Below are 288,358 nucleotides of genomic sequence, written 5' to 3' on the forward strand. Positions count from 1 at the left end.
GGTAGCATATAATATTTCTCTTTTGGTGCCTGGCTTATTTCGCTCAGCATTATGTCTTCAAGGTTCATCCATGTTGTCATATGTTTCACGAGATTGTTCCTTCTTACTGCCATGTAGTATTCCATCGTGTGTATATACCACATTTTATTTATCCACTCATCTGTTGAAGGACATTTGGGTTGTTTCCATCTCTTGGCAATTGTGAATAATGCTGCTATGAACATTGGCGTGCAGATATCTGTTCGTGTCACTGCTTTCTGATCTTCCGGGTATATACCGAGAAGTGCAATCGCTGGATCGAAGGGTAACTCTATATCCAGTTTTCTAAGAAACTGCCAGACTGACTGCCAGAGTGGCTGAACCATTATACAGTCCCACCAACAATGAATAAGAGTTCCAGTTTCTCCACATCCCCTCCAGCATCTGTAGTTTCCTGTTTGTTTAATGGCAGCCATTCTAATTGGTGTGAGATGGTATCTCATTGTGGTCTTAATTTGCATCTCTCTAATAGCTAGTGAAGCTGAACATTTTTTCATGTGTTTCTTGGCCATTTGTATTTCCTCTTCAGAGAACTGTCTTTTCATATCTTTTGCCCATTTTATAATTGGGCTGTCTGTACTATCGTCATTGAGTTGTAGGATTTCTTTATATATGCAAGATATCAGTCTTTTGTCAGATACATGGTTTTCAAAATTTTTTCCCATTGAGTTGACTGACTCTTTACCTTTTTGAGAAATTCCTTTGAGGCACAGAAACTTCTAAGCTTGAGGAGTTCCCATTTATCTATTTTTTCTTTTGTTGCTTGTGCTTTGGGTGTAAAGCCCAGGAAGTGTCCGCCTAATACAAGATCTTGAAGCTGTTTCCCTACATTATCTTCTAGGTTTATGGTACTTTCTTTTATATTGAGATCTTTGATCCATTTTGAGTTAATTTTCATGTGGGGTGTGAGGTAGGGGTCCACTTTCATTCTTTTGGATATGGATATCTAACTCTTCCAGCCCCATTTGTTGAAAAGACCATTATGACCCAGTTCAGTGACTTTGGGGGCCTTATCAAAGATCAGTCGGCCATAGATCTGGGGGTCTATCTCCGAATTTGCAATTTGATTCCATTGATCAATATGTCTATCTTTGTGCCAGTACCATGCGGTTTTGACTACTGTGGCTTTATAACAAGCTTCAAAGTCAGGGAGTGTAAGTCCTCCCACTTTGTTTTTCTTTTTTATAGTGTCTTTAGCAATTCGAGGCATCTTCCCTTTCCAAATAAATTTGAAAACTAGCTTTTCCAAGTCTGCAAAGTAGGTTGATGGAATTTTGATTGGGATTGCATTGAATCTGTAGATGAGTTTGGGTAGAATTGACATCTTAATGACATTTAGCCTTCCTATCCATGAACATGGAATATTTTTCCTTCTTTTAAGGTCCCCTTCTATTTCTTTTAGTAGAGTTATGTAGTTTTCTTTGTATAAGTCTTTTACATCTTTGGTTAAGTTTATTCCTAGGTACTTGATTTTTTTTGTTGCTATTGAAAATGGTATCTTTAACTTGAGTGTTTCTTCAGTTTGTTCATTTCTAGCATATAGAAACATTACTGACTTATGTGCATTAATCTTGTATCCTGCTACTTTGTTAAATTTGTTTATTAGCTCTAGTAGCTATATTGTTGATTTCTTGGGGTTTTCCAGATATAAGATCATATCATCTGCAAACAATGACAGTTTTACTTCTTCCTTTCCAATTTGGATGCCTTTTTTTTCTTTGTCTTGCCAGATTGCCCTGGCTAGCACTTCCAGCACAATGTTGAATAACAGTGGTGATAGCGGGCATCCTTGTCTTGTTCCTGATCGTAGAGGGAAGGCTTTCAGTCTCTCACCATTGAGTACTATGCTGGCTGTGGGTTTTTCATATATGCTCTTTATCATGTTGAGGAAGTTTCCTTCAATTCCTACCTTTTGAAGTGTTTTTATCAAAAAGGGATGTTGGATTTTGTCAAATGCTTTTTCAGCATCTATTGAGATGATCATTTGATTTTTCCCTTTTGACTTGTTAATGTGTTGTAATACATTGATTGATTTTCTTATGTTGAACCATCCTTGCATGCCTGGAATGAACCCCACTTGGTCATGGTGTATGATTTTTTTAATGTGTCTTTGGATTTGATTTGCAAGTATTTTGTTGAGGATTTTTGCATCTATATTCATTAAGGAGATTGGCTGGTAGTTTTCCTTTTTTGTAGCATCTTTGCCTGGTTTTGGTATTAGATTGATGTTAGCTTCATAAAATGAGTTAGGTAGTGTTCCATTTTCTTCGATATTTGGAAGAATTTAAGTAAGATTGGTGTCAGTTCTTTTTGGAAAGTTTGGTAGAATTCCCCTGTGAAGCCATGTGGTCCTGGGCATTTATTTTTGGGAAGCTTTTTGATGACTGATTGAATCTCTTTGCTTGTGATCGGTCGGTTGAGTTCTTCTGTTTCTTCTCTGGTCAGTCTAGGTTGTTCATATGTTTCCAGGAAATTGTCCATTTCATCTACATTGTCCAGTTTGTTGCCATACAGTTGTTCCTAGTATCCTCTTTTAATTTTTTTAATTTATTCGGGATCTGCAGTAATGTCATCTTTCTCATTCATTATTTTGTTTATCTGGGTCTTCTCTCTTTTTGATTTTGTCAGTCTAGCTAGGGGCTTGTTAATCTTGTTGATCTTCTCAAAGAACCAACTTTTGGTGTTATTTATTGTCTCTATAGTTTTTTTGTTCTCTATGTCATTTTTTTCTGCTTTAAACCTTGTTATTTCTTTTCTTGTACTTTGTTTAGGATTGGTTTGCTGTTCATTTTCTAGCTTCTTCAGTTGATCCATTATTTCTTTGATTTTGGCCCTTTCTTCCCTTTTAATATATGCATTTAGTGCTATAAATTCCCCCTTAGTACCACTTTTGCTACACCCAATAGGTTTTGGTATGTTGTGTTCTCATTTTCATTTGTCTCTATGTATTTAGCAATTTCTCTTGCTATTTTTTCTTTAACCCACTGATTGTTTAGGAGTGTGTTGTTTAACCTCCAGGTATTTGTGAATTTTCTAAATCTCTGATGGTTATTGACTTCTGATTGTATTCCAGCTGCGTCCCTTGGGTTTTGGTATGTCATGTTCTCATTTTCATTTGTCTCTATGTATTTAGCAATTTCTCTTGCTATTTCTTCTTTAACCCACTGATTGTTTAGGAGCGTGTTGTTTAACCTCCAGGTATTTGTGAATTTTCTAAGTCTCTGATGGTTATTGACTTCTAATTGTATTCCATTGTGGTCAGAGAATGTGCTTTGAATAATTTCAATCTTTTTAAATTTATTGAGCCTTGTTTTATGTCCCAGCATATGATCTATTCTGCAGGAAGTTCCATGAGCACTAGAGAAGAATGTGTATCCTGGTGATTTGGGATGTAATGTTCTATATACATCTGTTAAATCCAATTCATTTATCAGATTGTTTAGGTTTTCAATTTCCTTATTGGTCTTATGTCTGGTTGATCTATCTATAGGAGAGAGTGATGTGTTGAAGTCTCCCACAATTATTGTGGAAACATCAATTGCTTCCTTTAGTTTTGCCAGTGTTTCTCTCATGTATTTTGTGGCACCTTCATTGGGTGCATAAACATTTATGATTGTTATTTCTTCTTGTTGAATTGCCCCTTTTATTAGTATGTAGTGGCCTTCTTTGTCCCTCATAACATCCTTGCATTTAAAGTCTATTTTATCTGAGATTAATATTGTTACACCTGCTTTCTTTTGGCTGTAGCTTGCATGAAATATTTTTTTCCATCCTTTCACTTTCAATTTCTTTGTGTCCCTGTGTCTAAGATGAGTCTCTTGTATGCAACATATTGATGGTTCATTTGTTTTGATCCATTCTGCGAATCTATATCTTTTAATTGGGGAGTTTAATCCATTTACATTCAATATTATAACCATGAAGGCATTTCTTGAACCAGCCATCTTATCCTTTGGTTTATGTTTGTGATATATATTTTTTCCCTCTCTCTATTAATATCCTTTAATGAGCCCATATGGAATCTCTTTAGTACTGAACCTTTCTCCATCTCTCTCTCTCTTTTCTTTGTTTCTCTGTATGTAGGGCTCTCTTTAGTATCTCCAGTAGGGCAGGTCTCTTGTTAGCAAATTCTCTCAGCATTTGTTTGTTTGTGAAGAATTTAAGCTCTCCCTCAAATCTGAAAGAGAGCTTTGCTGGATAAAGTATTCTTGGTTGGAAATTCTTCTCACTGAGAATTTTAAATATGTCATGCCACTGCCTTCTCACCTCCATGGTGGCTGCTGAGTAGTCACTACTTAGTCTGATGCTGTTTCCTTTGTATGTGGTGAATTGCTTTTCTCTTGCTGCTTTCAGAACTTGCTCCTTCTCTTCTGTGTTTGACAGTGTGATCAGAATATGTCTTGGAGTGGGTTTATTTGGATTTAGTCTATTTGGAGTTTGTTGGGCATTTATGATTTGTGTATTTATGGTGTTTAGAAGGTTTGGGAAATTTTCCCCAACAATTTCTTTCACTACTCTTCCTAGACCTTTACCCTTCTCTTCCCCTTCTGGAACACCAATGAGTCTTATATTTGGACATTTTATATTATCTATCATATCCCTGAGGTCCATTTCAATTTTTTCTATTTTTTCCCCATTCTTTCTTTTGTGCTTTCATTTTCCATTCTGTCATCTTCCAGATCACTGATTTGTTGTTCAACTTCCCCTAGTCTTGTACTATTAGTATCCAGAATCTTTTTAATTTGGTCCACAGTTTCTTTAATTTCCATAAGATCATCTATTTTTTTTATTTAGTCTTTCAATGTCTTCTTTATGCTCTTCTAGGGTCTTCTTGATGTCCTTTGTATCCTGTGCCATGCTCTTCTTCATGTCCTTTATATCCCATGCCATGGTCTTGTTCATCTTTAGTTCTTTGATTAATTGCTCCAAGTACTGTGTCTCCTCTGATCTTTTGATTTGGGTGCTTGGGCTTGGGTTATCCATATCATCTGTTTTTTTCATATGCTTTAAAATTTTCTGTTGTTTTTGGCCTTTTGGCATTTGCTTAACTTGATAGGGTTCTTTTAGGATTTGTAGACCTATTGAAATCCTTATCTCTAATTTTTCAAATCTACAGCTTCATGGAGTACACTTAACTAACCAGCAGGTGGCGTCCACGAGCCACCTGTTCCCCTCAAGCCAGTTCTCCCCCACTTTGTCTTTGTGGTGAGTGGGGGAGTGAGTCTTGTGGGGTCCAATTGGTGTACCAAGCTTGTGTGTGTAGTTGGTGTTGCCCGCCCTGTATATGGGGCATGTGTCTGGGCGGTCAGGGAGGGGGGCAGCTCTAACAATCAAATCTCCCTGGTGTTCCTGGAGTTTTAAAGCTGCTGCAATAGTCTAATCCTTCAGTTCAGTCCTGCCACAGTTTGTCTCTGCCACTGACTCACAAGTCCTTGGTATTGGCGTATGGCCCCTAACACTTGCGAGTGGGTCCCTCTTCCAGGCCTTGCGCCCCCTGGTCCTCTGTTGAGGGATGACTGTGCTATGTCACAGGTGACTGCCATCCCCCCGGGGTGGTTCTGGGCTGCAGGGCTGTGTAGGGAGGCTCCCAGTCTGCTGAAATGATGGCTGAATTGGGTGTGTTAATTCACACTGCTCTGCCTTCCCAACTCTGGGACAACCAGCTGAGGGTGCAGGGAAAGCTAATGTTCATGCCCGATTTTGTGGTGTGTGCATGTTATTGGAAGCACTTCCATCACACTCGGCTGTCTCGGGCAGCTCTGGGCCAGGGGGTTGGCAACGGGCAAGAGTGTTCCCTGTCTACCAGGATGATGGCTGTGAGAGGACGCCCCCCTTTTCTTGGGAAGTTGTGGTGTTTAGTGAATTTTCTCAGCCACTGGATTATTGCCTTTTGTCTCAGAGCTCTCTTAGTTCTGTTCTTGTCTTGACCTGCCCAAATTGCAAGTCTTTGAGGCTTTCTGTATTGGGCTTCTTAGAGTAATTGTTTTAGAAAAAGAAAAAAAGATTAAAAAAAACAAAACAAAAAAAAAAACTGGCCCTCCTCACAGATCTAATGGGTTATTGAAATGCTAAGAGACAAAGCAATTAGGGACATTAAGGAAAGGTCCAGGGGACAGAGAGATCCATTTTTTTTCTGGATTTGCATATGAGCCTCAGGGCCTGAGCTCTGCCCTTCCCCTTTCTATGTTCACCAGAACTCCAAAAAGCCTCCACTTTTATTTTTGGGTTTCTCTTGCTATCCCTATCTCCTCTCTACCAGGCTAGCTGCTCCCAGATTCTCTAGTGTCTGGTCTCAGTCTATCTACGATTGGAGTTTGGATCAGTAGAATGAGTTTCCAATAAGAGCCGCCACTGCAGTTCTCCCTTCTCATTCCCAGCACTGACGTCCCCTCCTCCCACGGGACTGAGCCTGGCAGGGAGGGGCGCAGCTCCTCTGGCCACAAAAACTTACAGATTTTGCTGATCTCAGCAGTTCCACGTGTTCCTGAGTGTTGTATGAACTATGCCCAAAGTCAAATTGCTCTGCGGTGTCCAGTCCACTCAGTTCCTGGCTTTCTACATACTTCCCTGGAGGAGTAACTAAAACATACACCTCAACACTCCGCCATCTTGCCCTGCCTCTCCACTGAACTATTTTTGAGTAAATTTTATGAATGATTCTTAGATTTTCCAGGTATACTATTATGTCATCTTTAAAGAGATAATTTTATTTCTTTTTAAACCTACTCTTAGGGCTTTTAATTGATTTCTCTTGTCTAATTGTATTGGTTAGTATCTCTTTTATAAGGTAGAACGGTAGGAAAGTGTCTCTAGTATTTCTCCACTAAGTTAGGTACTAGCTTTATCTATTTATTTTTGTCGTGAGTGGGTATAGAATTTTGTCACAGCTTTTCCAGTATTTATAGAAATATTCATATTACTTTTCCATTTAGATATATTAATGTGATGTATGATATTAATGGATTTTCTAATATGAACCACCTTTCATTCTTAAAACATATCCACTTAATCATTGCATATTATTTTTTAATCTGGTATTGGGTTCTATTTGCTAGTATTTTATTTAGTGTTTTTACATTTGTATGCAGGAGATATATTGGCCTGTAATGTTCTGTCTTTCTACCATCTATCAGGTTTAGGTGTCAGTGTAATACTTGCTTCATAAAAAGAATGTGTAAGTTTTCTTTCCTTTTCTCTGGAATAATCTATAGAACATTGGATCTCTCTGGTCTTTAAAGGTTTGGTAGTATTTTCTTAAGAAACCCTTTGAGCTTGGTACTTTTTTGTATGGTAGATTCTGGTAGTGGGTTGAAGGGTGCCCCCTCCCAATTATGTTCAAGTCTAAACCTTCATTTGGAAGAAGAATCATTTCAGATATAATTAAGGTAAGGATTTCAAGATGCAATCATTCTTGATTGGGGTGGGCCCTAAATTCAATGATGGATGTCCCCATAAGATACGGAAAAAGAGGGCACACAGATATAGAGAGGCTATGTGAAGATGTAGGTAAAGAATGGAGTTATGCTGCCACAAGCCAAGCAACACCAGGAGTCATCAGAAAGTGGAACAAGCAATGTTCCCCTTTTGGAGGGAGCATGGCCCTGCTGGTTTCCTAATTTTTATTCCAGGCCTCCAGAAGTGTAAGACAATAAATTTCTGTTTTAAGCCACAAAGCTGGTGGTAATTTGTTACAGAAGCCTATGAAAACAAGTATGCTTCCTAATTACTTTCTGCATTATTTTTATGGAGGCCAGTGTTTTAAAGCTTTCTGACTCTAATGGGATCAATTTTGGTAGTCTCTACTTCTCTAGAAAAATTATTCTAAGTTTTTGTAGAGAGATCTGTAAATTATTCTCTCATGATAAAACTTTTTTCTACTGTTTCATCCTTGACCCTCCCCTTGGCATTTCTTATTTTGTAAATATTTGTGCTTTCTTCTTCTTCTTCTTCTTCTTGGGTCCACTAAACTAATGTGACTATATTTTTTTAACTTTGTTGAGAAAAGCAGGATTTTGATTTACTAATAAGATGTATTTTTTTCTATACTCTACCTCATTATTTTCTGAGTTTTCTTTATTATTTCCTTTTTTGTGAGCTTTCTTTTGGTTTACATTGTTGTTCTGTTCTCTTACTAGTTTTTTAAAAAGTGGAAATAAATTCATTTATTTTTGTTCATTCATTTTTAGTGATAAAAGTATTTAGTGCTATAAATTTTGCTCTGATGACTGTTAAAATGTATTCCACTGATTTTGACATGTAATGTTTCCATTGTCATTGTCATTATTTTTACTTGAGTTGTTTAATAGAAATTTTGTTTTTCATTTCCAGGTGAAAAGTCCTGTGCTTAGAAATTTAAATAAAATTGGCCCAAACGCCTGACTCATATCCTATCAAGTATACAATACAATTAATTTCCTGTGATTTCTATGAATTGTCAGGGATACTGCAGCAGCCATGTCCTGGTTCAAGATAGGCTGGCTATATTCAATCTGAGAAATAATACAAATGTTTGGGGAAATTCTTCTCTTGTGTACAGAAGTGAAATATTAGGGAATGAGATAAATGGTCCCATTTCCTTTTCTTTATTTTCAACAGCATCCAAGTAAATGGACCTGCCCCACACTCTCCTTTTTATAGTCCTCCATGGGAAAATTGTTTATTTATCTAAAACATGTAACTATACTATGGAAAACTTAAACAGGCTAGATTTAAATAATAAAAACTATCTCAGAAGGCAATTCTACAATACATGGCTATTAAAATGATAACAGTATTTTGTTTATATTTAGAAATGAGTTTAAAAAAATCTATGGTGTTGAAGAAAAGAGAATTTTAGAAGATAGTTTTGTATGAAATTTTGTGTATTAAAGTTCCTGCATAATTAAATTCTATGGCATTATAAACTCACTAGCTTAATTTGAGTATTTATATGAAATCTAAAACTAATAATAAACTCCAAGTATATAGTAGATGTCCTAGAAAATTTTAATTTAAACATAAATTCAAAAGGCTTAATTAAGTCTTTTAAGACTATTCTTTCTCTTTTCTTTTCCTTTATTATCATCATAAGGGGCAGGATGGATTTACTTAAATAACACCTTTCCTGATATATAATGTGACTGCATGTTGGCTTACGTTATTTGAGATTAGTTCTAAATGAAGTGAAAATCAAAGAAGCTTAACTAATTAAAGTAATTAAAATAGATCATCAAGTAACTTAATGTGCCTTGAATTCTTATGTTTAATTAGGAGAACAAAACATAAGACAATATCCTAGGTCCCATTTAATTATCAGTACAATGCTATAGGTATTGAGTGGATATGTTGAGTGGAATGGGAAAAAAAATTCTTTTGAAGAAAAATAAATCAGCAAAATTTGGGGACATTGCAAAATTAAAATGAGTAATTGGTAATGTCTGTTGAATCTCAGAGTGTAAGCTGAGTTTTAACAGTGACTTCATCTTTGAATGCATAATTTAAATTTAAAGACAGTAGCTTTGTGACTAATGTGAAATTTGGTAATATAATTCAAACATAAAATCTTTTAAATGTTAAATAAAATAAAGAATATAGTCCCTATTTTATAATACAAATTGATGCCCAGATAAATATGCCAGACTTATAATTTAGAACATTTAATTGGAAATTAATCAAGTATTACATAGCACATTAGCTTTTGTGTATTTTAAATAAATTCTATGAAAGGGAACATTCATATAGATCATCTAAAATTTATTTGGATGGTACATTAGATTTGGAAACTAGAACAAAAATTTATCATATAGGATCTTTAAACCCAATTCCTTCTTTGAATCATGTTGCTAGAACATGAGTTTTAGTCAGAAAGAAGTTTTAGTCAAAGTAGGGTGATATAACTCCCAGTTTCCAGATGAAATAGAGAAAGGAAACAGAGTGAAATCTATCTATACAAAAACAAGTCATGGCCCTTATTACTAATACTTCAGCTCTACAGGATAAACTAGTAGGATTTGTAATACCTCAATCTTATTATTCAGTGTAAACAAGGAAAAAGCAAATCATAATCCAGGGTTTTACCTGGATAAATGAGAGATTATTTGGATAAAGAGACCATTGTATAGAAGATGAGGAGGAGAAATGGAAGTTCTAAACAAGAACCCCAGTGGCATGGGAGGGGGCCTCTCTTTCACCTTATCACATTCAATTCTTGGAAGCCACAGGGGAAATAGGGAATGAGGAGCAATACACAGCAGTTTCCTTGTCAACCTTGCAGATATCTCACTAACGTTTCATTAGCATGAATTACCACATTGGTGTTCAGAAGTTTCCCGGTGATTATTTTATATATCTCATCAGGCTATCTGATATTTTAAATAACTGAGCTGAGCTATTTCTGAATTTTTCTGATACTTCAGTGTCTGCTAACATAATTCTGTAGCTTGAACAGATGCTCAGGTAGCAGCCAGGAACATTAGGGAATCACTCAGTTGCCTTAGAATTATTCAAGCCTAAGGAAAGTTCAATTCTATGAAGTCATTGCTCCCCTGAACACCTAATTTGGTCTAAAGCACAGACTAAATATCTACCAAATAACCATTTAGAATTATAACAGAATTTCCCGACTTCCAAAATCATAAATCCTCGTGTTCTTTACTCTTTACACTTTATTAGTCATCTCCTTACTGTTTCCACTTCAGAAATCATTGAAGAACTCGGCTTAGTTTGCTGCCAGAGAATTAAGAAAGCAGAGGAAATTTGTGTTTTCAGTAAATATTTACTAAGAAATGCTATGTGGGCAAGCTATAGAATGATGTTGAAATATTTTTTCAACTTTTCAGAAAACTTCTAGGAGGAATGCCTGAAAGGTATTTAAATGCACTCTCCATCTGGACAGCTCTATTTGGGGATGGAGTGAGGGAACAGTGACAACGCATCTCAAACAAAAGTAAATTTACCAGATGTCCAACAGAAAGAAGAATATTTTCAGTCTCTTTTCCAATATTCCAATACTGTGGTCTAACCAGTCCACATTTTAAATATATTTCTAATTGCCAGCTTTATTTATTTATTTATTTATTTATTTATTTTGGTAGAGAAATGAAAGAAATGCTCACACCTTAAGAATTTTTATGGAACTAGGAATCACTGTTGTTTTAGTTTGCTAAAGCTGACAAATTGCAATATATAAGAAATGGACTGGCTTTTAACAATGGGGATTTATCAGCTTACAAGTTTACAGTTCGAAAGCCATGAAAACGTCCAAATTAAGGCATCAACAGGATAATACCTTCTCCCTGAAGACTGGCTACCTGCGATCCTCGACAACCTTGTCACATGGCCAGGCACAAGGCAGTGTCTGCTGATCTCTCCCTTCTCTCCCACGTTTTGTTCCTTCCAGCTTCTGGTTTCAGGGGCTTCCTCTTTAAGTTTCTGTGCACCTTTTGCTCTCAGCTTATTGGGCTCTCTTTATCCTCTCTGGGGCATTTTTTTCTGTGTCTTTAGTCCTCTCATAAAGGACTCCAGTAAGAGGATTAAGACCCACCTTGAATGAGGTGAGTCACATCTCAATTGAAATAACCTAATCAAAAGTTCCCACGTATAATAGATCTCTACCCACAGGAATGGATTAAAAGAACATGATCTTTCTGGGGTACATATAGCTTCAAACCATCATGACCATAAAATAGTTCTGTTTACAGATGGGATTTTAGGTTTTTAAAAAATTCTTTCTAGCATTTTCCATTATTAATGACTTTTCCCACTACATTGATAAAGTATCATTTCCAAACTAATTGAATACATTAACCTGTCATGGCCTTAGTTCCTTCTGATGGGATTGCAGTATACTCATGGGGTTCTAGGATGCGTTATAAGACAAGAGATGCTTCTGCAAGGTGCTTACAGATAAATCAAAACTTAAGGACAATCTCTAAGGACTAGAAAACATAGATGAAGATGAAAAAATTGCTTATATTCCTGTTGTCAATATTCTCATTGAAAATAAGGTGACTTGTTTTCTCTTTTATTCTCTTGTGTGATTATTAACCAGTGTGATGTGGAATTCTTAGCTCTTGAGCTCTAAAAATATTTTGCTAATTCCCCTTAGGCATTTAGTCCCTGTTGCCTGAAGCTGCATGCATACTGTGTGTTCAAGGGAAGCTTAACTATATTCGTATCTACAGATAATTAGCTAGATAGGTGATTAAACAAAACAAGTTAAGGATACTGGTCATGTGGTGTACCCTGACATGGGAATCCTGCAATTCAGACCTGTCCTATTGCTATGCCACAAAGAGAGTTGGACAATTGGACCTAAGGGTACCCAGGCCTGGATTCATGCTTTGAATCTCTATGAGAATATTGGCTTTTCTAAGATCTGACCCTGTTTTAACTCACAGTTTAAAATTTATTTCTTAATCCTTCCATGTGTAAAAAAATTTTTTTGAGAAACTTAATGTCATCAAAGTGTGTGTGTGTCCATGTGTATGTGTGTACAGTTTCTAAACTAAATATCTCTTGACTGTTAATTAATGTAAGACATAAGTACTTTTCAGACTTTGGCTACTAGGGAGATTGCTACTAAAATACATTTAGGTAGCTATTGTGGTTTCCTTTAAAGATGGGTCCTTAGAGAGTTGTATTCCTTGCTAAACACCAAAAAACAGCCCATTCAGTAGAGGAACTGCTAACCTTCAACTGTTAAGTAGCATTGCCTCTAAAATAGAAAAACAAAAGGAGAGGACCATCTGGGATATGAGAAAATGTTTTTATGAGTGTCTGCAGGATTCTTAGAAGAGTGCATGGTAGTGGGAGAGAAGTCCAAATCTTTGGAAAACCAAAGGATAATTAAAAAAAAGATAAATATTTTCTGAAAAGAAGGCCAACAAAATCATTTAATACTTCCCATATGATAGACATTTGAAAGCTAAAATTGCTTTTGTTCCTAATCTGTTTGTGTATTTAAGTGTCTATTTAAGTGCATGAGTGTTTCTTTTTAAAGATTTATTTTCAGCTTTCCAGTGCTTTCTCAAATAATTGTTCTATGCAATATGCCTTGGATTTTACTGCTAAAATTTTTAAGGGGTCAGGGAGTTGTTGGAGTTTATACTGATTTACTGGGTTGTGGTAAGGTGACCCTGGCAGTTATAGGAAGTGCTTTATAATCTCCAAAATCTTTTGTAGTCTTGCCTCCAGAGGAAAAAAAAAAAAAAACAAAACTATGGCATAGCAACAAGAACTTGAGGGATATAATATCTTCTATTAATCTAAGAAAGACAAAAGGCAGCTTATTAATGCAATATAGCTTTTAAAATATGCTATAAAAACGGGGTATTTTTCTTTGTATCAGTCATTAAATGTGGTTCTGGATAAAATTGAATGACCCTTCTGATATTCAGAGGGAGAAAATGGTCAAGATGCCACTTCTTTGAAAGAGTACCTCTTAATCACTTAAAGCAGCACAGGATGAGAATTGAACTAAAGTGAAATTAATGTAGAATCTTAGAAGTTGGACTAGCTGCTTGTAAAAGATCATCTATACTTATAACTTTCTAGATGTAATGGTGTCTTGCCTTGGAATAGCCATGGAAGAGCAAGGGGTAAACATTAAGTTGAACACAGATCTTGGATAGCTCTAAATAATAATATATACTTAATATACTACCTGATAGTAAAGTAAGAAACTCACACCCAGCTCCCCAGTTGAGTACTTCATGCAGACTTCTCATCAACTCTTTATATTAGCTGCTGGCTGCCATGAGCATGATAAAAGCCTTCCCTATTTGTTGCTGCAGTTCTAAGTTGTTTCCTGATTGTGCTGGGGGGAGTTTTGTTTGTTTTGGTCCCTCATATTAAACAAATATCAAATAAGAAGAAATTCCTCAATGTGTTTCTAAATCCAATAATAGATAATGATTCCAGATGAATGAATGTAATTAAAAGGAGGCACAGTAGGCAGTGCTGTGAGGTGGTCAGGAGCATGGACTCTGGAGTCTGACTTCCTAGGTCCAAACCCTTGCCCTGTCATTCATGTGATCTTCAGCAGGTTACGTTACCTCTCCTTGCCTCAGGTCTCTTTTCTGTAAAATGGGCATAATAATGTATGGCTGCCTTGTGTGGTTGGAATATTTAATTGATTAATATACATAAGAAACTTAGAGTGGTATTTGCCATATTATAACATGGCAAAATTTAGCTAGCATTGTTTGCCAGTGAAACCACCTAAAGATTAACCATCTTAGCAGATTTTTGTTCTAGCTTAAGGGTTTTTCCTGTTGATTTTGATGAAGACCTGTGCAGATCTGATGCATTTGCAGGGACTTCTAAGGAAAATCTCTAGACTTGGTCGCTCCAGAGAGCCACCCTCCATCTGTCTCTTCTTCTCTCTTCTTTCCTCTTTCTTCACTTCTTTTTTTCATCAAATACTTATGCACCAATTTTCAGGCATTACAATTTGGTTACTTCTCAGATTTGGAAAGTAAGGGAAGAAAGGGAATATTAGGATGGTGTTCACTGATAAGGCTTGGGCAACTAAATGGTACCAAGATAAAACTTAAAAGTATGGGGTGGATGGGAATTCATTTCTCACCCTTCGAATGTGAACTGCATGTGGAACATTTAAGTGGAAATGGCTATAAGATCTGGAGCTCAAAAATATATGGAGTAGAGAGATAGGTGTAGGAGCCAAAACCATATAGATTATAGATGGAAAACCTGGGATTATCTGAGACCATGCAGGACAGGGGTAAGGAGTAAGATGATAAACCAAAGACAAAAGGCTTCAGAGCACCAACTTTTATAGTGTGGCCACACTTTGCAGTTGGCAGGTGGGAATGGGGAGGAATGCTGTGAGTTTTGTCATATAGCCAAATGAATATGGGATGGAATACAGTCAAGAGACTAGGAGAACAGCCATAAACTTCAGAGGATCAGAGGTTTTGTATATGAACATGGAGAAGCAAAGGACATGGCATGGAAGAGAAGTCACCACCCAAAAAGACTGCAGTGGAAACCATATCTCTGATGAGAGTCAGGTTTTACTTAAAGAATTCTGGGGGAGGAGCATTTAGGGAAAAGTTGATGAAGGTGAGTTTTAAGTAGAATGAAAGTCTCAAGTAAAAGGAAATAGTTGATTGTGAAGGGATTAATGGAAGGATGGAGTTTAGAGCAGAAGCGTAACAGTGTAGAAATGGTAATACAGCAAGAGGAAGGATGGTCAGAGATGTGGACGTATGGCAATGACCTCCGACGTAAGGAATGTCGGGCAAGTAGAAGTCTGACATAAAGTTTCTCCCAAGCAGGTGCAGGCTGAGGGGGAGATGGGAGTTGAATGTGTTTTGAAGTTAGCAGGGTAGGCTATGGTCTCTTGTCACAGCAGAGTTCCCCTTTAGAGTACTGGTTGCATAGAACGTTGTCATGACTGGATTGAATTAGGTGCTTTCCCTTGATTCACCGTTAGAAGTTTCCCAGAGTGTGATCCAGAACAGTCCCATTCTGCTCCCCAACTCTTTAGGATGAGAGTTTTTAATTTCTATGCCACACTTAAAAGGAGGAAATGAACATTTCTGGAGCACCCACAATACTCCAGGCACTTTATATCCCCTCAATTATTTTACAAATAAAGAAACAGATTCGTCAGGTACAAGGAACTTACTCAGAGTCGTACAGCTAGGACGTCATGAAGCAGGACTGACAGACCATGTCCTTCACTAAAGCTTATTCATTCTCAACAGCACTCCAGGAAAGCAGGCAGCATTCAAATACCAACTGAGATTCCTGCATGCCTTGAAAACTACTGAAAGCCATCACAGAGTGGCAAGTTACTAAAACTTAACTTCCAGGTAGAATTTTGGGTGCCATCCCCACACTCTTGGGAATTGTCATTATCATTAAAGAGCCAAATGGTTCATGGACAACCCATCTCTTCATTCAATCATTAATTCTCTGGATATTTCTTAAGTGCCTCTTTTTGTAGGAAATATTCTGGGTACTCTGGATATGAAGACAATACTACTACTACTACCAAAATGAGAATATTTATTACAATTAGTATTTACTGAACAGTTAGTAAAAACTAGGAACTGTCATAAGTGCTTTGAAAGTTTTAACTCTTTGAATCATCATGGCTATCATATGAAATAGGTACAATATAATCTCTGTTTTAGAGATGAAGAAACTAAGAAACAGCCATGAAGAATCTTGCCCAAAGGTAAGTAGCCACTAAATCTGGTTCCAGAGCTGGCCCTTATAGACATAGTGAGGCACAAATAAATCAGATTGGGAGCAAAGAAAATTCGGCACTTAAGTCTACCTAGAGAGATTAGAAATGACTCAAAAAGGGCAATAGTTTCATCTAATTCTTGAAGGGTGAACAGATCTTCATCAGGTAGACAAGGAAGGAGTCAAAAGACATTCTCGGCAGAGAATAAAGCATATGCGAAAGTTGAAAGCACTTCTCTCAGAAGTGCATTCAAGTAAACTCAAACCCTTCAATTTTACTGGATTGCAGGTTGCAGAGCAGCAGTGTTTCTTATTAAATTTCTGAGCATGGGAGAGTTAATGTGATGCCCCCTTAATAATACCTTTCCTTTAAAATTCTCTCCCATAGAATGGATTTCTTTTTTTTTTCTGTCTTGTTATTCTGGTTCATGTTTGATCATCTTATTTGAAAGATTGCTATTGGGAGAAAGAGTCTTCTCCACCCATTCCACTATGGCAAGTTAATTATCACCAGAAAAAAAATCACAGGAGTTATAAATATAAAAGTTTAAATTCATTTCATGCTTACTATGTTCAGTCACTGTGCTAATAGCCTTTTATAAATTATTTATTTTAAATGTAATAACAACTCTATCCAATTAGTATATAACTATCCTAAATTGATAGATAAGAAAATTGAGGCATAGAGTGATTAAATAACTTGCCCAGTGTTCCAGGAACTTGAATCAGATCCATTTCACTTTAAAATCTGTACTTTTAATTTTTAAACGATGGCCCTGAATTTACTTTAGCACCCCATAGAAATATTTTTATTGAAGTCTAATTTCATATTTTGTCTGTTGGCTTTTACAGGGGGTTGACATATGAAAATATTGCTTTTTTTGAAGTCTTTGTTCATTAGGTTGTTCAGTGTAACACAAAGAAACATAAAGATAGATGGAGTGGGGGAAAAGAAAACATTAATTGTCCCAAACTATGAATGAGAAAGGAGTAGCAATCACAGATAAAAGAGGAAATGAAGATATAAGAGAATAATAAGCAAAATTCCATGCTCAGAAATTTGAAATTTTAGATAAAATGGCTGCTCTTCTTGAAAAATAGAGATTACGTAAGTTTATCAGAGGAGAAATAGAAAGTATAAATAAATAATGATAGCAGAAGAGTTGTTAAAGAATCACCATATAAAATAATGCCAGGACTAGATGGGTTTATAGGAAAATTGTTGCTTTAATTTTCAAGCACAGGGGATTTCTGTGTTACTTAAACTGTCCCAGAACAAAAAAAAAAAAAAAAAAAAAATGAAAAAGAAAAAAAAGAGGAAAATTTCTCAAATATTTTCTTTTATTTTTTTACAAATCCAACATTTGTGATGTAGCACAGAAAAATAAAATAACTAATTGTAATTATCAGTATTTATTTCAAAATCATAAATAATTCAGCAATATTTTGAAAAACACCCAAATATCAGGTATAATTTGTCATAATAATGAGCAAGAAGAGATAAAAATGATCAAGTTAAAAGTCATTAAAAGATTATAAAATGAGGTGTTCATTCCCGATAAGGAAAAAAAAAACTTTTTTGAAAGTATAGAAACATACTTAAAATGATTTTAAAATTATAAATCTTAACACAGTAAGGAGCACTATGTTTAATAGTGAAAACCTGAAACTATTCCAATTAAGTCTTGAACAACTCACTGACACTGCTCTCATTTAACATTGCTCCAATGCAATCAAACCAGAAAACAAAATAGCAGATTACAATTTGGAAAACAAGATGCAGGGTATCATTCTGTGAATATATCCCATGAGAATCACTGAAAAATGGTCAGAATCACTAGTATTTCGTAGCAGTTGTGGAGCACCTAGAATCTCCATGCTATTGCACTGCATATTTTATCAGATTTAATCCTTGTAACAGCCTTATGGCATAGATACTGTTCATACAATAATGTTATAGATAAAGGAATTGAAGTTAAAGATTTACTTGAGGCTTCAGAGGACACATATGAGTTGTGTCAGAGCCAGTGTCAAACCAATGAGGGCCCATCTGTGCCAGAACTATGTCTTCACCATGATGCTCCACTGTCTGAACAAGAGAGGGCTGTAAAATGGTCAGTAGGGGATAAATACAATTCCACTCATATGTTATATATGTATAGGCAGGGGAAATGTAATAGGATAAATATCACTTTTTACAATAGCAACAATGACATAAAGACAAATAAACAAATAAACAAAACCATGGCAATTAAAAAACCTTAGGGCTCATTTAACCAAACCATATTACATGAAGTTAGCAATTAAATTTCAATGAGATATGTAAGTAATGACAGTAAATGAAAGACAGGCCTTGTTCTTGGGTAGGGAACCTCAGTGATGTTAAGATTTCCTCAATTATTTTATACATTCAATATAATTCAATCAATATGCTAATGGATACTTTTAGATTAAACAGTTTCTATAGGTTATCCAATAGAAAGAAAATAATGCTCCAGAAATTGATTGACAAGAAATGTAATAATGGGATACTTACCATTTCAAGTATTGTAGGTATTTGAATTTTTCACCCCTGCTGGTTTATATAATGGAGTATTATCTGACCATGAGAAAGCATGATGTATATCTATATTCACTGATCTGGAAGTACATAAATGTATTAGTCAGGGTTCTCCAGAGAAATTATATTTATAATGATTTATTATAGGAATTGGTCTATGCAACCATGGGGATTGGCAAGTCCAGTTCTGCAGGGCAGGCCATAAGCTGGAAACTCCTATGAAGGTGAAGTTGAATTCCCAGGAGAAGAGGGATGGCTGAAGTAGAGGCAGAAATTCTTCTTTCTGACTTCAGAAATCCTCACTTATGGCTTCAACTGGTTGGATGAAGCGATTCCCCATATTACCAAGGACAATCTCCTTTATTGACTGTCAGTGCAATCAGCTGTAGATGTAACCAACTGATTACAGATGCCAATCCACCTATGAAACACCTTCACAGTAACAATTAGGCCAGTGCTTGCTTGACCAAACCCCTGGACGTCATAACCTAGCCAAGTTGACACTTGAACTTAACCATCACAATAAATGATGGAATGAAAAGGAGCATTAAAACAATATAGAAAATAAAATTATTTATGTAAACAATTTATATCTATAATTATTTGTACACAGAGAACCTTCTGGAAGACTGTGCACCACAATGTTGTTAGTGACTATCTTTGAATTTTGGGATTCTGGTGGGTGGATGTTTGCATTCCTTTTGTTATTTTTGTATTGTTTGCATTTTCAACAATAAATATCTATCAACCTTAAAAATAGAAAATTATAATCAGATGGTAAGTCAATCATTCAGTAAATAATGTTAGATTCAAAAATATGAGAACTAGTGTTGTCTGTATGGAGGAAAGAGGGTCTGGAAGGGTGGTGGTGAGTTTGCTTTCCCACCAGATGCATTTTAACACAGTAATTGGCACTTTGCTAAGTCCATTAACACCTTTTTGGTTGGTCCAATAGTTCCTAGCTAGAATACCAGGCACTTGTTATGAAAATCATGCTAATGCAAAGTATTCACTGTATTTTTTAGGTCATTGGCATAAATTATTTGCCTACAAGATTGTGCTGCTCATCCCACCGGCAATGTTGTATTGTGGTAGCAAGCCTGTATTTATTAGAAATAACAGTTTTTTCTTTCTTGGCTTTATGGCTTGAATTCAAAACCATAAATGATAGTATAATGAACTTTACAGCTGTGACTTAGGGAAGAGGCCAGTGTGTTTAAAAGACGGGAAAACTGGAGAAGGAAAAGAAATATTTATCTAAATGTAAAGTAATAAGAATTAAGGTGATGTGAAGCTGCAGAAAAAAATAGACAATTATTCAAGCTTTAGGGGTTGCTACTTCCCCATTAGGCACCTCATATGAAGTAGGGTAAGGTGTTGCATCACTCTAGTGTATTGTCTTGTATGATATTTTACCATTTCTTGCTTTTTTCAATGTAATTCAATATCATTGCCAATATCTTGAGAATTACTCTGTCTTAAATTACAGAAAAAAGAGTAGGCAGATAAATACATATTTGTTAGGTAATGATTGGTGCTTTGAAAAAAATAAAGGAGAGAAGTGAATACAGAGTGAAGGGAGATTCTATTTTATAATGTGTGAACAGGAAATGCTTCTCTGATGGGCTGACGTATGAGCAAAACCCTGAGTGAAGTGAGGATGTGAAACCTGTGATATGGTGGGAGGGGTTGCATTGCAGGCTGTGATGGTTAGGTTCATGTGTCAACTTGGCCAGGTAGTGGTACCCAGCTGTTTGGTCAAGCAAGCACTGGCCTAACCATTGCTGTGAGGATGTTTGTGTCTGGTTAATAAACCAACAGGCTGGTTTATTAAATCATTAGTCAATTGGCTGCAGCTGTGACTGATGACTTCAATGAAGGGCGTGTCTTCCACAATGAGAGAATGCAATTGGCTGGATTTAATTCAATTAATCAGTAGAAGACTTTTAAGTGAGACAGATAGAGGACCTTCACTTCTTCGGCTGCCCAGCAAAGCATTTCCTGAGGAGTTCATCAAAGTTGCCAGTTTGTTTCCTGAGGAGTTCATCGAACATCTTCATTGGAGTTGCCAGTTTTCTGCCTGCCCTACAGAATTTGGACTCATGCATACCCACAGTAGCGTGAGACACTTTTATAAATCTTATATTCATAAATATCTCGCATTGATTCTGTTTCCCTAGAGAATCCTAACTGATACACAGGAAGAGGGACAAAATAGCTAAGAGAACTATTTAGAACTATTTTCTTGTTTTGCTGCTGTTGGCCACTAGAATCCTGACTCTGTCAGATATATCTACTCAATTCAAATATTTATTTTAAAAATATGCAAAGAAGGAGGTTAACTTAGACTTTTTAATGACTTCTAGATATGTTGAGAATGGAGGAAACCGCACCCTACCTTTGATTTACATAAATTTTGTTCAACACCACAAAGTTATAAAAGGTTATATAGAATGGATTCTTTTTCTTCACAAATTATTTGCAACCCCTAGGTATCATGGTTAAGAAAACAATCTCTGACGATTCCGGCAGGTGCCTCTTCCATATATGCTCCACATTAATTTGTCTCAATGCTGTGATCACTCTGTATTTGACCCCTATTAGTCTTTGCTTATGAGTTTGGTCAGAGTAGCATCTGATTACTGAGAATTTTTAAATTGTTCTGAGCCAGGGTTGATTCTACCAAGTCTAGCAAAGTAGGTATATGTTTTTCTTGGGAAGATACTATCAGTGTTTGGATTAGTCTCAAAATTTGGAATGGAACCATTGAGACACCACTTTGAATAGTGAGAGTCAGCCCTCATTGCTCACTATGTTAATTTACCTACAGCCCCTCAACTAGTCTTGAGACAGACTCATTTTCATCTAAAAACAATATATTATCAGATAAATTCTTATCCTATGGGCATAAAGTCCCTTCCTCTGCTGAGAGGTGAAGGTGGAGAAACAGAGCAGGAGAATTAAGGAGAGAGGCAGTGATAAGAATTGAGTGTCTCTGCTTCCCACTCTCTGCCAGAAGACGACAAGGTGCAGGAGAATATTGGAGGAACAAATTTGCTCTTCACTTCTCAGGTTATGATTTGGGAAATTCCTAGCACTATATTCAGTGTGATATGAGAATGTAAGGCAGGGGAGTGAATTATAACCAGTGAATTATAACTGGTTGAGGCAAATGTCTAGGTAAGTGGGATTGAGATAGCAGTCCAACATCTCTACAGCATGAGCATGGTATCTAGGGACCCCAGAATGTCCTGAAAGCAGACACAGAGGGTTTAAAAGGACTAGATTATGGGAGTGCGGGGGGAGGGCGCAGCAGAGACTGTGTGTCCTGGTGCTACGGAGGAGCAGTGGACTTCAGCTGCTGAGCTAGCACAAAGACCATATAAAGCAGGTGGGACCAAACATATCTCATCATGTAAGGACAGAGAATACTCACTGGCTAAGTGGGCTGAGTGTGATTGCAGGGAAAGGTAACTTAATCCACTGTGACCGTAGATTTCTTTGGGAGGTAAGCAGGAAGAATGAGGATGGGAATAATTAAAAATTGAAAGAGTTTATATAATGAAATATCTGAGTTAATAATACTCCAAAGAGACTGTTAAATCAACCTGAAAGGACCAAGCTCCCTCGAAAGATTTTTTTATCTACCATGTAGAAATGGAAACTTGAGATAGGATGACATCATCCTTGGATTTTAAAAGTGCATTTCTTGCACAACTGAGTTATAGTGTGTAAATTTCAACTCTTGCTCTATTAGTATATTTGGCATTCTACACAGTAAAAGACTTATTGTAGGTCCTGCAAGTTATCCTGTGCCAAACCTGATGAATTTGCAGTTTTAGACCTTAAACAATCCTCAAGAGAGGAGACTTTCAAAATTTCCACAACTTCTTCATTTTTACATCTCTGAAAATTTTCACACCCACCACTCCTCATAATATGGTCAAATTATGGTTTAAATTCTTCCCAAGGCACCCCTCTAAATCCTTTCAGTTTCCAGAATTTGGTGACATCTACCTTGGTTGACTTGCTTCTCTAGTGTCTATCCTAGTTCACTTGTCCTGGGTCCTGAGGTGGTTGCATATATATATCTTGAACCTGTCCCAACCAGTACCAATATATCATCCATGGACCTGCCTTCCCTCTCAAGGAATGATCTAACTTGAAAGAGGAAAGTGCATGTCTGAAGACATGAGCTAATTTTCCATCTTCAGTCTGGGGCATCCATTCTCATGTTTTACATGGCTACCCCTCATACCCTCCACCCTGATTCTCTAGGGCTGGCAAATCATTTGCCTTAAACAGATCCCTGGTTCTCTGTCAGCATGTTCAGAGGCCATTACTGTTCCTGTTGCATTCACATTTGACCCCCAGAGACATTCTTATAAAAATTTCATTTCCATGGTAGTTGGTGCTTCAGTTCTAGGGTATGGCTTGGTTTGAGAGAAGCTAGACAATCTGCCTTGTATTTTCAGGGTCATAATGTTAGCTGCTGTAACAAATTTTAGAGGTTTATTTCTGGATCTCGTTGTCTGAAGGAGGTTAAGGGGCTCTCTTCAAAGCAGTCACTCAGGAATCCCAGCTCCTTCTGTCAGTGTGACTCCACCATCTCAGAACCCTTTAGTCTCAGCCACTTAGGTGAAGGCAAGTGTGTGCAAGAGACATTTTAGGGGTCAGGAATAGTAGCAGCACACATCAATTCCATCCCCATTTTCATGTATCTGCCTTCCCTCACAAGGAGTGATCTAACTTTTTAAAGGAAATTCATGTCTGAAGAAAGTCTGAGAAACATTGAGCAGCATATGATTATGGGTGAGCACTAACAGTGCCTGTCATTGCCTGTCCTTTTGGGCATCAAATCACACAGCTTTCCCCTCTTCATACATCCTCAAGGGAGATACCTTGAAATTCCAGTCAGTCACAGCATCCTATCCAAAGGCTGGGACTTCAGGGCCTTCCATCAAGCCTACATATGCCTTCTCTTGATCCATTAATCTACAAACCAAAAAAAAAAAAAAATCAACCCTCCCTCCAACTGCCCCCCCTTCCAAACTTGATATACAATAATGATCAGGAATAAGATAAACCTAGTACATTTTTCATGGGAAAAGAGAAGAAATAATTACCCCCAGAATGCAGGAATTCTGTGCAGTGTGCACTGTAAAAGCCTGCTACTTTGAATGGTGGGGAAAATTCTTTCTTAGTCTCTGATTCTGTTGTGTAGGAAGGAATATCTTATCCAATATATTTTTGTGTGTGTGTCTTTACTCTGGTCCCTGAGAGAATTTCCTTGTTCATTATTCTTCTTGGCCATATCTGAAATGCTTGTTGGTGTCTATACAGCCTTCATCCTCAGGATTACCTCCATTCCTCCACAGGATAAAGGAGTACTGAAGGTTGTACATGGGAGTTTTGTGGGCCAAGCATGGAGGTGATATTTTGCTCACATTCTAGAACTCAGTCACATGGCACATGGAGCTGCAAGGGAAGTCAGGAAATGTAATCTAGATGTTCACACAGGAACAAGAGGAAGTTTCTACCATACTCCTCTTGTGTCTTACAAGTAATAGTGGAGCCCTAGAATTTAATCATCTTTGATAAAATATTAACCTAATTTTCTGTCCATATTGAGGCAAAAGAAAGTCCTCTTTCCATAAATTACAGGCTATTTTCAAAAATGCTTCCAATGGTACAAATTTTTCATTTGACTCAATTTTTCACATTCTTATAGTGCCCTCATCTGAACTTAATGAGTTCCCTCTGAAGCTGGGTTGAATAATAATACAAATGACAAAATTATCCCTTCCTGCCTGTTTGTAAACACTCTACATGGACTAGGTTATAGTGTCTTCATTATCTCCTGGTGTCTCGTTTCCTACTAAGGGAACACAATTACTCCAGCATTCCATCACCACCTCTTTCCCTTTCTTCATTCTTTCCAGGAGAGATGAAACTGATTGGAAAATTAGGGAAGAAATAACTTGGACATACTTGGCTTGGACCTTCCCTCCTTCCTCTTGGGCGCAAGCCTATCCACAGCAGGATCACACTTTTTCTCTGTTCCACCATGCTGTAAGTTGAAGACAGGCTTTTTCTCTAAGGGGATGGCAGATGGCCTTCAAATTTGAAGGTGAAATAACCCACTGCAGCATTTGTTTTACCATCTGGTGAACATTAAAAAAAAATATGTCAAAGGGAACAAAATGGGGGTTACAAATTACATGTGCGGTGATAAAGCTTTCTCTTACAGCCAATGTTTGGAATCTTGGATTTCAATGTATAGGCGGGGTTTTGTTTCTTCTTGTTTTATAGAGAATTTCTTTATGGCTAAGGCCTGGGTAAGAGGCTTTAAACCCTAAATAGCACATATTTTACCGAAGTTAGTATCCATAGAAAAGTGAATTTTTATAGCAATGGATCATTTAAACTTGGGAAAAGGCAGGGTATCACTAGAGGCCCAACAGAAAAGTAACCAGAACTTAGTAGGCACAAACTTCCGTATGGGAAAGAGAATCCTTACAAGTCTTTGGGGCATGGGGAGTTGAACAGTATTTGCTTTCTTTAAACTCAAGAGAGCCTGAGCACTTGTAAAGCTCTACTTTTAAATCCTTAGTGCCATGATTGGGTAGACAGTGCCAGACCAACTGCCAAAAATTCAGCTCAGAGTTAAGGAGAAAATTTTTGAGGCATTAACCCTGAGTCCATATGACCTGTTCACAGACTCAAGAAAAATATGAATGCAGTTATGTACTTTGACATGTAGGTATTGCCACCAACTTCAGGGAACATGCCTGAGAAATTTATGGAATTTGAAAGTAGAGAGAAAGCTGTATCAGAGGAACGCGTGGCAGGGTGTTGAAACTCATTAGGCCCCTGGGATGCTGACTGGAGCTCAAGCACGAACACCAATTTCAGTTCGCATACCTGCTCAGGGTGATTCTCCCGTAGAAACAAAGGCAGGGCAGTGAGCATCTTCTCTAACAGTCAGGTTTCTTAGGCCTAAGAAAATTCCTAGCAAGAAGTAGTGACATTGCCCCCATGGTATATTACAAAATGGCTGTTATCCTTCTTTCTTCCCTGAATCCAGGCTCTTTGCAATGTGACTTTGTAGCTCCTCTAATCAAGAGAAGCTTATATTCAAAAGTCATTAAACAAAAATGAAACAAACCACCATAAGTGCAAGTAAGCAAAGACAACAATATTTTAGGTCCTCGAGGACATGACAATCTAAAATGATTATTTAGGAAATATTTGTAGAAATAAAAGATGAAACAGGAAATAATGAAGAAAAATAAAAAGTTATGCAATATTCAGCAGAATTAAAAAAGAATCAAAGAGAACATCTAGAAATCAAAAATGAATTTTTGGAAGTTGAAGATGTGATGCATAGGTTAAGCCTTCCACCCAGACCAGAAAAGGGTAAGTGAATTAGAAGATAGCTTCATCCAGTCAACAAATATTTATTGAGCACCTATAATGTGCCTATTCTTGTCACTTGGGATATATCAGTGAGAAAAATAACAAGCAAAAATGCCTGTCTTCAGGAAATTTACAGTCCTAAGAGAAGAGACAGAAAAAGGATAGGAGCAATAGATATAATACATAGTATTTATAAGGGGGAGCATGCTATTGAAAAAAGAAAGAGAAAGTAAGTCTTGGTAAAAAGTATTAGGTGTGGTAAGATGAAAAGGGAGGGCAATTTTGAATAGGATGAACAGGGTGAGTATCATTGAAAAGTTAACAATGGGAGCAAAGATTTGAAGGGGTTGAGGGAGTCAGTCTAGGTACAGGGTGGCAGAGATAATCTCATATGTTTATTAGTCTGTTTAAATTTCCCCGCGGACACACAGGAAGAATACCTTCCCAGACCTCTTTCACTGAGGTAACACTGTGTGAGTAATTCTTATCAACAGAATGTGGGAGGAATTGTGTCATGCATACCACGTTCTCTGATTGCAGTGCAATATAGTTTAAAACCAATAAGAAAAAATATAAAATTAAAAATGCATGGGTTTAGAAATTAAAATACCTTATAAATAACTTAGGGGTTAAAGAAGAAGTCATGCTATAACTATGTTATCATGCTGTGGACAGTGGATTGTATATCATGGATGATTGTATGGTGTGTGAATGTATTTCAATAAAACTGAATTTAATAAAAAAAAAGTCACTTTATCAGTTTTCATTTGTTTTACCAAATGTGTTTCCAAAAAAGTTGTATCAACTTTCAATTTTAGCAACAGTATACGATCTTCTACTGCATATTATCATTATTATTATTTACCATATGTAGACAAAAGAAAAAAGTGATCACTAATCAAAGGGTAAAAAAATCAACCTCATTTGTATTTAAAGACATGCAAATTAATTAATAGCGTATTTTGTTTATTAATTTGGTAAAGATTAAAGGATAGTACCTAGGATTGGAATGGGTGTAGAAATGAGTAAGTCTACACACTGCTCTTGGGAGCAAAAATTGATACAACCTTTCTGGAGCATAATAACTTCAAAAACTTTAAAGTACAAAATTGTTGACCAAGAAAATTCACTTTAAAGCATTTACCCTTAGAAAAATAACCATATAGATGTACAAAGATGTCATATAGAAGACTATTTCTTGAAGAATTCTTTGTAATAAAAACAGCATTTAAATAATTAAAATATTCAAAAGAGATTTGGTTAAATAAATAATTTCTATACATTGAGATGGTAAATAACTATTAACAATAATTATGTAGGTCTTTACATATCAACATGAAAAGACATTCATGGTATATTAAGTGAAAGAAGCAATATCTATATGATCCTTATATGTGTATTTATATATATATATATACACACACACACACACACACACACACACAAATTTGTACCTGTACATGCATAGGGACATTCTGCAGATGTAGCACAATTTAAACAGTGAATTTCACTGAATGGTGGAATGTCAAGTAACTTTACATTATTATTTTTTTTGAGCATTTTTATTTTTAATCCCTTTTTATGAGACAAACATCTATTATTTGGGTGATCATTTTTATAGAAGAACACAGCTTTTTTGAATTGAAAGGCAAAATTAGTGACATTATTAACTTGTATTATTTAATTCCTGGTGAACTTGAAGGTTCTCCTCCAATATTTGTTTTGTTTCCTTTTTTCCGTTTTGTAACTCATACAGGCACCTCCTTTACAAGTTCATTATTTGTAGTTTGTTTCTTTTTTGTAGAATTGTAGGAGTTTTAAATATTTAAATTAATAAAGTTGGTATCTCATTATAATTACATTTTAAATTACACTAGATGGCCACATTTACATATAGAGCAATAAGAACCTAAATCTGTGTGGGTCTTTATAATGTAGAAAGCATTTTCATATATTTATCTCAAACTGCATATCACCCCCAACAGCTACTCCAATCATCAGCAGCTCTACTCAAATCAGATTGTGCCATTTCCTCTCCTCACATTCAGTAGACAACTTGACTTCTCACTTCACAGACTGAAGCTTTCTCAAATTCCTTCCTGTCTCACTCCTTCATCCTTCCCACTCACAATCACATAGGCATTTGTCTGCAACTACATATATCCTTATCTCCATCACATGTCACACCTCCTTCAATGGGAGAGTTGTCCTTCCATCTTTGTACTGGATCCCATTCTCCATCACTCCCTTAGTCTGTCAGTCATCTCCTGTTTTCTTCCTTTGTTGCTTCCTTTTCCTCTGCATGTAAGGTACATTTTCATCTTCCTGAAATAAAACCAATTCCTCCTACACAAAGCCCAAACCCTTACTTGAGCTTTTCTTATATATAGTTAGTGAAGCAAAGGATCTGTGATCATGTTGAGCTCTAAATGTGTACTGAACCAAACAGTGTGACACTACACTAGGTTCTGGGGCTACATAGATGAATAAGCCACATATCTTGAGGAGGTAATGACTGTCCTTTTGTCCTTAGCGTTCTGGATGTAATTGACACCATTGCCAGCAATGTGGTTTCATTAACATAGGGCAGCTTCTCTGAATTATGTTGGGAAATATTTAAATGAAAGGGAGAAAGGCCTCATTATTTAAGTGACTATCTAAGATCATCTTCAAATCTTCACAAGATTAACTATAGATGCCAGTTTTTTTACAGATGCCATCTCTGCTGTTTTTTTTTACTGTCAAGATTCTGAACAGAAAGGTGCAAGTGTCACTTCCCTGCAATCAGGCTTCTGCTCTTTTTACTGCACTAAAACAACAACAGATAATTTTCTGCACCTTCCTTTCTTGACGCTTGGAGACATTTGACGCTTATCCTTTTCTCCCTTGGCTCCAGTGTTGCTTTCCTGAGATCCTTTAGAGACGTCTTTTCCTCAGTCTATCCTCAACCCCATTCTCTCTTTAGTCTTTTCCTGGCCTGTTTCATTTTCATTTACAATGTTTACTCCCAAATATATTGAAGAAAGAAGAGATAATGATTAATTTAATCCACAAAAGGAAACAGAGGAAAGGAGAACTTATTTGCAAGGTCTTACATCTGGTAAGAGCTAGAAAGCTCTTGAACTTGACCTAGATTTTGTAACTCCATTTCTCACCCACATTTTCCTGTGCAATCCTTCTGAACAAAGTTTTGGAATCATCCCACTCCACCACTTACTAGGGTGCTGCGTCAGGAATCAGGAATATATAAGTGGATCTTTTCTTCCTCTTCTAATGGCTCTTTTTAAAAAATATATTTATTGTATCTTATTACCTGTAGGAACAAAATTTCCCTTGGGTACCATGATGATTTCAAAGATAAAATTTTTTATATAGATGAGAATAACTTTAAAAATGCAATGTGCAACATGGAGAAAATATTTAAAAATAAGCTCATATAGTCCAGTGCTACAAGACTGTATGTAAATATAAAATATTTGTATCAATATGCAAATATATTCTATGGCTTTCCTATACTTTTGCATGATTAATGTATATATACAGTTTTATGCAGAGTTATCTTTTTCATTACATGGTAAAGTGCCAGGGCAAGGCAGTCTGCTGCAGCCTTGATAGTGTATTTCAGCCTGTATGCAGTCCTGCAGCCTTGGGCCTCATAGACAAATGCCTTACCCAGCCTCCATCTTGGCCAGCTCTTCTGATGCTTCTGTCCATCGTGCTTCTGTCCAGTGCATGACTATTAGGATTAGGTCCCATGACTATCCAAGGTGGTGACTCAAGCTCTTTTCTTATAGCACTTGCTTCCTGCCTAGTGAATAGAGGATAGGGTAGGGGCAAGCCAACTGGCAGGTGGTGTTGGTTTTTTTGTGTACTGGCAGCCAGGTTGGGCCTTCACCTTGGTGGTCATGGAGCACAATGACTGGCTGAGACCCATTCAGTCATAGTGTATATAAAGGAAAAACAGCCCCTTCTGCCCAACTCCAGTCCAGTAATTCAGGTTAACTAGGAAGAGAAGGGCTGAGGAGCCTTTTCTCTGTGTCCCCTGCAGAAAGGTTGAGGGAGGAAAGGTACAACACCAGTAAAGAGGGCAAGACAAGTAGGGAAGTGTAGGGTCTTCTTGCTGGAGGTACTCAGGAGTGCCTTAACATTCTCATCTGCCTGCCAGATCACCTGGGACCATTTGAACTGTAATGGGTAGGCTTTTTAATATGTTGTGGGTGCATGCATGTGTGTGCATGAGTTTAATTTTTTGGGAATATAACCCTTTCTATTTAATGTAATTTCTTAAAATTCTATTTTAGGATGGCGGGACAAGATGGCGGAGTGGTGAGGAGCAGAATTTCATCTCTCCCCTAGAGCAGCTGGCAATTACCCAAGAACTATATGGAACAGTGTTTTCGGGGTCTCCAGTAACCAGTCACACATTGGACGCAAGTTTGGAATTGGAGGAAAAGCTGAGATCGCAGCGAACATTGTAAGTTCCCCGGACCAGGGGTCTGGCGCCCCTCCCCACCCAGACCTCACAGACTGTCTTGCTGCCGGCTCCCTGAAAGGGGTGGGGGGGACCAAAAAACAGCAATCTGCTGAGGGCAAGAAGGGAGGCTCAACCCAGCCTCAACTGCAGAATTAATTAACAAATTAATTAACTAATTTTGGGAGCTGGGGTGCTAAAGAAGGGCTGGGCTCCGAGAAGTGGGGGCATGTAAAAGCGGGCACCCATTCCCAGACTCCAAAAAAGCCATTTTTTTTCCCCTACATTTTGTCCCTTCTGGCTTCTCACTGATCCCTTTTCTTTTTGCATTTCAATAGCCCCCGGCAGGGGTGGAACTGTTGGAGAGTAATTATCAGACAATAGCCCAAAGCTTATCTTTAAATGCTCTATTCTGACACTGACAAAACTTCCAGGCTGGGGAAAGACTTTTAAAAGAGACTTTTTTTTTTCCCCCTTTTCTCTCTTTCTTGTTTTTCTTTTCTATTTTTTTTTAATCTAAAAGTAATATAAGTGGTTATTTTCTATCGGAAAGCCCAGGTTGAGGGACTAGGCTGGGCTTGGGGGGAGACAGAGTACCCACAGTGTCTTTGAGTTCCATATTCACTACTGAAGGCCTCCACCCCCATCTTTAATTGGCAACTCAGGCTGACCAAGGAATCTACCTGGAGAGGCCCCAAAGAGGAGAGGGGAGAAGGGAATAGTGCCCCTGAGAGATAACTGGAGTTCTGAGGATTGGGAGAGTGGAGGGAGGTCCAGCTCAACTGACAGTCCTCCTTTTGGGAACTCAGACCCCAGGGGCTGGAATTCAGGTTCTGGCTTCAGTCAGCCATGCCTCTGAAATGCTCAGAGTCACCAGGAGAACTAAAGTATACATACCTCATTACACTGGTGGGGGAGCTGCGGGCTGGCAAGTGCCACCTGCTTGACAGGAGAGGAAAAGCACCAACTCTAAAGGCCTCATAGGAGGGTCTCATTCTCAGGAAAACTCCATACCCTCCCAATGAGACCTGGGCCTCACTAGACTGGGAAAATCTGGCTAGGGTTGACCATATCTGAGGAGACCCACTCACAAAAAGTTTACATAGAGGCAGAGCAAGAAACAGAAAAAACAAGGGGAAAAATTCTGATCAACTAAATAGAACCTAAGTTAGAGGTCTAGAATAAGTTGAACTGAATAACAGAGGCCAGAGAACAAAGCCAACCAAGAAAACCACTAGGTAAAAGATAGAAAACAAGCTCTAAAATAAACTAATCAAGAAAACCAGATGCCTAGACAATTTAAGATAACAAGCAATACCAGGAAACACAAAAACATGGACCAGCCAAAGGAACAAACTAATAGCTCAGCTGAGACACTGGAGTGGAGGCAACTAATGCTAAATAAATTCAATGAAATGAAGGAAGATATAGCAAAAGAGCTGAAGGATATAAAGAAGACACTGGATGACCATAAAGAAGAATTCATAAACTTAAAAAAACAAATGGCAAAACTCATGGGAATGAAGGCCACAATAGAGGAGATGAAAAACACAATGGAGGGACACAACAGTAGATTGAACAGACAGAACAAAGGATCAGTGAACTGGAAGACAGGACATTCGAATTCATACGCACAAAAGAACAGACGGTGAAAAAATGGAAAAATATGAGCAGGGTCTTAGGGAGCAGAGTGACAACATGAAACGCACAAATATGCATGTTATGGGTATCCCAGAAGGAGAAGAGAGGGGAAAAGGGGCAGAAAGAGTAATAGAAGACATATTCACTGAAAGTTTCCCAACTCTTATAAAAGACAGAAAATTAGAGATTCAAGAAGTACAATGTACCCCAAGTAGAATAGATTGCAAGAGACCTACTCCAAGACAATTACTGGTCAGATTGTCCAATGTCAAAGACAAAGAGAGGATTCTGAAAACAGCAAGAGAAAAGCGATCCATCACATGCAAGGGAAGGTCAATAAGACTATGTACAGATTTCTCTGCAGAAACCATGGAGGCAAGAAGACAGTGGCATGATATATTTAAGATACTGAAAGAGAAAAACTGCCAACCAAGAATTCTATACCCAGCAAAACTTTCCTTCAAAAATGAGGGAGAGATTAAAACATTTTCAGACAAACAGACACTGAGAGAGTTTGTGAATAAGAGACCAGCACTACAAGAAATACTAAAGGGAGTGCTACAGGCTGATAGGAAAAGACAGGAGAGAGAGAGTTGGAGAAGAGTACAGAAATGAAGATTATCAGGAAAGGTAAAAGGAGAGGAAAAAATAAGATATGACATATAAATTCCAAAAAACAAAATGGTAGTAGAAAGTACTGCCCTTACAGTAATAACACTAAATGTAAATGGATTAAACTCCCCAATAAAAAGACACAGACTGGCAGAATGGATTAAAAAACAGGACCCATCTATATGCTGTCTACAAGAAACTCACTTTAGACACAAGGACAAACATAGACTGAAAGTGAAAGGTTGGAAAAAGATATTTCATGCAAACAACAACCAGAAAAAAGCGGGAGTAGCTATATTAATATCAGACAAGTTAGACTTCAAAAGTGAAACAATTAAAAGAGACAAAGAATGACACTATATATTAATAAAAGGGTCAATTCATCAAGAAAACATAACAATCATAAATATTTATGCACCAAGCCAGAATGCCCGAAAATTCGTGAGGCAAACACTGCAATCACTGAAAAGAGAAATAGATACCTCTACAATAATAGTTGGAGACTTCAATACACCACTCTCATCAATGGATAGAACATCTAGATAGAGGATCACTAAAGAAACAGAGATGTTGAATTGTATGATAAATGAACTAGACTTGACAGACATTTATAGACCACTACATCCAACAACAGCAGGATACACTTTTTTCTCAAGTGCTCATGGAACATTCTCTAGGATAGACCACATGTTGGGTCACAAAGCAAGTCTCAACAAATTTAAAAATATTGATATTATACAAAACACTTTCTTAGACCACAATGGAATGAAGTTGGAAATAAATAAAAGGCAGAAGGTCATAAAATTCACAAACATATGGAGGCTAAACAACACCCTCTTAGAAAACCAGTGGGTAAAGGAAGAAATTACAAGAGAAATTAGTAAATACCTCGAGGCAAATAACAATGAAAACACAACTTATCAAAACTTATGGGATGCAGCAAAGGCGGTGCTGAGAGGGAAATTTATTGCCCTAAATGCCTATATTAAAAGAGAAGAGAGAGCAAAAATTGAAGAGTTAACTGTTCACCTGGAGGAATTAGAGAAAGAACAGCAAACTAACCCCAAAGCAAGCAGAAGGGAAGAAATAACAAAGATTAGAGCAGAAATAAATGCAATTGAGAACAGGAAAACAATAGAGAGAATCAACAAAACCAGAAGTTGGTTCTTTGAGAAAATCAATAAAATCGATGGACCACTGGCTAGGCTAACAAAAAAAAAAAAAAAAAAAAAAAAAAGAGAGAACAGATGCAAATAAATGCAATCAGAAATGAGAAAGGAAATATAACTACCGACCCTGCAGAAATTAAGGAGATAATGAGAAGATACTATGAGCAACTATATGCTAATAAACTAGACAACTTAGATGAAATGGACAACTTCCTAGAAAAGCATAAACAACTAACATTAACTCAAGAAGAAATAGATGACCTCAACAAACCAATCACAAGTAAAGAGATTGAGTCAGTCATCAAAAAGCTCCCCAAAAGGTAAAGCCCAGGACCAGATGGTTTCACATGTGAATTCTACCAAGCATTCAAGAACGAATTAGTACCAATCCTGCTCAAACTCTTCAAAAAAATTGAAGAAGAGGGAAAGCTACCTAACTCTTTCTATGAAGCCAACATCACCTTAATACCAAAACCAGACAAAGATACTACAAGGAAGGAAAATTATAGACCAATTTCTTTAATGAATATAGACGCAAAAATCCTCAACAAAATACTTGCAAATCGAATCCAGCAGCACATTAAAAGAATTATACACCACGACCAGGTGGGATTTATTCCAGGTATGCAAGGCTGATTCAACACAAGAAAATCAATTAATGTAATACACCACATCAACAAATCAAAGCAGAACAACCACGTGATCATCTCGATTGATGCAGAAAAGGCATTTGACAAAATTCAACATCCTTTCCTGACGAAAACACTTCAAAGGATAGGAATAGAAGGGAACTTTTTCAATATGATAAAGGCAATATATGAAAAACCCACAGCTAACATCATACTCAATGGGGAGAGACTGAAAGCTTTTCCTCTAAGATCAGGAACAAGACAGGGATGCCCACTATCACCATTGTTATTCAACATTGTGCTGGAAGTTCTAGCTAGAGCAATTAGGCAAGAAAAAGAAATAAAAGGCATCCAGATTGGAGAGGAAGAAGTAAAACTTTCACTATTTGCAGATGACACGATTCTATATGTAGGAAATCCAGAAAAATCTACAGCAAAGCTATTAGAACTAGTCAATGAATACAGCAAAGTAGCAGGCTACAAGATCAACACGCAAATATCTGTAGTGTTCCTATACACAAGTAATGTGCAACAAGAGGAGGAAATCAAGAAAAAAATCCCATTTACAATAGCAACCAAAAGAATCAAGTATTTAGGAATAAACTTAACCAAGGACACAAAAGACCTTTACATAGAAAACTATAAGAAACTGCTAAAAGAAACTGAACAACACCTAAAAAGATGGAAGAACATACAATGTTCATGGACTGGAAGACTAAATATAGTTAAGATGGCAGTTTTACCTAAACTGATTTACAGATTCAATGCAATACCAATTCAAATCCCAACAACTTACTTTACAGAAATAGAAAAAGTAATAACTAAATTTATTTGGAAGAGTAAGGTGCCCCAAATAGCCAAAAATATCTTGAGAAAGAGGAATGAAGTGGGAGGTCTCACACTACCTGACTTTGAAGCATATTACAAAGCTACAGTGCTCAAAACAGCATTGTACTGGCATAAAGACAGATATACTGATCAATGGAATTGAATTGAGTGTTCAGAAGTAGATCCTCGCATCTATGGACAACTGATCTTTGATAAGGCAGTGAAGCCGAAGCAACTGGGAAAGAGCAGCCTGTTCAATAAATGGTATTTGGAGAACTGGATATCCATTTCCAAAAGAATGAAAGAGGATGTCCATCTCACACCTTATACCAAAATTAACTCAAAGTGGATCAAAGACCTAAACATTAGCACCAAGACCATGAAACTCTTAGAAGAAAATGTAGGGCAATATCTTAAAGATCTTGTGATAGGAGGTGGTTTCTTAGACCTCACACCCAAGGCACGAGCAACCAAAGAACAAATAGACAAATGGGATCTCCTCAAAATTAAACACTTTTGTACATCAAAGGACTTTCTCAGAAAAGTAAAAAGGCAACCTACACAATAGGAGATGATATTTGGAAACCACATATCAGGTAAGAGTTTAATATCCCAAATATATAAAGGAATCCTGCATCTCAATAACAGAAAGACAAACAATCCAATTAAAAAATGGGCAAAAGACATGAACAGACATTTTTCTGAAGAGGAAATACAAATGGCTCAAAAACATATGAAAAAATGCTCAACTTCACTGGCTTTTAAGGAAATGCAAATCAAAACCACAATGAGATATCATCTCACATCTACCAGAATGGCCATTATCCAAAAAACAGAAAATGACAAGTGCTGGAGAGAATGTGGAGAAAGAGGCACACTTATTCATTGTTGGTGGGAATGTAGAATGGTGCAACCACTCTGGAAGACAGTGTGGAGGTTCCTCAGGAAGCTAAATATAGATTTGCCATATGACCCAGCTATTCCATTGCTAGGTATATACTCAGAGGAACTGAAACTTAAGACACAAACAGACATTTGTAAACTGATGTTTATTGCAGCATTATTCACAATTGCCAAGAGATGGAAACAGCCCAAATGTCCATCAAAGGATGAGTGGATAAACAAACTGTGGTATATACACATGATGGAATATTATGCAGCTGTAGGACAGAACAAAGACATGGATCATGCAATAATGTGGATGAACCTTGAGGACATTATGTTGAGTGAAGTTAGCCAGAAACAAAAGGACAGATTCTGTATGGTCTCATTAATATGAACAGACATTAATGAACAAACTTTGGGAGTTAAAAGCTGACAACACAGGCGACCAGGAGATAGAAAGAGGGCAGAGACCAGCCATTTGATGCTGAAGGACTATAGAATGTTTAGGATTGATAGCATACATCCAGAAATAGATAGCATAGTACTGTGTGATGGTAGCACAGTATTGTAAGTACACTGAACAAAGATGTCTGTGAGTAAAGCTGAAAGAAGTGGAATAGGAGAATGTATGACACCAGAGGTAAAGATAGATGATAAAGACTGGGACTGTATAACGTGGCAAAAACTGGGAGTGGCCAATGACTGTTACTAAATATACAAATACAAAAATGTTTTCCCATGTGGGAAAGCACATGAATGTCAACCATGTAGAGTTGAAAAGGGGATGGTATTCAGGAAAAAACAAAATCAAAGCAAACTGGAGTCTATGGTCAACAGTAACATTGTAACATACCTCCATTAAATGTAACAAAGGCAATATGCCAAAGCTAAATGTATATGAGAGGGGGATATAGGGGAGGAATATGGGATTCTTGGTAGTGGAGTTATTTGCTGTCCTTACTAGTATATTGTATTGTATGACATGTTATTTTTCTTTTTATCATTTTTTTCTTATTGCTAAAAAAAAAAAAACAATTTTTCTTGTAGTAATCAATATGTCCAAGTGCTGATTGTGGTGATAAATGTACAACTTTATGATGATACCATGAACAACTGATTGTACACTGTGGATAAATGTATGGTATATGAATATAATTCTATAAAATTGTAGGAAAATATCTATATAGGAGTAAAAGTGTTGGAGAAAACATGGTGAGAGGGATGATGCCTCACCAATATGGACTAACTACAATGTGTAAACTCAGAATTAAATCTTAGAACATAGCCTAACGTACTCATAATAATTGTAATAGTCCCTAGATTGTAAGCTCTTACAGCAGTTAACTCTATCCCTGAATTGTAATGCCTATCTCTAAACTTTGAGATGCTGATCCCCTAGCGTATAACCTGATTGGTCTCTGGAACAATGCATATCTCTGAGACACCTGAAACTCAGAGCTAGAGCTCGGCAGATATGAATGTCAGTATTAGTGCATACAGCCACTGTCAAAAAAAAAAAAAAAAAAAGCTGAAAAAGAGCCCAGACTTCAATTAGTGATATGAATGAAGCAGGTCTGGTTAAGACCAGAGCAAGCCAGGCCAAAGGGTAAAGGTTGAAACTGATTGTGTTTTAAAACTTCAACTTCCATATGAGACCAAGGGAAGAGATATCTATTTGGTACAGGATCTAAATTTTCTAAACGGTACAACTCTACAGTTGATTTGTTCAAACACCACAATTGCATGGAACTTTGAATAGGAAGTGAGATATGGTAGGTTAGTATAGGCTGTAGTGAAATAGGGACACATCCCAGAGTAATTTGGGCAGATAATAAAAAACATATTTACAGCCTCCCCCTCCCCAGCCCCGAAGATCTGGGGGAAGGTGCGGATGTGTTGGACATCCTCACTGGTGTTGATGTTGTCACAAACATTGGGACTGGTGGTTTGATGTGCTGAGCCCTCGATCATGGGACTTGCCCTTATGAAGCTCGTTACTGCAAAGGAGAGCCTAAACTTGCATGTAATGGTGCCTAAGAGTCTCCCCCTGAGTACCTCTTTGTTGCTCAGATGTGGCCCTCTCTCTCTCTAACTGAGCCATCTCAACAGGTGAACTCGCTGCCCTCCCCCATACGTGGGACCCGACCTCCAGGGGTGTAAATCTCCCTGGCAATGCAGAATATGACTCCCGGGGATGAATGTGGACCCAGCATCGTGGGAATGAGAGTATCTTCTTGACCAAAAGGGGGATGCAAAATGAGATGAATTAGTTTCAGTTGCTGAGAGATTTCAAATGGAGTCGAGAGGTCACTCTGGTGGACATTCTTATGCACTATATAGATAACACCTCTTAGGTTTTAATGTATTGGAATAGCTAGAAGTAAATACCTGAAACTACCAAATTCCAACCCAGCAGTCTGGACTCCTGAAGGCAATTATTTAATAATGTAGATTACAAGGGGTGACAGTGTGACTGTGAAGACCTTGTGGATCACACCCCCTTTAGCTAGTATATGGATGAGTAGAAAAATGGGGATAAAAACTAAAGGACAAATGGGGTGGGATGGGGGGATGATCTGGGTGTTCTTTTTTCACTTTTGTTTTTTATTCTTGTTCTGGTTCTTTCCGATGTAAGGAAAATGTTCAGAGATAGATTGTGGTGATGAACGCATAACTATGTTATCATACTGTGGACAGTGGATTGTATACCATGGATGATTGTATGGTGTGTGAATGTATTTCAATAAAACTGAAATTAATAAAATAAATAAGTAAATAAATAAAAAGGGCATTCACACACACACACAATTCTATTTTAGGCCTCTGACTTTGAAATATATTTCCAGGAAAGAAAATAAATGTAAATTGGGGATTTCATGTCTAGGAAATGCATGGGGAAAAAACCCAAAACCCTGAAAGAATATATAGCAAAAACTATTAGCAGTTTATTTCTGAGCGTTACACATGCTTATTTATTTGTTTGTTTTAATCTTTCTGGTTTTCAAAATTTTCAAAATAATCAACAAATATTACTTTAATAATCAGGAAACAAGTCAAGAATATGAAACTTCAGCCTTTTTGTGGGGTTGGTGGCCCGCAATTTGCAAAATCTAGTAATTAATTGATTTTGTAGTGCTAATAATTGTTATTAAGAGGATTAGAGTTTTGACCCTTCCTGGGATATGTTTTGATGGTCTTCTTTAACTAACCATTTTGATGAATTTTTTGCAGGATTTATTTTAAAATAAAAAAATATATATAGGCAAATACTTTAGGTATTACTCAATCAGAACACTTTATTCCATCAAATTCTCAAGCTGTTAACCAAAGAATGAAATCAGGATGAGATCATTTAAAAGGGCAATTTGGCACTTGAGAAACCATTCTGCACACTGTTTAAGAAAGACTTTTATCTATGCCAATGAAATCATAGTGATTAATTCTTTTAACATTGGTATTATTATGATGCATTGAAGTCTCTAACAAAGTACAGCATTTGAACAGGGTTTACAAATTTTATCTTGTCGGAGAACTTATATCTTCACTTACCAGAATGGGAAAAATTAGAAAGAAAGGTAGATGATTTACCCAAGGCTACATATCATTTTAAACATTTGGAAATGGAACTCCAGTCTCCTGTCATCTAATTAAGTGCTCTATTCATTAGAACATATTTTCCATCAATCATGCCACATTCATTAACTGATCTTTATAGAGATAATTTATTTAAACTACTCTACTATAAACACTAATTTCACTTTATTTGTACATTTTAGTTGGAATTTTGAAAATTATCTAAACCTTTTTTGGGGGGAATATGAGAAGAGAAAGTCAGGGTATGGAGACTTATCATATAATACTGAGAAATAAATTTGATATTGTTTGAAAACATTCAGTTATAAGGTTTTTTTTTTCAGATTTTAATTTCATCTAGAACTGATTTCTCAAAATTTGTAATAAGTGGGATGTATTTTATGGCTAAGGTTTTTAAACATTTGCTTCTTATTTGAGCTGTTAATGTTGCAAACTTTTTTCTTACAATATATTTGTTGCATTTTTTTTTAGTCCTCTTGAAAGCATGAGTGAAAAAAAAGGAATATTTTAATATTTTAAAAGTTGGGGGTAGAGTTTAGGATAAAGGGAGGTCTTATTTTTGTATTTTGTATGAGTTACTTTGTTCGCTTTTAGTTTTTAATAAAATGTGAAATAAGACAAAACTCTCTGGCATATAAGCCTATTTATTTTATTGTGCTCTGTTTAGTTATTCAAGAAAAAAAAGTTACAGAAGTGTAATCATTGCCATCTGTTGTATTTGAAATAAAATCTAGCCCCAAAGTCAAAAAAGTCATGGCAACAACTTATAAAAACAACTGTAATAATATCAACTCACTATGGTTACTGGTGAAACTTTATTTTTCTCCCAAATGAAGTAAGTTTCCTTAGAGGATTATTTCAACCTTTGATTTATATCATTATTAAATTTGCCTCCAAAATCATCAACATCTCTGCTAACTCATTCAACTCTCTACCTGATAGGAGGTTAGCAGGTTTTCCTGTCACTCTGAATCAAGCCTTATCAAAAGTCCCTCTTTGGAGATTATTTTTTGAGAAATTCTTAGGATATGATATTAAGAGGAAATGTGTGCACATATGTGCAGTAATTTTCCTACAGTATTAAATGGCTACTGTTACTGGCAAATATAAAATGATACAAATTTGGTCAAGTATAGGGTTTTCATTGCAGCCACATTAAAATATTTTTTCATATAGTGGTACTGCTTTAGGCCATGTTTTTCCCCCACATGTTTTCCTTTAGAAATTGTAGTTGTGAAACATTAGGCGGTCTTCGAAGCAGACATGTCTTTCAGAGTTGCTCTCTGCAAGGAAATAAAGGTGTAGGCACCAATTGGCTTTTTTTAAAAGCAGTTTTATTAAGATATGTTCACACACCATATAAGCCATTCAAAGTATACAATCCATGGCTCACAGTATATTCACAGAGTTGTGTATTCATCACCAGAATCAATTTTAGGACATTTATTTTTACTCTAAAAAGACAAAAACCCCATACCCCTTTTACTCCCTTATTGAAACTTAGCATTAGGATGGTACCTTTCTTACAAGTGATGAAAGAATAACAAAATATTACTGTTAACTATTATCCATAGTTTGCATTAGGTGTATTTTTCCCATATACCATCCTATTACTAAAACTTTGCAATAGTGACATACATTTGTTCTAGTTCATGAAAGAACATTCTTATATTTGCAATATTAACCCCAGTCATTGTCTGCAAAAATTTCACTGTTACATGGTCCCATGTTTTATCCTCTCACTTTCCTTCTAGTGACATAGACAACCTTAAACTTCACCTTTCAACCACAATCACATGCATAATTCAGCACTAATTACACTGACAAAAATGTGCTACCATCACCTGTTCCATCTTCAAACATTTGCAATCAATCTAACTAAAAATTCTGCACAAATTAAGCATCCATTGCCCATTCTCTACCCTCATTCTATCTCCTGGTAACCTATATTCCAGATTTTAACTCAACTGGGTTTCTTATTATAATTAGATCACATTAGTGAGATCATACAATATTTGTCCTTTTGCATCTGGCTTATTTCACTCAATATAATGTCCTCAAGTTTCTTCCACGTTGTTGCATGCATCAGGACTACATTCCTTCTTACAGCCAAATAATATTGCATCATATACCATATTTTGTTTATCCATTCATCAGTTGATGGACACTTGGGTTGCTTTCATCTTTTGACAATTGTGAATAATTCTATGAACATCAGTGTGCAAATGTCTGTGCCCCTGCTTTCAGTTCTTCTGAGTATATACCTAGTAGCAGGATTGCCAGATCATGTGGCAATTCTATCCTTAGCTTCCTGAGGAGACATCAAACTCTTCCATAACATCAACTGCACCATTTTACATCTCCACCAGCAGTGAATGAGTGTTCCTATTTCTCTGCATCCTCTCTAACACTTGTAGTTTTCTTTTTTTTTTTTTAATGGTGGCCATTCTGGTAGGTGTGAAATGATATCTCATTGTGGTTTTGATTTGCATTTTCCTAATAGCTAATGAAGTTGAGCATCTTTTCATGTGCTCTTTAGACATTTATATTTCCTCTTTGGAAAAAAATGTCTATTCATGTCTTTTGCCCATTTTAAAATTGGGTTGTTTGTCTTTTTATTGGTTTCTTTATATATTCTGTATATTAAACCCTTATTGGATATGTGGTTTCCAAGTATTTTCTCCTGTTGAGTGGGCTGCCTTTTCAGTTTCTTGACAAAGTCCTTCTAAGCATGAAAGTATTTAATTTTGAGGAATTCCAGTTTGTCTGTTGTTTCTTTCATTGCTTGTGCTTGGGTGTAAAGTCTACGAAACCATTGCCTACCACAAGAGTTTGAAGATGTTTCTCTATATTTTTTTCTAGGAGTTTTATGATCCTGGCTCTTGTCTTTAGGTCTTTGATCCATTTTGAGTTAATTTTTATATAAGGTTTGAGATAAGGGTGTTCTTTCATTCTTTTGGGTATGGCTCTCAAGTTCTCCCAGCATCATTTGTTGAAGAGACTGTTCTGTCCTAGTTGAGTGGACTTGGTAGTGTTCTGAAAAGTTGACTGGCCGTGGATATGAGTTTCTGTTTCTGAACTCTCAATTTGACTCCATGTTTGGTAGACTTCACTTGTGAAGCCATCTGGTCCTGGGCTTTTCTTTCTTGGGAGGATTTTGATGAGTGCTTCAACCTTTTTACTTGTAATTGGTCTGTTGAAATCTTCTGTTTCTTCTCTAGTCAGTGTAGGCTGTTTGTGTGTTTCCACGAGAATTTGTCCATTTCATCTAAGTTGTCTAATTTGTTGGTGTATGGTTATTCATTGCATCCTCTTATGATCCTTTTTATTTTTGTGGGGCCAGTAGTAATGTCCTCCCTCTCATTTCTGATTTTATTTATTTGCATTGTCTCCTTTTTCTTTGTCTGGCTAAGGGTTTGTCAATTTTATTGATCTTCTCAAAAAAACCAGCTTTTGATTTTTTTGATTCTCTCTATTGTTTTTTATTCTGAATTTCATTTATTTCCATTCTAATCATTATTATTTCTTTTCTTCTGCTTGCTTTGGGATTAGTTTGCTGTTCTTTTTCTAGTTCCTTCAGGTGTGCAGTTAGGTCTTTGCTTTTAGCTCTTTCTTCTTTTTTAATGTAAGCATTTAGGGCTATAAATATTCCTTTCGCACTGCCTTTGCTGCATCCCATAAGTTTTGATATGTTGTGTTCTCATTTTCATTCTTCTTGAGATATTTACTGATTTCTCTTGCAATTTCTTTTTGACCTACTGATTTTTAAAGAGTGCATTAACTTCCATATATTTGTGAATATTCTGGTTCTCCACCTGTTACTGATTTTCATCTTCATGCCATTATGATCAGAGAGAGTGCTTTTTATAATTGCCATCTTTTAAAATTTTTTAAGACTTGGTTTGTGACCCTACATACATCTTTCTTGGAGAATGATCTATAAGAACTTGAAAAGAATGTATATCCTGCTGTTTTGGGGTGCAGTGTTCTAGGTATGTCTGTTAGGTCTAGTCCATTTATTGTATTATTCAAGTTCTATGTTTCCTTATTGATCCTCTGTCTAGATGTTCTTTCTATTGATGAGAGTGGTTTATTGAAGTTTCCACCTGTTATTGTAGAGATGACTATTTCTCCCTTCAATTTTGCCAGTATTTGCCTCTTGTATTTTGGCATACCTGGTAAGGTGCATAAATATTTATAATTGTTATTTCTTCTTGGTGGATTGACCCTTTTATTAATACATATATCTTTCTTTTTCTCTTATAACAGTTTTGCATTTAAAGTCTCTTTAGTCTGATGTTAGTATAGCTACCCTAGCTCTTTTTTGTTGTTGTTATAGTTGTGTGGAATATCTTTTTCCAACCTTTCACTTTCAACCTATTTATGCCCTTGTGTTTAAGGCAAGTCTTTCATATAAAACATATAGATGGATCATACTATTTTACCCATTCTTCCATTCTATGTCTTTTGATTGGGGAGATTAATCCATTAACACTCAATGATATTACTGTATAGGCAGTATTTACTTCAACCATTTTATCCTTTGGTTTTTATATGTGATATCTTATTTTTGTCTCTCTTTTTACCCTTTTAATTACCCTTACTGATAATCTTCATTTCTATACTCTCCTCCAAACCTTTCTCTCCTGTCTTTTCCTTTCAGCCTGCAGACTTCCTTTAGTGTTTCTTGTAGGGCAGATCTCTTGTTGATGAACTGTCTCAGTTTCTGTTTATCTGTGAATTTTTCAAATTCTCTCTCATTATTGAAGTTGAGTTTTGCTAGATAAAGTATTTTTTGGCTGGCAATTTTTCTCTTTCCTTATCTTAAATATGTCATACCACTGTCTTTTGCTTTCATGGTTTCTAATGAGAAACTGGCATTTAGCCTTATTGTGTTTCCCTTGCAAGTGATGAATTGCTTTTCTCTTCTTGCTTTTGGGATTCTCTCCTTATCTTTGGCATTTAACATTCTGATTAATAGGTGCCTTGAAGTAGGTCTATTAGAATTTATTCTGTTTAGAGTAAATTGTGCTTGTTGAACATGTATATTTATGTTCTTCATAAGGGTTGAGAAATTTCTGGCCTTTATTTCCTCAGATATTTTTTCTGCCCCTTTTTCCCTTCTGTTCTCCTTCTGGGACACCCATGATGCATATGTTTGTGCTGTCATTCAAATCCCTGAAACCCTGCCCAATTTTTCCCACTCTTTTCTGTCTAGTCTTCTGTCTGTAAGATTTCTACTGTCCTGTCTTCTAGCTCACTGATTCTTTATTCTACCTTTTCAAATATACTGTTGTGTGCCTCTAGTTTATTTTAAACTCGATTGTGTCTTTCATTCTCATAATTTCTGTTATATTTCTTTTTATGTTTTCAAATTCTTCTTTATGTTCACAATTGTCTTCTTAATATCCTTTATCTGTTTAGGTGTATTTTACTTCATATCATTGAATTGATTTAGGAGATTTGTTGGAACATATTTGATTAATTGTTTCAAATTCTGTGTCTCTTCCAAAGTTTTAATTTGTTCCTTTGACTGGGCCATGTCTTCCTGTTTATTAGTATGGCTTGTAATTTTTTCTGGTTTCTAGGCATCTGATTGTCTTGATGAGTTTACTCTGGAGGTCAGTTTCCTCTCTCTTGCCTTGGATTTTCTTGTTGATTGGCTTTGTGTTAATGCTCTTCTGTGACACTTGGTTCAATATATTACAGACCTTTAGAATAGCTTGTATTTAACTGATCAGACTTTTTCAGATCTTATTCATCTGATTCTTGTCCTGGATATATGGTAAAAATTTTAAGATTGTAATATTTATGCAACTATTTCACCCCCAGGATAAAGCTTCCTTTCCCCTGTTCCTTCTCCAGGCATGTTGATATGTTGTATTTGTTTCTTATTTGCCTCTGCAGTGTTTTAGCACTCTTTTCATTGTCTCTAGCCATTCTTGCCTGGAGGGCAAATTCTGGGAAAGGGTCACCCCAGAGACGACTTTTCCAAGTCAGTGTTCCCAGTCCAAACAGAGCCAGCAACCCATGAAATGGGCATAAATTGCATCCAAAGTGCCCTAGTGGGGAGAGATGAAAGGACACCAAAGTTCTCTTTGATGGTTCCCTGAATCAGTGCTTTCCTGGCCTGCCCAGTAAATGGGGCTCTTCAGCAAACTGTTGTTTCCCATCCTAAAGTTGTATATTTTCAATTGACTTCACCCCTGTTGGGGCTGGAGTTGAAACAGAGCTGCCAGTCACTTTTGTCCAGGTGGGTTAAAACACTAGCACAGAGGAGGATCTAAGATGGTGGCATAGAGAGGAGTGGAAGCTAAGTAGTCCCCCTGGAACAACTAAAAAAAACAGAAACAACTAGTAAATAATCCAGAATAACTGCGGGGGGACAAATGTGACCATCCACTCATCATATACCAACCTGAATTGGGAGGAATGCCCAAGATCACAGCATAAAATCTGTAAGTAAAAACTGCGGGTCCAAATCAGGAGACCCCTTCCCCCACAGCCCGAGCTACAAAGCCTTGTGGTGCCAGAGAGAAGCTTTCTCCCAGCAAGCAAATACAGCTCAGCTGAGCTCCAACTGGGGTTTTAATTAGCGAGTGTGAACTGCTTACTACGAGGTACCAATTCCCAACAAGGAGACAGAGGCTTTGGTTGACGACTGACCTTGGAGAGCTGGAGGGTCACCTCGGACTAGTTCTGAAGGGGACTCTCTGTTCCTTTTTTGGCTCAGTGGAGAAATCCTCAGCCAATTTCAGTTCCCAGTTCTGTGACCCAGACAAGGGTATAGCACAGGCAGAGAGAAACCATTGAAATGCTAATGACCTCCGTGTAGGGGTCTATCTTCTATAAGAGGAAAGGGGTGGGGCCCAGCTCTACTACCTGCCTTCCATTCAGAACTTGGGGAAAAAAGAACCATACCTCCTTACACCAGTCAAGAATTATAGGCTAATACGTGCCATCTGCTGGTCAGAAAAGCACAGTGACCTGAGGCATCACAGGGTGTACCAATTTTCTAAGACACACCCTCAGGGAAACTGGATACTGAATATTTCTTCCTTCTGGGCCCTGAGCCCATTCTGGTCTGGGGAGGCCTGATTGGTGTAACCAAGGAAACCATGGCTAGACAACAGAAAACTACAACCTACACCAAGAAAAATGAGGTTATGGCCCAGTCAGGGGAACAAACTTGCACTTTAACTGTGATGCAAGAATTGAAACAACTAATAATAAGTCAATCAAAAAGTTTAGGGAAAATATGGTGAAAGAGCTGAACTGTATAATGAAAACACAGGACATACATAAGGTAGAAATTGAAAGTTCAAAAAACCAACTGGCAGAATCTATGGAAATGAAACACACAGCACAGGAGATGAAAGACACAATGGAAACATACAACAGCAGATCTCAAGAGGCAGAAGAAAACACTCGGGAACTGAAAGCCTACACTCAAAAGAACAGACAGAGAAAAGAATGGAAAAATACGAGTATGCCAGTTTGAATGTATTGTGTCCCCCAAACACCATTATCTTTGATGTAGTCTTGTGGGGCAGATGTTTTGGTGCTGATTAGATTTGCCTGGAATGTGCCCCACCAGCTGTGGGTGATGACTCTGATGAGATATTCCCATGGAGGCATGGCCCCACCCATTCAGGGTGGGCCTTGATCAGTGGAGCCATATAAATGAGCTGACTTAAAGAGAAGGAACTCAGTGTGGCTGTGAGTGACATTTTGAAGAGGAGCAAGCTTGCTAGAGAGGAATGTCCCTGGAGAAAGCCATTTTGAAACCAGAACTTTGGAGTAGACACCAGCCACGTGCCTTCACAGCTAACAGAAGTTTTCCAGACGCCATTGGACATCCTCCAGTGAAGGTACCCGATTACTGATATGTTACCTTGGACACTTTATGGCCTTAAGAATGTAACTGTGTAACCAAATAAACCCCCTTTTTATAAAAGCCAATCCATCTCTGGTGTTTTGCATTCTGCAGCATTAGCAAACTAGAACAACGAGCAACATCTCCAGGAACTTAAAGACAAAACAGAAAGCAAGAATTTACATGTCATTGGTGTCCCAGAAGAAGAGAAGGGAAAAGGGGCAGAAGCAATAATAGAGGAAATAATCAATGAAAATTTCCCATCTCTTATGACAGACATAAAATTATGGATCCAAGAAGTGCAGCATACCCCAAACAGAATAGATCTGAATAGGTCTGTGCCAAGACAATTAATAATCAGATTATCAAACATCAAAGATAAAGAGAGAATCCTGAAAGTAGCAAGAGAGAAGCAATCTATCACATACAAAGGAAGCTTGATAAGACTGTGTGGATTTATCATTGGAAACCATGGAGGCAAGAAGGAAGTGGGGTGATATATTTAAGATACTGAAAGAGAAAAACCACCAACCAAGAATCCTATATCTGGCAAAACTATCCTTCAGATATGAGGGAAATCTTAAAATATTCTCTGACAGACAATGACAGAGTTTGTGAACAAGATACCTGCTCTACAGGAAACACTAAAGGAAGCACTGCAGACAGAAAGAAAAAGACAAGAATGAGAGGTTTGGAAAACAATTTTGGGAGATAGTAGTACAGCAATGTAAGTACACTGAACAAAGTTGACTTTGAACATGGTTGAAAGAGGAAGGCTGGGATCATGTGGGACACCAGAACAAAAGACGAATGATAAAAACTGGGACTGTGTAACTCAGGGAAACCTAGGGTGCTCAACAATTGTAATAAAAGGTACAAATATGTTTTTATATGAGGTAGAACAAATGAATGTCAACCTTGCAAGGTGTTAAAAATAGGGTGGGATGGGGGAAAATACAATCAATGCAAACTAGAGGCTAGAATTAACAGAAACATTGTATTATGCTTCCCTTAACGTAACAAAAGCAATATACCAAAGCTAAATGCATATGGAGGGGTGGGGAATAGGGGAAGGGTATGGGACTCCTGGCATTGGTGATGTTGTCTGACTCTTTATTCTACTTTAGGTTAATGCTATCTTGCCTTTTGTCACCTTCTAGCTATCAAGTTTTTTGTTTGTTTGTTTGTTTTTCTCTCTTTCTCTTGCCTTTTTCTTTTGCCTCTCTGCCCTTCTTTGACTCTTCCATCATCTTTGTGGAAGAAATGTCCTTATATAGAGAGTGGCGATGGTGCTCAATACATAAATACGTGACTATACGGGGAACTGATGATTGTTTACTTAGGACAGAATGTAAGTGTTTGAACAAAACCATCTTAAAAGAAATGGGTTGATGAAGAAATCTTGAGGGCACTATATTGAGTGAAATAAGACAGACACATAAAGTCAAATATTGCAGGGTCTCACTGATAAGGACTAATTATAATATGTAAACTCATAGACATGAAATATAAGTTACCAGAATATAGAATGAGGCTAAAGAATGGGGAGTGGTTGCTTATTGTGAGCAGAATGTTCAACTAGGGTGAACTTAAATATTTGGAAATGGACAGGGGTGATGGTAGCATGTAATGAGAATAACTAACAGTGCTGAAAGGTGTGTGAAGGTGGTGGAAAGGGTAAGCTCAGAGTCACGCATGTCACCAGAAGGAAAGTTGGAGGTTAAAAGATGGGAATGTATAAAACAGTGAATCTTGTGGTGGACAATGTCCGTGATTAACTGTACGAATATTAGAAATCTCTCTCACAAACTAGAACAAATGTATGACACTATAACTAGAAGTAATAATAGAGAGGCATATAGGGAAAAAATATATACCTATTGCAAACTATATGCAATAGTTAGTAGTACTTTAACATTCTTTCATCAACAGTAACAAATGTAGTATATCAAAACTATGAATCAATAATGGAGGGGGGCATGGTTAGGGGTATGGGAGGATCTGAGTTTCCTTTTTTTGGTCTATATTTCTTTTCCGGAGTAGTGAAAATGTTCTAAAAATTAAAATAAATAATAATTGTGTTGACGGGTGCACAGCTGTATGGTGGTGCCACGGGCAAGTGATTGTACACTTTGGATCTTTGGATAGTTGTATGGTATCTGAACAATCTCAATATATATATATATATATATATATATATATATATAAAGGAGGGTATTTACAGCATTGTTAGAGACTCAGACTTAACCTTGAATATTTGCAAAAGTTTACTGAAAACATTTCTACTAATTAAGCTATGACTTTTGTAGAAGAAATACAATATTCCTTTTACTCTTAAAAAAACAAAAAAACCCTAGCACAGAGCTGGGACCAAGCAATCTGAATTTGTTAATCAAAAGCTGCAAACAGTGCTGAGCCATGCCTCCCCACCTTTTCCTAGGGAAGAGCCACCCTTCAGCGAACGGTACCCTGCAGCCCTAAAATGGCACCGTGACTTTAAATCCACCCCTGCTTCCACCTCTGCCAGGGTGAGGTTGAAACAGAGGCCGCAGGCTGCTTTTTGTCCTGGGCTGGTTGAAACTGTAGCTGCCCTCAGAGCTGGGACATAGTGTTCCAAATATGCTGACCAAAAGCCATGATCAGTGCTTGGTCGTGAGCCCCAACCCCATTCTTGGGGAAGAGGACTTTTACCTCCAGTCAGGGCCTGGATCCGGTGGGGGATGGGCATCAGCCTCGGGTGTGGAGAGTTTCATTCACAGCTCTTCACAGCAGGTTGTCAGTCTTTTCCTTCTGCCCTTTCCTGGATGGTGGGTGTACAGTGTTCTTCTGGTCTCCAAGCCTCAAACAGTTGTTTCAGACATTTCCTGGCTGTTTACTAGCTGCCCTGGAGGATGAGCTGAATCTTGAAACTCTCTACCCTGCATATTACCCAGAAAACTCCACCAATTCTTTTGAAATTAGCACAGCTAATATTTAAAAGACACTAAGAATTCTCAATGTATTTATTCAGTTCTTTGGTTTTCCAAAATGAAACTCTAATTACTCTACAAAGGAAAAAAATGTACCTTCTGCTACAACCATACATACACATTTAAAAATCATTGGTTAAAACCCTTCTAAATGCTTTCCAAAAGAAAACACAATCAGAGTTATTGTGGACATTCGAGAATATAGCATATTTTATGAATATTAGCATAAATATTACTGTCTAGTGATGTAATGTTTTACTCACTTCTATCTCAGATATGAAATAACTACATAAATTGAAAAGTAAATTGTATTGTTGATATCATATTGCCACCTAAGGAAATATTGTGCTTTATAAATAAGAGAATAAATGTGAAAGTGCTCTGGGTTTTTTCAGGACAGCATTTGCTGTAAGTCTATCATTGCAAATTCTACATGAATAAAATCTGACAATGAGATTTATAGTTTTGGCAGTGTTTGTGTGTGTGTGTGTATGTGTTTGGTAGAGAAGAAAAATATTCATCTTAAAGAAAAACCTTCATCTTTTAACACATCTTGTCTACTTACTAGCACTGTGCTAGGTATGGTGTGGAATTCATGAAGAGCTTTAAAATATCTACAACCTAGATGGAGAAGATAACATATATTAGCATCATTGCATGCCACCCATTACTTTTACGAACCAATTCTAGGCCACATTGGCCTGGAAGTAGCTGTAGTATCATATTTCAAATAACAAACATTATGGCTTTGACCATATTCCCTACCAATAAAAATACTTCTAGTTATTTCCAGAAGTGCTTAACTCACATGTTAGAAGTGTTTTACCTACAGTAGCCACTTGCCATTTTTTTCCTCTGAAACCATTTTGTTACACATTCTACAACAAAGATTGTAAGTGAACTTACTTGGGATACTGGATGCCATCAAAAGCCTTGTTTTGTTTTGTGTGTGTGTGTGTATTTACACATCTTGTTGTCTCTCGTCATTCTCAAAGACACTGAACTCATTTTCTGTGTTAGCATGGCCTTACTCTGCCCCCCAAATTATAGGTATCAAAGCCTGTGTTTGCCATTGATTGTACCTTGGATTCCTGGGTCTGCCAAATGTGCTATTCAACTACCTACTGAAAATGAAGTGCCAAATAGATGTCCCACCTGAAGCTGCTCTGTGCACTGGGTGAAAACGCTTCACACACTGGCAGAGCTGGTGAATTTCAGGCACTTTACCTATACTGTGCAACCAAATTCTTTCCCTCCATCTTTTTGGCATGTACACCAAACATATTCTGAATTTTAGCAACATAGTCATTTATTTTTGTTTGCCCTTAGCTTCCTCTCTTCCTGGGTTTCAGATATAAATTGTCAGGGATTGGGAAGGAAGGCAGTACGAAAAAAACTAATATGGTACCAAAATAACTCAGACCCTCTGACAATGGCTGTGCTGTTGTTGAGCCAATCGTGTTTGTTATCCTTATTTCTCTTATTCAAAGTCTTTCCCAGAGTTTATTGTTTTCATGTAAATACATCTCACTTTTTCTGCCAACATGTCTGGTCTTGTCTAATTCCCAAAGCAAGAGCGGTTTGTATACAGCTGGGTCCCAGTAACATAATATAGCAGAGGCAAAAAGTTACAGAACTTCAGAGAATAAAAAAATTTTGTCTAAAAATGTTTCATAAATAAGGTAATAGTTGATCTGATATTTGGAGAGTGGAGGAGAGGATATGGCCAGATATGCAGAGTTAAGAAAGGTCAAGTTGTAACGACAAACAAAGAAATTCAGTTTGTGTGGTGAATAGGTCAGGGTATTTTAGGCAAAAATTATTTAACAGGAAATTAAGGACCAAAAAAATGTATGGAAGGTGTGGAGGAGTGGACCCTAAGCTGATTCTCCAGGAAAAACTCTCAGAATCCTCTCACCAAAATCTTCTGCTACATCTTTTAAGGTTGCCATGGGAGCTACTCGCTTTAATACCCCAAGGAAGCTGGTATACAGGGATTAGGAAGCTGCACCTGCTGCTGCCACTGAAGACTCTGGGTACCCAGGAAACCGGGGTGAGAGAGTGGGATGCTGTGGCAGGAGTGGTGCATGTCCTCACAATCTTAATTCCCAAAAGAATATAGCCAAGAAGGAGTTGGCCTCTGGCTCAATTTTCCCCTTCTGAACATTGTGGAAGTGCTTCTAATCAGTGGCATCTAATTTGCGTCCAGAACTCTAGCTGAAGATAAGCCAGGAAATATTTACATGAAGGAAATTGGCAAAGGCTACAAGTCAGAATTTGCCTCCACCAGATAGCTGGTTTTTAAATATTCATCAGCACATAACCAATACATTTTTCCCATAATATAAGTGTATATAATATGTAAATAAAAATTAAAAATAAGATTAGAATTTTATAAGTATAATCTTAGAATTTTGATATTGACAGATATAAAAGTATTTCTTTGATATTTTGCTGTGAAGAATCTTAAATGAAAGCAAGGACTTCCTAACACCAATATGGCATGATATATTAAGGGATTAAATTGAAAAATTAAATTAATAGATAGCACCGAGCCCACTTATTTCAACAAAACAGTTTGTATGTTCTCTATTCAAGAATACCACATTTATTAACAATAATCTGTCCTAACCCAATTTTACAGTTTGAAGCAGTTGAGAAGTATACCACGTGAATGTTATATAATGCAATTTCTATTTTGTTCCACCAGCCAAACTTCATATATATTTTGATGTTCAGGTGGAATTAAAAATATTATTATGGCTGAGGCCAATTTATTTGTATGAGAATTTCAATGTACGTCACAATGAAATTATTCTAATACTAGTCCTCTTAAAAATTTGTGTACAGTTTGGGAAAAATGTTTTGATAAGCCTTGAATTCTTCTTTATAATTAGTTAATGCATATTAGATTAATTTTGGTTCAAGCCATAGTAATCCCTTTTTCCCCTTAAATTTCAAATGTTCCTAAGTGCCTCATGGGTATAAAGCAAAGAAAGATGAAAAAAATATCTTGATGGTTTTGAGTAAAGGTTAGACTTTGAAAGGAAAGAGCACTCTACCCTTTCTGAAAATCCTTTAAAGTCACTAAAGAGGTAGAACTTTAATAAGAATGTAATTAACCTTGTCTTACACAAAGTTAGTGACAGGAAGCATCTAGATCCTGTGGGCTCTAAACATTCATTGAGTACTTAAAAGGTGTCTGATACTATACTAAATTCTAGAGCTACAGAGCTAAATAAATCACATAATTTTGAGGAGTTTACAGTTGTTCTTTTGTGTCCTTGGGGTCCTAAATGTGCTTGACACAGCTGCTTTTAATGGAGCTCTTCTCAGGTAGGGAACAACTTCTACGGAGTCTGTTGAGAAATGCTGAATGAAAGGAAAGATGACTAATTTATCAAGAAGAGACCTTAGATCATCTCAAAGCTGCAGGAGAGAACTGGATGTCAACTGCAAGATCAGCATAAACAATAGGACCATCAGTAGCTTGTGCACAGTCACCCAAGTGTGTACAGGAGGGTGAACAGACCCTGTGGGAAGGGACTTACCCCTGAAAAATATTATAACAGGAAGTAAAGTAGGCCCTATGAAGGAAGATTTCTGTAGCCAAAGACTGCTTTCTTTGAGTAGAGTACTACCCTTGTCACCTGTGCAATAAGGAAGAGTTGACTGTCAGCTATTTTAAATGTTTGGCTTATTTTGGTTAGCATCATGAAAAATGAAAGAGATTCAGCTTATTACTCAAATTTCCCAATTAAGAACTTTAACCAAGATGGGGCTGATATACCTAAAAATAACCAATCTTTGTGACACTGGTCTTTTTGATGCAAGAGTTTCAAAGATAAGCAAAATAGACCAGTATCAGTGACATAAAATCCCTGTACCTCTGACTTTACTTTTTTACTCTTCCCTACTTTAAAAACTTTTTGTTGTAAAACCTGTTTGAAGGACTTTCAGATAAAATGATTACCTGAAAACTGACTTCTAACTCTTCTTTTTGTGTACTGCTTGTAATGACAAACATAACAGAAAAACCCAGAATTAATGTTGGGAGCTAGAGAAGAATGCTGTAAATTTGCCACATTTCAGGAGTTTATTCCTGATACAGCATAGATTGATGAGAACTCCAAGGGCCCAATAACAAATTTTCCCTTTTGGTAAAGTAGCTTTGCACTGGGGACTTGAAGAAAACACAGAAGAGACTGCACAATTCAGAAAGAAAGAAAAACCACTTGAATTCACTTTAAGGCATCCAAAGGACCTGAACCTGGAGGATCCTTGGGGCCCCAGGTAACTGCAGACCCAGGAGTAGGGTGGGAACTTAGTTGACAGATTCATGCTCACAAGACAATGTGAAGAGTAATGAAAGACAAACAGCTAAGAAAATTGATGGAGAAGAAATGAGAACCTGCTCAGAGACAAACAAATACAAAGGGAGCTAGCTGTGTGAGCTAACAAAATTAAGCATGCAATAAAATAACTACTATCTACACTATCAACTAAAACGATTACAATCTGAAATCCATCTAATGAAGAAAATTTAAGTTTTTGTGGAAGGTTTGGAGGTTGGGAATAGGAAAAAAAAAACACGAAGTACTGAGAGCAGAACATGAATACAGACAGTGGCTCTCAAAGAAAAAAAAACCCCACAACAAACAATAATTGAAGATACAAAGGAGTAATGTTTTCTGAGCCAAAGGTGGAGTTGAGCCTACATATTGACAACCCTTCCACTAAACAATGAAAATATTAGTGAAAAGAGACTAGCATCAAGACAAATTCTAGTGAAATTTTTCCATTTGAAGATCAGGAGAGTCCTCCAACATTCGGTAAGGAAGTAAAATAAAACTGAAAATGAAACTCATCAGATTCAAAGAAAGAAAAGCCAGACTGACCAAATAAATTACAACCCACTAAACACAAGGCAATAGTGAAACAACGTCTATGGATTAGATACAGAAATTTTTGATCTAGCATTTCTGTGTCCAGCTAAATTGCTACTAGTTTGCATTAATGGATATTCTGTTTAAAAGTTGGCAATGAAAATTGCAACAAATAAAATGAACTTTAAATAATTAAAATGTGTTCAAAACAAAACACAAATGTGAAAATGCTAAAAAATGAGAAATACAATAAAAAGTAACAATAATGCACAGGTCTGAATTCTCAGGTTCTATTAATGATATAATAGGGATCTGGAATGGGTAATGAATGGAGGAAGAAAAAGTGTTCTAATTTCATTACATAATTTAGAGGAAATGTAATATATAATATTTTGTTTCTAATCTTCATAATTAGAGAAACTCAGATTTCAGTCATTGTTAGAATCATAAGTAGGATGCATACTTTTGAAATCATCAAAAAAATAGATGATACTTAGGAAATTATTGATTATGGAAACAGTAGGAAATATAAAATAGAAACTGCAAAATAGATCACAAATATATGTCAAAATTGATTTAAAAAATAGAAATTATTCAGATAACAGTATCTGATCACAATGCAGAAAAACTAAAAATTAATAATCATTTACATTAATAAATATTTGCACCATTTTGAAAAATGCTTTACTATGCAATTAATTATTTTGTTAAAAGGAAGTTTAAGAATTATAAATGTTTTAGAAACTGAAACAATGAGAGTACAAATAAAATTACAGGATGTATTCAAAGTTTTACTTAGAGAGGAATTCATAACTTCTCTAATTTTCCTAAAAGCATGAAAATAAGTAATTAAATATTGAAATCAAAATTTAGAGGGAAAAAACACAAGAATATAGGAGAGTGATTTCATTAAGCATAAAACCAGAAACGAATAGCCAGAAATCATAAAAGAATGAAAAACAATAAGTAAAATGAAGTGTTTGCCATGTGAAAAAATATATAAAATTTCAGCTAATCAAACTCAAATGAGTGATTATGCCTCTGAGAAATTACATAAGGAGGTTACCTTTGAAATCAAAGTTTAGAAACCATAGGATTATGACCATTTTAATAATAGTTATTGAAAAGTAATTATTCAGCACCTGATTTTTTCTAAACACCATTCTAGATGTGAAAGGCTCAGTGGACTAAGATGAAGATCTATATTCTCATGGAGCTTATATCCTAGCAGTAGGGAAGGAGAAAATAAGAAACATAATTAATAAGTAAATTACATTAGAAAAATAAATACTCTGTTAAAAAAAAAGCGAAGATAAAGGAAACGATGGTTATGGAGTAAAATTGTAATTGGTTGGTCAGAGAGCCCTCACTGAGAAAGTGACATTTGAACAAATATTTGAAGAAGGTGAAAGATTTTGTTTTCCCGATATCTTGGAAAAGAGAGATCCAGGTAAAGGGAAGAGCTGATGGAAAAGCTCCAAGGGGGCATGACTGGAGTGCAGCGATCATGGAGGAGAGTCCTAGAAGGTAAGGAAAGATATGTGCTGTGTGGCCAGATCATGTAGACCTGTGGCTGAGGCAAAGAAAATGAAGCATTTACCATGTTTTTTTCATTTTCCTCCTGGATGAACAGCTAGATTATACTTCCCCTTAGTCCAGGAAGGACATGTAATGATTTCTGGCCAGTGGCATGTGGGCAGAAGTGATTTATGCCTTTTCCAAGGGTGGCCTTTACACCCTTCAGTGAAAAGCTCTGCTCACTTTCCCTTGCTCAATCTCTTTGTCCTTGTTGTCTGGATGGAAGGAGAAGATCCAGAAAAGACTCCAGGAACAGCAGAATGACATAATGGAAGGAATCTGGATTCCTGAGTCATCCCTGGGAGGAGAGCCTTCTAGGAGAGCCACCCAACCTGCTTGCTTTGTGACATTGTGTGGAACCATCAAGATTTTTTGTTGTTGTTTTTAAACAGGAAACTAGCCTTACTTATTACAACTAATGCAAAAGAAGTTATAAGTTACAAGGTCTTTGGCTTTTAATCTGAGTGAAATGGGGATCCTGGGCAGGGTTTTGAGCAGAAGAGTGATCTGACTTACATTTTAAAACTTTCACTCTGTGAAATAAGTCAGAAATGAAGACAAACAGTATAATGCCTCACTAATATGGATTAACTAAAATGTGCAAACTCAGAGAAAAGAATCTAAGAGCATAGGTTATCAGAAGGCTTATTGTAAAGGTTCCTAGATTGTAAGCTCATGCAGCAGTCACATCTATTCCTGAGTTGTAATGGTGGTTTCTGAATTCTGAGATGCTGACTTCTTTGGGTATAACCTGGTCGGTCCTTGGAACTTTGGGTATCCGTATCACACCTGAGACTCAGAGCCAGAGTTTGGCAGCTATGAATGTTAGCATTACCCCATACAGCAACTATTAAGGAAGTTGAAAAAGAGATCAGATTTCAATTAAAGATATGAATGAAATGGACTTTGTTAGGACTAAGGGTGAAGGATGAAACTGATGGTGTTTTAAACTTCAACTTCTGTGTGAGATCAAAGGAAGAGATGTTTTTTGGTACAAAATCTCTATTTTCTGTGGCATGGTCAGTTTATTCAAACACTGTAATTACATGGAACCTTGAATAGAGAGTGAGATCTGGTTAGTTTGTACAGGTTAGAGTGGGCCCTGATATATCTCAGAGTAATTTGGGCAGAAGATAAAATAGTATTTGCAAAGCTCCCTTGAGGGACTGGGGGGAAATGTGGAAATATTAAACATCCCCCCTGGGGAATTCCTGATGTTCTTGCATGCATTGGGGGCTACCAACTTAATAGGATGAGCCCTTGATCTTGGGCCTTGTCCTTATGAAGCTTGTTACTGTGAAGGAGAGGCTAAGCCTACTTATAATTGTGCCTAAGAGTCTCCCACAAAGAACCTCTTTTGTTGCTCAGATGTGGCCTCTCTCTCTAAGCCAACTCTGCAGGTGAACTCAATGCCCTCCCCCCCTACATGGGACATGACTCCTAGGGGTGTTAATCTCCCTGGAAACATGGGACATGACTCCCTGGAGATGTGTCTGGTCCTGGCATCATGGGATTGAGAAAGACTTGTTGACCAAAAGGGGGAAGAGAAAAGAAACAAAAAAGTTTCAGTGGCTGAGAGATTTCAAATGGAGTCAAAAGGTCATTCTGGAGGTTATTCTTATGCATAGTATAGATATCCCTTTTTAGTTTTTAGTGTATTGAATAGCTAGAAGGAAATGCCTGAAACTGTTGAACCACAATCCAGTATCCTTGATTCTTGAAGATGATTGTATAAGTGTATAGCTTATGTGGTGTGACCATGTGATTGTGAAAACTTTGTGGCTCACACTCCCTTTATCTTGTATGGACAGATGAGTAGAAAAATGGGGACAAAAACTAAATGAATAATAGAGGGGTATGGGGAGTGTGGGATGCTTTGGATGTTCTTCTTTACTTTTATTTTTATTCTTATTTTTATTTTTGGAGTAATGAAAATGTTCAGAAATTGATTGTGGTAATAAATGAGCAACCATATGATGATACTGTGAACAATCGATTGTACACTTTGGATGATTGTATGGTATGTGTATATATCTCAATAAACTTGCATTAAAAAAAAAAAACTCACTCTGGCTGCTTTGTTGGTATAAGACCATAGAGGTCAACAGTAGGAAAATGGAGACCATGCAGGAGGCTATTTTAATAATGATTGCAAGAAATGATTGTTGCTGGGACCACTCCACCAACAGTGGATAGAGATATGAGAAATTGTCAGCCTCTGAATAGATTTTGAATGTAGAGCTAACAGAATTTCCTTTCATGTTGGATATGTGGGTGAAATAAAGTGAGGACTCAAGGATGATGACACAGTTTTGACCTGAGCAACTGGGAAGGTGGGAAAAATCAAGGGCAGAGAAGGTTTGGGGAAAGTTAAGGCCAGTTTTGGATACATTGATTTTCAGATACTGATTAAGCAGATACATGAGAGCATAAAATTAATAAATCAGTCAAATAATTCAATTTAATTATATATTTATTTATTTGAGTAACATAAACATTAAGAAAAGCCCTATATGACAAAATGTAACTATCAGAAACAGTGCATGGATAATTTGGATATTTTTAGTAATCAAGTTTGATTCTTTAGAATGGTATCCAATTCTAATTTTCAATTCTTCAGTTACTATTGAGTTTAGGATTTTATCATATTTAGTTTCCATATGTATTTCTTTTATGAATTAATTATATGCTTTATATGTTTAAGATGAGGTATATTTATAGCTTTATAAATTTATAAAAGCCTTTAATATATTATGATAGTTAATCATTTCTCTCTGATGTATTTGCCAATATAGTCCCTCATTTTTCTCACATAAATTTGACCCAAAATCATATATAAAAATGTTAATTTTTTGTCTCCTTGTCTCCCTCTTTTTCATATAGAATAGAATGATACTTCCCCAGCTTGATTTACTTATCTACTTTGGAGCCATATAATTAAATAACTGACATAAGCCCATATTTTAGTAGTATTTATCAGCCTCTCTCTTAAATTTTCTCCCATGCTTATTATATGTAATTACATTTATCAGTTATTTGAAGTCCCTTATAAATTAGGTGGGCATTAAATTTTAAGGAAATATATAATAAAATAATGATTTTATTGGCCACTACTTATGACCAAGACACATAAAAGTTTACTTTAATTAAATTCTACAGTTGAATAACAATCCTATCATCTCTTCTTAATATATTGCTTTTCAAGGCAAACTTTGAATAACAAATTTTTAATCATTAGTTTGTCAATTTAAAATTTGGGGTCTTTTAAGTTCCCAGCCTTTGCTTATTTTTCAATTAACAAATAGTCTTTGTTCATTATAAAAAATATCAGAACTATGGTTCATGTAAGAATTTGCTAGATCCTTCTTGACAAAGGTGTTTTAGTTTCATAGGAAAGAAAATTGTTTGCAAATCAAATCAAAATAGAAGTAAAAATGTTAATGTCTACATTTATTTCTAAAACTGTTTGAATCTATCTGTGAGATATAGTTAAATACCATCCACTCTTCCCCTCTCCTACTAGTTCAAGACCAAAAATCTTTTTTTTTTCCTGGATTAATGTCTCCACCTGATCTCCCTGCTCTCAATCTCTCCTCCATATTACCACTACAGGTAGTTGATTATGTAACCACTACAAGTAGTTGATTATGTCCCTGCTTAAAAAAAAAAAACAAAAAAAACAAAAAAAAAACTTCACTCCCCACTCCTGACAGGCTAAAAACCCATGTGGAATGCAAGATCCTCTACATTTTGGCTCAGTCCCACTTTCCTGACTTCATTTCCCTCTCTTCTTCAAAACATACCCTGTGCTAGCTCTAAATATTAAAAGTTCCTGAGAGTACAAATCCTCATGTTTTTTGCTTTTGTGTAAGGACCAGGAACATCTTTTCCATACCTTCTTTACCTTCTCAAATTCTTATTAGTCCTTTCTTGACAGGGAGTAAAACTAGTATGCAAAATCTGTTGTGGTAATTCATTTATCTACTGGCTATGTAGTTGTCCCCATTCTCCTCCCTTTTGGGCTCAAGTATTCCAAAACAGTACACAGTTGGTTGAAACAGAGGACCTTGTCAGCTAAAGGAAGACCATTCTGTAGAAAAGAATAAAATCTTTCTTGAGGATGAGATCAAATATCACCATGCCCAAAATGTTCACAAGTTCACTTTTCCATCCCTCAGCCCCTTGCTCATTCCTCTTGCTCCCCATGTATTTTTCCTTTCATTCATGTCAACACCTATGACAGAGAGGTAACATTATTTGTTTGTACTGCTCCCAAATTCCATCCTTACTCTTAAGGTTGAGGAGTTATCCTTCTGTGAGTTTTAGTGCCCATTCAAACCAGGGAAGTAATTTTTAAAGTGTAGTTAATTAGATAAAGATTAAATGACTTCTTTTGAATTCCTGGAGGAGAGAAAGAGCAAGATTTTAAGTGACGAAACAGGAGATAGCATCATACTTACCTTTTACCACCCCCACAACCCCATCCCCTGGCAACTTGAGAATAGGAATTCTTAACCATACATTGGGCTCCAACAATTATTAGTGTAATATTGGCCTCATTAAACTAACATATGCTTAAAACACCATCCAGAATGTGTTGCCCCCCCCCCCCCCCACACACACACACAATTTCCACCTCACTCAAAAGGAACGAAACAGTTTAAATGCATCTGCTTCCTCATTTTGACTTTGACCTTGTGGGCTTGGGTTGCATCCAGGTCACTGACCTTCAGTAGTCCATGTAATAATTGAGAACGTACCTTGGAGTTTTCCTTGTGGGGGTAAAAAAACAAAAGAGAGAGAGAGAGAATCAAGAGTTTTGCATTTGTAAGACACAAAGTTTTTGGAAGGATTATTTCTAAGTCTGTGGGAAATACTCTATTTCAAATTTTAGTTGGAGCAAGATTACACTAGAGATTGTGTGAGCCCTTTAATAAACTGCTTTTAAAAATTCTCTTCAGATACCTTGTATACTGTTTGTAAGGCTGCCATAACAAATTACCACAAATTTGGTGGCTTAAAACAACAGAAATTTATTCTCTCGCAGTTCCGAAAGCTAGAAATCTGGAATCCAGGTGTCTGCGGGGCCAGTGCAATGTGTCTGAAGGCAGTGATGAAGAAATTGTCTCTTCTAGTTTTTGGCAGTTCCTGGCAATCCTTAGTGTTCCTTGGCTTGTAGGTGCTCCCTCTGTCATCACAGGGTCTTTTCAGCGTTTCTTCAGTGTCTCTGTATCAAAACCTCCCTCTCCCTTCTCTTATAAAGACATCCATCACTGAATTTAGGACCCAGTTTAATCCAATGTGACCTCATCTTTGCTTGATTACATCTGCAAAGACCCTATCTCTAAATAAGGTCACATTCACGGGTACCAGGAGTTAAGACCTGAAAGAATCTATTTTGGGGACACAATTCAACCATCTACATTTTATTTCATAATAGTTCCTTACTACTAAATGCTTTAAACAGTATTTTCTTCTGGGTAAAATGTTTTCACTATTTATTTTATCACTATTCCTCTTGAATTAGACATTAAAGTAACTTTTCTCAGGGTCAGAGGTATTGGCATTATTTCTTCTTCATTAATTCTATTTATTTTCTGCCTCTGATTTGCCTGGTCTTCTCCTGAAAGACACTTAAATAGTGCCAAGATACAACTTTGGTTTTCTTCTTTGTCTTTCCTTGTTTTAAAAAAATCACCTAACACAACTACAGTAACTTTTATCATAAATACTTAAAATTTCAATTTGTGTGCTTTTAAAATCTCTACTTGATATCATGTGACACTCAAGTTTGGCTGCTATCTAGTTAGGACATGAGACTATATCTTTCTTTTTATGTCCCTGAATTGGGCTTCTGGACCAATTCTGAGTTATTTCTTGGTTTATAAGTTCTCTTGGCTATCAGATTCTCTATTTGGCTCCTCTGACCTAACAGACACTTTCTTCCATGTCTCTTCAAAACACAGACCCTGTCTGAGCTTGTCTCTGCTGCCCCAGACCTCAAGGGACTGACTTTCCCATTATCTTCTTGGAGCTCAACCTTTTTCTCTGAACAAATGAGACACGTTTATCTAAACCTTACCTTTCAACTCTATTATTTTTTCCCTTCTTTTGCTTATGTTTGGGGCCTCTGGAAATCTGAGCCTGGGGAAAAGAAACACAAATACTCTGAACTTTTCTTCCTAAGAATTCCTTGGCTATTACCCTTTCTGTGTCTGTGCAGCAGATAAAAAGCCTTCATATCCATTTCACATAGCTCCTTCTCCCCAGAGCTCTTTTATTCCTAAGTGAAGAATTTATAGTCATATGGTAAATTCAAACACAGTAATTCAATTTTTTAATGGAAATTTTATTTAATAGTTTGTCTAGGCTTATATTACTAATGAATATTATTAATTATATTAGGAATAATGACTGGCATTGATTGGTTGTTTTTTACGTGCTATTGCTATCTTAAGGAGTTTACATACATAGTAATATAAGATTTATAGATTTATCAAAAAACAATACATTCATTTTGGCTCATTTTGGTCAACACAGTATTTTATGAACCATACTGCAATCAGTCAATAAAACATGTTTCAAAGTACGGTCCTGGGATTAGGATGAGGGTTCAATTTTATGTATGACTTTGTATAAGTTATTCAACATCATTTTATCCAACAAGCATCTATGGAAAAAAATACATTTATTTATTTATTTATTTAAAAATATTCATTGAGTGGATAAATTTCAGAACTTTATATCATTAATCATAAGGAAGATAATATCTAATGCATAGATTTATTGTGAGAAGTAAATGAGATTATGTATGCAAAACATTTATATCTACTCCCCCCCTGCTGCTGCAGCTATAAAATTGCTAAATTCCTGGTAGTAGGAGCAGAATCTCATTATGTACCACATTTGATGTTCCCAGTATTAAACTGGCCTGGAAAGAACTTAAGCAAACTCATAATAAAATGTAAAATAGCAATTTAGATATACATTCAATCAGGTTTAAAGCAACTCCTAAATTTTTACTTTTTAAAAATTTTATTTTTTTTAGGTACAGTGAAAATCATTGTTTCATCCAGGAAATGTTATTAACTATGAGTCTGATTCTCTCTTTTCATATAAAACTTGAAAGGCAAAGTCATTCAAGATGTGATGTAATCACTTGCTAGTTCTCTCAGAGTGCTTATATTCCCAGAACACAAAAGCTCAGAGGAATTTGAAGAAAGTAGCTTAGAAGAGTGTAATACATGTTGATTTATAATATTAGGCAAGTCCTGATCTGTCAAAGAACAAAGAAGGAAGCAGTTCTGTTTTTCTTGACCTCCTACATAGAATTTTCAAGGTCAGTACTTGTGACCTGAGCACTGCATGCAAATGTCCAGCCTGATTTTCATTTTCTTCCTTATTTCTCCAAACAGCACATCCAGATGCACGACTTGCCTCTCCATGAATATGTTACCCCAATTGATGCTTTTGAAATTTTGCTCATGAGGTTCACTCATCCAGAACTCCCACTCCCTCTTCTACCCCACCCCAGTTCTCCTTTCTCAAAATTTCACTCATCTTTTAATCTTATCTCAGGACCTGTCACATCTTCTTTACCTTTTCTCCTTAGCAATTTTGATCTTTATGTTTTCACAACACCTAGGTCTCTATCTCTAGTGTAGTATTTATTTGAGTCTGACTTTTCCTCTGAATTTTTTAAAGAGAGCTGGGGTAGATTAATAACATTTAAAGCAACTGAGTGAATAATCTTTCCACAAAGAAAACACCAGATCTGGGGCAAATTTAAAAGTGAGTTCTACAAAACTTTAAAGAAATAGATTGTTTCAGTCATAAGAAAATTTCTAGATTATGGAATGCCAGGGAATACTCCTCTCTCCCATTTAATAATACTAAAATAACCTTGATATCAAAATTAGATAAGGACAGTAGAAATAAAAGTATATCACAGGTCAGTCCACTCATGAACATAGATGCAAAAGTTCCTAAGCAAATACTGGCAAAATGAAACCAGACAGTAAAAAAAAAATTATAAATTGATCACAGCAAAACGGTTACAGTCCAGAAATTGAAGTTTGTTTTGACATTAACAAATCTGTTACTTAATTCACCACTGTAATAGATTAAGAGAGGAAGGGAAAAAAAAAAAAAAACCTAAAGATGCTTTCTCAATAGATGTATATAAATCATTTGATAAAATTCAAAACCCATTCATGATAGGGAAAATTATTGAGGAGGTCCTGTAATTTACCATTTTTCTATTCCACGAATGTAGCACAAATTGTTTTGTACATAAAATACGCTCAAAAGTTATTTTCTGAGTTGAATTGGAATGATTTCTTAGTCCGTAAACTTTCCATGGGAATGTTATGGTCAGTCTCCTTCATTCATTAGAACACTTTTCAGGATAATAAGCAGGCAGGACCCTGTCTCTAACTCCCCTTACACTGTCCAGAAGGGTTAGTGTCCTTTAAAAGTGTACAGTTAAATAGTGTTTTTATGTGTATTGGAGACTCTACCATTAGAATCATTATTATATCTGTATTAAATTCATTTTTAAATTGGTTTTCCACAGCCCTAATTAAGAAGCCGTTTTTCGTGAGATGATCTGTGAAATTCAAAAGTGATAATAACAAAGGCATTTTGTATGTCTCAGTTACTGAAGAGGTAGCAAGTAATTTTGTCTCACTCTTTTCCACCTGCTATTTGTCTTCACTCTTCTTGTGCTAACATTTCTAACGAATAGATTCATGTATTTACTGATATTATTGAACATCTACTGTGTAAGGCACTGCGAGGGCTAAAAGATACTCAAGCGTATTCTCTATCATCAAGCTGTTTGGTATCTCATAAGAGATTTAAACACACCAATAACTTTAACACAAACAGCATGTGAAAAGTGTGATAGGGGCTGTAAAAATTCAGGACTGTCAGACTGCCTGGGACAGAGGGATCACTTTCACCTAAAGAGATCAAAGGAAACGTCACTGTTGAGATGGCATCTAGACTGAGTCTTAGATGATGAGTGGAATTTGGATAAGTGGAGAGAGCATTATCTCCAGGCAGATGGAATGGCAAGAACAATGGCATTGTTTTGTAAAAGTGAAATTTTACTGTCTGACCTGAGCAACAACTTTTTTTTTCTCTTTCCATCAAGTAAAGTAATGTCTACTTTATTTGATAGGCAATGTCATGTGAAAATGTGTGCCCTGATCAAAGCACTGCTTTAGTAAATTAATGTGAGAATGTTGTACAAGGTAATTTAAGGAAAGAAGGCTAGGAAGCCATTATACTCCAGGAGAGTGTTGATAGGAGAATGGAATAAACAATTGAAGTAAATGTGAAAACTGCTACAGAGAAGGAATCCACAGCATTTAGCAGCTGATGTTGATATAAGTGATGTAGAGACTGAAGAGAAGAGTATAACCAATGAACTATCTAATAAACTGGTGAAAAAAAATGATCTTCTTTCAACCTAAACATAACCAACCATCCAAATTTTTGCCCTAACTTTAACTTTGGTAGCAAATTGATCTTTTCCTTTCCTTTCACTTTTCAGATTTTTCACAAAATCATTGCTTTCTTTTACTATTCCCATTATTTCACTTTCCATACATTTTGAAATCTGTTTTCTGTCTAGGTCACTCCACCAAAATTTTTGGAGCAAAGTTCTTTGATGATGTTTTTGCAACTTAATATGAAATGCAATATTTATTCCTTATCTTACTTGACCTCACTAAACTATTTGATAAAGTTAATTAATTCAACCTTTTGAACTGTTTCCTATCTTGATTTCTGTGATGCCACTATCTCTTTTTTTCTTTTCCTACATCTCTGGCTCTTCAAAGAATGATGTTTCCTTCACCTACCGCATATATATTGGTGTTTCCTAGCCTCCTGTTTTCAGCCATTTTATCCTATTATTCTACACTTGAGCATTCTCATGATTTCAATCATCATTTCTGAATTCTTTAAGCAAGTATTTATAGCCCAACTGCCTTTGCCAGGCATTGGGCTGATGAATCCCAAATCACCATCTCTAGCAAAGTTCTTTCTCTTGATCTCCAGATCCCAGATGCTCATCTGTCGACTTGAGTTAATCCCCTCATTGTCTCCCAGGCCTCACAAAGATAACATAGTCTATTTTTACTATCTCCAGACCTGCTATTACTGGTCTATCTTGATTCTCAGTAAATGGCAATATTATTCATCCAGTTGACCCGAATAGAATCCCAGGAGCCATATTTGACTGTGCATTTCAGTAGATGACTGCTTGGACAGAAGTCAATGGCCAGAGACCATATGCCTTCCTTCTGTGACATAGAATTAAATACACCCCCTGCAGAGAAAGGGGAGTGGAAAGAAGGAAAATCTTAAATAGATAGCATTTAAATTTAAAAAAAAAACTGAATTTTCCTAGAATTGACTGAAGTGGTGCAATAGAAATTAAAAACTGAGATTGAAATGGTTTACAGAAAAAGAATGTTATGTTTTTGCCTACCTGAATATTCGGATTAAACATATGGCTTCAATTGGTTCAATTACAATATCCTTCTAAACAGTGTTCAGAGCTTCTCCATAACCTTTAGTGTAAAGACCAAAAACTGTAGCATGAAGTCCAAGACCCATTACAAGTTGTTTCATATTTACCTCTCCAGCCTTACCCCTGGCTACAACCCCATTCTTGCATCCTACCCTGGAATAGCCATATTTTCCCTGACATCTAGCCATTTATATTTGTTCTTACATTTTCTAGGCTATTCCTTAGCCACTGTTCTAGCCACTGGCTAATTGCCACTAATTTGATTATTCATAAACATTTATAGAACATCTAACCATGTGTTTAGGCTTGTCTTGGCACTGAAGTCCCAAAAATGAAGAAGGAAAACTCATAAAGACATCAGTATATATTGGAGGAGGCAGACACAGAGATAAGTGTATTGATATAGATGACATTGATAAAAATATATCCCAGGCAGTGTCCTTGGAATTGAGGGGTGGTCTTAGAAGGCTTCTAAGAAGAGGTGAACATATGAAAGCAGCCCATGGTATTTTCCCAAGTTTTAATGATCATGAAGTGCCTTCCTATGTTCAGTATATATTTTTCTTTCTCTAGTTGATCCTGATTCTGTCCTCTATGGGACCAGTCAGTGATATTCTATATCAGTGCCAAAGTTTAAAGAGGGAGCTTTGGGAAAATGCAGTGGTTTTGGTCCCATCCTAACTGCTGAATCAGGAAATTTAACTGAGGCCCAGGCACTTCAATTTTGAAAAACAGTTCTAGAGTTTATTGTGATACACACACAGCGTTAAGTACTATTGTTAAATAGTCTCTACTGGAGAGCACACAAGGAAAAAATAATAAACAAGAGCTCTTCGGGTGATTTACACTTTGTTCAGGGTATAGGTTAGGTATCATCATTCCAGAGATTTTTCTAGAATCATCTTAAGTTTCGGTTAGGTATCCTCAGAAATCTGGGTTTAGCTCTAAAAAATATGCCAATTTGTATTTTTCTGTCTTCTCTACTAGACCTTAAGGTAGGGACTATATTGTTTACTCCTTTAGGATAGAAACCATATGTTATAACTTGGTATTGCCAAGGCCTTAGCATAATATCAGAAACGCAGAGAACATTTAATAGATAGATAGAACTTAAATGCATGAATGCCTTTATGGAATAGAGGAGAATTAGGTTTTGAAGGAGAAAAAATTAATTTCATTTTGTACATATTGATACTTAATTGTCATGGGGTTATTCAGTTTTAAGTACCCAGCAAGCAACTGGAAATGTGGGACTTGAAGCTGAGAAACGTCAGAACTAGAGACATTGATTTGGTAATAATTTGTAGGAAGATGTTAGTTGAAGCTACAAACTGTAGATTTTATCTTTTTAAGCAAAGTAAGATTAAAAGAAGACCAATCAGAAATTTTGTCAACATATATATTTAGAGAAGTAGAGGAGAATGAAGAGCTAGTGAAAAAAGAGTATTTATAAATATACAAAAAGGTGAAGGAGAATCAGTCCCATATAATTCAAGAGAAGAAAAAGTTTCAAGGTGAAATAATGTATCAACAATGCTAAATATTGTAATTACTGTGTCAAATGTTGTTGAGATATATCAGAAAAGTCAAGGATGGAGAAGTTCCATTCTACATTATGATTAGTTCAGTGTTAACATTTAAGGAAACTATTTTGGCTAACTAGTAGGGACAAAATTTTAATACTAGTAGTTGACAAAATATACAGAGCTAGAGTGATGGAAGTTTGGGCAGGAGGAAGAATGAGTGACAATTTGTGGGGTTGGCAGGTACAAAACAAGATTTTGAGACCAATGGTTTCATATCAAGGCCAAGGAAGGAGCAAATGACTGACAAATGCAGGATGGTAGAAATATTAAAAAGGGAATGAGAGGTGGAGGATAGTTTTAGGGAAAGCAGGACAGCATGGAATCACCGCAAGGGTAGAAGATTGCGGAGGTTGAGGGGCACATCTTCTCATGACCCAGAAGAGAGAAAGGGATAGAGAATCATTTTAAGGTAGAAAGGATAATAGTTAAGGGAATTAATTTCATATTTCTTAAAACTTCCTAGTAAATTATGGCATCAGCTGAAGAGGTGGGTAATGGAAATATAGAATTGGGGTAGGAGGTTAAGGTCAAACCTGTCAAACTTGGAGCAGCCACTGTGAAGATATTAAATAGTCAACAATCTAGTAATAGTAAATGTGGCTTGTAGAGCAGGGATGAGGCTCAGCTGATTCGGCAGATAATAAAGTCAACAGGCATGACCTAAGGGAAATTGGTTAGATAGGAATGCTAAAAATTTAAGGAGATGAGGAATTCAGAGACCTTATCAAGGGTGGCACTGAACTAAGTGACCATTTGGACTATGATGAATAAGACAACAGTGAGTGAATGGACTGAGAAATATGTATGGGGATTAAGGGTAAAAATAGGACCAAAGGTAAAAAAAAAAAAAAGAAGTTTAGAAAAAGGTAAAAGGTTGTCTTTTTTTTCTAGTGGCCCATATGAAAGTCCTATCATTAGATTCTCTGTGATTCCCAGACATTTAGATTTCATAGATCAATAAAATTTTAAACTTTACTGACATAGATTTGCCAGCTGTAATTTTTTTAATTTACTTTTACTAATTAAGTGCAATAAAAAGAGAACTGCCAATGTGCTATCACTATAATTCCTTAACATGAAATACAGGTTTAAAATAGAAAAAGTAGGAAGAGCAAAATCTCAGAATTAAAAAATACTCTTTCCCAAGAAAGCACGTTTTACAATTATGTAAATATCTGTGTTTAAATTCATATACCTAAATAGTAAAGTTCTTAGTCATGTTTTTTTTAATCAGAAAACAGATTTTGATATTTATATTTTTTGATGAATGTTGATATCTGTATTGCTGATTGATGGCAGATCCATAATCTTTGGAAATTGAACTATTAGATATTATTTAACATGACACTGTGAATGTTGAGATACTAATACTCGTAATTTTCCTGAATCAAAGGACGTCTTACACACATAAAGAAACTATCTATTGCTGTAAAACAAATTGCCCCCAAACATAGCAGCTTAAAACAACAAAAAATTATTATTTTACAATTTCTGTAGGTCAAGAGTTGGGCCACAGCTTAGATAGATGACTCTGGCTCAGAGAACCCCATGAGGCTGCAGTTAAGCTGTTGGCTGGGGCTTGGGGAAGGCATTCGCTTCAAGCTCACTCACATCACTTGCTTCCAAGTTCCCTCATGTGGTTGCTGATAGGTCTCAGTATCTCACTGTGTGGACCTCTCCGTAGGCTGTCTGAGTGTCTTCACATCCTGACAGCTGGTGATCCAAGGGAGAGAGCAGGGAGTGAGAGAGAGCACCCAAGATGGAAGCTAGTCTTTTTATAAGATAAAATCAGAAGCGACATCCCATTACTTCTGCCATATTCTTTTCATTAGAAGCAAGTCAGTAAGTCCAGCTCAAACTCAAGGGAAGGAAGGCATTACAGAAGGACATGAACACCATTTCAGAGGCTACCCATCAAACTCGAAATGCCAAAGCCAGAATCTTCTTGAGGAATTCAAATTTCCATGCTATAGGTTATGGAAAATTCTTAACTTTAAAGATTTCAAAGTTACTCTTACTATTTGGTTACCTGCACCATAGAAAAATCTCTGACTCTTTCAAACAATATTTCAGAGTATAAAAATGGTGAATATTAGGGTAGTTGTTTTTGAAATCTGTTTATAAATATTACTTTTAGAAAAAGACCCTAAGTTTGTTGACGAGAAATCTGCTTTAATCTTTTGCAGGCATATCCAACAATTGCTTTTTCATATTTCTTTCTCTTTATCTTTTTGTAGCACAATGGGAAAACATCCAGATCTATTGTTTTGTTCATTAATTTTTTCCTTCAACTGTGCCTTATCTGTTGTTTAAATATTCACTGATTTTTTAATTTTTATTTTGGTGACCATGTTTTTTTTTTATTTCTATGAGACTTTTGTTCTTTTTCATATCCTCCTTTTCTTTTTTCAATATACTGATTTTTTTTTTAAAATATGTTTTCTATTTTTCCTGTTTTCTCTTTAACCATTTTAAACATAGTGTAGTTTTAAAAAATACTGTTTCAGATGGCTTCATTTCCTTCAGTTTTTGGAGATGTAATATATTCTGCTGTATTAACTGATGGCTGCTTCTCATGGAAGATTGTTTCCTCATGTGGTTTGTAATTTTTTTATTTAGAACTTCTCTTTGATGTAACTGCATGTCCTAGATGGTTGAAGTGATACTATGTACCCATGCTGTGTTTGTTCAATTTGCTTAGGGCTAGTTTTTAAGTTTTAGGCTTGGGAATTTCAGTGCTATGCTGGAAGATACCATAGTACCTTGCAGGCTTTTGTTTTAATTTTTAAAGGGCACTTGTATTTTTTTCCACTTAGATCCTCAGGCTAAAACAAATATCCTTGTTACTTCCCTAGCCCGATGGGTAAAGTTATCTCATCCTTCTTCTTTATCACTCAGGAGTCACCCCTTTCATTTTCTGAGCAATCTACAGGGGTGTCAGGTCCAACATCTTAAAACACATATGTCCAAAGCCGTGTTCACATCCTTGTGTGGATCTGCAGCCCCTAGAAATGAGGCTCTAACTGAGTCTGATAATCCCCTGAATAGCTAAAAGTCACTTTACAAATTCTCTTGTTTTTCATTTTTTCTTTGTTGCTTACTCCTCGGAATTTCTCTTACTGTAAGTCTGCTCATCTATATAATTTTATTTTATTTTATTTGTTTTGATTACATGTTATTTACTGTTTCCTTTTGTAACTGAAGGAGCTCTTTTTTAGTACAGTCTGACAAATTATGGGAAAAAACAGAAAAAATAGTATAATTTGCTGTTCAGCCAGTTTATTTACATAATTTAACTTTTTTTTTTTTTTCAGGTTTTTGACACTTAGTTGGATAGACAACTTTATTTGTACATTTAATCAAAATACATGATTGACCTAAAAACCTCTATAGAAGGATAAATTTTAAAACCTCTGAAGGCCGACTCTATAAAAGTGATTTTCCCAGAACGGTATACTAGATGTAACCTAACCCAACATCATCTTAACTGGCAGAGGTTCAATAAGCTGGAGCTGTGTGCCCTTCTCCCATAGTTAAGTTTACTCTAAGGGTTATTATAATACAAACTCCACAAGGAAAAGAACTTCAGTATCGGTTTCTCTTGGTACAAGAGAAAAACTCACCCTAGTTATGAGACCAACCACAACACAATGAAAATCTGCACTAACTAGTTCAGATTATTATTAGTAACATATGATGCTGGTGTGAATAACTTTCATATTCTTGAGCTCTTGTAAAAAACCCCACTAGCTAGAGGATTAGTTAACATGTGGTAGAATGAGGACATATGCAAGGTAACAGATGCCATAGTGTTTTACTACTATGAAAACAACTGTAGCCTAGGAGAAAACCAATGTCTTCACATTTTAATGAAAAGACTCCCCACCACATGTGAATGCACTACGTTTAATTTTTAAAATGTTGACACTACGATATATAAAAATAGCTATTATAAATGCACACAGTGTATTCTAAAGGTGTCAGTTTTGCTTTTTAAATTTTTTAGGAAGTTGTAAGTTACACTGTGGTTAAGACTGGCATCTTAATCCTGAAAAAGCCCCCATTCTTTCACAGTGATGGACCATCAGACTTAGTCCCAACTGTTGAACACTTGGATCATGTCATAACCAGTTTTTATTTCAAAAAGACCTTGCACAAATTTATCACTTCTGGTATCTTAATAGCTGCCCAACAGGTCATTAACATACAGAAACATGCATCACGAGAAGCAAGAAATATCCGTCTGCATATTAGCCACTCATCTTTCCTGAGTGCTCAGGTCATGGAGGTCCGTGCACTGTCACTTTTCACATTCATCCTAAGTGGAGCATGTGATGAATTAAGTACAAATGCAACACATTACAAACAATCTCTTATTTTTAAAAGAGTCACAAAATAACGAAGTATTTTATAGAATGTACTACAAAACACCATAAAAACTGCCTTCACTTAGGCTTTCTCTCCCGGTATCTGGTGAGCGAACTGGAGGTCTTTGGGCATGATGGTGTCTCCCTTAGCATGATGACACAGAGATCAGTATCTTTGAATAAACCCACCAGGTACGCTTCACTAGCCTCCTGAAGGCACCAACAGCAGTGCTCTGAAACCTCAAGTCAGGTCTGAAATGCTGGGCCATTTCCCTCACCAACCTCTGGAAAGGCAGATTCCTGATCAGAAGCTTGGTGAATTTCTCCGCGAATCTTTCCACGTGCCTCAGTTCCCTTTCTGGGCGGCCTTAGTGGCCTGCTGTTTGCCTGGGGTGGGGAGGGGATAGGAGAGTTTTCCCACCCATGGATTTACTAGCAGTCTGCTTTGGGTCCGATGGTTTTCTTGGTTTTCTTTGACCGACGTGCTGCTGCTTCTACCCAATGGAGAGGAACAGTCACCAAGCAAAGCAAAGATGTTCCTCCAAGGACCTACCGAACCACTCTCCACTCTGTTATTTATTAACTCTTGTCTGCTCTCCCTATTCTTGCTTTGTCTTTTTTATTTGGTGCCTGTACTTAGAGGAACTCATACTTTCAGATGCTGCCCTCAATGAAACCTATGTTCACTTTTAGCCCTTCATTTCTTCGAAACCACCAATTAGTTCCTAGTTGTGCCTGAGCATCTACTGTGCCATATCTCTTTTACCCCATAATTTAAAACTGTATACATAAAACACTTACAGCATGAGAAGGCTTAAATTCTTCTAGCTAAAAGAAATGCAATTAGTGCTTTGTTGAATTTGAGTGTGGCATTTCTGAGGGCTGTTCCATAGGATAGTGGTATGGTTTGGTTTGTGTCCAAAGAGAAGTAATAGAACTGTTCACAGCAGAGCCCTAGGATATAAAAGTCCCTTTGTGTTTTTCATTACTAGGTCATTACTTGCCATTCTTTACAAAATAAACAGGAAGAACTGCTTCCAGTTTCTAAAGTTCAAGAATTTTTGGACAAACTTAGCAAAAGGAAACTAAAATACTAAAACATAAAGGACCATAACTGAGAAACAAAAATTTAAGGAGGAATATTTTCATACTAACAGAGATAGGATTATTATTTCTAAAAGCTGGGAGTATTTCCAAGCATTTCCATTCAAAAAGGCTACAGTAAGCTCCTGCAACTTTATAATTTCTATAACCAAAAGGTGGCACTGTTCCATTTGGTTTCCGTTGGAGCCTTATTTTTTACCAGGATAATTTTCAGATGTATTCTGTCTCTAATTTACTTTTAAAATAAATATTAAGCAACATTACTCTTATCACATGCACCAAAGGATAATTATGATGAAGAAAATTTGTTTTGACAATAGGAGCATTAAAGGGTTTATTGTATAGAATGCTTTCATATGAATAGCTGAGAAATGAATCATTTTCAAAATCAGTGTATGGATGTTTCACATCAAAGGTATTTTATTTGCTGTTAGATTGCGTCTTTGGTGTTCTACTCTGCTTTGAATATTTATTGATCTATTTTATAACACTATGCAAGCAGTGACATATTTTCATTTATAACCAGTTAATGAAGGAAACAATATGGCTTTTGTATCATGGCAGACAATTTATTTTCATCATTATGCTTAAAAGTTTTCTAAAGAAGCAAATAATAAACATTTATGGCTATTGATGAGTAAAACTGAAAATATATGTACATATATTCTTATGCTATTAGTAATACAATATGAAAGCAACTAAGATAAATAATTGTAAAAGATTTCAATCTCAAATCCTAAATCTGTTCCAAAGCTTAAATGAAAGCTTACTTGAGGGAAAAATTCTCTTTTACAAGTATATCCTGGCAAGAATTGACTTAACAGTCAATTATTATAAACAAAATCCAGGTTTCTTAATTAAAATACAAAATATTGGCTCTCCTACATAGCCTGAAATAAGTTATGTCTTAAGGAGACTGCAATTATGGTGGCGCCTTCTAATGCCACTGATGGTCAAAGCCTGTCAGTGTTTGTATAAAAACCCGTTTTTTTAGAGCTTTGCAACAGTGCTGTGGATTGTTACTTCCTTAGCTAAAGCTTGGCATAAAAATTCTAAAAAAGAAGATTAGGGATTTTGTTTTCAGTTTAGTCTGAACACTAAAAAACTTTCATTTTTAATCTTATAAATGTGGGGAATGTAAGCTCTTCCATTTATTATTATTACATTTTTGAACTTGGGAATTTCATTTCTGTCTATCCATTATATATAAAAGTCATGAATTGACCATATTTAGTAAGTAATATTAACTATAAATTAATGAGCCTTTTGTTGCTATTTTAATTTTAAAATAATTTTTAAACAATGTCTTTATGTGTTTGCATGATAGCTATTGGTGAATCTAAATAAGTTTTCTGTAACTGATTTTATCAAAACAATGTAAAAAATGCATTTATTTTTCAGTTATCTGTGTTAGCGGCAAAGTATTTTTAAATGACATTAATCCTCTAAAGCTCCTTGGCCATTTAACCTAAGAAACAATTCTAGTATAGAACAGGTTTGACTAGTTTTAATTTCATTTTTCTTCTACTCTCTTGCCTCCCAATTGAAAGAAAGCAAAAGACAGTAAAATTGTCTTGGGTTGGTCAGTGGGAAGAAGAAACATAAAAGTCATGAACTGATTTTTATTCATCAGACCCATACTGTGGCTATTTCTGTAGAGTATTTCTCAAGGTACTTGTATAATGTGAAAAAGAGTAACCGTACCTTTTCAATTTAAGAACACTACTGTTAAAAGCACATATTTCTAAATTCAGATTATATAGCCCCTCTGATGCACTTGGCTAGTGGTGCTGTAGGCCACATTGGTATAAGAAAATGCCTTAGAAGATAACCATTTTGACCTTTTATTCTTTAAGCTGTAGAGTGCATTTTGTTCAACTGTTTTTATCAATATGGTAGGCAGTTTGTACAGAACAGTTACAATCATGATCATTACTATGTTAATGAAGTAATAAATGTAAATATTAATGTTTCTAAACAACAGCAAATCTACATAGAAGCATTTAGGGGTAGTTGCTTTACATATTTCAGATCTAACATCTGTAAAGTGTTCTTGTTTTCCAAGTTTATGATGAAATGAAAAAACTTTCATTATGTATACATGTAGAATATAAAATCATTGTTGAGGATTTCCTACTTAGAAAATTATAAATCCTATTTTTAGGATATAATAACAAACAAAGTAAAGCAGCCTTTTATATATTTTTAAACTTTTACATAGAAATCTGCCTAGACAGTCTATGTATCTAGTGTTTTTGGAAACAGATATTGATATAAATGTAGAAGAAGAAATAGATATAAAAAGAGATATAGAAGTGGAAATAGATATAATCACTTTAATGAATTTATAGTACAGCTGGCAAAACCAAATTAAACTGTGTTAATTGATTTGAAAATAAATATGTACTATACTCTGTGTTATTTTGACCTAAGTTAAAAGATGAATGAGTTACTCAGGAAATGTCTTATGGAAGAGTTAGGCCTTGACATGGTTTAGGAGAGATAGGAGAGGATCAGGACTGAAATGGTGGCGGAACCACTGTAAGTAATCAAGGTAGACTGAAAGCTAAAGAATATTCAATCAGAAAACTCATCTTCTTCCTTAAGTACTTCATAAAACCATCTTATTATTCACTGATTTATTTGATTTATTCTTTTTTTAACAGCTTCATTAAAGTATAATTTACATACTGTAATATTCACTTATTTTAACTGTAACATTAAATGACTTTTCATTAAGAGCTTAATATCCACAATATATAAAGTACTTGTACATTGCAACAAGAAGACAAACAACCTAATTAAAAAATGAGCAGAAGACTTGAATAGACATTCCTTCAAAGAAGATATACAAATGGCCAATAAACACATGAAAAGATGCTTAAAATTATTAGCCATTAGAGAAATGCAAATCAAAACCATAATGAGATACCACTTCACACCCATAAGGATGGCAATTATTTTAAAAATGGAAAATAACAAGTGTTGGAGATGATGTGGAGAAATTTTACTAGTGATTGTTGGTGAGAATGTAAAATGGTGACCCTCTGTGGAAAGTAATATGGTGGTTTCTCAAAAAATTAAATATAGAATTACCATATGCCATGGCAATTCCACTTTTAGGTATATACCCAAAGAGAGTGAAAACAGGGTCTCAAATAAATACTTGTACACTGACGTTTATCAGCAGAATTATTCACAGTAGCCAAAAGGCGGAAGCCGCCCAAGTGTACAGCAACAAATGGTCAAACAAAATGTGGTACATACACACAATGGAATGTCATTTGGTTATAAAAAAGAATGAAGTTATGAGACATGCTGCAACATGGAAGAATCTTGAAAACATTATGCTCAGTGAAATAAGCAAGGCACATAAGGATAAAAATTGTGTATCACAAGAGATGACTAGACATAGCAAATTGCAAGGATAGAGAGCAGATTAGAGGTTATGAGGCAGAGATGAAAGGAGGGGGAAGGGGGAGTATTTTTTAAAATGATTTGTCATAAATTTACAGAGTTATAATTCCAAACTAATTTTAGAAAATTTCCATTGATACATCCCCTCCCCAAATTGATTTATTCTTAACAGAAGCCCGACTAGGGCAGAAATTTTTGTGTGACGTGTTCATCAATACATCTCTAGTGCCTAGGACAATACTTAATATTTATTTTTTAAACAATGGAACAAAGAATCATTGTATTGGACATCTGTATGCCAAACACTGTGCTAGGCTTGGGGATACAATGATGCATAAGTAGGGAGCCTTGTCCTTCACTATATAGTGACGTCTACTGCTACCTGACATTTACTATTTATCATGCACCAGGTCTTGTGCTAAGTCTCCATACATTTATTAACTCATTAAATCCTCATAAAAGTCTTTGAGGTCAGAACCATTATTTTCTCCATTTTGCAGATCAAGACACTGAGGCAGAGTGTGGTTACACAGTTATCAAATGGTGGTGTCAAGATTCAAATTCAGACAGTCCGGTTCTTAAGCACAGGCTCAACCTTTGTGTTATCTTGCTTCTCAAGTATTAACCGTACTTAGAGTGATTCTTTACTAAAATGTGCTGATAAAGAGCAATTCTAGGATATGTTTTGCAAAACAGTGATCAACTCCTAAATAAATGACTCCATAGTAAAATTTTTTTTTGAAAAAATGCTGCATACTGTAATTCCCCTTCACTACCACCACCACTAAACAATCTTTGTTTATTTAAATGTGCACTAACATGCTAAATGCTTTGGGCAGTTAGTAAAGGTGTGAAAACTGTTCAACACACCTCTCCAAGACAGTGTTCTGAATAATAAATGTGGTGAATGCTGTTGTAGAGCTTGCTTTATATTTAAGTAAGGGCATTCATATACTGTGTCATATAATTGTAACAATCCTGTAAAACAGGTGTTATTAATATCTCATATTGTAAAGATGAGGAGACTGAGAAAGAGGTGTTAAATGACTTTTCTCATGTGTAGCAAATTAGGAACTAGCAGAACCAGTACTTAAATCAGTTCTTCTGATGCAAACCCCAGTGCCCTAAATGTGTAAAATGAGGGTTTCCATAGTTGAACCCCATGGGCTTGCAGGCATGTTACCTATATGCTTTGGATGATTCTTTTTTCTAGCCCTCAGTCGTCTGTTGCTTACTTGTGTCAAAGCGTTATGCTTCAAAGCTGACTTCTTCCTTTAGTGCTAAGGGAAAATTTCAGAGTAGATGTACATATTGAATTTTCTTTCTTGTGCAGTTGAGGAACAGTTAGTTAATCAAGCCTGTTTTTCACTACTGCCCTGGGATACCATAGGAACAGATTTGAGATATACTGATAAAACAAGAAGGGTATCACCAAAGAGAGAAATGGTGTATATTCTTCAAGATATTAGGAGATAATGCATAAAGATAACAGCTTAAAATTCCTGGCTTTGTCTAGCTGCAGACATAACAACCCTCTTTTGAGGTCTGATTATTTCCACAGTAATTCTCATGTCTTTTTTTCCCTATCAAGTGATTGAACAGGAATAGAAATATTGAGCCTCAGTTTGTCAGGGTGCACCAACCAGTGGAAAAGCTTAGGAGAATCTCAATTCCCTTAGGCAATGTGCCCATGAAAATAAGTTATGAAGCACTGACTCTTACAGTGCATTTTCTCTCATTTAATGGGTTTGAGAATCTGGTGGCAAGGTATTGTTTTTTCCCCATTTTACAGATGAGGAGACTTTGAATAATGAAAGTGACTCCTTCTTCTGTTGCTCTCTATTTGTATGACTTCAAAGTAACTTTCCAAAGTCATTCAGATAGTAAGTGGCCCAACCTAGATATAAATTCTGTATGTGAATCCCATGCATTTTCCTTGCTAACCACTATGTTCCTCAAACACCTCTTGGATGAGAGGAAGTGGAAAAACTATAAGCAAGGGAGACTAAAGAATTTCTGTGACATTCTCTGAGCATACTTTAAGTGATAAGCTATATAGTGAGTCTCTACTAGAAAGATTCACATCTCCAGATAACATTTGGATATTTGCAGACAAAACAGTATTCATATTATAGGGCAACGTGTTTAAAACTCATCGCCTGTAGTTATTGGTTTTTATCCTTCTTAGGGATTCTGGTTCCAGTATATATGGATGATTCATACTTTAGTTTCGTAGAGGGGATCATGCCACTGATTGGTGGGCTTATAATTGTAGAGCCAAGAACCCATTGAAATCTGTAGATAGAGCAAAGAAGTAGCTCGGATGAATTGAAATGCTCCAAAGTTCTGGGGAAATAAATTTTGCCACCTACAGAGCTCTAGAAAGGCCTGACCAGTTATAAATACAGACTTTTGTCCCATTCTGTTTAAAGGATATTATCAGATTGGTCTTTGAATAATGAGTCATTCTCATTCATTATATAAAGAAGCATGTTTGAAAATGTATGTAAATGTGTACAGTATATCTGCATAAGAAGAATAATTAGATTACATTAGAAATTGTAGACAATTTGGCTTCACTTTTTTTTCCTTAAAAATGACTGAAACATAATATAAAATAGATAAGCATTATGCCTAGAGAAATTTGCTAGGAAGGGAAGTAAAAATCTTGAGTCATTTTAGAAGACATAGTGTGGTGAATTGAATTATGTTCCCCAATTCAGATGTGTTCTCTGTTTTGAACCTCAGTCCTGGGTGTGAACCCGTTGTGAATAGGATCTCTTCAACATGTCATTTTAATTAAGGTGTGGCCCAACTGAATGAGGGTGGGGCTCAATCCAGATTGCTGGAGTCCTTTATAGACAAAAAAATTCAGAGGTCAGAGAAAGCCATGGGGTGGAGCTGGAAGCCAGAAGTCAGGGGGACCTGGAAGAGAAAGGAGAAGACATTGCCATGTGATGGAGGGAAGCAAGGATACAAGCCAAGAAACCCAAAGATCATACTGGCCACCAGCATCAGAATTTATAGACTTTGGGGAGAAAGTATCGTTGTGCAGACGTCTCGATTCTGGATTTCACCTAGCCTCAAAACTGTAAGTCAATAAATTCCCATTGTTTAAGCAAATGAGACACATAATATTGAGTGATATTGCATATTGGATTAGAGCCTCCTATTAAGAGAAATGTATCTGATGTTGCAACATAAAAATACTGAGAGTGATTAAATTAATTCTTTAGACTCAAAGACTCAAAGATAATTATCCATTATGTTAAGTGTGGATTGGCATCAGTTCATAATTTCAATAGCCATTTAGGTTATTTTCTTGTATTTTCACTATTGGGTGGCATCTCTCCCTAAAATTCATAGATGTTGTGATGATGATGATGATGATGATGATGATTTTGACCAGAAATATACAAAATGTTGTGAATATTTGAAAAGAATTTATCTATGCATCTGAAAACACTGATTTTCTAGGATTGGGTTGATAGGCTCCAATATTTGCATTCTTTTCCACAGAAGCTCATAAGTAAAGTACAATTATCTGATGGAAAGAATATTGTTATACTGCTGCTTGATGTTATCACTGCCTTGCTAATGAACATGCAGCTTTAGAAATCACAACTGTTCTAGAAAGAAGAAAGAATTGGAGATGGGGGGGAGGGTGCGGTAGGATTAAATCCCTCTGTTGGAAGATAGGGGTGATGAAAGGTGAGAGATAAAGAAAGCAGAGTTACACACTTGAAAAAGAGTTCTAGATAAGAGAACTAGGAGGGATAAGACTTTTAAAAATGGAGACACAGCGATAAAGAGTTTATTGTAAAACTGAAGAACAAAAGATATAAAGAGAATGCAGGGTTTAGTTAAGAAGAGAAAGTCCATAGCTTTTATATATAGAAAAAAACATGTGAAATATAAGTGGAAAGGAGATCCAGTGCAAAGGGGAACTTTAGATACACACATGCACATCTTTGGAACACACACATTACACACAGTCTCCGAAAAACATGAAAGTGGGAAAATTTCAGAACCGAACATACCCAGCATAGGCATGAAGGGCACCTATAATGTGAGTTCAGATGACTGATTTTTTAAATTGAATTTTAAAGAGTTATATAATGGAGGAGGCTTTATGACTCCTATATTATAATCCCAGAAAGAGCTGCAGATGAGAGCAGACGGTGTAATAAGCAGATGCCATTTTGAGGAATATATTCTTAATCTGAGAAAACAGTAGCACTTTGTGTATAAGGAGTTGCATTTTAAGCTCAGCATTTAAATATAGATATTAAGGAAATTTTTCTAGAAATAACTGATTTCCAAGTTTGAGAAGAACAGGGACTGTCTTACTTATTGCTATGGTAGATGCTGAATAAGCAAAATTTAGTGTATAAATGGGTGCAAAATCATTGTGTATTTATTTAAATAACATTTTATTACATACCATGGAATCTTAGCAGAAGTCAAGGAAAAATCATAGACCTTGTCCCAATTTGGGAACTCTATGCTGATACTGAAACATACTCATATATGCAGTGGTTTATATGTGGCCAAGACAGTTTGTTACGGGTTCTCAATTTTGGCTGCACATTAATCTGTATTAAAAATTACTGATGCTGGGCCCCTCCCCAAGAGATGAAATTTAATTGGTGTGGTATGTGGCTCAGCTTTTAGTATTTCTTAGAAGCACCCCCACCCCATACACACACATTGTGCTTCTAATGTGTAGCCTGGATTGAGAATGTTTGTATTAGAGATATATCCTATGCTTACTACTTGAATATTAGTGATGATTGTCTATCTTCTCCATTATTAACTCTATTTCCTGGTGCATCATGTCTTAGAAAGCAGAGTCCATATCCGCCTATTAATGAGTGGATCTGGGGTGACATATACATACGTTCTTTCTGATGCTGATGGAGAATTTCTGTGATATATTTGGGCCTAATTTGTAGGCTGTAAATTTATCTTAAAGCTTTTGATGAAGATTTTAGGAAATAATGACAGTTTCCTGGAAAAAGAGGTGCTATAGAAAAGTAAGCCCATTTGAATACAGCAGGTAAGAAGTATGCCATCAAGGCAATTTTGCGTTAGGTAAAGTAATTTTATTTTTAATTTTAATTAAATTTTTTTATTGTTGTAAAATCTTAGTTTGAACATGTCATGTGTAGTGAAATGTATAGATTTTCTTTTCCACAGAGGATTATCATTGTTAATGGGAATTATTGGGGCAATCTGGCAGTTGAACCTTTCATTTGACTGTCACACCCCTACAGTTGCTGAATTGTAGGATACTTGGAGTTAGTGTGAAGAATGAGAAAGATGGGGGTAAGACTTTTACTTTGGTACTCTGCAAGATGCCTTATAAAGTGTCCTTTCTTTTGCTCCAGGCATTTGCAGACCATACCTCATGCTAGTGTCTCTGTTTGTACCTGCTGAGCCTTAGCAGGTGTCATGTTAATTGCCAATGTTTGTTAAACAAAGTGTGCTTACACTTAGGGTTTCTTACATGGGGCCATAAAAACAACAACAACAACACACATAAGCCATTACAACTCAAAGGAATGAGGCATTACATGTCAGGAGCAGAAGCTGCTCTTTTGGGTCAGAGCCTGCTCTAAGTCAATAGCAGTCACCAAAATCTCCTTTCTCTGTAATTATAGACCAACGTATTTTGCAAGTGTTAATGTGATTCACTACCTGATGGTTTTCCTTTGAGTATTTACAAATGTCTGACATTGATGTAAGTTTGTATTTAGATTCATAACTGTGGGATGAGATGTAATAAACACATGCCCTTATAAAAGGCAGCTTTAATAGAAGCCTACCTATTAAGAGATAGAGTAATTTGTCAGCTACTGGGCCTAATGAATCCTTTTAACTATGCTTCCCGAGGGCGCTGTCCTTAAAAAATCCTTGGAATAGTGTTCATTTTTGTTAAAAACTCACATGGTCAACAAACATTAATTGAACTGTTAATATACACTATATTTGGCATTAGTGATTCAATAGTGAACAAAATAGACTCAATTCCTGCCTTCATGCAGCTCTCAATCTAGCTAATATGTAATGAAAACAAGTGGAAATCACCCTTGATTAATAACCACATTTAAACCATATATTTTTGCTCTGAAATCAGTGGAAGTGTTAATACACATCATTGTAGCCCTTGTGAGGACAAGGACCTTGTTTGATTTTCTTTTTGTTGTATCTAAAGCATTTAGCACAAAGTAGCCACATAGTAGGCATTCATTAAATATTTGTTGAATGAATAAATATTTGTTGAATGAATAAATGAATAGAGAAATAATTCCAAATACTGGTTTGTTGTGAGTTCTTTAAACTATATTCATGGTTAACTGCATAACTTTTTAAAGGTCAGCCTACTTAATTATTAGGTCAACCTACTTAATTATTTAAAAACTTCCTTCAATTTGGCTGATGGATAAAACATCCAGTCAAATAATTTAATTGACCAAATGTCCTGGGGTCAGTTCATTTGTCAGATACAGTCTTTAGACTGGCATTTCATTAACAGCATTAGATTTTAATGATTAAATATTGCTTTATTATGATGAAATAACATAAAACAATCTTAGGAACATGTACTAATAAAAAGCACACTAAAACATCCTCTGTCATTTACAACAATTAAATAATGTCACTATCTATTAAAAATAATACCAAACATTCTAAAGTGTTTGGTGACTGCATTTTATTATTCATTTCCAAAGTTTCCTTAACTACTAATCAGATAGACAAAGAGTAGAGGCTGCCTGCTGTTAGAACCCCTTTCAGATTATTGTGGCAAATCTAAGTCAGATGGTGGTGTTGTAGCACTACTCTGTCTTTCTTTTGACTGTTACTATGGGCATGATATTCTCTCTTCATATGTAGACTATCTTTTTGGCTCCACAATAATGAGCTGAAGGCAATTTTATACCACAGATGCTGCTCTGTTCTTCACTTGTGCATGTGTCCTCTGAAAAGATACCAGAAGGGGATGTCTTCCCCGAATTCTGCTACTGCTGCAAGCCTCCTAACTTCCTAAGCATTCTCATTCCCCCCCTTTCCCCGGACTTCCTCCAGCACAACCTAAGATGTCTTCTGTTTCAGAATGTTGTGATCATATTCCAATGTTTTTGAACTATTTTCCAATTTGAGAGATAATTTAGGAATGTCGTTCCATTTATATTGGGGATCTAAATACATTTTGTTGAAGGCACATCTTTCAATTAGCAGTTTTTGTTGTGGGGGGAACACAACACAGCCATTACAAAAAAAAAAACAAGTGAAATAGAAAGACCCTTCTAGAATAAAACACACTTAACAAACTTCACATTTTTTATGAGTAAGTTTCTTTTGAAAGGCTGGGAAAAAATGGAGGCAGTCAGTTTCCATATCAAGGGACTCAAATTGGACATATCCATGTGTCAAATTATTATGAGGAAAAGTGAAAAATGAGTGGAAAGAATGACAGTAGAGAAAAACTTCTTACAGGGATTCAGTCATCCCTGTTCTTCACCAGAAGGTCACCTGCATTAGAATATACCTCAGGCAAATACTATATTGTGAGAGGCAGATTCTTACAAAGGCTCCTCTTCTTAAAATGTACTTATGAACAATTCTTCTGATACCCTGGGGTTTTCTCCTTTACTCTGCACCTCTTCTGTTTCAGAATATGCTCACTCAGTATGTTCAATTTCTTATACCAATTATAAAGATATGCTCTGAAATATTAGATGTTTGTACCTTGCAGTTGCAAAATGCTTTATCTTTCAAATTGCTCTTACATACTTTCATGCAAATGTACCTGGGAATCCAAATGATGTAAAATACATTAACTTTTAAATGAAAATGATTCTGGCTTTTCCTTTAGTGGTTAGCATTTCCCCTTTGTTCCTGGCAGTTTTTTTTCTTTTTTATTTTCTTTCTCTCATTGCACATGTTGATGTTTTTGAAAAATGAATGTTTGCCAAATCCAGTCTGAGTTGGAAGGGGAAGGTGCGGGGAGGGTAGATACTAAAATTTCTGACCAAGCAAACTAGCAAACTACCTCCCCATATAGAGGTAGGCTGTATGACTGGTTCAACAATTAAATTACAATTACACTAAGTGATATTAAACATCATACTTTGGGAAAATGAATGTTTTAGACTCATGACTCCTAGATTCATTTTTGTTTTTCACATATATCTTAGCAAAAAAATCAACTCATATGAAAGATAATGAGTTTTTTTCCTACTAATGTAGCCAATATTTACTTTGTAACTCTTTGCTGTGCTCTAGAGACATGTCGCAAATTCATAACTTTGATGATTTATTTGAAAATATAGGGGAAACTGTAGTTTGCTTTATATGGGATATGTTTTTTAAATGTAGAGGTGAAACTTTGTATCTCAAAATAATTGATTTGAATCTGTACCAGTGGCCAAAAATTCTCAATTCGGTTTGGATACTAAGTAAACAATTTCATGAGTTTCTTATTGGGATGGTGTTCTTTCAACTTCCCTCCAACCTGCATTACTGCTCCTCACGTGTTATCTGTTTCATACAGGTGTTCCATGGACTTCAATATTTGAATCTGCTACTGAAGCATTTTATGTGGCTATTAATAAAGAATTTTCAATAGGGCAAACATTAAGCATCATCAAGTTTTAGTGGAGTGAATTTTTAGAAGAAAAATGGTGTATACAATAAGATTCTTTAAGCCTTTTCAGTATCTTGCCTTCACCAATAAACTGAAGCATTGTGAGAAATATGACTTTGCCTTAGAACACTCAGAGGAAATACTGAAAAAGAAATTAAACAAGAAACCAGGCACCTCCAGGTGAAGTAAAAACATTAACATTTTATAATAGTTCTAGAATTTGCTCGATAAATCTACATTGGTATCAGAATACTATCCCAGACAATAAAAGCACTGTGAGCGCCAAGGTTAAGACAGAGCTTGTAAGAAAATTATAGCTGAACAAAAACATTGGAGACATCTAAATTTTAAAGGCATGAAACATTAAGGATAAACATGTACTTCTCTCATTTCCTTGGATTAAGTATGGTATTTTAGAAAGGTACACACATTCCCCATTATACCCATCAAAATTTAAAAACTCAAATTTCAATCTGCATGTAGTCCTGAAGAATATCTGACTGGTGTTTATTTGCATGGGTTAAAACAAATCAGAGTGCTGAGTACAACTTATGGGAAATATCTAATTTGTAAGTCTGTTTACATTTCAACTGAAACCACTTTCAAAGTTAAGAATCGTGATACTGCATCTTAGGGTGTTTGTGTTTCAACTGTACTGATTTAATAAGAGAAATATGAATATGATTTTCTTCTTAAAATTTCAAAATTAAAAGACCCTTAAAGCTGGATTTAGTCATTTGTTAAATTATTATACATTGCTTTGGGAGCTAGCATACATACACAATTAATTCTCTACTGTATTTTATTCTAAAATTATCTGGCTGTCATCAAGAAACAGCAGATTGACCCCAAATTTACAACTCCTCCTTTTACTTTTTAAGAGGTAAACTGTAATGACTTATAAAAGCTAGAAAAAAATCTCAAATATAGAACTGAGACATACCATGTTAATTTAGCCACAACCTGAGACTTAGTATAGAAGTATGTTAACTGCGTGCCATTAAAAGAAAGATCTAAAGAAGTACTACATAAAATGGATGGCACAATTTTCAGTCTGCTACTTGAAAACTGACTTTTTTTCCCTCCTAGCACTTACATGCCCATGCATCACTGTGTTAGGTTAGACGCGTGGCTATAAAATTGTAAAAATCGAGGCTTTTCTGGTAGCAAAGGGGTTAAGTTCTTTTCGCTTTACCAGTTTCAAATTACAATGAGAAGCCTCTTCTTTCCCAGCAGGGTTGTGCTTACATTACTCTTTAGATCTCTCTTGAAGAGGGCTGGTATATTTGTGCCTGCTGGAGGTGGAATTAACAGTAAGAAGGAGAAAGGGATTGAATGGATTTACAGGAAGGTTTTCAAGTAAATTCAGGGAAACACATTTACTTGACTAGTACAACCTTGAGTCTTATTTTACACTAAGGCAACATAAAAGATGTTAAAGTTATCACCAAGCTGCCGGACAAATATGTATTCCAACACCAAGGTGCAGATCAGCATAGATCCGTGATTCAGAACTCAGGATTTGTTTTGGAGAGAGCTGGAGGGTTGAGAAGAACTCAAGAGCAAGTGAAGATAACTTTGGGAACTACAGTTTATCAGAAGATCAACTTTTGTTAATTCAAATGCCAAAGGCCTGATTATCATAAATTCATATAGGAATGCATAGGTCATCTGATCAAGTAATATTGGCCGTCTTCTGCTACATCAGTGCAGCAAAATCTCTTAACAACTGTGGATAATTGGAAACCTGAGTTTCAGCTTGCTTAGAAATAACTTGACACATTCCAAAATATTCAAAATAGGACAGGAAAATCAGTAAGGATGCTATATTCAGAGACGTCACTGTCACGAAGAATAGGTAAATTTGTTTTTTTCAGCTTTTGAGAAAGCGTACCTCCTGGGAACTTAGTGTCTTTGTATTTTTTTTATTAACAAGGACAAGAAGGACTAAAAATATCAACTTTTTCTTTTGGACAAAAATGCATCTGACTGTATCTTTACTTAGGGGTATTGTGGGTTTCCTCTGGAGCTGCTGGGTTCTAGTTGGCTATGCCAAAGGAGGTTTGGGAGACAATCATGTTCACTCCAGTTTTATTTACAGAAGACTACGGAACCATGAAAGACGGGAAATACAGAGGGAAATTCTCTCTATTTTGGGTTTGCCTCACAGACCCAGACCATTTTCACCTGGAAAGCAAGCGTCTTCGGCACCTCTCTTTATGCTGGACCTCTACAATGCCATGGCCAACGAAGAAAATCCTGAGGAGTCGGAATTCTCGCTGAGGGCATCACTGGCAGGAGACACCAGAGGGACAAGACAGGGATACCCAGCCTCTCCCAATGGGTATCCTCGCCGCATACAGTTATCTCGGACGACTCCCCTGACTACCCAGAGCCCTCCTCTAGCCAGCCTACATGATGCCAGCTTTCTGAACGATGCTGACATGGTCATGAGCTTTGTCAACTTAGGTATGTTGTTCATTCATTTGTTAATCTATGTTATTACAAAGGGGAAGTTTTTGCAATGGTAAAGCAGCTGCCTGGTAGGTGGTCATGTTTATATAAAGTCATTTTCTATAACTCTCTTCTTCAGCTTCTGTTTCCTTTCTTTTGCCGATGTAATGTAAATTTTGCCTTAGGAAACAAAGTCATATATATATATATATTTTTAATATGAAAAGTCTAAAATTAAACACTTATGGTTTGGGTCTTTTCAGGTCTTGTTAAAATTTCAACCTTGCTTAAATATATGAAGGTTTAGGCAGTAGTCTGAAAAAGGGAAATTTATGAGGATAGCTATGCAATGGGAGAAAAAGAAAGATCCCAAGCATTTAGAGATGGGAAAGGGTAAGTGGCATTTTGTTTTGTTTTTGTTAGTAATTTAAATAACATACTATATATTTATCTGCTACTTCAAAACTTTCATTTAGGGGAAGCAACTACTCTGAAAATATTGGTATGACATTAACTAAGATCAAATAATACTGTAAAAGATGACTGTTAAATTCAAGAGGGAATTCTGAAATTTTATTAGCATTATTTTAAAAGTGTCAATCTAATATTTCTTAACTGAAATGATTAAAATATTTCATATGTCATACCTATTTGTGTTTTTTTTGACAACAGAAATATAAAACACGATGGTCTTTACCTACACAAAATTTGTTTTTATTTGAGATGAGACATTTAATTGAAAATTTCTGTAATTAGCAACATTATTAGACAATAGTTTAAAAAATATTTTTCACTCAATGTTTAATATTTTAACAATATGAACAAGCTTCAAACGGTAAAACATATGTGTACAATACTAATGCCCAATATTCCCTCTTGCAATAATATTAAAGAGCTTATCAATTTAAAATGAATTTACAAAGGCTGTTATTTTCTTTAAAGGTTCAGTAGAAACTGAAGCTGAAAATTTACTATCTTCAGACCTATTCAAAGAACAAAACATAGAATATATTTGATTGGTGAAGACTAAAAATCCTACCAACAAATTTACACAATTGGAAAGAATTGAGAAATTTTTAGTGTAAAAGTTTTAAAACTTTGTTTTACAAATGCAATCTGCTTTGACTTAAAATTGACATGTTTTATTAAATACTTAATTAAAAACATCCTCATGATATCTCAAAGGAAATAGTCCTTGAAAATTCAGATAGCAACAAATCCTAATAACATATGAATGTTTTTATAATGTATGTTGCTTAATATGCTCTACTCATTTGCTTTTAGCAATCCTGCTATGAAGGATAAGGTGCTTAATAAATCATATGTTTCATATTGCTAGAGACAAAGCTCCTCATTATTAAGTTTTAGTAAGTCTTCATTGGTTGCATTAATCAGGTGTCCTCGAGGCCTTTTCTCCTACATATAATTGACAGGTTTCATTGGCACTTATAAGCCATTAAAATACATCTTAATTCTAAATTAGTTTGAATGGTTTTTCTAGTATAAGGGATATGCTAAATGTGGCTCATGGTACATTTTACTTTGCAGCATTTCTAAAATATTATTCAATAATTTAAATTAGTTTCAGTATTTTAATAGAAAAATTCCATTCTAGCATAATTTACATATTCATAAAACAAGTCACTGAAAACATCAATTCAGGTCATCTCAGATCTGACAGAGAAGAATGTGTTATATTGTATACTTTGGAAAACAATAGCTCAGTCATGAATTGGTCCTAATAATATATTTAATATTTTTTATTATAAGTGAATATTGTGATCATTCACAAGGGGTATATTTATTTTTTAGAAGAGAATCATGTATGATTTTTGAATCTGTGCACTATTACTTTTTTATACATCTATATAGAATAAAAAAATAAAAAACCAGTAATAGACAGATTTATTCAGTGATTTCTAGAGCCTGCTTTTATTATAAAGGCATATTACATTTTGAAATCAATGAAATTTTGGTTAAATTGTTCAGATTGTATTGAGAAAACAATTTCTTCATTTTACCCTTGAGAAACAATATTGGGCATAAACTTCAGAAAACTTTATTTTTATCGTGCTTGAACTACTGAATAATGATTGATCCTCAATAACAAACCATAAATTTTCTTCTTCAATAATTCCAAACCAAATGTCTCATATGAAATTACTGACAAAAAGTTGATTCTGATATTAGCTGAATTTCTCCTAGTAGGGTCTGAGGAAAGTTGAACTACAATTTTATTATCCTCAGGCTATGCCGTCTTGCAACCATCACTACTTAGTAAAAAGCTGTAAATTCTGATATTTCATCCATAATACATAGGTCAAACCATATTCAGAAAAGACCAAAATATAATATATTAACCGCACCTAGAATTTTGGTGCTTTCTAATGTAATATTCATTAATAAATTTTACCTGCAACTTGTTTCATGTTCTTATAAGACTCAAGAAGTGGTTTAGTGTTTTTTTGTTTGTTTTTGTTTTTGTTTTTTAAGTGAGAGCGATATGTATTCAGTGGGGACTAAGTGCAAATGAATCAAATTAGCAATAGGCCGGAGAATCTGTACAGTGTAAGTCACTTAGATATTTAAATACATGGAAAGAGTACATTGACATTTCCTATGATAAGATGAATTGTATAAAAGAGAGCTAGTGGCATCCTTTTGTTTAGTGCTTGCAACGTTGTTGATATTTTCAGTCCAATAAGGGATTTTCTGCAATTATATTGTCATTCAGAATTTTCCCCCAACGTAAGTTTTGTTCCTCAAGAGCAAACAAACTTAATTTGAATATCTATCAAAATATTTACTTTACAAATTTCAGGTGAAATTAGTTTTGTGTTGTAAGTGAAAAATAATAGAATTTACTAAAAGAAAAAGTGAAATGTAAGCAAATTGTCCTAAGGCCAATGTAAATAAATATGGAACTAAACTTATTCTTTTGACCTTAAAATATTTTCAAGACTTGTTCACTTGAAAATAAATATTAATTATCAGTTGTATGAGGAGAAACTTTCTACTTTATTACAATTATTCTTCTTAGGCCAATTTTTGTCAATCTCATAGTATATAGCTTTCACAGGTTGACTTCTCTCTTTTGTCCCTAGAATATCTGTGGAATTTTCTCAGTCAATACCACATCATTTTGTTAGTAACAGAAATATCTTTCCTGTAACTTTTTTCTTTTTTAACCATCTCTTTTTCATAAATGTTAAGGGTTAGTTTCTGCATCAAGTGCCTATGTAAATGAAAAGAATGGTTAGAATATTTGCTTGCAATTATTAAATGTCTACTATTTACGTAAAGATAAATATGTGTAATTCTAAGATCTTAGTTTGAAACTAATTTTTATTTGATTATTTGACGACAGTATAATAAATGACATGATATTGTAGGCATTTTAGAGGAAATTACAATAAAATGGTAAAAATAGGAAATTTACTTTTAGTATTCATTGTCTATATCCTCTACTTCCTGAAATCATAACAATTCTCCTGGTACTGGAAGGAAAAAAAAAATGCTTATGTCCTCAGTTGACAGATTTGAAAGACATCATTGATATTTATTGTTTTTGCCTGACTCAAGTGCCCAGTTGAGAGGAATTTATTTCCAGATCTACCTAAAGATGCTATCTGTGTAGTCTTTCTGGGAGGTTTATTAACACTTGTTTAGCATAAACACACCCATAAACACATGCAAGATTCTTTTTTGAGGCGGGGGATGGGATGGGAAGAAAGATGTTCTAAAATTATTATAGTACGAATTCATGAATCATGCCTCCAATAACAAATGCTAATATTGGGTAAAACAACACACACTCTAAAAGTTCTCCCTTTCAATGAGAAAAAAAGGTTGCTGGGTATGGGCAACCTGTTCTCTTTTCCTTCAGCACCCTCTCACATTCACAAACATCAATAAAGGGATTCTAGTTCTCCTTTTATGCTATTTTCTTGTCAAATGACTGGCCAGGCTGCCAGAGATAGTTGTAATCATAATATAATTAAAATATTTTACCACTTTAAATGGTTACTCACAAATAACCGGTTTAAAAAATATAATAAAAGGTAGTAGCTGGGTGTAAGAAGGTTTGATCACAAGGGCTAGATGGATTTGAGGCTGCCTCATCCACGACCTCGAGTTCCTTCCATTTCATCTTCCATTTTCTGTAATGCCACCCCCCACCTCCTTAATTTTTTTTTGGCCATTTCTCCTTAGCTCTGTGGTCTCTCTAGCCCCAGGCTCTCTTGGCACCCTGCTCCTAACCACCCCCGCCCTTCCATGGGTCTGTCTTTGGTCCTAGTTTCTTCATAGCTAGAGGCTTAGATTAGCTGAAAATCAATTGGTTACAGTTTGATCATTTAGGTGCAGTCTCCTGTTTTCTCTCTAGTTGAGGAGGAAAAGGTCATGACGTGCCAATTGCAGCCTTCACCCACCAGGAGAAAAGCTCCCCAGGGCGTCAGAACTGCTCAGGCTATTGCCATCCCCATAATTGTTTCCCCACCATCCCATTCTCATCTGTCTCCTCACCTCTAGCTGAGGATCCCGTTGACAGAATTTAATTAGTTTTGCCTATACTATTTTATAAAAAAATTAAATTTTAAAACGAGGAAGTATAGGTAAAAGTTTAAAAAATTGCAAACAAAGCAACACTGAATGACAGTGTCACTCATCAATATGCAATTCCCTTTTAGTTTATACAAAGCTTTTGCTTATATTATCTTCATTTAATTCTCATGTCACACCTGTGAAGAAAGGATTATTTCATTTTTTAGGAGGAGAAGAGATGATGAGTGAGGTTAAAGAGATCAAATAGTTTCAGGCATAGAACAATGAGGATAAGCTAGAGAAAGAAAATATTTTTTAAAACATTTAAAAGAAAGAAAAAGAGTGAAATCAATCATTAAGAACTCGTCTTTGGGTTGTGCAGGTGGAGGTTGTGTTGGGAAATTCTCAGTCTACCTCACACTGACACAGCAGCTAATTCCACAACCACATCAGCTCCAGGGGAAAACTCTTTCATCCTTATACACTAAAATACTGAAGTGGAGAGAAGAGAGTGAGGGGTGTGTGTGTGCAGATCTCAGTGTGTGTGTAAGGAGCATACAGACAGGCTGCTCACTTTTACCGTCATAAATAATGTAGTAGTTCAGCTTTTGAAACCACAGGGCAAGGGAAGAGGCTGCCCTGGCGCACGGCGCACGAGAGGGGCTGAATTCAGAGAAGCCAGTGAAAGGGTGAGAGGGAAACAATGAATCCCCTTGTTCTAAGTAATATTTATGAGTGCTTCTTTGCACCTTTAGTTCATATTTTATTGGCTAGGCTGTGGGGTTTCCCCATTTGCTCATCTTTTAAAATAATACCCATGGCTAAGATATCCTTGAAAATACACCAGTCACCCTTGACAACCAGTTCGTTTATTTGGGGGCAGAGAACGGATCTGTTGTGATTCAGATGTCAGATTGGGGTGTTTTGAGATCCAGCTCACAAAGTTATGTCAGCAAGATAAAAATAATGGTGGGAGTATTCACCTGCAGTTTTTGGAGATGCTTAAAAGAATCCATGTAACCAAGTAGTAATCTCTGATTTGTACGATTCTTGTCTAAATGAGTGTGCATAAATTATAATCTAAAAAGGTAGAAACAAAATCTATTAAAGTATACAATGCCTAAAATGAGAAAAAAGCACCAATCATTAGAAGATTAGTAAGAAGGGTCTTTAATGGTTTGGGGAGAAAAAAAATAGCAACAACAAGAACAAACAACCACAACTGAAGAGAGACTTAACCCCTGCTCGAAAGGCCATGAATTAAATGATTATTAAATAAAACTCAGAGACCAAATCCTTCTATAATTTTAAATAAATTGAATAGTATAGAAATTAAACTAGGCATGTGCTATTTTATAATTTCTAGGAAAATAAAGGTCTTTGTCTTCATAACTATGTGTTCTTTCGTTTTTCCTTTCATAAACAATGGAATATTGGCTTTTGTATTAGCAGAACTCTGTATTTTAAAAATAAATGAACCTAATAAAATGATCACTTAGATATTGTATGTACTTAATTTCTTTCTAGAAGTAATGGTTAAGAACTTTTATTGTTTTTATTGTTAAACAGCTTTACTAGATTCGTTAAGAACAGAGAAGATAGTTTGATATTATTTATTGTGCACAGATTTTGTGTTCTAATTGTGACTTTGTGTTTAGCCTTCCTATATAGGAGACATATTCATTTCCAGAATCTTATTTCCATGGAATACTATTGTTCAAATGGCTTTAAGGTTTAATTACAAATTAAATTGCTTTCTCTTCTGTGCTTCCGTGGTAGAATGAGAGTAGAATAGAGGAGTTCAGAATGTTGAATTGGAAACCCAGATTCTACACTTCTTAGCAGTGTGACTTCAGGCCAATTACTGGAATTCTCTGAGCATCCATTCCTCATCTAAAAAGTATATAAATAATAATAACACCTTCTTCACTGGGTGTAGAGAGGATTAAACAAGTTAATATGCGTAATACTTTAAGAGCGGTATTTGGAACATAGTGAGCCTTCTATAAATGGCTTATTGTTATTATATTTGTATTTGTGTCCAACATCGGTACAATATTTGCAAGACTGGCTACATAATAATTGGAGCCCAGTGCAAAATGAAAATGCAGGGCCCCTTGTTAAAAAGTGATTAAGAATTCCAAGATGGTGGCAGCAGAGTATTAGACTTAGCATGGACCCTTCTGACCTTGGGGACCCATTTTGCATATGTGATTTTGTGTTGTGCTATCAGGGAAGGAGAATGAGGAATAACTGCTCAGACAATACTTTCCGCAGTGCCTTCCACTGGCTGAATCTCACTGAAGAAAGTAAGAGGGCGATGGAGCCCATAATGTGGCTCACTAAAGTCAGCCCCTTGGTGCAGAGAGCAGAGTAGAGAAATGCAGAGAGTGGATCTAGAGGGACAAACTGAAGATATATGACAGAAATGGGAAAAAGAGTATTGGATAGTTAGTCAGCAAGAGTTCTAGAATCATTTTAATTTCTGTGCAAATTGCTGATATATGTTAACTTTTGTCCTAATTAACATATTTTAAAATTCAAGAGAAAACAATAGTTTTAGTGTAAAAGATAATTACTTCAGGATTTGGTTAAGTAAAGTGGTAAAACAAGCATGACACACTGTAAAAATCCTTAAATTGCAGATGGGCCAGTAATTTCAGCTTATATATAAAAACTATTTTAGACTGAACCAAAATTAAAAAAAGAAAAGAAGAAGAAGAAGAAGATTCATCCTGCAAAGCATTTAGAAACTTCACAAATATGTAGAGCAATCATTGCCAGCAGCATAATTGCCAAACATGAAGAGCAATATATTTTTAAAATTTTTAGACCTGTTTATTCTCCATCCTATGCCATACTTCCTGAAATGACCCATGGCTGCATGTTAAAGCTTTCTGAATTCTTAGTGGAATTATATGATATTTTCCTATGTAGTATTCAACATTCCACAGTTAATGTTGCAAGCAGAAATAATGTTAGGATGAGGTAAATTGGGATTATTATCCTTTCTTCTTTGCCACCTTTGCTTTCTGGAAGAGTTCCTGTGATTCAGAGAAGCAGAATTTAATGGAGGAGCAGGTATGTCTGCTTTTTAGTTCTTGTAAATAATCAACGCTATGCCTTGAAGCCAGACTCATCCCCTTGCCCTTTAATCACAAACATGCATTGAATAAAACCGTTCCTGTCCACTTTAGACTATACTCCCCTCCAAAGCTGCTAAGGATGGTAAATGAAACCTGGTTTTACTTCCATAATTATCAAAAGCAGAGGAATAAAGCGTTCAAATTGGACATTGCGTAGGCTCTTCTGGAAAGAATCCTGAAGCAGGCATTGAAGACATCCAATGAATGGGGAAGGAAGGAAAGTCATTCAGTTAAATAGGATTTACAGTTACTATTTCATGGTTGTTTTCCTTGCTCAGAGTGAAGGGGGATCATTTGCTTCTCCTTCAAGCTCTGTAGGGTTTAAGTGTAAAGGCTTTGGAGTCAGACTGATTTGAACACCAGCTTTGCATTTAACAGATGCATCTCCTTGATCAAATCATTTCACTTCATTGGAACTGTTTCCTCATCTTTAAAGTGGAGATCATAACACAGAATTGTATTAAGATTAAATAAAGTGTGGGTTTAAGGCCTTCAAGCCTATTTGATATAAGTACTTGATCAATAGTCTCCTGCCACCACAGTTACTTCTTCTAGAATAAAATATATAGTGTCCTAATGTTAGACGAGAGCTAAATCCAGTCTATCAAACTTTTCCAAATAAATGCCTTGCTGAAATTCTGGAGCATATGCACATGACTTTTCTTCTATTCAAAAGGAAATGAGTCCTTGAATTTCATTGACTCTGTCTTCAAATTTGACATTTGATGGACTCTTCCCCTGTCAGGGTGTTCTGGGAAAGGACAAGCCCTGACACAGGCTTTAGGTGATGGTGGTGCTTCTTTTCGAGCACCCGAAGGCAACATTCCTGTAATGTGCTGCTGAAAGGTGCTTTCATATTGCCTTTGGTCAGATTCCTAGAACTATCCCATGGTTTTACTTTAGTTCAAATATTACTGTTCCATTTCCTTGCTTGTTATGGAGAAGGGGACATTGATAGCAAGCCAAAGTAATAATACACAATTAGAAACTATTTAGTTGTGAAGGCATGGGTACACTCTAAAAGACCCTTTGAAAGATGAAAAAAAAAAAAATCTTGAAGTGTTTTTAATGTTTATTTTCATAAGCCAACCTTTTTTTTTTCGTTTTAATTTTCAAAAAGTTGATTCAGTACTAAAATCTAGGCAAATAAAATGAGCTCCAAGTAGGAGAGCCATTCTGTTTGAATAATCATTCAGTTCTGGAGCTTTCACTATTGTCCATAACTTGAATCATGTTTGAATTTTTGATTTTCTAATTTTTAACCATTGCCATTACTCTTTGCATTATTATCATCATTTGTTTCTATTTAATACCATTCAGTCTTAATATTGTTACTTTCCTAGACTGTTTGTTTGAACTAATTTTTTTAGCTGACAATCCAATCTTTTTGTTAATTCTCTTGAATTGCTTCCTGTCATATTATTTTGAAGCAAGGGTTTGAATTTATGGGTTTGATAAACAAATCCACACAAACACCATATATGAACTGTAGGCTTCTTTTATTTACAATATGTGTTAATGTAGTTATTACATTGATTTATGATATTTTGTAATATATTGAGAGGAAAATATGGCTTTATTGTTGTTTCATCTTTTTATAACATACTGAAAGATGTTATTCAATGATATTTGCTAGAACTTTATTTGTGGTGAGTATAGTTCTTAGGATAAATATTGGACTGTGATAAAATTAAATATTTTTTATTTATTTATGAATATAAATATTTCATCCATACAACTGAAGTATAGTGCACTCAAGGAAGTCGACATGATCTCACAATACATAGCTGTGGGAATTGGATTCTAAAAGGTCATTCATTCAATCATTTAACAAATATAACCTGATTACCTACCATTGGGCCAGGCTCTGTGTGAACGACTGTGCGTGTTTCATTGCCAAAATCACAGGGCCAATGGAGCTAGGGCTAGGTCCCAAATTCCCAATTCCCGTGCTAGGATTTTTTTAGTCCAATATCAAATACTTGAAATAAATCACACAACAAGTACAGCTTCAAGCAAAATTTAAAACACTAAAAAAAATGGTTAAAGGATGTACTCCTTTGTTACTTAAACATTGGGTAGAATTGTTTCCAATTCTGCCTGTATACAGAAAAAAATATTTTTGAAATCTCAATCCCTTTAAGGAAATTAAAGGAAAAAAATGTCTGTTGATAGCAAACAAAACCTAAGGTTTACTAGTCCAAAAACATGGAGCAAAGGTAGAACTAAGCGGCAGCAAGCTTGGAGTTCTGTCAGTAACCTGTTTGTGTAGGTGCAGGACCTTACTATTGATGTTCTAGTGGTTTGAAAGGGAATAGCTGAAAAAGGATTACAGTTTATAGCTGATGCTTACTACACATTAATGAGTATAAACATATGCTCAAACACTCATGAATCAGGAAATAAGGATAAAAGAGCACATGAATTTTAAAATTTAAATTAGTTGATCTATCTACATCTTGCCTTGTGCCTCTACTACACTTCTTCAATTGTGCTTGATAAAGCTTTTTGTTCTATTCCAACAAAGCTTTGTTCAGTGTTTGCCTGTTAAACTGCGCACAGAGAGGATGATATGGATTCAGGTTATAATAAGAGTCAATGGAGACAAATTTTACAATTTAGAAAATACAAGAGAATTCCAAGAGTTGGTGTTAGGACCTCTTTGAAACATTGTCTTGAATATACTCAGAATATTGGGCATGTGGCAATTATTACTTCAAGTTGGTAATTGAGAGCAATTGACCAATATCCTATGACTGCTTTATTCTTTAACAAGACTTGCTGTGACTATGAAATGCAAATTGCATCAAAATGGGATCTAAATCTATTGGTTCACTACCATGGCTATTTGTGTTCACCCGTCAATTCATAACAATGGACACCAGAACATCAAAATGAAATAAGAGATGTAGAACTTAAGACTTGTAATGATTTCTGCTTGACTGGAAATTCACTGTCTCCTACAGCTAGCATGTATTCAGTGTTTATTAAGTGAAAGACAGTGTGCTAATAACATTTCGAGTGTTAACTCATTTAACTCTGGCAAAGTGACCCTATTTTACTGATAAGGAAAGTGAGACCCTGAGAAGTTAAGTCATTTGCCAAAGTCTCACCTCTTGTAAGAGGAGGAACTGCATTCAAAGTGCAAACTATTCACTGCTGTGCTGTGTTGTTTCTGTAAATGCTGGAGGCAAGTTTGTCATTGTCCGGATGTTGTTTGAGCTCTTTCTAAATTTCTCTACATTTTTCCAACGTAGTGTGTTAGATTTAGAATATTCTTACTTCATTAGTAGTGGACATAAAAATGTTCTATATTTTAGGGAAAATCTCTAATAATGATTTTCCCAAGTGTCTTTACCTCTGTATTTCAGTGTTTATAGACCTTTGATAGAATTGTGATGCTGTGGCCTTCTGCAGACAAATACAAGGCAAAGGGAAAGAAGTAGCAGGCACCAAGGGTCCTGACCCTAAAGGGTCAGTAAGGAGTGGAAAGGTGGCCTGTGTTAACTCTCATCTTTAAAAGACAGGCTAGCATGAACAGGAGTAACATTTGGCAAAATAGGAAAGAAACAAAATGTCAAAGTTGCAAACAGTAATAGACCTCAAAGGCAGTGGTTGGAGAGTGGAATAAACTAGTAGTGAGTTCATTTGGATGCTGGAAGACTTCCAATCTACTGGCCAGTATGAAAGGCCACACAAGCAGGCTTCCCTGCAGCTAAATATGGGCACCTCAACTCAGCTTCTCTGGCATAACTCCAGATTGGCCAGTGAATCTCATGAGAAACCTACTAAGGGTCAAGCTTGGGCTGCAGGACCATCTACAATCTGTAAATTAGGAAACCCCTGCTGCTGCAGATAGAAACTGGCAAATAGCCTATTCTTCATGTTGCTAGTTATGGTTGAAACCAACTCTGTGTTCTTTATAACATTGAACACTTCACATTTAATACCCATCTCTTGAATTATAGCAGCTGCAGTTTTAATCTCTTGCATGTGTAAAGTGAGTTCCTTTCATATAGCTCACTTGTTGCCCCTATACCAAACAAAAGCAAAATATTTTATTTCTGCTCCTCATGTATCTTATAAAGAAAGGTTGAGGCCTTGAGATACTTTTTTTAAAAAATATAATATTTCTGGAAATACATTTCTCAAAGGAAAATGCTAAAATACATGAGGACAATTCAGTCCCAGCTCTGCTCAGCTATCAATACTAAAGCAGAAGAAACTAAAATAGCAATTGTGAAAAGCAAATATCATTGTTAATGTATCGACTTGTAGCTAAAAGTCTGAAAACTAATCTCGGCTATGCAAAGCAAGCTAAGAGGTAGCTGCATTCAGGATGTCCTGTGCCGCTTTAAAAAATTTTTGATTTCTCTATCTCTGTCTTCCCCTTTTACCTAGCCACCCTCATGCAATCTAGTGTCAGAAGTGCAAAGGATCTCACCATCTGGTTTCTAAGTATCTGGTCTGAGATGCATTCAGGAAACCAGATGATAAAATTGTAGTTTATGAATGGGTCAACAATTTCATTTCATTTCAATTAGACTAATTTCATGACTTTTGATAACTAAATCATGTGCTTATTCACAATTATTCAAATCTCTTGGGTACTTTGAATTGCTTATTCTTTTTAATTAAAATTCTTTGTCAGTATTTCCTAAAGTGAATTACACTGAAAGTATTTCTATGTAATTTTAAGAGTATTATCTGATAAAGGAAAAGAAATTTTGTAGTCACATATACTTGGGCCATGCTGAGAAAAAGTAATTAAATAATTTTTAATATTTTTAGGACCAGACTCAGTCTTTATTATGGTAATGAGCATTGTGGATCTCTGCAAGGAGGTTATGACTTGTATTTCACTTTGGAATTCTCCTAACAGAGCACCCTGTGTGCTGGTTATTAGATGGAAGTCACACTGAGAGATACTCTTTTATGTGGAAATACTATTTTATAAAAGAGCCAAATAGGAAATATGGCAAGCAGAACAATATGATAATCTAATTTTTTGACACTTTGGTCATTTTATATCCAAAATTATAAAGAAGCAGTAATAATAATTATATTACCTAGAGTCATAATTCTATTTCTTAGAATAAAAGGGTAATATCAACCACTGTTGATATTTTTTGTGAATTTCCTTTCATACTTTTTAAATGTTCTTTTTCATATAGAGCAATATTTATTTGAAGTTGCACCCTTTTTTATTATATGAATTTTCTCATTTTTTTCCTGACTCCTTATGAGCATATTTTTAATGACTGAATAATATTCCAGCTGAATTATTTATCATTATTTATGTAAACTTTCCTTTATTGTTGGGCAAGTTTTCCCTGTTTTCATTATCACAAACTTTGTTGCAATGGATTTCTTTATATGTGCAAGTTTGCAAACATTTTGGGCTATTACTGACCATTTCTTCATGATCCATTCCTGGAAAAGAAATTATGAGAACAACAGGTATGATTGTAAGCCCCCTGAAAAATATTGCTAAGTTGTTTTTCATTAAATTTGTTTCAGTTTCTTTTCCTACCAGCAGTAAATGCTAATGCTATTTTTTAAAAATTTTATTTTGAAATAAATTCAAACTTATGGGAACAGTTGCAAAGACAATACAAACCCCATGCACAGAACTCCAGCATACCCCGACCCCCCTCCCCTGATACCCCGGTCCACCAACTTTAACATCCTGTCACACCGCTATTTCTTTCTTTCCCTCCCTCCCTCCCTCCCTATCATCCATGATCTATTGCTCTGTCTTCTGAACATATGAGAGCAAGCTGCACACATCCTTGAACAAACAATATAATTTATATATACATTTCCCATGAACAAGAACATTCTTTTATGCAATCCCATTAAGCGCAGCTAAGAAGTTCAAGAAATTCAACATTGATACAAAGCTTACATTCTGTATTTCCTTTTTTTTTTTTTCTTTCTTTTGTCCCAGCTGTGTCCCTTTGAGCCTCCTCTCCTCCATCCTCAGATCCCATCCAGGATCATCCTTGGCATTTGTCATTATCTATTTAGACTGTCTTTTTTTTTTTTTTTTTTTCAATTGTGGAAACATATATACAGCCTAAATCTTCCCATTCCAACCCCTCCCTAGCATTCCATAAGTGGGATTAATCACATTTAGAATGTTGCAATGCTATTACCTTCCCACCATCCATTACTAGAAATTTCCATTCACTCCAAACAGCAACATTACACTCATTCCTTAACTCCTTATTGCTCCTTCCTCCACTTCTCATAACCCATACTCTACTTTTCATCTCTATGGTCATACTCTCTGATATTTTCTTTGTGTTTACCGTGGGGCTTAAATTTAACCTCTTAAATCTAAAACAATCTTGTTTTTCTTTGATACCAACTTAGCTTCAATAGGACATGTAAACTATGTTCCTATACTCCTCCATTCCCCCACCGTTATGTAGTTCTTGTCAAAAATTACATATTTTGCATTGAGTCCAAAACCACTGATTTATCCTTACAGTTTATGTATTTTAGATCCTGTAGGATATAAATAGTGGAGTTACAAATCAAAAATACAGTAGTATTGGTATTTATACTTGCCATGTGATCTTTACTGGAAATCTTTATTTCTTCATGTGGTTTCAGTCAATTGTTTAGTGTCCCTTCCTTTCAGCCTGCTCAATTCCCTTTAGCATTTCTTATAGGACTGATCTACTGGTGAAGTCCCTCAGCTTTTGAATTATTTGGGAATGTTTTCATCTCCCCCTCATTTTTACCCTCCAGTTGTTTATGAATTTTCTAAGTCTCTGATGGCTATTGACTTCTATTTGTATTCCATTGTGGTCAGAGAATGTGCTTTGAACAAATTCAATTTAAAAAAAAAAATTATTAAGGCTTGTTTTATGTCCCAGCATATGGTCTATTCTGGAGAAAGATCCGTGATCACTATAGAAGAATTGTGTCCTGGTGATTTGGGATGTAATGTTCTACATATGTCTGTTAAATTTCTCTCTCTTTCTCTCTCCTTTCTTTGTTTCTCTGTCGGTAGGGCTTCCTTTAGTATCTGAAGTAGGGCAGGTCTTTTATTGGCAAAATCTCTCAGCATTTGTTTGTGAAAAATTTAAGCTCTCCCTCAAATTTGAAGGAGAGTTTTGCAGGATAAAGTATTCTTGGTTGGAAATTTTTCTTTCTCAGAATTTTAAAAATGTCATGCCACTGCCTTCTAGCCTCCATGGTGGCCGCTGAGTAGTCACTACTTAGTCTTATGTTGTTTCCTTTGTATGTGGTGAATTGCTTTTCTCTTGCTGCTTTCAGAACTTGCTCCTTCTCTTCAGTATTTGACAGTCCGATCAGAACATGTCTCGGAGTGGGTTTATTTGGATTTATTCTACTTGGAGTTCGCTGGGCATTTATGCTTTGTGTATTTATATTGTGTAGAAGGTTTGGGACGTTTTCCCCAATAATTTCTTTGAATACTCTTTCTAGACCTTTACCCTTCTCTTCCCCTTCTGGGACACCAACGAGTCTTAAATTTGGACGTTTTATTTTATCTATCGTATCCCTGAGATCCATTTTGATTTTTTCAATTTTTTCTCCATTCTTTCTTTTGTTCTTTCATTTTCCATTCTGTGGTCCTCAAAGATGCTGAGTGATTGTTCACCTTACTCTAATCTTGTATTATGAGTAGCCAGAGTCTTTTTAATTTGGCCAACAGTTTCTTTTATTTCCATAAGATCATCTATTTTTTAATTTTCTCTTGCAATTCTTCTTTATGCTCTTCTAGGGTCTTCTTTATGTCCTTTATATCCTGTGCCATGTTCTTCTTCATGTCCTTTATGTCCTGTGCCATGTTCTTCTTCATGTCCTTTATGTCCTGTGCCATGCTCTCATTGTTTGACTTTAGTTCTTTGATTAATTGTTTCAAGTACCATGTCTCTTCTGATATTTTGATTTGGGTGTTTGGGTTTGGATTCTCCATATCATCTGGTTTTATCATATGCTTTAAGATTTTCTGTTGTTTTTGGCATCTTGGCATTTGCTTTACTTGATAGTATTATTTCTGGATATAAATTTATGAGATCTACAGCTTTGTGGCATACACTTTCTCTAACTAGCCAGCAGACGGCATCTGCGAGTCACCTATTCCCCTCAAGTCAGTTCTCCCCAACTTTGTCTTTGTGGTGTGTGGGGATCTGATTCTTGTGGGGTTCAATTGGTGCACTAAGTTTGGGTGTGTTGTTGGTACTGTCCGCCCTGCATGTGGGGCATGTGTCTGAGCAGTTAGGGAGGCAGGGCAGCTTTAATAATCAAACCTCCCAGGTGTTCCCAGAGATTTAAGTCTGTTGCAAGAGTCTAAGCTTTCATTTCAGTCTTGCCACAGATTGTCTCTGCCCCTGACACACAAGTCCTTAGTATTGGCATAGGGTCCCTAGGATTTCCGAGTGGGTCCCCCTTCCCAGCTGTGCTCTTCCAGGACCTCTGCTGAGGGAAGGCTGTGCCATGTCACAAGTGTGCACCAGCCCTCCAGGGAAGCCCTGGGCCACTGGGTTGTACAGGGGCATTCCCAGCCTGCTGTGAAGATGGCTGAGTGGGGTGTGTTAATTTCCCTCTTTTTGCACAGCTCTGCCTCCCCAGCTCCAGGACAATTAGCTGTGGGTGCACTAAAGGCCACTGTCCACGGCCGATATTGTGGTGTGTGCGTGGTGCTGTGGGAAGTACTACACACTGAGAAGGTTGGTGTGGCTCTCTGCTATAGCTCCTGCCCCGGGCAGGAGCGTTTCCAGCCCGCCGGGGTGATGGCTGCAAGGGGCACTGTTTCTTTCTCCTTTTGGCTCCCCTCTGCCCCCTGGCCCCGAGACATCAGCAGTGGGCTATCCTCCACGCCAGACACTGAGACATTGGCACAGCCCGCTCCTGCTGTGCTTCACTGCGTGGTTCTTACCGTCGTAACAGCAGCTGCTCCCGGGTTTTGTTTTTTTGTTTAAAAGAAGTAGTCTGCCTCCAAACGCCAACCCACGGTTTCCCCACACTGCAGCATGGCCTCTGGACTTCCAGCCAGCTCACTCACTCGTTTCAGAACCTTGTCTGGCTGGTGCAACACTGTAACTGGTGTTCTGGGTCACTTTCTGGCTTTTATCTAGTGTTTTTCACAGAGGAGTTTTTTTGCCCTGTCTCATCTAGCCACCATCTTAGGTTCTCCCTGCTAATGCTATTTTACCAGACCCAAACCTGAATTGAGAATGATCATATATAAATTCTGGATAATCTAAAACATAACAAAAAATAAACTGTTTTTTATTAGTGTTTCCTATGAGACTGATTTTCATGTGTTTGTTGGCCATTTAGGTTTTCCCTTTGGGAAGTTCTATGTGGTTACGTTTGATAATTTTTCTATTTGCCTTATCCATTTGCTATTTATGCTTAGCAATTCTTTACGTCTAGGTACTTAATACGTATTCCCTTTTTTTCCATTTTTGTGTGCTCATCTCTTACTTTCAATCTGATTATCTATAATTTATTTAAAATGTGGCTGTAGATAAAGGGCAAATATGTATTTTTAAATAGATAATTTCATTAGTAAATTGCCTTTATGTCTTCTATTTATTATATTTAACAAATAGCTAATCAGTTTATCCCAGAGCTGTTTATTAAATAGTCCCCCACATTTCCAGTGATTTGTAATGTCCCCATCATCCTATTTAATTGTATCATACATACATTTATGAAAACACATGTGTATAAAACTTGTTCTTTAACACAATGATGTATATATTGATTCTCATTTAAAATATGAAGCTTAGTGAAATATTTCTGGCTTTTAATATTTAATATTATATGTAACCTGTCTCTCCTAGAATTTTTAAAATTATCTTAGCTATTTACACTGATTTATTCAACCAATACACATAATTTGAATTACAATTATGATAATCTGAGTCTACTTTAGGAACCCCACATGTTTTATTTTCTTGAATTCCTCACTTACATCAATAGCATGATATTAGATGCATTATTATTTCAGTAGGTTAAATTGGCCTTTGTCTTTGAGCAGTAGCGTATTTTATCCTGACTTCACCTTGAGCTTATCTACTTTGCATATTTATTATATTGTAATAATATATATATTATGTTGTTTCCATCTGTATTTATTCTAATATCAGGAACAGCTTGTCTATGGATCCTTTTTCCATTTGTTTTTATATAAATAAATATGTAATAAAAATAAATAATACTTAAACAAATTCTTATTTATAGGGTGCTTGTTGAGAACAAGGTGAGGGCCCTTATAGGCTTCTGTCTCGTATAAGCCCTGTCCCATATTTTATGAAAATACTTGTAAATTTATCACAAAGTTGAAAAATCACAATGTCCAGGAAACTAAATATGAGGATCACCATTTCCCAGAAGGGGTGAAGAATTTTTATTAACACAACATAGATAGGGCCATTCATTCATTCATTCAACTTATGTCTACTGAGGATCTATATGTATTATTTATTGTGAAAAAATCAATATATAAAAAAATAGACAAGGATTTCAGAAGAAGATACAAAAATTTTTAAGAAAAGATTTAACCTATAGTGAATAGTGCCTGCCAGCCCCCCTTCCAACCCCGTAATATAATAAAGCTTTAAATACATTAAATTTTGTTGCAAATTTTTGAATTTTAAAGACATAGGGAAATCCTATAAACAGAATGTACAGATTACATGGAACCTTGTCCATGGCATTTGGAGAGGAAAAGTTTGAAACAAAGATTCTATATCTTGCTAACTTGTCATTCTTAACATAACAGTCATGTGAGAACATTTTTGGATATTTAAGAGTTTGGAAAATATGTCACTCTCATTCCATTTTAGAAATAATTGCTCGAAGTTTTACTGTAGCAGCTTCCTGGACAAATCAAAATTAAGACGATAGGAGAATTCCTAGATTTTAAGGAGTCATACTTGGAGAAATAAAATCAGCTAGACAAATAGATTTTGTCGAATAACTTATGTCCAAATGATCTCTTGTAATTTAATTATAAAATATGCAGACATGCGTAACCCAGAACAATTAGGATGGCACAAGTATAATATCTCATTCTTTATACTATTTAAAGATGGCATTTTGAGATTGAAGAGAAGGAATACTAAATAAATGCACACTGTTAATTTTTAATTAACAATTGCATACATTCCCATTTAATTATGTACTTCCTATTTTATTATCAAGCTTGATTTTGGAAGCCTTTTTCACAGTAACTCAGGATGTTTTGGAATCACTTTTTGCCATCAGCAGTTATTCAAGTTATCACAATGATGTGTTGCTATTCCCAACCCACTTTCATCACCTTGACTTCTTTAGCATCGTTTAGGTTAATAGTTAGTTCTTAGGATTATGGAAGGGTGCCAGGTATATCTGCATTTTTAATTTAGCAAAATCTGGTCCTTAAATTATGTTGTTTAAGTACATGTGTTCATAATCTTACCAACCTCTCCTAGCTTTGAAATTTTTCAATTTTGCAAAATAACTTCCTGAGTTTCAATACTGTACCGTAACGTTGTTTTTGAAAAGATATTTAAGCAACAATTAAAAATCCAAATTTAAGCACAATATGATGCTAACTGCAAAATGACTCACTGAAGTGACAAATATAGAAATTCTGAATCAAGGAATAAGATATATCAGGAATATACAAGTAGAAGAAAGCAGGGGTAACTATTTTATATTACAAAGTCTGGGATTCAAGACAAAATGAATGACATGAATAAAATAAATCACTGTGATCATGAACTATATAAATGATAACCAAGCCCCAGCATTGCCATATCTTTATATGAAATATAACAAAGCAAAATACATATCATAAAAATTTTTTTAAGTATAAGTAAAAGTTAATGGAAAAAATATTGTAGTATGAAATCTTATCATAAACTATAGTTGAATAGTAGAGTACACACACACACACATACATACATAAGATAATACATCTGAATAATACAGTTAATAAAGTTAAATTAATTGACATGTACCAATTTATTAATGCTTATCATATAATTTGGAGAATATACCCTTCTGAGATTCCATGGAATGGTTAAATAAATCATTAATGAGGTGAAACATACATTTAGAAATATTGTAATATTTATGGCTAGCCAATAAGCACATAAAAAGAAGTTCAATATCATTAATTATCAGAGAAATACTAATTAAAACCACAATGAGATATCACTATAGCCTATAAGAATGGTTAAAACGAAAACAAAACAAACCAAAAAAGACAAACACCAAACTGACAACACTAAGTGCTGGAGTTGATATGGAGTAACTCAAAACTTGCATAAATTGTTAGTAGGAGTGCAAAAAAATAGAGCCAGCATGGAAAAAACTTGGCCATTCTTACAATGTTAAATGTGCACTTGCCATTAAGATCTGGCAATCCCACTTATACGTATTCACCCTAGAGAAATGAAGACTTAAAGTTCACACAAAAACCTGCACACAAATGTTTATAGCAGCTCTATTCATAATTGCCCTAATTGGAAACAACCTTAATGTCCTTAAATGTTTGAATAAAGAACCATTATGTCTCCATTCAATGGAATTCTCAGCAATAAAAAAGGGAGAACTATTAATACATCCTACAATATGGATTAACCACAAATACATTTTGCTAAGTGAAAATATCAGACCCTAAAGGTTACATATTGTTTGATTTAATTTATATGAAATTCTAGAAAAAGAAAAAATATAGGGACAGAGAACAGTTCAGTGGTTGTCAGGGATTGAAGATGCGGTGAAGGATTAACTACAAAGGAATTGCAGGGGAGTGATGGAACTATTCTGAATATTGATTGTGGTGGTGGTTACATGACTCTACACGTTTGTCAAAATTCATAGAAATAAGAGTAGATTTTACTTTGTAAAGGTAAATTACAAAGTAATAGGCACTTCAATGTCATATATAATTAATACTCATACAATATAAAATAAATATTTGTATATATCTTTTAAGTAAATTAAAAGAGAAAATTAAATATATGATGAATAAGATTAAGTAAATACCATACATGACAAATTATGAGAACATAAGAACAATTGCCAAAGCTGTACTGTATGATAAATTCATGCCTTCGGAGCTTTTGTGCTAAAAGAAAAAAAGAGATGAATATAGATTAATAAATTAAGCATTCAATTCAACATATTCAATTAAATCTTAAAAGGATGGCAAACAGAAATAAAAACAAGATTTCTTGAATTAGAAAACAGAAACTGTAGAATTCATTTATCTAAGAGCTGGTAACTTGAAAGGCCAAAAAATCAACAAACTTCTGAGAAAGAAAAATAGAAAGAAAACACATGAATAACAAAGAGGAATGGTATATAATTACAAATACAGACATTAACACATTGTAGATTACTACATCAGTTTTATATAATTTAAAAATCTTAATGAAATAGTCACTTTTTCTTAAAATAAAAATTACTGATACTGATTCAGGAATGACAAGCATCATATTGGTAGTTACTGAAAAATACATCAAAATATTTCTTTCAAAGAAGATTTGGAGCTTTGTATTTTTTGGTGAAGGAGAATGAAAAAATTAAGAAGCAGAAAAACAAATGCTACCTAACCTGGTTCAAAATATTTAAAAAGATGGAAAGCTACATAGAAATTATTAATAAATTAACATAACTTGGATAGAAAAATATAAAGAAAGAGTTTCTTTTTACATGGTAAAAATCCTAATAAAAATACCTGTGGATCAAAATCAAGGGTACTTCAAAAAGTTTTCCATCTTTACCAATTGAGTTTGATCCTAGGAATGAAAATATGGTTTAGCATTAGGGAATCTGTCAATTCTATAAAGCATATAAGGTCAAATTAGAAAAATTACATAATCCTAATTGATGAGATACCTAGCATATTTGACACTCAGAGCAGATCATTTTTCAGGTTACATTCTGCTGTATGACAAAAATATTTTCAACAATAATTATAAAATAAAATCAATGAACTAAGGCCAGAAAGGAAATGCAGACAGTGAAAAAGTTCTATGTTAAATGTTATACATATGTCAGTAAAATAATTAAACCAAAAAAATAAATATTACAGTATAATAGGAAAAGGCATTGGATTGATACTCTCAGTTTTATTAATCATTTTTGAAATAAAGGAAATATTAACCAATACTAACATATTGGTCAGTATTTAATGAATAATAATATTACAGTTTCTGTTTTCCAGATTTTTCTATGATTTCATCAAAAATGATCTTTGTGTATTTATATTTGGTAGCAGTATAGCCAGATTTGTCAACCTGCCTTTACTTCTTGAGTAAAGGATGGTTTTTGTAAGTCTTAATTTTGAAAAGTTCCTTTCATACAGCAACAAATATACAGATAGTTAGAAGTCTTAAACATAAAGATAAATTTGTTAGGGATCCATGAAAATCCCATTTCACCATAAATTCCAGAAATTGCAATATTGTCTGTCTTTTTTTCTTTGGATTGTTTCTGGTGGCTTTTAAAAGTTTCCACAAAGTAAAAATTTCTGCCCAAAAATCTTCACCAAAAAATTTGTCATAAAATTCCATTGTATTTGGTAAAAATTTCTGAACTTACTAATGGCTCAAAACTGAGCATACTTTAGGTGCCATTTGTAAATCTAACTCCATGTAATACTACATATTCCTGTATTTAAATAATGGATTCAATAAGAAAAATGATACCACAGTGACTGTAAAAAAAAAAAAAATCGACATTAAGTTTTTTTCTCTTCCTATATGTACTGGAGTCGATTGTATAACTGGGTGTTCTCCACATTAATTTCCATAGAATACAATGTTTATTAAAGGGTAAGCAATAAAAATGTGTTAACTTGAAGTTTACATATATATTATTCAAACACAGTAGTAACCACAGCAAGTTTTAGAACTTGGATCAACCAAAAACTTTTTCTGGGAGGAGTATTTAATCCCTGACACTGTTTAGAGTTCCTGAGGCATGGTAATAATAAAAAACAGAATGACTTGTAGTTGGTTTTATTGTTTTTAAATTCTCAAGAAAATGAATCCATTTCTTGCCTGTACCAAGCATGAACTGCTCTCACCACCTTCTCTTGGTACAAAAGTGATCTTAATAGAAAGTGAATGGTGAACTGTAGTCTTAGGAAAGCTATCTGCTCTGTTTTGCTGTTCCCACCCATCTCCCTTCAAGAGCATTAACCTCTCTCCCTCTCCTCTGACACACCTAGAATAATTTCAACAGCAAGTTATAGGCATAAAAAAATCCAGGAAGGTGGGTTACCTATGGCAACCTCTATTTTTTGTCATAAAACACAATCATCCCCTGATAGAAATAGTTCCACTAAGATCTGTCTAGCTGCTTGGAATGGGTAAAGAAAAATTAATGGAAAATATTATATAAATAGCTTTTCTTTTCCTCATTCTATTGAAATAACAAATCAAGAAAACAAAAAAAAAAAAAAAGCACATTACTAACATTTCATGGCTATGCTCTGTGCTCTAAGGGATATAAACAGCTCTGGGGCAGAAAACCTCATTCAAGAAGTTTATGGTACATTAGAAAGATCAAAATAATAACTTTGGTAAAAACCACCTTTTACCATACAACTTCCATGCAGTCTGTAAAATTCTCAATGTTGTACACAGATTTTATCCATTTAAACCATTCCACACCCTGAAAGTTATTATACCATCCCATATTTGCAGATGCAGAAGCTGAGGCTTGGGGAGGCTAAATAAAGTGCCCGAAGTCACACAGCTAGTAAGTTAAGAAGCTGGGATTGGAACCTTTTCTCTTAAATCATTATGCCAAATAGCCCCATAGATATACATTTATTATATGCTAAATAAATATTTGATGAAAGAACTTATGGTAACAAACCAATGGTTTATGATATCTGGCAGTCCCACTGTCAAATAAGTATTACCATGAGTACTTGTTTTGGAAAAGAGCATCAGTGTGAGTATAGAGAAGGGGGGAAGGAAAACACAAGCACAAAGTAAGGCATACACTGGTTAGAATTTGGGACTAGAGGGGAATGTGGGATAGAGAAATGGCTTGAGTAGTGGTGTGAATATAGGAGATGTATGTGTCATGGGGACCCAGCACCCCTGATAAGGGATTCATGAGGAAGGATTTGGAAATATAATATTTAGAGAGTTTATATACATATATATCAATGTCATGTTACAAATATTTAACATCTATAGACTACTTCACATTTGCCAAACATATTCTAAGCAATATGTATGTATTATCTCATTTAATCCTCAACAACAAAATTATGATACCAATACTATTATAAATCCCCATTTTACAGATGAATAAAATGAAGTATAGAAGAGTTAAATGATTTAGCTGGGTTTTGAACACAGGTCATCCAAGGAAAAGTGATGTGTTAGGAATAAACTTGAAGATCTGGTCTAGGTCAAAATCAAAAATAAAAATACAGCACTAATAGACCTTGACAAATACCATGTGTGCAAAAGACATCAGAATATTCTTTGACATTAAATTTAAGAGGAAGAAAGTTGATAGGTCCACCAGAAAATGTACCATAAATGTAGGCTTCTTAATAGAATAGAGTATTGAGTAGGGTGGAAACAGGACTATTCTACTGTTGTTGATCACACAAATCTAGGATTGTTTTCATTCATTCTGATCTGCATGATTTAAGGATATTTAGAGAACGATGAACAGGTTCATAGGAGAGGACTGCAGGTTGTGAGAGTGTTCTTAATTATTTAATTGGTTCAAGAGCACTTAGAGGAAATCTTCTACAAGCTTCTCATCACATTCAGAGAGAAATCAAAACTCCTTACTCTGTCCTACAGTCTCAAGTAATCCAGTTTTGGGGTAGCTTCCTTCATGTTTCCCTAACTCGTCTTACATCTCAGTCAGCTCAATACAGTCTGCTCACCTTGCTCTTCTCAAACAGGCCAAATACTTTCCTGCCTCAGGGCTTTTATATGTCATCCACACTGCTTAAATGTTCTTCCCAACATTTGTGTGTGGCTTATTCCCTTATTTTATTCACTTGCTACTTCCTCAGAGAGGAAATGAAATTGCACCAATATTCTCTGTATCTCCTTATCTTGATATCTATGTATGTGCATAAGATGGCACAGACCAGCTAACATGTATCTTTTCATTAATTATCAGCTGTTTTTATTACAGTTTTCATCTGCAGAATGTGAACTCCTTGAGGACAGGGAATTTGTCTATTTTGTTCACTGTTGTACCCCCACCCCCAAATAGTGCCTGGCACAGGTTAGGTTCTCAATAAATATTTATTGAAAGAAAAAATTATTGGCTATATAGGTTGGAGAGGGAGAAAATGAAGTGAGGTTAACTAATACTTACCTTCAAATACTTGAACTGCTTTCATATAGAAGTGTGTTTAGATATAATCTGGCATAGGGATAAATTACTGGTAATCGCCCTTGGGCTCACGATGAGGAAGACTTTTGTAACAAAGTCTGAGCTGTCCCAAGAGGAAGTGTTTCGTTCTGTCACCAAAGATATTTAAGCAGGATCTGCTTGAGGTCCTTAGATGAAAGTTCACATCATGCTCAGACTAGATGAACTTTAAGCGCTGTTTTAATCCTACTTTCTTTGATTTTTATCATTGGGAAGAACAGAAAAATGACACCTACAGCATCCTTTGTCCGGCATTTTCAGAATCATAACATTTTAAGGTTGACAAAGAATAGAGAGATCATACAGAAAATGAAGTTGAAAGCTAGTAAATGATACTAATTCTCTGCAACTAAGCCCACTTGGCCATCCACAAACCACACCATGAAGCCTGATCTCCTCTTTCATCAACCAAATATTTATTAAGCTCCAACTACATGTCAGGCACTCTTTTCAACCCTGGGGTTAAGGTTGCAAACCAGATAAACAAGGACTTCCTATTATTGTGATGGCATCCATCATCTGGTAGTTTATATACATATATATACACATATGTAATACTGTATGTATGTATATAATATAAAATGTTCATAATGTTTTAAATTTTACAAATAAAATGCATAAATATACACACATACACATGTTTAATGTTTTACAGTATATATATGTACAGTGGAGAGAGAGAAAGTATATAGAGATAGCCTCTTTTTATTAGCAAACCCATGTGGGATACTAAACATTCTATATTTCTTTTGGAGCTTTCTAATCACTTTCAAAATGATTTTTTTTAAATCCAAAATTTATTTTGCATAAATCTGGATTATACATAATATTGACTTTTTGAATAGAACTATATTTGATTTATAATTTTTTTCAATGAATTATTTCAAGTGTAGTGTAGTGTATCAATCTGTTAAACGTTGTTATTACTAAATTTTAAAAAGGGGATAAAATCTAGTGACTCTGATGTAGTGTTTTCTCTGTTTACAAATTTACATTCTTTTGGCCGTTGAATGATTATACCAAAGTGACAGCAGTTAGTCAACCAGAAACCAGGAGTCAGCTGAATTTTTGCAGAATATTTATTCATTCTTTAGGGTGGTCTTCCAGGAAACAGAACAACAAACAGAACATTCTACAAGCAGAGTTATAGAAATATACACAAAGAATCATTCTGGTCAAACTTTTGGCCTCACACAGAGAAATCTAAATGGAACTTAGGCTACACCAGCAGTTTTGACTAAAACCAGTAGTAAGTAGGAACCTTTATAAAGTTGTTTTTAAACTAATAGTCTAACAGCCATACTTCATAAATTAGAATCATTTATCCTTCTAAGGAAAATTAACTGGAATAGAATAAATAATACAGGAATGGTGTGATGTGCCCTAAAAGTTCTTTTGGAAACTTTGGGGTGTATTTTCCTTTGGCACAATATTGAGAGATATCACTGGTATTTTGTAAGTGGGGCTCTAGACACCCTACCACACTGGACATTTCACATGATGAATGTTTTGCTTCTTGTACAAATTCCAATCTCCTACTGGACATTCCTGTAGGTGAAATTTCTTTTTGTATCTACCAAAGCTTAGATTCTAAATATATTTAACATAAAAATACAAAATATTCTTGCATTTTAATATAAATTGAATTCTCCAGAAGGGTAGCTATCTTGTAAGCTGAAAGATGATTGCACATTTTTTTTTGTCTGGAATTTTAACAAGCACCATTGTTGTTTCAGAAGCTATAAGGGTGAGTAGAATACATTACCTAATAGTGCAGAATAGAGAAGAACGCATTACAATATATCTGCCATGAAAGAAAGTGCTGGGTCTGACTGGGTTGAGAGTGACAGTATAAATGAGAATTCATGGATGTTTATCCTGGGTAAGACAAAGATGACTGGAGGGGTTTGGTTGCGTTTTGGAATGCATTAACTTTGAATCCCAGTTCCACCACTTTCTAGCTGTGCAAATTTGGGCAAGTAAACCTCTTGGAACCTCAAATTCACATCTAGAAAATAGGAACTGTAATTCCTACTTAGTGTGACTGCTCTGGGTGTACAATGCTCGGGACAGTTCTGATCCATGGTTGGTCGTTGGTGGTTACTTTCTTTTCTTTGCCATAGAGCAGTGATTTCATCTGAAGCCACTTTTTAATTAAAAATATTTACTTTTATGAAATGAAAATCATCAAAAAATATAATTAACACATACTTTTAAAATTTCAGCTTCATGCCTTAAGTGTAATATAATGGAGAAAATGAAAGTAATTTATATGTAATATTGCATATTTAAATGTATAAAAACTTGGGTAATTAGTTCAGTAGACAAAACAATAAAATAGATATAGGCACCTACTATGAATGAAAATATTTGAATTTAAGAGATGTAATGTTAGAAGTCATTCCATTCAAGAAATGAAATGAAATGAAAGGGCAGACATTCAGGAGAATATGAGAATATAAATTAGTGTTAGGAAAAATAATAAGAAACTGGGCTATTTGTACATAAGAGAAAGAGGATAGTAATAATTATGTTGATAAGAGTGCAAGTTTAATTGATGTATGGATAAATGCCAAGAAACATTATCAATTACTGAAGTGGAGAAAATAAGGATGTCAATAATGCTATTATGAGCACTTCAGATTGCCACCTTTTCTAAACTACTGTGGACAACATTTTCCTCTCTTTAATATTGTAATAAGGGTTAATCCAAATAACTACCATGGGTCTTCAGTAACAATGAATAAAATATTAACAAAAATGAAAATAATCAAATCAATACCAATATCTCATTTTCTGTTTCATTTACAATCAGCATATAGCATTTCAATGGTACCTAGATTAGAATAGAGCAGAGGAAGAAAATGATTCAATAACTTCAAGACAATTCCTTTATTCCACTTAAACGTCCCTCTCCACGGTGACCTCCTGCAGAATTACTGATATTTCCATGTAAATGCTTGTAAGACGTTCTTCAGTCTTATTATGTACTACAGAATGATCAATTTATATTTGCGGGGGTTTAATCTGGTGGACTATTCAAAGGTTGTGTGGGGCCCAAAATAATTCTTCCTTATGAGGGACTCTTGAATTACAAAATATTTTGTATCCCTTGCCCTTCCTGCTAAATGGCAAGGCTTTGCAAAATTTCCAAAACTCTAGGTCACAGCAATGCTCCCATTTGAGACTGTGTCTCAGAGAGAGAGGAAAAAACATTGGATTTTGTGTCCTTTTTCCTAAATACTTTGTATGATAAGATGTGTGGGAATGGTGAGTTAAAAATAGCTGCTGAATGGAACAATATATGTTTTCCAAGAAGACTAAGGTGGGGAAATTTGATAAACTGACACCAGAGGGTTCATGGCATATCCTCCAAAGCTAGGGAGAGACAGGACCCCCTTAGCTTTTCCCTGTATGAGCCCCCCCCTACCCACCCACCCCCACCCCCCTCCCCACCCCTCCACCCCCATGTGAGAGGAGACCATGTATTCCTCTGACATCTTTCTGTGGTTTTATGGTAAGTTAAATCTCATATTTTAATCCAAGAGAGTATATTGCATATTTTAGTGACTTTAAAGTAACAGTTCTATGACCTATAGATTTGTGTATTACATTTTTTAAAAAATCTTAAAGCTAGTAGGAGATACTCATCTTCACAGTAAAAGAAGTGTTGCATTTTCACAAATTTGTGGAAGTCTCTCCACCTTCTGATTATATCAGTACATCAGAGGATCCAGACAGTCATAATTTTGTTTCTAGAGTTGCTTCACAGACCTATTTTAGGTTTCAGATAAATTTGTTACAGAGAGATTTAGTTACTTGCAGATGTCAAGTAATTTGTATGGTTAAATCATATCTTGGAATAATTCATAAAGTTCCATGTTTATTTTTCATTGTCTCAGCATATCTGATTTGTTGTGAAACTCAAATTTCTTGGCAAAAATATAAATCTCATTATAAATTTCCATTGAAATAAATACGACAGATCTGTTTCTTATTATGTACATGTGCAGTGTAAAGATATTGGCCATAAAATTTGGTGACTGTCCTCTAGGGGATTTCAAATTTTAGTATGCTTCAAATAACTTGCAGAATAGCATTTGTTTATGGTTTTTTATGTGTATAAGAAATAAATACAACTGACAGTCATTTAAATGGTGAACTAGACTGAAGCTATACTATATATACAAAGTGTCACTTTCTTGCTTTTGAAATGAAGTTAAAATAAATTAAAATTGTCAAAATCAATATTTCAAAATGTTCATTTTTAGACAAACACCTAGGTCATTTAGAAAATATTTTGGTAGGTGTTAAACAGCATTATAAGTTGTATGTCTTGAATATTGCATTTGGTATGGGATCATAAGTATTTTTCTGTAGAGATTCAAAATTACTTATAGAGAGGGTTAAACTCTACACTAACTCAATTTTAAAGGTTAAGAAAACAAATTTCCAGTAGAGTATGTAATTTATAAAATTGCTAATAAAAAGCATTGGTTACTCCGTTTACTCAATATCCACCAAATTTTTACAATCTGCTGTGGACTGTTTTGGAGTCTGAAGTTTGGAAAACAAAGTAATCTGTGGAACTTATGAAATCACTCTCAAGGAAAAAGTCCATTTTAAAAAAGGAAACTACTTCTAGTTTAAATACATAACATTAAGAATGAGTTCACAAATATGCAAAATCTGTTTTAGTTACAGAATTGCATAGTGTCATGATGTAACTTCCTATTCTGTTATTTTTTATTTGTAATTTTAAGAAGTTTTCTATACTTTAGATTCATGTCTTAGGAAAGGAAATAGAACAGTGTTTTTATTTGATTACCCAAATCAAAATTAGATTAATGAGGCACGATGACAGCAGCACACTTAAGAGAATCGATAAATTATCAGTGGATCATCTCCAAACTCTGCTTGCTTTTCCTCTTCTGAATGTAGAATGTTAGTGGGACAAATGGCTTAATACAGAAAACAGAGCAATCAACTCCAAGACTCATGCTGTGTTTGGAAGAATACTATGGTGCTTTATTCGAAGTTGAGGGTGGAAACTTCATTAATCTAAAAGAAATTCATCCCTTATTATAAATACAGAGTCATATGTAAGTTTCTCTCTCAGTCCTTATCCCTTAGTGTAACATTGGTAGGGATGTGAATGGAGCATTCAGGGCCAGTTGACTTGCAGTGAAAAATCCGGTGACTGATACCTATTTAAATTTAAAGACAATTCCTTTCTTACTTAAACAAAAGTGTAATAATGTGAATTTCAAAATTTATTACTCAGAGTATTCATCTTGTTTTGTGTGATCTAGGATATTGTTGAAGAGTACCAATTTTGGAGTCAAGCAAACCTTCATTTGAATCTTGGCACAGGCACTACTGGGAAATCTTGTTAATTTATTCAGCATCCATTTAGTAAGCACATATTATGTGTCAAAGACAATATTTGATATAGTATTACACCAGGTAAAAAGTTTTTGCTATTTCTTCTTATTTTTTCATCTGATTCCAGATTTCCCTACTGTACAACCATAATTCCTCCTTTTCATTAAACAAATTAATTATATAAAGCCTCACCTTAAAATGGCAACTAATTTTTAAGTTATAATTATAATAAAAAACTTCACCAAGGTAGGAACTAATATTTTAGTTACATCTGTTTGGTTATTAAAATAGAGATACTAGAACTTGAAACTTTCACAAATACTATATAACAAATTCATCACTTTGTTCAAATTATCTTTAGCCAGGCCACAAGGCTTTTGTCAAAACATATTTATACCTCATTTGGTTTTAACTATTTTTAAATGATTGTCTGCACTTACAGAAGAACCATCTGGTTCTTCAAAGAAATAACGGCATCTTAACTGATGCTGAATCCAATCCAGGCCCTATATGTTAGATTAATGCAGAAAAAATGTAACTCTGAATTTGGGGGAAAAAAACACATTACAATGAGCATAATTAAATTCTTAAGGTTGGCTATATATCTTGACTTCAGAAGTGTTTTATTTTACTGGTTTGTAAAATGCTTCAAAATTTAAAGGAAACTATATTTTAAATTTTCTACCTGTGTCAAAGCAATCTAACGAATAGCCAGTCTGATTTAAAAGCTAATTATCAATAAATCTAATAATTGTATGTATTCTAACTGGGGATACTACTAGTAGAGAAAATAAAAAGGTATTTTTACATACTGTAATATAGCCATGAAAATGACTGTTTATTTTTTTTAATTTGATAAAACTATTGAAAAAAATGGGAAAATAATTTCCTTTTTATTTCTTCAAGTTTGTAAAAAAAATCTGTATCAATGGCTAGGTAATATATTTGATGATTTTTATTTTTAGGAAGCATATGGTGCAGGCAAGAAACTAGGTTTGGAAAGAACACAACAAAGAAAAAGTAATTAAATGGGTGAGGGAAAACAATATTTTAAAGATGATATATATTTTTAGCTCAAATGTTTTAAAACTATGTAAATAAGATATGCTTTTCTGGCCATGACAGACTAGCTAGTCTTAGACTTATATTCTCAACATTAAAAAAGAATACAAACAAGCAATGAGACTGTAAAAACTATATGAGGCCACTTTTCTAGCCACTGAGCTAAGGAAGTAGTGATTTAAGTTTGGTGTTACTGAGGCAGTTGGAATTTTCAGGAAAGATGCCACAGATGAGGGAGTGTGCTGATGCACTGTGGCTCCCCTAGAGAACTTGATCAAGGGTTGGGCAGTATATGTATATGTAGGACAAGGCTCCAGTAGGTCTAGCACAGAGCAACTGTTGCAGGGCTGATTGTTGAACAGATCAGACAGAAGTCAAATGATAAGACACACTGGAGTTCTTGCCCAACCAGAGTAGACCTCTTGAAGACCTCTTGGGCATTCAGATAGAACCTCATAAAAGACATATTTTTGGAGTAAAGGACACCTAAGGTAGGGGCCATGATGACCTAGAACTAAAGACCAAGCTGAAATAGATGCACTCTAATGAAGGACAAAATGAAACTTGACAGGTTTAAAGGGATTCACTAGAAATTCAATTAATTGCTTACAGAGCAAAACTCAATGCCCTTAAAATAATGAAACCATGGGCCATCCTTCCTATGACATATCATTCATAATGTCCAACTGAAAGCAAAGGGAAAAAAAATAAAAGACTAGAAACAAGAAGTAGGAAAATGTCACCCAAAATCAAGATCAAAAGCAGTCAAGAGAAACCAACTCCATGATGATGAAGATGTTTGAATTAGCAAACAAGGATTTAAAAACATAAATACGTTTAAGACCTAAAAGGAAAACATGGACATAATAAGTAAACGAATGGGGACAGAAATACACACACACACACACACACACACACACACACACACACAGCCCAAATCAAAGGGAAATTCGATAACTGAAAAATATGACATATAAAATTAAAAAAAAGTTACTGGATGGGCTTAATAGAAGATTGAACTCTGAAAATGCAAGGGTCAATATACTTGAAGATAGATGAATAGAAGCTATATAAACTGAAGAAAAGAGAACAAAGAGGATTGGGAGAAAAACTGTTTCAGTACCTGTGGGACTCTATCAAGTAGAATAAAATCATTTAAAAGGAGTCCCAGGAAGAGAGGAGAAGGAGAAAATGAGTAGAGAAAGATATATATTTGAAGAAATAATGGCAGAAAACTTGGTGAAAAACTTCGACCTGCAAATCCTACAAGTTAATAAACTCTGAGCAGGACAAATCCAAAGAAAACTGCACCTGGACACATCATATTCAAACTGTTGAAAAATAAAGATGAAGAAAAATTTTAAAAGAAGCCAGGGGGAAAAAGACATCTTACATACATTGAAACAATGATACAAATCATGGGTATCTCATTTGAACAAAATGGAAAAGAGATGATGAAGGAACAGCATCTTTAAAATGCTGAATTAAAAAAAAAAGTCAACCCAGAATTCCATATCTAGTGGAAACACCCTTCAAAATCATGGCTAAAACAAGGATATAATTTAGATGAACGAAAGTGAAAATAATTGAAATCAAAGTGACTTGCACTACAAGCGAAGTGGAATAAATTCTTTGAGCAATCAGGAAAATGATACCAATATTGTAAAGGCCAACTTCACGAAATTTATAGTTAACCTTATACTAAAAGGTAAAAGGAACAAGGCAAGGATATCTACTCTCATTGAAACAGTTCAACATTGTATTGGATGGCCTCTCTAGTAAAATAAGTCAGAAGAAATAAAAGGCATAATGATTTAAAAAGAAGAAGTAAAATACTGTTTGCAGATAACATGAATGAGTAAGTAGAAAATCCTAAAAAATAAAAGTAAAAAATTACATAATAACTGAAAGAAAAAATAGTGGATTTAGCAAGATCACAGGATATAAGGTGAATATAGAAATCATGGTATTTCTACATACTGGCATCAAACAATTAGAAAATGAATTTTAAAAATACCACTTATAATAGCATCAAAACCAAAATAAACTGAACAAAGGTATGAAACAGCTCTGCAAAAAGCTATAAAATGTAGCTGAAATAAATTAAAGAGTTTCAAACAAATTGAAGGATAGATCAAGTGCATGGTATGGAAACTCAGTATCATTAAGATGATTTTTCTTCCTAAAATGATTTGCATATTCAATGATAATCAGAATTGAAATATCAACAAAATATTTTAAGATTCTAAATTGACAAGCTGCTTTAACAATTTAATGAAAATGCAAAGGATCTGGAATAACCAAAATAATCTTGGTAAAGGAAGAGCAAATTTGGATGACTTACACTATCTGTTTTAGGACTTACATCAATTACAATAACCAAGACTTTGTGGTTTTAGAGTAAGAACAGATATATTGAGAACAATGGAACAGTCTAGAGAGTGCAGAATAAACCTACAGAATTATATTCAATTAATTTTTTTTGACTAAGATGCCAAAGCAATCAAATGGGAGAAGGAAAGTCTTCCCAACAAATGGTGCTGAAACAAATGGATAAACATATAGAGGGAAAAAAAAAAAAGAATCTCAGCTCCTACATCACCTAGTAGACCTATATGACTTAGAATTGGATCATAGAATTAAATGGGAAATTTAAAATTATAGCACTTCCAGATGAAGACATAGGACAATATTTTCATGACCTTGAAAGAACAAACCATAAAATAAAATGATAAATTGGACTTAAAATTAAGAACCTGTGCTTATCAAGACACCATTAAAAAAATGGAAAGTCCAGCCACAGCCTCAGGCAAAATATTATCAATGACCATATCCTACCAAGAACTTGCATCTAAGATGTGTAATGATTCCTAAACCAACTGAGTAACAAAAGCAACTGAAAAATATACGGACAAAAAAATGAATAGGCACATCACAAAGAAGATATATGAATGTCAAGGAACTGTGAAAAGCTGTTCAATATCATTATTCAACAGGGAAATGCAAATTGAAACTACACTGACTAGAATAGCAAAAATTAAAAAGGATAAACAGCAACATTGTTGATAAATATAGAAAGCAACTAGAACTCTCATGCAGTTAGTGGGAGGATAAAATGGTGTGACTCCTCCGTGAAACTGTCTGGAAATTTCTCAGAAAGTTAAACATGCACCCACTCTATGGCCCAGCAATATTTATCTATGAGAGAACTTTCTGAGGTGGTGAAAATTATATCTTAATTGGGGTATTGCTTACAAGAGTGTATTGATTTGCCCAAATTCATCAAATTGTACACTTAAGATCTGTGCATTTCACTGTATTGCAATTTTACCTCAATTAAGAAAAAGTTCTATTAAAAAAAGACTTAAATATATGAATTTGAGCCTTCTGAGAAATTGACTACACATTTTTTTACATGAATGTGAATGTTATCCTCTAATGGCAAACTGCTTTAGCATAGGCAAAATGCACCAGAGTTTACTTTGTGTATGTGTACATTATATTGTGAAATTAAATATGTATGCACACACACACACACACACACAGAAACATACAAGCAGTCCTTGCTTTGTTTGCACAGTGCCGTGTTAACTGAAACTCATGCATATCGGAACCCTGTCCTTGTTTTGTGCGGTTCCATGGCAACTGAGTCCATGGAAGTGCAAAGCAAGGACACAGTTCAAATCTGCACAAATTTCAGTCAACACAGTACTATACAAAGCGAAGGCTGTTTCTGTGCATGTGTGTGTATGCATAAGTTTTATTGAGATGTAGCTTCTGGTGAGTTGTTGTCATTATACTCTGAGTTTGCTGGAATATTGGCAACCTTCACCCAATGTCTCTCCTAGTTCCCTGCCCTTCTCTCATCCCCTGTCAACCCTCCAGTTAATTATGAAGTTTTAGATTAAAAAAAAGGAAATTGCTGCAAGAAATAAAAAAGTAAGAGTGCCAATTATGCAATAAGTGATGATTAATATGTCCTAAAAGTTATCTCGGAGTTAGAATAGACAGAATATTTAACATGTGTCAGTGATCAAGTGTGAAAGCAAAATATTATTCTCTCCACGGTTTAATAGTAAGATTTTCCAGTTACATTTTTTAAATATTTAAAACTGATTTACAAAATAAGTTTAAAAAATCAAGTGAAATAATAAAGAATCTCTAATGATCAGATTACACTGGGAAAGTTAGTCGAATCTCATTCCTATAAATGCCATGATATTAATAAAGTCTACTACAAAAAGATTACTAAGACTTCCTATACAAAGGCATTTTTTTTTCAAAATCGTGCAATGTAACAACATTCTAATAGACGTGACAAATTTAATCAATTCTTTAAAATATACAATGAAAAATTTGCCCTCTCTATGGTTTCTAGATCCCTTATTAGTTAAGGCATTGTTTGTGTGTGATATTCTAAAATGTAATTAGAATGAAAAGGGATGTGGAACATATTATTTGTGATTTATATTACAGAGAGGTATAGCCACAAAAGCACCATGACAATATTTGACTCTTTAGATGTTTTTCTCATAATAATAGGATACAGAATAATTTTAAGAAAGATATAAATAATTTAGAAAAGATCCTGAACTGAAAAGCACTCCAGAAATATTAAAAGTTGCATTTAATGAGACAGCTTAAAAAGAATGGATTATCTAGCCCAAAATAAACTATATCTTCCTTCCTTCCTTCCTTTCTTCCTTCCATTCTTTCTTTCTTCTTTCTTTCTTTCTTTCTTTCTTTCTTTCTTTCTTTCTTTCTTTCTTTCTTTCTTTCTTTCTTTCTTTCTTCCTTTCTTTCTTTTTCTTTCTTTCTTTCTCTTTCTTTCTTTCTTTCCATTGTTTATATCTTATGAAGATATAAAGATTATTTTCAAACTTATTCTAGTTATATAATTTCAACAGTTCTTGTCATACTTCAAAATGGAAAAAAAAAAGCAAGCATTTGAGAACATCTTACAAATCTGAAGAAGTTTGCTAATAATTTATTTTAATCTCCCACCTATTTCTCCTGGTCATTTGAATTTTTGTTTCTATCAAGTTCAACATGAAGAAATGTTTTTAAATTGTAATGTGAGACAGGATTTTGAAAGATCCATGAACTTCCTAACATTGATGTTTTCACAATGGAACAAGAAATTACAAGAGTACAGAACTGACAGCACCCTCTGGAATATGTTAGTTAGCACCAGCCTGAAGGCTGAGAGAGTAAACTAGATATTCTGGGAGGTCTCCCAGTGAATACCCACTTACACAGAGTTTGTCAACTGAGAGTCTACAAAGTCAGTGGACAAAAATCTCATCCCTACTAGTGAGTCATCATATGAATTTGCTAAACAGGCTGTCAGATTTGCATGCTGGATACTGGAACTATCACTTCTACGCCTAAACTCCTTTAGCATGAGAAGGAAGGATTTTGTTTGTTTTTGTGTTTAAAACAAGCTCTTTGGTCCTTGGAAAATAGTTTTATGCAGGTAGAAGTTCCAGGACTTGATTAATTGTTATCACTTTTTAATACTAACAAATTTGTTTCAAAAATTCAATAACAACCACATTCATGATTATTTTTAATTGCGATTATTGATTTTTATGTAGTATTAAATAAAATAATGCATCTATAGCTCTTAATTCATTGCACTTTAAGGGCTCAAAAAGTACCATCTGTAATTATAATGGTTGCTCATTTTCTGATTTTTACAGATTATTAGATATCTTATTTAATTAGGAATCTTAATTAACTTTACAAGTATGTTAATTTTGTTTTGTTTTGTTTTGTTTTTCTGGGGAAAACAAGCCTTGCAGCTGACATGTAAGTAAGCATTTAGATGGTGTTATGGTTCCATTTAATATTTGCAGAAATGAAAGTACAAAGTCAGGACTTTATTTTTAAGTCAAAATGTATTGAAAACTTACCACAGTGGTGTAGTTTTCTGCCTATTCTGTCGTTCTAAACTAGTGCTGTTTAACTTTAAATATATCCCTCGCTTTGGTTTTAAATTGAAGACTGTAACTCTTTCCCCCACATAGTTTCTGACAGAAAATTCCTTTCCTAGTCCCTTGCCACTGAAGTGATTTTCAAGTGTTGCAAATCGACTCTATCTTGTTGCCTTTCCTCTTGAACACAGTGAAGGCTATATAGTTGGCATTCTAGAAAGGAAAAATGGGCTGCTGGAAATTGGACAGAATCCAAGCCTCAGTCAGACGGAGATGGAAAATAGAAATATATACCCCTGAGCCCTGAACAATGTAGCTTAGTCTTAAGCACAAAAGTAGTGCCTATAATATGTGCTCTTGATGATGAAAACTGCTTACCCCTCAAAACTTCAAGCTAATATAGTGTCTTGTACATAACAGGTGCTCAGTAAATAAGAATGGAACTACATTTGCAATTTGAATTTATTCAAATTCAAATTTGAAAAGGGAAAATAGCATTGTTGAATGAAATAAAATTTTATTCTGTACGTAAGCATAAGAAATCAAAGAGAAGATCCCTGCTCAGTTATTCAGAAAGTTTTGCCCCATCCATGTAATGCATTTATTCTTGTTTGCTTTTGATGAAAGCTTGGGCTTTTTTTTCTCTTTTCATTGTTGGGAATTTGGTGGGAGAAATTTGGAACAAGTTCCTGGCTTTCATAAAATTTTAAGATTAGAAGTACATCTTAAAGAATAAAGTGAACATTTCTCTGCAAATGGGGTTTTGTCAAAAGCCTAAACTGGGACTGATGTTCACAGTGAAGTCTTCTCCAACTAACCCCATCCAGAATTTTGTATCCATTATTTGCTTTCTTCTCAGCACATTTAGAATCTGTTTCTGAAATCTTATCCATGCTGTCAACTTCAACATACTCTTTTATTTATAAAATTAAATCAACGAGGGTATACGAACTATTAGTTTTACTTTTCTTGGGGGAGAGGAGTTATATTCCCCATGGCACCTGGTATGGGATCTTCCACATGCAAAGTTTTAATAAATGTTAGCTGCATTGAATTTTATATAGCCATAATCCAAATGAGTGGATATAGATCTGAAAAAAAAAAAACACATGAATCAGCTGAGTGCAGGTTTTCCTTTGAGGCAATTCAGAATCCTAAAAAAAAAAAAAAAAAAAAAGGTGTCTCTCTATGCCAGAGACAAGAGGCAAGTAATGTTAAACATATGAATGTTTAGTTTTACTTATCAATCTAAAGCAGGTAACATTGATAACATTTACTTTTATTGAATTCTTTTCTCATAATGTAACTAGGAGTGAATGAAAAGCAGGATTCAGGGAAAGAGGAAAGGAAACTCCTGCTTATGAAATATAGCCTATAGTGACTTTAAGAGAGCAGGAAAATTTCATATTTCAGCAAGCAAAACATAAATCACAGATGAAAATAAAAATTCACACTCTAATTTGATTAACACCAGTTGCATGTTATTTTCCATGATCTTTGTTTCTTTTAGAATCAAGCTACCGCAGAAAGTAATTGGACAATTGCCTGTGGGAAGATAACTTTTTATTCCCTCTGACCTTGCCCTTCTGTGACTAACATGGTGCCTGAATGATAAGCATTCAGTAAATGTTAGCTATTTTCTCTCTTTTCCTCTTTCAACTCTCAATACGTATTATATTAAATAAGACTATGGCAATATAACAAAATGGTTCATAAATGTTAGTTACTAATTATTATTTTTATAATCATTATAAAACAAATTATAAAATATAAACTATAAGTATTTAACATATAAATAAATGTGAAAGTGATTACTATGAAAACGTACAGAAGCCAGCAAAAGCTAGATGTTTAAGGAAAGGTGCTTTGGTGAACGCTCCCAGGAAAGGAGCTAAACATAACCTTTGAGTCAAAGCCTGGTTGAGTCTACTTGAGTTTTCAAAGCCTCCCTTCTGGGGAAGTAATGTCCTGGGAATTGTGGGCTATAATGTGGCGATGTCAGATATGGTCCAGCCAACTCATTCAAACATAGTAAAGAGGTAGGAGCTTTTCTTTATTTACAGCTTCTAGACTTACCATAGTCAACAGCCAGCTGTCAGGAATAGGGCAAAAAAGTAAACCTCTGTGGGAAGAAGTGGTATTCTCCGATGACCCAGGCAGGACTTTAAGGAGAGAGCAGAAACGTTATTAGAACATGTCAGGCAAGTTATTTATAGGTAAAAGTCTGGTCTAGGCTTTGTCAGTTTTAAAGGATGGTACAAAAGACGGATGCGATCTTTGTGAAATCAGCCCTTAACATACCTTTCTGTTGAGTCACATTGCTCCTATATGGTCTGTTTGCCTTCTATGTCTGGAGCACAACTGTCATCCTGAGATCTCCCTTCTTGATCATCCTGGGAATTCTCTTTGCTTCTCTCCTGTTACACCTTCTCTTTCCTGTAGCCCACATCTTTCTGGTTTCTTTCTTCTTTTGGTGGGGCACGTTCTGCAGGAAATTGCTGAGAAATGGTTTTTGAGAATCAAATTTTTGATGCTTCCCATGACTGAAAGTTCTAAACCTTCATATTTTATGGATAGTTTAATTGAATATGGAATTCTAGGGTGGAAATAATTGTGTATTGTGATGCTGAAAGTATTGCCACTGTCTCCTAGGTTACAATATTGCTTTTGAGAAAACTAAATCCACTTTGATTTTCGATCCCTATGTACATGACTTGTATTTTGTCTTTGGAAACTCCTGGAATAGTCTCTTTGCCCTCATTGTTCCAAAATTTCACAATAATATGTGCCCATTGAGCCAGGCACACAATAGACATTTTCAATCTTGAGACTTGCATACTTTGGATCACTGAATTGCATTTCTTTGATGATTTTCTTTCTGTTGAACCACAATTATTTGGGTTTTGGACTAATTCTAGACTAATATATATATATATTTTAATCTTCTGCTCTTATTTTCAACCCCTTTGACTAATTGCTTTTCTTTTTGAAAATTTCCTCAATTTAATATTCCAAACTGAAATTTCCATTTCTACTATCGTGTTTCTATTTCCAAGAGCTCTTGAATATTTATTTTTACACCATCCTTTTCTTGTTTCATGGGTACAATAGCTTCACTTAGCTCTCTAAGAATATTACGGCAGTTTTTAGTAAGTTTTTAAAAGTTCCTTCAAGTTCTATTTATTTTAATCTATTTTTGTTTATATCTTTCAAACTAGAAGATTTATCAAATAATCTATCAAATATCAAATATCTGGTAATCTTTAGTTATCTGCTCTTATTTAGTAGTGAATGGCTAAGACATTGATTAGAAGCTCTTAGCATATGAATGGAACTTGTCAGTATCATTTTCTTAAGATATTCTGGCTTTGTCATTTTTCAGAAACTGAGTGTTAGTGTTTCTTCTTGGACTGGTCAAGATGTCAAAGAGAGGACTGTTTCATTCTCTTGCCTGGAAGGTAAATGGCTGACTGTCAACATTCTTGGAATCAAGTAGAGAAAGCAGCGTGGAAACTCAACATTCGATCTGCATATGTTTGCCTTGTTCTTCTGTTTTGAGTATAGTACCCGACTCTCAATTGTGCCTAGTGATACCATTTAAGGGCCCTCTATTTAACTGTATCCAGAAAGTAAATTTTTAAACTTCTGCTGATGTGGGCTTGGATAGTCACTCAGGAGCACAGATCCCAGAGGGAGATCTAAGAATCCATCTGCTTCATAAATATCTAATACCCAAACTTCCTTATTTTAACCCCAAATACCTTATATTCATTTCCGGAGGCACCATGTACCACCACTTCCACATATTGAGAAATATGTTGTTTAAATCATGTTGGTATTCAGCTTTCCCTATTGCTGAATTTTGCTCTTTGTATAACAGTACTAGGGGATAGTTGGATGGATTATTAAATAACACTAGGAAAATTCCATCTTTTAGCAACAAAAGCATAAAAAATAGGACATCTGATAATATAAAATTGGAGACTCAGAATATTATTAAAGTTGAATCTAAAATAAAATGGTTTGAAATGGATCTCAAAAGACTTATTGTTCCTTACAGGTGTACATCTTAAGACTCTTGGAGTGTTTCTGAAGTTTAGACCAGAGATACTGCTCAATGAGTCTTAGCTAAATTTTGTTCTGAGTTTTGTGGTTGACCTAAACTCCCACTACAAAAGAAAGCCCGAGAGTATGAAACCAGATCAACCAAAATATGAGACTATTCATAATAATATTCTGTGACCTGAGACTGCTAAGGATCCCTTGACTCTGATTATGATGTGGTTACATTCAGTGAAATGTGGGAAGATTGTGTGATTTCTTTATTGTATCTAGCACCTGTTACATCTTTATTAAATCTAACACATGTTTTGAAGTAGGTATCTGATTATAGAAAAAAATTTTAATACATTTTATTGACTCACATAACCCACAGTTTAAATAATTAAATGAACTTTCACTCTCAAGGATGATGTTAGAAAAACTTAGATTACATAAAAGCAGTAAAACAGCCAAATAAAAAGAAATTCATGAAAACAAAACATGTTTTTGAAAGGAGCCACTATTTTCAATAATTTAGATGAAAGATAAAGAGTACTAAACGTGTTACCAAACATTTGAATATGCTATATATAAATATTTTGGAGAAATGAAATTCTTTAGTCTTCTTATGGACATAGGCAAAAGTCAATGAGGACATAGGAATTATAGCATTTGTTAAAAAACTGCACAAATACATTTTATTATGCAAATTATTTTAAATACTATTCTATTAATAATTGTAAGATAAAAGTAGTGTTATCATTTATTTTTCCAATTACCTATATCTCCTTCTACAAAAGTAATATATCCAAGCAACACAGAGATTTTATTAGTCTAGCATGTGTTTTAAAGTACCAGCATACCTAGTGTGCAACGAAAATAAATATATGATATTAGGATTCTACGTAAGTTATTATTTTCTGAAATTGCTTTCAGAGAAGAAAAGCCACAATAAATATATTGTTAGGACTAATACTATTATTTATTTAGTTTAAATTAATAATTTTTTTTGTTAGAAAAGTGGCAGGTTTACAGAAATATCATGCATAAAATGTACAAAATACAGAGTTCCCATATACCTCCTTATAATTAACACCTTGCATTGGTGTGGTACATTTGTTATAATTCATGAAAGAACATTTTTATAATTGTACTACTAACTATAGTCCATGGTTTACAATAGGGTTCACTGTGTTGTACAGTCTGGTTTTAGTTTCCTAGCTGTTCAAAACCAATACCATGAAATGGGTTGGCTTAAACAATGGGAATTTATTGGCTCAGAGTGTGAGGCTATGAGAATATCCAGACAAGGAATCATCAAGATAATGTTTTCTTCCCCAAACTGGCTGCTGGTGATCCTTGCCTCCTCTGTCAAATGGGAAGGTATGTGGCAGCATCTGCTGGGCTCTTCCTTCTCTTCCAGGTTCCGTTGTTTCCAGCTTCTTGCTCCTGTCTCTTTCTCTCATTTTGTCTGAATTTTGTTCTCTTATAAAGGTCTCCAGTAAGAGGATTAAGACTCACCCTGGGTCATGCCTTAACTGAAATAACCTCATCAAAAGTCCTACTTAAAATAGGTTTGCACCCATGGGAATGGATTATCTTTAAGAACATGATTTTTGGGGGAAAAATACAGTTCTAAACCACCACAAATCCTGTTTTTCTTTTAATTTTTATTCTAGTAAAATATATATGAGCTAAAATTTTACCTTTCAACTACACTCACATATATAATTCAGTGCTGTTAACTGTATTCACAGTGTTATGCTACCATCCTCACCATCCATTACCAAAACAATCAACCCCCAAAGAAATTCTGTACAATTTAAACATTAATGCCCCATTCCCTATCCCCTAACCTATACTCTAGATTTTGAGTCAATGAGTTTGCATATCTTATTTATTTCATATCAGTGATATTATACAATATTTGTCTTTTTGTGTCTTGCTTATTCCACTCAACATGTCTTCAAGGTTTATCCATTTTGTCACATGAATCAGAACATTCCTTTTAAATGCCGAATAATATTCCATTATTTATATATACCACATTTTGTTTATCTGTTTATTGGTTGATGGATACTTTGGTTGCTTCCATCTTTTGGCAATTGTGAATAATGCTGCTATGAACATCAGTGTGCAAATATCTGTTTGAGTACCTGCTTTCAATTCTTTTGGGTATATATGTAATAGCAGGTGTTCTGGTTTTCTAATGCTGCCATTATGCAAAATACCAGAAATGGATTGGCTTTTATAAAGGAGGTTTATTAGGTTATAAACTTACAGTTCTAAGTCCATAAAAGTGTCCAAACTAACACATCAACAAGAGGATACCTTCACTGAAGGAAGGTCAATGGCATCTGGAATACCACTGTCAGGTGGCAAGGCACACGGCTGGTGTCTGCTTGTTCTTTGCTCCTGGATTGTCTTTCAAAATGGCTTTCTCCAAATTGTTTCTGGGCTTCTGTTTTTGCTTCTCTCTCTCAGCTCCACTGTGTCCTTGCTTCTTTCTACCAGGGCATTTCTCTCTAAGTGTCTGGGGGTCCTCTTTTAGCTTCTCTGGGGAAAACTCTGGGCTTCATCTAGTAGCTTAACATCTACAAATGTCCTTCTGTCTGCATCTCCAAACATCTCTATGTGTCAGCAAGTGTCTGTATTGGCTCTTGAGTTATCTTAAGTAATCGAGTGAACCAATCAAGACCCACCGTGAGTGGGTGGGGTCCACACCTTAATGGAAATAATTTAATCAAAGGTATCACCTGCAGTTGGGTGAGTCCCATCTCCATGGAAACACTCAATCAAGAGGTTCCACCCAACAAGATTGGGTTAAAAGATCATGACTTTTGTGGGAGGCATAATATATCCAAATCAGCACAGCAGTATTGCTGGGTCATATGGCAATTCTATACTTAGCTTTCTGAGGAACTGCCAAACTGCCTTCCATGGTAGCTGCATCATTTCATATTGCTACCAGCAATGAATGAATGTTTTTATTTCCCCACATCCTATCCAGAACTTGTAATTTTCTGGTTTTTTATTAGTAGTCATTCTAGTGGGTGTGTAATGCTTTCTCATAGTGGTTTTGATTTGCATTGCCCTGATGGCTAATGATGCTGAGCATCTTTTCAATGTGCTTTGTGGCCATTTGCATATCCTCTTTGAACAAATGTCTATTCAAGTCTTTTCGCCAGTTTTTAGTAATGGTTTGCTTGTCTTTTTATTGTTGAGTTGTAGGATTTTTCTCTATATTCTAGATATTAGACCCTTATCAGATATGTGGTTTACAAATATTTTCTCCCATTGAATAGGTTGTATTTCATGTTAATGATCAAATCCTTTGATTCACACAAGTTTTTAATTTTGATGAAGCCCAATTTATCTATACATTCTTTGTTGCTTGTGCTTTTTGGTGTAAAGTTTGTGAAACCATTGCTTAACATGAGATCCTGAAGATGCTTTACTACATTTTCATCTAGTTTTATAGTCCTGGTTATTACATTTAGGTCTTTGATCTATTTTGAGTTAATTTTTCTATATGGTATGAGATAAGAGTCCTCCATTATTTTCTATCTGGATATCCAGTTCTCTCAGCATCATTTGTTGAGGAAATGATTCTTTCTGAATTAAGTGGACTTGACAGACTTGTCAAAAATCAACTGGCCATAGATGTGAGTGTCTATTTCTGCACTCTCAATTCAATTCCATTGGTCAACATATCTATCCTTGTGCCAGAACCGTGCTGTTTTGATCACTGTTTCTTTGTATTAAGTTTCATATTCAGGAAGTATGATTCCTCCAACTTTGTTCTTCTTCAAGATGATTTTGGCTATTCGGGGTCCCTTACCCTTCCAAATAAATTTGATGATTGGCTTTTCCATTTCTGTAGAGTAGACTGTTGGTATTTTCTTTGGGATTGCATTGAATCTGTAAATCATTTTGGGTATAATTCACATCTTAACAAAATTGAGTCTTCCAATTCTTGATCATGGAATGTCCTTCAATTTATTTAAATCTCCTTTGATTTCTATTGGTAAAGTTTTTTAGCTTTCCATGTACAAGTTCTTTACATTCTTCATTAAATTTATTTCAAGATATTTTATTGTTTTCATTGCTATTGTAACCAGATTTTTTCTTCATTTTTCCTTGTTTTGCTCATTACTAGTGTATAAAATCACTTCTGATTTTTGCGTGTTGATCTTTTACCCCACCATTTTGCTGAATTTATTAGCTCTAGTAGCTTTGTTGTAGATTTTTCAAGACTTCCTATAAATAATATCATGTCTTCTGCTAATGGTGAAAGTTTTATTTGTTCCTTTCCTATTTGGATGCCTTTTGTTTCTTTTCTTTCTTAACTGCTCTGGCTAGAACTTCCAGGACAATGTAGAATAACAAGTTGTAGCAGTGGGCATCCTTGTCTTGTTCCAGATCTTAGAGGGAAAATTTTCAGTCTTTCACCACTGAGTATGATGTTACCAGTGGGTTTTTCATTTATGCCCTTTATCATGTTGAGGAAAGTTTCCCTTTATTCCTATTTTTCTAAGTGTTTTTATCAAGAAAGGATGTTGGATGTTTTTCAAATGACTGTTCTGCATCAATTGAGATGATCATTCGGTTTTACTCTTCGTTGTGTTAATATGTTTTATTACATTAATTGATTTTCTTGTGTTGAACCACCTTTGAATGCCTGGGATAAATCCCATTTGATCATGGTGTATAATTCTTTTAATATGCTGTTTGATTTGGTTTGCTACTATTTTGTTGAGGATTTTTGCATCTGTATTCATAAGAGATATTGGTCTGTAATTTTCTTTTCTTATAGTATCTTTATCTGGCTTTGGTATTAAGGTGATGTTGGCATCATAGAATAAGTTAGGTAGTATTCCCTCTTCAACTTTTTGTAAGAGATTGCGGAGGATTAATTCTTGTTGAAATGTTTGGCAAAATTCACCTGTGAAGTCATCTGGTCCTAGGCTTTTCTTTGCTAGCAGGTTCTGATGACTAATTCAATCTCTTCACTTGTAATTGGTCTATTAGGTCTTTTATTTCTTCTACAGCCAGTGTAGGTTGTTTGTGTGTCATTTCATTGTTTGTCTAATTTGTTATTATACAGCTGTTCATAGTATTCTTTTGTGACCCTCTTATTTTTATTGGGTCAGTAGTAATGCCCTCCCCACCTATAAACACACTTCTTCACAATCCAATCCAAGCCACTCTCTGTTGTTTTTTCTTTTCAACCTGAAGAACTTCCTAGCAATTCTCGGAGGGCAAGTCTTTTGTTCATGAACTCTCTCAGTAGATATATATTCTTACACTCATTCATTCCGCATATACATTGAACACTTTCTGTGTGCCAGGGATTCAGGTAGTTGCTGGGTACACAGTAGTAAGCAAAATAAAGATTCTGTTGTTGTGAAGCTTAAAATCTAGTGAGTGAGACAGAAAGCAAATAAATTACCACTTCTTGGGAAACAAACTTGTGCCACAAATGGCCACTTGGGGTCCTTGTCCTAACAAAACAGATGAATCAGCTACCCCTAAATTAGTCATAGAGTAGATAGAAAGATAGATAATTTTATTATCTTCTTAAAAGTGTATAAAACTAAGTAATTGTGGCTCTAATAATACATATAATCACATTTCTTTATGACCTCCATCCATGTACCAAAGTTCACTGATTTAGCCCAAGGTGGATGGGGACAGAATTTATAGTTTGGTTTCATTTCAAAATGACAGATAGAATCACTGTGCCAATTTGGATGTATTATGTCCCCCAAGAGCCATGTTCTTTGATGCAGTCTTCTGGGGGCAGACATATTAGTGATGATTAGATTGGAATCCTTTGATTGAGTGTTTCCATGGAGATGTGACTCAATCAACTGTGAGTGAAACCTTTGATTGGATAATTCCCATGGAGGTGTTACCCCACCCACTGGAGTTGTATAAAGGAGTTCACACACAGAAGGACCTCAGAGCAGCAAAGAGTGACATTTTGGAGAGCAGCTAAGAGTTACATTTTGGCAAGCACCTGGGAGTGACATTTGGAGAGGAGATGCAGCTGAGACAGACATTTTGAAGATGGCTGTTGGAAGCTGACACAGACATTTTGGAGAATGCCATTTTGAAATGCAACCTGGGAACAAGTAGACACCAGCCACGTGCCTTCCCAGCTAACAGAGGTTTTCTGGATGCCATTGGCCATACGCCAGTGAAGGTGCCCGATTGTTGATGCCTTACCTTGGACACTTCATGACCTTAAGACTGTAAATGTGTAATCAAATAAACCCCCTTTATAAAAGCCAGTCCATTTCTGGTGCTTTGCAAAATGGCAGCATTAGCAAACTGGAACAATCACAAATTGAACTTTAGTGAACTCTGTAAAAGTTGTCATACCAATTTAAAATTTAAAACAGTTACTTGTTTAGCTACAAAAAAATCTCATATCTTTTAAACCAGGCAAATTCTGTTTTAAACCCACTTCCTTTTTCTCATAGAGAAATTCTGAACAAATTTAAGACAATTGCCAAGTTTTCTTTCTTTTTTTTTTTAAATCTCAAGTATTCTTTGTTAACTTGGGCATAGAAAACATGTTCCTTTGAGTAAAATTTCTTGTTTTTTTCTGGACAGAATATTCCTAAGTGTCTCCAAAATGAACAGAGAACACACTAATAATGTGGTATAAAAAAACTTTTCTTTACAATCCTAGATATTGATATACTTATGGTGAATGACTCCACTTTGACATTTTGGTTTAAATGATTTTGAGTTTATCTTTATATGGTTTCCTAAGGAAATGATAATGCATTTCAAGCTTGGGAAAGAGCTATTAAGGGGATAATAGACATTTGATGGCTGTCTTTTCACAGTAGCACAATAGCTAATTCCGGTGAACCATGACATTTTAGTGCCTTGTAACCAAGTATTGGAATTAATCTGCTTATCTGTCACCCACCACATTGGATAGTCTCAGTCTCTGTTTTCAATTACCAGTCATTAGAGAAGGCACTGAGCAATTTCAGAAGAAAATTCACAGAACCTTTGACCTGTTTTTGTCAGATAACCACAAATATTCACTGTAGATAAACCATCTTTCACTGAATTCAAGATGTAAAGGAGGGTTCTTTACTTTATATTGACTTACTGTAATCTCCATCACCTTCGGGTGGTTAAAAATGAACTGGTTTATTTTACTGTTGAAGCAGAAGAATTCATGAGGTCACTTAGTGAAATCTGGTGAGATTAGGCTGGGTGACCTCTAGCTGCCAGGCAGTCTATAAAACCCACAGATATTTCCACTTAAGAAAACAAAAGCACTAAATGTTTACCAAAAGGTGATTATCAGACAGTTGTGTCAGTATGGAGATTCTTTACAGGCAATCATAAAATTTTCTCAAATGTTTGTACATAGCTTGAATTAAATCCTTTAGTTGTATATTGTTTTTTCACTCATCAAAAATATTAAGTAACATTTATTCATGAACTATACAAAATGAGAAAACCAGACATGATACCATCTTCTGTGGGTATTCTAAAGTAATTTTTGAGGTTTAATTTTAATATTTAACCCATAAAAGATGAATATCTATTTTAAAATTCAAATTAATATTTTTAATATAGAATGCTTATAATAGAAATAATATTTTCTATAGTTTAGGATACATTGTTGTACTCAGAGATAAAAGTAACTAAGTGACTTTATGATTCTTTTAAGGAGCAGTTGTGTCAGAACCAGCAAATTTGATTGAACTGATGATTCTGTGCATTATATGAAAGTCAAAAAATGTAAATATGTGCTAATATTTGGTTCTATCTTGTAGACATGAAATATTTAAGCAAGATATCAAGTAAATGTTATCTTTTATATCTATCCACTGTTGTAGCAATGGATCCTGATGTTCTTTTTTTTAATTCTGCTATAACAAGATTTTATAGAAGATAATAATATTAATCCCCTTTCTTAATAGTCATATAAGGAAAATGTTATTCAGACAATGAAAAGCTGGCATTTAAGTCAGGTAGCAATTTTGTATAATTAAACTTTTATTGACAATTTTCTATATGAAAAGTCTGGGGTATGTGGAAAATACAAAGATAAAAAGCAAAACAAAACAAAAAGAAAATACAGGTACATCTTTCAAGTATCTTCAGCACTCATAGGGTAAATATGAGGTGATACCGGTAATTATAATGCAAGTGGAACATAACTAATATCATGGTAGCTACTGTTTTGTGAGCACTTGCTATGCTCCAGGAACTTTGTTAAGATTCTCTCTCCTTCTCTCTCTATCTTTATGTCTATCTCCATAGGAGAAGTGTCATTTAATCTTTACAACAACACTATGGAGTGGAACTTTTATTATCTAACCCCCTTTTAAAGATGAGCAAATAAAGGCACAAGGATTTTAAATAACTTGCCCTATATCACATTCTACTAACAAGTAAGGGAACTAAGGTTGGGCTCAAGTTTTTCTAACTTCAAACCTAGCATGCTTAACCATGATTATGTCATCTGCATTTTCAAAAAGACAGGTAAAGAAAAAGATCTTTGGGGTTCCCAGCAGGAGAAATGATTTGAATAGCAAATTCACAGTAGTCTTTGTGGCATTGGAACTGGAGTTTTTAAGTAGAGATGGGATTTGAACCTTAGAAATTGGGAAAAGGCATTTTAATTAGAAGAAATGGTGAGCAAAAGTATCAGGTTGGGAATAGGAGATGACTATTGAGAAGTCATTAATTAATTCATTCAACTTTCTTCCAAAACCTTTGTCCTCAGTGTTTTTTATTTTAATAAAGTAAGTTCCTTTCCTTAATTATTACACTGTAGGATGTATTGAGGTGAATACTGGAAAATGTTGATCAGTAATAAACTGATTCAAATCAGGTTTGAAGTTAGAAAAACTTGGGTCCAATAAACTTTTACTATTCCTCACATTCCACTACTAAACCCACCAGATACCGTACTCATTGTTGTAGTGAAAGAAGCTCTTAGGACTTCTGGAATCTGGAGTTTATCACACTCTGGTATCCATTCATGGAAAACATGTACAAATGCATTCACTGCCCAATGAAGAGGTCATTATAGGACCAAGTTTGTGTCGCTCAGTGGAGAGTCAATGAAGGATGTCTTGCAAAATGATACATCTTGGTAATCACATATCTTTGCTTTTATTTCTTTTTCTCTTAAAATACAACCCAGATAAGTAATAATTCTATGAGTGATTTCTTAATGATTTTTGCACTCAGCAGCAAACAATGATCTGTATTTTTTCAACAGCTGGCCAGACTCCTGGGACAATTCTATCTTTGCCTTGCAGCTACTGATTCTATTTGTGTCTTGCAAGTTACAGCTCTTATGTGGGAGATTAAGACTGATTGCTCATGAATGCATCTCCTTAACACTGCAGACAAATCACTAAATAGATAAAACTGAAATCCTCTGTTAATTAATTCTACTCTTCAGATATTGTAGACATGAAAATATTTGACCCAGCTCATTTCTATCCAATTTCTATTAAAGATAAAGTCATTCAGAGAGGTCTCTGTTTGGAAAAAAAAAACCACTGCAGTCATTAACTTCTCTTTAGTTATAGCTTAAAAATAAAAGACTTCAGTGTACGTCTTTAAACACAAGAAGTTTAATCCTTGCAGAACTTTGGCAATTTAGGATATAGTTTGGTGCTTATATAAAGGCAATACTGTTTTTTTTTTTTTTTTCTTTTCTCATTATCAGTCCATTAATCACAGAATGTGAAGCTTTCAACTCGTATTTCATCTCTTGTGTGCTTTGATGTTATCACTTTTTAAAACAAAAATATAATAATAAATTATTTCTCTGGTTCTGTCAGTGTAGTTGAGCTTTCTGTTGCTTTAGGTAGCTCTGTAGTTTCACACAGATGGAAATGTTTTGAGTACATAAAATCCTGCCCCCTAGAACAAGAAGGAGGTATATCCACTCTCAGCATCGTGATCGTGATCTGAGTGGTAAACTGTTTAAGTCTTGTTGCAATTTTGATATTTTGATGGTTTATTTTCTGTGAGTTTGCATGTGTTTGTGTGCATGTGTGCAGTTAAACAGCTCCTTGTTTTTTTTTTTTTTAGAGAGCTCTGTTGGCAACCATCAGCTCCAATAAATAAATAACTATCCTGATGGACTTACTTGAAAGGAATAATTTCACATGCTAATACTTAGTATGATCCTATGATCCCCTCCATTGGAATACATAAAGTTTATCACTGTAAGCCTTACTTTTTCTTATGTTTATGGTGATATTCATTGGCTTACACCTGGCAATCTTCAGAGCATGCATGTGCAGAAATGGCAATGAAAGAAAAGCATGTGGCATTAATGTAGTCTATATATGGTTGCTTGGCAAATTTTAGCCTATTGATCTTGTAAGATATGTCAGAAGATATAAAAATATCTGTTTAGGAAGATTGTTGTGTTCTCTTTCTCAATCCAATTTTCATAGGTGAATGGATTGATGCAAGGTGTTTTTTCACTCTAGTTATATTTGTTCCTAAATGCTCTATCTTACTTACATGAGATAAATGGTATCTGTGGTTTGGAATAAAGGAATGTTGTGTGCTAGAGAAAGGTGTTAACTTCCTTATCTCAGTATGTCTTAATACTAGGGTCATTCTGTCCCCTTTGACAATCTGGGTCTGGTTTAAGTGAGTTCCCCTCTTGCTTTTGGTTGGGTTTTTTTGTTTGTTTGTTTCATTTTATTTGTCCAGTATTTAAGAGACTTTCCTATCACCAAATAGGAATGGTTTTAATGAGTCTTTCAAATTTCCATCTGGTCATACAGATTTTCTTAGGTATGTAATAAAAATCATTTATGAAACTAAGGGTATTTAGCTGCCGTAACATATACATAAGAATTAATTAAAAGAATTGAACACTTAACTTAATGTCAATCAATAAAACAAAAGTAACATTTTTTTCTGAACTTTTTCTTCTTCTTTACTTCTTTATCTTTTAAATGTCCTAAACCAGTTCACATTGCAAAGGGTTATAACACATTATAATATATGGAGAAAGAGACTGCTTACTATTTACTGGAATTATTACAATTTGAGCAAGACAAGGATCTCTCCTATTAAAAGCTGTCATTTAAAGAATGTAAAATGTACATGTATTTCCCTTTTCATTTGTTTAGCAGTTTTGCATTTGGGGGGGGTCTAGCAGAGAAAATGTTGGGGTATAGAGAGATCCAGTTGAGAGTTACATGCTTTCAAAATATGGTCATAGTAAGAGTATGACATTGCATACTATGAAGACATTACATACTTTATATTAATTCGTTACTAATCTGTTCACTTTTTTGCATCAGAATTTCCTTAGATAGAATGGAATCAGAGTAGATATTGAATATAATCACACATGTTAGCTAAGACAGAGTGGGGGCTGTCCTAGAAGAATGAGCAGAGTGCTTGCGAGTGGACATCCCCTCTGAGCAGCGCTCCAGGAGCGGAACTTCTTTGGGAAGAGGAGAAGAAGTAATGAAAGAAATCAGCTTTCTAAGGAAAATTATGTACACCTCAGAGTTATGTTGATGAGGGCTTGGGAACTGAAATCCTGACCTTAGGGTGAAATCTGTTCTCTCCCAATTATAAATTGTGGCCTCTTGAAAAAGTAATAGAAACTTATGGACTTAAGTAAGTTTGGGAGGATTAAATGAAATAAGTGTCTTGGAAATGATGGTTAGATAAATTACCATGCCTGCAGTCAATGGTGGGAGTAGAAGTAGCATAATGCTGAGGTTAATACTTTATCAAGACAGTGGAAGAGAAATGTTGTATATTGAATAATGTCACCTACAAAGATAAGGGTGCAAGTCCTAACCCCTAGTCCCAAGGAAATAAACTCATTGTCAGTAGGCTCCTTGAAGATGTTATTATTTAAAGTGGGGCCAAACTGAATCAGGGTGGGATTAATCTAATTTAATATGACTGGAATTCTTACAAGTAAAGGAAATTTGGATGCGGTTGTAGGGATGAGTAGGAAACAGAACGAGATAGATTGTATGTGACAGAGGCAAAGATTGAGTTATGGATTGCCAGCAAGCCTCCTCCAGAGTGCTTCAGACTTCAGAGAAAGCATGCTCCTCCTGAAACTTTCATTTCAGACTTCTGGCCTCCAAAACTGTGAGAAAATAAATACCTGTTGTTTAAGCCAGCCAGTCTATGGTATTGTGTTAAGAGCAGCCTAGAAAAACTAAGGCAGTTCTTGGTACTTCGAAGTGGGTTGCTGCTGTGAAAAATACCTAAAGATGGAAGTGGCTTTGGAATTGCATAATGGGTAGAGGCTGGAAGAATTTTGAAGTGAAAAAGTAATTGCCTTAAAGAGTCTATTGACAGAGACATGGACATTAAAGGAAATTTTGGTGAGAGCTTAGAAGGAACTGAGGAGAGCTATAGAGAGTTTCTATCATCTTAGAGGATGCATGAGCAGAATGCTTGTAGAAACCTGTACATTAAAAGAGCTCCCAGTGAGGCCTTAGAAGGAAATAATGAATTGTGTTATTAGGAACTGGAGGAAAGGTGATCCTTGTTTTAAGTAGCAGAGAACTTGTTTGAATTATGTCCTAGTGTTGAACTGAAAGTGGGACTTGTAAGCACTTGTAGCTGAGATTTCCAAGCCAAGTTTCTTCTTACTGCTTACAGTAAAATACAAGAGAAAAATAAACTGAGCACTGGACTGTTAAAAGGATCCTGCATGTGATGATCTGGAATATTCTCAGTCTATCCAGATAGCATATTCTGACAGTGGGACCAGAGCCCTCCTTGAGTTCCTGGGAGGTGAGGTTCCAGAAAACAGAGCTCTGTGTGAGGGTGTGGCTGAACAACCATTTGCTAAAGAAAATAGGCATATAACTCATGGATCCAATCAATCGTGGCAGATGAAGTCAGAGGGATGGAGATACAATTATCTAGGAAGGATCTGTGGAAGATCTTTTTGTCTCATGGCTTGGGCTCCTCAAAATGCACAGAAGAACGACAAAGCTTTTGAAAATTTTGCATTAGAGAAACACTGTTAGCCTGAACTGAAAGTGACAGAAAGAAGATGAAATGAAGAATGACTTCGAGGGCAGAACCATGGAAGCAGAAGTCTGGGCTGAAGATATGTCCCCAGGCCAAGAGAGAGGGGCCACTGTCCTGGTGAGTGTGGGAAAAGTGTGGCCGCCACCTCAGTGCTTAGAAAGGGTGAGATCACTGCCCTGGTGCTCAGAGAGGGTGGGGCTGCCTGCTCCAGCAGACCTGGAGGACAAAGCTTGGAGCCACATTACTCTCAAAATTGGAATCTAATGAAATTTTCTTTGCTGGGTTTTATACTTGCTTAGGACCCACTATCTCTGTTTTCCTTTCGATTTATCCCTTTAACAGTAGGAATATCTAACCAATGCTGTCCCATTATTGTATTTTAGAAGCAGACAACTTTATTTTCTGGGTCACACAGGTCCACAGAAGGAGAGGAATTTTGCCCCAGGATGGACCATACCCATAACTGATTTTGATGAGATTTTGGACCTAGAGTTGTTACTCTACTTACGGCTTTTGGAATGTTAGGGTGGGGTGAATTTATCTTGCAAATGGGAAGAACATGTCTTTTGGAGGTCCAAAGGGCAAACTGAAACAGATTGAATCGTCCCCCACAGAGACATGTTGAAGTCCTAACCCCAGTCCTGTGGATGTGAACCCATTTATAAATGGGATCTTTGAAGAAGGTGAGGCCAAAGTGAGTTAGGGTGAGCCTTAATCCAATATGACTGGAGTCTTTATAAGCAAAGAAAATTTGGACATAGTAGTAGGAGTGAGTAGGAGACAGAAGGAAAAAGATGAGCATGTGACAGAGGCAGAGACTGTTACTGATTGCCAACCAGCCACCACCAGAATGCTGCAGACTTTGGAGAAAGCATGGCCTGCCGATACCTACATTTTGGATTTCCAGCCTCCAAAACTGTGAGACAATAAATGCCTGTTGTTTCAGTCCATCAGTCTGTGGTATTTGTTTATAGCAGCTCAGGCAAAGTAACACAAGAAGGAACCAGATTTTGATCCATTCATGCACTCTTTCATTGAACCAATATTTCTTAGAACACTTACCTGAATTAGGTTATTGTGTTAGGTACCAGTTGCACATTGGTGACCAAATCCCTTATTCTCTACACTATTCTACACTTTTTTTTTTTTTTTTTTGCATGCTCTGCTGAAAGACATGGCTTAACTGTACTAATAATGAGCTAATTTCTAAATCCAGAGCCATAGGATGTTGTTATATAGGTGGCATAGATACAGAACAAAGATTTATAATGGGTATTAAGAGACAGACATCTGTTACCACCCAGCTGTCATCACCCAATTTCTCTTTCTTAAATCAGGGATATTAATATTTGCCACCTCCCTAGCATTGCCCTTTGAGGTAATTGAGATTACCTTGTCAAATATTTGTGGGCACCGTTAGGAGTGCGAGGCTATATAAGTACAAGTCTTATTCCATTAGTCACTCCAACATGTCTCACGGAATTTACTGGTGCAATTATGATCCAAAGTGGTAGGATATAGGATTTTGTATCACTGGACAAAATCTGTGAAGCAACTTTATTCTGTGTGGTATATTTAATATAACATTTTATTAAAATCTTTGAAAATTGGTCTCCTTAAGGGTTTAAGTTAAATTGCCTGGGTTAGAAAACTGAAATTTTATAATAACAAATGAAATACTAGCTTTCCACTTTATTACACTAACATCTCACAGGGGATTCCAGAACAGTAAATGACTTTACATAGCATGAATTCAATACTCATCTGCATTATGCAGGTGCATGCTTTAGATTGGATCCTAAGAACCTCAGTGCTCAGCCCTTATTTCCAGGAATACAGATTTTTTTTTTTTTTTGGTCTACATTTCAGATGTAAAACTAATTGTTGACAATGAAAAATTGAATAATGATTGTTATCACTTTAAATTTCATATACTCTTTCAAAATGGAGAAAATGTATTTTGTATGGCTGGTTGCTGTTTGTATTGTAAAGCATGGAACTCTTCAGGCAGGGTCTGGGACAGTGCCATCTAGTCAAACACATTAACATTTCTGCAGCAAAGCAATAAATATTCATGTAAAGTGGGATAGAGAGTTTAGCCTCACGTCAGTCAATTTCTGGTTCTTCTGCCAAATGAGCTTGAAACTAAACGTTGATTTTTCAGAGCTTTTTTGACTTTGGACTTGTGAATGTGAGCTTTTAGATCTGTATTAAAGCATAAATACTAAGTAAAATAGGCAAAGTAATAGTCTACAAAGGGAAACAGCATATCTTGACATTTAAGAAACATAGTTTACTGGCACCGAATGCCTGGGTTCAAATGCTTTGGCAAGGTATTTATTTCTTATGCCTCCTAAGTTCTTCATCTGCAAAATGAAGACAATAATAGAACCTACCTCAAAGATTGCTATAAAGCATAATAAGTTAATATTTATAAAATGCTTAGAACAGTGCCTGAAATATGATAAATGCTTTTTAAAATACTTTTATATAATGTCATCTACTTTATTTAAAGTTAGGATCAGAAAATAACAAGAATCCACAAATTAAATTTAGTTCCCTGAAAAGGAAAGCTGTGGCTAGTTAATATTCATGAATGCACTTCTGTTATTAGACATCCAGTTTGAAGGTATTTTCTGCACTTACACTTTCCTTCTCACAGGGCTCAGTCGTAAGAATGGAAGGAAGGCAGCTAAAGGAGATCTATTCACAGCAATCTGCACTATCACCAGCAGAAGTTTAGACAGAGAAAACATCTAAATTATGGAGTAAAAACTATATCTTAAAAATGGGGTTTTCTTGCTTATTTATGGAAATGTCGACTAATAATCCCCCTGGGAATGGATCTCTATTAGAACCAAGATAATGATATTTTAAAAATAAAACTGCATAAAGCATATGAGTTGGTGTATAACCGTGCGAGTCAGATAAGAGCACCATCCTTGCCAAGTTCCACAGGACAAAAATGCTTTGAAGTGCATCTTACATTTTCCTGTATAATGGCTTGGGTGTCTGAGGTGAGAGTAGAGATGAGCTCCATGCTTGCACAAACCATCTCCTACTCCTCTGGGGAAAATTAACCAGAGACTATTTTGGAGGATGAGGGCTAGGAATTGCGGGTTCCATTGTCATAAGCTTCCTCTCTGATATGAACCCCATCTGGTCCTGGTATACAGCGTTCTCTCAGCCTCAGTTCCCCAGAGCCATTCCTGGCTTAGTTCAAAAAAGAAAAAAAGAAAAAAAAAAAAAAAAAAAAAAAAAAACCCACTGGGGTTTTATACAAATTCCAAAATTCTTCAGAATTCCTTAATATTCCCAAAAGAAAAGTTCTCTGACTTCATTTGGTAGGAAGGTTGCTGAAGGGTGAAGATACGTTCCGCTCTCAATTCTGAGTAAGAACAAACAGAGGTCTTTGGGAAGCTCTATGCTGCAACAGGGGGTAACATTCTCTAGGAATTTATAAAAGTGCTTTAAGAAAAATAAAAGAAGAAACATTTCACTTACTGAAAGGAGATAAAAACTCTTCAGGAGAAGACATTTTAGAAATAATGTTTCTTGAAGGAATAACTTTATTTCATTTACTTGACCTTTGAAATGTCATAAACAAAGTCCTTAGGTACCTGCACTTTCTCATCCCTCCTTCCTGTTTTCTTCCTGGGGTTGTGATAAATCTCATTGATGAATTCACCTGGAATTCTTGAGTTTTCTGTAGCATATTCCTAATTCATGCATGAACCCTTCTGTGTTCTGGTGCTTGATACATACTACTAATCATTTTACAACCTTCTCTTTTTAAAACATTTTTGGATGGCCTTTCTATTCAGGATTCTGGAATTTGTATAAAACCCCAGAGAATTTTTTTTTTTTTTTTCCTTTTGAACTAAGGCATTTGGTTTGTGGAATTTCCTTTAACTGGGAACACCTATGAGTCTGAGGTTTTTCTGTTTTCCCAGTTTTATAATATCCCACTTGTTTGTTTATTTTCAAAGCTGAAGAATTTACCATTAATTCCATATTTTATAGAGGACTAACATTTTTCCTTCTTTTTTTTTTTTTTTTCCAGTTGAAAGAGACAAAGATTTTTCTCACCAGCGAAGGCATTATAAAGAATTTCGGTTTGATCTTACTCAAATTCCTCATGGAGAAGCAGTGACAGCAGCGGAATTTCGGATATACAAGGACCGGAGCAATAATCGATTTGAAAATGAAACAATTAAGATTAGCATATATCAGATCATCAAGGAATACACAAATAGGTATCAACTTTATATCTAACTTATCTTAGCAAACAAATGTTAAATTGTAGTGAAACCTGTTCATAACCCATGTGCTCTATCAAGTTATGTGTTCTTTGGGTGTAATAGCATCCAGGGCCCATTGAAGACACACAGAAAAGTAAGAGTAATTCATCTGAAAAGTTCCTTCTACTTTCTACAACTATTCCCCATCTTGACACCAATCTGTGTACTAAATGATCTCATGCTTCCTCAGAAATGCTTTCTATTGCCTATTGTAAACATTTTGTAAATTTGTCTTCCACTCCAGAAAGTTTCCATCTTATTCCCTCCATGTGAAATTTACAGTTAAGACACTTTATATCACCTGGTGTTCTGTAAGTTAGAGAAGAGCTACTTTATTTTTCACTGGTATAAGTATAAATTCTATGTGTGATAGTATGTGTATTTTGATGTGAGACAATTGTGTTTGCAACAGGTTCTGACAGTTAATCTGTACGTGTTTTGTCTATAAAATGCTTCATTTAAAATGGTACAAAATTGGACAGGTAGTCTGGAATGCTAAATGTGTAAAAACCACAGTAGACGATTATTAAAAATGAACCATCAGATATGAGTTACATAGGTACCTTAGCCACATTCTTTGGCCTGTCACCCAGTGCAGAAATCCCTTGGGCAACATCTCTAACAGGTGATTAGCCAGATTTGTTGGATAGCTCCTTTATGATATTTGTAACTCCTCTTGGAATCCTGTGTTGAGGTGAAATCTCTCTCCCAGTAGTTTCCTTTCATCAGATCTAGATCTTTGCTTTGGTGAAATACCATGTCCTTCTTTGCTTAGGGAAATATTTAAAGGGAACTCTCATGTGCCTCAAAGTCCGCCTTTTCTTCATGTTGAATATTTCTAGCTTCCGACATTTAAATTTTTCTTAGTCTCCCAGTGTATCAGAGTTTCCCAGTGGATGTGCCAGGGAACACTTACTCAAAAGTTTCCAAGGTCAAATACGTTTTAAAATGTTCTGTTAGACCATCCTCTAGGAGATTTGCAATGCAGTTAGAATATTAGAGGGTTAGAAGGGCCTTACGGTAAAGAAATCTGTTGATTTTGTTTTACCCAGTTTTCCTTCAAATTATTTGCCAATGGGGTCTTTTTCTTTGGGTGTATAATACTTATTAATGTCCTATGTCACACCAGTTAAGCAGGACACACTTTAATACTGATCTGCAGGCAAAGTTTCCTCTTAAGAATAATAATTGCAAGACATAAAGAAATGGACTCTTTCTCCAGCTCTAATACTTACTAGCTATTTGTCTGTGGGTGAGTTAATTTTTAAAAACTTCTTAATCCTGTGGTTCCAATTATAAAAGGAGAATATTCATATTATTTTCTCATAGCACTTGGGTGTATAGTGAATACTATAATATTTTTAATAATAATAATGATAGTGTCTTTTAAAATTATGACTAGGATTAAAAATAAGACTCCCATATATTGTTCAATTATATTTCCGTAACTAACAATTGTCTTATTTACAATTTTCTTTTTCTATTTCTAAACTTGGATTGTGAACTCCTTAAAATGGGATGGTGTCTTAAGATTTGTTTTTTCTTTAGCATTACTACTTTGCTTGGTATAAATTAATATTTTCAAGGGCATGATTGTTATCCATGACTTGGATATACTTCCATTAGTATATGGTAAAATTGCTTCCATTATCTTTATTTTTGCTTGGTCACAATATATTTTATGCATGCTAAATTTATATTTGATTTTCTAACATACCCTAGTATTTTTCATGAGAGTCATTTGTTCTCTGGGTCTCTATCTTCCAGAATGTATTTATTGATTATTTGAACCTAAATACAAAATTCTACATTGATCACAAAATACCTAACCTTTATGTTGGTGCATTGTTCTAGCCACTGAGTAACCCTTTTGAATGGCATCCAATGAACTGGTTACCCATCTGAGTTTTCTTTCATCTCTTTGTTTCTTTTTTTTTTTCAAATTTATATATTGAAATAACTTCAAACATATAGGACAGTTGCAAATACAATACAAAGCCCTTACGGGGAACTCCAACACCCCCCCACCCCCAGATATACATATCTACCAATTTTACATTTTGCTACCTTTGCTGTACCTTTCTTTCTCTCTCCTTCCTTCCTTCCTTCCTTCCTCTCTCCCTCCCATCCCCCCCCCTTTCAACTATATCTATTATCTTTCTATCAATTATCTATCTACCCATTTATCATCTTCTGAACATTTGAGAGCAGATTGCATATATCATACTCCCTGAACTCATAACACTTCCATGTACATTTCCTATGAACAAGGATAATCACTTATGTCATTAACTTAACTGCAGTTAATTCAAGAAAATTAATATGGATATAAAGCTTAAATTCTATGTTCCAGTTTTTCCTTATGCCCCTTTGAGCTTTCTTCTCCATTCTAGATCCACTTTAGTATCATATATTGCATTGATTGTCATTAACTCTTAATTAACTTTTTTATTTTTAAATTAACTATATCAAAAAAAAAAGTTTTTTTCAAAAAAAGGTATACAATAAAAAAACATTTCAAACAAACCGTAACAAGGGAATAAGAAAAAGACAACCAACCTAAAATAACTACTTTACTTCCAACATGTTCCTATTCTACCCCAAGAAAATAACCTAATATAACAACATTTCTGTGAACTTGTTCCTACCATACTCATCAGAAATTAACAAACCATAGTCATTCCTGGGCATCCCCAGAATGTTAAACTCACCCACAATAGCTTATCTATTCTTATTGGGTTACCATTTCCCCTTCATTAATTGCTCTCTATCGCTAGTTCCCCTACATTCTATATTACAAACCATTTATTTTAGGAGTGTGTTGTTTAACCTCCAGGTGTTTGTGAATTTTCTAAGTCTCTGATGGTTGTTGACTTCTAAATGTGTTCCATTGTGGTCAGAGAATGTGCTTAGAATAATTTCAGTTTTTTCAATTTATTGAGGCTTGTTTTATGTCCCAGCATATGGTCTATTCTGGAGAAAGTTCCATGATCACTAGTGGGATGTGATGTTCTATATATGTCTGTTAAATCAAATTCATTTATCAGATTGTTTAGGTTTTCAATTTCTTTATTGGTCTTCTGTATGGTTCATCTATCTATAGGAGAGAGTGATGTGTTGAAGTCTCCCACAATTATTGTGGAAACATCCATTGCATCCTTTAGTTTTGCCAGTGTTTGTCTCATGTATTTTGTGGCACCATGATTGGGTGCATAAACATTTATGATTGTTATTTCTTCTTGTTGAATTGACCCTTTTATTAGTATATAGTGGCCTTCTTTGTCTCTCATAACATCCTTGCATTTAAAGTCTATTTTATCTGAGATTAATATTGCTACTCCTGCCTTCTTTTGGCTGTAGCTTGCATGAAATATTTTTTCCATCCTTTCACTTTCAATTTCTTTGTGTCCCTGTGTCTAAGATGAGTCTCTTGCATGCAACATATTGATGGTTCATATTTTTTGATCCATTCTGCCAGTCTGTATCTTTTAATTGGGGAGTTTAATCTATTTACATTCAGTGTTATTACCGTGAAGGCATTTCTTGAATCAACCATCCTATCCTTTGGTTTCTGTTTGTCAGATATATTTTTCCTCTCTCTCTCTTAATGTCCTTTATTGAACCAATGTTGAATCTCTTTAGTACTGAACCTTTCTCCATATTTCTCTCTCCTTTCTTTGTTTCTCTGTCTGTAGGGCTCCCTTTAGTATCTGAAGTAGGGCAGGTCTTTTATTAGCAAAATCTCTCAGCATTTGTTTGTCTGTGAAAAATTTAAGCTCTCCCTCAAATTTGAAGGAGAGCTTTGCTGGATAAAGTATTCTTGGCTAGAAATTTTTCTCTCTCAGGATTTTAAATATGTCATGCCACTGCCTTCTCGCTGACATGGTGGGTGCTGAGTACTCACTATTTAGTCTTATGTTGTTTCCTTTGTATGTGGTGAATTGCTTTTCTCTTGCTGCTTTCAGAACTTGCTCCTTCTGTTCAGTATTTGACAGTCTGATCAGAATATGTCTTGGAGTGGGTCTATTTAGATTTAGTCTATTTGGAGATCACTGGGCATGTATGCTTTGTGTATTTATATTGTGCAGAAGGTTTGGGAAGTTCTCCCCAACAATTCCTTTGAATACACTTTCTAGACCTCTACCCTTCTCTTCCCCTTCTGGGACACCAATGAGTCTTATATTTGGATGTTTTATTTTATCTACCGTATCCCTGAGGTCCATTTCGATTTTTTCAATTTTTTTTCCCTGTCCTTTCTTTTGTTTTTTCATTTTCTGTTCTGTGGTCCTTGAGGTCACTGATTCATTGTTCAGCTTCCTCTAGTCTTGTACTATGAGTATCCAGAATCTTTTTAATTTGGTCAACAATTTCTTTTATTTCCATAAGATCATCTATTTTTTTATTTCCTCTTGCAGTTTCTTCTTTATGCTCTTCTAGGGTCTTCTTCATGTCCTTTATATCCTGTGCCATGCTCTTCTTCATGTCCTTTGTATCCTATGCCGTGCTCTCACTGTTTGTCTTAGCTCTTTGATTAATTGCGCCAAGTCCTGTGACTCCTCTGATCTTTTTATTTGGGTGTTTGGGTTTGGGTTCTCCATATCGTCTGGTTCTATTATATGCTTTAAAATTTTCTGTTGTTTTTGGCCTGTTGGCATTTGCTTTACTTGATAGGATTCTTTTAGGATATGTAGGATTATTCAAAGATGAATCTCTAATTTGTCAGATCTACAGCTTGGTGGCATACACTTTCTCTAACTAACCAGCAGATGGTGTCTATGAGTCACCTATTCCCCTCAAGTCAGTTCTCCCCAACTTTGTCTTTGTGGTGTGTGGGGGTCTGATTCTTGTGGGTTCCAATTGGTGCACCAAGTCTGGGTGTGTTGGTGCTGTCCGCCTTGACTGTGGGCCTTGTGTCTGAGCAGTTAGTGAGGGAGGGCAGCTTTGATAATCAAACCTCTCAGGTGTTCCTGGAGATTTAAGGCTGTTCCAAGAGCCTAGCCTTCATTTCAGTCTCACCACAGATTGTCTCTGCCACTGACTCACATCTTTGGTATTGGTGTATGGTCCCTGGGATTTCCAAGTGGGTCCCTCTTCCAAGCCGTGCCCTTCTAGGACCTCTGCTGAGGGAAGGTTGTGCTATGTCACAAGAGCACGCCATCCCTCAAGGGAAGTTCTGGGCCACTGGGCCGTGTAGGTGCATTCCCAGCCTCCTGTAAGGATGGCTGTATGGGGCATGGTGATTTCCCCCTTTTTGCACAGCTACGCCTCCCCAGCTCCGGGACAAGTAGCTGTGAGTGCGCGAAAGGCTATTGTCCATGCCCGATATTGTGGCATGTGCGTGTGTTGCTGGAAATACTTCTTGTCCCACTGGGTTTTTTGGCATGGCTCTGGGCTGTGGCTCTGGCACCAGACAGGAGCATTCCCAGCCCTTCGGGAAGACGGCTGCAAAGGGCATGGTTTTTTCCCCTTTTGGCTCACCTCTGCCTGTCTTGCTCCAAGACAATTAGCAGCAGGTGCAAAAAAGGCTATCTTCCACGCCAGTTATTGAGGCGTTTGCACAGCCCATTCCTGCCATGCTTCACTGTGCGGTTCTTGCTGCCGTATCTGCAGCCGCTTTTGTTTTTTTTTTTAAAAAGAACTAGACCGCCTCCAAACAGCCAACCCTCGGTTTCCCCACAGAGCAGCGTGGCTGCAGTATATTCAGCGGCTTACTCACTCGTTTCAGAATGCAGACTCCCAGTTTCACCACATGCATGGTCCCTGTGGATTTAGCAGAACTTGTCCAGCTGGTGCATTGCTGGAACTGGTGTTCTGGGTCACTTTCTGGCTTTTATCTAGTATTTTTCACGGAGGTGTTTTTTTGCCCTGTCTCTCCTAGCTGCCATCTTGGATTCTCCCTCATCTCTCTGTTTCTAAGGATGTGGAACTGTATAATTCAAGACATGATAAAAATGATGAAAACACAGATCTAGTAGCAGAATCTATTGATGATAATTTGTAGATTCTTTTCTGAATGAACCTATGTTGATTTTAATTTAATAATCCAATTTAGAGTATTTCTGTGTATTGATGATTAGCTTATCAAATTGTACGGCATGGGGGAATTTCAGTTTTATTTTATTTTTTTTTAAGAAAAGGGACATTTGTTTGTTTTGAACCCCTTGTGTTTCTCTAATTATACCTGACTTTAAAACATTACTCTCAAATATTTCTGCAACTACACCTGCAAGTTCTTTAATTATTCTTGGGTATAATTGGGCAGTATACGGAGATACAGTATAATTTACAGAAAACAGGTATTTACTTGCAAAGTCTTTATTTTAACATATGTTTAAACCTATCCTTAGACCCAGATTTTCATTGATATTTTCCCAAATATTTTGAAAGTGATTTCTAATGTCAAAGCACATGTATGTCTTTGCTTGGTATTCTCTTGCTTTGCCATTCTACACTCTGGAGTGGCATAGTACTTATTTGAATTTTTTAAAATTCAATTCAGTATATACTAATTTATATTAATTCATTCTACCAAGTTCACATTTTTAAACTTCTACAACTAAGCATTGTTGTTGAATTATGTGTCTCATCCTCTAGGGTTGTGTCATACCCACTGTCATCTGTGGAATTTGTTTTTTGCTAATGTATAAAGGATTTTTTCCTCCATCTACCTCTTTCAGTCTCCAAATGCATACCCACTCACACATGCATACCCTACATTTCAGTTTCATATACTGTTGATCAGGTCAGTGAATCTCTGGAAAATAAATAAAATAAAATAAAATAGAATAAACTCATCTTTGTCTTTGAAATAGACATTTATCCACTGCTAGGATTTCATTATTTTGCGTTGTGAGGAAATGCAATCCTTGTGCAATGGCACTGTTGATCTAAAACTCACTTTTTACACCCTCTTTTCTCTTCTAAAGAGAAACTTTTAAGAGACGTAATATGTAAAAACAGCACATACACTTTATAGGATAATTCAGGTTTCTACATAGGATTTCACAGTTACTGTAGAAAACAGTAATAGCAATAAGAGCACGGACTTTGGGATTCCCACAAATCTGGATTCAAGCCTGAGTTTTACATATATCAGCTGGGTGACTTGGGGGAATTCTTATACCTCTTAGAGTCTCAGTTTACAAATCTGGAAAGAATAAAAACAAAAAGCAAATAACAACAAAAAGTTTGCTGATGATTTGGAAAGGACTAATGCTTGACCCAAAACAAAGACCATATCTGATGCTTTAATACATGTATTCATATGGCTTTTCTAATAGTATCTGTTCTACTGTATTTTAGAAGACTGTATCATAGAGGAAACAAAAGTATATGAGTATTATAGTAAGAGCAGCTACCATTTGTTGACCACTTATCTTTGTGTAAAAGTGAGGAAATAAAATGATGCTAGGTCTTTACTTTATAAAAATCACTTTTATTATCTGATCTTTGACTCATAAAAAAGGAATTTGTATGTTTTGGTGCCTAATAAAATTAACAGCACCTAACTTAACAGCAATACTGGTGGAGCTATCTGTGAGCTTGTCCCTGAAGCATAAGTTTTAGATAAATATCCAAGTTCTTCTTTAACATATACTTGAAGAGATATGGGGATGGAGTGTGGGACTTCTTATTTATGAGTTTATACTACAGAACTATCAGAAAAAATTTGGGTAAAAATGTTTAACACAGTATTACTGTTTATGATTGCAAAAATTATAAACATCTTCAAAGTTCACATAAGAGAAAAAAATTATGCTCTGTGTCCTGAAAGAATATCACATATCAAGTAACAACTGTGGTTTATAAAAAAAAATATTTAATAACTTTGGAAAATGCTCAGACTGTAACTAATTGAACAAAAGTAGAAAAATGTAATTATATATATATTTACACTAATTTAAAATAAATTCTTGTAGAAAAAAGATTGGAAAGAAGCATCAAATGTTTATCATTGCAAGCTTATGAGTAGTTTTTTATTTCAATTCTTCATCCCTTTCTGTACTTTCTAAATTTTTATAACTGAGAGAGAGAAAAAAAGGGAAAGTCCAGATTATGAAACAACATTTTGCTACCTTTATAAAACAGCATTCCCAACCTCTCCATTTAGGACATGGAATTGGCAAAAAAGGGAACAAAACAAAACAAAACATCAACATTTACAAAACTTTTCTTTTTTTCCACAGTGAAGAAAAACAAGTTTTTCCCCTTACTCAAAGGAAAATTTTCTTGACATTTAAACTTCGACTTTGTATCAAAGAGAGGACATATAGATTTAATAATACCTCATTTACGTATCATCACAGTTAAAATTGCAAGAATTTCAATTTGAAAAGGTAATTTAAAATTCCAATTAAACATTTTCTTTTAGCAGTGATAACTTTGGTTTCATACATTATTTAAGTCAAGAACTAAAATAGAGGTAGGAAAAGCAACTTTGGCCGTTTTCAAAGCTATGTTAACTCCTTAGAACTTTTGTCATCAAACTTGGTGTTTTATCTACTTTGTATTTTGAATTAAACTCAGAAGCAGATGAAAAGTCAGTGTAGACTGTACTCTTTAACACAATGTGTTTGAAAGTGCATTTGCATTCCTGCATACACAAGGATCACTTCCCTTAAGGTATTGCCAAGGAGTGCTGGGAATGGTGATATCCTTACAGTAATCTAGACTGATGTTTTATAGGTATGTTTTACCTTAAGACACCATCTGATCCAAGAATTATCTAGTTCATGAATTCTGTGACAGCATTATGTAATCAAAGAAAAATGACATTTCTTATGTCATCTCTTTTCTCCCTTACTTATCGTAACGTGAGTTAAAACCCTTAAAGTTATACCTTGTATTCCTACCCCTTCCCATTTATCCCAACTCCTATTCAAGTGTGTGCAATTTAAAGGAGCATTCTGATATTAATCTACACCTTTATTTTTCTTGGTAAAATGTTAACACACTTTGCATCATTTCACTTATTTAATCTTTACATATGAGGCTGACAGCTTCAAATTCTCTATGGAAGGCATTGCTCTTCAGTCACACCTCATATATCTGGAATTATTGGGAAATGAGGTTTTCCGCATGATTGAATTTTCCAGATAATTCAGCTGAGCTCAGCATGCTTTTGTGGAGCGCCTACCATGTGGCAAGCACAGGGGATATGAGGCCGAGTAAATAAGGCCTCGAAAGCTCATAGCCTGGGGGTCGGGGACTGTGTGGCCTGCCGCACACGGACTTTAATAACTGCGATACAATGTGCTAAGTATAATGATGTAAGTATGTACTAAGGGTTGTGGAAAAACAGATGAAGGGAAAAGTAATTCTTTGGGTGGGAGAGTGAGGGGGGCTTTGCGGAAGCCCTTGAGCAGAGTTTACGTTTGAGCTGGGACTTTCAAGATAAGTAGGAGATTCCTAGGCAAAAAGAGATGGGGAGACAGAGAGAGAGAGAGAGAGAGAGAGAGAGAGGGAGAGAGAGAGAGAGGAGGGGACAGGAGGAAAGAAAATTGTATTCTAGAAGAATCCTTATGCATTAAGATGTTTAGGGATACAATGAATGAAATAATTTAAATAAAATTATCAAGTCGAGGCCAATATCACTACTAATAAGAATAGCAGCCGGCACTTACCACTTAGTGGGCACTCAGCATGTGTCTCCCACTGTGCTAAGTGCTTTAGGGGAATCAAAATTTTCACAAATACGTATATATATTTCTATATTCCCCAAAGAATATGTGCTATGAATAATTCAACCTTTTCCTAAGGCTCTGCTAGGAATATAAATTTCTGTACTCCATTGTAAAAACATTTTAAGCTAGCCTGCTCGATGTCATTAGCCACCTTCACTGCTTGGATAAATTTAGTGAAGCTGTCATCATTCCAGTTCACAGTCAGCTTCGTATTTACATCATCTCCCTGCTCCTGCTTCTCTAAGATGTGAAATTCTTCTGTGAACCTACTGTAGAGTGTACATTGACAATTCCCACTTGGGAAGATCTCATGGGCTCTTACGAGGGGTGGAGCAGAGCGGGACACTCGGATGATCCGTGTTGCCTTTTCTAAATTTAAGGACAGTACCCAAGCAAAGCTGGCTTTCCTTCATCATGCATGGCTCTTGCTCTGTTTCAGTGGCTCTTAACTGAAGAGATTTTGTGTGTCCTCCCACCCCCACCCCCGTGCCAGGAGGAGATATTTAGCAATATCCGGTGACACTTTTGGTTGTCATAACTGGGGGTGTTGGTGGGGGTTCTACCGGCATCTAATGGGTTGAAAGGCTGGGGTGGGGAGTGGGGAAGGACGCTGCTAAACATTCTAAAATGGACAGGACAGCTCCTCCCCACAACAAAGAATGAGCTGATCTAAAATATCCACAGTGCTAAGGTGGAGAAATCCTGCTCTACTTGAAAATTGAATTTATAACCTGAAAAATGGGAACAATTTGTGTCATAAAGCATTTTATCAGCTAGTTTTTCTTTGACTATTTCCTATTTTGGATCATAAGAGTCACGATACACATGAAATCATAGGAACTTGTACTGGGTACATTGCTCATTCATTAGGGGGCATTCAAAGTGGTTGGATTATCTATGTAACCATCTCACCTCTATGTTTATTGTTGAATGAGGGGACCTCCTATGAATATACCCAGTGGCACATGTTTAGATTTCTCTGCTGGGGAAAATGTAGGATAAAACAATAAAAATAAAATAAATGTAGGTTAAAAAAACTTAAAATGTAGGATAAAAAAAATAAAATAAAATGTAAAATAAGGAAACCTACTAAACATTAAAAGCCTCTTGGCAATTTTTAAAAAGATAATGTGTTCTGTGGAGAGAAAAGTGATTGAATTTTCATAGTGGGAATTCAATTTGCTTTGCCATTTCTAGTGTGCTTGTCAATTTTATCTACTATTACTATTTTACCAACTTGCATGTATACCTTTAAATGTAAATAAAGCATGGAATCAGACATTTTGAAAATTGATGCTCAGTGAGATTTAAAGAATTTTATAACTTCCTATTTGAGAGAATAAATAATCACCATTTGGAAGGATCAATCAACGAACAAATTCAACTTATAATACATTTAAGTTAAAGCTGCTCAAGAGAAAAACTTTTGCCCTTATAAACTCCAGAGAAAATTTCTTATTAACTTGTAGCACCTTGTTAACGTGTTCGGTACTGAAGATGTAAAATGGGTTCTCTAAAGAGTAGGATGGTTTTACGTCAGGAATACCTAAAAGAAGATGTACGCTTTCTCCTTGAGTGACCACCATTACATTTTTACTAGACTTGATGAGATACTCAGAGACAAAGGAGAAGGGAGGATGTGAAATAGTTATAATAATAGAAATTTTCGGAAAATGTCACTGTGGACTATAGCATGCATGCTTCATGGAAGTGGAGTAGGATTACAGTATTTCCTCCAAAATTGTCTGTAACTTCCAGACAATTTCCTTTACTTGGACAGGTTTATTGCTTCTTGATTAGTGAGAAGGGCTATCCTCTTGATTATTAACTATTCCTTCTGCTGTCCTCTCTCTCTCTTCACACACACCACACACACACAAATATAATTGAAACCATAATGACCTATATAATAGTTCTATTTCATTATCTCATAATGTTGATTATATAAATAATGTTATTTCTGTTTTATGTTTTCAGCTTATTTTTTCCCTCTAATTGAATTTCAGTATCAGGAGTCATTATGAACTATACACAATTAAATGTTCCTAAAGTAGAAAATGCATGAATTTCTATATTCAAAATTTATATGTACAGGTTACTAACTAAACTTTTACAATAATTGCATAAATCACTTCTGACCCTGATTATGCCATCAAGCATAATTCATGCAACCTAATATATACACTTACATGCCATGAGCATGTTTTTCTAAGAATATAGCAATTATAGTAATTTGTACAGAATGTTTAGTTGTGCATAATTTTATCCTTACAATAGGTTTATGAGTTAGATATTATTTTATTCTTCAAACAGAGGCTCATTTGTCCTCTCTTTAAAGAGGTGACTTTATGCAAATATTCTCACTGTTCTGATTTTGTGATAATCAGGGTAGGCTAAATATTCGCTATATTAGGACCGTGCATGTGTCTGCAGACCTAGGTTTTCCCCTAGATCTGGTTTTTAAAATGCTGGTGATAAACCAAGTCTGATTTATTATATGACCATCTTGTATGGGAAATGGCTGTAACTCTAGGTATCTTTGGTCAACCTTAAGAGATATAGCAACTGTAATAACTTTTTTGAAAATAGCCAGTGCTGATTTTGCGGTTATGTCTAAAGTGATAACTAAAGAGGGAAAATTTTGTTATTACTAGCTGCCATTAAATGAACTGTAAAATTGCTGTGTTTCATTTTATTTTCTAGGTGATTCTGGTATTAATAGAAGCATGCCAGAACAGACTGATGAAAAGTAAATCATATAAAAATTTTCTTTAATAAATAAGCCAGAGCTTTTTTTTTTTTTTAAGGAGGTTACTTTAAAAAGGCATAATTATTTTTCCAAATTTTAAGCAAAGCCTATTTATAGAAAGTCATTATTGGAATTAATTAGGTGCCAACCTCACCTATAACTATGATTCTTGCTTTACTAAGCCAGACATATAGTGAGGCTCTTTAAAGGGTCCACGAGTCTCGCACTTTCTCCTCAGGTAATAAGAAGATATCAACGAGAAATTTCGTTAGTCATATTTGGAAACAAGCACGTGAATTTATTTGCCATGAGTCTATGATATAGTACTTTCATTAAAACAGATTGTGGCAAAAAATGAATGTTGGTCCCATCTAAGAACCCTTCTAGTGCAAATCAGTTTACCCAATTCCAGTTAAGTTACTCTCATAAAGGTCTTGGATGGAAAGTCCAAGGCAGTGTTACAGAAGGAGAGTCAAGCATATGCTTATTTTAGGTTTTCAGCGTTGACTATGAACATTTCTTCTAGCGTTGACATATTTTGAGATGTTCTGTCTTCTATGTAACCATCTCACCTCTATGTTTCTTGTTGAATGAGGGGACCTCCTGTGAATATACCCAGTGGCGCATGTTTAGATTTCTCTAAACATATGAGTTTAAATGTGTCCTATAAATATCATGTCATCATTTCTCTTGCATTAACAAAAGATTCCTCTAATTAATCTTGTTTGCTCCTGCTCTCCCCAATTCCACAGTATTTCTCTTCTTCATATCTTAGCCAAGCTCCCTTCACTTCTTCAACACTTTTTCACATCTCAACCCTCTGCAATCTGATTTCTATCAACTTTGCTCAACTGCAACTGATGATCCTAAGCACACCCACTAACAAATCCTCCATCGAAGAGCTGCCCACATGCCTCATTCTGGATTCAGAGGAACTGAATCCTTATTCAGCAGGATCTGAAGCAGCTGTGGGCCCAGCTTCTGCCCCACATTGACGAGGTGAGACAGGAGATCTCAACAATATATTCAAGCTGCAGTAAGGCTGGACCCTGCAGCAATCTTCCAAGGATAAATATGGTTACTGCTTCACTTTTACTTCCAAATTTTACGCAAATTTCTTTTGTGGCCAACCCTAAAATCAGAACCATACAGGTTGGTAGTTCCAGCTTAATGAATTTGTTCTAGCATAAAACCACCGCAGGGAGTCAATTAATGTTGAATTGAGAAAGTGAATTAATTAATTTCTACCCATCTTATTTTAGATTGGTGGCCCAGGTCATACTTGCAGTGCCACAATCTGAAAACCAGCGGTCTTTCAGTAAAACAAGAGTGATTAAGATATGGTTTGAGAATAAAAGGAATTGCCATAATACAATAGAAAGTGTTTGTAAAAAGGAATATGGAAAGCTGGGTTCTGGTTCTGGTTATTCTTCAACTGGCTGAATGGCCATGGGGAAATCATTTGGCTTCTCTTTAAATTTCCGTGTCAATAAAGTAATGGTGTAGCTAAGTAATTTATGTTCCACTTAGTTCAAGTATTCTATGACTTCTTTGGGTCACTTACAGAAGTAGAATCCAATACTAGTTGATTTCACATCAGAAATTCTTGGTCATGATTTGTTTTTTAGTGTTATAATGAGAATACTCCATTTTTTCACCTGCAGAGACAGTAGGGAAAGATAACATTTAACGTTAAACACTATATGCATGGCATGCTCCTAGGCATGTTGAAATACTGTATATGCCTGATTATGAGGGCCACATAATCATGATATGAACACATAAGAATGGTGCACCCCTCACCCAATTAAAAGATCAAAAAAAAAAAAAATAAGAGTCAGTTGAATACTTATACCCTTGAATTTGTGTATAGATCTAGATAAGATATGGATATATAAGGGATGCAGTTAAAATCACCCAAACATAATAGTTTATTAATATAATTATAATACATATTTTAAATCACATTATACAAAATAATTCATTATAGCCATATTCCTTGTTTCCACTTTCAAGATATGTATGTGATAATTTGTTCAACCACTTCATATGCATCTTTGACATCATGTCTTTGCCACTATGGCCGTATGTTAAATCATATATCACAGTTTTACAAAGTACCTCATCTTCAGTTCCATCTGTGTTGTTTGAAAAAGCAATTTTTGAATCCATGCATGATACTGTCACTAGAAAAACTGTGTTATCAAAAGCACAAGCACCCACCGGTTTTTGGTTGTTCATTTGTTTTAGGCTTTATTTAGATGGATAAATGCTGTAACCACAATACAACCTCTTCCTCTATGATTATATGAGTTATTTTTAAAGGGTTATATACAGGAACAGCCAGTAGTTGGATTTTTGAAACAATACTCCCAGTAATAATTACAAAATTTCTTTGTGCCTTCTTTTACTTCCCCTCCTCCTTGTTCTCACCTTTCCTTCTCCTTTTTACTCCTCTCTCTCTACCTTTTCTTCCTCTTCTTTCTTCTTTTTGTAACCGATTCTGTCAGCTAAAATCTATAAGTATCCAAAACTAATATTGATTGAAGTCATTTGAAGGTAATGTGCCTCTCCAAATAATACTTTCCCAAACTTCACAGTTTGAAATTAAACAATTTAGAACTCTTTGTAGAATGACAGATCTTGTAAATATTTGGCTGTAATTTGCCTCTTATCCAGATAGACGTTCATATTATAGTCCATTTGGTTTTCACAAAACATTTTATGGCAGGGATTATTATATCATTTTTTATACATGGGGAAACTGAGGCTGAGAAATTCCTTAATTGTGTCAAGTTCTGTTCAATCCCCAAATCCTTGATTATTCCATTTCACTACACTGTTATTTATATTAAAGATGATAAAAGTCATGCTTTACCTCTTCCAATAACATGTTCTTAGATATGTAGCCTCAATTTTCCTATTCCACCAATCTATATTTTTAGATGAGTTGTAAGAATGGTAGTAACTCAAATTTTGCTGAATTTTGACTACTGCTGTTCATTCCTTATAAAGTACCCCTCTGTTGGTTTTTAGATTCCCCAAGGAATATATGCAAAATTATTTCCTGTTTCAGAAAAAGAAAAGCCCCCTTGCATATATATATAAACCCAACAATTTCCAATAAATGACTAAACATGTTTAAGCCTCTAATATGATTTAAAGGAGGATCTGCTAAAATGTGTTTGCATTAAACTAGAAGTGTGTTTGTGTGTGTGCACAAGTGTACACAGACACATATATCTCACATATATGAGTATACAAATTACTTTTTAACCTTTGAGGAGATATATTTAATATATCCATATATTACATATTCAGTAAGTATACCTGGGGGCTGTATATCCATTACCTGCTAAATATGATTCTGTATTTCTCAACTGTATGATGACTTCCATTTAACTGTATAAGAAATTACTCTCTTGATCTATTTCATAATCGAGACAAATGTTCAAATTCTACCTAAAACAGGAAAATCCAAAGTTTAGTAACTATAAATTATTTCCATCAATATAAATTAAATTCTGTATATTTGTTTTTGAATATATTTCAATGTTGTTTATTGCTTTAAGATCAATAAGCACAGAATATTCCCATCTAGGATTATTCCTATCTTTTTGGGTATAATACTGAAGCATTTGCTTAGATACATTTATGCAAATAGATTTTACTTCTTTTGTGAATATAGGCTTTACTTTTAGTTTCACTACTCTAAGTGTCCAAAATTCTTCATTTCTGTTAAAAATAGTTCAATTTTTAATTATCATTGCTGGAGTAATTTTTCTCTAAAGAAATAATATTTGTGTATGATTTAGTTTCATTTAAAATTGTTTGCATTTCTTAACCCATCTTTGAAGTGCCTTCGATGATGTAGGTAGATGGAAAAAGCAGTAAAATGTGCTTACCATAGCTTGTTATGAAGAAGTTCTGATTTTCCATAGATAAATAATATGCTCAAAATAGATTCATCACAGTATAAAAGCTCACAAAAATGTATTTTATTGTTAGTTTTACTGTACCTTGAAGGCGTTCTAATGTTTCAAAATTAGCCTATCTGAGCCTCAATTTCATGAGTAGGAGAGAGCTGTTTTAAAGATTAAATGTTACAGTGTCTAACGTTTACCTCAGAGGGTACCCGTGGTAAGAAAATTATAAATAAAGCAATTGGATTCTAATAAATATTCATATATTTATAAATTTAATGCTGAAATTAAGGTTCAAAAATGTGTTCATAAAAGTTAATCCCAGTAACACTGTGGAAATTATCCCTAGAATATATAATATATGTTCACAGTCATTTCTGCCCTGAGGGAATTTATAACTGCAGAAGATGACAAAGCAAGTCAGGGTAGAATCTGCAGCTCATCTCATGGGATTTGTCACTTATTCTCAAGGTGCATTCTGTGATCTCTCTTGACCTTTGGCATCCATAAAATAAATTGTATAATAAAAAATGGAAAATGTTAGGTAACTGTCTTAGATCAGATGCTGGCATCACACCCTGTTGTGCTCCATCTCTTCAAGGATCTACATTCATCCAAACTGGAGCAGCTACTTCATTTCTTCCTCTGTTCTGTTGTTTCCCTTGTTTATGAACTTGCCAGTGAGGGCTACTTAAAGGTGATAGTTTCAGGGATGACCAGGGATCAAATTAAGACTACTATGTCTGTTTGTAAAGGCTAGTGAAAAGCAGGAAATGGAAATTACTTTCAAATATTACTAATCTGCACCAGATTTCAGTTAGGAGCCTGCAATATGAGGTTCTGTGTCTTATTACTCCATCACTTGAGTCACTTTTTCTCCTTGTTCTTTAATTCACTCCTGTTATTTTAAAGAGTCCTTTTGGAATGTTTTCACTTAAGAATAGGAAATGATGATCTTCATTCAAACTTTACCTTTTTTTTTTTTTCCTGTTTTTCTTTCTCTTTAGGGATGCAGATCTGTTCCTGCTGGACACAAGAAAGGCTGAAGCCTTAGATGTGGGTTGGCTCGTCTTTGATATCACTGTGACTAGCAATCACTGGGTGATAAATCCACAGAACAATTTGGGCTTACAGCTCTGTGCAGAAACAGGGGATGGTAAGTTCTGGATTTCATATATTTCTTAGGGGTCTTGTTTTGACACGTTGAGAGTTTTTGTTTTCTGTGAGATTTAACAAATATATTTTGTAACTGTGATTTGCACAGTAGCATACTCTGTAGGACAGAACAATATATTAATTGCTTCATCAATTTATCAAAATGTTTATCCAACACACATTTACTGTTATACCTTTGGGAATGGTTAAAGATGAAATGGATACTGTTCCTGATCCCATAGACTTTTTAGTCTAGTGTTAAAGAACTGCATGTAGATAAGTAGCACCACTGCATTTTATGACAAATAATAAAAGAAAGTGATATACAAAATGTTACTGATTCTATGTCTTGATTGTGGTGGTAGTTATACAAATGTGCAATTTGTCAAAATTTATAGTACTGTACACCAAAAGAAGGGTTAAAATTAATATAGCAAGTTATAACTCAGAAAAATGACTAAAACTAAAAATAAGTGTATACCAAAAAAATGTGCAATGGAAACAACTGAAGGTGCTACTGATAATAGAAGGGGGAAGAGATGATGATGGATCAACAGTGACGAAAAGCTACAGAGACTAGACAAAGGAAAGTTGGGTCTCAGTGCATTGCAATGTATGTTCAAAGACAATCATTCCAGGATCACCTATGGTTGGAGTCCATAGGAAATCTGCTTTTTTTTTTTTTTTTTAGAAATTCCAGAAGAAATTCTTATGCTCAAATATTCATTTAGGATCCACAAGACATTGTATACTTGGCCAGATGCTGGAGATACAATGGTGAGCAGCTGGCTTCAGGAGGCTTATAGTCAAGTGAGGCACGGGGTAGTAATAACATAATAATATTAATAAATGCATGTCACCGCACACTGAGAACAGTCCAATGGAATATCAGAATGCCATTCTTGTGAATATAAACAGTGAGCGAACTTGAGCTGCAATCTGAAAGATAAGGAAAATGGGACTAGGGAAAGAAGTTGGAGGGGGCTGGTGGGAGTGTTTCAGAAAAATGGAACAAAATTTGCAAAGGCAAAGTGAGAGCGACCTTGGCACAGTTGATAAGGAGACCAGGGAAGTAAGACCAATTTACTCAGAGTCCTGTTGGCCTTTACTCACTCAAAGAGTCCAAAAATCCTAAATGAAAACCTAGACTTCCAGGTCATTAAAAATATATTTCTCATGGAGGAGGATAGACCATAATGTAGTTAATAGTTTATTATATTGATTAGTGATTTTTAAATATTTAGACATGCACTTGAGGGCCTATATTGCGCTCTTGCCCCATGCTTCCTAAACGTTAGGGACAGGCCTAGACAGGGTAATTTTTAAGGGGATGATTAATAAGAGAGCATGCCTTATATTTAAGTTTTGGTTGCTTTGGCTTTTCACAGAATCAATCAAGACAAACTTTAACCCTAGAATCTGTTTCACTCATTTCTCCTTGCTGTATTATACTAAAGTCTTAATAAACTGCAGAGTTAAAAAAAGTTGGGTTTGTCTTGGGCCTATTTCAAAGAGATTCACTACTGTAAGAAATAGGACTTCACAGTTGCATTGTTTACTCTAAAACCAGTTTCAAATTCTGAGGATTACGCCGTCAACAATGCGGTTCCAAGGATTATCAGATACAAACTAAGTATATTACAGGGTTAGTCTACTGAAAATTTCATGTGCCTAAGATCTTGATCTATAAAAAGAAAATTCTGACTGAAATTATTACAGGCAAAGTTTCAGAACTTCCTCCACCCCCCAAATCCAGATTTTTCTATAGATTTTAATTGTAATGCTAAGTTTTTGAATTCCTTATAAACAAATCAAATATTTTGAATTATAGGTTATTTTCTAATTATGGATTTGAGATTATGATTATAATTCCTCAGCATTCAAGCAGTTTAAATGTAGACTGAGAAGAGAACATACTTAAGTAATCTTACAAGAATTCTTGCTATGTTAAACTACTGTACATTTATGGTTAGTTATGTGAGTGGGAAATCAGCTCTGTTGGGTAGCCAATCATTTCTTCCCTGGTATGTGGCCGAAACAAGAGAAATTAAATAAGTGGTACATGCTTCTCCAAGTCTTGTCCTTGGGGATATGCTTGAAATGTCTAACTATGCAACTCAAGAGACCCATGAAATATGATCAGCCTGAACCCTTTTAATTTCTATCCCGCATTCCCCACCCCACATGAAAATTCTGGTTTCCCTCTCTGACTTTTTTTTCATTCTACATTTGTCTTGGGTCTCTCTTTCCTTTACTGTCTATGCAATCTTACTTCTCTTTTGCATTTAATTTATCTTTTTATCTCCAAGAATTACTCTATGTTTTGCTTTTCCCTCTCTTTCTGATTAATTTATATTTTAGGGATAACTTTACTCTTTTCAAACTTTTCTAATTTATTTCATTTAAGGGTTAAGTTTGAGATATACAACCTTATGTTGCTTTTCTCTGTCTCTCTAATATCATTTAAAAGGAATAATATTAAAATGAAGTGAACTAGGCTAGCTGGCTTTATGCAGTAAAGCAATACTTAACAATAGATTTTAACCTGACATGGAGCCTATTTGGCCTTGGAATTGCAAGTGACTCCTGATACCTTTATTTTATTAAGTGCAACCTCATGAATAATATACATAAGACATTTATCTATAACTATGGATAACCAGATACTTCAGCGTATTACAACTTCACTCATTACTGCTGCTCATTTCTCAAGGTGATATTGCTTTGGCCAGAACAGATGCACCATCTTTTATGTGCAATAATGGATTCTGATATTTATTCTCAGAAAAAGGAATTAGAAGTGATCAAAAAATGATAATAGGAAAGTTTACTTTCAAGTTCATTTGTTGACTATTATTCATTCATTTATTCATGTTATAGAAAGAATAAATTACCTTTAATGCTAAAAATAGTGATATAATTTAGAGGCTATAGAAAAACAGAAGAGGGATAGTTAAGTCCAAATAGGACAGAGCCAAAGAGACTATGGTGGAGGTGGCTTTTAAGCTGGGTCATCTAGGTGGGAATTCAAGAAATGGAGATGAGGCCGGAGGGGGTTGTGGGGAGTGGTGGTAAGAACAGGAGGGGAGACATCATTCCTGGATGAGGAAACAAAGTGAGTAAAAGCATAGACTGGCAACATGGCATGGTATGCTGTGGAAAAAGTTGATATCTGGAGTGACCAGAAAAACTTTCATGTATGGTATATGATTGTAGATGCTGTTAGGAAAGTTATTTGGGAATAAATTGCAGAAAGAACTTAAGTATACTCTAACTTCTGACTCAAGTATAATTTCTTGTAGTTTGATCACAAGTCATAAAAGAACTAGGCTTGCTGCTTTAATCAATCATAGTAGCATCACAATGATTACAAGTTTAAATGAATTTCAGTTCCATGAGGTCATGGGATGTGTATATCTTGTTCACAATTGTGCCCTCAATGCTTGGCACAATGCAGTAGATGTTAGAACAACCCCTGAAAGCTCGTTGGCCACCTGCCACTGAACATAAGATATGCTTAAGAAGGCATTCCAAACTATCAAGTCTGGGTGGTTATTAACCAAACCAGTTTGGTGCATTCGAGGTGGCAAAATTTTGCAGAGCAAACCACAGTTCCGTAGTTAAAATAGTTTCAATTATAAGGTAAGGAAAGAGTCAGTGATGTATATTGTTAATTTTTTTTATCCTCCCCCTGCAAAGAAAAAATATCAGAGAGGTCTAAATATATTTCAGAAATCAAATGGCTGTGGAAATCAAAGTAGCATTATGATTCCTCAGAGGGCCTGTGAAAAATATGTCCGTTTGTGAGGAACTCTTTTTAGAGATTCAATAAATAAACTGCAATGGATTTGGCAGGAAAGTTTACAGATGCTCTATTGACTTTTTTCATGATGAATAGATAATTTGCTGAGTTCCATGTTTGTTTCTGCAGAATAAAGCAAACTTATGAGGAAACAAATAAAAAAGAAACTTTCCTGCTTCTTAAAAGCAAAATCTAGAGATTCCAAGCAAGTTGTTATATCCACTTGTTAAAAATCAAAGATCTTAAATCCTCTCTCAGGTGGTTAATAAACCTTTATGATAAAGCAGCTATTATTTATGTGTTTTAATAGCAAAAGTGCATAAGTTTAGGTCCCTCTCATGTTTTACTGATAGGATGATTTTCAGTTCCCTAAATTATAAAGTCACATTAGTTATCGATCTGTTAGGTTTTTTAACATTGTCAGTACCTCTGTGGTAATTGTTTTCCTTCCTTACAAACATATGCACAGAGTAAATTAGACAGCAATTTAATCCAGCTTTTGAGAAGACTTTTTTCCCCCAAATACTTTAATTTTCCATTGTTGGATGCTTTACTTAGTTTAAACCTTCCCAGTAAATTAATTCTTTTTTAAAAAACTTGGGTTTATAGAATAATTTCAAGATGGAAAAACAAAGGTAGTATTTTGGGTTCATTATGATGTCATTCTTTTTTTAAAAGCTGTATTTTCGGACATTTTAGATTTGGCAATACTCAGAATGAATTTTGCCAATGACTTTTTTCCTGTCTGTTCAAACCTTCTTAAACATCAAGGAAAATTTTACCTGTATGTTTCTGATTCATATATATTCAAGTCTTCAAACTGTTGTTTTGTTAGAGTATCATTTAATGTACAAGAAACTTTTTTCCTTTAAATAAATCTCTGAAAGTCCTTTCTCTTTGAATGAAGTAGTGGCATAATTTTCAACTATATCAAGGTGCAAATTCAGGTCCCAAAGTCAGATATTTCAAATTTTAAATTTTGTACCCCACTTGAGAGAAACAGATTTCAGAGTATCAAATTAAATTCAGTTATAACTGATGCTTAAATATAAATAAAGAATTATAGTTATTGTTACAGATAACTTAGAATTGAATGTTTTAGTGTTTAATTTAAACAACTAGGATAAATAAATAGACTAGAAATCTCCATTCTAGAAATATACTTTCTGAGAAGAGATCATTGGGAAAACTAAATTCAAATCTTATCTCTGAAAAATATTTAATTTTTTAGTCACTACATCAGTAAAATGAGTGCAATGCAAATTGATTTACAAGGGCAGTGTTAGATTATATCAGATGATTGTGCCTTGCATATGGGAGGGCAAAAATGAGGGTATGCAGGCTTGACCTAGAGATTGAATGAAGACTTTTCACTTACATTGGTTCTAGGTTGCACTCCTTTAACTTAGGACCTTTTCTTTATCATCAAGGTTTTACAGATGACTTAAGGGAGTTTCAGATAAATTCATAAGTGGTAGTCCACAGAGTAAAGGTAAGAATATTAATGAATGCTCTTAAAATTTTGAGTTGGTACCACCTAGTATAGAAGATTAAGTTATTAGTTTCACGTCTAATACCTTTGGCTAAGAAAATGATTATTGGTAGGCAACTTTTAAGTATGTTCTAATCTAGGGTATGAATCTATCTTAATTTGCCATGCTTCTGTAACAATTACCATACAATGAATTGGCTAATACAACAAGAATTTATTGGCTCACAGCTTTCAGGCTAGAAGACATCCAAAATCAAGATATCATGGCTTGCTTTCTCTCGAGTCTGAGGTTCTGGTCCTGGTTGCTGGAAATCCTTGGGGTTCCTTGGCTTGCCTCCTATTACAAAGCAAAGTCTTCTTTCTGGCTTCTGTGATTTCTGGGTTTGCTTTTTAAGGCCTCCAGCAATCTGGATTAAGGCCCATCCTGCTTCAGTTGGCCACAATTTACCTACAAATAACATCTTCAAAAGGTCCTATTTACAATGGGTTCACCCCACAGGGATGCAGATTAAGATTAAGAACATGTGTTTGTTGGGGTACATAATTCCACCTACCACAGTCTGCCCTATGGACCCCCCAAAGATATGTTCTTCCCACATGCAAAATGTGCTCACCCATTCCAATATCCCCAAAGCCTTTAGTCATTTCAATAACAGCTCTAAGTACCACGTCTCATCCAAATCAGTATAGGTGTGGTCCACATGGGGCGAAAATTTATCTCCTTTTGTGGGCCTGTGAAACCTACAAAACAGGTTATCTGTTTCCAAAATACAATCATGGAACAGGCATAGGACTGACATTCTCATTCCAGAAGGGATAAATTTGAAGGAAAACAGGGGTCATGGGTCCAGAGCAAGTCTGAAATCCAGTAGGGCAAATTCCACTACATCTCAAGGTCTGAGAATTATCTGTGGATTGATGCTTTGTCCTGTGGGCCTGCTAGAGGAGCAGCCTCATCTTTCCTAAGTTCTGCGGCAGCAGCCCTGGTCTCCTTAAATTCTGGGGCCTAGGTCTCATAATCTCTGAGCACTGGGGTAGGGGCCTCACTCTGCCTGAAAACGGGTGTAGTCTCCACCTTCTCCAAGCATTGGGGTGGTGATCTAACTTTCCTCTGAACACCTAGACATAGTCCCCACCCTCTCTGAGCACTGGAGGGTGGCCAAATATCCCTGATTCACCCTGCTCCCTCCAGACACTGGGTGATCCTACCCTTTCCACATGCATGGGTAGGTCCTCTCTGTTTGCTGGAGGAGATCTCTTTTGTCCACATTTCTATTTCCATGGTTCTGTCACAGAAGTCATTTCCCTTCAATTCATCCCTTCTCTGTCCCATTAAGTCAAGGATGGCAATGCTTCTACATAAGTTTGATTTCCTTATTGAAGGGTAGTTTAGCTACACCTGCACAGAGAGCCCCATTCTCTGGGGGACCCTGTCCTGGGAGCTCAGGAATGGCCCTGATAGAGTAGCTTCTGGCCTTTACCTCAGAGCATGCCATCTGGATAGACTGAGGATTTTCCAAATTATCAATTGCTGGTTCCTTTGTACATAAGAGTTCAGTTCTTGGTTTATTCCTTTCCTCTCACATTTTACTAAAAGCTGCAAGGAGAAACCAGGCTGTATCTTCTACACTTAGCTTGGAAATCTCTTGAGCTAAATATCCAAGGTCTTCACTTGCAAGTTCTGCCTTCCACCTGACATCAGAACACAATTTCGTGAAGTTCTCCACTACTTTATAACAAGTATTGACTTTCCTCCAGTTTCCAATAGCGCATTCCTCATTTCCTTCTGGGCCTTGTTGGAAGTACCGTTACTGCCCATATTTCTACCAACATTCTGCTCATGATGAATTAAGTATTCTCTAAGACAACAGAAACTTTCTCAACAGCTCTCACTTATTTCTGGGCCCTCACCAGAAATACCTTTAATGTCCATATCTCTACTGACAGTCTCTTCATAGTAATCAATGCATTTTCTACCAAGCACCTCCAAAATTCTTCTGCTTCTATTCACTCCTTAGTTCCAAAGCCAGTTCCACATTTTTCTGTATTGGTAGTAGAAGCCAATGGAAATGAACACTCAGAGGTATGTGTCATGATCAGTTGATGCTTGTATTTGTTGGGTAGTCATAAACACCAGAGAAGATTACATTATCAGTATTTTATTTGGTAGTTTCCTTGAGGCCCAATCTTTTTATTCTGAGAAATGGATGTAATTATTTCTTGGGATAACTAATTGCATCGATGGAAATAAAGGAAGCAACTTCTTTTTTATATAGTGGGGTAATATACAGGGCTGGCCTATATTAGAATAATAGGAATAAGAATTTTCCCAGTGATGACTCATTGTTAAGTTGCTAGTGTTTCATTACTAAACCTAGTTTATCAAGCCTTAAGCATCAAGGTGACTTGTTTTTTAAATTCATTTTTATTGAGATATATTCACGTATCATACAATCATTTGTTCACAATACCATCATATAGTTGTGCATTCATCACCACAGTCAATTTTTGACATTTTCCTTTCTCCAAAAATAATAAAATAAGAATAAAAATACAAGTAAAAAAGAACACTGAAAACATTCCACCTTCCCATCCCCCCCTTTTATTCATTCATTTTTTTGTCCCCATTTTTCTACTCTTCTGTCCATACATTGGATAAAGGGAATGTGAGCCATAAGGTTTTCACAGCCACACAGTCACACAAGGTGACTTCTTCAAGGTGGAATTACAAGCAAGATTTTAATGCTTACAGAACACATGGCTAAAGAAATATTGATAGTCTTTTCCAAAAGGTAAGGCCAATGTTTTCTATAATATATTATAGCTATATTAATATCTATATTATATATCTATATTGCTGATATTTATAGCAAAACCACAAAAATTCCCTACTATATAGATGTCATTTCCATAGAATAATCAGGAAATTGAAGAGACCTCATGAATTAATTAGAAAAACATCAGAGGTGAATTTGAAACTCAAGGAAACAAAACCATGATAGTGATTGCCTTATCCTCAGATTATAACCCATGCTGGTGAGCAGCAATATTTTCCAAACGTTGTAAAAGAGGTAAAGGCATGACTCTTATCTACTTGTTAGTTCAAAAAGAGAAATTCCATTTCTAGAAATTTTATATATCAGAGTTTTTCTAAATGTGCCTTCACTTTATTCCCTTCTATTTTCACCAAGATTCCTACGGTAACTTTAAAACATATTTTAAATTTAGTTATCAGGAAAATTAAATTGAAACTGGGTATTTTAAAAGTTTAATTATTCAGGGTTTTGCGAAGTTCTCTACTCTTCAACTTTAGATAGGTAGGTAGGTAGATAGAAAGCAAAAAGAAAAGAAAAAGAGATAGAGATGGAGATGGAGAGAGAGAGAGAGAAAGAGAGATAAAGAGATGGAGAAACAGATTTTCATTCCTGGAAAGTGACAACTGCAGCTGTTAACATTAATAACAAGGAATGGAGTTAGTCACTTTTTTTTCCTACAACTTTGAGGTGTTTTGTATTCCCATTATTTCTTATTATGTGCAGGGTAATTTAATATACTGTTTATAATTTCTTCAAAATTGCAATATCCTTCAATTTTTCCTAAATATGCTATATTAAAAAATTCAGATTTTTTGAAAATTCCATAACATCTTTTGAATTGTTAAAGGACCTCGGGTGTTAGAGAAGAATGATTGATACTTGAGATAACTGTGCTTGCTCATAACATGATACTTTTATTTCAATAACTTACACCAATAATTAATATTAGTGAATGTTTTTCATGGCTATGAAACACCAATTTAAAGAAAAAGTATATATGCTGTATAGTTGAAGGTTGGTAGGTGTCAGAAAATATGAGTTTCAATTTTGATTTATTTAAGGGCTGTGTGATGTTAGACAAGTCACAACATATCTATGTTTTGCATTCATTATTGACAAAATAGCAGCCTGAATGGTCATTATAAGGATTGACTGAAATGATGTATGTGTGTGTCAGCATTTTGTTGTACTGTACTTTAGTAGTTCAAAATTTGTTTATTTCAGAAATACTGAATATCTATGTTTCACGGCTAGGTGTTATGCCATGAGCTTGGAATGTAGATATATGGGGACATAGGTCTTGCTTTCAGTGAGCTCAAAGGTAGATATATGAGAAATTAGTAATGATACAAAATTTTAAGAGAAGTGCCAAATATATAAAATTGCTGTGGTAGCACAGAGAAGGATAAAATTATTTCTCTGATGGTGGATGAAGGAAAGCATTCCAGAGGAAATGGAATTGAGCTGGGTGTTGCCACATCAGTAGAAGTGGAAAGGGGGGTCATTTCAGACAGAGGGAAGAGAATGACAGAAAGGAACCAAAGAGGAAGGAGCTGTCGATAGAGGTTGGGCTCAAGAGTGCAATTTTTCTTCTTTGTTTTTACTTATTTCTTTTTGACGTTCTTCCCCTACACCACCCCCAAATTTCCTTTTTTGGAAACTATTATCTTAAAGCTGACCTAGTGGTGATACAGCTGACCACTTCTTTCTTGACATTCTGCCTTCCATGCATAACACACACTTGACTGATTTTCCTCTGAATTCCTGCCCACTCATCTCACTCACCTTTTCAGACATTTCCTTATCTATCAGAACTATACATGCTGGAGTGCCAGAAAAACCTTGTTAAAATGTAAATCAGATCCCAGCAACCCCCCATCCCCCACCCCCAAACCAGACAATGCCTTCCCAGCACACACAGAATGAAATCCTAATTCCTTACTATAGTTTAAAGAGCCCTACAAGAACTGACCCCCGTCTCTCTGAGATCTCCTAGCACACTTCACTCACTCTGCTCTGGACACACAGAACTTCTTATTACTTCTAGAATTTAGGAGATTTATTCCTATTTCAGTGCCTTTTCATACATTGTTCTTTATACTTGGAAATCTTTTATCCTAGACCTTTTCGGGGCTGTTTGCTTTTCCTTTGCACACACATTACTGTTCAGAAGTTGCCTCCTATTGGTGTCCTATTTAAGTAACTCACATCACACCCTTTTCCCAAAGGGTTCCATTCTTTAACATTACTCCATAATATTTGTTTCATGACACTTATCATTATCTGAAATTGTCTTACTTATTTGTTTAGGCATTTCTGAAGGCTCTTTTGAGGGTAGGGACTTGGTCTGTCTTGCTCCCTCTGTATCTCTGGCATGTAAAGCAGGACTTGGAATACAATTGGTGTTCAATAAATACTTGCTGTTTGGTGCATATAGAATTATAACTGGAAAAATGTAAAGAAAAACTGGGTATTCGGCAGCCCAGCATACAGACCTCATATGACCATTTTGAAAAAATAAGAGAAAGTAATTCAACATTTCAGTTTTAAAGGCTGGTCTCTCTACTATATATACTTTAAAAAATGTAACTAGAAAAAATATGGTATAGTATCTAAAGTCCTCATGCCATTATGCACTAAACTAATACAGAAGTTAACAAATTTTATATTCTTTTATAAATGTGAGTGTGTGTGTGTGTGTGTGAGAGAGAGAGAGAGAGAGAGAGGGAGAGAGATGGAAAGTTATTATTGTAGTATCTACTTAAGTTTAATAAATCTTGGAATCTGCTGTTTTTAAATAGAAGTAACTGGTTAAGTGAATTTGTTGTGTTATCCTTAGGATCCCTAAGCCGGTCGTTTTCACCTCAGTGAAAAATCTCCAAAGTAAGCCCCTGTGTGTCAGAAGACTGTTTATCTGTGCCAAGGGTCAGATGATCTATGTGGCTGGTTAATCTGAATATCAGCTGACATAGTGCTAATAAGTAGCAGAAGCAATTTAGAGATCAAGGGTGATATTTTTCTTTTCCTCTTGCTGTTTTGACTACAGCTTCTCATTATTATTTATCTAAGTTCAAAAAGTTGTATAGTGTCCATTTATCAGAGGATCTATTAAACATTTTGAGATTTGATAATATTCTCTTTCCTTATCTGAACTTTATCTTATAAAGCAATTAAGTCATTGTTGTTCATAAAATCATATGCCTTTCTTTTCAATGAATTTATGGTGACAAGAACTGGTTTCAAATAAATAAATGAGAGAGCCTCTACATCCAAGAAACCACAAGAATCATACACTTTGCTATATGCTCTGAAAGGACAAAGGAACATATACGCCCATTATTTCTGCTAGGTAAACATTAGGATAAATGAAGTAGTTCTTTGTATATTGTCTTAATGTTAAAGAAGATTAGAGCATGCATGTTTATGTTTTTGTTTTGGTGATGTGTTTATAAATATGATTTTATTTGCTTGTTGATTTTTAAACTTTTTTATTTTGAAATACCTTCAAACTTATGGGACAGTTACCAAAGTATTACAAACCCTATGCAGAGAACTCCAACATACCTCTGTTCCCCAGATACCCAGATTCACCAATTTTAACATTTTGCCACATTTGCCTAATCATTCTATCCATCTGTCCTTCAATCATTCATATCTATCTATCTGTTTATCCCTCTGTCTATCAATCCATATTCAGAAGACTTGAGTGTAGGTTGTATACATCATGCTCCTTGAACACTTAATCCTGCCATGTACCTTTCCTAAGAACAAGGATATCCACTTATCGCCATTATCAAGTTCAAGAAATTTAACATAGATTTAAAACTTACAGTCTATATTCCAATATTTCATATTTCCCAATATGAATATGTTGTCCCCTTACCACCTTCCATTACTAAAACTTTCCCATCTCCCCAAACAGAAACCCTACACCCATTTTCTATTAAGTCCCCATTCCCCCTGCCCCTGGCAACCTGTACTCTAATTTCTTTCTCTATGAACTTGCATATTCTCCAATATTTTCTTTGTAGTTACCATGGGTCTTAAATTTGACACCTTAAATCTGGAACAATCTTGTTTGCTTTGAAACCAACTTAACTTTAATAGTATATTCAAACTATGTTCCTATACCGCTTCATCCCTCCACCGTCATGTAGTTCTTGCCACAAGTACATGTTTTTACAGGAGTCCAAATACCCTGATTTCTCATTACATTTTACACATTTACCTTTTAGATCCTGTAGAAAGTAAAAAGTGAAATTGAAAACCAAAAATATAACAGTACCGGTATTTATATTTACCCCTGTTGTACCCTTACTGGAGATCTTTATTTCTTCATGCGTCTTTGATCTATTGTTTAGTGTCTTTTTCATTCAATCTTATAGGGTTGGTCTAGTGGTGATTAACTCTCTCCTGTTTTGTTAATCTGGGAATGTTTTAATCGCTCTCATTTTTGAGAGTTCTGTAGGATATAGAATTATTTGGTTGGCAGTTTTTTACTTTCAGAACTTTTAATATGTCATTGAACTGTCTCCTTGACTTCATGGTTTCCGATGGGAAATCAGCACTTAATCTTATTGAGGCTCCCTTGGATGTGACGTGTTGCTTCTCTTTTGCAGCTTTCAGAATTTTCTATTATCTTCAACATTCAATATTTTGATTATAATGTGCCACAGCATTTGGGTTTATCCTGTTTGGAGTTCGTTGAGCATCTTGGATGTGTATATTCATGTCATTCATTAAATTTGAGAAGTTTTCAGCCATTATTTCTTTGAATTGTCTCTGTGCCCCTTTCTTTCTTCTCGTTTTGGTTCTCCCACAATGTGTGTACTGGTGCTCTTCATGGCGTCCCACAGGTTCCTCAGGCTCTGTTCACTTTTCTTTATTCTTTCTCCCTCAGACTGAATGATTCCAGTTTTCTTATCTTTAAGTTCACTGAGTCCTCTGTCAGCTCCAGTCTGTTGTTGAAAGCCTCTAGGAAATTTTTAAAATTTCTGTTACTGTTTTCTCCAGCTCTGTTTTTTTTCCTCTACATAATTTCCATCTTTCTATTGATATTCTCTTTGTGTTCATTGATCATTTTCCTGATATTTTTAGTTCCTTTTTCCAAATTTTCCTTTATCTCTTCGAGCATAATTAGGACCATTTCTTAAAAGTTTTTTGCAGTAGTCCAAGTTTGTTCCTCCTTATTGATAGTTTCTAATGTTTGGCTTTCTCCTTTGCCTGGGCCATCAGTTCCTGTTTCTTTGTATGTTTTGTAATCTTTTGTTGAAACCTGAACATTTTATATTTTAATGTGTTATTTCTGGAATTTAGACTCTGAACTGTCTGTTCCTTAAGCTTGTATCCAGCCACTATTCTGACAGCTTTCCTTGAATGCCGTTATCTGAAAAAAGAAAAAAAAAAAGAAAGGAAAAAAGAAAACACTTTTCCCAGTCCTTGTATATTGGTCTGAGCCAGTGCTCTCCCTCAGGGCCTATCCATATAATAAGTTTAGAAAATAGCTCAAGGCCAAATTATAGGGCCACCGTGATCCTCAATGCAAATGTCTTATCTTGGTCATGCACATGTGGTCCTGGGAATTCCCCCATTTACATGAATATGAATATCCCCTCTTTCCTACAAAACAGTCTCCTCATGGACTTGGACAATGCACTGTATATGCTCCAGTCAGCAATCCCTTGCTGCTGGCAGCCACTGGTCTGCTCTCCCACAGCATTCTGTAGAAGAGATTGGTGAGCTGCTTTCTACACATTGGGCAATTCTGGGATGGTGAATACCTCAGGCCATAACCAGAGAGATTGTAATGAGGGTTACCTGCCCCTCTGGAAATGGGAGCTGGGATCCACACTGGAAACAAAGCTGGCTCCATGTTGAGCTAGTGAGGGTGGAGATGGGACCAGCCAGTAAGCCATGAGATTCCATTGCTTTTAAGTAGCTGTTTTCTTGATTTGGTGTTCATGTCACTGCATCTCTCTAACATTTTCTGGAACTTTGAGAAAGGTGTTTCTGCCAGTTTGTTCAAAACTTTTGTAGGAGGATGGAGCTCTGAAGCATGTCACTCTTCCATCTTGACTGGGGTAGGCTCCATGCTTAACTTTTTGATGAATATTTAAGAATAAATTAGGAGGATAGAATTATTATCTTAAAATATTTGGAATTGTATATTTTTTCCCCAGTCAAGATTTAAGTCCATGTGCAAAAAAAATCAGATATATGGCCAAAAAAGGAAAAAGTGTTTAACAAATGAAAAGGAATGGCCATGGAATTATTTGGACTGTGAAAGAGTAAGCTACATGTGACTAGAAGAACTCACCACTTACTTGACATATATTTGTAAAGGGATTATAATATTGCATGAGATAGTTTCTAGGGTTATTTCCAACCATGTAGTGCATCATATAATGGTAAACCACTTACAACCTATAAACATAAGTTTAAACTTTAAGCATTATATATATATGTACATATGTGTATATATATATATAGTATTGAGAGATGGTACAGTGAGTGGAAATGGACTGTCTTAAAATTATATTTTTATAATATCTTAAGTTTTGGTTTGAATGTAATGATTTAAAACAAATATCAGGAATGGAAACTGATAAAAGGAAGCAAGAAAGGTTAGACATCTCATGAAATTTCTTTTGGGGTGTGTGTGTGTGTGTGTGTGTGTGTGTGTGTGTGCATGTGTGTGCAGGAAGGGGTGTAATATCCAGGCATGGACACATTCTCAATCAGTCACAAGGATCAGCTATACATTCATAGTTGAAAATCTATCATTATTAAGGTTTCCAGAGAGTTTTCAATATAGTTTTCCTTTAAAGTACCACAGTATATTTTTCAGTATCAGAACAAAACAGTTTTCTATCTAAATTATTCCAGAATATTTTAGAATGTTTTTTGTTTCTATCATATTTATATACAATTTTAATAGCATAAAACATTAATCTATGATGATTAATTTCTGAAACTCATTTTTATATGACAAGAACATGAAGAACTGTTTATGAGATGGCTAAAAGAAAAACTGCATTGATTAAAGTTTCCATTGAGCAGAATTACTATCCCTTTTTGGCGAAAATGACAAGATTTCTACTGAAAATAAATATGAGATAGATTCCCTTGGGGCTTGAAATCAGTATTTGATAATTTTCCAAACCTGTGTAAGCTGTGACCTATGGGTTTTCTAACTCATGTAATGTCTTAAAGCACATTGGGGAACATAAATCTTTCCTGTGTGTTTCAGTTTTTTGCAGTTTGCCCCCTACATAAAAATGAGCAAAAGCATCAATATAGTTTTCACAGCTACAGTAACTGAACATAAATATCGGCACACTGATAAATTTCTACTTTGCTCGTTCGACCCCAAACTTACTCATTCTCCATTCTCTTATTAGGCAGATAAGGTTTTCATAAACTATGTTTCTTATTTTTTCAAACTCTATCAAAATTTATTTTCTTTCTGTACAAACATCTGCTTTGTTGCACTTTGATTTTGGCAATACTTTTTCCAATGCCAATTGTGCTTCCATGCTAATATTCCATTGTTTTGAGTTCTGCATGGTTAACACAGCATTTACTTCCTAAGTTCATATTTAGTTCATTTTAATAAATATTCAAATCGTGTTTGCTGTAATAGTCAATTGAATTAATATTAATACCCTAATGGAAACTAACATTTACTAAGAGTTCACTATGTACCAGGCATTTTACTAAGCTCTGTAAGGGGTATGTCAACTTCATCATCACTATTACTATTGCATTTTACAGGTGAGGAAACTGAACATTAGAAAATTTAAGATTATTGCCTATCAATCAAAAAATGATTTGTTTTCAGAGCCAATTTCTTAATATACTATTCTCACAACTTATATGAAATTCTGTATAAATTCCAAATTGAAAAATAAAAGTATTTGTGCCATTCCCAAATAAAGCAATGCTATAGGCTCCCTTCCTCTTGTTTTCTCTCCTTCTCTCTTTCACTCTCCTCTAAACCATAGGCTCCAATATGGAATCTTTTATCTACCTTTTCTTTTTCTAATTTGCAACAACTGATACTCAAGTTTCGAGTTCAGACCAGCGGGCAGCAAATTCATGAGACTACTCAAGCAGGAAGTCCCTAAAACTTTTTTTCTTTGGTAAAATGTCAATATGAAATCTGTTCTTTCTCTCATCCTGCCATCCCACCTACCAGCATCAAAACTGATAGTGTGTTGGGGTAGTCCCAACCCCTAAAGAGGTCATTGAGTGAGTATCTGGATTATGGTTTGGGGAGCAATGCCTTAAGGTAATTTTTTTCCCAAAAAATTTTAAAAGGAAAATCTCTTTTCAATGAAGCATGCTAGTATTTGTCAGTTTGCTTGAATTTGTTGTTATCTCTACAAGCAGAACTTAATTGGGTGAACCATGATTTGCTTTCCAAAACCTCATATTTTGAACAAAATGGTTTGAATGTAATTTACAGGTGCCTTCATTATGTTGAAAATTAAGAATCATGTTCTTAAATAATGTGAACTATTTTTAAATATCTATGTCTATTTTTGATATCTATATTATATTTTTCCTTAATTAGTACTCTGAATTGAGACCCTTATAGCCTAGTTTAGGTTTTTAATGTTCTTTATAATGATTCATAGAGATAAAATCATTCTCCATTGTAAATAGATGTTGATTTTAAAATACATCATTATAAACTGATAAACTTTAATTTGCTGCTTTGCCATAGCCATTATACATACATTTTAAAACTAGGTCTTAAAAGTAATTTCCTTTGTTTTAACTTATACTATGTTTATATTTTAGTGAAAGCCACATGATAAACAAAATTTCCTTATCCAAAGATTAACATCACAACTCAAATAAAAACATATACATGAGAAAAATTTTGAAATAAATGGTTTAAAGTAAGCAGGAGTTAGTCTTGGTTCATTATCTGATGAAAGATGTATTTTACCAATTTTCAGGTCTCCTTAATGAAAAAGGATATGGGAGTGTTTGTCTACATCTGAATTTCTGTTTTTCATTTTACTTAATTCAGAATAGTAAACATGGAGCGCCAACTTTGCCAAACAAATGCCAATCCAAGAACAATTCCAGTTTTTGCTGTTTGCTATATTTCCTGTTCTAGATTCTAACCTGTGTTAAACTAGTGATCTGAAAGGTATGTTATATTTCCATGATAATATCAATTTAGGGCCAAGAAAAATAGGAGATATTGCTTATTCTCACTATATAAATGAGTTCACTCTTTCCTGTTCTTTTCACTGTAAGTTTAACTTGTTGCTAATATCTATTTCTCAGAGATATATTGGAATAATAATGGCAGCTCTAGTATTCACATCCTGGGCAGAGAACACAAGAGGGAAGAAAGAACATTTAGTGGGCATGAGGCATGAACCATCGCAGTGGTTCTATGCTGCTTAGAGTTAAACCTTGGTATACCTGGAATCAGCTCACAGGGGATAGAGGAAAACCTAAACTAAAACTGAAATCAGAACCAAAAGTATCTAAAAACCAAAGCCAAAAAGCATTGTACATATATTAATATTATATATTTATTGCAGATACCTGTATGTATATGCAAGTGACAATCAAACTTTGAAATTAGGAGGAAAATACTGTGATACGCAAACATTCCAACCCCTTAAAAGTACATACGATTTTCTCTGTAGCATGAAAAATTTCAATCTGAGTGGAATAGAAACTTTGGGAATCAATTTGCCTTTTTTTAAAAAAAATTCTTTATTAGAGAATTTGTGGGTTTATAGAACAATCATGCGTAAAGTACAGGATTCCCATTGTGCCAGTTTGAATGTATTGTGTCCCCCAAATGCCATTATCTTTGTAGTCTTGTGTGGGGCAGAAGTTTTGGTGTTGGTTGGATTTGCTTGGAATGTGCCCCACCCAGCTGTGGGCAATGATTCTGATGCGATGTTCCCATGGAGGTGTGGCCCCGCCCATTTAGGGTGGGCCTTTATCGGTGGAGCTATATAAATGAGCTGACTTGGGGGGAGGGAAGAGAGTGCAGCTGGGAGTGATGTTTTGAAGAGAAGCAAGCTTGCTAGAAAGGAACGTCCTGGGAGAAAGCTGTTTTGAGGCCGGAGCTTTGGAGCAGACGCCAGCTGCCTTCCTAGCTAACAGAGGTTTTCCGGACGCCATTGGCCATCCTCCGGTGAAGGTACCCGATTGCTGAGGTGTTACCTTGGATGCTTTGTGGCCTTAAGACTGTAACTGTGTAGTGAAATAAACCCCCGTTTTATAAAAGCCTGTCCATCTCTGGTGTTTTGCATTCTGCAGCATTAGCAAACTAGGACACCCATATACCACTCCACAACTATCATTTCATTGGTGTGGAAAATTTGTGACAGTTGATGTTAACGCTTCTCTTTTTTGGTTCAAATTGCCTTTTGATGGCTAGGTAGGAAAGTTGAGTCCTTATCTCCCTATTCATTAAGGAGATTCTGATGTTAAACTTAATGAAATAAGCAGTTATAACACTGCTCTTGGCAGCCACAGTGTGTGCCACTGACAGACAGATGATATGGATGATTTTCTCTGGTCATCAAGATGGGAGAATTTTACATGGAGACTCAAAACAAGGCATCAGCCCTAACCAACTAGAGAAGAACATTGTACCTGAAGCCAGGGTTGACAGGGCTGATTTAAAAATGTAACCCTTCTCTGTGCCTTATTTTAATCGCTATAAAAATGTAACCATTGTATTGTTGTGAGGAATAAATAAGATGTTTTATATAAATCAACTGACAAAACACCTGGGTTCCACAGATGGCAGCTATTGCTTCTGCCTTAACTCCTGAAGTATTGGATTGGCTAACCAATACTTTTCCAACTTCCAATTTTCCTGATGCCTTGGAAAGTTATACTTCTTATTACTCTTTAGTATCAGCTACATTTGTATGCAGATGTATTATTCATATGATTTCTCTCTGAAGTAACACAACTGATGATAATATGAAATTTCTGCTTAAGATATGAAATCAGATGATACGATGCCGCTGCCCCAGATGGACCAAAAGGCAAACCGCTCTTTGAACCCAGCTTCTATTTTGCATGTAGGTAGCTCAGAAGGATACTAATATTTTGGTGTGACCTCTCACCCGGTGGCTGGTCCCTTATGTGGGGGCAGGCCAGTTTACGTTCTTGCCATACCCAAGGACGTGGCAAACAGGTGAAAAAAGTTCCACTTCTCTTCTCTCAGAAGAGGGTTTTGTGATCCAGTCTTTATATGTAAATTGAAACTAAGCCCCTAATGTCTTAACTATGCATCTCTGTGTGTGTGTGTGTGTATGTAAAGGAGATACTTATTATAGTATATTAGCTATCTAATATATAAATATGCAGTTCTCCACTGCATATTTTTGCAAATAACTCTGTTCCTTTTCATGCTTTCTCTTTATTAGGTGTCAAAATAATTTATTTTTTTTCCATTTTGGTGGTAGTGGAAATTCCAAAGATTCTGGAAGTAGCTTATGATCATTTCACAGGTTCATGCATCAAGTTGAAAGAGAAGGTCAAATATTTAATGAACCATGCTTTTCTGTATGATAAAAATTCTTTTGAATAATATATCATTTAAGCTGGTAAAGAAAAATGTTTCCTTAAGAAACTCATAAACTTCTCAAGTATCTGCATTAAGTGCATTTCAAAGGCCACTTTTACCCACTATAGATAAAATACAGAGTATTAAATTAAATTAATTTCATTGTCATGAAACAAACTAAAAGTGAGGTCTAAAAGTTTTTCTTCATTGATATTGCAACATGTAGAAATAGTTTTTAGAGACCTTTTTGATTTTTGCTGAAACTTTATTTTGTTACAGTTTTATTTAAATTTTCCTTGATTTTAAAGGAAAGAACTGTATGACTGCGTGTGTGTGTGTGCACATGCGTACATGTATACTTTTATTTTTAAAAGCCTCCTAATAACTGGAAAAAGGACTAAAAATAATTCTCTATTCCCATGGTGCTTTTGAAAAATAGAAAGTCTCTGCTTTCTTAAAATAAATGAGGGCTATAAGACCAACTGCTAACCAATCTCTTTGGGGCATGTGACAGATGATGTCTGTACAACACTTAGGGCCTCTGGGGAAGGGTGTTATATATAAAGACAAGAGCTATTAAAAAGTAAGTGCTTATGTGGAGGTAAACTACAGTTCTTAGCATGAGATTCATATTTCCACTAGCTGAAAATGGGGCCCAAGTGAAAATGCAGTTGTTGGACTTGTCACGTCTGAGACAGTGAGCCTCTTCATTTCAAACGGATGTCCCATGGAAATAGACTAATTGTTTTCCATCACTTCAGTACCATCCTCAATGCAATTAAATACTTTGAGCATTCTGGACAGCTTCCGCAGCTAGGCACAAACACCTGGCCCTGCTCCTTTGTGGTCCTTGGCCTTTCTTTTCTTAAATCCTGCTTCCTAAGATCCCATGTGCTTGGGTTCTCAACTCTTTGCATTTTCCCCCATCACTCCTTAGCCATTGTGCTAATATTTCTGACCAAATATCCCATTTTCTTTTCTAATTCCCACCACTTCCTCAAACTATGGGGCATTACAATCTCTTCTGCCAGCTTTTCAGAAAGGATTTCACTTTTTTTGAACTCTCTTGCCTTTATCCCTCTCCTGCCCCAATCATAGAAGAAAATGGATTCCTTCTACTGTTATATGCTACCAGAAATTGTAACCACATCCTTTATCCTAAGATAACTTTCAATTCACAGTTTATGTCAGAACTTCAGGATACAGTTCCCAATTTTCTTCCATGGATTTCATGCCTTCAATGTGTCTTTCTCCTTTACTTATCAACCATAGTACTCCTAAGCTTGTTCACATATGTTATTAAACTTGTCTCTTCTTTTGTTTTTGATACATTTAAAATATTTACTATATAAGCATACATATATAATATTTAATCAATAGCAATAAGGTTATTTTAAAATTTCTCTTTTAAAATGTCAGTATAAAGAAGACAATGAAGAGGTTCAGCAAAGGCACTGCATGAAAAACCTGGTTTGTTAAACAGAATCCCAGAATTACAATGAAATATCACTCAAAATATCACTGTGTTGCACTCTAAAATTCAAATTTTTTCTACAAATGCTGCTCAGTTATGAATTTCCAACATCACTGAAAGAATTTAAAATTCCAGATTTTCTTTGCTTTTGTTTGAGTTTATAATACTTTGAAAACCATCTTTAAAAACAAGAACATTTTGAGCACGAATGTTAAATTCTGTTTGTTGATTTGTGATACTTTGAATCAATGTGCTTATATCTGGCATAGGTCTGTGCTTTCACTATAAAATTAGGATATGTAAGTTTTTTTTTTGTTTTTTTTTTTTTTTAGTTTTTTATTTTTATTGAGATTTTTCACATACCATACAATTATCAAAAGATCCAAAGTGTACAATCAATTGCCCTGGTACCCTCATACAGCTGTGCATCCATCACCACACTTAAGTTTTGTTCAATTTTTAGAATCTTTTCATTACTCCAGACAAGACATAGAGCAAAAGAAGAAAAGAAAAGAAAAGAAAAAAAAAAAAACAAAGAAAAGGAAACTCGAATCCTTCCATATCCCTAACCAACCCCCCTCCATTGTTGACTCATAGTATTGGTATGGTACATTTGTTACTGTTTATGAAAGAATGTTGAAATACTAACTGTAGTATATACTTTGCAATAGGTATATATTTTTTTCCCTATATGCCTCTCTATTATTAACTTCTAGTTGTATTGTCATACATTTGTTCTGGTTCATGGAAGAGATTTCTAAAATTTGTACAGTTAATCATGGACATTACCCACCATAGGATTCAGTTTTATACATTCCCATATTTTGACCTCCAACCTTCCTTCTGGTGACATATATGACCCTGAGCTTCCCTTTCCACCTCATTCACGCAACATTCAGCACTGTTAGTTATTCTCACATCTTGCTACTGACACCTCTGTTCATTTCCAAACATTTAAGTTCATCCTAGTTGAACATTCTGCCCATACTAAGCAACCGCTCCCCATTCTTTAGCCTCATTCTATATGTTGGTACCTTATATTTCATGTCTATGAGTTTACATATTATAATTAGTTCCTATCAGTGAGACCCAGCAATATTTGCCCTTATGTGTCTGTTAGTTACAGTCTCTAGTTTACGTTGATTGCATCCCTCCCCCAATGCCTCCCCATTTTTAACACCTTGCAAGGTTGACATTTCCTTGTTCTCCCTTGTGAAAGAACATATTTGTACATTTTATCACAATTGTTGAACACTCGAGATTTCACCGAGTTATACAGTCCCAGTCTTTAGCTTTCCTCCTTCCTTCTGTTATCTCACATGCTCCCAACCTTCCTCTCTCAACCATGTTCATAGTTATCTTTGTTCAGTGTACATACCTTGCTGTGCTACCATCTCCCCCAAAAATTGTGTTCCAAACCTCTCACTCTTGTCTTCTCCCATCACTCTGTAGTGCTCCCTTTAGTATTTCCTGTGGGGTGGATGTCTTGTTCACAAAGTCTCTCATTGTTTGTTTGTTGGGAAATATTTTGAGCTCTCTTTCATATTTGAAGGACAGTTTTGCTGGATATAGGATTCTTGGTTGGCAGTTTTTCTCTTTCAGTATCTTAAATATATCACACCACTTCCTTCTTGCCTTCATGGTTTCTGCTGAGAGATCTCCACATAGTCTTATTAAGCTTCCTTTGTATGTGATGGATTGCTTTTCTTTTGTAACTCGGGATTCTCTCTTTGTCTTTGACGTTTGATAATCTGATTATTAAGTATCTTGGTGTAAGTCTGTTCAGATCTACTCTATTTGGAGTACGCTGTGCTTCTTGGATCCGCAATATCATGTCTTTCATAAGAGAAGGAAAATTTTCATTGATTATTTCCTCTATTATTGCTTTTACCCTATTTGTCTCCCTGCAGTTATTCCAGGTTATTTACTAGTTTTTTGGTCATTTATGAATTGTTCCAGGGAGACTAACAGTCTTCCACTCCTCTCTATGCCGCCATCTTAGCTCCTCCTTCCCAGATTCATTCTTGAGAGCTTTTTCACATTAAGAAAATAGGTAACCTTTCCAAGCCCGGGTGGGCGGGAGGCTCTGCCCTGGTTCCGGCATCCACATGGTCAGAGGGAGCCCAGGCTCCAGCTAACTGCTCCAGGGCTGGAGGGGCAGCTACCATTCCAGGTTTCGGATCTCGCAGCTGGAGCTGTCTCCTTCCAAGGCAGCTGGCCTTCTGGGAGATTCCGTGAGTTTTCATGAGGATGCTGCGGTGCAGACGCGGAGCTTCGGGAGCCTTCATGGGGCTCATTGGCCTCCTGCCTCTGCCTTGCTGGGTGTCGGATATGTAAGTTTTTAATCAAAATATAACAAAGTTGAAATTCATAGATAGATAACAATATGTTTAATTTAAGGCTACATTGAATTAAAATATATATGGAATTTAAGCAGGCAAAAGTCTGTCTTTCCCACATTCCTTAAAATCTGATCTAAAAATGGCTTAGTCTATCCCCTGGGTAGAGAATTCTGCACATTTTAAATCATCAGTTTCTCAAAAGGGTGAAATTCCAATATAATTTAGAATCACAGAAACCATAATTTAAGAGCACCATAACCAAATGTAATCATAGATTGAAAATAGGTAAAGATCAGGTAGGTATGCAGATGAGAAACAATGCACTGATTTGTTTTCCATGAAATAGTCCATAAAGGATGCTGCAAGCATATTTTGAAATGAAGGCAAAGTAGTTTGTGTGTAAGCTCTATCACAGGTGTTTCGGGTTAAGCCATCAATTACTGTGGGTTTATAGGAGAAAGAAACAAACTCGTATTTATGTTAACAACTCAGAGTGATAGCATCATTTAGACTCTGATAAATCCTCAACTGAATGTTTTTCAAACTGTGTATCCTTCAGGGAAACTAAATGCTTATATTTGGAACCACTTATCCTTATAACATCAACACGTCTGTAAAGAGCTGTGCCATGTCAGTCTCCATTAATAACCCCGTTTTAAAAGAAATAAACATTTTGAAAGTCACATGCTCCAGAAGGAATGGTCTGAAATACAAAACCAAGAAGTGGTGGATCTTTAGTTTGCCAGCCTATCTTCTTTATGACTCTAAATTTGAAATAGTCTTAGTTGCATCCTTAGGCAGATGTGACAGCAGTACCCGATTGTAGTGCTTATAAAGCCGTAAGGATCACAGTAGATCTGGAAGTCTTGAATCTCCAGCCTCAACTACGGTCAAATTTAGTAGGTCAAAGCACACCCCAGCCTCACATACTTTGCTCTTGATTTCTATGTGAAGAAAATAATCATTTCTTTAGATGATATCATCCCCAACCCCAACTTTACTCACTGTAGTTAATAAAACTGAGCAACGATGGGTCTATGTATTTGAGGGTTGTTTTAGTTTACTATGACAAATGCCACACAATGGGTTGACTTAAACAACAGGAATTTATTGTCTCATGGTTTTGGAGGCTAGAAGTCCAATATCAAAGTGGTGGCAGGGCTTGCTTTCTCCCAGAGTCTGTGGCATTTGTCAATTCTCAGTCAATATGGCGATTTCCCTCTCACTGTGTCTGATCCTCTGATTCTCATTGACCTCTGGCTTCCTCTATTTCTGTATCCAATTTGTGTGTAAGGACTTAAACCATATGGGTTAAAGATCCACCCTGATTCAGTTTAGCCTCATTTAAATAGGGTCTTCAAAGATCCTGTTCACAAATGAGTCCACACCTTACTAATAACAACATCCTTCAAAAGATCCTTATTTACAAATAGGAATGGGTTCACACACACAGGAGCATCGATTAAGACTTGAACATGTCTTCTGTGGAGCATACATTTCAACCCCCAAAAGTGCCCACATTGCTTTTCATCTCTCTGTACCTATACAATAATTTTGAGATGAAAATAAGATAGCCAAAATACTAATAGTTCTAAAAATACTTTTCATATGCCAAAATTTAATGGATATTCTTTTTTTTTATTAAATTCAGTTTTATTGAAATACATTCACACACCATACAATCATCCATGATATACAATCCACTGTCCACAGTATGATAACATAGTTATGCGTTCATCACCACAATCTATCTCTGAACATTTTCCTTACATCAGAAAGAATCAGAACAAGAATAAAAAATAAAAGTGAAGAAAGAACACCCAAATCATCCCCCCAGCCCACCCCATTTGTCCTTTAGTTTTTAGACCCATTTTTCTACTCATCCATACACTAGATAAAGGGGGTGTGATCCACAAGGTCTTCACAATCACACTGTCACCCCTTGTAATCTACATTATTATATAATTGTCTTCAGGAGTCCAGACTGCTGGGTTGGAGTTTGGTAGTTTCAGGAATTTACTTCTAGCTATTCCAATACATTAAAGCCTAAGAGGCGTTATCTATATAGTGCATAAGAATGTCCACCAGAGTGACCTCTTGACTCCATTTGGAATCTCTCAGCCACTGAAACCATTTAGTCTCATTTTGCATCCCCCTTTTGGTCTAGAAGATACTCTCAGTCCCACGATGCCGGGTCCACATTCAATGGATACTCTTTTGTAAATAGAAAAAGACAATACCGAGCTCTGGACTCCTGTATTTCTTCCCATTACCCATTTCAGTTAATAATCAGAACATTTTATGAGACAAGAATGGGTAACTGGGCATGGATGTATTTCTTTGCATCTAGCTGTCATCAGTTAAAACACTGGAATGTTAGCATATTAAAAAACTTTCCTGTTCCTCTCTCTTACTTTCTCTCCTTTCCCTTCCCCAACAAAGTATTTAAGCTTGAACAACTCCTTTCAACAACAGAGTTCTTCCTCTTCTCTTACTATCCAATTTATTTGGCAGATCTCATCCCTGCTCTCTTCCCAGTGTATGGCACTAGGACATGGAGATTATGCAAAGGAATTTTCCTCTTGCGCTCCATTCCATCATTGGCACTGCCTCTTTCTTTGCTACATTTGGTGGTACATCCTAAAGCTTCCAATGCTTTCAGATTTTTGCTCTGCTCACCATCAAGCCTCTACCACTCTCTGAAGCTGATGCTGCCACTGATGTTGCCTGATGCTGCTCCTGGTGCGGGGGATTGTCTTGGAGCTCCGTTCTGCTGCTGCCTCCTCTACCGTTGTGGAGCTGCTCTGAAGACACTTTTCTGACTTAGGGAGAATATTTTTCTACCACATTGTACCACACTCAGTTAACAAAGTCCCAAAGTAAAGCTACCTTGCTCTCCTAGCGTTTTACGGGGATTTTGTGTGAAAACAGTGCTATTAGATTTTCCTTGAATCCCTTGTTAAGTAACAGCCATAGAACTCTAGTTGCTGCATCAGAAGTAATTCTAAATGATATCACTGCTTTTCTCTACTCGACACTGTTCTGAATCTGTGCTTTAAGGGGTCACCTTTTGCTCAGTGTAAGTTCTTTCCTATGAGATTGCTCAATCCTCATTCAAGTTTATTCCTGTTGAATTAAACCCAGCAATGCTCCAGGCATGCTAGATGTGATGGAATCCTAAGGTGACTAAGCTTGGGATCAAGCTCATGTCCTTACCATTCCTTTTTTTAAAAAATATTCTTTCCTAAGTATTTGGGGACTATTAAGGGACCCAAATACCTAGGTACCTACCTGAGATTCTATAAAAGATTCACTAAGTTTTATCTCTCAGAAACTTAAATCCACCAGAGTGTTCCTATGCCAGACAAGTCCTAAAACCCAGAGACAACAGCCTCTTTAAGGTCAATAATCAGATGCAGCCCCCTTCCCCATACTGTCGACACCCTCTTTCAATATGAATAAGTTAGGGTGCTCATGGCCTACACACTCTTGAAGATGGAGAAAGGGATTAAGTGAGAGGAAGGGGCAGCAACAACAAGATAAGATTTAACAAAGGTCTATGAATGCTGAAACTTCATATAAATATATATATATATATATATATATATATATATATATATATATATATACATACATTTAGATGCTGGGGTGTTGGAATAGCTGGAAGGAGGTAAATGACATGGTGGAACTGTAACCTATAACATCCTTTGAAATTTGGTCTATAGCTATTTGTTGAATTGTGCTTTGAAAGTCTTCACCTTTCTGTATATACCCTGTATTGCATAATAAGGAAAGAATTGAAACTGTAGAACTGTAACCCATTACAATTTTTGAAATTACCTCTATAACTGCTTGTTGAGCTGTACATCAAGAGTTAACACCTTTCTGTATTTATGTTATATTTTACAATAATGGAAATAGCTGAAGTTGTGGAACTGTGACCCATGACGTTCTTTGAAATTTGCTCTCTAACTACTTGTTAAATCATACTTTGAAATTTATCACTGTTATGTATATATGTTAAAGTTCACAATAAAAAATACATTAAAAAAGATAACTACAAAAAATATTCTTTCCATCCTCCCACCCCATTTTCATTTCCACTGTATATTCAATACTTAATCTTTGTGTGTATGTGTGTATGTGTGTGTGTGTATATATATATATATATATATATATATACACACACACACTAGAAATCACTCAAAAATAAGGGTCAGCTTTTAAAAGTAAACCCACAGTGATAAAAACATAAAGTTTTCCTAAATCATAATGTTTGAGGTAGGTTTCTTTATTCATATATTTGAAATATTTTAAAAATAGCATACATTTAATAGTAGAATTCAATATGTTCAAATAAATTTTATATGAAATTCACTATTCTCAATGCATACAATATAGTTTGGGTTTCCAACAGCACTTCCTACAAAACAAACTAAAAAGTTCAGTCATAATAATCAATGTAGGCATATTGTGTCTGAAGGAGTAGGTCAAATAGTTAATGCTTCTGTAGTATAGCTCAAGACCAAGGGTAACTGAGCAAGCATTAACTTATGGAATCTTAATAGTCACCTCATTGCTGAAGTAAAAAGGAAACCGAGAGGAAACTTAATAATACTAAAAGTTATTTTAAAGGGAGTTCACATTGGTTTGAAGGGTACTTTGCTTCACACACAATATCCACCTTTGTAAAGTCCAAGAAACCCATATTTGTAACATACACAACATCTTTACAGTTTTCAGAACATAAATCCTTAGGGCAGTATTATTTCTGTATCATTTCTTCGCAGATAAAAATTAAAATATTGAAAAGTCTTTGGAATAATAATAAAAGAAACCCTCTTGCAAACCAAAGGAAACTTGGAACTTTGCGTTAAGTGCTTATTTAACAATAAAAGGATCAGTGTGTGTTGTAATGAATGGAAACTGATTTTACTGTATTCTATTTGTGAACATCTTTCGATGAACTATTTCAGTATTAGAAAGATCATATATTAAAAATGACTTCTGCAGTCATCAGTATATACAAGTAAAAATTTAATTCCTGTTAAATTAACACTCCATTAAAAATCAAAATAAAAGCTTCAACAAATACTTTTATGTTGTATTCCAAGAAGGAAAAAAAATAAAATTTTGAAGAACAGATTGCCAGTTATTCTATTCCATAACAGTTAAGTTTCTCAGTTTTTTTCCCCCTTTGCTGAGCTCTCTGTCACTGGAAACATCTTAAACCAATTTCAAGTGCTACACCTGAATAAACACGTCGTAAAAGTGTTTATGTATTGAAGTGGGTCAGTTCAAGGTACGGTATTTGGCTGGAACTTCTAATTTCTCTTTTTACAGCAAAAAGGCTGCCAGAAGGAGGAAGTCTGAGCTGAATTAATACATTTGTTACAGTGGAAGTAGAATGGAAACTGCTCTGACCACAAATCAAACTGCCTCTTTCATTTATGCCAGTGATAGAGTTTTTCTAAGAAATACAGACTCTGGCATAGGGCCACTGTAAGTTTACATCTAAAAGAGAAACCTATGTGCTTATTTGTTCAAGGTTTACTGCTTTGATTATTTGTAAGTTCTTTCTCTGGTAGGAATGAATATAGTGGCGTTTGTGAGACATATGACCATTTTATTCCTTATAGGAAATGATCGAGTTTTCCCAATATTTTGTAGAACAGTTGTTGAGGACGCTGATGCTGCCTGGGTTGGTGCATGCTTTTTTTTTTTTTTAGACCAATACCTCCACAGTTAAAGGACCTCTGTGTCCCTCCCAACAGCTGCACAGCTTCACATGACACAATCTCATTTTCTGATGGTAGTTTTCAGCACAATACAAGTATACACAAAAGTATTTTTGCTGCCAAAATAAATTCTGTTAAGAGCAAGGGTTTATTTGCTAAAATGCCATTGATGCTGTTTCAGGGACTTGTTCTCCTTTTCTTTCTTCTGAGGTGGGTCAGATCTTATAATGGACTGAGGCTGCTACACAGTCTTTACTGAATAAATATTTTAAGAAAATATGTACATCTCTCAAGGGGTAAGCCAGAGTCAATCAGGAACATATTTCAAACTTCTGTATCCATAACAGAAACTTTACATGCGTTTTGAGTAAATCTCAACTATATTTACAACTTAAGTTAAAATAGTTCATCTTCTTTGGGCAATTTCCATGGAGCCAGATATCAAAGTCAATGGTTTCCTATATAGAGAGATATTATCATAATGCTTTTCATTTTCACAGATAATTATTTTTAATTAGAAGAGCCTAAGAAAGGTGGATTGTGAGAAAGGGGAGAAGAGTATACCTAACTCCTGAGGTATTTGTGGAATCAAATTAAATAATGAATAATTTGTCCATTATAAGTTCTGACCCACCTCAGAAGAAAGGAAAGGAAAAAAGTCCCTGAAGCAGCATCAATGGCATTTTAGCAAATAAACCCTTGATCTTAAAAGAATTTATTTTAGAAAACTGCCTGGCACATACATAGCAGGCATCCAAATACTGCATATTATTTGCCATTATTATAATTATGTATTACTACCATCACCACCACCCTCCAGGAAAGATATTTTATCAACCTGTACATCTAGCCTATAAGATACCCTGGTTTCTCACACTTTCATGCACAGCGCCTGATACCACTTCCTTTTCTCTAATATACAACCACATCAACAGGCTCAGACTGTGTCTAGGATGTAGGCTTGTTTAAATACAGAAGTGAATCTCCAACCACACCTGGGATTTTTCTCCTTTCTGAGAGTCTCCAGATTCAGTTTGCTTCTTCTGAAATCCTTTTAGTAAATATTCAGGTTATATCAAAACACAGAGGGGAAGGGATCCAGAAATTTCCATGTTTACTTCAAAATACTTCACCTTGAGAATGAGCTAGAGCTTAAACAAAATCTCCATCCCCAGAGTGGGCTTCTAGAATGATATGTGAAGAACTTTAAGTACAGCACAGCTTTCTAGAGTTTGCTGGGCATAGGCCATAGGTGAGGCAAGAGGTCTATCAGTGCTAAGGAATGCCTGGACTATTGGAAATAAACTGGGGAAAGTAGAAACACCCTGCCAGGCACTTAGCTTTTATCACTTAGAGGAAAATTATGGGGCATTTAATGCAGAAGAGCCCATAGCTAATATTTTTGAAATTGCTATTTAATGTGGACGTTTCCAGGCCGGCTGTAGTCAAGTCTTTCCATTGCTTACTTCAAGGTCTGAGAAGATATCAGTTAGTGAAGTAGCCAGAGGGTGTTCTGTGGTGCAAGAATGATGCAAAATGAAAAACCAAGCATGAATAATTGTCTGTAACAGTAAACCTTCAATGTTTATAAGAAGCTTGGGCCTGTAAAGGAAATGCTCTGATAATGTTTTCAAAACAAAGTAACCTCAGAATTCATTCACGTCAGGTCAACTATCTCTTTTTCGTAAACCAAGTACTTGTGAATTATGTTCTAGGACGCAGTATAAACGTAAAATCCGCTGGTCTTGTGGGAAGACATGGGCCTCAGTCAAAACAACCATTTATGGTGGCCTTCTTCAAGGCAAGTGAGGTACTTCTTCGATCCGTGAGAGCGGCCAACAAACGAAAAAATCAAAACCGCAATAAATCCACCTCTCATCAGGACTCCTCCAGAATGTCCAGTGTTGGAGGTAAGAGAAAACCAGAGTGGTGGTTGTGCACAGAGAGTTATAAGGTCATATGTTGCAAATCAAGTAGCCACGATAAATTTGCCTTTTCTATATACCTTCATTTGGTCTATTAAATCATCCAGTGATGTTTCTAGCATCCCCAGAATGTTTCATCAATGAATCACTCAGTGATGCATTTTAAAATCAGCATGACTTGCTTTCATATGTTGAAAGATTCCATTCAAATTAAAATCAAGCTGGCGGTAATGAAATTATGAAATCATTCAACAAAGGCTAGCCAAAACTGAACTGCATGAGTTGCTGGGCTCATTTCCCCTAAGCCCCTCAAATATGGATAGGTAACCAGGTCAATTCAACATAAAATATTTTCTTCTGTATTTAAAACAATATATGTGAATCATGAAGTTTAAATCCTTGCTGAAAATAGGAACAGGATAGATGTATGAGAATTAAGGTATTATTTATGTTTTCATTAGTTATTTGGAAGCTATTAACTGGATAATCTTCTTTAGATATGTGTACACATGCACACATGTAAAATCTTTCAACAGAATATTACACATGTACAATTGATCTCAATATGCATGCAATTTAATCTGTTAATTGACAGGAAAGGAGATTAACATGCAATTAATCAGAAGGCATTAAACTGCCAGATCTGAAGTGACTTAATCATATTATTTATACCAATAAGTATCTTGTTTAGTTCAGGCTTCAAATAGGTTGTAATAAGCTATCCTTAAATGAAAATGATGGCTATTTTATTCCAAGAAAGCATTTTTATTTATAAAAATGAATCTATGTTGGGAAAGTTACCATAGAGCATCCCATTTTAGTACAACATGCTTGTTAATTTGTAAAATATGTATTCTTCTATGTTAGTGATCTTCATATGCCTAGTAATCCGGAGAAGGTGGTGGACAAAAAAGACATGATCCCTGGTTATGGTATTTCAGCATATGAGTATCTTTCATTCTTCTGGTAAAAGGCAATCAAATGGTGTTTGCAGTTATTCCTAAATTATTCATTTTCCCCAGGTTACTTGAAAGTGACAAATCATATTGCATTTACTTATTACTCAAATATGTATGAGTGTTTAGATAAGAAATAGATGATAATAAATAAAACACAATATATATAAAGGTTGCTTTTTTTTTGTTTGTTTGTTTTGTTTTTTGTACCAGAGACTCTCGACAAAAATATTAAGTAGAACTCACTTGAGCCTTCCCAAAACATAGGCACCAGGAGAATCATGCTAGAAGACGCTCTTTTAGTGTATCTAGCAAGAGAAGCAGGGAGGAGGATTTCCACATGGAATTGCATTATACTGAATAACATGCTGCATATACAATGATGATTTAATACAATTTTCCCACAAATAAGTGTAACCATCTTTTTCACTTGAAAGTGAAACATGTTATGTTTCTTATTACAAATATATTTTGTAACAGTCTTTACAAGATATTTTGTTTGGCAAAAGTTGTAATTGCCTAATATGAAAGATGGAGAAAAATAACTTTCTAAGACCTTTTCTTCCTTATAAATATGAGCCTGTCAAAGTCGTATGTTTTTCTTTTCATGTAGAATGGTTCTAAAATTGGTTGAAATGTTTTTTAATTTAATGTAGCAGACTACATTAAGAAAAAGGTTTGCTAAACCTTGAAGAGTAAATAATTTTTGAGGAAATTACAAAGAGAAGGTATAAGTACCATACTTATTATTAGAGCTTATAATGTCTCTGGCAGAGGTGTTCCAACAAATGAAATCTTCAAAGTCCTTTCCCTATTGGTGAACTCTATTTATCTTCCCTTCCAGACCATAGGTAAATGTACGACTATAACTAGAGATGAATAAAACAGATGGTGTAGAAAATCATGTACCTTTTCATCAGTTCCCTAACACCAGTTGGAGTACAAAATTATTCTGATATAGACCAATATTTTCTTTCTAAAAAATTGTCCTTGGCAATCATGTATATGAAATATGGGGCTCATGGTTTGGGAGTGTGTTCATATTTTGATAATAAAAAGAAAGTAACTGGTTTGTGACTATGAGACTTAACCTTTCAATAGGTAGTAATCAAGCAGACAGGAAAAAGTCTCATAGGAGTTAATCCAAATTACAGAGGTATAAGGAAAGAGAATGCTAACATAAACAGAAAATTTGATACATGGGAGATTTGAAATTCCAGTGAAATTTTCAAATATCCAGATATAAACAATAAATGAGGTAATATTACTAGCATTTTACAATAAAATACTGTGCAAAAGCTCCATGGCTAAGAAAGAAAAGAGAGAGGGCAAGGAGGGGGAGAGTTTTATGAGATGTTTGCCTAATTATTATTATTATTTTTTTTTGCAAAATATATCATCAAATGTTCTAAGTCTCAATTATTATATGAAGGATTAAAACTCAGGCCATGCATACTGCCTTTACCCCATTTATTTCCCATTTCAAAGATTCCTGCCTTCTGGTGTCTCAATGCCCCTTTTCCCTTCCATATAATAGGTGAGCCTGGAACAGTGCCTAGCAGAAAGTAGAAGCCAAATAAATATTTGTTGAGTGAATGAATGTATTGTTTGTATAGAAAAAAACTAACTTCTTTTTATATGCTTCTAGCCACTACTCCCAGGTTTTCTGCAGTAACTGTCACCCTCATCCTCCTTCAGATTTTTGGCAGAAAGGATGAGCAGACACATTGGGGAATATATTGCCTAATTGTTTCACACTGAGGCAGTGCAATGGATATTTATTTGAATTAGGGGAAAAAGTAAATGAAAGCAATATCTACATTTTAAGCTAGCCCTCTTTAAGATACAAAGTATTAAGAATGTTGGAGAATTAACAAGGCAAATGATAAGTCCTCGTTCATTACAGAACTGCTCGAAAAGATTGCTCATTGCATGCTCAATACTAGGATTCTTTGAAAGTGGATCTAGTCATGTGGTGGCCTTGTCTAAAACCATGATTTCTTAGGGCAAGCCCTTAAAATAGATATTAAAATTGAAACATTGTGTACTTCTTCTAAACTCTAATAGGCACTATCTCCTGCCTAATGGATACAATGCAAATTTGTGCCTCCTGGAATAACAGATACTAATAAAAACAAGAGAAGTTCAGTTAGTTGGAATTATTTATTTAAAATGTTTTATATTTTACAATAAATGTAAATTTTTCATTATTTAAAAATAACCAAATCATAAATAAAGCTAAATTTCTTCGACCACCTCGTCTTTCCCCAGTAGGTTACTGTGATATCAGCATGTACTTCCAAACCTTTTCCTCCATATTTATGTCTCTTTTGAAGAATACATGTTCATGTGTTTTTAATTACATGAATGATATTTTAGGTATTTTTAACCGTATGGCTTAGCCATTTCTTCAAATAGTGTAACCTCATTCTTTTTAAGTACTGCAACGTATTCAATAGTACTTGTTCCAGAGTTTATTTGATCCTATTACTCCTCAAGGACATTTTGGTTTAAATTGGGGCTCTCAAAATCAATGCTGCCATGAAAATGCCAGTGCATGTGTGAATATATTTCTAATCCATATGATTTCTACATAAATGAACACTAAAAGTTGATATCTGTGCCCTGGGGCATGAAAGTTCTGGAAAATACTCCTAAAACAACAATTATTTTGGTGCATATTCTGTCTCTCTATTTCTATGTATCTACTGTAGATTTTCTAATATCTATCTATCATTCTATCATTTAATCCTGACTCCACCACTTACTAGTTGTATAATCTTGGACAAGATTTGTCAACTCCCTCTGCCTCTTTTTTCCTCATCTGTAAAGTGGGAATGTTACTAGTACCTGCTTCATAAGGAGGGCTTCATGATTTGTGAAGATTACATGAATTAATGTATGTAAAGAATTTAGAAGAGTGGTACATGGTAAGTACTCATGTGTTAGTTATTAACATCAGTCCATATTTTTATCATTTTATAAATGATTTCTTATTTGGTATTTTATAAATGACTGCATATTTGGTTTGGTTTCCAAAACTAGTGCATAAAGAATTCTGACTGTGTCCTCTGAGGCCTAGGGGTTATACCAGAGAAAATCAGAACTTTTTCTCTCCCTCTGTCTCTCTAATGAATACCTGTAATTCTGGTCACTTGTTGGGACTTCTTGGTCTTTGAGACTTCAGCAGCAACAGATGTTTTAGAGTCTTAACTCAATTTCACTTATCTATTTGAACAATTAATTACATAATTTTAAAAAATTGCTAATAGAAATTAATACATTGATTGCCATTGGTGCTAATTCTCTGTCTAGAGACAATCCACGGGGCAAAATTTCTTGTCAAGTAATATTTATTTAAGATTTATTCAAGATTAAATAAATATGTTTTATGTGACAGGTACACTCTATGATGATAGAAGATCAATATTGCAAGAATCTTGCCTCTTAAAGGGGAAAGACATGCACATTAGTATTATTGTGAAGTGAATTATATTAGAGCAGGTGTACAGTGATGTGAGAATAGTGAGGGCAGAGCACCTAGCAGTGCTAATTATGGCCCAGAACATTTCATGAGGGGCTTAAAAGATAAACTTTTTTTTTTGGTGGGTGGGTGAAGCCATTCCAGACAGATGTGCACAGTAATAAGTCATGTACCAGTGTCAAATGGGATATGAAGTGTTCTGTGTGAGAGGAGTGTGAAATCAGCTATGAAAGTCTGCAAAGACCAAATCATAAAGAATGGGGTATGTGATAGTAAGGAGATATGATGCCTTCAGGCAGGCAACTTGAAAAAGGAGTGCCATGATCAGACATACCATTTTAAAAAGTTAAATTTGGCAGCAGAGCAAAGGATGGGGTTCAGAGGGAGGAAACTGAAAGCCCAAATAATGTTTAGGAGTCTAGTACATCACTCCAAGTAATGAAGGTTACTGATTGGAGAGAGGGGAAGTGGAAACCAAAACGTGAGATGGCGTTGGCAGAGAGTGGGAGTGGGCCATTGAGACAGAGTCCATGGAGAAAGGAGTGTCGAGAATAATGGAAGGCCCAGAAAAAGGATAGAGATATGAGTCCAAATTGTTGGTTGAAGCATGGGACTGACAGTGCCACAGAAAGCACAGTGAAAGAAAAACAAGGATGGGACCTCCTAGGGGACATGAACACTTTAGGTGCAGGCAAAGAAGAAAAAACAATTCTGTAAAAAAGACAAAAAGATGTGTTGTCAGAGATATAGGAGGAGAGCAGGGCTGAAGTATGATATCAGGATTCCAAGTTACCAGAAGAGGATGTTGAGGAAGCATGGAGTAACTTGGAATGCAAAGAGCTGCCAATGAGTTAACTAAAATGAAGATGGAAATGGGTAAATTTTAGAACTTTTGTTTAAGGTAAGATCTGAGGGAGATAAAAGAAAATCAAGGGGCTTACCAAATGTTCTGGCTTCGGACACTAGGTTACTAGTGATCCTGTTAACTAAAATAGTGAGCATCAGAGGAGAGTGAAGTTGGAAGTAGACATATTGAGTAAGAGGCATCAGGGAAACTTGCTTTTAGAGACATCCATCAGACATCTGGAAACTGAGGTTTGACAATAGATTTTTATGTCAGAGAGCTCTAAGGTGAGGGTGTTAGTTGCCTTATGTCAGATGGTTGCTTTGCTAAGCAGAGTTAAGCAATCACACTTACTATTTTATGCTGTGTCAACTATATTTACATAGACAGACACAGATATCCCTATATACATAGTAATCCCATGGGATTGTGCATAAATATAAGCAAGTAATTCACTGAGTAAGGAAGATGGTGATTAAGCTAGAGTAGCAAGCATTTTGAAATTCCCCATTGTTGGAGGGGGCTATTTTTATTTGTTTCGAGGTTATCATGAATTTCTCAACCTGGAGGCCATACCAAACTTTACATTATTGACTAGCATACTTTAACACCACCTTTACTTCTTTACCTTTTGTACTTTCATTCATTATTTTGAATTTTATAAATTAATTAAAATATGGTCTTCTGTCCTGATGTGTAGGAGTGGACTTCCTCTTCATTTTCCTTTTGGGATCTAAGGGTGAGAATGTGATATCTCCTCTTTTGCTTATTGTATTTGTTTAAACTCTTATCTTGCTCAAATAGTAAATTCTATTTTGGATTTTTCTTTTATAGACTTATCTATATTTCATCCTCTAAAGAAACTAATACTATATTTTGAAGAAAAAGAAACCAGTAGTGATGTATGGAGTTTTTTGGAATTGGCTTTCTTTTTTCCCCTTTATAACTAGGTTAACCTTTGTTTATTTGTTTATTTGTTTGTTCAGGGACTAGTGTGCAGATGATCAAAGTGCTGTGTAGACCACAGGGACTTTTATTTTTAACCAATTTGAACCTCTATGTATTTTATTTTGTCATGATTTTTTTTCCTAAGACAGAATGACCTTTTAAAAAAAAATCAAACTGAATAAGAAAAAGATTAAACTGCATTGTTTCCAGAAATTGATCATAAGGAAATATAAAGTATTTAACAATATTTTCAATATTTTGGCTCTGGTTTCCCAATATTATTATCATAAAGAGACGAAACAAAGAAATTCTGTATTTATTACACATGCATAGGTAAGGAATGTCAGCATGTTTTCTAGTGTTGGCTGTAGCACCAGAACATTTTAGTCAGTCCTGGTGTGACTTTTCATTAGCAGGCACATTTGCCAACAGTAGCATAATGTCCATTTCATTTTAATCTCCTAAGAGCTGCCAATCTATATTTTTAAAAGATACAAATCTTATTTCCTTGCCCTTCATTCGACAGTTTGTTCTGCCAACTATTTTTAGTAAACCTAACTACAGACCTTGTTGGTTTGGGTACAAAATTTGCCTCACTCAGTATCCATTAATTTTTATTCCTGACAGAATAAGCATATGGTCCTAATGCTCTATGAAATCAGACTCTTGGAACCAAACTCTGTTATAAATTTCATTGCCTGTTACCTTTATGTGATGTTACATTATATATATCACTTAGCCTCCATGAAAGGCTGCATAGATGGAACAGATATGTTTTTACTTTTAAATTTTATCATTTTTTATGACTATGGAATTTAAATAACCATATGTTTATGGCTTTACAGATATACTTGTATATGTATTGAATACAATGTCTTTAGTCATATTCAGTGTTTTTAATTGAGACAAAGATGAAGGAATAAATATTCCCTTTATTGTCTAGTGCAGGGTTGGGCAAAGTAAGGTCCATGAGCCATATCTAACCCTTTGCCTGTCTATGTATCACCCATTACTTAAGAATGGTTTTTATATATTTTTTAATGTTTGAAAAATGAATTAAAAGAATAATAGTTGTGACCCTTGGAAATCATATGAAATTCAAGTTTTATTGGAATGTAACCATGCTCATTTATTTACATATGATCTATGGCTGCTTTCATGCTACAGAAGCAATGTTGATCAGCTGAGATGGAAACTGTATAGCTTAAACTATTGACTCTTTGGTTCTTTACAAAAAAAGTTTGCTAACTGGTCTAATTCAGAGCTGTTATTTTTTTTCTATTCTGAATATCAATAAATGTATGCAATCTGATAAATGTATGCAAACTGATACCAGAACCAATTATTCTTTTTCCCTGTCAATGATATAGGGAAATTATTCATGTTGCTGCACTTAATGTTAAATTTTTATTGCCTGAACAAACTCTTTTCCTCTGTGCTATTCAGATTAAGGGAGGAATTTTCCCCAAAAAAGAAAGAAAGTGAGAATTGAATGAATTCTCTCTCCTTCATTTTTTGGTCATAACTACCAATTTAATCTGCTTTAATTAAAAATTACCTTCCAGACTGATGTAAAATAAATAACTCATTGATGTAACCATGAAAGATAAATGACAGGGCACTAAATAGGTCTCTTAATCTTTGATTGCCTGTATTTTCACTAGAGGTTGAAGATAATTAAGCTGGAAGATGACAACGTAACATAAACAGCTTCTGCATAGTAACCTGTTTTAGCTGTTTTGCCATTGATAACTGTCAGGGTGAATATAGTATTTTTTTCCTAGAACGAATAATTAGCTGTTTTCTTTTAAAATAAGTCATATTGCTCACTCCCCTACCCTAAATTTTCCATCTTTCTTTTTCTTTTTCTTTTTTTTCATATTGGAAATAACCAAAGTAGATTCACTTTTTAAATGTTATACATATAAAATGTGAACAAGCTTCAAAAACAACATAGAAAGATTTTCTGTAAAGTTCTGTGTTTATTTAGCACTTTATTCTAGATGGAAGATTGAGACTCTCTGCATTTACCCTTAATTCTGTTAAACAATTATAAAAAGTTATAGGCTTTTTCAGATTACATTCCAAAATATATAATGAAAAGAATGTACTTCCTCTGCTCAAATCATTTGTGGAACAATATGAGGAATTCTTTCATTAATTCCTTTAATATTTATTCAATGCTACTGTGTGCCAGGCTCTGTTCCAGACACTTGGGATGTATCAGTGAACCAAAGATAATTATTCTTCCCCTATAGAACTTACATCCTAGTGGAAGGAAGCAGACAATAAGCAATGCACATAATAAATGAGAAAATGACATAGCATATTAAAAAGTGATAAGTAAAATAGAAAAAAAATCAGAGGAAGGTGAGAAAGATCAGGGATATTGGGGATGGGAATTGCAATTTTAACTAGTCCTCACCAAGATGATATTTAAATCAAAGACTTAAAGATCTAATGGCCATGTAGATATTCAGAGGAAGAGTATTTCAGGTAGCAAAAGTAGCGAGAGTGAAGGCCTGAGGTGGGGGCTGGCCTGGCCTGGGTACATGTCAGCAAGGGAGTGTCATGGCTGTAGCAGAGAGAAGGGAGAGGAAGAGGGGAGGGAGAGGAGTCAGAGAAGTAATAGCCAAATCTTGTAGAGTCTTGCAAGACACTGGGAGGATGTTCCACTCTTAGGGATATGGGGAACAATTGTAGGGCTTTTTCAGGGGAGTGACCTGATTCAATTTGCTTTCAAAAGGTCCACCTACCTGCTGTGTTGTAGTAGAGCAAGGGCAAAATGAGGGAGAACAGCAGAGAGGCAAGGGATGACGGTGGTTTGGACAGGATGAGAGCGGTGGAGGTGTTCAGAGTGGATGGATTTTAGACCTGTTTGAAGGTAGAATATGTAGAATTTCCCAACAGATTGCATGTGGATGTGGGAGAAAAAAGGGAGTATGTTTTCACTCCAGGTTTGTTTATTTGTTCGTTTGTTTATTTGTATGTTTTTTTTTTTTTTTTTTTTTGCCTGATTGCTGCCATCAGCCAAGAATGGAGAAGTCTACTACAGGTGGAACAGGTTTGTGGGGGATGATCATAAGTTCAATTTTGGATTTCCTGAGTTTAAGATGCTTATTAACATAAAATCAACTAGTAAGATCCCAGTTGATACTTTCCCAGTGTCTGCCTCATGGAAGATGTTCAAAATATTGTATGAATATTTAATATGTCTGAGTATATTAGGTGGCCCTGTAGTATGGAGGAATTAATGAATGAACACTAAGCAGGTAGCATATGACAGGCACCATGCCATGCACTGCCATGTAGGTTGTTTAACCAGATCCTCATTTGAGGATGATATTATCTACATTTTAACAGAAGAAGAAAATCAGGACAAGTGATTTGCCTGAAGTTCACACAGTTAGTAGATGGCTCTAGCTTTAAGATTCAAACTCATGTTTCACAGGTTCAAATACGGTGTCTTTTTTATTTTATCAGTGGTCCCAGAAAAGAAATATTAGTATACCTGACAAGCCATAATTTTTTTAAAATGTGATTTTTTTTCTTCAGAATATAATACAAGTGAACAAAAACAAGCCTGTAAGAAGCATGAACTCTATGTGAGTTTCCGGGACCTGGGATGGCAGGTAAGAATATTAAGTCAACTCAGATGCTTCTTTTTGGTTTTATCATAAATCCTAGTAACTTGTAATCCTTCTCCATAATCTTTTCAATACAAGAATCAACGATTTTTTTTTACTAGATATTCAGAATATGGATTATCCATAGCAATTTTCTTTCTCCATTATTCTTTCACCATTGACATAGTTGGTAGGTTTTATAGTCCAAACTAACTTATGCAGAAGGAGAAATATAATCTCATGGTATTTAGGAAGTGAATTAAAAAGTGCTGTTGTTTAAATACCTCAAAAACAATAATTTTAATACAAATAAAAGATTTTCTCAGATTAATTAGACAACTCAATTTATCCCTTTATGGTCCCAAACCATCTGGGTCTAGGAATTAGAACTCTCAACCATAGTATTGCCATCCTGGGGTAGATCTACAGAAAAAAGAATTCTTGCACTTCAAAATCCTGTTGTTGTCATTTAACTATGCTTCACAAACAGGGTTGGGAGAGGAATTAACTCAAATAGTTAAAATAGTTTTTAATGGTTCTATGTAGAGACAGTTTAAATTGAAGTTTTTAGATTACTTCAGATATCCCATTGCAATGGATTCTCAGCAAACGAGGTATGTTATTGAGACATACTATTAAGTAATACACATTTTAAAAACCCTCAAAATTGATAGTTCTATGATACTACATTTGTACCAAGTTTTATTTCTCTGGTGGGGCGGGGTGCAAAAAACAGGGCAATCTTTCTACCTGCCAATTGTTTAACTCCTAAAATTTTCCATGTACAGTTTCCAGAAATTTGTTCCAATTCATTTCGTCTAAAGAGATGGTAAAATTAATGCAAGAATGGAAAGAAAAACGGCACATAGAACAAATATTAAAACTTTAAGTTATTAGAAATAATGAGAATTATCTCAGTTAAGTTTATTCTTCTTTTCCTTTCTGGTCCACTTGAACTTCTCAGAGATCATCACTTCCTTTTTAAACAATATTTAGAATGCTATTTCATGATTGTAGTTTCATTCATGAATACATGGGTTAATACATGCTATGAGTATCTTACCTGGTAACATCCTGGGAGAAAATAAGGAGGACAATTTCTTATGAAAATACTTATACTTTAGCTGTAAATTTTAACTTAAAAATAAAACTGGGTATAAGTGGGAGGTGGGGCTATCCCATTAGGATAAGTGTTGCACCAAGAAGGGAAAACTATTGAGATTAAATACATTTGAGTGTTCTTCAAAAATTATTTTTATTTATTTAATCTTAATGATAATGTGTTATTTGTTTTGTGTGCATTTTAGGACTGGATTATAGCACCAGAAGGATATGCTGCATTTTACTGTGATGGAGAATGTTCTTTCCCACTCAATGCCCACATGAATGCTACCAACCATGCCATAGTTCAGACTCTGGTATGCTTTGTTTTTGCAGGATTGAAAATGGTTTATAAGGCAAGCAGAATATTAAGTAGTTTTAAAGGAGAGCATCCAGTGACTATTGTCATTGGATTCTCTTCTCTTCTCAAACTCCTTTTTTACCTCTTAGAGTCAAAGTAATGATTATGGGTATAGTCAGGAATTCCTAGCAGATTTAAAAAATAATCCTGATTCCAGAATGGGTGAAGGATTTAGCTAGAAAAATTGGAGTAATCACATGAAGTGGTCCTTCTGCACTGATGTCTTCACTTTGCAATAGGAATTAATCACCCAGGTTCCCAGGGACTACTACCCTAGCAATTCATTAATACTTATTGCAAAAACATTGACTAACAGCTGTACTGAATTTCACCTGAAGTCTTTTGCTCTAATTACTTAATAATGTTCCATAATATTTGGTGCTATGAAAGTTCCTCAGTGTAGAATATAAATAGAATACTTAGAAAACTCATTTCTATTTCTTGATTCTTTTATTTTTTTTTTTTGTAATCTTTAGGGTGTAAAATAAATTTCATATTTTTCATGCCACATTCACAGAAATTTGGCAGTGCTCAAATCTCTAGTAAACGAAATAATATTTATCTCTAATTAATAAAATAATGTAGGATTGAAAATGGTTTATAATGCAAGCAGAATATTAAATAGTTTTAAAGAAGAGCATCATTGGATTCTCTTCTCTTCTCAAACTCCTTTGTTACCTCTTAGAGTCAAAGTAATGATTATGGGTATAGTCAGGAATTTCTAGCTGATTTAAAAAATAATCCTGATTCCAGAATGGGGGAAGGACTTAGCTAGGAAAGTTGAAGTAATCACATGAAGTGGTCCTTCTGCACTGATGTCTTGACCTCACATTCTCTATATGTTTGTGTTATATCTAAAGAGCTTGTGATACCTCTTGAGAGTATAATATACCTATGGTGTATTATTTCTTGATGTGGCAGAAGTACAACCTCCAGAAGACTAAGTAGGAGGATTCTAGAAGGCTTAGTTGACTATATGATATAATTCCAAATTAGTCTTTGAATTAATATGAAAATGTTAATTTGTGTTAGGAAGAAAGGGAAGGAACATATTATTTTAAAATCAAGACAGTGATGGGGTAGAGTTGTTGGAAAGTGGCAGTAGAAGAACAGGGAGAATTAGGAAAAAGAGCTACCTTTGTGGGTGAGGCTTGTTTAGGATAAAAAAATAGAATTGCTATTAGAAGTTGTGAATATTTGAGTCTTTAAAAGGCTGAGTTTTTTCACAATTAATCTAAAACTTAAAGCTGATGAAGGAGTGTCCAGTAGCTTCTGAATAAGGAGTGGTGTATATGAACTGACAGATCAAATCCTTGAATGACATGATGTTTTACTGATATTTTCACTGACTTCGTAAGGGAAGGATTAGTGCTGCAGAACAGCCAGACATCAAAAAAGGCACATCTATGGCAAATTAAAGCATGGGAACTATCAAAAGCTTTGGAGACAGCTCATAGTAAAGGTAAACAGAAGGGTCAAGCAAATATGTATTTTGAAAGATAGTCACTTATAATTGTTCTTCTTTTTATTGATTGTTGACCAAGAAGATTGTTTATTTCAGTGCCATATGCAATTTACATTTTTAATGTCTGATATGCCTTCACCTTTGCTACTTATAAATATGAGCACTTCTTGATGAGGAATAACGTTTCTTGGGGGAAGTGAAGCAGGCATGCTCTACCAGGATGGGTATGTTGTATTCAAGGTTTTCACTGAGAAAAAATATATATATCTGTAAGTTTAGCCTTCTCTCCTTGTCTATGGAGAATTCATGTTGACAGGAAAGGCTGTCAGACAGAGAGGAAAGCCGCTGTGTCATTCCTTGAAAGGACAGCTGTGATCACATTTTTTCTATATGACCACAGAAGAAAAGCTACCATTTGCTAATAGAGAAGTTGCACTTAATTTCTCATAAAGTTCTTTGCCTGTTTTTATTGTCATTCCAATGACTCAGAAAGCAGACGTTTGCTTCCTTAGATGTGTATTGAATGTATTAAATGTTCCCTCAGGCTAAGCAATGCTTAATTATTGAAACATACACAAACCTTCATCAAACACTCCCACTTTCTCTCATTTTTCTTTGTTTTCCCTTATAAATATATTATTACATATTGTCAGCTCTTAAGTCTGTAGTCTCAAAGACAGTGTTGAAAAACAAACATTAAAAAAAGTCTGACATGGACTTGGGACACGAACCTGCTCTGCATCACTGCCCTGGGCTGTAGGACATAAGTCATTGCAAAACTTAAGCATACATGGGAAGTTTGATTTTTTTTTCCTGGCATTGTGCACCCTGTACGTTTGTTCTATGAAGGACATGAAATGAGAAGACAGGCATGTTTGTTGTTAAAGGAAAGCATGCTTGTGACGAATATGTTTGAAAAAACCATTCAAGAACAATCCATTTTTTATGAGCGACTGCTCCGTGAGGCTGCCAAAGCCATTGAAATAGGGGGATTATCAATCATGTATGTGAGGGTTATGGAAGATAAAGCTGATGAGGGACATAAGCTGCATCTGAAATTTGTAGAAGCTATCCAAGTTTTAGTTTTGTGAGGTCTTAGGAAATTTCAAGTTCATGTCAGATCACCTCATTTTTCCTGCTGTTTCTGTCCACATGCAGGGCTTCTATATTACTTCAGCCAGGATTTTGTGCAGCCAAAACTCTAAGAGGCTGTATTGGCCTTTTGTAGATCCCTTAAGTCTCATCAATGGGACTTCCCATAAGCTCCTTTGGGGGAAGGGCCAGAGTAGGTGGGGAGGGGGAAACATGTTCTGGCTCCTTGTTCAGTGATTGTAAATCACAGGCAGACTGCCAGTCTGATCAAAATCAGTATACTGATTTTCTTTTTTCACATAAGCATTTTAATTTTCATGTATAGCCACCTTTATAGGCTTTTGAGGAGATGGATATATAATTTGTAAAATACCTGGGCCCCTTTCTCCTGTTTTTTGCTTAGCATGCTTTTTGGCATTTGTCTAGGGAGTGGGCACAGGGGAAAGAAAGTAAAAGAATATTAAACTCCAGCCAATCTGGTAAAAAAAAGTCTGTGGAGAAGAGTGAAAATCATTGGTTTAAATCACATTTGGTATTATATCTGGAGTTTTTTCACTATGATTTTTATGCTCCCTTTACCACGGAAAAGTTAAAGTTAGCCTAACTTTTATGACTTACTGTTTAATTATCCTGGTTAAGCATAATTTCTATATCCAAAATCTTTCCACAGTCCTACTAAATGTTTCACCAATTTTCACTTGTATTGTGATTTCCTTATTTCTCAGGAAGTACATAGAAATAGTCATTTTAACCAAAAGCAACTTAGTGCTAGTTGCCGTGTTCTTTCCCCCAGGAAATTTTCCACTGAATATTCCCTAGAGACAGTTTTCCTTACTTGGCGGAATATTTTTCAAGGTCCCAGCATATAATTAGAACTGGTGGGTTGATTCTAGGCATTAAAGCTTAAGAATGCATCCTTTACTGCCAACTGCCCCACCACACCCCCCTCAATTGAAGAGAAATAGGAAAAGGGTGATTAACCTAAAGGTGAGTCTGATTGTGAGTAACAAAACAAGTATATTACTTTAAAGCTGCAAACAAAATGTTTACCTTATTTCTTAAAAAACTAAAACATTTGTTCCTCCAGGTTCACCTGATGTTTCCTGACCATGTACCAAAGCCTTGCTGTGCTCCAACCAAATTAAATGCCATCTCTGTGCTGTATTTCGATGACAGCTCTAATGTCATTTTGAAAAAATATAGAAATATGGTAGTGCGCTCATGTGGCTGCCACTAATATTAAATGATAATGATAATATCAAAAGATCTGTATTAAGGTTTATGACTGTAATAAAAAGGCATATTTTCAGAAAAAAAGGGGAATTTCCTAAAATTAGTCTGGCTCATTTAATCTCTTTTCATATGTACGATATCATGTATATAACCATTTTTATTTATTTAGAGATATATAAGTCTCCTTTGTGGGTGTATTATCAATAAAATCTATTTTATAGGTCACTATTTTATGCAATAGATTGCTCAGTCTAACTTTCAATTGGATATGCTAAGTCCAATTCCATTTCAACATTTTTTTCTAATATGAGTTTTATATAATTTTCTGAAATTAGACAGAACGCCTTTGACTGTTTAATATTATTGAAGGAAATTGAATACGTTTGGTTATGCTGTGCCAATGAAAACTATGATAGGATATTTATTTAGAAATAAAACTGAAATAAAATAAGACTAAACAAAAATGCTTGAATAAACACTTTTTTCTTTATAGTTTCTGCTTCATTAGATAAAGTGAAATGTTGAACTGGATTTGAATAAGTACATGGTAGGTGGAACATAGAAGCTGGAAGATTGCACATAATTGTTATAACTGCTTAACAGAATTGGTGTAACTGTAGGAGCATATACCTGCTTGGCTTGTGGATTGTACATTTTGCAAAGAGCTCAAAGCTTCAGGAATTCTGTGTAGACAGGCTTGAGCCTGTGTCCATAACTTTCCAAGTTAACACTAAAAAATTGCAGTGCAACCTTCTTACCTCAAGTAAATCATATCTGCCTATTATCTAGAACACTACTGCTGCAGATTTTTTTTTTCAGATTTAAAAACTTAGTCCAAAATAAAGAAACATTTACATCCGTTGTCCTCCCTACAGACAGTCCTCCCTACTGCACATGTAAAATGTACAAGAGCTGAAGATGTCAACAGAGCCATTTTCTTTAGTTCTACCTTATAACTGAGTTTTCTGATTGATGTGATACAGGGATTTTATCTGGGGTAAAGGCACTGAAAATAAATTAGAGGAAATTACCAAAAATCCCAGAATGGCTTTGACAGAATTGCCATTTCAAAAGAACAGCTGAAATCCATTTTTCATGTTTTTGAGAATGAGCTCAATGAAATCCTTATTTTGTAAGGAGATTTTGTAAACCTTCCTCTGAGCAAAAGTAATTCCAAATGGGAAGGTCTGTATGTATGTGTGTGTGTGTGTGTGTGTGTGTGTGTGTGTGTGTGTGTGTGTGTGCATGTGTTTTTTCCCCTCTGAAATTAATTTATTTTCTCTCCCTGTTGGAATGTCTTCTAAGGCCTTCTTTTAACACACACCAACTTTTTGAAGAATGACTTTTAGTATTGATAACTTGCTATTTATGGTGGCTCCATGGTTAAGCTTATTTACAGTTCATCTAAAAATATTCATACAGTAACATTTATTAATAAACCTTTTGGATTGTTTGAATAAAACTTATAGCAGAAGGAGCTTAAAAATCTATGTTTGTTATTCAGGTTTATTGAAATGCTGTTTTAAAATACAATTTATCTTAAAGAAAATTTGATACTTATGTTGGAGGTTCATTAAGTAATATATTTTTGAATTAATAGTATACCATTGTAAGAATAAGAAATGGAAGTTTATTATATTATTCCTTAAATGTGCTGTTTAAATATATTTCTATATTTAAAATGTATTAAACGTGTGATGCTAGTTTCTGCTGTGCTTCTTGATTTGGCTCTTTATTTAAGAGGGGTACAAAATGTAGGTTCATCATAATTGAGACTATGAATGTGTATCAGTTATAAAATGATTATAGAATACTTGATTATTTATATTTTTTAAATGGCCAAAATTGTTTTTTGTGTCATTAATAAATAATTCACTATTAACTGGACAAAGCAACAATCCTTCAATTAAAGATTGCATTAATCTGTTCAAACAAAAAAGAAATTAAAGAAATGTCAAAAAATGATTAGGAAGGGAAAATGCTTCGCTTGTGCACTTTCATTGAAGAAGGGAAATAATTGGCATCAGTATTTTCATTTTTAAAAATTACATATATATCTATAACCATGTATATCATGAAGTTTTAAACTTGCATTTATGCTCAGTCACATTATTCTCTAATAAGTACTATAGTAAATTCTTGGTATTACTTTGGTAATACTAAAGCTATTACCAGAAATCCAGATAATTTGGCCTATTTTACTAGGATCCAAATTACTTTCCTGAGGTCTTTTAGCTAGTTATTGAAACGAATTTTTGTTTCTTTTTGTTTTAAATTTTCCTGCTTTATATGTGTTTTGCTTTTTAAAGTGGCCTTAATCTTTTTTGAAAACAGAAAGGCATAAATCATAGACACTTAAGTTCTTTAAAACCAAGAAAAAAAGGAATAGTCTACATTGAATCATTTTTTTCCTCAGCTGAAGGACTGTCATTTTATAAGCCCTGTATCACTGTCATTAAATCTCAGTTAGAGTCTTCTGGCTACTTTACAGCCTGGCAAATCTCATCTCCCAAGGCATTTATAATGAATAATTAGCTTATGCTGCAGTTCCATTCATGGCAGAAGAAATCCTCATTTCAAAACATAAGTATCCCTCTCACAACTATTCAGTCAAGTGTTCAATCTAACACCCAATTTCCATCTCGGAACCTGTTCTTTTATGTTCTCTCTCTCTCCCTCCCTCCCTCTCTCTTTTTTTGTCTTTAACTTCTGTTAAAGTTAGAAGTGAAGATGCTTTTGTTGATAAAGCATATACATTGCTAAGTATACGTCTGTGTTTTAACAAGTTTGTTTAAGATCATAACTAAATGGAAAGTATGAAAAGTAAGAGTCAATGCCAATATGCATCCTTATTTATTTAGGTAGGAAAATGACACTATTTCCAAGTTAGCAATTTTAAAAAGAGTACATGTTCTGCAAAAAAAAAATACTTCTAAGTCCTTTGTGAAATTTGTTAAAGGTTTTTTGCAAGATGTGAGTTTCAAAGACCTGAGAAATCCTATCAGATATAGACTTTAAAAATTGAAAAGAAATTTCAGGAAATTTAACATGTACCTGAACCTTTGCATCTTAGTTTCAACTGTATAGAGGCAGCTAACCAAAAATCATTCCTCAGAGGTCAATGTGTATATACACATGAGGGGAAGATGGGTAAATGAACCACAGTCTCAAATCTAGCAAATTATACATAAGGATATGAGAGAGAAGCATTAAATAAACATCGTGAAGACATAACCAGTCAGGAAAAAGGACCTAAGTTGATAATTTAGTGGGTTGTCAACAATGTTGTGTTTTTTCTTTTTTCAGTTCTTTGTGGCTACTACAACATGATGAAAAATAGTATAAACTTACTTAAAAAGCAGGACTGCAATTTTTTTTTTTTCAGGAACCTACAGATAAAGCCTAAATAAGAGACAAACTCTCTAATTTGAGCCACAAGACAATAAGGTATCTAGACCAAATATTCTGACACACACACACATATGTGTGATGAGAGTGTGAGAAACCATGGGAAATTTCCAAAGTAAGGGGATAAAACCAGACTATGAGTCCAGGAGAATAAATGAATAGTGAACTTCTTGGCCGCCCTAGGAGAATCTCCTGATTCCTAGTAGACTGTTGTTTTGGTTTCAATGGTCAAACCAGGAGGCAAAGCCTTAGACCCATGCAGGGCAGTGATTCATATCAGAGCCCTCCATGTAAAGCAGGAAATCAGGAAAGGCAAGACAACAAGGAAGTTTGTCTTGGCTCTGGGTTGCAGGAGGAAAATACCACTCTGGGAATTCGTGGTCATGGTCCAGCCTTCACATGAACTTGTGTCCAGAAATCACACTATGTGCAGTGTCTCCTCTTATATATACACTCATGCATACAACCAAGGCATGAACTTTGTAAAGTGGCCCTTGATATGATTGACAGAGCTGAAAAATCATTTTACAGAAGCAAATGCAAATCTTCTCCGGGGACTGGACCTTCAACCCAGGCCTCAAAGAACTCCCACTGAAAATATGCCAAGGAACTTAAGCTCACAATAAAACACAACACAACAAAACAAAAGCACACACACAAAACAAATACACAAAGTACTATGAGAGTCAATAGAAATAGCAAAGTTTAGAACCAAACTTGTAAAACTTCTGTTTATTGGAACTATTGGATACAGGATATAAGAAAGTATATTTTTATGTGTTTAAAGAAAAAAGAGGCAAGCAAAAACAAGAGTTGGTAGAAATACATATTAAATAAACCAGATAAAACTTCTAGGAAAGAAAAATATAATATTTAAATTTTAAAACTTATTGGATATTGGATGTGCTGAAGAGCAGCTCAGATGTCACTGACAAGATAAGTAGTGAACTGGAAGACTGAGCTGAAGAAATTTCCAGAAGACAGCATTGAGAGAGATAAAGAGACAAAAATCTCAAAGAAGCTTAATTAGCATGGAGATCAAAGGGAGTTCTGACATCCATCTGATCAGTATACCAGAGAATTAAGAAGAATTTTGGGCTGACAGCTGACATCTCAAGCTGGCTTCTGAACTTGAAGTCAGTGAACATTTAAATACTATCTTTAAATTAAGGAAAAATGTCATTCAGAATTCTAAATTCAGCAAACCAATTTTTCAAAAATGATGGCAAAATAAAAACAGGTTTAGGCAAATAAATTGAAAACTAACAGAAAACTTACCATTATCAGCCAAGTCACTAATAAAAAGTATACCTCAGGAAGAAATGAAATTGGCCTCAAAAGGAAATAAGTACAAAAATATAAGGAAGAAAATGGTAAAACTCTCAGTGGATTAAAATAAGTAATAATAACTAAAATTCATTGTTGGAAAGAAGCAAAATAGAGTTAAAATATGCACAGTTATAGAATATATACCAGAAGGTAGATGGTTGGAAATCAAGGGTTTTCATTTTACTTAATGATGGTGATTAAATTAGATTTGTTAACCACAAGACACATGGTAGTTTCAAGTGCAAAAATGAAAGATTGGAAAAATAGTATGTATCTTCTAAACCAGGGTTGGCTTCTCCTGTAAGGACTCCGATAATAAATATTTTAGGCTTTGTGATCACACAGTTTTTGTTGCAACTATTCAACTCTGCTGATGTAGTATGAAAGCAGCCATAGCCAATACATAAATGAATGAGTGTAGCTGTGTTCCAATGAAACTTTATTTAAATAAACAGGTGGTGAGTGGGATTTGGCCCATTGGCTATAGTTTGCTGACCCCTATTTCAAACTAGTAGAGAAAACAATTGCAATGCAGTAAAATGAAATCACTTCAACAAAAGAAAAAATGGGGAGAAAAAAATGAGAGAAACATAAAAAGTTAGAAATATTGCACTTAATAATATGATAGAAACAAATCCATATGTAATTATACCATATTAAATGTAAGTGGCCTGAAAAGATCATTATTGCCACATTAGATTTAAAAATGCTAACTTCAACAACTGACTACATACTGTTGAAACTGAAAAATAAAGGAGGTTAGAAAGTAAAATGAAGGGAAAATACATAGCACTACAATAATCACCAAAGGAAATTGGTTTAATCATATTAACTATGTGTGTTTACACATGAACACAGAAACAGTGATTGCTAGAGACAAGGAGGATCAATAAATATTGATAAAAATTTTAATCAAAATTCTCATTTCTAAATTTACATGTACCTAACACTATGTCTTAGAACCAAAAAAAGTAAAAATTGATCAAGCTATAAGGAGAAATTAAAAGTGTACCTTTTATTGGGAGATTTTAGCAAACATCTCACTTGCTGATAGATGAAAAGGAAAAAGTTCAGTAAGGATAGAGGAGATGTGCCCAATTAACAGACACAAACTTCATGCAGAATGCATGTTATTTTCAAGTAAACATAGAACATTTATGAAAATTGATCCTTTCAACGAACTTTAAAGAATCGGTTTATTACATAAAGTCACATCTGTAGCCAGTGTATGTGAGTATATTGGAACAATTTTTCTCTTCACTGTCTCTGGGTTGTGCTAAATGTGAAAAATGAACTGAGTATGTCCTTTAGAAAGATTGTGACTATGAGACAAATGTAATTTCCATTCTTGTTGGTACAGAGGGCCCTTTTGAATCTGAGAATACTGCTGTGCCTATTCAAATTTTGGCATAACTTTTCATTAATTATTTGTTTAATTAATAAATTCAAAAGGATTTTTTTATGACATGTAATGGCATCCTCTTCTTCAGGTTATTGATTGGTTACTGGTGATTTGAAAAGCACTTGACTTAAAAGTGAAAGCCAACAATATCAAACTAAACAATTTATCTTGATGTCAGTAAACTCTTCTAAGGTGTTTTATTTAGTAAATTAAATGAAGTCTAGAGGAGAAGGCAAGCACTTCTGCAAAGATGCTTGGAGAATATCTAGGATGAGCAGTTGACTGTCATGATGGGAAGTGGGGCTATTTGAAAAATCTAGGCTACTGAACATCATGTATCCAGAGAACCTCATCTCACACTAACCTCCTTGGGCTCATTAAGTCAAACCAAGTTAAACTCATTTATACATCCCCAGTGCACCAATACATCTTCTGGGACTTAATCAATCTTTCCATTTGCTAGCAATATCTTCCCTGAAATTCTGCCTGTTGATATTGTTTTGATTCCTGGAGACCCCTCTCATTTGATACTTCCTTCAAAAAGACTGGATACACCAAACCATGTGTTTAATCCATCTAATAAACCACTATAGCACTCTTACTTCTATGACATGCATCATGTTATGCCATCTAGTATTGTTATTTAGGAACTTACATTCCTTCTAAATTATAAGATAAAGAAAAGCTACCATGTTTGCTCATTTTTTAATTACTTAAAATACTATCACAAAGATATTCTCATAGTTGATGCACAATAAGTGATTTGGAAATCAATAAAAAGTGGCTTACTTTGTTATTCTAATGGAAAATAAACAGCATACTGTACAGATAATACTAGCAAAGCTGAAATAGTGACAAGGACTAAATTCCTTGCTTTAAAAGAAACGACTCCAAGGTATCTTTCAATTTTAGGGTATCCTAATTTGGCTAAAACAAAAAAATAATCTGTAGCCCACAGGATGATTTTGATCTTCTTTAAGTCTCCTTAAAGGTAAAGAGTTGTTGACTAATTCAAACAGTGGTGATACTGTGTTGAACGCAGAGAAAAATGGAGTGATTTATGTAGATATCTGTGGGAAGAACATTCCAAGCAAAGTAGTATTTGGCATTTCTGAGAAATAGCTAGGAGGCCAGTGTGTCTATGGCAGAAGAAGTGATGGATTCACACTGGCAGCAGGGAGTCAGATTGTGTAGTGTCTTGGAAGCTGTTTAAAACTTTGAATTTTTATTAAAAGTGAGATGCAAAGCAATTTGGAGGCTTTGAGCAGAAGAGATCATTCTTTGTGTTATAAAAGGAATTGTGACCCTTGTGTGGCGCACCCTGGGTAGATGGCAAAAGCAGAAGCAGGGAGGACAGTTTATGGGATATTGAAATAATCCAGGCCTAGAGAGGATAGTGGCTTGGACCACTGTGCTGACAGTGCAGGTGGTGAGAAACAATTGGAATATGGATCTATTTTGAAACTGATAAGATTTTTTGATGGAATCTGACAGAGTGAGTTAAGGATGACTCCCATTAACATGGCTTGAGTAACTGGGAGGAAGAAGGAATCATTTCTGAGCATCAGCATAAGATAGGGAAGAATTATTTCAAGGAGTTGAGAACTTGATTTTGAGCATGTTAACTTCCAAGTGAGATGCCCAGAAGGCATTTAGAAATATGAGTCCTGGGATCACAAGTGAGTTCTTTGTCAGAGACATAAATCTGTAAGTCATCAGCGTACGATGGCATTTAAAGCCATGAAATCAATGAGATCACCACTGAAGATGCAAGGAACTAGTGGTAAATGAGAACCGCTTTCCAGCTTTTCCTGACAGCTTGATCATGCCCCAAGTCTACCTGTGGCAAACAGGTATTGACATGAAGTAAATCAGCATAGTGCTGGGAGATGTTCCTGTCTGTCACAGAGCTTTATAAATCACGTTACCTGATTTACGCAATAAGATTTACTGAGAAATTCCACTTTGAACTCTCTAGTTTTGCCAATAATAAAATTTAGGTATTAGTTTACTAAGCATTTTTTTTTATAATAGTACTTGCTGTGCATTTAAGATAGTCCAAGAAGTTCTTGGGAAAGCAAATAGAGTACTGAGAAAAAAAAAATCTATGAAACCAAATATCTGGGAACATTTATATAAAATTTCATTGACATAAATGCTGTATGCATATGAAGAGTTCTTAATGAAAAAGAAAAATAACTCTATCAAGTCTGTAAATATAATGAGAAAAGAAGCATAAATGGTAGCATAAAAATTTAGAACAGACATAAGGAAGGCATTTATGATTTTAAATACTACTGAACATTAAAATGCTTGTTCAGGAAAATATTTTGGAATATCCTTCACAGAGTGCTGTTGAGCCTTTCAATTGTAATTTTCTTTGTCTATTGTTAAAGTTTCTTTGGTTACACATTTAGATTTATTTTGGGCAGAAGTGTAGCTATTTTCCCTTTGTATAACTTAAACCTTGTTTACATTAGGGATTAGTGAAGAGAGCTTGTTTTCTATGGAACTACATATACAAGTAAAAACAATTTAAGTCATGGGAAAATGTGAATTTTAGCCTCAAGTGTTCTAGATGACGTAGCAGTAGTGTGACTATTCTGCAGGTTGGCAATATTATTATTGTGTTACGATATTTCATTTTATCATTAGATATATATCAAGTGTCAATACTAATTACAGAAATAGAATACATAGATACTTTTTTTCTGATAATTTTCTTTAGGCTGTGCTGGTTGTACTTAACTTCATTTTTAATAGCTTCAAATACCAGTGCCTCAAATTTTGACTTTAGACTCTGAAGAAGTCTTTTAAGTGTGCTCTGCATTTCATCTGTTTTATTATGTGAGGTTTGTAACAGCTCTCCTAGGGAGTGCTGTATCCTAGATGATGCTGTGGGAGTTCATTTAGAAGAGCTTAGCCAAGTAGGTTACTTTTGAACTGAGATGAGCATTTTGAAGAACTTCGTGTTCTTACTTTTCTTTCAAGCATCTTTTTACAGGATGTAGAAAGCACCAAATAATCAAATCAGGAAAGAAACATGTTTAATCTGTTTTTAACTTAATTGTACCAAAATTTATTAAAATACTATGTGTTTAAAAGAAAATTAAAAAATTGCTTACCATGAGAAAGCTGTGCAAACTGACACCTTTGTCTCACATAAAAATAGTAGCTTTCCTTGATGAAGAAAATAAATGTCTATTTATTAACTCATTTTAATGAGACACTTTCTTAAGATGAAAAGAAACAAAAAAATTTAAAGCAATGGATGGGAAAGTGTATAGCAACAATCCATTAGAAAAATGAGTAAAAATTTGAGTAGGCATTGCCCAGAAAAGGAAAAGATTATAGCCAAATAATACATGAAAATTTATGAAGATTTGTGGTAAAGAAAATAAAGACCATAATGAGATAATTGTTCATGTGTTGACTTGGATAGGTTATGGTGTCCAGTTGTTTGGTCTAGCAAGTGTTGGTAAGATTGTTACTGTGAGGATATTTTATGGATTTAAATCATCAGTCAGATGATGGTTTAAATGGTTAATTACGTCTACAATCAACAAAGGAGATTGCATTCAGCAGTGAGAGAAGTCTCTTACAATCAGTTGATTTCAGATACTAGAAAGAAGAATTTCTATCTCTACTTCAGCCAGCCGTCTTCTCTTGGGGAATTCAGCAGAGTTCTCAACTTGTGGCCTGCCCTATGGAATTTGCATTTGCCAATCCCCATAGTTCATGAGCCAATTCCTATAATAAATTTCATATTATTTGCATCATACATATATTTATCTCTTGTCAGTTCTGCTTCCCTGGAGGACTCTGATTAACACAGATTTGGTATGAAAGTGGTTCTTGAGAAAAAGATTCTTAAGGATGAGATTTCTGAGTTGGCTCTGGGGTATTTGGAATTGGTTCTCTAATCTACTAGATTCAAAGGCATTAATGACTAATTCCAATGATCAATATGGCACTGATAGTCCCTGGCATGAATTGGCAATAGAGATATACAAAATATCACCATTGGATACTGCTACCCAAATACTTATAAGAGGCAAGGCTGTGGGTGACACTTTATTTGATAACCTAACAGAGTTTTTTGGAGTTAAAATGTATAATGATATTGGCTGGTCATTCCTAAATACATTGGGCATAATTATTAAAGAAGGGGATGTACTCAAGTCTTTAAATTCACAGCTTAAACACCGCATGAAGGACATAAAAGTTTCTATGTGTGCCCTGAAAGAAACTCTTATTTCTTGTAGCCGCAGTCTTAAGATTTCTGAAAACCAGACTGAGAGTCTCATTATGCAAATGGTTGAAATACAACATAAATTGAATTCCCAACCTTGCTGGTTGTCTGCTATTAAAGTGAGGGCACTGATCGGAAATGAATGGGAACATATGGGTTGATAATGATGCCAGTGGGGGCATTGAAACCCTAGATTCTGCTGAGATTTCTTTGCCAGATAAACCTGTAATGGTCTGTCCTGAAGAATCAGCCACCCCACCTCTATCTCTGCCCTTAGTAAACTTGTACTGCCTCCCCTGAGGAAACAGCTTTTACTCCTCTGTCTGAAGAGATTAACCCTGTTTCACCAGATGAAACTGCAATGGAATGCTCTGAGGTAGTTGGCTTGCAAGACAATTCTAATCCTTCTTGTGGCCCAACCCTACCACCTCTTTTCTTCCAGAACTACAGCTAGACTGAAATCCCAATGGGCCCTGAAAAGTGAGGTACAAAGTTTGACCCATGAAGAGGAATACTGCACTCCAGAAGAACTGCATGATTTTTCTAATTTATATAGATGGAAATAAGGGGAATATGTGTGGGAATGGATATGGTGTGGGATAATGGTGGAAATAAAATAAAATTGGATTAGGCTGAATTTATTGATATGTGTCAATAAGCAACATTTAACATTGTAGCTCAAGGGGTTGGAAAGGGTTTTAATAGTTTAGGTGGTTGGCTGAAGTGTGGACCAAAAGGTGGCCTATATTGCCTGAAGTTGAAATGCCTGAACTGCCCAGGTGTAATGTAGATGAGAGTATCCAAAGGCTTAGAGATTGGAATGTTAAAGTGGATTTATCATGTAAGACCTGCTCACACACCCCAGGAATATCCAGAAGACACACTTCATACTTTACTTCAGGAAGTGAGTAATACATTTGTGAGAGCAGCTCCATCATCCCTGAAGAGTTCTGTGGTTGCTGTTCTCTGTAGGTCAAGATATTACTGTGGGAACTCCTGTCACTGAGCTTGGATCCTTAAACACAAGGATCCTTAAACACAACCTTGGATCCTTAAACACAAGATCAGATCCCCAGTTGGCAGATGCCAAGTCATGGCATTTAGTTGCCAAAGACGAGGTGGGTGTGGCTACCATAATGGATTGCAGACTCAAAGCAGGACAGTCTGACCTATAGAGACCTATAGTGTTGGCTAGTTGATCATGAGGTATCTAGAAGTAAAACAGATGAGCAGTCTACTAAATTCTTACTTGATCTGTGTTCCAGTTTGCCAATGCTGCCATATGCAAAATACCAGAAATGGATTGGCTTTTATAAAGGGAGTTTATTTGGTTACACAGTTGCAGTCTTAAGGCCATAAAGTGTCCAAGGCAATGCATCAACAATCGGGGACCTTCACTGGACGATGGCCAATGGCATCCGGAAAACCTCGGTTAGCTGGGAAGGCACATGGCTGGCATCTGCTCTGGAGTTCTGGCTTCAAAATGGCTTTCTCCCAGGATGTTCCTCTCTGGGCCTGTGTGGCTCTTTTTAAAGTACTCCAGTGATCCAATAATGATCCATGCTGAATGGATGGAGCCACACCTCCATGGAAACATTCAATCAAGAGGTCACACCCTAATCAAGGGTGACACTCACAGTTGGGCAGGTCACATCTCCATGGAAACACTCAAAGGATTCCAATCCAATCAATACTAATATGTCTGTTCCCACAAGATTGAATCAATGAATATGTCCTTTTCTGGGGGACATAATATATACAAACTCGCACAATCTGTATAAGCAGAAAAGTTCTGGGTCAAGTGAACAAAAGTCTAACTTGAATCACAGAAACAAAGAGTCATTCCCTTCAATAAATTCCAAGACTTGAGACAGTTTACAAATGCAGAACCCATTTAATGAAGGGAAGGCTGGGTCCCTGTGGGGTAGGACACTGCTACATTGCCAAAAACTTTTTCTGTTACTCTTCCTTCCAGCATTCCTGTGCCAGTTTGAATGTATTATGCCCCACAAATGCCATTATCTTTGATGTAATCTTGTGTGGACAGACCTATCAGTGTTAATTAGATTGTAATTCTTTGAGTGTTTCCATGGAGATGTGCCCCATCCAACTGTGAGTGATGACTCTGTTTGGATAATTTCCATGGAGGTGTTGGCCTGCCCTTTCAGGGGGGTTCTGAATTAAATCACTGGAGCACTATATAAGCTCAGACAGAAGGAGCAAGCTGCTACAGCCATGAGAGACACTTTGAAGAACAGCACAGGAGCTGCAGATGAGAGACATTTTGAAGACGGCCGTTGGAAGCAGACTCTTGCTCCAGAGAAGCTAAAAGAGGACAAATACCTCAAGTGCAACTAAGAGTGACATTTTTGCAGAACTGCAGCCTAGAGAGGAACGTCCTGGGAGAAAGCCATTTTGAAACCAGAACTTTGGAGCAGACACCAGCCACGTGCCTTCCCAGCTAACAGAGGTTTTCCGGACACCATTGGCCATCCTCCAGTGAAGGTACCCGATTGCTGATATGTTACCCTGGACACTTTATGGCCTTAAGACTGTAACTGTGTAACCAAATAAACCCCCTTTTATAAAAGCCAGTCCATTTCTGGTGTTTTGCATTCCAGCAGCATTAGCAAACTAGAACACTTCCTCAAAGGACATATAGCCTTTTCCCAGGGTAACTGTGCATGGGGAAAAGGAACTGATCAGACATTTCAGGGATTATTAGATACTGGATCAGAACTGACATTAATTCTAGGAGACCTGAAATGTCACTGTGGTCCACCAGTCAGAGAAGGGGCTTAGGGAGGTCAGGTGGGTAGTGGAGTTTTAGCACAGGTCTGTCACACAGTGGGTCCAGTGGGTCCCTGAATCAATTCTGTGGCTATTTCCCTAGTTCTAGAATGCATAATTGGAGTACGCATACTCAGCAACTGACAGAATCCATACAGCCCTGACTTGGGGAGTGAGAGTTACTATGGTAGGAAAGACCAAGCAGAGCTACTAAAATTGCTTCTACCTAGCAAAATAGTAAATCAAAAGCAATATCACATTCTTAGAGGGGTTGCAGAGATTACTGCCACCCTCAAAGACTTGAAGGATACAGGAGTGGTGATTCCTACCACACCCCATTCAACTCTCCTATTTGGCCTGCATGGAAAATAGATGGATCCTGGAGGATGACAGTGGATTATCACAGGCGGTGATTCTAATTACAGCTGCTGTTCTAGCTGTGGCATCATGGCTTGAGCAAATCAACACATACCTTAGTACCTGGTATGCAGATACTGATCTTCCAAATTCCTAATTCTTGATATCTATTAGTAAAGACCACCAGAAATAGTTTGCTTCAGCTGGCAAGGTCCTCAATACACCTTTACTATCCTACTTCAGGAGTATTTCAACTCTACAGCTCTATGTCATAATCGAGTCTGCAGGGAACTTTCATCTTTCCCTTCCACTATATTGATGACATCATGCTGATTGGACCTCATGAACAAGAAGTAGAAACTACTTTGGACTTATTTGTAAGGCATTTGTGTGTCAGAGGGTGGGACATAAATCCAACAAAAATTCAGGAGTATTTCACCTCATTGGAATTTCTAGGCATCCAGTGGTGTGGGGCATGTCAAGATATCCTAAGGTGAAGGATAAGCTGTAGCATATGGCCCTTTCTACAACCAAAAAAGAGGCACAGTGCTTAGTTGGTCTCTGGATTTTGGAAACAGCATGTTCTTTGTTTGGGTGTGTTACTCTGGCCCATTTATCAAGTGACCCAAAAAGCCACTATTTTGAGTGGGGGACCAGAACAAGAGGAGGCTCTGCAACAGGTCCAGGCTGCCATGCAAGGTGTTCTGCCACTTGAGCCGTAGGAGACAGCAAATCCAATGATGCTGGAAGTCTCAGTGACAAATACAGACGCTGTTTGGAGACTTTGGCAGGTCCCTATAGGAGAATTACAGTATAGACCCTTAGGAGTTTAGAGCTAAGCTTTGCCATCCTCTGCAGATAATTACTCTCCTTTTGAAAAATAGCTTTTGACCTGCTTCTGGGCCTTGGTAGAGACTGGATGCTTCACCATGGACCACCAAGTTGCCATGAAATCTGAGTTGCCTATCATGAACTGGGTATTGTCTGACTTGTCAAGGTATAAATTTGGGTGTGCACAGTAGCACTCCATCATCAAATGGAAAGTACATACAAGATCTGCTCAAGCAGGCCATGAAGGCACAAGTAAGTTCCAAGTGGAAGTGGCCAAACTGTCCATGGCCCCCACTCCTGCCACATTACCTTCTTTTCCCCAGACTGCAGCTATGACCTCATGGGGAATTCCCTATGATCAGTTGACTGAGGAAGAGAAAACTTGGACCTGATTTATAGAAGATTCTGCACCACATACAGGTTCCACAAGAAAGTAGAGAGCTGCAGCACTCCAGCTGCTTTCTGGGATGTACCTGAACAACAGTGGTGAAGGGAAATCCTCCCAGTGGGCAGAACATCAAGCAGTGAACCTGGTTGTTCATTTTTCTTAGAAGGAGTAATGGCCAGAGCTGCATTTGTAGACTGATTCATGTGCTGTTGCCAATGGTTTGGAGGGATGATCAGGTACTTGAAAGGGGCATGATTGGAAAATTTGAGACAAAGCGATCTGGGGAGGGGTGTATGGATATACCTATCTGAATTGGCAAAAAAAAAAAAAAAAAAAAAAAAAAATGAAGATATTTGTGTCCCATGTGAATGCTCTCCAGAGGGTGACTTCAGCAAAGGAGAATTTTAATAAACAAGTGGGTAGAATAATCTGTTCTGTGGATGCCAGTTGGCCTTTTTCCCCACCACTCCTGTCATTACCCATTGGGCTCATGAAAAAGGTGGCCATGGTGATAGGGATGGAGGTTATGCATGGCATGGGCTCAGCAACATGGACTTCCACTCATCAAGGCTGACCTAGCTAAGACCCACACTCACTCCCTGATATGACACCATTCCCCAAGGTCATCAGCCCGCTAGCTGGTGGCAGGTTGATTATATTGGATCTTTTCCATCATGGAAAGGGCAACATTCTGTTCCAACTGGAATAGGCAAGTACTCTGGATATGGATTTGCCTTTCCTGTGTACAGTACTTCTACCAAAACTACCATCTGTGGACTTACCCCATGCCTTATTCACCATGATGTTATTTCACACAGCATTGCTTCTGATCAAGGAACCACTTCATGGCAAATGAAGTGCAGGAATGGAAATATGCTCATGGAATTCACTGGTCTTACCATGTTCCCCATCATCCTGAAGCAGCTGGATTGATAGAATGGTGGAGTGATTTTTTGAAGACTCAATTATGGTACCAACTGGGTGACAATACTTTGCAGGGCTGGGGCAATGTTTTCCAGGAGGCTGTATTTGCTGTATCTCAGCATCCATTCCATGGTACTCCCCTTGCCAGGATTCACAAAAGAGTTTCCTCCAGCTTCTGCTATGACTAACTTTTGCGCTATAGTGGGGAGTATTGTAGACTATATTAATAGACCCAGTTAGTCACTCTTCCCTGGGTCCATATCCCTTGTCATTGGTCTTTAAGTTCCTCTCACAAAGAGAGTGAAGTGTATTTCTCTACCTTTGCCTTTGAGTTCGACCATGTGACTTATATCGGCCGATGGGAGGTTAATGGGTGTGACTTGAACACAGGCCTGAAAAGCACTTGCATGATTGGGCTTTCTCTGTTGAACCTCTACTAATGCCATGTAAAGAACAAGTCCAGGCTAGCCTGCTGAGGAAGAAGAAAGATGAAAATCTCATAGAGCCAAGGATCTATAGACATATGAAAGAGCACAGTCAAGATAAACAGAGCCACCATGCCTTGCCCCTCTTAGATTAGCTCCTCCTCGGTTAACTTGAAGATTTTTAAGTAAGTAAATGCTTTTTACTGTATGCTTCTGGAAATTTTTTTCTTTGTTACACTGTGTTATTGTGGCCTTAGCTAATGGATACAGGGCTGTAGACATACGTTGGAATGTTGTTCCAAGGGTGCTCTTCTCTTTCTCAGTGGTGGAAGACACTTGGTCAATATAGCAAAAGCTTTGAGTGTAAGTATCATTATGTTCTTGTTGCTCAGAAATGTTAGTTCTGGGCAAGGGAGAGATCTGTTTTGTATGGATTATTTCTAGAAAGAATATAAATGCCTAATATCTCCTGTATGTTTATTGTTTTTCTATGGGAATTAAACTCAAGGGCTGCCCTCAGGAGGACATCACATATTATATTATAATAAAATAGGAAGCAACCAAAGTTCATTTTGCTGAACAGGATAAAAAATTTTCAATGTGGTTATCAAATCACAAAGGTAATTATTATTGTTATAATCTTTTCTCAAAGCAACACTTACAGGGGAAACTGCTTTCACATGATTTCTTTTCCTTTAATGTTGCAGACCGTAAATGTATAGTCTTGCATTACAATCTTTATTTTCCATTAGTTCTCATGGCAATCAAGAACAACTGATGCATTTCTGTTAAAAGTTTCCAAATTGTCACTTTGGGAAGCTGGAGGTCAAATTATTTCCAAAGAATAATAAAAATCTCACCTTTTATTTTGTGTCAAGAGAATTATTACTCAGTGACTATCATGAAAAAGAGATAGCTTATAATTTAATTCCATGGTAGAAGGATCCAGCTATTTAAATATTGTCTCCTGCTCCCTGATTTATTTTGTTTTATGCTCATCTATATAGCTGTGGTCTATTGTTCCTTACATGTTCTAATTATCTTAAGGTTATTTTTTGAACCACAAGATGTAAATTATTTATCCTTTGAGGGGAATTATAAGATAAAATGTATCATTGCACAAACTGAAAGCACTTATAACTGGACAGCTTCCTAAAGGAGTATTCCTCTGATGTATAAAACACATTAGAAAATTATTCACAATGTGATGTACTACAACGGTTGGTCCTGGGAAATATGGCATAGTGTAAGACTACATTTTCTTTCTTCTGCCTTATCCCTCTTTCTGAATATTTCGTTTTTGGAACATCATCTCAGTTCTGATTACTTCTCCCCAGGCATCTGGAAGGCTGGTATCCCTTCCCAGTTCAGTTTAGCCAGACCTGCGTAAGTCCCCGAGGCCAGAAACTCTTTTTATCTCTTCCCTTTTATCCTTAAGTGATCCAAAATACTACTGGGTCCCATTCTTGTTTGGTCCTGCTCTTATTATATGCATATCCAGATATCATGAAGATGGTGTCACTAGTTTGAGCTCAAGTGGTATATTTCAATTTCAATGAACTGAAGAATCAATTTGAAAGGAGTTAGTTTGATTATTGGAAATTCGGAAACTACTCAGTGGACAAAATACTTTTGCATAGGTGGGTCTGATGGAGATTCACAAAGGACTACCCACTGTACTTTCCTTCACCAAGGTTCTATCCTCAAGGACTTATTCTCTGAAACATTAGACTGAATCCCTGGTTATGTCGTCCTTCACAGAAGTCTGAACAATGGCATTTTGTTTGTTATCTCTATGACAAAAGCATTAGCAGCAACAATCATAAATAACCTCCCAAACAGAAGAAGCAATGGTATTGATAGTTGGTTAAAAATCCTGTATGCCATATTAAACCAATGAAAAAGGAGAATCTTTTAAAAAAAATAATCTTTTACAAATATTATATTTTTTTTATTATTTTGACTGGAAGATTTCTGGCTTATAAAAGGGGCCAACAAATTTAATTGCAATTTCTCTCACCTAGATTTCAATATACCCAACTGAATTGACAAACCAAAGCTAATATACAAGTGTTCTGCTGGGCTCCTAAAACCTCAATTTTACCCCAAAATCTTTGGACACAAATTCAAATCCAGGAAAATTAACATACAGTAAATACTTTGCATTTAAGATGTAAAATTGAAGCTTTTCAAAGGAAATTCTTATGAAGAAATATCACTTTTGATTACTTTATTTCACCAAAGGGTTATAACTGGAACTTATTTTTTTGGTTGGAACATAAGTGAGAATAGTTTCTGAGGTAGAGAAATAGTTTTATTTTGTCAATGGGATCCTTGTTTTAAAATTAACAATTCTAAATTTAAGATTGTATAAAGTGTCAATATGAAAATTCAATTTCAAACCTCATTTCCTCTGCTAATGAGAGTCTTGAATTCCCATATCATGCAATTACACAAGTTCCATATTCATTTAAAATAAGTAAAATTAAAGATGGGTAAAATAATAAACAGCTCATTAAATATTTACGCATTTAAGGAGAATTCCTGAAACATACAAACACCATTGATCTGATTAAATAGGCAATTACTTTTTCAAATGGTGAAGATGTCACATAGTCTAGTTTTTCAAACAAAAGCTGATGCTACCTTCTTTGTAGAATCAGGAAGAGTGTGTTGGTGGGACAGATGCTGTTAGCAAGACTGGGTATTTTGATTGTTCCCATGTTCTCAAGATAATTGTTAAACCATCCACAGTATCTCTTGAACCAGTATATATTTTTTTCATCTTCAATGATCTAATTGCTAGAACTGTCTTCTTATCAGCCTTGTACTAAGAAAATAATGATGACCAAAGTATTTAATTTAGTTAATGAAAGTATTAAATATATTTGTATTTACTGAACATATGTACATTTAATATTTAGGTTCCTTCACCTGTCCTTTACTAAGAGATTGTAAGCTTCCTAAGGCAAAGCTTGTTTTCATATGTTGTATGTTTTACTCCTGTTATTTCTTATATCTAATCAGGTGCCTTATATATAGACATCACTTAATCATAAATAGATAGATGAATGAATGAATGAATGAATGAATGAAACAACCCCATTTAGGTTGTTTCATTTATTAGGTTAAAGGCAGAAGTTTAGTCTTCAGGATATGTGCTACTGGATTATATCTAGAATAGTCTCGCATGTTTGGTTTAGGGATTGTACATCCTTAGACCCCTACTGCAGAATTCTCAGGTAAATTGCATTGTGTTCTTTATGTCTGAAGGAGAAAGGGAACAAAAAAGAGTCCCAGAAAAAATTTTTTTGCCCTGAATCCATTTAAAGAAAAAAGTTTACGGTGAAGACCACTTAATGAGGACAAGGTCATGGTCAGTAACCTACTTTTCCATAAGACAGGTAGATAAAATCTAAAAATAGAGTGACAGTACTCTGAGGAACCCACAAGAAAGCTTTTCTAGCCTTTGTTTTCTGTGTCTCAATGAAACATAAGAAAGAGTAGACTCTAGTAGTAAACCATTTACCCCGTTAGTTGGAGAATAGTCTAGAAACAGACTGTAAAAATTTGGATATTCAAATGAAAATTCTGATTCCTTCCTACATATGCATTAGATTTTTCAGTTTAATTCTTCCAAAACAAAACTAGGAGAGATTCCTTTACCAAAATTGACCTCAATCCCTTCCTCCCCAGTCTCAGTGCTTGCATGTCACTCTTTGTGTCACCACCGAATGCATCAGCAGCACATTGGATGCTATTTCTGAACAAAACAACAGTCCAGGTTTACTTCCACAGAGCATTTTGTTAGTGACTTAAGAGAGACATAACATGTTAAACTGATTTCAGGAAATGGAATATCTTTATGAAAATGCTACAAAGCACCCATATTCTAGCAGTTCTCATTAAAGATTGAGGTTCCTGTAAAATAGAGTTCAATTCACAAAGCCCAAGTCAGTTCCTGCTGTCCAAATTCACCATTATAGAAAAAGAAAGGATTAGCTCACTTCAAAGTCCATAGATGTATCCTCCACCAAGATTCCACACAATGAGGAATATCTCAAACGAGAGCAAGTGGTGCTAATAGGAAGAGAAAGGTTGAATTGTGTGCAGAAAAAAAAACAGTCAACTGTGGTCCACCCCTTTAACTGCCCAACATCTACAAATTTTCTTCCCACAGAAATATACAGAAAAAAAAAATCCCACGTAACATAAGGCAAGAAATTTCTTATGACTCTTTTATCCCCTTCACAAAGAAAACAATTTGCATCAACAATTACTGTTTCTAGCTCCAAGTTGTATGCTTCAAAGATATGCCACCTATGCACATGGTCACAACAGCTGTGACATCTGTATCATGTAAAGTTGCAGACTTGGAAAGCAAAGTTTATATGAGGAAATTATTCAGTGTTGTCATGCGAGGTGCCACTTCTGTTGCACCCTCTAGTTTCCAGACCTGTGTTCTGTGGCTATGAACAAACTGGCACCATTATTGACCACTTAGAAGAGCACATAAAGATCCTGCTGAACAGCTTAAACTTTAAAGTTCTGTCTCAGCTCTTTCTATAATTTAGTCTTTAATTGACTCCTATTTTGCCTAATATGTCAGCTGCTTCTGAATAATCATGCAGGCATCAATCGCCTTACTATTTTTGTATAAATTTAGTTCTTTGGCAGAACTGATGTTATCTAGCATACAATGAGAATACAAGATGTGTAAATTATTTGAAAAATATTGATGCTGTTTGAGGTGTGGTGAGCAGCAGAAACTCTTTGAAGACAAAAGGAGTCTCTATTTCAGTGTCCTATAGTCAGATATTGAGTGTCCAGCAGACCATGGGATTTAACTGGTTACTGTTTCCCAAAAACAGAATTGTTGACTTGTCAAAGAGAATGTGGTTTTGCTCTAAAACCCTCTTCTGTGGTTCTTAAATAGGGGATTGTATTAGGATCTACATAGCATTGATATGTCACAGAAACTTTGAGCAACCTAAGATTGTCTGGCTCATACCTTTCAAGTGTTAGAATTTCTTGCCCTGTAGCCTAGACCAGCTGGGGCACTCTCTTTGCATCCAACAAGGGAGCAACATGATTTTTAAGTGACAAAAGAACATCTTCAAGTATGGAGCTGCTCACCTGACTAAGAAAGGCTCAGTGCTGGGTAGAAAAGTTAATATGCTTTGAGTCTTCTGATTCTTCTCAAATATTCCCATTCCAGTTCTTGGCATCCCACTTATTTCTGATGTGTGCTCCAATATGGTATCTGCCAAACCTGTGTCTCCAAAGGACTTCAGTAATATGTGGGATTGAAGCTAGGTATGATTTTTCATCTACGAAGATGGGTATTCAATACATGACTTTAAAAGTGAGAACAAATTATTTTCAACTCCATCACTAAAAATAGTGACATAAGCTTTTTAGAATCAGTGTGTGTCGAGTCTATTATTTAATATTTAAAGTTGTATTTTTTTTGCTCTAAACTTTACTAATTCAGGAGAATTAATCACCCACCTCTTAGTATTTGATTTGTTAATACCTTTTACACTATTGCGTAGTGCTATACTATACCCTACGTATGGTATATATACATACTATACCCTAGATCTTTGCCTTCAAAGGGCAGTTGATTACAGATGACCTTAGATAATAATGCCTTTAATCAGGTGTCATTACTTCATGTTAACTACTGTTTAATTCCCATCTGGGAATGAGGGGACTTTCCCTGCCTTCTGCTCCATCTCAAGCAGATGACCAATCCCAAGTTCCCTACAGTTTCCTAAGGGATTCTTGCCTGCAAAACATTTTCTATGTTATTTAAATGTTATATTGTAAGAAACACAACCTGACTATATCTTAGTTAAGAGAAGAATTTTCTATATAGAAAACTAGAGATTAAAGTCATAGAGAATCAACTGATTGCTGGAGAACCAGGCTTGTAAATGGACATTCAGAGAGGCTTTGCCCCTCTAAAATCTTAAACATGGGAGAATTTCTAAAAAGGAAGATTAGGTGAAGGGAAGAATAGCAAATAATGTCAGTGCTCATCCCCAAACACTTTGAATCCCTTTTAAATTTTTTCTGTGCTCTCCCCATATGGTGGTTTGAAGCTATGCACCCAGAAAACATGTTCCTGTGGATGTGAACCCATCATAAGTAGGACCTTTTGATGAGGTTACTTCAGTTGAGTTGTGGCCCACCTCAATCAGAATGGTTCTTAATCCTATTACTGGAGTCCTTTATAAGCTGAATGAAATTCAGACAGACAAAGAGAAAGCCAGACGGAACAGCCAGAAGATGAACATCAACGGAACCTGGAAGAGAAGTCAGAGACCAGGAGAGTCCACCATATGCCTTGCTATGTGACAAGCCAAGGACCAAGTGTTGCCAACAGTCTCCCCCAGAACATCACATTCTTTGGGGAGAAATCATCCCCTTGATAATACCTCAATTTGGACTTTTTCCTAACCTCAAAACTCTGAGTGAATATATTCTTGATGTTTAAGCTGACCCCTTTCATGGTATTTATTTGAGCACCCTAGGAAACTAAGATACCCCACCTCAGGCAGAAGTATCTAGAATTTAACTGTAACTAGCTAACTGAGACAGGTAAGAGAGCATCAAAACCTCAGCGCCCTTGCATCAGGTGGACACAATTCTGATTTTCCCATGGTATCAGAATGAAGATGATCTCAGATGGACTTTGCCTGTATCTCATCCTTGCTTGGTGTGTTAGATACCTATTGCTGCTGTAACAAATTACTGCAGACTTAGTGGCTTAAAACAACACTTATTATCTTATACTCTGTAGGTCAGAAGTTTGAAATGGTTTCCTTGGGCTAAAGTCCCCCTGTGACGGTTAGGTTCATGTGTCAACTTGGCCAGGTGATGGTGCCCAGGAGTCTGGTCAAGCAAGCACTGTCCTAACCATTACTGCAAGGACATTGTGGCTGGTTAATAAACCAGAAAGCTTCCACAATGAGAGAATACAATCAGCTGGATTTAATCCAATCAGTTGCAGACTTTTAAGCAAGAAAGATAGACAACCTTTACTGCTTCAGCAAGCCAGTGAAGTATTTCCTGAGGAGTTCATCATACTCCTTCATCAGAGTTGCCAATTTGCTGGCCTGCCCTACAGAATTTGGACTCATGCATCTCCATGGTTTAGTGAGATGCTTTTATAAAATCTTATATTTATAGATATCTCTTGTTGATTCTGTTTCCCTAGAGAACCCTAACTAATACACAGCTCAAAGGGAGAATCCATTTCTCCAACTTCCGGAGGCTGCCTTTATTCCTTGGCTTGTGGCCCCTTTCTCCATCTTCCAAGACAGCAATGTAACATCTTCAAATCTCTCTCTGACTTTGATACTCTGGGTTCCATTTTTCACTTATAGGGACATTTGTGATTATATTGGGCCAACCTAGGCAATCAGGATAATCCCCTATCTCAAGATCTTTAACTTAATTATATCTTCAAGTTCCCTTTCGCCTTGGGGATTGGGACGTGTGCACCTTTGAGGGGGTATTATTGTGCCTATTAGACTTAGTATCCTCCCCACCCTTGTCCTGCTCCCCTGATTCCCATATTAGTTTCTCCTAGAAGAATCTCCTTAATAAATCACTTGCTCAGGAATTGTTTTCTCAGGATCTGCTTCTGGGGAATGACTAAATACAGGGGATTTGACAATTAAAAATGACAAATATCTATTAAAGCCAAGATTTGTAATTTATTTAAGAGATCTTCTGGTTTACATGTTTGCCTCTCTTCCTGCCCATGGCTTCATTGAAATGATTAGGACCAACATTTTAAATAAAGAATAAAAACTCAGTAATGTTCATAATCAAAACACAATAGTGTTGGGAAACTGAAAATAGAGCTATCAGTAGGCCAGAAAGTTTAAACAAATCTTGGAAGCTAAAAAAGAAGGTGGTATAGAATTACTAGAGAAAGCTGAGCAGAAGAATTCAAGCCAAGATTCCAGAAGTGAGAGTAATCAATCCTAATGGAGCCTATGAAAATCTCTAAGATCAGTGACAGCAATACAAAGCATAGAGAGGGTCCTGGGAGTCATCAGGGAAATTAATTAATAAAATAACTGCTTTAATAATAGCTGAGCTAGAGAGACCTACTCTCCCTCTTTCATCTCCTACCATATATGCCAAAGATATGGCTGGCATTAGCAGTATTTACCTCTAGGCTAGAACCTAAGCCCTGCCTGGGGATGTATTCTAGGATGAGTTTGGGCCTAGGAGAAGAGTAGGTAAGGGTTTGAAATAACTCCAAACTTTTGTATCAGAAACTTTCAAAATATATAAAGAAAAAAAAAAAGAAAAAAAGAAAAAAGAGAAGAAGGAGGAGGAGAAGGAGAAGGATAAAGACAGGAGGAGGAAAAAAGGAAATGTTTTATCTGGTAGTTAATACATAACTCATTTTATTCCCAGAGTTAAATTCTCTTTAATTTGATCCTTGAATGGGCTCTTTACTGTGCCTGTTGTAAACCCAAGCATCCTACAGTGGTATTAATCCATTTACCTGGCTCCACTTTTTAACAGAAACCATTAGTTGTGCTCTCATTTTAAGTTTGAAGCTCTTGGGAAAATAGACAAACACAACCAGAGAGAAAATCCATGAATCAATTTTGTACTTTTAGCATAAATATGAGCTAAAACCCAAGATCAACACATATTTTAGGGGAAAAAAAGAGAAAGAAGAAAATAGATCCACTAACTCCAGAGGAACCAAAAGTGATATATAGAACAAAAAGATTTTAAAAGTATTTATAATATGTATATACCAGGGTTTCTCAACCTTGGCATTATTGACATTCTGGGCCAAGTAAGTCTTGTATGACGTTCTGCAAATTTTAGCATGTCTAGCAGCATTCTTGACCTCTACCCACTAGACACCAGTAACAATCTTTACGTTTTGACAAGCAAAAATGTCTCCAGATGTCAAATGTTCCCCAAGGGGGTAAAATTGTATTCAGAGATCTTTTAGATAATATTATATCAAAAAGTTAAGAACAGACTGCTACTAAAATGTGAAAATTTGAAATCAAGATGGACTATAAAAAATAAATATTATTTCCAAAATGTAAACAAATCCAATGAATGGAATCAAGAATAAAATGGGATCAGGCAAAAAATCCAAACTAGTGATCTATATCATAAAAACAAGGAACACCCACATTTATAAAGGTAAACACAAATATGAAAACAACATGAGCAAAAATTTGAGAGAAATGGAACATAGATCCAGGATGCCATTTAATAAGATATTCAGAAGCAGAAAAGATTGTAGACACCAATTAAATACAATAAAAGAAAATTTTCCCAAGTTGCGTCAAGGCACAGTTCTCCAAACTGAAAGGACCCACAATTGTCCAAAGGGCTTTTCTAAGAAAGACCCACACTTGAGTGCTTCCCAGTGAAAAATCAAAATCCCAGTGAAAAGGCAAAAGTTTAAAAACCTTTTAGAGAGGATGAAACAATTTGCATACAAAGGAATTAAAGATGGGTCAATGATAACATTGGGCACTAGGAGACAATAGAGCAATGCCTTCAATTTCTTTTCACAAAATATCTTAAATTTATAACTCTATACCAAGGCATGCTATTGATAAAGTGGGATGGTAAAATAAAGACATTTTAAAATCTGTAATAACTGCTTGTGTATCCTTATTGAAAATAAAATTGCTCAAGCAAAATGAGAAAAGCGTTATAAGAAGAGGATTATCTTCAGATGCAAGAAGAATGATAGTTGATTATGACCATTAAAAACACAAAGAAAGCTGAAAGAACATAATAGAGGATACATTGGATCTTAATATTTGTGACATTCTTCTTTGGCTTCAGGGTTTTATTTATATAGCAATGTATTTCCCTCTCTTGGAGTGTGATCACATTACTTAATTATGCATTAAATTACACTTTATAGTCATAATACTTTAAATTTTCTTTTTATTCTTTAAATATTTAAAATCACCATTGAACAAATCAAAGAAAACTAAATTTGAATTTTTGTTAAGAATGCCTAGACAATAAAACTTAACAATATAAAATATAGATAAATCCATTTTAGTTACCTCTTGCTGACCCAAATCTTAGTAGCTTTAACCAGCAATATTCATGATATTATTATTGTCTCTCATGGTTGCGGAGATTGAGATGCCTCAGCGGGGTTGTTCTCACTCCAGGTCCTCATGTAGTTACAGTCAGGTGGTTGCTGGGAGAGGAGTCATCACAAAGGCTTGCTCACATATCTGATGGCAGATCCTGGCTGTCAGCTGGGGCCTCAGCTGGGCCCGCTGGCTGGGACACCTACACATGGTCTCTGCTTGTGGTCTGGGTTTCCTCAGAGCATAGTGGCTGGATTCCAAGAATGAACATCCTGAGAGAACTATGTGAAAACTGTGTTGCTTTTTATGACCTACCCTTGAAAGCAAAGTAGCACCATTTCTGCTATTTTCACAAGCAGAAATGTTATATGAATATATATGTATGTATACATATACAATGAATTATATGAACTTTTATTAGTGTAATATAGTTTTATCAAATAAAAGAGGGAGACAACCTCAAAAATTCAACAATCATGGCCATTTATTTCATCTCAAACAACAAATATTCATTAAGCATTAACTGAAACAAACATGACACCTCTCGAAAAGAGGAGGGTGAATATCACATTCTAGGAAGAGCATGAGGGATGATAAATCTGAATTCAGGTACTTGGGATGTGAGTAAGAGAAGTAAGGGAATGGCATGTAGCTTTGGTAAATTCCTCATTTTGTATAATGGATAAACAGTAGATAAATTCTACATTAAAATAAAAGCATATAAGAATTATTTAAAGTCATACTTGTAATACTGGAAGATGTGAAAAGCAGGATTTGACATTTGGGGGTAGGGAATGAGACAGTGGAGTTACTTTTTTAAACTTCATGTGCTGGTATTACTCTTTAAAAATGTTGTATGAATATATATGTATGTATACATACACAATGAATTATATGAACTTTTATTAGTGTAATATAGTTTTATCAAATAAAAGAGTGAGACAACCTCAAAAATTCAACAATCATGGCCATTTATTTCATCTCAAACAACAAATATTCATTAAGCATTAACTGATTCCTAGGCATAGTGCTAAAGGCAGGAGAATTATAAACACAGAGCTGTAAAGAAAGTTAACATTTATTTGGCCTAATTTCTTAATTTTGCAATGGGAATTGTATCTAAGAGGAGATGTCTGCCTTTCCCAGGATGACAAAATTTTTTTGGTAGTAAAACTGTTGCAGGTAGAATTCTATAGGTGTGCCCCTAAGATTCTCATCCCTGGGTTATTTAGTCAAACATTGCTCTAGGTACCACTATAAAGGGACTTTGTAGACGGAATTAAGTTTGCTAATCAGCTGACCCTGAAATAGGGAGATTATCCTCAACTATCTGGATGGGCCCAATGAATCCCATGAGTCCTTAAAAGTGGAAGTGTGAGATGAACTCAACCTGCCACTGCTGGTTTTTGGAAATAGAGGAAATAGGCCATGATGCAAGATAAGTGGATGGCCTCTGAAAGTTGAAAACAACCACCAGGGAACCTCAGTCCTACAACCACAAGGAACTGGATTCTGCCAATAACCTGAAAGAGTCTGGGAGCTGATTCTTCTCTAGAGCCTTCCTATAAGAATCTATCACACCAACACTTTGATTATGATTGTGGGAAACACTCACAGAGAAGTCAGTTGAGAGCCAATCCAGACTTCTGACTTACAGAGCTCTGAGACAATAAATGCGTTGTTTTAAGCCACTAAACTTGTGATAATTTGTTATGGCAACAACAGAAGACTAATATAAACATCAAACTCAGAGCTAAGTTTTTCTGACTCCTTGTTTAGTTCTCCTTTAATTGGACAAAAAGTAGGTCTCTTCATTCAAGTTGCTCACAATTTAGTTTGTTGGAGAAAAACATATGTACCTCTGAAAACTCTGAAAGGAAACCAAATGAGGTAGTCCAAACTGTCGGTCCTTTACAGGCTAGACTTTCCACAGGTCACCCTGTAATAAATTCCTCAAAGACAGCCTCTGACAACAGTATGCATAATAAATAACCCTTCACAACACCACCCCATATTGTTTTCACCTGCTTTTCCCACTCCTTTATTTTCTAACTTGTCCTTCTGGTCCCCTGATTTTGACTTACCCCTATATTCTGTTTCTAGCTCAGTTATTGACTCCTTACACTTCCCTTTGTGCAGCTTTAGGTAAACAATTTGCTCCTTCTACTCCAGTCTCCTGGGATCTAATGGCCTACTCCTCTAAACAAGAGTGGATATTTGGCCAAAGCATCACGTTTAACAAAAGCTTCACTTTATACAACATGGCCAACATTCTTAAAAGCAGGGAAGACTAGGGTACAGGATGAGATTTTAATAGACTATTTATCAGATACGTTAACTTTTTCTTTGTGCAACTGACTTTTTGGACAAGGTCATGGTATATAGATCACTGTCACTGCACTATATGCTTCAGTGCATTCTATTTTGGCATGATTTATAGTCATATCTACATTTTAGTACTGTGACTTGTGGGCAAATGTGCAAAAACATGAATATACAGTGTGATTTCCAGTCACCAGTCTTCTAAATTTAATAATATAAAATCACTTTGTTTGACTTATGCCAAATTCTGAAATTGTTGAAATTTTACATGGTAATAGTGCTGTATATATAGAAATAAGAAGTAGCTATTTATTTTTACTAAAATACCAGAGTAAGCACCACTAATAAATAATTCAAAAAAGCTAACAAAATAAGTATTGAAATAAATGTTTGCGACTCCACTGTGTATGAAAGGAGCATTGCACCCCTCAGCTTTTGGAAATAACCTTATCCCTTCTTTTCCCAACTTATAAGTGTCACTTTGTTAAATACCTTATTCTATCCCAGTCTATATTTATATTAATAATATACATGCATTATTAATAACATTTGAACAGGAAAGAAAACGGTGTGGAAAATAGTTTTCAAAAAGGAAGCTTGTGGTCCAAAAATCTGTACGAAGTTAGTTATTTTTCCCTTTCTTGTCCCAGTTCCTTTTCTTTTCCTATTTCTTCTGTTACAGTGACTCCCTTAGAGATAGTTGAAAGGCAAGGCGAAGGAGTGCCCTGCAGTTCTCCCCTAACTCATGGTGACTTCATTTTCATTCATATGCCACACTTATGTTGACAAAGGTAATTCAATCACTTAGAAGAATGCAATCCTTTCCTCATTATTGGAATGTTCTCCTTGCTTCTGATGCTTCCTTGAATAGGTGTAAACTTTTTCCTTTTTAGGTGTAGATGTCTTCCCTTTGACCTCTTCTCCCAAGAAATTATAAAAGATACTATAATTGAAAATTCCTTCCTCCTTTTGTAGTGTTGTCTATAAGAACAGATTTTTAAGAGTTTGCAGAATCTTTATTAATGCACTTTGACTGGGTCTCTATCAGTAGCATAAAGAGTACCAATGCATTATGAGTCAGATTCTTAGGTTTTTGTTTGTTTCCCTCCCTAAAGCACATTGGTTGATATTAGATGAAGCAACTCCTTGTTTTTCCATGTGAAAAAACATCTGTCAAAGAGTATTTTCTGGTACTAAAAAAAGTCAAACTTTAAAGCTGGTTTGCTATCAAAACAGATTCTCTAATAATCATTCGCTGATATTCATTATGTTTAGTAGCATAGATAAGTGGCATCTTTTGAAAGAAAAAAAATCAAGATGACCAATTACTTGCAATTTATTTCAGCATCTTAATCAACTAAAATATATTTTATTTCAATAGTTCCTTTTATTTAATGAAATATGCAACCCTAGGAATATCCTAAATGACTAACATATTTATTGCTAAATTCATATGACAACCATGTAAACTAATGAGACTAATTTTTAAATCCCAAATTTTATTTTGGAATGTGTATTACTAACTAAAACTTACTTTTATATACCCAATCAAATATTTTTGAATAACTTCAACAGATAAAAATTTCCACCTTTTAAGAATGGGTTTGCTTTTCAGAAAACAGACTAAATTTATTGAATTCCAAATTTGAAGAATTAAAGCGATGGTCAAATTTATAATGCTTTTTCAAGACAAAAATTTAAAAAAATGAGAAAGATTTTCTTTTTGATTTGTGAACAGTCTTTACATATATTTGACATCATGGTTTTAAATGTGTAGATTCTCAAGACTAACACAACAGAGGGCAACAGACAACCGTTTGCTGGATTTATGAGTTCTGTTGATTTAATTAGCTTAAATAATTTTTTTAAGTTTATTACAGTCTTTTTTCGATAAAGTCAAATTTCAAAACTTTTTCCTTCTAAAAATGTACATGGAATAGAATTTAGAACATGTGTTTTTAATATAAGCAAATGACATAATTTTACCTGAGGTAAATAATTTAACTATTTAGAATTCATTTCCTTTATTTTAGCAGCAACACAGTCCAATGACTTTAAATAAGCATAATTGGGCTCTTCTTGATTGCTTTCTCTGAATTCATATTTAACAATAGGAATGTAATATAGCATTTCCTAGAGTACATTGCGCAGAAAACCACTTCCGTGGGACTTTAGTATGTGTTCTGGAAAATGAAAAAGAGATTTGATGTAAGTATATAGGAAATATTGAGTTAAATAAATTTAAATAGGTTTCTTTGCTGTAGGAATTCTCAAGCCTTTTAAAAGATTGGTGTGCATTCTGGATGTCCAATAAGAAAATGTAGTATTAAGATTACACAGAATAATTTGTCAGTGGAACTCTTTTACCATACTCTCAAAGCAGTACTATTCTCTTGAACATCTTTTGGGAAATACTGATGTAAGGAATAATGAGTGTATGACTAATTTAGTCATTCAAAGATAATTCTTGGATCATCAATTACTATTACAAGTTTAGATAATAAGACACTGTCTCTGACGGTAAGGAATTGGCAGTTCACTGATTACCACAAATACATAAAGAATTATAATTCACTGTGGTGGTGGTGGTGGTGGTGGTGGTGATGATGATAATGATAACTTTAATGAAACTTCTAAAAGAAAGACAAATAGACCAGAAAAAAGAAGGCATGAGCCTGGCTCAGGAAGACAGGAAAATTTCATCAAATGTTCATGCATCTGCTGACCCTCAAAGCATTTGCCAAATGAAAGAGAGATGTTTTGGGTAGATGACTATAAAATGTTTTGCAAGGTGTGAAACTACAAAGTGCCTAAAACCATAGTTACAGAGTTCATGTATTAGTAATTATTCATCCTTCCAAATTCACATCCTTTCTGTTTAGATATTCAATCACTCATATAGCCTGTATAACATGCTATTTAATAACTTAAGCCAGATATTGAAAAACCAGAAAACATTTGCAGAGTGTATGCAAGTGATCAGAAACTCAGACTAAAGAAAGAATCAAATTATAAGATGATGCGAAACAATTATCTTTAAAGTGCCCAGTTTTGTATCACAGACGACATGGAGATTTAACACTTCTGACTATTAATACGATGGCTAGTACTTGTCCTCTCATCACGTGTTTATGGTTATGGAAGAGAAACCCAATTTTAATATTTCATATGATGATAGAAAGATTTTGAGATCATTGGTCTCCAAACTTTTTTAAATCATACACTCTTTTTTTTTTTTTTTTTATTAATAGGCATTTTTCATAGAAAACAATTGAATTTCATCACGTGAACCAGTTAGCTTTTTTTTTTTTTAATCATCATTTTATTGAGATATATTCACATACCACGCAGTCATACAAAACAAATTGTACTTTCGATTGTTTACAGTACCATTACATAGTTGTACATTCATCACCTAAATCAGTCCCTGACACCTTCATTAGCCCACACACAAAAATAACAAGAATAATAATTAGAGTGAAAAAGAGCAATTGAAGTAAAAAAGAACACTGGGTACCTTTCTCTGTTTGTTTCCTTCCCCTACTTTTCTACACATCCATCCATAAACTAGACAAAGTGGAGTTTGGTCCTTATGGCATTCCCAATCCCATTGTCACCCCTCATAAGCTACATTTTTATGCAACTGTCTTCGAGATTCATGGGTTCTGGGTTGTAGTTTAATAGTTTCAGGTATCCACCACCAGCTACCCCAATTCTTTAGAACCTAAAAAGTGTTGTCTAAAGTGTGCGTAAGAGTGCCCACCAGAGTGAACTCTCGGCTCGTTTTGGAATCTCTCTGCCACTGAAGCTTATTTCATTTCCTTTCACATCCCCCTTTTGGTCAAGAAGATGTTCTCCATCCCACGATGCTGGGTCTACATTCCTCTCCGGGAGTCATATTCCAGGTTGCCAGGGAGATTCACTCCCCTGGGTGTCTGGTCCCACGTAGGGGGGAGGGCAGTGATTTCACCTTTCAAGTTGGCTTAGCCAGAGAGAGAGGGCCACATCTGAGCAACAAAGAGGCATTCAGGAGGAGACTCTTAGGCACAAATATAGGGAGGCCTAGCCTCTCCTTTGCAGCAACCGTCTTCCCAAGGGTAAAACTTATGGTAGAGGGCTCAACCCATCAAACCACCAGTCCCCTATGTCTGTGGTCTTGTTAGCAACCATGGAGGTGGGGTAGGCGAATACCCCTGCATTCTCCACAGGCTCCTCAAGGGGGCACTACATCTTTTTTTTTTTTTTTCCTTGTTTGTCTTTTTTCTTTCTTTTTTTTTTTTTTTAACTTTCCCTTCTTTTTTAAATCAACTGTATGAAAAAAAAAGTTAAAAAGAAAACAAACATACAATAAAAGAACATTTCAAAGAGACCATAACAAGGGAGTAAGAAAAAGACAACTAACCTAAGATAACTGCTTAACTTCCAACATGTTCCTACTTCACCCCAAGAAAGTTACATACTATAGCAACATTTCAGTGAACTTGTTCCTACTACATCCATCAGAAATTAACAGACCATAGTCATTTCTGGGCATCCCCAGAACGTTAAATAGCTTATCTGTTCTTCTTGGATTATTGTTCCCCCTTCCTTAATTGCTCTCTACTTCTAGTTCCCCTACATTCTGCATTATAAACCATTTGTTTTACATTTTTCAAAGTTCACATTAGTGGTAGCATATAATATTTCTCTTTTTGTGCCTGGCTTATTTCGCTCAGCATTATGTCTTCAAGGTTCATCCATGTTGTCATATGTTTCACCAGATCGTTCCTTCTTACTGCCGCGTAGTATTCCATCGTGTGTATATACCACATTTTATTTATCCACTCATCTGTTGAAGGACATTTGGGTTGTTTCCATCTCTTGGCAATTGTGAATAATGCTGCTATGAACATTGGCGTGCAGATATCTGTTCGTGTCACTGCTTTCCGATCTTCCGGGTATATACCGAGAAGTGCAATCGCTGGATCGAATGGTAGCTCTATATCTAGTTTTCTAAGGAACTGCCAGACTGACTTCCAGAGTGGCTGAACCATTATACAGTCCCACCAACAATGAATAAGTGTTCCAATTTCTCCACATCCCCTCCAGCATTTGTAGTTTCCTGTTTGTTTAATGGCAGCCATTCTAACCGGTGTTAGATGGTATCTCATTGTGGTCTTAATTTGCATCTCTCTAATAGCTAGTGAAGCTGAACATTTTTTCATGTGTTTCTTGGCCATTTGTATTTCCTCTTCAGAGAACTGTCTTTTCATATCTTTTGCCCATTTTATAATTGGGCCGTCTGTACTATTGTCATTGAGTTGTAGGATTTCTTTGTATATGCAAGATATCAGTCTTTTGTCAGATACATGGTTTCCAAAAATTTTTTCCCATTGAGTTGGCTGCCTCTTTACCTTTTTTGAGAAATTCCTTTGAGGTGCAGAAACTTCTAAGCTTGAGGAGTTCCCATTTATCTATTTTCTCTTTTGTTGCTTGTGCTTTGGGTGTAAAGTCTAGGAAGTGGCCTCCTAATACAAGGTCTTGAAGATGTTTTCCTACATTATCTTCTAGGAGTTTTATGGTACTTTCTTTTATATTGAGATCTTTGGTCCATTTTGAGTTAATTTTTGTGTAGGGGGTGAGGTAGGGGTCCTCTTTCATTCTTTTGGATATGGATATCCAACTCTCCCAGCCCCATTTGTTGAAAAGACCATTATGGCTCAGTTCGGTGGCTTTGGGGACCTTATCAAAGATCAGTCGGCCATAGATCTGAGGGTCTATCTCTGAATTCTCAATTCGATTCCATTGATCTATATGTCTATCTTTGTGCCAGTACCATGCTGTTTTGGCAACTGTGGCTTTATAATAAGCTTCAAAGTCAGGGAGTGTAAGTCCTCCCACTTCATTTTTCTTTTTTAGAGTGTCTTTAGAAATTTGAGGCATCTTCCCTTTCCAAATAAATTTGATAACTAGCTTTTCCAAGTCTGCAAAGTAGGTTGTTGGGATTTTGATTGGGATTGCATTGAATCTGTAGATGAGTTTGGGTAGAATTGACATCTTAATGACATTTAGCCTTCCTATCCATGAACATGGAATATTTTTCCATCTTTTAAGGTCCCCTTCTATTTCTGTTAGTAGAGTTATGTAGTTTTCTTTGTATAGGTCTTTTACATCTTTGGTTAAGTTTATTCCTAGGTACTTGATTTTTTTAGTTGCTATTGAAAATGGTATCTTTTTCTTGAGTGTCACTTCCGTTTGTTCATTTCTAGCATATAGAAACATTACTGACTTATGTGCATTAATCTTGTATCCCGCTACTTTGCTAAATTTGTTTATTAGCTCTAGTAGGTGTATCGTTGATTTCTCAGGGTTTTCTAGATATAAGATCATATCATCTGCAAACAATGACAGTTTTACTTCTTCTTTTCCAATTTGGATGCCTTTTATTTCTTTGTCTTGCCGGATTGCCCTGGCTAGCACTTCCAGCACAATGTTGAATAACAGTGGTGACAGCGGGCATCCTTGTCTTGTTCCTGATCTTAGAGGGAAGGCTTTCAGTCTCTCACCATTGAGTACTATGCTGGCTGTGGGTTTTTCATATATGCTCTTTATCATGTTGAGGAAGTTTCCTTCAATTCCTACCTTTTGAAGTGTTTTTATCAAAAAGGGATGTTGGATTTTGTCAAATGCTTTTTCAGCATCTATTGCGATGATCAATTGATTTTTCCCTTTTGACTTGTTAATGTGTTGTAATACATTGATTGTTTTTCTTATGTTGAACCATCCTTGCATGCCTGGAATGAACCCCACTTGGTCATGGTGTATGATTTTTTTAATGTGTCTTTGGATTCGATTTGCAAGTATTTTGTTGAGGATTTTTGCATCTATATTCATTAGGGAGATTGGCCGGTAGTTTTCCTTTTTTGTAGCATCTTTGCCTGGTTTTGGTATTAGATTGATGTTAGCTTCATAAAATGAGTTAGGTAGTGTTCCATTTTTTTCAATGTTTTGAAAGAGTTTGAGTAAGATTGGTGTCAGTTCTTTCTGGAAAGTTTGGTAGAATTCCCCTGTGAAGCCATCTGGCCCTGGGCATTTATTTGTGGGAAGATTTTTCATGACTGATTGGATCTCTTTGCTTGTGATGGGTTGGTTGAGGTCTTCTATTTCTTCTCTGGTCAGTCTAGGTTGTTCATATGTTTCCAGGAAATTGTCCATTTCTTCTATGTTATCCAGTTTGTTGCCATACAGTTGTTCATAATATCCTCTTATAATTTTTTTAATTTCTTCAGGATCTGCAGTTATGTCACCTTTTTCATTCATTATTTTGTTTATATGGGTCTTCTCTCTTTTTGTTTTTGTCAGTCTAGCTAGGGGCTTGTCAATCTTGTTGATCTTCTCAAAGAACCAACTTTTGGTGATATTTATCCTCTCTATTTTTTTTTGTTCTCTATGTCATTTATTTCTGCTTTAATCCTTGTTATTTCTTTTCTTATACTTGGTTTGGGATTGGTTTGCTGTTCATTTTCTAGCTTCTTCAGTTGATCCATTAGTTCTTTGATTTTGGCTCTTTCTTCCTTTTTAATATATGCGTTTAGTGCTATAAATTTCCCCCTTAGCACTGCTTTTGCTGCATCCCATAGGTTTTGGTATGTTGTGTTCTCATTTTCATTCATCTCTATATATTTAGCAATTTCTCTTGCTATTTCTTCTTTAACCCACTGATTGTTTAGGAGTGTGTTGTTTAACCTCCAGGTATTTGTGAATTTTCTAAGTCTCTGATGGTTATTGACTTCTAATTGTATTCCATTGTGGTCAGAGAATGTGCTTTGAATAATTTCAATCTTTTGAAATTTATTGAGGCTTGTTTTATGTCCCAGCATATGATCTATTCTGGAGAAAGTTCCGTGAGCACTAGAAAAGTATGTGTATCCTGGTGATTTGGGATGTAATGTCCTGTAGATGTCTGTTAAATCTAATTCATTTATCAGATTGTTTAGGTTTTCAATTTCCTTATTGGTCTTCTGTCTGGTTGATCTATCTATAGGAGAGAGTGATGTGTTGAAGTCTCCCACAATTATTGTGGAAACATCAATTGCTTCCTTTAGTTTTGCCAGTGTTTCTCTCATGTATTTTGTGGCACCTTGATTGGGTGCATAGACATTTACGATTGTTATTTCTTCTTGCTGAATTGCCCCTTTTATTAGTATGTAGTGGCCTTCTTTGTCTCTCAAAACATCCCTGCATTTGAAGTCTATTTTATCTGAGATTAATATTGCTACACCTGCTTTCTTTTGGCTGTAGCTTGCATGAAATAATTTTTTCCATCCTTTCACTTTCAGTTTCTTTGTGTCCCTGTGTCTAAGATGAGTCTCTTGTATGCAACATATTGATGGTTCATTTTTTTTGATCCATTCTGCGAATCTATATCTTTTAATTGGGGAGTTTAATCCATTTACATTCAACGTTAAAACCGTGAAGGCATTTCTTGATTCGGCCATCTTATCCTTTGGTTTATGTTTGCCATATTTTTCCCTCTCTCTATTAATATCCTTTATTGTACCCATACCGAGTCTCTTTAGTACTGAACCTTTCTCCAAGTCTCTCTGTCCTGTCTTTGTTTCTCTGTCTGTAGGGCTCCCTTTAGTATCTCCAGTAGGGCAGGTCTCTTGTTAGCAAATTCTCTCAGCATTTCTTTGTCTGTGAAAAATTTAAGCTCTCCCTCAAATTTGAAGGAGAGCTTTGCTGGATAAAGTATTCTTGGCTGGAAATTTTTCTCACTCAGAATTTTAAATATATCGTGCCACTGCCTTCTCGCCTCCATGGTGGCTGCTGAGTAGTCACTACTTAGTCTTATGCTGTTTCCTTTGTATGTGGTGAATTGCTTTTCTCTTGCTGCTTTCAGAACTTGCTCCTTCTCTTCTATGTTTGACAGTGTGATCAGTATATGTCTTGGAGTGGGTTTTTTTGGATTTATTCTATTTGGAGTTTGCTGAGCATTTATGATTTGTGTATTTATGTTGTTTAGAAGATTTGGGAAGTTTTCCCCAACAATTTCTTTGAATACTCTTCCTAGACCTTTACCCTTTTCTTCCCCTTCTGGGACACCAATGAGTCTTATATTTGGACGTTTCATATTATCTATCATATCCCTGAGGTCCATTTCGATTTTTTCAATTTTTTTCCCCATTCTTTCTTTTATGCTTTCATTTTCCATTCTGTCATCTTCCAGGTCACTGATTCGTTGTTCAACTTCCTCTAGTCTTGTACTATGAGTGTCCAGAATCTTTTTAATTTGGTCAACAGTTTCTTTAATTTCCATAAGATCATCCATTTTTTTATTTAGTCTTGCAATGTCTTCTTTATGCTCTTCTAGGGTCTTCTTGATTTCCTTCATATCCCGTACTATGGTCTCATTGTTCATCTTTAGTTCTTTGAGTAGCTGCTCTAGGTGCTGTGTGTCTTCTGGTCTTTTGATTTGGGTGCTTGGGCTTGGGTTATCCATATCGTCTGGTTTTTTCATATGCTTTATAATTTTCTGTTGTTTTTGGCCTCGTGGCATTTGCTGAACTTGATAGGGTTCTTTTAGGGTTTGTAGACCTACTGAAGTCCTTATCTCTAATTTATCAGATCTACAGCTTCGTGGAGTACACTTTCTCTAACTAACCAGCAGGTGGCGTCCACGAGCCACCTGTTCTCCACAAGCCAGTTCTCCCCTGCTTAGCCTTTTTGGTGAGTGGGGGAGTGAGTCTTGTGGGGCCCAATTGGTGTACCAAGCTTGCGTGTGTAGTTGGTGTTGCCTGCCCTGTATGTGGGGCATGTTTCTGGGCAGTCGGGGAGGGGGGGTGGCCCTAACAATCAAATCTCCCTGATGATCCTAGAGTTTTAAAGGTGCTGCAATAGTCTAATCCTTCAGTTCAGTCCTGCCACAGTTTGTCTCTGCCACTGACCCACAAGTCTTTGGTATTGGCGTATGGCTCCTGAGACTTGCAAGTGGGCCCCTCTTCCAGGCTGTGCACCCCGGGTCCTCTGTTGAGGGATGACTGTGCTATGTCACAGGTGAGTGCCGTCCCCCCAGGGCAGTTCTGGGCTGCTAGGCTGTGTAGGGAGCCTCCCAGTCTGCTCAAATGATGGCTGAATGGGGCTTTGTTAATTCACACTGCTCCACCTTCCCAGTTCTGGGACATTCAGCTGAGGTTGCAGGGAAGGCTAATGTCCACGCCCAGTTTTGTGGTGTGTGCCTGTTATTTGAAGCACTTCCGTCACTCTGGGTTGTCTGGGGCAGCTCTGGGCTATGGGGCTGGCAATGGGCAGGAGTGTTTCCTGTCCACCAGGATGGTGGCTGTGAGCGGACACCCCCCTTTTCTTGGGAAGTTGTGTTGTTTATTGAATTTTCTCAGCCACTGGATTATTGCCTTTTGTCTCAGAGCTCTCTTAGTTCTGCTCTTGACTTGACGTGCCCAAATTGCAATTCTTTGAAGCTTTCTGTATTGGGCTTCTTAGAGTAATTGTTTTAGAAAAAGAAAAAAGGATTTAAAAAAAAAAAAAAAAAAAAAAAAAAAAAAAACGGCCCACCTCAGAGATCTAATGGGTTATTGAAATGCTAATAGACAAAGCAACCAGGGTCATTAAGGAAAGGTCCACAGGGCAGAGAGATCAGCTTTTCTTCGGGATTTGCATATGCGCCTCAGGGCCTGAGCTAGGGCTTGAGCTCTGCCCTTCCCCCTTCTATGTTCACCAGAACTCCAAAAATCTTCCGCTTTTATTTTGGAGTTTTTCGTGTTGTTTTTTTTCTATGCCTGTCTCCTCTCTGCTGGGCTGGCTGCTCTCAGAGTCTCTGGTGTCTGGTCTCAGTCTATCTATGGTTGGAGTTTGAATCAGTAGAATGAGTTTCCGATAAGAGCAGCCACTGCACTTCTCCCTTCTCCTTCCCGGAGCTGACAGCCCCTCCTCCCACGGGACTGAGCCTGGCAGGGAGGGGCGCGGGTCCCCTGGCCGCAAAAACTTACAGATTTCGCTGATCTCAGCAGTTCCACGTTTTCATGAGTGTTGTATGAAGTATGCCCAAAGTCAGATTGCTCTGTGGTGTCCAGTCCACGCAGTTCCTGGCTTTTTACCTACTTTCCTGGAGGAGTAACTAAAACTTACAGCTCACCAGTCTGCCATCTTGCCCCGCCTCTAAATCATACACTCTTACTAAATTTTTTTAACATGAGCATAAAGTATTTGTGTAATTATTTGCATATGAACAATATATGGTTAAACCACTGGAATGGTATGCAATAATCATTATACTCAAAATTCACATTTAAAAGGATGAGATAACTTGATAAGCTTGAAATAAACAGTATTTTAATGAATTTTAAATTTGTTTATTTATTAATGGTACAAAACATCTTTTTCAATGTAATATTGTCATGGGTGCAATATAATTGAATTTACTTCATTATTTTTATAATTTTTGTTTAATAATGTGTGATGCAGAAATGTGAAGCTGTGTTTTGATATCAGGATTATTTCTTTCAGGCTGGGTTTTGAAGCTGTCATAGCTAGTAAAGATAACTCAAAATGATATTATCATGAAAAATTTTTGTTGCAGTTTGGCTAGTAAATTTCCATGTTCCTTGACATCAATCATTTTTTTTTTTTTGCAAACTATTTGGAAATTGAACTATTTTAATAATTTTTAACAAATTGGTTAAAAATGCACTAAAAGTTTTCATTTGAAATATTCTTAAACTAGTTAACAAATATCTCTGTATAATATTGTGCATGAGTCTCCACATCTAGGATAACACTTGGGGAGTGGGCTTACTTGATGTATGCTATAAGTATGTCTAACCTTACTATGATATGTAAATTGTTTTCCAAATGTATTGCACAATTTTTCACTCTCACCAGCAGTAGTAAAAGAGTTTCTCTTGGTCTATGTCCTCATAAGCATTTAGAATTGACAAATGATGGGAGTGAAAAGGTAACTCCTTGTGGTTTTAATCTAATTTCTAATGGGATGAAACATTTTCTCATGAGTTTAGGGTCATTTTTACATACTACAATGTGAAATTCCTGTGTATTTCTTTTGTTTATGGGGAGGAAGAGTGTTGAATGCTTTCTTATTGATTTGTAGGAATTCTAAAAATACTTTAAGAATACTAATCCTTGGTTGGTTATGAGTTACAAATATCTTTTCCCATGTTGATGCTAGTTTTTCCATTCTTTTTCTTTTGATGAATGTAACTTCTTGATTTTTAACAGCAAAATTTATTATTATTTTCTTTGTGGATTTTTCTTTCTTTCTTCTCTTTTTTTCCTGTCTGATTCATATTTAACAACTCTTTGAAATATTTTGCCATGAAATAATTGATGAACTTAGGTGGAATATAAAAGATCTTTCATGATTATCCTCCATTTTATATTGAAAAATTATGAAGCTTGTGTTACCTAAACTAATAGAAGCCAAAAAATTCTCTTAATCAGACATGAGTAAACTGCAATCTATAACAATATTCTGGTAACCAATGATCAAGTGTGAACCCAACTCTTAACCTGGTCAGTATTGTAGGACTCTTCCATTAGGCTAACTCTAGGTATTTGGGTAAGCAGTGTTAATTCATATATTGAATGCTGTGAAAACTAGATTTCCTTTATTTAAGAACAAACTAAAACTATAATATCAATTTTTTCTGCATCTTGAGAGATGGTCTTGTGCATTCTTCCAGTTCTTGCACCTTACTTTGGAGACCAGTTCTAGGACAGTGACCTTAAATATGGGATGCTCAGACCTCTGGTTCTGGAATTCCATGGGATGAGAAGCTTTAAGGGAATCAATTTCTATATTGATTGATATAATACTTAAGCATTATCATTAGATCAATCTGCCACATCATGGTACATAATTTGAAAATACTTTCCCAAGTTGGTACAGTTTATTTTAAGACACTCACTTTAATAAGAGAAAATACAAAATATATCTCCAATTCATAAAAGGGTGAACCAGGGGCATTGATATTCGCCTTGATGTAAAAGTCCGTATTTGGGAAAGAAAATCTTATTTGATTTATGCTGAGCCTGATTTGACTTCCAAATTACTGTCCTGAGTCTTCAATGAAACATATATTATAGATTCTTGTGAAAGATCAATCATTAGCCTTTACCCTTTAAAGGTAATTTGTAGGAATTAAATATAAGGTTACTTTAGTGCCTCATGGAGCCAGAGGTAAAGATGACACCATTCCATCAGGTATAGGGACCATTCATCCAGGTTTCCTGTCTGTCTTCACCATGTGGTATTGTGGTACTCCTTTTGCAAACAAACAAACAAACAAAAAACCGAGGACCCTACCTCACACCATATTAAAAATCAAAACGGAGCAAATACCTAAATATAAGAGCTAGAACTATCAAACTCTTAGAAGAAAAAGTAAAAAGTAGGGAAATATCTTCAGGACATTGTGTTAGGCAATAGTTTCTTAGACTTACAAAGCACAAGCAACAAAGGAAAAACTAGATAAATGGGACTTCATCAAAATTAAAAACTTTGGCACCTCAAATGACTTTATCATGAAAGTAAAAAGGACAACTTACATTTGTTGGGAGAAAATATATGGAAATCACATATCTGATAAAGATTTAATATCCAGAATATATTTTAAAAATCCTTCAATTTAACAACACAAAGACAAACAACTCAATTAACAAATGGGCAAAAGACTTGAATAGACAGCTGCCCATAGAAGATATACAAATGGACAGAAAGCATATTAAAAGATGCTAAACATTATTAGCCATCAGGGAAATGCAAAACAAAACCACAATGAAATTCTATTTCACACCCATTAGAATGGTGCTATTCAAAAATGGAAAATAACCAACAGTGGAGAGGATGTATAGAAAAATAGGAAGACTCATTCATTGCTGGTAGGAATGCAAGATGGTACAGCAGCTATGGAAGACAGTTTGGCAGCACCTCAGAAAGCTAAATGTGTAACTACCATATGACTCAGCAATCTCGTAACTAGATATATACCCAAAAGAATTGAAAGCAGGGACTGAACAGATATTTGTGCAACAATGTTTGTAGCAGCATTGTTCACAATTGCCAAAAGATGGAAGCAACCCAAGTGTCCATCAGTTGATGGATGGATAAATAAAAGTGGTATATCTATGCAATGGAATAATTATTCAGTCATAAAAAAGAATGAAGTACTGATTCACGTGGCAACATGGATGAACCTGGGAGACATCATGTTGAATGAGAGAAGCCAGACACGAAAGGACAAATATTGTGTGACCTCACTGATTTGAAACAATTAGAATACGCAAACTCATTGAATCAGAATCTAGAATATAGGTTACCAGCAGACAGGGTGAGGATAGGGAATGGGAAGTTAAGGCTTAAAATGTACAGGGTTCCTATTTGTAATGATGGAAATGTTTTGGTAATGGATGGAGGCGATGGTAGCACAACATTATAAACATAATTATCAGCAGTGAAATATATATCTGAATATGATTAAAAGGGAAAATATTAGAGAATATTACAGAATAAAATTAAAAAAAAATCCATGGAACTACATTACACAAAGAATGAACCCTAAATTAAGCCATGGAGTTTAGTTAATAGTACAATTATAAAAATGTGCTATCATCAATTGTAGCAAATGTTCCACATCATGCAAAGTGTTGTTGGTGGGGTGGTATATGGGAATCCTTTATCTTATGCATGATTGTTCTGTAAATGCACAACTTCTCTAACAAAGAGAAAAAAATATGTTGTATTTCTGGATCCACTTACAAAAACAAAAAGAGAAAAAAAAAAAAAAAAAAAAAAGATGATGAAACCCAACTCATAGCTAATCACTGAACGTGTAGTGGATTGAATTATGTACCCCAGAAGAAAACATGTTCTTAGTCTTCATCTCATTCTTGTGGGTGAGAAACCATTGTAAATAGGACCTTTTGAAGATGTTATTTTACTTAAGGTGTGGTCAACTGAATTAGGATGGGTCTTAATCCTATTACTGGAGGTCTTATAAAGACAAAGCCATGGGGAGGAGCTGGAAGCTGGAAGTCAGTGAGAACCTGGAAGAGAAAGAAAAGGACATCAACATATGACCAGAAAGCCCAGAATGAAAGGCTTGCCAGCAAGCCAGGAGGCTGCCAACCTGGGAGGAACCAACTCTCCCAGCCTCTGAGATGATAAAGTCCCATTGTTTAAGCCCGGGGAACTGAAAGGACACATTTGCTTCACATCCTCAAAACCAAAGGAAAAGTAAGCTGGCATGGCTCTTTTTCCCTGCTGCAATGGGATTCGACTTTTTACTTGGTGATCCAAAAAATCATCTTAATGAAAACTGAATGTATAAAGCCTGCTCCTTTTGCAGGGATTCTGCTCAGATTTCCTCAAGGTAAGGGGGCTACCATAATCCCTCTTTTCAGTGCACTTTGTCCCCTAAGTGTGCTTATGTTAACATCCTTACTTTGACCAGAGAGAAGAAAAAGCTGAGAAGAGCTCCAGTGGTATGATGCGGCTATTATGTGTACTAGTTTCCCAAATGTTTGGAATAGATTGGAATCAAACTGGAAAACCAAAAAAAACAAAACCAAAAAAGAAAAAACAAACCCAAAAAACAAAAACAAAATCACTTTGACTTATTTGAATTAGTTATAAATAAAACAGTCTGTCAGAATAAGTAAGCAAAGGAAAACAGTCTCATTGATTACTAAGTAAAATTATCCAGATTTTAAAGCAAAAAAGGACTTGTCCTTTAGCAATGGTAGACTCCTTTAGCTCTTGTCATCCTAGGCAATGGTTTTCAATCAAAAAACTATTTAAATTCTTGCACAAATTGCCCCAAATATACATATAAGGAAGTTTTAAAACTTCATTTATAAAAGGGAAAATTTAGAACATTTAAAAATATGGCAGTAGGATACAGTTATATAAATTATAGGTCATTAATAGGCTATAATCTGTTCTTTAGAAGAATATGAAACACTGTAAACAATAAATTAAGTTAAAAAAACAAGTAATAAGAGAGTAAGTAGACTGATTCTAAATATTTAGGCTTAATATCTGGAAGGTAGAAACCAAAATATTAACCATGGCTGTCTCCAGATGGTAGGGTTACCTCTGAGATTTTCTTGGTATTTTTCAATTTGTCTTTACAAATCATATATCAGATTTAATCAGAGCATGGTATATTGAGTTTAGGAAGCTAAATTAAAATACTGTTCATTTAATGAATTATTTAATTCATTTAGAAGAAATTCTTTTTAACAGAAATTTTCAATTTAAAGAAATTAATACTTCTAATTTATTTGGGAGTTTATTTCTTAGGTTTAAAAATATGTTGATCATGAACTATTCTCTAGGCAGCTGTGACATCCAAATGATCATTTCTCATGTGAACAAGAGGTGGGGGGGAATCTCCAATGAACAACTGGAATGAAAACAATGGATTTCCTGAAATCCTGCCAGTTTATTTATTCTGTGTCCCTGTGATACCCAAGTAAAGTCAGTTCTGTCAAATCAGACAATCTAGGAGCCAATTTCAATAAATTTAAATATTAACCTGAAGAAGTTTTTGGCAGTTGTGAAATCTAACCTGAAATTTCCCTTTTAGTCATGTGTTTGGCAATAGATAAGCCAAAAAAAATTATAATAATTTGGCTATATTATATATTTCTTTTTCAAAACAAGAGGAGTCTGCTAAGCAGTTTTTTTCCATCAATGTTAAAATAGACATCATTGTGCCTATTTTTCTATTCTATTCATTAATTTATCAAAGAGAGGGTTCTAGCTCTCTCATGCTATTCATGCTCCTTGGGCTCCTTGGGGGAAAGAGTAAAAAAAAAAAAAACTTCAAATATGCTTTGTGGTGGTTTGAAGCTGTATGTTCCCCAGAAAAACATGTTCTTAAATTTAATTCATTCCTGTGGGTTTGAACCCATTGCAGGTAAGACCTTTTCATGAGGCTACTTCAGTTAAGGTGGGTCTTAATGCTATTACTGGAGTCCTTTATAACTGGAATAAATCCAGACAAAGAGACAAGAAAGCCATGGAAGCAAGAAGCTGACATTAACAAAACCCAGAAAAGAAGGGAGAGAACAGCAGATGCTTTGCCTAACACTAGGTCTTGAAGATGCTTCTCTACATTTCTTCTGTGATTTTATAGTTCTTGCTCTTCTGTTTATATCTTTGCTCCACTTTCTGTTGCTTTTGTATATGGTGTGAGATAGGGGTCCACCTCAATTCTTTTGCACAGGGAGATCCAGTTTTCCCAGCACCATTTGTTGAAGAGACTATTCTTTCATAAGTGAATGGACTTGGCACCCTGTCAAAAATCAGCTGGCCAAAAACGTGAGGTCTAATTTCTGAACTGTCAATTCAATTCCATTGGTCTATATGTCTGTCCTTTTGCCAATACAGGGCTATTTTGATTGCTGTGGCTTTGTAATAAGTTTTAAGATGGGAAGTGTGTGTCCCCAATTTCATTCTTCTTTTTCAAGATGGCTCTAGCTACTCAGAGCCACTTAACCTTCCATACACATTTGATGATTGGCTTTTCCCTTTCTGCAAAAAAAGTATGCTAGAATTTTGGTAGGGATTGTGTTGAATCTGTAGATAGCTTTGGGTAGAATTGACATCTCAACATTATTTAGTCTTCTAAAACATGAACACAGAATGTCCTTCCATTTATTTAGGTCTTCTTTGATTTCTTTTAGCAATGTTTTGTAGTTTTCTGTGAACAAGACCTTTACATCTTTGGTTAGATTTATTCTTAGATATCGCTTCTTCCAGTTGGGATTTTAAGTGGAATTTTTTATTTATTTCTTCTTCTGATTGCTCATTACTAGTATAAAAAAACACTACTGACTTATATAAGTGTTGATCTTCTACCCCACCACTTTGCTGAATTCATTTATTAGCTCTAGGAACTTTGTTATGGATTTACCAGGATTTTCTGCATATAGAATCATGTCAGCTGATGATTGGGAAAGTTTTACTTCTTCCTTTCCAATTTGGGTGCCTTTTATTCTTTCAAACTAATTGTTCTTGATAGAACTTCCAGTATAACGTTAAAAAACAGTGATGACAGTTGGCATCCTTGTCTTGTTCTTAATCTTAGAGGGAAAGCTTTCTGTCTTTTCACTATTAGGTATTATGTTAGCTGTGCATTTTTCATATACACCCTTTATTTTTTTGAGGAATTTTCCTTCTATTCCTAGTTTTCCAAGGGTAAAGGATTTTGTCAAATGCCTTTTCTACATCAGTTGAAATGTTCATGTGGTTTTTCTTCCCCTTCATTCTGTTAGTATGTTCTATTGCATTAAATGATTTTCTTATGGTGAACCACTTTGCATACCTGGGAGAAATCCCACTTGATCATGATGTATAATTCTTTTAATATGCTGTTGGATTCAGTTTGATACCATTTTTTTTGAGAATTTTTGCATCTGTATTCATAAGAGATATTGGTCTGTAATTTTCTTTTCTTGCGATGTCTTTATCTGGCTTTGGTATGGGGGTGATGTGGCCTTACAGAATGAATTAGGGAGTGAACCTTCCTCTTCAAGTTTTTGGAAGAGTTTGAGCAGGATTTGTGTTAATTCTTGAAATACTTGGTAAAATTCCCCTGTGAAGCCATCTGGTCCTGGGCTTTTCTTTTGTTGTGAGGTTTTTGATTGCATTATCTTTACCAGTTAGTTATTGGTTTGTTGAGATCCTCTATTTCTTCTTAAGTAGTGTAGGTTGTTGGCGTGTTTCCAGAAATTTGTCCATTTCATCTAGGTTATCTAATTTGTTGGTGTACAATTGTTCATATATCCTCTTATACTCATTTTTATTTCAGTGAGTTTGGTTTTAATGTTCCCATTTTCATTTCTGGTTTAATCATTTGTGTCCTCTTTTTTTTCTTTGTACTATAGTTAAAGTTTGTTGATTTTGTTGATCTTTTCAAAGAACCAACTTTTGGTTTTGTTGATTCTCTATAGTTTTTTTTTAATTCTCTATTTCATTTGTCTCTACACTAATCTTTATTTCCTCCCTTCTGTTTGTTTTCAGCTTAGTTTGCTCTCCTTTTTCTATTTCTCCCAGTTTTGAGGCTGTCTGATTTGAAATCTCCTAGACAGTTTTTAATCCCAGGTTTTCCTTTGATTGTTTTTTCCTCATATTTAAGCCTTACATTGGTGGAAACCATCCTGGGGTGGGGTTCTTCCCTAACCAGCTCCTTTATCTGAAGCACCCCAGTTACTCTTAGTCACATTACTCTGTTTCATTGTCTCCCTTGCATTAATCACTACTTGAAATTAACTAGTTTATTTATTCTTTTATTGTCTGTCTCTTTTCAAGAGGATTTGTACTCCATATGAGCCTGTGGAGACATGATCTGTCTTATTCACATTTGTATCCCCATTGCCTTCAACTGTGCCTGGGTCTTACCAGACTGTAAATAACAGTTTGGATGAATGAGTGAATAACAATCCCTTAATAAATGACATAGGATTTTGAATTAATATGCATTTCCCCTTAAAATAGTACTACTAATAATATTGACAAAGTAAAAGAAGAGAAGCAAATTTAATGAGAAAATTTAACTCCATGGATAAACATGTTTAAAAAATATTTTCAGTTTTCCCAATAATGTTCTTCACTTTCTTCTTGCTTAAACTTTTGACATAGTCTCTGAATATAATGATTTGCTTGGACAAATCATTGAAAATCTATATTAAAATAGTGTGTGTTTGTGAAAGAGAGAGTGTGTGTGTGCTGTTTTTAATCCTTCATTTTCTGATAATGCAACTGTTTGATTTGGACAGATGGGAACTTCCTCTTTGCGTTCAGCCATGTTCAGCCCTGATTTGTTATTGTTTGAAATTCTGAGAATGTTTTACACACGTTTACAAAGAATAACATTTGCCTCTGATAAACTAATGACAAGTATGATATTAATGGTTGGAGAAGATCCTTTAGGATCTGTGCAAAGAGACCTGCACATCTGTCTCCAGCTGTGTAGTTACACAGAACTGAAATGACTAATCCTGGCTTGGCCAAAGTCAGTAATTATTTTTACTGTTGATCTGAAGATCAAAGGTTATTACCAGGAAGTAAGGATAGGGCAATGGACTCTGCTATCTAACAGTGGAGATTTATGCAAGCTATCATTTGGTTCATGGTTTGCACATTAACCTGGTGCTAATGCATGTGGATGACAGCAGAAATATAAACAGCCTTGATGTGTTAGTAATTGTAATTGGCTAAAAGTAAATTAATCTACTGGTTTTGAATCATCTTTGGCTTTTTGCCTGTCCTCACAAATTGACCCCAAATGTTAGGAAAATCTACAGCAACTACATCACACTTACAAAAAAAGAGTGTGTAGTTCTATGTATCCTTGCTACTACTCAAAACTTTTTTTATCCCTCTCTTGATAAAAATCATTTTACATGGAAAACACTTAGTTTAAAGAGCTTCTGTGGGTGAGGTTTTTCTAACTCTTCAAGAGGTTGTAATACTTATAAATTCATGCAGCATCTTAAAAATATGTTTTTGATATTATTTTTTTAATCAAGGAGTATATTACCACTAATGGTTTGTGAGATGTACTCTTAATATTTTCATTGTTCTCTGACATCCTCAGACTTCACAGAGGGAAATTTGTCAATGAGAAGTAATAAAATATTTATCAAAGGCCTACTCTATGTAGGGCACCTTTATAAACCTATACTATGCCATACATATTTAAAAAGATTTATTTTTACATATTTTAATAATTATTTTTAAATGAAAATATGTGATATGCAAAAGGGAAAATCATGCCATGACCAAGAACAAAATTATTTACACTTTCTATATATTCTAGATGTATACAGCAAACTCCTGATAACCTCAATGGGAATGTTGGAACAAGAACATATGTTTTTGGATTTTTTTTTACCTTAAAAAGTGTACTCATATTGCAGTTTGTCGTTCCTGAGAAAATAGGTAATTTACTTTCCCTAAAGCTTTTTTTTAAATTCAATTTTATTGAGATATGTTCACATACCACACAATCTTCCAAAGTATACAATCAGTTGTTCACAGTATCATTATATAGTTGTGCATTCATCACCCCAATCTATTTTTTGAACATTTTCCTTGTACCAGAAAAAGTGAAAATAAGAATAAAAACATAAAAGTAAAAAAGAACACTCAAATCACCCCCACCCTAACACCCCCACCTTAGTCCCTAAAGCTTTATTGTGTACTATTTTTAATTCATTTAAAACAATATTGCTTATACTCTTAAATGCCTGTTTAAAATACCTATATTTAACTGTGTTAGAAATAACACCAATAGTATCTCTATTTTATAGTACATTGCTCTTAGAAATAAAGCTCTCCCACAGTCAGTCTGACTCTTGGTGTCTGTAGCATGCTCTTAACACACTGTATAGTGGGTATTAATTAGCATGGACACTGGCTGAAATTTCAGCCACTCAATATTATCAGAATTCCAAAATCAATCTAAATAAAAGTCCTCTCCTCTCCATTAGTAATTTTTCAGTTTTTGTAGCTTTGTTAATCAAACTAAGATGTCATTTGTTGATGGAAGAGGTTAGGACAAAAGAAAGATAGCCATAAAGTTATATCTCTCTGGGCTCACTCTTTAGGCCATAGCGTTCACTCTTTTTTTTATTTTTGTGTGGGATAAGGTGTGTTACTGGTTTTCTAACTACTTTCAGGCATTCTTGGCTCTTGCTTCAGAAAATGCTACCTGATAAATGGACAGTAAAATATTTATTTTTCAAGAATTAATAACACTTAGATATGTTGGCATTTGTTTTTGTAGGTGTTTGTTTTGAGCTGACAACATCTAAAATCATTTAAACATTTGCTAATGTTATGGGCTTTTGATTATTATGAACGTCTGGCATGATCCCATGAATTCCTTCTCATCTTGCTTATTGAAAGTCTTGTGTATTAAAAGTAAAATTATTGGATTCCCCAGATTTACCAGTAATGGCTTAAATTATAAAGGATAGCACTTATGTAAGGATTAGTAGGCAGTTATAGAAACATCTTCATTGAATGGACAGTCACAAATAAGTGTAGGTTGGCTGGTCTGTCTTCACCACTCCTCTTGGAGGGACTTGTCACAGGGGATCCTGTCCTTTTCTAGACAGAAAAGATTGGTAGTGGATTTTAACTAAGTATATAGCCCTCAGTTCAGAATTTGGTTCATAAACCTCCTTTTTGAATCTTAAATAACCATTGACCTCAAAGAGTATTTCAATTTGATTTTAAGATTTCAGTTGATTATATTTAAGAGTGAATATGTCTTAGATACAGCTGTTGTTTATTTGCTGGAAATTCTCACTCCATATTCTCCTCACAATAGCTTATGCTCCACTTCAAGAGATTTATTATAATCCCAGACATATGATCATAAATATTATTGAGTGGTGCTCTGTGTTGGTACACATAGGGAATATTCTCTTTTTCATACATCCCCTTAACTGCCCACTAATCAGATTAATGGGGTGTTAAGAGGACAAACGGAGAGGTGCTGGAGCTGACAAGAGTTCAGTTACATTTTCCAGAGTGTTATGTGAATTACCACACAGCTCAGGAAACCAGCCACTAATCATGGGTGCAAGGCCCAACCCTTTTCCACAATGCCTGTAATCGACTCTGTGTATCAAGTCACAATATCCAGATTAGCTGGCCTATTAAAAAAATCTATCAATTTATATTCAGCCTTTATCTGTATTCAATATGCTCTAACAGTTACCTTCAACTTTTCTGGAAGCTCTCTGACTCTCATCTCCTTCCCCATTCTTCTTCCACTGAAGGAAGAAATCTCACGTGGGGAATCACATTCACAAAATGCTCCCCACTCCCATCCTCACCAATCCCACCTGTGATGGTTAGGTTCATGTGTCAACTTGGCCAGGTGACCCAGCTGTCTGGTCAAGCAAACACTGGCCTAACAATTGCTGTAAGGACATTTGAGGCTGGTTAATAAACCAACAGGCTGGTTTATTAAATCATTAGTCAATTGACTGCAGCTGTGACTGATGACTCATCAAAGGGTGTGTCTTCCACAATGAGAGAATGCAATTGGCTGGATTTAATCCAATTAATCAGGTGAAGACTTATAAACAAGATAGATAGAGGACCTTCACTTCTTCTTCGGCTGCCCAGTGAAGCATTTCCTGAGGAGATCATTGAAGTTGCTGGTTTGTTTCCTGAGGAGTTCATCGGACATCTTCCTCGGAGTTGACAGTTTGTTGACGGCTCTACAGAATTTGGACTCATGCATACCCACAGTTGCGTGAGTCACTTTTACAATTTGATAATCAGAGACACCTCTCATTGATTCTGTTTCCCTAGAGAACCCTAACTAATACAACTTGGTACCAGGAGTGGGGTGACTCCTTAAAACTCAGCAAATAATTCTACCGATGATCAAACTCAGTTTAATGACAAAGATGACTGCAACTCTGGCTACAAAGAGAAAAACTACTAATAGATTCATGAATCTAGATTCTTTTTGCTGCTTTTTTGGGTAAGTATTGGTCAGTTTAGAGAGACCTATGTCTGGCCCCAGTAGAAATAGTTCAGGGCCACAAATGAAAATTAGAACACATTTTTACTTATTCCTAGTATACTAATAGTCTTGAAAACAGGAAAACAAAAACCACAAGGTTCTAACATGAAACTGGGCAAAAGGCTACCAGATGACCAACAGAAAAAACACGGTTCTATCCACTTCACGTAGGTACTAGCTAACCTAGTTGTAAGTGCTAAACTGACCTAGAAAGTACATGTGAAAGATAGGCTAAGGGTCAAATGTAATCATATTTATTTGGACAGTTAAAAACAAGCAAAGAAAACTAGTTGTAACAAGACTAGCTGCATTGGTATTAAGAGGAAAGCATTTAAGAAAACTGCCTTAAATCCTAGTCTGAAAACTGTCTCAAAAGAACAAATCAGACAGATGGCATGATTTCAAAAGAGAGCAGTGGTAGAAGACAGCCTGACTGTTGAAGACACAAAAAATATTGCAAAATATAATGCAAACCAAAATTTAACACGATTTTGTATAATTCCAATTAACAGTAATCACTTAGAGGCACAAAGTAAAAGTATGCTTCATTTGAGAACAAGAAAAGGTATACCTCATTTCTGAAGTGAAATAAATAGGAGGGGGAGAAAAAGTCAACCTTTCTAAAAATGCTTAGGGAACAGGTACTCTCAAGAACTGTGGTGAGATGGAATACATGGCCCAACAAGTACTGTGGGTGGGACGTAGGGAGGTGGACCAAGATGCAGTGCTGCAGGAGGGCAGACAGGACAGCTTTGGGGCAGCCCAGTGAGCAAGTGGGTAGGGGGACATGTCCAGCTTCCTGGAGCAGAGGGCTGGCCAGGCAAACACAGGTTGTCAGAGTACAGCGGAGCAGGGCTATGGGACTGGAAACTAGAACCGACTAGACTGGGCAGAGCCTTTAAGGGGAGCCTGGACCTACCCATGGCCACCTCAAAGATCAAGGCTGTAACAACAGAAGACAAGCTGGATCTTGCCCATGTGTACACTCTTTCTAAAATTTTATAAATTGAGTGTCCTCAAATGTTAAGGAAATATCACCATCACAGTAAAGTTGTATTAGTTAGGGTTCTCTAGGGAAACAGAATCAATGAGAGGTGTCTCTGATTATCAAATTGTAAAAGTGACTCATGCAACTGTGGGTATACATGAGTCCAAATTCTGTAGAGCCATCAACAAACTGTCAACTCCGAGGAAGATGTCCAATGAACTCCTCAAGAAATGAACCAGCAACTTCGACGAACTCCTCAGGAAATGAACTGGGATCTTCGACAAACGTGTTCGATGAACTCCTCAGGAAACGAACCAGCAACTTCGACGAACTCCTCAGTGGGCAGCCAAAGAAGAAGTGAAGGTCCTCTATCTGTCTTGCTTATAAGTCTTCACCTGGTTAATTGGATTAAATCCAGCCAATTGCATTCTCTCATTGTGGAAGGCATGCCCTTTGATGAGTCATCAGTCACAGCTGCAGTCAATTGACTGATGATTTAATAAACCAGCCTGTTGGTTTATTAACCAGCCTCAAATGTCCTTACAGCAATTGTTAGGCCAGTGTTTGCTTGACCAGACAGCTGGGTCACCTGGCCAAGTTGACACATGAACGTAACCATCACAGTCCACCCCTTGTCAACTTGGCAGTTATACACATCACCTAAAACCATACCTTCAAAATGAACATTACAGCTTATGCCATATGATAAGGGGATAAGACAGAGAGGAAAGCAAAGATATTTGCTTTACAGACAAATACAAACATAATCATAACAAAACGAGGAGGAAATATTCATGTCATCATAGTCCTCATTTCTGTAACTGGTCACGTGGCCGTAGTTCATATTTATCACGACCTTCTTCCACTACCCATTCCATGTTCCCTTTACCCTCAGCAAGCACTTCAGCTGGCTGTGGTTCTTTGCCTGGTGGGGTGACCCAAACCTTCATTCCTGAAGTTTCTTGGCCATTGGTAGTCCTGCCTGGATTGGGTTGTTGCAGTTTTCCATTGACTTGAATCACAGGGCATGGTAGTACTAAGAGACACCCTAGGGGATCTCCTGCATTCCAGGAAAACTCTTCTTTACTTCCATTGTGTAGTTGCAGTGCTATTTCCCCTTGATAGTCAGGATCAATCACCACAGCCAGTACACCACCCCTGTGTCCCTACCATTTCTGGCATAGCTGCCTGCATTCAACTAATATGCCACATTGTTTACACTGACAGATCCATAGCTGAAGTACAGTAGGTGTTGGTCTCAAACCCAGATTTAGTTTTGGAGGACCTGTCAGTCTGTTAATTGTGGCTATTTCCTATTCTGTGCTAGGTACCATGCTAGGCATTTAGTATACTGTATTTCTTCCAATCCCTGCCACTCAAAGTGGGGATTATGTATATAAATTGAGAGTCCTATGTGTGTTAAGAAAAGGATGGGATTAGAATCTACATCTGTTATAATTTAAAAAAAGTCTTTTGTAAACTACACAACATGGGCTCTAGTGAGTCAAAATAATGATCTTACTACTTCTATAGATATTCTACACTAGAAATTCTAGTCTAACTTCAGTGAATCTCTAGGGTTTTTGTTTGTATGTTTTGAAATAATTGCCACTTTGTGACAGGGAACATTTCTAAAAGGATACAACTTCCATGGATGACTATGATTTTTCCTCTAGGCATTGGAATATAGAATTTATTTAAATAAGCTTACACATAAACTTCGTCTTTCTGAGAAGGACACCCTGTTATTTTAAATATAATTTTTATTTTTATTTTTATATCTTCAATTGTGTCATTCATAGAAATTTGTACATAACAGACAATCAATAAATGTTTATAAAAGAAATAGAAATGCCAGGTAACTTTTAAAATAGGTCATTGTTCTGGTTTACTCATGCTGCTGTTTTGCAAAACACCAGAAATGGACTGGCTTTTATAAAGGGGGTTTATTTGGTTACAAAGTTATAGTCTTAAGGCCATAAAGTGTCCATTGTAAGGTATCAATAGGATACCTTCACTAGAGGATGGCCATTGGCGTCTGGAACACCTCTGTCAGCTGGGAAGGCACATGGCTGGCATCCACTTGCCCCTAGGTTATATTTCAAAATGGCATTCTCCAAAATGTTGCTCTTGGGGCGTTTTGTCCTCTCTTAGCTGAAGCTCCTCTTCAATATGTCACTCTCAGTTGCTCTCCTCCTTCTGTTTGTCAGCTGATTTGTATGGCTCCAGTGATTTAATTCAGACCCACTTTGAATGGGTGGAGTGACAACTCCATGGAAATTGTCCAATCAAAGTCATCACCAAGTTGGGTGGGTCATATCTCCATGGAAACATCCAATCAAAAGGTTCCAACCCAATCAACACTAATACATCAGCCCCCTCAAGATTGCATCGAAGATAATGGCATTTTGGGGGACATAATACCTCCAAACTGGACAGTCATTTAGTTAGAAAGCCATTTTATGTTTTTCACCAAATATTTTTAATCGTTTTCAATGAATGAATATATATGGGCACAAGATTCTCTCTGCTGTTCATTCTATCATTCACAAATTTTAATATCTCTTCCAATGAGTTTTTTTTCCCTCATGGGTTTTTTAAAAATATTTTATTCAGTCCAATAAATTATAGAGTCTTTTGAAAATATATCCAAATATATTGTATGGGTAATGACAAAAGGGGGCAATTTATTTAGGTAGAAATGAGGCTGCATGAAAGAAAACAATGTTAACCATGGATTTTATTTCCTAGTGTAATAATTAGTGTAATAATTAAGTGCAGAAGTGCTTCCTGAAGAAGTTAACACATCCCTCCCCACTCCCACAATACACATATATGCTAATTTCCTCATGTAAGAAGTCTCCTTACCCAAACACATATACTCCACAGATTTTCCTAGATACAAATTTACTTGAGTTAATTAACTGGTCTTGTGGGACTCTCCTTTTCCAACTAAAAGTCACTAACATTTATTGAGTGGCTACTGAAGGGCACTGTTCAGTTCTGTGTTCTGTATGAGAGATAATATTTAGAGTATTTGGCAGGATCATCATTCAAGGAAGACTTCCCAAAAGATGTAATATTTATGCTAAATTTTGAACCTGAACAAACTAGATGTTTGCATTATAGTGTTTAATTGCTTTTTTTAAATTTAATTTTATTGAGATTGTTCACATACCATACAATTATCCAAAGATCCAAAGTGCACAATCAATTGCCCACAGTACCACCATACAGCTGTGCATCCATTACCACAATTAATTTTTTTTTCAAATTTTTAGAAAATTTTCATTACTCCAGGAAAGAAATAAAGACAAAAAAAAAAGAAAACTCAAATCCTCCCATACCCCTAACCACCCCCCTCCATTATTGACAAATAGTATTTGTATAGGACATTAGTTACTATTGATGAAAGAATGTTAAAATACTACTAACTGTAGTACATGGTTTGCAATAGGTATATTTTTCCCTATATACCTCTCTCTATATATAATTATAGTGTCATATGTTTGTGCTAGTTCGTGAAAGAGATTTCTAATATATGCACAGTTAATCACAGACATTGTCCATGATAAGATTCACTGTTTTACACATTCCCATCTTTTAACTTCCAACTTTCCTTCTGGTGACATACGTGACTCTAAGCTTCCCCTTTCCACCACAGACATACACCATTCAGCACTGTTAGTTACTCTAACAATAACATGCTACCATCACATCTGTCCATTTCCAAACAATTAAGTTCAACCTAGTTGAACATTCTGCTCATAATAAGCAACCACTCCCCATTCTTTAGCCTCATTCTATATCCTGGTGACTTATATTTCATGTCTATGAGTTTTCACATATCAGCAAGACCGTACCTTATTTGTCCTTATGTGCCTGACTTTTTTAACTTAATATTGTGCCCTCAAGGTTTCTTCACAAACCTGCTTTTTTTTTTTTAAGATGGTTTTGTTCACCCACCATACTTTCCATCCTAAGTAAACAATTGATGGTTCCCTCTATAGTCACATATTTATGTATTCACTACCATAACCACTACCTGTATCAGGACATCTCCAATTCTTCCACAAAGAAGGAGGAAGAGTCAAAGAAGGTAGAGAGACAAAAAAAGAAGAAAAAGAAAGAAAAAAAACATGACAGACAAAAGCAACAAAAGGAAATATATAATTAAACTAAAGTAGAATAAAAGAGTCAGACAACATCACCAATGCCAAGAGTCCCATACCCCTCCCTTATGTCTCCCTCTTACAGCTTTAGCTTTGGTGTATTGCCTTTGTTGCATTAAAGGAAGCATAATACAATATTTCTGTTAACTATAGTCTCTAGTTTTCATTGACTGTATTTTTTTCCCAAATACCACCCTATGTTTAACACCATGCAAGGTTGACATTCATTTGCTCTCTCTCATGTAAAAACATATTGGTACATTTTATCACAATTGTTGAACAACTCTAGGTTTCACTGAGTTTACAGTCTCAGTCTTTATCTTTCCTCTTTCCTTCTGGTGTCCCACATGCTCCTAACGTTCCTCTTTCAACCATAATCACAGTCATCTTTGTTTAGTGTACTTACCTTGCTGTGCCATCACCCAAAATTGTGTTCTAAACCTCTCACTCTTGTCTTTTCCTATCTGTCTATAGTGCTCCCTTTAGTATTTCCTATAGAGCAGGTATCTTAGTCACAAACTCTCTCATTGTCTGTTTTGTCAGAGAATATTTTTAAACTCTCCCTCATATTTGAAGGACAGTTTTGCTGGATATGGGATTCTTGGCAGTTTTTCTCTTTCAGTATCTTAAATATATCGCACCACTTCCTTCTTGCCACCATGGTTTCTGCTGAGAAATCTGCACATAGTCTTATCAAGCTTCCTTTGTATGTGATGGATCACTTTATCTTGCTGCTTTCAGGATTCTCTCTTTGTCTGACATTTGATAATCTGATTATTAAGTGTCTTGGCATAGGTCTATTCAGATCTATTCTGTTTGGGGTATGCTCAACTTCTTGGATCTGTGATTTTATGTCTTTTATAAGAGATGGAAAATTTTCATTGATTATTGTTAGAAGCAAGCATTATACCAAAAAAATGCTCACCCAGTTCTGGAGGAGAAAAGAATTTATTTACAATCTTGCAAGATACAGCGCACAGCCAGAAATGTGGTGGGCTGGTGCATGAGAGGAAGAAAATGGTGATCTTTTAATCTTCTATTCCTAATGCACAAGTCCCTCCCCTGTTTTCCCATTGGCTGGGTACTACAGAGGTTACAGCCTATCCGAGAGAACTAACTAGCCCGTCTTTGAGATTTTAATTTGTACATCCTATCCAAGAGAGCCAGCTAGCTCATTATTGAGATTTTGAATTGTACAGCCTATCCGAGAGAGTTCATTCAGTTTAAATTTCCTGCTGGAAGTTCCCACCTCTGATTTTACCTCATATCTCTTTACATTCCAGTAACTATGGTTACTTTTCCATATAAGGAGCTGACACAGATTCTCTCTTTCTTCCCTTCACCACAGGGCCTGTTTAAGCTGGTTCTGCCCCCATATTCCCTATCCCATGCTGTCTCTATGTGAAAGCTAAACTTATCCCTTTCTTACAGATTCCCTCCTTTTTCTTTTTTTAAATGCTTTTAGTTTTCACATTTTAGATTCTCAAATTTGCTAAGAGCTTTTTCACATTCCTCATCATAGGGATCTTTCTTCTTTTGGAGAGTATAGATTGTTCTGCTGATATCCTTGATTAGAGTGGTTTTGATGGGTTTCTGAACTAGCCTCTGGGCACACAGGATGATGTAGCACCCAGCTGTTGTAAACATTTTTGGCTGGAATGATAAGGAAAATTAAAATAGATGTTGCAATTCCTTTTCATTTCTCAAACCAATTTTCCAACCATTCTTTGAGTGGGTTGTTAATGCTAGAATTTTTTGCTAGTTTCTGAAATAAGGCTGTTAAGCCTTGTAGAGCTTTGGTGATAGTTCCATCAGGTGCTGTATGATTGAGGATGAATGTGCAACAACTTCCCCCAGCTATAGCACAGACACCTTCTTTTTCAGCTAGCATTATGTCTAGGGCCATTCTGTTTTCCCATGCCATTTGGTTAGTGGCATCTAACTGTTCTGCTATTCCCTTAATGACATTCCTGGTATAGTTGATAAATCTCAGCTGATGATCTACATTTTTATTGATGGTGACCCACCAGAATAAGAATGATTCAAATCCTGCAGCTACTTTATTTTTAGCTTTAAAGTCATTAGGAACTTCCCAGGGAACTCCTATACTGTCTGCATAAATTTTTTCATTGAAGGAACCAGGTACATTTTGTACATTTTTCTTTTCTCCTTTGCCTTGGGTTGGTACGTTTTCTTTACTTTCAAATGCCAGGGTAAATGAGGTATATTGCTGACAGGGCGACGCAGGAATGAGACACGGACACAAAGCTAAGAGTTAAGGGACGAGGGGGCCCACTCGCCTCTAGGGTGAATGGACGCCAATGCATTTTTGCTCCAGCTATTTATTAGAGCAGATCACGTGCATATGCTAAAGATCCTCGGGCTTGGGAGAGCCCACCAGATACCTACGTTTACATCAGATGCATTTACACCAGGTGCTTACATCTTGTTTACATCAGGAACGTCATAGTCACAAGTTACATCAGGTGTATATCATAGTCACAAGACACATACATCAGGCGTATATCGTTATCATAGTCACAAGGCTTTCATCTTTACAGGGCGGGCCTGCATGGCATTCTATGCAGGCCTGCGGCTCAGCATTCTCAGCCACCACCCTAGATATGCCTCAGGCAGCATGGAAGACTCAGTTTCCCACAGAGGTAGCCAATTGAACCAGAGCACAGGTTCCTCCCCACCTTTCAGGTAGTGTTGGCCAGAGGATGCCCTTCTCACAGTACCACCAGAGGTCTGCTCGGGGTATAGTTAGGCTGGAGAAGTTGCCAGTACTATCCTTGCTCACATTCCACACTTGTGTACACAAAGCCATGGTACCAAGATCCTGGAGCCCTTCTTCCCATCTGGAGAGAGAGGCAGAGTGGTTTCTAGGACCAAGTTGAGACGCTAGTATGGTTTTGACACTTCCCTTCTGGACTGGAGGGAAAAGGGAGGACAACGTACTACAACTTTCACCAGGAGTAGCATTTTGAAAGAGGAGTGTTACACATTTAAACTTTTCATGCTTTTTCATCCCCAAGGGGAAGGGCACAATCTGAACAGTGGGTTGTTTGGTTGCACAAACATGAGTCAATTCTGTTTAGACTCTGGATGGTATATTTGACCCATTTTACCCAGGCATTTGTATTTCCATAACCTGTGTCTATTTCTATGGTCTGCTTTAAGTCTTTGGCCTTAAGAATTTTAATGACTTTGGGGTCAATTTGAACTGGAGAGTTAAAATCCAGCTAAGTTTCCCTTAATGGTTTTTCCTCCAACTTGGGTGAGACACATCCTTTAAACTGTGTTGTCCACCAAACAGTGTTTCAAGAATAACAGGGGTCAGGTGACTCATAAGTTATACTCTCAAATGTTTGCCCCCCAACAATCTTGCTCTCTATTTGAACAGTCTGCTTACATAAATGCTCATATTCCTCTTTCAGTTGTCACTGATGTTTTAGATTTTTACAGCTAATTACTTGACAAATGTCAAATTGTACAGTTTGGGACTCTAAGCCTTTGACTACACTTATAACCAGCTTAGCAGAACCTGTTACTCCTTAAATATGGAACATTATGATCAGTACAAGTAATTTCATCATTAAGCTATACACAGAACACAATGCAAACACAGGGTTTAATCCAGCCCTTCCTCCCTCCTAGTATGTTCTTTCCAGATTGAGTTGCTGGATACTTATTGTCTGGTTCAGGCACTGGTCCCTATACTCATGTGTAATGAGTCCAGCCTCTTTCTGCTGTTTGGACTGCCATCTCAGTCATCAGCAAGACTTGATAGGGTTCCTGCCAGATTATTTGAAGTTTGGATTCTTTCCACAACTGGATCAGAACTCAGCTGCCAGGCTGATGTCGATGGGCAGCAAATTCAAGAGGCGGGGTCTGGGCCAGCAATTCACAGTGCCTGAGAGATGGTAAAATAGAAGACAAAGCCAGTATATAATTTTTAAGGAACAGGTTTTTTTGTGTGGGTCTAGGGAAGGGAGTTTTGCAGTCCTTTTGGGAAAAGGCAAACCAACATTCTCTTCACTCTCCCAGAGGATGGTGGATGCCAGGGAGTATGGAAGTCCTAATTGACACCTAGGCTTCCCAAGATGTTCTGCAATACGCTGGAGGTAAAGTGGCTACCATTGCCAGAGTTTATATTTTCCACTAACCCATAATGGGGAATGATTTGTCCAAGGATAACTTTAGGGGTTCTTAACACTATGGCTGAGGATAGAGGGTAGGCTTCCACCCATCTGGTGAGATGGTCTACAATACTTTAAATGACTTATTGAGGGCATTTCAGTGTACAAATTATGCACCATTCACATGTTTGTTTAGCAACTGCATAAAGGCCTACACCTCCAAATTGCTTAAGTACTAAATCACACATGGCTTGCACCCCCCTAATGACTCCCCTAGTGTAAAACTGCTAATACCGGCTTTAGGTACAGACACTCCTGAACTTATGTGCATGAACAGCGGCAAGAACTTACCAACATTTTGGGCTGAAACAATTAGACTAAAGGACAACAATAATTTACAATAACCCAAGATTAATGAACACAAAAAGGCTCACCATTCTTAAATGCCCACTTAAAATTCAGTCTTTAGTACACCTAGTTTAGTGATGCTTGAATATACTTGATTCACATATATGTATACCTTGAACATACACACAAGTTTTTCTGTCAGAAGAGTAAAAACCCACTCTCCAGGGGGAGGAGAACAAGCCTTGGTGTGTAGTATTTGACAATATACATGGTGTCTTTATTCCCACTAGACCCAATTTTAAGTTAGCAACCTGGCATCACCAAATGGAGAGCTGGGAAGAGATATGAACCACTCATTGTCTTAAGTTTGTTTAATTCAGCTTTAGTGAACCTTAACCCCTTTTATAGGAACATTTACTTGCACTTTGAGTATGAACCTTTTGCTTTTGCCCAAAATATATCAGCAAAACCATACTGCTTTTTACAAAAACACACAGTCTCATATATCTGAAGCACAGACAGACACATATAACTTATATACACACCCATAACCATACAAAACACACATACGTTGTGCCCATTTACAAGCATATATAGCCAGTACACTACTGTTACACATACATAGAAAACCTTTACACAGTTTTTCTCACTGTTTTTTCATTCTTCACACTATTGTGAAAGTGCACACAATTGCCCAGCTTTAGAGTACACACAAACTAGTATACGCTATAAAGACACAAAGAAATAGCTTCAGTTTACTATAGACAAGTACACAGGAAATTTTTGCCAAGTTTTAAATTATACACTGACAAACTTCCACAGTTCCAAAGAGTCCTATGTAATTATATTACATGCTTTCATTACATACAAATACAACTATCCCACATCCCTGTATAAACATACAACTTAAACTCCCATTAGATTCATAAAGCTTTAACTCTTAGAATGCATTCAAATACAGTCCCAGAAAATGTGCATATAACTTCCTGTGCACCCTGATACACACATTAAGGATCTTTAAATGTAACTTCCACATGCCTTAGACTTAATTACACAACACACTAAAATATGTAAATGTATTCATCAATATCCATTTAGCCCCACAGAAGTATATGAATAGAGAATCACACAAACCCCATGCTACAAATTCCCCCTTTTTTCTTCTTTTTTTAAACTGCTCCCATTACTTCTCTATCTCACTTTCATCTGTTTCCTCCCTGCCTCGTAGACTCTCTGAATATCTCCTCCAATGGCTTATTCAGCCATTCATCCATTTTTTTGGAACTTTTCTGAATATTATGCTAAAATTCCTTTATATAGCTGACCTTTTAAAGTGTGAGAGTCATTAACAGAATGACGTTGTATCCTTGGGTCTTGAGATAGTGGGAGTCCAACCCTTTCCAGAGGCTTTTGTGGCAGCCCTTTTCTCTCCCAAGTCTGGGGTGATGTTGGGGAGATTACCTTTTTGGCCCCACCCTCCTTAAACATCGGGGTGCCACCCGGACTCTACCTCTTGGGGCAAAGGCTCTACCCTCTCTGAACAGTGGGGTGGCAGCCAGGATCTCCCCATTCCCCTGGGAATGTTCTCCACCCTCTGGGTCCTTCAGTGGCAAAAATTTTCCGGAGCATTGAGGCAGAAGGCTCACCCACAACCTCCAGGGCAAACTCACCCTTTTCATGCATGTGGGCCACTCCACTCTCCCAGCCCGAGACCACTTGACTCCAGACCTCAACTTCCATGGTTCGCTTGGGGATATGGGTACAGCCAATTTTATTTTAGGTGGATGCTGCCTCTCTCTTTCTCCCATAGCTGCCCTCTTCCCCTTTCCCCTTTCTTCTCCCAAGAAGGGGATATTTACATAAACCAGGGTCTAAGTATTGATTTGTTATTCAGCTAGCCTTGCTAGGCTTTTCATTAATGATTCTCACCTTCCTTTCCTTAGGAGCCTTCAGAAACGGAAACTGTTGGATATCTCTCAATTTTTTTTTCCTTAACTTTTGGTGGGTTGTAATTACTGGAGCAGTCAGCATTAACCAGCTCTCCGATTGCCTGGGGTCATAGACTGGTCCCACCAAAACCCCAGGCTTTAATGGTTCCTGCCCCAGTGGGGGAGGGGAAACCATAAGTTGGGGGAATGCTTATCCCAGGTTTTAGTTTCTCCTTTCCCTGCAGCCAGCACATGGCACAGTTTGATTGTGCCTTGGAAAAAGGTTTATTTTTATTAACATGACACACGAAGTTAGCACAGAGTCAACCCTTCTCTGCCTTATATTTTGGCCAGAATACATCTGGCAGCAAAATTTTTTTTTTTTTGTCTAAACGTAACAGTAATATTTGATCATTTTCTTTTATCCTTTCCCTTGATCTGATCAGTTTCAGCCCAATGTTTTAATGTGTTTCCCAATGGATTATTTAGAGGACTGTTCCTAGGGGATCCTAAAGGTACCTCCTTCCCTTTATTCCTGGCCGGCTGACTGCCTCAATTCCCCATTCTGAGTCTTGCCTGGGCACCTTTCCCTTAGGATCAGCTTTAGGCTCATCAGAGTGTTCCCATTCTGAGTCTTGTTTGGGCATCTTTCCCTCAGGATCAGCCCCAGACTCTCAGAATGTTTCAATCACCAAGGTAATATTTAATATTCATTTTTGTTTTCTTACCTTGGTCTATGCATAGAGTTACCTGGTTGCTGTTGAGGCACGTTTTCCCTTCCCTTTTTCTTGTCCATAACAGGCAGACCTAAGCATCTGATCACGGGTCTCCTCAGCAGTCAGAGGCAGGCCCCCAGCCATGGAGTCCGAGACCACTCAAACAGTGGGGCATGCCTTCCCTTCTTCCATCCTGGGGGGTTCCCCTCGATGCTTTGGATCCTGGATGAGCCCCCAAGTTGTTAGAAACAAGCATTATACCAAAAAATTGCTCACCTGGTTCTGGAGGAGAAAAGAATTTATTTGCAATCTTGCAAGATAGGGTGCACAGCCAGAAATATGGTGGGCTGGCACATGGGAGGAAGAAAATGGTGATCTTTTAATCTCCTATACCTAATGCGCAAGTCCCTCCCCTGTTTCCCATTGGCTGAGTACTACAGAGGTTACAGCCTATCTGAGAGAACTAACTAGCCCATCTTTGAGATTTTAATTAGTACATCCTATCCAAGAGAGCCAGCTAGCTCATTATTGAGATTTTGAATTGTACAGCCTATCTGAGGGAGTTCATTCAGTTTAAATTTTCTGCTGGAAGTTCCCACCTCTGATTTTACCTCATATCTCTTTACATTCCAGTAACTATGGTTACTTTTCCATATAAGGAGCTGGCACAGATTCTCTCTTTCTTCCCTTTACCACAGGGCCTGTTTAAGCTGGTTCTGCCCCCATTTTCCCCATCCCATGCTGTCTCTTTGTGAAAGCTAAACTTATCCGTTTCTTAATTATTTCCTCTATTATTGCTTCTGCCCCTTTTCCCTTCTCTTCTCCTTCTGGGACATCCATGACATGTACATTCATGTGCTTCATGTTGTCATTCAATTCCCTGAGACATTGCTCATATTTTTCCATTCTTTTCCCTATGTGTTCTTTTGTGTGTAGGATTTCAGGAGTTTTGTTCCCCAGTTCCTGAGGGTTTTCTTCTGCCTCTTGGGAGCTGCTGTTTTATGTCTCCATTGTGGTTTACATCTCTTGTGCCTTTCATTTCCATAGATTCTGCCAGTTTTTTTTTTTCAAACTTTCAATTTCTACCTTATATTCTCCCAGTGTTTTCTTTATAGCCTTCATCTCTTTAGCCATTATCTTCCCTGAACTCATTGATTTTGTTTTTGATTTGATTTAGCATGTTTCTTTGAAAATATTTAATAGATTGTTTCATTAAAGTGAAACAATATCTCAATTGTATCTTGATTGAGGTATAAGTTTGTTCCTTTGGGCCATATCTTTGTTTTTCCTAGTATAGATTGTAGTTTTCTGTTGTCTAGGCATCTGGTTTCCTTGGTCACCTCAATCAGATTTTCCCAGACCAGACCAGGTTCAGGTCTCAGAATAGGCTATATTCAGAGTCAAGTTTCCCTGAGGGCGTGTCTTAGAGATTGACAGACTTTCCTGTGAGGCCTCTAGCTGCTTTGCTTTTCCTAACCTGCCCAGCAAATGGCACCTGTCAGCCTGTTGCTCCTGACTGGTGTAAGGAGGTGTGGCCCCTTTAGTTTCTGCTTTGGCTGTTTTCCCCCAGGCTCTGGTGTCTGGTGCTGAAGGGAAAAACAGCAGTAGAGCTGAGCCCCGCCTCCTTCCTCTTAGGGAAGATACACCCCCTAAGGAGTAATCATCTGCATTTAAATAGCTTCTTTGTCTCTCTGGCTCTGTTATCTCCACCCCTGTCTGGGTCAGAGTGCTGGGAGCTGAAAATGGCTGAGGCCCTCTGCACTGAGCCCCTCAGGTTGAGGACAAGAAAAAGGTACAGGAAGCCCCCTTTCAGAGCCAGTCCATAGCCCCTGAATTTCACTAATCAGCCAGAGGTAACACTTGGTCTTCTGGGCTCCCCCTCCTGGGATAGCAGAGTATTCTGGTTCTTTATGGTCAGTTGGCACTAGAAGCCTCTGTCTGCTTGTTAGAGGTTTGTAGCTTGTATTCAGCAGTCCACATTTGCTAATTAAATTCCAAGTTGGAGTTGGGCTGAGCTATAATAGCTTGCTCAGAGAGTGCTGCTTTCTACCACAGCAAGTGCAGCTTAGCCTGCTGTGTGGGGAGTGGACTCCCAGCATGGTTCCACAGTTTGCACTTACAGATTTTATGCTGTGATCTCAGGCATTCCTTCCAATCCAGGATGGTGTATGATGTGTGGACAGTCACGGTTATCCCCCAGCAGTTATTCCAAATTATTTACTAGTTGTTTCTGGTTGTTTATTAGTTGTTCCAGGGGACTATCTAAATTCCACTCCTCTCTATGCTGCCATCTTAGCTCCTCCCTCTATAGTGTTTAATTGCTTTTAACTGGATAGTTTAATATTAGCTGCTAGCCTCAGCAAATAATAGAACCTTGTGAGTAGGATTTTTAGTCAGAGGGAAGTGCAGGCTTTTAGGATACAAAATGCTAAGTTTTACCTGCTTAAAAACTTTTCAGTGACTTCCCAGTGTCCTTAGGGTAAAGAGAAACCTCCTTCCAATGGCTGACAAGTCCCTGTGATCTGGTCCCTCCCCACCTCTTGGGAGAGAAAAGGGCTGCCACAAAAGCCTCTGGAAAGGGTTGGACTCCCACTCTCTCAAGACCCAAGGATACAATGTCATTCTGTTAATGACTCTCACACTTTAAAAGGTCAGCTATATAAAGGAATTTTAGCATAATATTCAGAAAAGTTCCAAAAAATGGATGAATGGCTGAATAAGCCATTGGAGGAGATATTCAGAGAGTCTACGAGGCAGGGAGGAAACAGACAAAAGTGAGATAGAGAAGTAATGGGAGCAGTTTAGAAAAAGAAGAAGAAAAAAGGGGGAATTTGTAGCATGGGGTTTGTGTGTATATCCCTCTCCTCTGACTTCAGCACATGCTATTCTTTTCTGTCTGCTTTCCCAGCCATAGTGGTTGAATGCCTCTTAGTCCAAGGCCACATTCTAGGATCTTCTGACCTATTCCCTTTTTTCCCCTCTGAGAAAAGAGAATAAAGAGTAGGAGCGAGTAGAGAGATGATAACAATAATGCCTATTACTGCTCCCACTGCTACCATTTATTTAGGACATCTTATATATTAGGCATTATATATGCATTCTCTAATTTAATCTTCACAATAATCCTGACAGGAAGGTGGTTTTATCATCGAGGACACAAAGCTCAAATTGGTTCATAATGTGTCCAACTGGTAAGTGGGAAAGTTAGGATTCAAACTTAAGTATCAAATTTCAAGCATACTGATGTAGCTTTTTTTAACCAAAAACAGAAAATTAAAACTTTGCTTACATGAAGTATCTGTTTTCTCCCCCCACTTTCCTTGAGTCAATTTTTTTCTATTCTTTTTCTTTTCTTTTCTTTCTTTTTCTTTTTCTTTTTCTTTTTTTTCTTTTTTTCTTTTTTTCTTTCTTTTTTTTTTTTTTTACTAATATTAGAGAAGTTGTAGATTTACAGAGAAATCATGCATAAAATACAGGGTTCCCATACACCACCCTATTAGTAACATCTTGCATTAGTGTGGTGCATTTGCTACAACTGATGAAAGCACATTTTTGTAATTGTACTATTGACTATAGTCCATGGTTTACATCGGGGTTCACTGTTTGTGTTGTACAGTCCTATTTTTTAAAATTTTTATTCTAGTAACATATATACAAACTAAAATTTCCCCTTTTAGCCTCATTCATACATATAATTTAATGCTGCTAATTATGTTCACAGTGTTGTGCCTAATTTTAATGTGCCTCAGTTTCCGATCTGTAAAAAGGGGATGATGATATCCCCATTTACCTCATAATGTGAGGATCATACAAACAAATATGGAGATAGTGCATGCATGGCATATATTAGGTACTAAATGTTTCAAACTATTGTCATTTATTGAGAGTCTACCATATGCTGGGAACTGTACTAGGCACTTTGTAAATTCTATACATTGTTACATTTAATTTTAATCCAATACTAGCTGTATGAAAGTGAAAATCTCATGTGGATTGCCCCCTCCAGCAAGACAAATGAAAAATAGTTGTATCATATTTTTAAAAATAATCAAACAGCATGGACTCCCAGGCATTAGATAAAAGCACAACTTATGTAACCTTTTTTTTTTCACTATTTAATTTCTTTATTCATATATATACCCTAAAGGTAGAAAAATCTATTTTTCTTAATTCTATGAGCTTCTGGATCTACAAGAGACATCAGACCAAGATTAGCAATGGTTCCAGGCAAATTCAAAGAATAATCTCAGATAATTGTCAACATTTCCTTCTAGAAATGTGTTAAGTGCTTTCCACACTGATAGTTCACTATTATTCCCAAATTTAAAGTATGACACTTCACTCAAACTTCCTCTTGGAACAGTGTTTGTCTATACTTCTGGAAAATATGTATAGTTCCCTAAATAAAGTTTCAGGGAATCTGAAAGACACTGCATTTTTTAATAATAATAAAAAAATAGAGCTTAGTTACTAAAAAATCTGCCCTTCAAAATATCCCAAGGCATATGTACACTGATGAATTTAAGTTAAATACTTCTTGGAGAAATGCATTTGTACCTGGAAAAAAGCATAAAGGCAAAATAAGCCACAGTCAAGCATCCTAAGAATGGGCCATTAAAAAAAAAAGAGATTGTGAGTCAGCATCTGTTTGAAGCAATTTCAAAGAAGATTAAAACTATCCTTAAGAAATCATATCACTCAGTGTGTAAGTGAATTAACATTCATATGAGGAATTCATGTGTATGGGTATGTGTGTGTCAGAGAGAAAGAGATTATAAAGTGGGCTTACCAACTCCCAACAAAAATCTAGGAAATATAAACATGTATACTATATCTGTCTTTGTACCTCATTGATTTCCTGTTTTAGATTAACTGAAACTAGCAGTTCTGTGTTTCCAAGTATTGCTTACCCTGTAGCAGAAGACCATAAATCCTGGGAGTACTTTCCCATTTGAACCATATCTCCCCACCTTCCCTCAATCTTACCTTCCCCTCTTGCCTGTGTTTACCTTATTTCTTTAACTTGCCTCAGCAAAATTCTTCTTGCTGACTTACTAGGTCAAATGCACTGATCAAACACTTAAAAGCACACAATTTTTAAAATAAGAAGCATGTATTAAGCTCTGCCACTGCTGTTGAACAGAGTGATAGTGTATGAGGTTTGACATGAACCCACACTGTGGGGAAGTGGAAAGCTGCCATGAAAAGAGTTATGCATGTGGGCCTATATCTAAATTTCAGAAAGGTCTTACCACAAGCACTTTAATTGTGGCACTTTTCAAAGGAATCAATGTCTGTTTCTTCCTTCTATAAAGAAGATCACACATGTTATGTTTTCCAACTCCTTGGAATATGGTAGTGAATGGCTTTTCCAATGCTATTCATTTTGCAGTAGAACTTTATAAATACTACATCAAACACAGTAGGTAGACCTTTAACATAATTTGGAAAAGGTTTGGAAAAATTCCTTTCCATTACTACTTTTATAACATTAAAAACCTTGTCCCCTCTTATATGAACCTTTTACTACCATATTGCTCAGGTAACTATTTCAATAGTGTTAAGGCTGCAATATGTACTTTTATCTGGGACTTCCCCAAGAGACGCCAAAACAAAAGTAAGCTTTCCAACCAATTTAGAATTATAGGTCCAAACCTGTGTTTAATTTGGAAATTCTTTGACTATCTACATGTGCTTTGGGTGGTAGAAATGTTTTCAATTATATTTATGTCAAATTCCAGCTCCTCAAAGATCACCGAAACTGTGGATAAGACAAAGCTGAATTTATTGCTCACTGCAGTTAGAGAGAACACTAACTAGCAGTGTCTTGGAGGGGGGTGGGCAAGGTGAGATTTTGTTGAGATTTTGAAGTTTGGTTTAGGGGAAAATTTCAGTGCAGAGGGCCAGGAAAGAGAGGGCAAAAGGAGGAGGGTTTGATTAGGTTTAGTAAGTAAGGTGATATAGTAGTTTAAATTGGTATAAACAGGAGTACCAGGATTTTCAGGCAAAGCATTCAAAGAGTCTTGATAACTTTACTGTTGATGTATTCTATTAAAGAGTTGATAAGTCTTTTCAGAAGTTCCTATAGTGAGTAATAAAGAAAAGTCAATAAATACAACCTCTTGTTAATGTAAGAGGTAAGCTATAAGGAGATTAAGTGATTTTTTCATTTGTTTAAATAATATACTTCTTTTAAAATATATTGCCTATTGCTACAAAGATAAATGTTCTCTTTCCTCTAAGTAATGAAAATTTTTTGGAAGTTTAGACAACAGATATGAGTTCGGTAAATAAAATAATCATTACTTGGGGATATTTGTGGTTATTGACTTGCTAGAGTCGTAAAAGAAAAATGTAATACTGCTTTTCTTATCTCTCCTTTTCCTTATTTTTACCAACCAAAAAGCATTCCTATTCTTGGGCACTTTGAAAGTATCTGAAATAATGAAAACAATACTCCATTACAATGAATTTTATTTACTTACATACAAATAAATTTCATGGAAATATAGGTACTACATACATATTTAAAGACAAGTAAGTTGAAAAGGTAACGCATCATCTATTTAAAAGATCAAAACCCTTAGTAGATGTTCCAGTTTGCTAATGTTGTCATTTTGCAAAATACCAGAAATGGATTGGCTTTTATAAAAGAGGGGTTATTTGGTTTCAAAGTTACAGTCTTAAGGCCATAAAGTGTCCAAGGTAAGGCAACAACAATTGGGTACCTTCACTGGAGGATGGCCAATGGTATCCAGAAAACCTCTCTTACCTGGGAAGGCACATGGCTGGCATCTGCTCCAGAGTTCTGGCTTTAAAAGGGCTTTTTCCCAGAACATTCCTCTCTAGGCTGCAGCAGCAAGCTCCTTCTGTCTGAGCTTCTCATATAGGACTCCAGTGATTTAAGTAAGAGCAACCCTGAATGGGCAGGGTTCTGGAAATTATCCAATCAAATGTTTCACTCACAGTAGTTTGAGTCACATCTCCATGGAAACACTAAATCAAAGGTTCCAACCTAATCAACACTAATATGTCTGTCCCCACAAGATTGCATCAAAGAACATGGCATTTTGGGGGACATAATACATTCAAACCAGCACAGTGGATCACCAAGAGTTAATATATGTTCATATAGACAAACATCTCTTCATTATTATTAAATAATTAAATGTTATTTATTAATAAATATTATTTATTATTCATAAAGAATGAATGCCAAAATATAGCATTTTCACAGCATTTCCATGTAAATATTTCTGGGTTAAATGATCACTCCTAAGTGTCTGTAAATCAAATTAGTTTCACTGTTGTAAAGGCTAAATTGTATTCTCAGTCATTGCACAGGGCAGAAATAGGCTAATGTGTAAGCCGACCAAGCAGTGTGAAATACTTGAAATATCATGAATATAACTTATATCTTTTTGTTTAGCATTGCCCTCTTCAGAAACTACCCTTTAAAACATAAATAATCTCAGAGGAGTCCTTGGTATGGAGGGGGATCCTGGGGCAACATGAGGAAGCAACAAAATGCCTTGAAGAGTATGATGGGGGTTCCAAGGAGACATTTCATACATCCCAGTTTATTTTTAATTTTATTATTTTGAAATAATTTCAAGTTTGCAGGAAAGTTCCCAAAATAATAAAATAATAATTCAGAGAACTCCAAAATACCCCCCACCAACATTTAACATTCAACATTCTGTCACATTTGTTACATCATTCTCTTTCTCTGCCTCCCAGTTTTGAGAAGTGTCTTTCTTGCTTGTAGCCATGGGAAGTCAGGAGCTAGTTGTGAGCCTCACTGGGTGACTCTTTATAAGTTCTATGCCTACTGAGTATAGGAACATGGTATGCCAATTATCTTTTGAATGAATAATTTTAAAAAGGCAATGCCTACCAAACAGAATGTTTATTAATTTTTGTTTCCAAATTGAAAATATGAAATTAAACATCTTAGAATTCATTCTTGGATTAAAGGACACTTTAGAATATGCAGGCTAAGGAAACTTTTAGTACTGTTAGCAAGTAGGGCATTTTTATAATGGAAATATTCAGAGCTTCATAGCTTTTAACCTGGGTAATAATAAACAGACAGTTTTGATGCCTTGGCACTAATTCAATAGTTGAAAATAGCTCAAGTCCCAGGGTTTGGTTGCTCCAGGTTGCAAAATAGCTTAATACTATACCAGTATGAAAACCAATGGTCTCATTAAAACTTATGTGGAAATGAAGATTCTCAGTGAGCTAACTGCACAATAACGGAGCACAACTTTCCAATGATTATCATCAACCATCCATCCATTTTCTTTCCTTCATTACCTGAAATTTATAGATAGCAGGTATCATTACAGTACTTTGTTTTCTGGCAGTTTTATCCTTAGATCTTTGAAAAATAATAGTGAGTTCTTTTCTCCCTTTGAAACCAAGGAGCTATCTCTGTTGTGTCTTGCAAGAAAGAAGAGACATCTTATTTTGTGTAGTTCTGATTCTTTGTAATGTTTCCACTTTGCCATGAAATCAGCTTGGAATACTTTCAGTGCTGCTCTATGAAGATTTGAATAAAGAAATCAGGAAATGGAGACCAAATGCTTGCTTTTTCATTTCACAATTTGAAGATTCAAGGTTAAGCATATTTTTAGCCAGTCTTTCCAAATTCTTAGTCTTATTATGCTTTAGGAGGTGGAAAAGAAGCTTGCATTGGCATTCTGTGTGGTATAATTTGGAGTCTTGGTTTTCTGGCTTCAGTAGACATGTTAAGGATTTGGTGTAGTGAGGCCAAGACTATTATAAATAGACTCCTGACTTCTGAAATACTGGGAGCATTATGTTCATAATGCAAGAAAACTTAAAAAAAATTGCTTTTATTATAATTGGAGCTGATAAAACAATCCTGTAGGCATACTGTTTATAACTGAATTTATTTTTCCCTATATTTCTTTGTAAAAGCCTTATTTTTTTTATTTTGTAGATGGCTGGAAAAATTGGTTAAATGAATTCAAGATGCGCTGATGCCAGAGAGATGTGTAAGCAATGAAATATGATGACTTGAAAAGTAGTTTTGTTCCTACTTCATCCAGGCTTACCACTTACACTATTCACATAATTGGACATTTGCCATTTTGCTACTTTGCACTAGGAAGAACTGCCCAGAAGCTTCCTCTTTATATATTTATGTGGATGGGAAAGGAGGCCCTCTGGAAAAAATTACTTTAGTAAAGGTTATTGTAATTTCTGTGTAATTAGATTCCAATACTCATGGACAGGAAAATGTACATTATTTCATAAATTGATTTACCTTTAGATGGAATTGACCTGCTAATTGATTACCACTTGGACAGACACAATAACAAATTTGGTCACCTTTTAGGTATCTCACTTAAAGACAATAAGTTCCCCAAATTGCTGACATAAGTTGTTATTCTACATTAATCTGAGTATTTAGATGTATAAGTTTAACTGAAAGTTATTTGATTAATGTTGTTCAAGACAATGGAAAATGACCTTTTTCTCAGGTTCAGTTTATTACAAGGAGAAAATAATAGATTCTTAGTAGACCTTCAAGAGCTATTACCATTCGATTGAACTATCATGATTATGAAATAGAAGATTTGAATATAACCCTGAGAACTAGAAATATAACATTTTAAAGACATAGAACAAAAATCATTGAAGAAGGCCTGTTAATAGAACATGTTTACTGTAATTAACATATACTTTACTTTCCTCATAGAAAATCTAATATTTATGAGTTAAAGAAAAAATATAATTTCCTCTTTTCATTTTATTTATTATTTTCCAGTTTTCCAATTCTCTTTCTCTTATGTGACTGATAGTAAATGTAAATTCTTAGGATGGTGTGAGAAATATGGAATAAGCAAAAGATACTGGTGTCTCTGATAAGGGAAAAAAACCAAACAAAACCAGAACAAAAACAAACTATGCATTATTTAGAGGCACTCCCTTATCAGTGTTCTTTGTTGATTCTAATTCTATGGGGCCTCTGTGACTTTCACTGTCTTTGTCTGACTTCACAACTCTAAGCTGTAGCTAAATAATAGCAATGCAAAACAAGTCTTCTCTACAGATATACAATAAGTTTTGAAAGATAGAGGCTCAACTGACTTCCCTAAATCCATTGTGGAGGAAGTCAGTTTTGTGTCTATTTGTAAGTGCATTTCAATATTCCTGATCTATGAATGTGTCTGTTATTTGGCTTCTCCTTTTTACAGATTTAACATCTGCCATTTTCCTCATTAATAATTAGTTAAATAAAATGCTACAGATGTTCATCTTATGTCTATATTAGAGTAGTTGATTTATCTTTTTTGAAAATAATCCTTTATCAAGGATTTATCAAGACATTGAATGTAGGGCCTGAAAGAAACGGGAAAAAGATAAAAATAAGTAGTAGTTAGTTATCTTCAAACTGTGATCAGCAATTCAAACCACTTCAGGTAATACATATTTAGCAGTGTACTTGCTTTATTACAAATTGTTTAGTTCATCATTCATTCATTAATCTATTAATATTACTTGTAATAATTATTATTTTCTTAAATAACTCCATTCTTATAGATTTTATTAAAGCTCTAGGTAAGAAATAAATGTGTATTGAAGAGTGTCCTTTACAAACAAAAGGGATCCCCATAAGAGGATCCTAAGAAAGAGAAACCAAATATATATTTTTATGGAATTTCCTTGAAAGCCACCTACATGTTGAGAACTATAAAATATATTTCTAGCCTAGGTTTCTAGACCTAATTCCTGACCTCAAGGTTTTCAGCCTAAGCAACTGGTAGAACAGAATGTTCATGACTGAGATGAAAGGCTGAATGTAGAGGAGGCTTGGGGCAAATGTCAAAATATTTGCTTCGGCTGGTTTGAGTATGAGATGCCTATTATTCATTCAAGTAGAGATTTCATATAGGTAATTAAATTTACGATGTTTGAATTCAATAGGAAAGTCTCAGTAGAAATTCAAATTGGGAATTGTCAGCATCTGCATATGATCATATATCTAGAGAGTCATTGTAGACGGAGACAACATGACAAAGAATGAAACCTGGAATGTCGTACATTATGAGTCTGGGGATGTGAGGTAGAACCAGCAAAGAAAACTGAGAAGGAAGAGCCAGTAGGTTAAGAGGAAAATAAAGAGGTTGTTATATGCTAGAAACCAAGCGGGAGAAGTGTATCAAGGAGGAGGCTGACAGGTGCTGGTAGGTCAAGGTAGATGAGGCTCTGTAATTGACCACTGAGTTGAGCTATGCAGAGATCATTACTGCCCTTAGTATAAAACAGAGTGAGGGGCAAACACCTGATAGTAGGAGTGAATTCAAAGAGAATGGGAGGGCAATCAAGTGTGGATGGCTCTTTCCTTTAACTGATTTTTTTTTTTCTTTTTTTTTTTTTTTTTTTTTAATATCCTCCTGGCAGACTGTCCTCAAGACAGAAGCTAAAGTGATCCTGTTAAAACCCAAATCAGATGTGGTCATTTTCTGCTCTGAATTCATCAAAGTTTTCCCGTCTCATTGAGGATATTCCTACTCTTCTCTCCCTAGTTCTCTTACCTCAAGCTCCAAACTTCATGCCTCATGACTTGTTCTTTGTTCTTGTTTTACCTTTTAATTGAAATGCTTTTCCTCCAAATATCCACATCTTACAGTCTTTCCCAAATGTTACCATCTCAGTGAGCTTGGCCTGGCTTTGTCCCATCTGAAATCTCACTGTCCTCTCACATACTCACCTTTTGGACTTAATTTTTGTCCCAGGCACTCTTCTCTAGCTAACATATTTTACATATTTATCTGTTTATTATTGCTGTCTGCTCTAAAATATTAGC

At 35.7% G+C, this 288,358-nt stretch overlaps 1 protein-coding gene and 1 non-coding gene across 2 annotated transcripts; both read left to right on the forward strand.

Moving 5' to 3' along the window:
- The first annotated feature begins 88,292 nt into the window (after positions 1-88,292).
- BMP5 (bone morphogenetic protein 5) lies at positions 88,293-213,747 on the forward strand. The gene is made up of 7 exons (XM_037843281.1): positions 88,293-89,489; positions 148,097-148,289; positions 165,697-165,845; positions 196,787-196,981; positions 206,784-206,860; positions 208,162-208,272; positions 211,961-213,747. Exons 1-7 carry the CDS (start codon positions 89,000-89,002, stop codon positions 212,108-212,110), a joined length of 1,365 nt encoding a protein of 454 aa, XP_037699209.1. The 5' UTR covers positions 88,293-88,999; the 3' UTR covers positions 212,111-213,747.
- LOC119541015 lies at positions 160,366-160,497 on the forward strand. The gene has a single exon (XR_005218152.1). It is a non-coding gene; the product is annotated as a small nucleolar RNA SNORA72 (small nucleolar RNA).
- Positions 213,748-288,358: the final 74,611 nt, after the last annotated feature.

The sequence above is a fragment of the Choloepus didactylus genome, chromosome 7 (assembly GCF_015220235.1).
Source record: "Choloepus didactylus isolate mChoDid1 chromosome 7, mChoDid1.pri, whole genome shotgun sequence".
Classification (NCBI taxonomy): Eukaryota; Metazoa; Chordata; class Mammalia; order Pilosa; family Megalonychidae; genus Choloepus; species Choloepus didactylus.

Coding starts and splice junctions, on each gene's coding strand:
- BMP5 (XM_037843281.1), top strand. CDS start 89,000: ATGCATCTGACTGTATCTTTACTTAGGGGTATTGTGGGTTTCCTCTGG. Junction 196,982..206,783: donor CAGAATGTCCAGTGTTGGAG/GTAAGAGAAAAC, acceptor TTTTTTCTTCAG/AATATAATACAAGTGAACAA. Junction 208,273..211,960: donor ATGCCATAGTTCAGACTCTG/GTATGCTTTGTT, acceptor TTGTTCCTCCAG/GTTCACCTGATGTTTCCTGA.